The 203,458-nt window shown below is 38.4% G+C and overlaps 2 protein-coding genes and 1 long non-coding RNA gene across 14 annotated transcripts; 1 reads left to right on the forward strand and 2 right to left on the reverse strand.

The window, feature by feature from the left end:
• Positions 1 to 11,512: 11,512 nt before the first annotated feature.
• Positions 11,513 to 39,793, reverse strand: POLR2M (RNA polymerase II subunit M). Of its 6 annotated transcripts, none has more exons than XM_072615738.1 (5): positions 39,704 to 39,793; positions 38,987 to 39,088; positions 30,009 to 30,656; positions 13,646 to 13,853; positions 11,513 to 11,929 (listed from the first exon to the last, which is right to left on the reverse strand). In XM_072615738.1, exons 2-5 carry the CDS (start codon positions 39,085 to 39,087, stop codon positions 11,789 to 11,791), a joined length of 1,098 nt encoding a protein of 365 aa, XP_072471839.1. In that variant the 5' UTR covers position 39,088; positions 39,704 to 39,793; the 3' UTR covers positions 11,513 to 11,788. The 6 variants fall into 6 exon arrangements, with proteins under 6 accessions (XP_072471839.1, XP_072471836.1, XP_072471835.1 ...); XM_072615735.1 differs by having other exon boundaries at positions 38,987 to 39,215; positions 39,704 to 39,787; XM_072615734.1 differs by having other exon boundaries at positions 38,987 to 39,503; positions 39,704 to 39,747.
• Positions 39,794 to 39,808: 15 nt separating this feature from the next.
• On the forward strand, positions 39,809 to 95,659 carry LOC140507923 (uncharacterized). Its single transcript, XR_011968286.1, has 2 exons — positions 39,809 to 39,992; positions 95,022 to 95,659. It is a non-coding gene; the product is annotated as an uncharacterized lncRNA (long non-coding RNA).
• Positions 69,575 to 188,017, reverse strand: MYZAP (myocardial zonula adherens protein). 7 transcript variants are annotated; one of them, XM_072615719.1, is made up of 15 exons: positions 187,636 to 188,017; positions 171,634 to 171,720; positions 162,526 to 162,582; positions 154,629 to 154,784; positions 151,414 to 151,506; positions 149,021 to 149,134; positions 141,680 to 141,832; positions 133,409 to 133,534; positions 131,687 to 131,815; positions 122,122 to 122,207; positions 120,313 to 120,418; positions 97,311 to 97,394; positions 91,702 to 91,802; positions 86,549 to 86,608; positions 84,998 to 86,025 (listed from the first exon to the last, which is right to left on the reverse strand). In XM_072615719.1, exons 1-14 carry the CDS (start codon positions 187,708 to 187,710, stop codon positions 86,566 to 86,568), a joined length of 1,410 nt encoding a protein of 469 aa, XP_072471820.1. In that variant the 5' UTR covers positions 187,711 to 188,017; the 3' UTR covers positions 84,998 to 86,025; positions 86,549 to 86,565. The 7 variants fall into 7 exon arrangements, with proteins under 7 accessions (XP_072471816.1, XP_072471820.1, XP_072471827.1 ...); XM_072615715.1 differs by lacking the exons at positions 84,998 to 86,025; positions 86,549 to 86,608 and adding an exon at positions 69,575 to 69,683; XM_072615726.1 differs by lacking the exon at positions 162,526 to 162,582.
• Between the last annotated feature and the right edge of the window lie 15,441 nt (positions 188,018 to 203,458).

A 203,458-nucleotide genomic window follows, 5' to 3' on the forward strand; every position in this document is an offset into this window, starting at 1 on the left:
AAAAATAGGAAGGAGGGAAATACATAAATAGTAATTATAACTTTGAGTGTGAATGGGATGAATTCACTCATAAATGGATAGCAGAATGGATTAAAAATCAGAATCTAACAATATGCTTCTTACAAAAAACACATTTTAAAATGAGAGATAAACATAGAGTTAAAATAAAGGGCTGGAGTAGAATGTATTATGACTCAGCTAATATTAAAAAAAAACAAAGGTAACAATCATGATATCAGACAAAGTCAAAGCTAAAATAAATTTAATTAAAAGAGATAAACAAGGAAACTACATTATAATAAAAGGTACCATAAATAATGAAGCAATTTCAATACTAAATCTATATGCATCAAATATTACAGCATCTAAATTTTTAAAAGTTAAATGAATTTAAAGTTGGAAATGCATAGTAGTACTATAATAATGGGGGGCTTTAATCTTCCCTTCCCAGAAATAGATAAATCTAACCAAAAAGAAAATAAATAAAAAAGAAATTAAGGAAGTGAATAGAATTTTAGATAAGCTAGATATGATAGATGTCTAGAGAGAACTGAATGGAAATAGAAAAGAATACATCTTTTTCTCAATGGTACATGGTACCTTTACAAAGATTGACCATATGTTGAGCACAAAAATTTTATAGCTAAAAGCAGAAATATTAAATGTTTCCTTTATAGACCCATAATGCAATGAAAATTTTAATAAGGGACTGTGAAAACATAGAAAAAATACTAATTGGACACTAAACAACCTAATCTTAAAGAATGTATGAGAACAAATAATAGAAACAATCAGTAAGTTCAGTAAAGAAAATGACAATAATGAAACAATATATCAAAACCTATAGGATACAGCAAAATCAGTAATCAGGGGAAAATTGATATCTCTAAGTGCTTATATCAATAAAAAAAGAGAAAAAGCACACCAATAAATTGAGTATGCAATTAAAAAAACTAGAAAAAGAATAAATGAATAATCCCCAATTAAACACTAAATTGGCAGGGCCAATATGATAAAAATGACAATTTTACCAAAATTAATCTATATATTCAATGCCATTCCAATTAAATTACCAAAAAAGTTACTGAGCTAGGAAAATAATAACAAAATTCATTTGGAAGAACAAATGGTCAAAAATATCAAAGGAATTAATGGGAAAAATGTAAAGGAAGGAGGTTTAATAGTACCAGACCTTAAACTATATTATGAGGGAATAATTATCAAAACTATCTGGTACTGGCTAAGAAATAAAGAAGCACATCACTGGAACAGAGCAGATATAATAATCTACATTTTCAAATGAATGCAGTTGCCTAGTATTTGACTAGAGTACAGACTCAAGTTTTGGGAATAAGAATTCATTATTTGTTAGAAAAAAATTATTGGGAAAGCTAGAAAGTAGTCTGTCAAAAATTTCATTGTTGCTGAATCTGTGAGCTGATCCAAACATTTTAGAGAGATTTGGAATTATGTGCAAAGAGTTATTAAACTGCCTATGCCCTTTGACCCAGCAATTCCACTATTAAGTCTGTATCCCAAGATGATTAGGGGAAAAGGAAAAGAACCTCTATGTTCCAAAACATTTATAGCACCTCCCTTTGTGGTAGCAAAAAACTGGAAATTGTGGAGATGCCCATCAGTTAGAGGAAGGCTAAACATATTGTGATATATGTTCGTGATTGAATACTACAAAGGATGAACTCAGTGATTTTAAAAAAAGCATGCAGAGACCTCCATGAAATTATGAAAAGCAAAATGAATACAACCAAGAAAACAGTGTGTACAGTAATAGCAATATTGTTTTAAGAATAACTTTGAGCAACCCAGTCATTACCCAAATCGGTCACAAAAATCCTATGAAGATGTTGTTTGTATCCAGAAAAAGAACACACATGCACATATACATGCATACACACATATGCATACATACACAGTCATACACAAACACACACACACATGCAGATTTGTATCTAATGTAGCCATCTTGAAGCTTGGCGGGCTGAGGTAGAGAGGAAAAAGAGAACGTTACACAATAATTTTGTTGTGTATTTGAAAGATATAGCAAATTGTACATAATGGATCTTCAATTTCAGGTACAATCCTCTGTTTTCCTATTCCACTTTGTTATGGAAACTTGTTTTATTTAAGTTCCAAATAAAATAAATAAATAATTTCTTTTAAAAAAAGATTTCTAGCAGCAACCCAGTGGGTGACCATTGTCCTAATCCTATAACTTGTGATCGCCTACCAATATGTGTCTCTTTAGCAATCAGACACAGTTCATAGCAAGAATAATTATAAAACATTTCTCTCAAAAACCTGGGGCATATGTTCCCATAAATACACATAAAGTCAGCATCAGAAAAAGTAAGCACAAACTTAAAAGTCTAACAACAGGGACATACATATGTAGGGAACGCATATGGCCAATGCCGAGCTTACATTCTGGATTTACAGGGCTTTATAGGATCACAAGCTTAGAATTAAAAGGGAACTTAGAGATCATTAGGCCCAACCCTCTCATTTTGAAGATAGAAAACCAAGGTCCAGATAAAGTGACATGCTCAAAGTTACAAAGTTAGTATATATCTATCAGTCCCTGTCAGTAAATTTTCAGTTTGTGCCAAGAGGAGCATGTCCCTACTCTCCATGGGAAGATAACAAAATTATTATCTCAAAAGATTTGCCACCCTATAAGCTCAAATTGATCAAAGAACTTCCTTGACCTGCAGGAAGAGATAGTTAGATACCTCATTTAAAATCTAATCATTAAATGGGAAAGGATCCCACATGTACAAAAATATCTATAGCAGCTCTCTTTGTAGTAGCTATATTACCTTCAATATCAGATAGCAACCCTATCTATAAATTCTGAAGTTCACAGCTCTATCCCCACTGATCACAAGAACTAAAAGGCAGAATCTGGAACTTCATATCTTGAGATCCTGATTGGTGCTTTCCACAATATATCCTAAGCCAAGGTTCATGTTATCAGGCAGCTCACTACCCAAACATTGGCAAATCATCATTTTAGTTTTCATGTGGGACTAAATGGCAGTAAATTTAGAGAAGAAAATGTATTGTATCACTGAGCAATAAACTTTTTTTTCACACTGATTAAGAAATAAATACAAGGTCCAATCCAAGAATTCACTTGCAAAAGGGCATATGAATTTCAGCTACACAAGATAAACCAAGAAGATCTAGAATGCAAATAATCCTCACTCTAGGTAAGACAAGAAAACACAGGATAATTCAGATTCTTCTCTCTTCAGATATCATATGTGCTTATAGAACTTGGTGGAATGAGATAGTCTGGAAGCCAGGAATCAATTGTCAGTCATAGAAAATGAAATCCTATGAAAGAATTCAAAGAGATCGGTAAAATGGAGTTTTTCATCATCCAAACAAATTTTTCCATTATGTTGCACTGCTTCCTACTGACATATGTTCTAAATTGAGACAATCCAAGAGGGAAGTCACTGTTAGAGGTAGGGGAAGGACCAGATCTGTAATTTCGTTGGTGAAGAACAAGGATATCAAATTAAAATAAAAACAGAATCCCTGCAGTGGCATATTAGCTCAGAAAACCAAAAATAACTTCATATTGTATTGTATTTTATTTATTTATTAAACATTTCTTAATTATATTTTAATTTGGTTGGGTTTCAGTTTTTGGAGGCCACTTAAAGCCTGCTGGCTATGAGTTTGACATTTTTAGTGAAGAGGATTTCCCAGAGAATGAATTTCTTCTGTCAATGTAGATGGTCATTTCTATGCCATCTAAAGGGAGACACTGAAAGGTCAGATGATTTGTCACACAAGGAGAATATGGAAGAGATGGGGTTTGAATTCATGTCTTCCTAATTCTGAGGTCAACTTTCTATCCACTCTTAATATTGTTTTAGTTCAGGAGAAACTTCTTTCCCCTTAAATTTGTATGTGTCCCAGAAAACTACTAGTCTCCAGAACCATATTGATAACTTTCAAACACTACAACTTCTATTAACATTTGGAGGAGCAGTGGAGGAATGCCAATATCCATCATTTTATCCCTTTTCAATTATGCAACATCAACAGCTTATTTAAAATAGATAAGATTGGTGATGCTTCAACTGAACAATGTATCTTCTTGTCATTCTTATTCTTTTCTAGTCTGGCATTTATTTTGATCATTTTTCCTTTTTTTATATGTAACAGTTTTATTATTTTTAATATATTAATAAATATTTTAGATGCATCCATTTTAAAATAATATTTATTTTTCCAAAATTACATGTTAAAATAATTTTTAACATTTGGGGTTTTTTTTTAAGTTTTGAGTTCCAAATTCTAACCTTCACTCCCTTCCCTTCCCCCTCTGGGAGATGGTAAGCAATCTGACATACATGTGCAATAATATAAAAACATTTCCATATTAGTCACTGTGCACAAGAAGACTCAGACAAAAAATAAGAAAGAGAAAAATAGTGTGCTCCAGTTTGTATTCAGATAAAACCGGTTCTTTCTCTGGAAGTAGATAGCATGCTTCAGTATTAATCCTTTGGGAATATCTTGGATCATTGCATTGCTCTTCTTCATACAATACTGCTGTTACTGTGTACAATGTTTGCTGGTTCTGCTCACTTCTCTCTGAATCAGTTCAAGTCTTTCCAGGTTTTTCTGAAATCATCCTGCTTGTCATTTCTTATAGCACAACTTGTTCAGCCATTCCCAAAGTGATAAGCATTCCCTCAATTTATAATTCTTAGCCACTGCTATAAAAAGAACTGCTACCAATATTTTTTGTATAAATAGAGATTTTCCCCTTTTTTGTGAATAGTTTTTCTAACAAGTTTTGTGACAGATAATGATTAAGAAATAACTTCCACATTAGTTTCCAGTCATTTCTTAAACTACATGATCTATTTCATTTTTTGTGATATAATTCATTACCACATCCAAGGAATCCTTTTTTCTCAAAGAATGCATGCATGTATTCAGTAGGGTGAGTTTCTCTGTGTAGTCTACAAATTTTTCCCTTCTCTCATTCCCTACCCTTGAACCATATCTTCCAATACATTTTTCACCCTCATGCCTATCTTTGAATTGAAGTCACTGAATATGATTTAATTTAGAGTTTAATTTGTTTTCTTTAGAATTTCTCTACTTCATCATTTACAACAGATGCTGGCAATAAGCTCTCTTCAGTTTCATGCAAATGATAATCATGAGCTCTTCAGTATGAGGTGACCCAACGTGCCATAAAAATGATGTTCCTGGACTTTGTATCTATGATAAAATCAAATCATTTGCCGCCACCCAAGGACAATATATGGTCTATTCTTCCATTTATTTAGCTGAAATTTCCATTTTTAATGGTTTGGGTGTCAAGATTCATTTCTTCCACTACACCATCATTAATAAAGAATGAAAGAGAGACACAGCCATGAGCACTCAGGTAAATGTTTAAAAACCAACTCTCCAAGAAAAAAATGTAAATGTGACACACTTTTATGTTTAATTTGTATTATTAACATATTCTCTTTCACTTTTAAAAGTCTAGACAATCAACAAAACAAATTAAGCCATGATTTGTAGCATTTGCTGATTTCTGAGGCACAAATGCTCACAACGTAAACTTAATAATCTGCTCTACTGAGCCCTTACTGCATCTGGTACATTTCTGGTACACTAGACTGAAAACCATTTTGTATTTTGGTTTTATAGATAGCTGTAACCAAGGAAGTCATCATCAAGTGACCAACTCATTGGTGATAAGCTTCTCTCTTCTTAGCTAGACTGATGCAAAGAGAGCAAGACACAACTTGCTGCCAAAACTGTACTCAAAATCTTCACTGGTAAAGCCTTGGAGAACTCAATCAACTCTATGACATGATGAGACATTAAAGTAGGAATGGGGAGAAAAAAGCATAGTACTGCTCTTTTTTTTAAAAGAACTTTGTTGATTAATAATATTTATAGGTAAAAGTTAAACATATCAAACCAAGATTCCATTAGCATGATTTATTTGAATGATTAAACTTTAAATGAGGAAAGCATCTGATTTATCATTTTGATTCTTCTGAGTGTTGGTCAAGGCTACCAAAGACATTTTTCTGTACAAAGTTGGACCTTGTCATAGCTTAATTCTCAGGTCTCCCACAGTCATAATTCTCAATGACTTTTTAGAGATTTACTCTGTTGAACATGTAATCCAAATTAAAATAATTTAAAGCTCTATATACTGATAATTTAAAAAGCATAAATCTTTATGCTTTAAAAAATTACCTCAAAGTGTAATGGAAAGAATACTGAATCTGGAGGCAGATGACTTTGAGTCAGGGTTCTACTCTCACATATACTAGCAATGTGACTTAGAATAATTAATGTAAGCATCAGTTTCTTTCATCTACAAAATGGAAATAATGCTTGTTTAATCTTACGTATGGGGCCAGTGTGAAGAACAAATGAGACATAATATATGTGAAAGTACCTCATATACTGCAAAGTATAGGGTATTGTCATGATTGATAATAGTATTATGAATATGGAGGGATAGGGATTGGACATGTACTTTTATTGACACAGTATATTCTCTACAATTTATAGTGTTAGCTCCCCAGAGTATTGGGAAGTTGAGTGACTTGCCCAAGGTCACACAGCCAGTACTCAAACCACTAATATAAATGCTGTTACCAGTTACTCCTCATTTTCACCATTTTATACAGTCTCATCATCGTTGTTCATTCTTTGTTCTCAGAGAGGACCAGTGCTCATGACAGCACATCTTGAATTGGATGTGAGGCAGAGCTGCAAGTAATCGTCAGACTCACTCTCTCCTCCAGTTACTGAAGTCCAAAATAAGGGGAGTTACATGGAATGTTGAATAAAACTTGGGGCCTGAGTTTGAAATTCAGTCTCAGACATTGACTGTGTGACACTAGCCAATCCACTTAACTTGTCTGCCTCGGTTTCCTCATCTGTAAAATGAGGGTGATAACGACAACCACCTCCCAGGGATGTTGTGAGGATCACATGAGATAGTAATTGTAAAGGATTTAACAAAATGCCTGGCACATAGTAAGCACTTTATAAAAGTTAGCTGTTATCATCATCTTCATCATGATTATTCTTTAACAAAAATAACTGATACATATTTTAAAAGGTATTGTAAAGGAGGCAAAAGAGTTGTCATAGCATACACCAGAAATTAATGAAGCAAAGGTTTGTGTCCTTTCCATGTTCATGCTTATCTACCCTCTTTTTCTACTTCAAGTTTTCTAAAAATCACCTGGAAATTTGTCACATATAATGGCACAGCCTTTTATGCTGTGCCATGAGGATCACTTCTGATTTGTGGTCTGGCTCTATTTCAAAATCATCTGACATTAGGATTATTTCATCCACATATCAGACCATCCTCACTTCAGTCAGAAATTCAAGTAGTAGCTTCGAGTTGCTCTTTGCTATGAAAGGAAGACAGCTATTCACAGATTTTGCCAAAAAAAAAAAAAAAAGATACTCCACTTTACAAATGCATTGTTACCATAAAATCTATACTGCAAATTCCCTTGGCAAAGATCATCTTCCCAGGCAGCTTCTCTCCACATGTATACTAAATGAATGTATCTGGTTTGAAGCATATATGCCCTTCTTTAGTTTTACTGAAAAGACCAAGGTCCTGGAAGGTTTTTCAGCCCCAACAGGTGATACAGTATTCTGTTCCTACAGCCCAACTCTACAAAGAAGGGAGCAAAATGCCTTTTCTCATCCCTTCTTTGGGTACAAGCTTAGTTGTTATAATCACATAGCGTTCAGTTTTGTTTCCATTTACACTGCTGTAATTATCGTGTACATAATTTTCCCAGCTTGGCTTACTTTATTCTGCATTGGCTCATGTGAGTCTCCCCATGCAGGCTTCTTTTTCTCCCCCTCTCCCTCCTCTTCATTCTTCTTTTCAGCACAGCACTTCATTACATTCATGTACCACAATTGTTTGGCCATTTTCCCATCAATCTACTTTGTTTCTAGTTCTTTGCTATTACAACAAAAAAAGCTATAAACATATCATGTTTGTGGGACCTTTCTTTCAAAAAACAACAAGTGTCTGTTGAGTGTTTACAATAAGCCAAGAGTTGAAGTAGACAGTCCCTATCCTGAACAGAAAAGACATTCTACTGGAGGAATACAACACATTAAAGGAAGGATAAGGGGGAGAGGAAATGATGAAGATACCCAGATCAGAGATATGATAGAGTAATCTAGAGAGACACGGCTAACTGAACAGCCTCCTTAAATGAAGGTTCTGGAAGGAGCCATCTAATCAGAGGGTAGTTCTAAGGTATAAATTTCATGACTAGATTGATCTTCTAGGATGAAAATGTTTCTGTCTTTGACTTCTTTGGGGGTAAATATCTAGCAGTGACAAGATCCCAGAAAAGTGAAATTTCATTTTTTTTTTAACGCTTTTATGTCCTATCTCTTGATGTACACAAAAAACCTAACTATCATACATTCACTCTTTTAATCTCAATGATGACATGTAATTTGAAGGTTAGGATACTGTCATTTTCATTCATACTTCAACACAAATATTTTCTCAGGACCCACGAATGATAATAAAAGACCTTAAAAGAAAAGGAATTCCATGAGGTGGCGAAAATTAGTTTTACAGTATTTTCATACAAACCTTAGATTAAAATATACGCATACACACACACATTCAGCAAAATAAAGCCAGAAGTTTCTTTGCAGTATTGGTAACATCATGAGTACTGATAAATTAGAATGAATGTGTAAGGTTCAGCAATCTTAATTAGTAATATTTATGTGCAAAGCAACACAGTCTAATGCATGAAAGCCTGAGTGCCTGGTTCTGTTCTCGGCTCTACCTCTGCATGACCTTGGGCAAATTACCTCACATCCCAGTTAAAGGAAGCAGGTAGAATCCCACGTGTCCATGACTTTATGCATTCTCATTAATCCTCATAGTCCTCTTGGGAATGAAATGGGAGCTATTCAGGGACAGGTGTTATGAAAATACAAGGTAATATTATTCTTCCATATCTACACAGAGTAACTATAAAGTGATGGGACTGATTACCTCAAACCACACAAGACTGAACAATCTTCATCCATCACCTTTTCCAGTGCTTAAGTTCACTGCTTGACTTGAATACTCATTTTACTAGCCACGCTGAGAGCATTTCATTTTCCTGACCCATCCACTTGAAAGATGTAGGAAGTGTTTTCAGATTTAATTTTCCAGACTACAGATTCATTTCATTTCCTGTTGTAACACTAATTTTAGCAGCTATGTGGGTTTGCTTTCCTTCCTCTTCCTCCACTAACTCTTAACAATTACAGAATCACAGGCTTTGAGTTAGAAGTGACCTCTTTTTACAAATGAGAAAACTGAGGTCCGGGCTTTGAGTTAGAAGTGACCTCTTTTTACAAATGAGAAAACTGAGGTCCAGAGAAGTTTACTGTGACTAAAACCACACAGATATTGTGTGGCAAAATTATAAGTTAAATTCAGGCTTCCTGAATCCAAAGCCAGGGCTTTACCCTTATTCAGTCCTTTACTTCATGTCTTTCATGGTGGAAAAGCTTCTCAAGTACTAGATTTGAGCTCCCTCTTCTTTTCTGTTTCCATATTATTTCCATTGTGGCTCTTACCCCAACCTCCCTAAGTTCTTGCTATACCTCATTTTTAGAAATACCAGTTCATGAAGGCAACATCAGGTGGAAGCAGCATAGTGTGATGGGAGTCACGCTGGGTTCTATGTTGGGAGGACTAGTCCACTCCTCTGTTCTCCCTCTGCTTGGTCTCCATTCCTAAGGCTCCTATTGTGTCTCTGGTTCTTTCACTTTGGTTGCTGACTGTCTTTGGGTACTCATACAACCTCTCTCCTAAAGTGAAATACTGTCCAAGGAAGTGCAGCCCCTTCCCAGAGAAAGTGGTCCCCAAATGTTCAGATTCTCTCCAGACAAGATGGTCCAGGACTCTTTCCACTAGAATACCTCAACCCCACATGATTTTTCTTCAGAATATACACATCCCATGTTAATAAAAGAACAGTTTAAACCTTCTGGTCAAACCATAGTTGCAAAGTACAGAGCATCAGCTTATGTAACTCCAACCTACAAACAGTTCCAAAAGGGGGCTATTCTTACATGCATAGAAATAAGATTAATACCTTGTTGGGTTCCTTGGATTTAAGTGACCAACAGTAGTGTAATCTTAGAGAACCTGTTAAATAGTCTGTCAGGTAACTTTGAGAGAAACCATTGACTGCTCTAACATTTGAAATTTAAAAATAAAGAGGGTATTAAAAAACAATGTGCCTTACATTTGACTTATGATCATAGGAGAAAAAAATTACCCAAAATGGGTGTAGATCTTGAGATGTTCTTGCCCTCATACACAACCTTCCTTCAGAAACAAACGCTAAAAAGACCTAGACAAGCATCTCAACGTCTTCCCACCACTGGCAAGCTCTCTTAAGACAGCAGTAGAAACTAACTCAATTAGGCACTGTGATATTAAGGTATCAACAGTAGCATTTTGTAGATACTCTAACCAATATTTTAACTCTTTCTCTTAACATAATTTAAAATGTAGCAAAATTAGACAACAGTATTTCACATAGGCTATGGGTAAATAGCTATCTTAAAGACAAGTGTCTAATATTTTAAGATAATCTGAAAATGGTGAGGTTTTTTAAATGGTTTGCTGGCAAATCATCACAATTCAATGGTGTGCAATTCTGTTTTTTAAACTGCTAATTTTCCCCAATAATGAAACTTCTATTTCCTATAAAGTAACAGGATAATTTCTTATGAAGAAAAAGTTTAATTGGAATACAGTTACTTCCATCAATTAGTTGCCTTTGCTTCTTTTTCTCTCCCTCATCTCCAGAAACACCCTAGATAGATCTGCTAAATTCCCCTCCCTTTTATGAGCCTCCTGGAATGCCCTATTCTTTTCAGCATCTATTGAAAGTCCACCTCTTTACATGTTTCTTTCCAGAATAATCAAATACGGGATCAATTTTTTTTTTTTTACCCAACAGAATATAAACAGAGAAGTTCCCGAGATTGCCCTGTCTCAATCTAAAAAGGTAAGAAACCACGTCTATGTAATTTTTCTTAGGATAGTGTCCAGCATGGCAAAATAGAACTCAATAAAGACTATTTCACTGTGGTAGGGTACTCATCATAGTTTGACATAGCTGTAGTTCTATTATAATTCTAATTACTGTTAACTGGAAAAGTGGTTAGAGTTCTGGACTTGCTGTCAGGAAGACAAGGTTCAAATCCTGCCACCAACAGATAACAGCTGTGTTACCCTGGGCAAATCACACAATCTCTCTGTGACTCAGTTTTCCTATTTATAAAATGTGGGGGCTATACTTCAAGATTTCTTCAATATATGAAAATAAAATCAAGCTCTAGATATAAATTAGGAAAAATGAAGCAACAAAAAACTAAATAATTCTCCAAAATTAAATTAGAGTAACAATCAAACTAAATAGAAAATACTGCAAAAGTTTATTTTATATAAACATAAGAAACACATTTATCACATCCTTAACCGAAATCTCTTTTTAATTTTCTGAATGGCAAGTACACCATGAAATCTTCACAGTCTGACTGAGCATTCTTATGCACACTGTAAATTTCTACTTTTGACTGCTGGCCTAAATAATTCAAAAATAAAATATCTTTCAGAGGCTAGGAGTCTAATGTAATGAATTAAAACTTCAGAAGTGAAGAATTTAGGCTCAATCATCTTTCTTCAGAATTAATCCTCAGAAGAATGATAATCATCTTCATCCCTCACTTCTCTGTATTTCATTGATGCATCACCTTCAGGATTATAGCTCTGCATTTTAATATTCAGTCTTTCGGCCAGTTTTTGTGCAGCAAGCTTGGCTTGAATTTCCTTTAAAAGAAAAAAAGAGAGATCAACGTGAAACTTTTGTATTTTTCCTCACACAATATTTTTATTCCTTAAAAAATTCTAACACGTATATACATAAGCCTTTTCACAAAAACATCCTTGTACTTTATCATTTAACTAATTTCTTAAGTCACAGTTATCTCCAAGTGTCCCACCCAACGCAGAAATTCTCTCCAATTCAATTCACATTTATTAAGCAATTCCTATGTTGCAGGCACTGTACTAGGCACTACAGAAACAAAGACAACCATGAAGACAGTTCCTGACCTCGAAGAGTTTGTCTTCTATTAGAGGGAACACAATCCCCTCTGGGGGCCACCCCTCCTCCCACAGATGCCACCCAAACCCTAGAACTGTCTGAACAATTCTAGTGAGTGGGCTCACCATCTCATACAGTAGCCCCTGTCATCATAAAGCTGTGATGACTGGATCCACTCATAAATGTGTGTCCTCTCACCTCACTGGGCACTCACAGCGCCTTCCCACCTACGAGCCTGATCAAGAGAAATGATCCAACCTCCATGAGAGCTATAACCATGCTACGTTGGCACTTACTAACTTCTATTAGCAATCAACAATATATGGAAATAAATCAAATGTTGGCAAGAATCGGATAACTGGATTTGGGACTTGGAGAGTAATAAAAATTGATGGACTTTTAAAAGAAGTATACTGGTCAGCAACTTTTGTTATTAAAACACCAATATCTCTCTAAGTGTCGTATTGATTCTCCTACAGACAGAAGCTCCTACATGGAAACCCAGCTCTAAGAGTGTCAAATGCCACAACAAAAACGAATAGACCAATATGGACATGGCTGTGCCTATTCAGAAAGTCTTTCTCTACAGAAAGGGCCAGGCTGTCTTTATAAATCTCACATCTTACATATATCCACCCAAGGATTACTGTGACCACCTGCAAATGCCTGGTGGCCACATTAATTTCTGTTTTCACATTCATGGTATCCCCTCACTTGGACTGCTCTCTTTACCCAACACACAGCTTCCCACATATTAAGGGAGAACTAAACTGGTAGCTAACTGTAGCTAATATTGTAATGAGAAGCTAAAAATACTGTAATAAATTCTCATTTGAAGTGGTTCATTTAATTTTTTTAAAAATTTTCAAAAGCAAAACTCTCAACATGGTAGCTGAAAAATAGTAAATTGAAACTAGCTATTACAGACATCCACTCTCCAAACTAGACGATTTAAAGAACACACACTTTACAGAAAACCTATTTAAAGTATTTGAAGAAACTTTTTGAGAAAAAGGCACAGACCTTGAAAATGTCATTACATATAGTCAGGCAACATTACATAATTGTTAATGGAAAAGTCAATATTAACTGACCTGTAGCACCTGATTGGAAATGTGTTGCTCCCAGGATGTTCTATATGGGAAGTCAGAAAGGGTCTGTCTGCCTATCCGCATAAATAATCTCTGATTTTTTTCCAACCTCCATCATTCTTTGCAACCTTGAATAATTTTTGTCAACACTGTACTTCCTTCCCATTTTTCAAGCTCATACATGAAATGGTGCGTGTTAAAGCCTTTTATGCGCTGCATATACAAACTAAATAAAATGGCTGACTGCAGGCAAAAACAGTATACTCCTCATACAGACTTCAAGATCCTAATTTTAAACATCCTTAATTAAGCATTTAAATTAGTAAACAAAAGCAATATTCTTCATACCTCATAATTCTGTTTTTGCTGTTTCTGAATTACTAAAGATTCTTCCATTGACAGCAGCTGCGCAGGCATGTGGTGAAGTGGGGGCAGCCGAGCTGCTGTGATGTCGTCCAAGTGCTTCTTCTCCCTGCGCTTCCTTTCTTCCACTGACACTGGAGACTCTCTTCTCTGTGGGGAATGGCCAGGTGACTCATAAGGTTCTGAAGGTAGCCTTAAAGGGGAAAAATGACAATATTGGAAATGGACAAGTTGTAAGACTTATTTAGGCTATGTTTTAGCAGGATCTTATTTTAAACATTCACAAAGAATTTATCCAAAATTAGGATATTTTCCTCTTCGAAATAGAAAATTTTCTGAAGATGGCTATAGAAAATGAATTACACATACAGTAACTTGCTTAATTTTCCCTCTTTTCACCTCATGCTTTGCAGAAATTTTGTACACATTTTATTCATCTTTGAAACCTTCATCTCCATTCACTAAAAAAGGTAACTGGTGAAAGTAAACTGGAATTTAGAGTTCACATTTTTTTCCTTCCTTAATTCCTCCCATTACTAAAAAATGAGGGGCTTATGAGGAGTTTGGAGTAAAAGATTGATTTAAACAAGGCAATCAGATCATATATGAACTTGTCAAACAAATGAAGAGAGAGGGAGATTTTTCTAGCAAATCAAGCAGCATTTATAGTCAGAATTTCCTTTGAAGCTTAAAGCCTTGAGACTTATGCATCTTTAACCTCAGAGAAACAGACAGATGCTGCAGCCCCTTCTCAACAGGATAGAGGAAATAAGAAGGCCATGTCTGCCCTCTACTACATACTCAGGGACATGAGAGACCAAGAACAGGCTAACCCTAGTCAAGCTGACAACCAGGTTTCATTTGAAGTCTAGCAATCTCCGACATCAGTCTATTTCTCCTGTCTTTTCCTGCTTCTTCTTCCCACTCCCTCAATATGGGCATGACTCGACTCAACTCTGGGCCCTCTGCTCCACTTGCTTGACTCTCTCTTCCTCAGTGATTATGTCTACTCTCATGGCTTCAATTAAAGCCTTTTGCATTTCATTTTCCATACATCATCACTTTGTCAATGATTCCCAAATCGATGTTTCCAGTTCTGATGCCTCTTCAAACTTCAGTCCCACATCTTCAACTTGCTATCTCCAAACTAGCTGTCCTCGTCACCTCGTCTCCTCACCTCAACATGTCTACAATCATATTCACTGGGCTGTCACCAACACAGTTCCTCCTCTTCTGGACTTCTCTGTAACTAAGACAAGCATTCCTGCAGACAATGAGATGGTCCTATGAGATCATTGCTCTAAAGTCAGAAGAAACCTCAGAGTCCATCTGCTCCAACCCCTTCATTTACAGTAATGTTGAGACGAAAAAGAAGTGGTTGGGAAGAAAGATGATAAATGTGGTTTTAGATGATTTTTAGGGTTAGGCCTTCTACTCTCTGTTCCCTCCTTCCATAGCCTTATCTCAAATTTCTAAAATCCTAGCCAAAATGGTCTACTCAATGTTTCCTGAACATGCCCAACACAGTCTTACCTCCAACCTTGACTTACTCATAAATTTATTTTGAATGACCTCCTTTCTCTGTTTTCCACTTCTGTAAATACTTCAAGGCCCAGAATAAGTCCCACCTTTATGAAGCCCTCTTCAGTCCTCACTAGTCCTTCAAGATAGCTCTTTGTGAGTTCCTATACAACTTATAACCTATTACTTATTTAGCACTTACCATCCCACTATCTTGTATCATTTTATGTAAAAGCCCTGTCTCTTCAACTAATCTGTTAATTCTTTAGAAGCAACTACTTTACCTTAAGTGTGCAGTCAAGTGGGACAGTGGATAGAATTCCAGGACCTAGAGTCAGGAAGGCTCATCTTCCCGAGTTGAAATCTGCCTTCAATCACTTACTAGCTGTGGGACCCTGGTCAAGTCACTTGACCCTGTTTGTCTCTGTTTCCTTATCTGTAAAATTGAGCTGGAGAAGGAAAAGGCAAACCACTCCAGTATCTTTGCCAAGAAAACCCCAAATATAGTCACAAAGACTGAAACAACTGAACAACTGTATTTTAGGCTTCTCTTTGTCTCCCCAGGACTTAGGACAGTGTCCCACAGCCAATGGGCACTCTTATGTTTGCGAATGGTGTTATAGGACATGGCCTGACTACTACCTTCCAAAAGAATATACAGGTATTAAGTTCTTTGTCTTCAGATTTTCTCCCACCACATGTTACTAGTTGTGTAATCATGGACAAGTTTCTGAGCTTCTGTTTCCTCATATATAACACGGGGATAAAACATGAACTTCCTATTTCACAGGGTGCTGTGAAGATCAAAAGTTAATAAATATAAGCCATAATCATCATTATACTTTGGATGTTTTCTTTGTCCTTATTATAATCTGTATTACAGTTACTCGCGTACAAGTATTATCTACCCACTTAAACTGTAAGCTCAAGGGACGAATTACGTCTTTTCAAACTATTATTATCCCAAATACAGAGCATTATGCATTTATTAAGTATCGTGTGCTTAATAACTTTTCAAGTCTAAGTTGGTCCTCTAAAACCTAAGCAAAAGGTAAACTTAAATGTTTATGGAATTGAATTAGACCTAATTCATATAATAAACCAGGAAGAACTAGCATTGTAACTCATAAATACTAAAGTATAAATGTGAACTATTTTTACTCCACATACAAAACATTTGAATCTCAAAAGACTTCTGTGACAGCAATAAATCTATCCTAGAGGAATGATCCTACCTACTAGCAAGAATGCCATATTGGTAATCATGTTGGGGACAATATGTTGGGATGGGCCAATTCTTTATATTGTGCCTGGCAAAAAGCTATCTACAAAAAGGGCAGGGAAAACAAATCTGGCCCTCAATTTAATTGCGTCTCCCTCTGGCAACTACATTAAGATCTGCACAGCCCAGAGAGCAATTTCCCCTTCCAGGAAACTGAATGGCTATTTTATTCAAAGTTGACTGTGGAGAGTTAGATAAAGTGGCTAAAAAGCTGTGTTAACACACTTCTTCCCAAGAGGTTCTCCAGATCTGTAAATTATAGTTATACCAAGACACTGAATGAAAATCATAGGGATCCATCACATAAAGACCCAGCTAATATGATGAATGATATTTCTAAAATTACAAAGTTTTAAAAAAGCCTCTAAAGTTTCAAAGCTTCCAAAGCTTAAGCTATTGTTTAAAACTTATTATGTTAGACTTTTGGGACAACCTTTATATTTCTAAAATCTAAGCCACCCTTCCACATACAACTTCAAGAATTTAAAAAAAAAAAATTTCCAAAATAAGTTATGAAGTTTGAAAACAAAGAATCTAATTCTCAGTTCAAAAAAGATAATTAGTATTTCAAAAGGAATATTTGGAGATAACTCTTTATGATACTTATATAACCCAAATGAATTAACAGGCTATGACTAAAGCAGTATTTCTAACACTCACCTTTACAGTAGAGTCCTTTAACCTTTAAGGGAGGCAGTGAATGCCCTCCCTTCTCTTCTCTACAACTGTCCTACTTTTGATGCCCCTGGAAGCTTATGAACACTGAAACAGGAAATTGCAGGAGCATGAGTGACTTGCAAGGAGCACTGTTATTCTTCAATGCCTTGGAAGTACTATCAACTGTGCTATCCAGTTCCACTGAGGTGCTCCATAAGCAGTAGGGAGAGTTCTGGCAGAGAACATCTGCCCTGGGTGGCAATCTCGATATAAAAGGGGCAGCTGGGTGCCTCAGAGAGCACCAGACTCAGAGCCAGGAAGACTCATCTTCCTGAGTTCAAATGTGGTCTCAGACACATACTAGCTGTGTGACCCTGGGCAAGTCACTTAACCCTGTTTGCTTCAGTTTCTTCATCTGTAAAATGGACTGGAGAAATGGCAAACCACTCCAGGATCTTTGCCAAGAAAATCCCAAATGGGATCACACTCAACAACTCCTGAGCCTGTCTGTAACTGCATCATTTTTCAAATGAAGCAACAACTCTGGATTCCTCTTACACTCTTTTGTGTTTCTCTTCTGTCCTCTTTCACCTTTCCACCATATCTCCTACTCTACCTCTGCCTCCCCTCTGCCAACTGGCCATATTAGAGCATTAGATACTTAAGAATTCATCCAAAAAGCTTGGAATTCTAAGGTACCTCAGTGGTCTTCTCATTCAACTCTTTCTTGGATAGGGATCGACTCTACAAGAACTCACCTCCTCATGAAAGTGAGTCCCTGCTTTAGTTCCGCTAAGATTATGAGTTCTTCCTCAAGAACAGAGACTGTAGTTTTGAGCACACAAAAGCATTTAATGATGGAACTGAAAATCTGTTTCTAAAAGTTCTGATTGTTCTTTCTTGTGCTTAGCTGAAATCTGCCTCCCTAGAATTGTTGTTCCTAGTTGTGCTTCTGGAACCAAACAGAATCTGATCCCTTTTCTAAATGACAACCCTTTACATATTAGAGGATAGAGTACTTTCTCCACTGTGCTCTCCCCTCCCTCCATCACATTAAAGCACCCCAAGTTTCTTAACCAATCCTTGAAGGCCATGGTTTTCAAATTCCATTGCCTTCCTGGTCATCCTGATCTGAGCTGCCCCAGCTTGTCAACATGGCACTTCAGAATTGGACACACTATTCCAGATGTAGTCAGAACTGAGGACTAGCCATCCCCTGGACACTGCACATTTCTTCACAAACTATTTGAATTAATGTAGCTTAAGTATGAATTAGCTGTTCACATTCTGAGCTACAGACAATATGTATAAAGTGCTTTGCAAACTTGAAACCACTATATAAATGTGGGTTATTATTAATTTTAAAGACCCAGCCTTTTTTTAAAAGTTGTCTTAGGCACATCTAAACCAAAATACCCGATGATTTGCTATATTTGACACCTATTCTTACTTTATCTTCTTGTAGGTGCAAAAATGAACCTCTCCTTAAAACATCTCCACTAGGAATCACAAAAATTGGGAATTAATATTTTGACTTCCTACAAATAGGGTATTTTATTGAGTCAAAAATTAATTTTAAAAAAATTTAAGCCTGTACACTTACTTCTTTTTATAGTAAATACTTGCAAAAATTTTTTAAATTCGGTAAATTTCTCAATTAAAACATTGCTCTTAACAAATGAAAGTATTGTTTCTTAGACTGCTTGCCTCTCATGGCTTTTGCAAACATCTGATGTTACATTTTAATACTTGCAGCAGATTGTCAATTGTCGCTATTCTGACCTGACATTTATTTGCACAAAGGGCAGTGATTTCTTTAAAACAAGGGTTTCTATTTTTCTAAGGGCTCATTGAGATGGGTCAGGAATCCGTTAGAATCTAAGATAAGGGTTAGAACTGAAAGGGATTATAGAAATCTTCTAATCCAGGGGTTCTCAAACTTTATTTTATCAGAACCCTTTCAGCATTCTGCTGATAGCTAAGGAGCCTGTCTCTGAATAATATGTTTTTAACTTTAAAAATTGAAGAAAATGCTACATTTCAGCTGAGGTTAACAAAAATATACATTTTTCCCCATTTAAGTTTATGGGCCCTCTCAGATATATGCATGGATCTCTCGCTGGTCTGTGTAACCCCTTCAACTTTTTACTTATTTTGGAGACAACTGTTGCTGAGGAAACCGAGGAACAGAGGAGCTGAGTTTCCACAAAAAGGTAGCAGACTTGGACTTTAAATGCAGGACTTTTGAATCCAAATCCAGAGCTCTCTCCAGTGCACTGTACTATCTTCCTTACATTTTATAAGACATCAAAATGACTGTAATATTAATTTTTTCACATAAGGAAATCTGATCTAGCCCATCAGACTAAGTTTCTAAAGGGAAGGGGCACCCTTCACTTCAGGGTGTCCCTCCCTACATCACCTGGCACAGCATTTTGTATACTCAAAGGCAAAATTCATTGGTTAATAAATCAAAAAGACAAGGAAAATGACTCTGCCAAAAACTAGCTCTGGAAAAGAGCTTAGATTAGTAAAATCCTTTTTTTATAAAAAATACACAATTCAAAATAAAATTCAATTGCACAAAAACTTCAGTTCCACCATCGATTACCAAGTGCTTTCCACTTGCAGGCACTATTATGTGTCCCACTAGGGGATATAGAGATGAATAAACAAAAACCTATCTTCAAGGAGTTTCTACTCTAGAGGAGCCACAACAGGGGCACAAATCACTAATATAAATGAAAATATAAGTATATAAGAGAATTATAACAATGTGCTCTGAAATCATCCTTCTGGGCTATGGAGCTAGTAGGGCATGCAGGGGATACTTTGTGGAAAAGCTGAAATGGGTGAAGAATGGGAAACATTGCAATAGAAAGAGAAGGGGATGCATTCTAAGTCAAGGGGTGTTCAGAACAAAGGCATGAACAAAGCAAAGCATGAAGGGCAAAATAAATTTGATGAACAGGGAATAAGAGTTTAACAGGTGCAAAGAGAACCTTAAAAGAAGCAGCATGAGTAAAGACTAGAAAGGAACCTTGGGAGGCAGAGCCAAGATGGCAGAGAAAGTCAGGAAGCTGCCTGAGCTCTGCCCAGTTTCCCTCATTAAATCAAGTCTCTAAAGGGATTCTGGAGCAACAAAAGCTAAAATTCCAGCTTACGATAAATTAGAAGGACTTCAGGAAAGGTCATACTTGGACAAAAGGGAGTGTACCACAGCACAAATGGTATCTGGGCAAGTTTGTAGGAGACTCTTAGCCACAGCACAGATCAGCAACCAAGGTCCCTTGGTCCTGGCTCAACAGGCTAGGGGCACAGCAGGCCAGCTGTGAGGCCTCCAGTCAAGAAGGTAAACTTCTTGTTACCGGAAACCCCTGGCACAACAGGCATGACTAGGACGGATCACCCCAGCGTGGTGAGAAAGTCACCAGCAACCAAGGCCCTGGTGCAGAAAGCCAGCGTGACCAGGTCCTCAGCGCCCAGAACAAGAAGCTGGGGACAGTCCCTCCCTGTGCCCCAGAAGCAAAGCTCAACTTTAAAAGTCATGAAATAGGCTTTCAACTTAGTAAAAAAGAGAAAAGAGCCCTGACCATAAAAAGCTACTATAGTGACAGAACACAAACTCAGAAGAGGACAAGAATGTCAAAATGTCTACACAAGAAGCCTCAAAGGGGAAGAAGAATTGATCTCAAGACCAAAAAGCCTTCTTAGAAGAGCTGAAAAAGCATTTTAAAAATCAAATGAGAGACGTAGAAGAAAAATTGGGAAAAGAATTGAGAGTTGCACAAGAGAGAATCAATAGCTTGGAAAAGAAATGACAAAAGTTGCCTGAAGAAAACAATTCCTTAAAAAATATAATTGGCTGAATGGGGGGGGGGGGGGGTGGAAGGGGAGAATTCCAATGAAGAAAACAACTCCTTTAAGAAGAATTGGCCAAATGGAAAAGGAGGTACAAAAGCTCACTGAAGAAAATAGCTCCTTGAAAATTAGCATTGGGCAAGTGGAAGCTAATGACTCTGGGAGACATCAAGAATCAGTCAAACAAAGTCAAAAGAATGAAAAAATTGAAGAAAATATAAAATACCTCGTTGGAAAAACAATAGACCTAGAACATATATCTAGGAGAGATAAACTAAGAATTACTGGACTACCTGAAAGCCACAGTCAAGAAAAGAGCCTGGACAACATCTTTTAAGAAATTATCAAGGGGGGTGGAGCCAAGATGGCGAAGTAGAAAGACGCACATACACATAGCACCGAACCCACAAACCACAGAACGGCAGAGGGGACTAACCCAGGGCGAATTCTGCACCCAGAGACCACGGAATATTGGAGTGAGGGAGATTTCTGTTCCGGAGAGACCTGCAAACCTCTCGCGGGGGGACCTTCACGCCGGGGACTGGGCGCCGGGGCGGGAAGAGGAGAGCAGCCCTGCCGCGGCAGCGACACCGTGGGAAAGAGATCCGAGAGGGCTGCGGAACGGAGTCTCCTGCGGCCACGCGGGTCCCCCCACCCACAGAGGGACCTGCAAACCTCTCGCAAAAGGTCCGTCGCGCTGCAGACACGGTGCCCAGCCCGGACCTGCGGTGGCGACGGCGGCCAGGGCTCTGAGAGACAAAGTTCTGAGAGGGATCCGGAGGCGGGATCTTCAGCAGCTGCACGGGCCTCCCACCAATAGGTGACTGACGGGGGTAGGTGAGAGAGTCTCTTTGGCGGGTTGAGAGGGGAGTGAGGTGCCCCCATAGCTCGGGCCCCCCCGGGAGGTGGGGGCTGAGAGGCGGCTGCGGACGGGGGCTCCCCAAGCCAGCGGAAGCCTGGATCCATTGTGGAAGGTCTGTGCATAAACCTCCTGAGGGAATTGAGCCAGAGAAGCGGCCCTGCCCCTGACCTCAGCACCTGAACTTAATTCTCACACTGAATAGCAGCCCTGCCCCCGCCAAAAATCCTAAGGCGGGAAGCAGCATTTGAATCTCAGTCCCCAAACGCTGGCTGGGAGGACCAGGAGGCGAGGTGGGTGTGAGGAGAACATTCAGAGGTCAGGCCACTAGGTGGAGACAATGCCAAGAAAAGGGAAAAGAAATATAACTATTGAAGGGTACTTTATCGGAGAAAAAAAACTTCCTCCCTTCCTTTCTGATGGGGAGGAACAATGCTTGCCATCAGGCAAAGACAGAAATCGAGGATCCTGTGTCCCAGCCCACCCAATGGGCTCGGGCCATGGAAGAGCTCAAGAGGAATTTGGAAAATCAAGTTAGAGAGATGGAGGAAAGACTGGGAAGGGAAATGAGAGGGATAAGGGAGAAGCATGAAAAACAGATCAGCTCCCTGCTAAAGGAGAACCAAAAAAATCTTGAAGAAATTGGCACCTTGAGAACTAGCCTAACTCAGCTGGCAAGGGAGGTGCAAGGGGCCAATGAGGAGAAGAATGCTTTCAAAAGCAGAATTAACCAAAGGGAAAAGGAGATTCAAAAGCTTACTGAAGAAAATAGATCTCTCAAATCTGGAATGGTACAGATGGAAGCTTTGGATTTTTCGAGAAAGACAGATATCTCAGAACATACCGCGCAGATTCGAAAAATGGAAGATAATGTGAAATATCTTATTGGAAAAACAACTGACCTGGAAAATAGAATCAGGAGAGATAATGTAAAAATTCTGGGACTACCTGAAAACCATGATCAAAAGAAGAGCCTAGACATCATCCTCCACGAAATTATCAAGGAAAATTGCCCTGAGATTCTAGAACCAGAAGGCAAAATAAATATTCAAGGAATCCGCAGAACACCACATGAAAGAGATCCAAAAAGAGAAACTCCTAGGAGCATTGTGGCCAAATTCCAGAATTCCCAGGTGAAGGAGAAAATATTGCAAGCAGCTAGAAAGAAACAATTCAAGTATTGTGGAAATACAATCAGGATAGTACAAGATCTGGCACCTTCTACATTGAGGAATAGAAGGGAATGGAATAGGATATTCCAGAAGTCAAAGGAACTAGGACTGAAGCCAAGAATCACCTACCCAGCAAAACTGAGTATAATACTTCAGGAGAAAAAATGGTCTTTCAATGAAATAGAAGACTTTCAAATTTTCCTGATGAAAAGACCAGAGCTGGAAAGAAAATTTGACTTTCTAACATAAGAATGAAGAGAACCATAAAAAGGCGAACAGCAAAGAGAAATCATAAGGGACTTACTAAAGTTGAACTGTTTACATTCCTACATGGAAAGACAATATTTATAACTCTTGAAACATTTCAGTATCTGAGCACTGGGTGGGAGTACACACACACACACATGCACACATACATAGAGACAGAGTGCACAGAGTGAATTGAAGAGGATGGGATCATATACTAAAAAAAAAAAAATGAAATCAAGCAGTGAGAGAGAAATATTGGGAGGAGAAAGGGAGAAGTTATATGGGGCAAACTATCTCTCATAAAAGAGGCAAGCAAAAGACTTATTAGTGGTGGGATAAAGAAGGGAGGCAAGAGAAAAACATGAGATCTACTCTCATCACATTCCACTAAAGGAAAGAATATAATGCGCACTCATTCTGATAGGAAAACCTATCTCATAATACAGGAGAGTGGGGGACAGGGGCACAAGCAGGAAGGGGGGGAGGATAGAGGGGAGGGCATGGGGAGGAGAATGCAATACGAGGTCGACACTCATGGGGAGGGAAAGGACCTTAAGAAAATAGAAGTAATGGGGGACAGGACAGGAGGGAAGGAAATATAGTTAGTCTTATACAACACAACTAGTATGGAAATCATTTGCAAAACTAAATAGATATGGCCTATATTGAACTGCCTGTCTTCCAAGGGGAAGGGGTAGAGAGGGAGGGAGCTAAAGAAGTTGGAACTCAAAGTGTTAGGACCAAATGTAATGTTCTTACCACTGGGTAACAAGAAACACAGGTTAAGGGGTCAAGAAAGCTACCTGGTCCTACAGGACAAAAGAGAAGATGGAGACAAGGGCAGGGAGGGAGGATAGAGGAGAGAGCAGATAGGTCACAGGGGCAATTAGAAAACTTGGGTCTGGGGGGGAGGGGGAAAAAGGGGAGAAAATTTGTAACCCAAAATTGTGTGAAAATAAATGTTAAAAGTTTAATAAAAAAAAAAAAAGAAAGAAAGAAATTATCAAGGAAAACTGCCCTGATATCCTAGAACCTAGAACTAGAGTAACTGAAAGAATTGCTATTCAGATATCAAGGTGCCACCATCAGAATTATACAGCATTTAGCAGCTTCAACATTAAAGGATCAGACAATGAAGTAATAGCAATATTAAACATGTATGCACCAAGTGGTATAGCATCCAAATTCTTAGAAAAGTTAAATGAGTTATAGGAAGAAATAGACAGCAAAACTATACTAGTGGGGGACCTCAACCTCCCACTCTCAGAACTAGATAAATCTAACTACAAAATAAACAAGAAAAAAGTTAAGGAGGTAAGTAGAATTTTAGAAAATTTTGGTATGATAGATCTGTAGAGAAAACTGAATGGGGATAAAAAAGAATACACCTTTTTCTCAGCAGTACAGTTTTAGAGCATAAAAACCTCACAATCAAATGCAGAAATATTAAATGCATCCTTTTCAGATCATGATGTAATAAGAATTATATATAGTAAAGAGCCATGGAAAGATGTGCTAAAAACTAATTGGAAGAATTAGTGGGTCAAACAACACATCCGCAACAATCAATAATTTTATCAAAGAGAATGACAATAATGAAACACACCAGAATTTATGGGATGCAGCCTAAGCAGTTCTTAGGGGAAATTTTATATCTTGAAATGGTTGCATGAATAAAACAACAAAAGAACAGATTGATGAAGTGAGCATGCAACTAAAAAAGCTAGAAAAAGAAAGAATTCAAAATCCCCATATATCCATACAAATACCATATTAGAAACCTGAAAATCAAGAGACATTTTAAAATTGAAAGAAAACTACTGAGCTAATAAATAAAACTAAGAACTGGTTTTATGAAAAAACAATAAAATGGATAAACTTCTGGTTAATTTGATTTAAAAGAAGAAGAAAATTAAATTACTAATATCAAAAATGAAACAGGCAAATTCATCACCAATGACAAGAAAATTAAAGCAATAACCAGGAGAAATTTTGCCCAACTGTATGTCAATAAATCTGACAATATAAGTGATATGGATGAATATTCACAAATATATAAATTGCTGAGATTAACAGAAGAGGAAATAAAATATTTAACCCCATTTTAGAAAAAAATTGAACAAGCCATCAATGAACTCCTTAAGAAAAATCTCCAGGGCTGGATGGATTTAAAAGTGAATTCTACCAAACATTTAAAGAACAATTAATTCCAAATAATTCCAGTCAGATCTAAACAAAATGGAAAAATATTAATTGTTCATAGGCAGGCCAAGCCAGTATAATAAAAATGACAGTCCCACCTAAATTAATCTACTCATTTAGTGCCATACCAATCAAACTACCAAAAAAACATTTTATAGAGTCAGAAAAATAACAAAATTCATCTAAAAGGCCAAAAAGTTAAGAAAATCAAGGGAATCAATGGGAAAAAAAAATGTGGACGGTGGTTTAGCTGTACCAGATCTAAAACTATATGGTACTAGCTATGAAATAGAATGGTGGATCAGTGGAATAGGTTGGATACAAAAAGACACAACAGTAAATGACTAGCAATCTACTGTTTCATAAACTCAGACTCCTAGGAAAATTGGAAAACAGGTACAGCAGAAACTAGGCAGACTAACATCTCACACTGTACAATAAGATATGGTCAAAAAGGGGCACATGATTCAGACATACAGGATAATACCACAAAGCAAATTAGGAAAGCAAGGAATAGTTTGCCTATCAGATCTAAGGAAAAGGGAAGACTTCATGACCAAACAAGAGATAGAGAACATTGTGAAATGCAAAATGGGTAATTTTGATTACACTCAATTAAAAAGGTTTTGCACAAACAAAACCAATGGAACCAACATTAGAAGGGAAGTAGAAAATTGGGAAACAATTTTTACAGCTAGTGTTCCTCACAAAGGTCTCATTTCTCTAATAGCAGAGAATGGAGTCAAATTTATAAGAACACAAATCATTTCCCAATTGATAAATGATCAAAGGAAAGACAGTTTTTAGATAAAAAAATTAAAGCTACCTACAGTCATATGAAAAAATACTCTAAATCACTACTGATTAGAGAAGTGCAAATTAAAACTACACACTGATCAGACTGGCTAACGTGACAAAACAGGAAAATAATAAATGTTGGAGAAGATGTGGGAAAACTGAAACACTATTGCATCGTGGGTGGAGTTGTGAAGTGATCCAACCATTCTGGAACTATGTCTAAAAGGCTATAAACTGTGAATACCCTTTGACCCAGCAATACCACTTTTTTACAAAGATACCACTGTACACCAAAGAGATAATAAGAAAAGGGAAAAGGACCCAGATATACAAAAATATTTACAGCAGCTATTTTTGTGGTGGCCATGAATTGGATATTGAGAGGATGCCAATCAATTGGGAAATGGCTGAACAACTTGTGGTACATGAATGTAATGGAATACTATCGTGCTATAAGAAATGATGAGCAGGAAGATTTCAGAAAAACCTGGAAAGACTTCCATGAACTGATGCTTAGTGAAGTGAACAGAAGCAGGAAAACACTATTCACAGCCAACAACAACACTGTATGATGAACTGTTAGATTTAACTCTTCTTAGCAACACAATAATGCAAGACAATCCCAAAAGACTCATGATGTAAAATGTTATCTACCTCTAGAGAAAGATCTATGGAGTCTAAGTGCAGATCAAAGCATACTATTTTCACTTTTCTTTTTCTTTCTTGTGATTTTTCCCTTTTGTTCTGATTCCTCTTTCATAGCATGAGTAATGTGGGAATACGTTTAACATGACTGTACATATATAAACCTATTATCAGATTGCTCCCTATCTTAGCAAGAAAAATTTGGAACTCAAAACCTTATAAAAATGAATGCTGAAACCTATCTTTACACATAATTGGAAAAAATTAAATTCTATTAAGTGGGAAAAAAGAAAAAGGAAGCTTGGAACCAGACTGTAATGAATGCCAGGTTAGGAAATTTGCACTTTTTTTCTATAAAGAATTTGCAAATACTAAACTATTTTTGAGCAAGGAAGTGATATAAACAGCAGTATATTGAGATTAGTGGCAATGGTATGAAGAAAGAAGTAGAGACATAAGTCAAATGGTGTAACTTAGATGAGGGTAACAAGAGTGCTTGAACTAAGTGGCCATGGGAATGGAAAGAGCTATATTAAGAGACAGCTATTGTGGGAACAAAATCTGATGATGGGATAAGAGAGAACAAAGTTACATGGGTGAACTGCTGGTAGGCTAGTAGGCTCCATCAGCAAAAAGTGAGACAATTAGGGTTAGATTTGGAAAGTAAAATGCATTTAGTTTAAGATGTAATAAGCTTGTGCTATGATGTACCAGGCCTAGAGTCGGGAGGACTCATCTTCCTGAGTTTAAATCTGGCCTCAGACATTTCCTAACTGTGTGACCCTGGGCAAGTCACTTACCCCTATTTGCCCCAGTTTTCTCATCTATAAAATGAGTTGGAGAAGGAAATGGAAAATCACTTCAGTATCTTTGCCAAGAAAATTCCAAAATGTGGACACAAAGAATCAGACGCAACTGAAATGAATGAACAACAAGCTTATGGTACTGGTGGAAAATACTAGTAAAGATGTCTAAGAGGGAGGTGGGAATACAGGTCTAGAAATTAGAGGATAGGTAAGCCTAGGGATACAGAATTGGGAGTCATAAAATGAATGGTCTAAGGAAGAAAGAACAGGAGAATGGAGAAGCAAGCCTTAGGGAAAACATCTACTTTAAAAGCAAAAAGGGAAAGAAGCCAAGAAAGGAAAAGGGAACTATCAGATATAAGAGGACCATACATGCGAAGAGAAGAAGGGGAGGTCAACAGTGTCAAATCCTGCAGTGTTAACAGAGATTATGAAGAATAGAAAAAGGTCTTCGGTCCAGAAATCAGCAATCAGTGATCACAGAAAACTGTTACAGTACAGTGAAATGGAAGGCAGATTGGATTGCAAGAGACAGGAGCATATAGGTAATAAGGAATAAGGTGCATGAAATATAGGTAATTCTCTTTTAAGACTCAGCAGTAATTTTAGTAAAGTAACTTAAGGAAATATTTTTTAAATTACCTGTACATTTTTCAACACATTCCATTAGCTCTAAATTACTCCCTAATAGAAGCCCCTTGCTCAACCCAGTAAATCTCACTCTCCCCTAAATGTCATGCTCATTCCTTTGTGCATTCTATTCTCTCCTCCCTCATACTACTCAAATCATCCCTCTGCATCTTGATCCTGGTCAAGTCAGAGTGCTGCCTGAAACCTTTACCTGGCTACTTCATAAGTAACTGCTTTCTTCCTCCCCCAAACTCCTATAGCATCTACTATATTTACATGTATTTTGTCCCTTAATACCTGCACTGTCAATGGCCTGCTTTATTTTTTCTATTAAATTATAAGCTTCTACACATCTCATACTTTTTGGTTTTTTTTATAAATCATCTTGGCCAACAGGGGTTTGAATGTAGAAGGTATTAAATAAAAACTTGTTGCATGAACTGGTTTTGGCACAGTCCTACGGCTTCTTACTCATTAACAGAATGTAAAACTGAAACTGAGGGGAAAACATTTAAGAAATTATGAGTGTCCATTTCTATAATGTAATTCACACATGTATCGAGCTAAACTGGACTACTTTCAAGTCAAATTACTGGGCTTCACCAGTGGTTTTCCTGAATAATGTCCTCAGAATCAGGGGATGTTATCTTCCCTGAAGCCATACCCTCTCCCATACTGTTGTCTCCTCCCATTAGAGTGTAAACTCCTTGAAAGCAGGGACTTTATCATTTTCTAACTATATTATTTAAAACCTTGAACCACAAAGTTCCTGATAAACACTTTCATTCATTCATTTAATCCTAAAATCTCTTTTCAACTAAGAAGTTTCAGCCTCTCCTCCGACATTATAACCTTTTGCCAAATCTGCTAAATAATCAATCATTTGATTACTAAATGATTTAAATTTGATCTCTTAATGTCTCACAACTTGACAGAAATGTTACAGGTTTCATTAGTTAAAAAGCCAAGAACTAAAGAAAAAACAGGCAACTTAAAAGTCTGCAGAATTCAAATTCCACAATCAATCTTTAAATAATAACTAGTTATAACAACTTAAAATAAAAAGCACATTGGATATGAAGCCAGATGACCTACAGTCGAATTCCAACTCTACTATTCAGTGACTATTTTGAAACCTGGGCAAGTTACTTTTCCTCCCTGGTCCTGTTGCCTCATTTGTTTAAAAAAAAAAAGAGTAGAGGGTGAACTAGGTAATTCAAATTCTAAATATTATGAACAATGCTAAAAGATCTTTGGACATTTTTTTCCCTCAAAAGTTATACGCTAAAGGAGAGGGTGAATCAAGTTCTGAAACAAGCTAAAAAGTTAGATGATTTAAGTGGCTGAAGGCACACAATTACCCATTATATATGAATATTGCTGGTGTCTCTAAAGTAAAGTATTAGGCTAGCAGTAAACATACTAGCAGTGAACACTCTTGAGTGACTGTGAGTTCAAGTAGTGTTCATTTATATTTTATTTTAAAATGTCAATTCAAGACCCTTGTAGGCAATGCATTAGTGCCAAACAGGGTATTACCCTAAGGCACTTTTTTTACAATATAGATTTTATTCTTAAAAAATCCAGCTGAACTTAAGCACATTCACCAAGTCGTTGAGCTTTTAGATTGAACATTTACTGAGAGATGTTTCCCTGCCATACTTACAGGTTAGTTCTAAATTTATTGTGGGGAGGGATTGGGTTCTTTGCTCTCATTTCCAGCACTTCCATGTAATGAGGTTTTTTGGGTGTGTTACTGTGAAAACTACAAAACTGATCCATGCTTGTGTCTTCTTCGGACTGGTTGTCGTCATCATTAATTGTGATCCTTTGTAAACTATCAATAAACATGTCATCAGTGCTCCCTGAAACATTTCTTGCATGATTTAGAAAACCAAGTTGGTGGGACTGCTCATTTATTTCCGATGGAAAAGTTCTAGCAGCTTTATTGTTATTACACATCCACTTTTCGCACTGTATGTCACCTTCTGACTCTCCGGCTTCATCATAACTCATGGCAACAGGTCTTTCCATGGTAGATTCAACTCCGTGGTTTCTTGAGGCAATTTGAGATGACCTGCTTCTAACTGCAAAGGAAGACTCAAGGAGTGGTGAAGTTTCCCTTCTCTGGTCAGGAGTCCATGGCTTATCCAGACCTGAATTAGTCATTTCACATGTTACAGTTTGCTTTGGTTCAAAGTCCAATCTGTCAGTCGTTCTTCTGAGCTCTTCATGTTTTGCAATGGCTAATTTCACTCTCTCAACAAAGTCAGAGATCTTTTTTCCTCCATCTGGCAAACTGCGAATGAATTTTCTAGAAAGATAAAAATATATTATTAAAAGTTGTATTTTTTTTTAAAAACCACAAGACAAAAAATGATATCAAAGCATGGGGTGAGTAAGCTAAAAGTTTAGATAAAAAGACTAATTTCTAGTTGGCCAAGAACTAGGAGAATTAAGTAGGGTAAGAATTGCTGAGACTTCCAAAAAAAAGGTTGGGAGATAGGGAAGGGAGGCACAAGATAAAGAGGGCTACAGTCAAATAGTTAAATCAGGGGTTGGGAACCTGTGACCTCAAGGCCACATGTGGCCCTCTAGGTCCTCAAGTGGTGAAGTTTGGATTCAGTCAAGGGGTCACACTTGAGGACCACATGTGTGGCCTTGAGACCAGAGGTTCCCCACCCTTGCTTTAAAATATTTTAAGTCTTATCACTATCATTGGTTGGTTGTTGTTCTTTGCTCACCAAAATGACATCACTATGCTAGAGTCAAGTTACAGTGCATCCAACTGTAGCTGATATATATAACAATATAAGCTCAGAATGTTCTACCACAGGTAAGGCATACATAGTCCATGTGAACGTTTGGAGAGGATTCTCAAAATTTGCTCATCTTTTGTTTCTTTCGAGCTATTTCAATTCTGCTTTGCTCGTAGAGCTCAGCACCTTTTCTGATGTGGGCATTCCCTGTGAGCAGTCCTGTGCCAGTATCTCCCATGTCACACAATCAATTCCAGAGTTATTAAGAGAGACTTGTATTGCTTCTTCTGATAACCATGTGAGCACTTGCCCTATGTGAGTTCTCCGTAAAACAGTCTTTTTGACAAGCACACATTCTGGTTAGCCCATCAGAGTTGTGCTTTCTGAAGCAGAGCTTGAATGCTTGGCAGTTTAGTTCAAGAAAGGACCCCAATGGCTGGTATCTTAAGGGCCCAATCTCACAAATAGTTGAGAATACCAGTTTCTGTCTCAGGAGAACAAACTACATTTATGTCCTTTAGGTGAACATTCCCGAGACACACACTGCCTTCACCCTCCCCCCTTTTCTTTTCCTCTTTATTTTAGAAATAAATCTCAGCTATCCTTTATTTCTCACTCCCGCCCCTTAACATAGAATCAATATCTTCTAAACCTATATCACCAACCCCTCTCTTGACCTTGAAGCCCATTTTTAATTGGCCTTCAGATGCTTCAGACTCAGCCTATCTAAAACCAAATTCTTTGTTTGAAACACAAAACAAACTTTCCATCCAACCTTTCTTGTTATAGTTAATGATACCACTACTCTCAAAACTATTATCTCCTATTCCTCCCTCAAATTCAGACACATTAAGTAACCTAGTCCTATTCAATGTTTTTAAGACAAATTTGATTCCTCTTTTCCTTCCTTTCTTTTCATTCCACTGACATCACCAAATTTCTATAGAGCCATTTCCCTCCCTCCACCCCCTGTCCAAATCAGACCCCCTGAGGACCATAACATACCTGGTCTACTATAATAGCATCCTAACTCATGTCTTTACTACCACACCTCCACTCCTCCAATCTTTCCTTATGTCACATTAATTATCATCTTTCTACCCCTTAAAAATGATGGTCACAAAGGTTCTGACCTTGGCCCTTTTCTATTTTCTCTCTACACCCTCTCCCATAACAATCTCATCCATCCACTTCAAAGTCTTCAGTTATCTCTATAGAGATGACTCTACAACATCTCCACTTCCACCCATTTCCCAGAAGCATTGTCATGTATTTCCAGTTGCCCATTAGGCACTTTCACCTGCAAGCACCAACATCTCAGCATATCCAAAACACTAAGTTTGCATCTCTGTTTCACTGTTTGTACCAGTTGCCAAAATGATCTACCTAATTCATAAATCTGCTCAAAAATCATCAGTGGTTCCCAACAGCCCTCCCAATAAAGTTTAAAATTGGTTGCCAGAAGCTCAAGGTCATCTACAATCTGAATCTACTCTATCTCATCTGCTTCCCTCTTAAATTACCTTCCCTCCAGACTATTTTTATGCCCAAAATATGCCCTTCACAACCTTTGTCCACATAATTCTTATGCTTGGACTACTCTCCTGTTTGTCATCTGAGGAACTACCAGTACCCTTGTACTTTAAAGGCACGACTCATATGTTCTTTTATTCAGGAAGCCTTCCCTGAACCTTTTGGACCTCACATAGCACTTCATTTGCAACTCTTGATTATACTTGTGTTATATCGCTCCCTAGCTCTAGAGGTCAACCATTCCATTTCTGGATAGCTCTAATTATGAGCAAGCTTTTCCTGATAGGAAGTCTCAATTTTCTTCTTTGCCACTTCCCTTCCACTGACCTCTGGTGTCAAAAAAGAAAAAGCCTAACTCCACCTAAACATGATAGTATTTCAAATATTTAATAATTATTATGTTCCCCCAAAATTCTTCTTTTCTCCAGGCTAAATATTCCCAAGATGGAAAATTCAGCAGGCAGATGGTGATGCAGAACTGCATTTCATAAGGGACAGATACAGATACATAGATAGATATAGATATATAATTTTTCCCCAATTGCATGTAAAAACAAACAATTTTAACATTTATTTTTAATTGAGTCCCAAATTCTCTTCCTCCTTCCCTTCTTCCCCCCTTATTATGAAGGCAAGTAATTTGATAGAAATTGTACATATGCAGTCATACAAAACATATTTCTACACTAGTAGTATTGTGAAAGAAAATAAAGACCAAAAAAAAAAAAGTAAAGAAAAAGTATGCTTCGATTCAGTTCAGACTCCATAAGTTCTTTCTCTGGAGATGGAAAACATTTTTCATCCTAATTCCTTCAAAATTGTCTTCTGATTATTGTATTACTGAAAATAGCTAAGTCATTCAGAGTTGATCATCATACAATATTGCTGCAACTGAGTAGTAATGTTCTCCTGGTTCTGCTCACTTCATCAGTTCATGTAAGTAAAAGACAAAGATATAGATATGGATATTGTCTGTACTGAGATGAAAGCTGGATCCGTGGGAGTGGGTGAGATTATCCAAGTGAACAGACAGAAAGAAAAAGACTGATCCCTATGGAATACCCATTCTTAAGGGCATTAGGGAGAGTCCTATATCCATTGGGGCCTGGCTGTTTTATCAATTCAATGACAGTGAAAATGAAAGGTTCTACCATATTGGAAAGGATATGAGTACAATACAAATCACAGACTGTATTTGATATCTGAGAACCAGTCTAATTAAGAACAGAGAAAATCATTACCAGTAGTCTGGTCATTAGGTGATGAATTTATCTTATTCTGGTCATGATAACCCATGAAACAAAGAAAAACTCAAAATGACCTTCAGTATTCGGAAGCTCCTTTCTGTAGTAAGGGTTGAAAAGAAAAGAAGGCAAAGAGTGCTGCTAGAAACAGAACAGTTGTTAAACCATCTATAAACATGAACTAGGGCAGCTAGGTGGTGCAGTGGCTAGAGTACCATGCCTGAAGTCAAAAGAACTGAGTTCAAATCTGGCCTCAGATACTTTCTAGCTGTGTGACCTTGAGGCAAGTCACTTAACTCTGTTTGCCTTAGTTTCCTCATCTGTAAAATGAACTAGAGAAGAAAATGGCAAACCAACCCAGCATCTTTGCCAAGAAAATCCCAAATAGGGTCACAAAAAGTCAGATGTGACAAATGATTAAATGACAAAAAACATGAACTGTTAGTAAGGAAGAGAAGGCTAAGGAGGTAGATATGAGGAAATACAACAATAAAGAAAAAGATGGAAAAAAATACTAGACTAGAACAAGAGGTTTGGGCTTGAGGTCAAACAGTTTTGAAGGCAGAGAGAGAATGATTATCACAATACTAAAGAAAGGACACAAAATGTTTTTGGGGGGTGATCAATTACCATAAAAAAAGAAAGTATCCAAGCACTACCAGTCCACATGACTACTTTGCTCTGTGTGTCATTCTCAAAGAATATGGCAGTTTTTTTTATGGTAATTGATCACCCCCCAAAAACATTTTGTGTCCTTTCTTTTATATTGTGATAATCATTCTCTTTGCCTTCAAAACAGTCTGAGCTCAAGCCCAGACCTCTTGTTCTAGTACAGTATTTCTTTGCATCTTTTTCTTTAGTGTTCTGTTTCCTCATACCTGCCTGACTAGGAAGGGAAACGCCCTCAAAACCCACTCCCCAAGCTGGGGCTGCCCTTGTATCTGTTCTCTCCTTCTTTTATGTGAAGGAGTAATGGTGACAGCCACAATCTTATCAGATTAGAAAGGCTGGAGCGGTAAACCATCAGAATGATCAACCACTCTGGAGCCAGAATCCAAGCTGAACATGCAGCCAGCCAAGCCCAGAATGCCAGCTCAGTCCTCTGCCCTAGAACAATTTACAAGGGAAAATGTACAAACAGATGTAGAGAGAAAAAGCTTAACTTTTGTTCTTGTTTTGTCTTCTCAGTAGATGTCCATTTCTGTAAAAACTAATTCATGTTAGATGGTTAAATGGTAATGGGTTGCTATTCACTGGCGGTTAATATAGAGGAGAACAAACTAGAAGGGGAAGCCCAAGCCAATTCTGAGAGGTTCTATGCCCTGCAAAACCTGGCTCTGGAGATGTGAGTTAGTATTAGGATCTACAGAACATATTAAGACTATATTGAGGGTCCTACCCAGAATAAAATGTGACTCATCACATATGCAGGGTCTCCCTGGAGATATTCTCCATTTAGAATTTTCATCATTGCACGCCTTAGTTTGGGGCAGATTTACCAGAAAGAAAATTTCCATAACTTTTTCTGGTTTTGGTGGTAATTTTACAACAATTTTTTTCTGGTGTTGATTTCCTTTACAAACCAGAAAAGTTTGTCTTGAGCTTTCTGCATTTGTTGAATAAACTGAAGTACTGATTTATTATTTAATCCTATACAAGCACTGATATCAAGGCTAACATGAAAACGATGGGCTGTGTGTCATTAAAATGCTGGTAATTCACTAATATTTTTATTTTTTCCTCTGGCCTTTTAAGTGTGCAGAATGCTTGCCTTATTGTGAGAATCTTAAGGACCCCAGCACCACAGTGCAAGGTTTACCAGCTGGTCTAGAAAATCCAACTAATCAGCCCCTTAAGTGCTTAATCCCTTTTCTTGCGAATTTCATCCATGTTTGGGAGTTACATAATTCTTTATTTAAGTCTCTGAAACTACCTGTCCTATTATTGGGTGAATTTGGAATTCTACTAGGATTGCAGTGGCACAGATTCACTGAGGGAACTGGATTACTTTTAATATAGGAACACAGAGAAAATTTGCCTGGATGGGATCACTTATGATACCTTGGAAATGTTAATTTCTTGTTTGTTGAAACTAAATTATTCTGTATTTAGAAGCAATTGTGGTTTTCACTTATGCTTGGAAGTGTAAACACTTTCTTAAACAGGATCTGGAGAAATTTGGTGTGTCCTATGTATACAGAGACATCACGAAATTTTTGTCCAGAACCCAGTTGGATGGTCTTATGTACTGAGGCAATCATCTAAGGGTTTTTATGAAGGATGGTTTGATAACTTACCTAAAGGGTAAGTAATTACCTAAAAGGTAAGTAATCCCAGGTCCTTAGTCTCTATGGGAAGAGTCTCATAAGTTCTATAATTCCCACTGGGACTAAATTTTCCTTCTGAGTTGAGAAATTTGCTTTTCTTTTTCTTTTAAATTACTCAATGATTAAACTTTTTATGAATGGGAATGGAGGGTAGGGGGCTAGGGAGGGAGGGAGTGGGGAGGAGGAAGAGGGCAGAACTAGCAGAAGAGTGTAAGGCAAAATGCCTTAGCCATGCTGGGTCCCAGAGTCAGACCACAAGGATCAAGTTTGGATTCTCACCTGAAGGTAAGTAAATGACTTCCAATTCATCCCCAGGTCCTAAAAGCCCATGGGGAAATCTCCACATAGTCTAGGTAAAGTTAACTAAACCAGTAAAAAGTAAAACAAAAGTAAACTAAATAAAAACAGATCAGTTTTCCTCAAAGTAAGTTTATCTTTTTGTCCTTTTCTTTACTTCCCTGTCTTGTGTTGGAGGAACGCCATCTTGAACACCAAAAAAGGCACTTATTAACTATTAAGCAAGAAGTAATTTTTGGTAAGCTTTGGAAATGTTCCTTCTTGGCTGAATATAAATAACTCTATATTTGAAAGCTACCATGATTTTTATTTTTACATGCAGAACTGCATTAGTGTCACAGTGACTCTTTCCTGTATGGCACTGTGGCAGTAAAAGAACAATGTTCACTCAGTCACTCTACAGAACTGTTCTGGATTGGATACAAAGACAACGTGTTCAAAATGAACCCACCTGTTTCTGATGAATATGACTTTTTTTTTTTTTTTACAGGAGGAAGAGTGCAGACTTTCCTTCATTCAAAAGGCATTAGACAGCCAATTTGAACCTCCCCCTCTTTCCTATATGGCTGCATTTGAGTTCAGAAGACCTACTTTCTCTCTCTGTTACTTCTTACATTTAAATGAAAGAGTACCCGAAACAGCTAGGACTTAGAAAAGGTCAGAATGGTAAGCTATCAGAGGTCCTGGACTCAGAATCCTGTCAGAATTTGTGGTCAGTCAGGCCCAGTCCACCATCCCAGACTACTACTGAGCATCTAAGGGGAGCAACTCTATTAGCTGTGCCTAATCTGGAAGTGAATGTAGTGGAGCAAATGCTTTGTAAGATACTACATTAATTTTGAGCCCCCTTTCCCCAGGGACCAAATTGATAAGAGAAAATGTTTCCAGGGCCTGGGGAAAAACATCTGTAATTTCTATTCTTATTTCATCTTCCTCGTCAATATTCTTCTGTAAAAGCTAAAGAGAGAAAGAGAGAGAAAGACATAGGCATCCTTGCCTTACCTATGCCTTACACACTATGCTTTAATGAAGATATGAGAAGAGAAAAAGTAGGATTCCACAAACTCTCTCTCTCATGTGTATATATATATATACGCAGACACATATATAGTACGTATATACACACACACATATATTCTATAGTAGAATACATCTGCACATCCAAAGTCACATAAGTGAGTTAAAGGTCAAAATAGAGAATACAAGATCCTACTTAATGTGTATCATTGTTGGCTCTCCTTCCATGTAGGCCAAAATCATTTTTTGACTCTAGGCATAAAACAAGACAGGTTCGTAAGAGAAATTCACTCCTGTTACCAAGGAGGGCCAGCAAACAGTCCTAATCAAAGAAGCCTTCCCTAGAGATGACGAGGTCCCCCAGCTATCTACAGTGACGTTGTGCTTACTGCATCAGGTCCTGGAGCACGACACAGAGATAAGGTAACTTCCCTGGGGTCACAGAGCTGGTAAAAGTCTCAGAAGCAGCCAGCCAGGTCTTCCTTCCCCGGTCTGGCTCTCTAGCCAGAGTTTGAAGGTAAAAGGAACATCCTCCTTCTTTCCATTCTGCCTATCTAAATTCTACACGTCTTTTAAAGGTCACACGTACACCCATCTCCTCCAGGGTCCAAGACAAACTTGCTGCCCTTCCGAAGCTCTTTACAACCCGGCTCTACTGCTTTCCCAGCTTTACTGAACACTAGTTATCGGTCCAGCCACACCGGAAGCCCTTCCAGCACATTTTCCTGCCTCCTACTTCCACGCCTTTATACAGCACCCCCTCCAGGGACCCCTGGCCGCCTACACGACTCGGCTCCTTACCCTACTCCCTTAACTGGGCCCCTTCATTTCCCGTGTTTTTCCCAAATACTTCTATAGAACAAGAGCTCTTGGAGGAGAACTTTCACTTCTGTCAGTGCAAACGTTAGACCACGGCCAAACCTCCCCAGTCCTGGCTTCGGTCCGCTCTCACTGTCAGACAAAAGCACTGGACCGCACCGGCCTAAACTGGGCCTCCCGGCCCGAGGAACGACGTCAGGAGCTCCTGACAGCGAGCAGCTCGTTTGGAGAGCGCGTGCGGAGCGCTTCCGGAACGTTAACTGTCCGACCCACACTGGCGTTAGGCCTTCCGGTGTGGCGGGTCCCCCCCTCCCCATCCCCACCCCGCAGGCAGGTCACGAGCCTCCAGGGTTTCTGGCTAACACCTGCTTTAGTCTGGCGGAGTCATAACGACTTTAAATATCGTCTCACTGGATCCTCCGAGCGGGGAGGAAACTGAGGCAGAGCGGTTAAGTGACTGGCCCTGGGTCACCCAGCTAGAAAGCCTCTGGGACCCCCTTTGAACTCCTGCCACCGCGCCCCGTCGCTGCCCGTGGGAGGGCGATGGAGGGTGACCCGACTTCCGGAAGGGTCCGCAGAAGGCGGCCCCGCCCCCGCTCTCCCGGCCCCGCCCTCCGGTCTCCCCCGCTCTCGCGGCCCAGCACTCACTCGTTCCTCAGCAGCTTCTGCTGGCGCCCCAACATCTCCCGAAGCTCCCCCAGGGTCTTCTTCCGGAGCTCCTCGGTGCTCCCGGGCGGCGCCGACGACATCCTGCCGGAGACAACCTCAGCCAGGCGGACAGCCGCAGGCTCCCCGCTCGGCAACCCGAGCCCGCCGAAGCTACTGGTCCGAGGGCGACCACTCGCCCCGTTCACTGGGGGACGCCATCTTACCGGAACTAGTCATAGGATTCAACACCTGGAAACTTTATTTGTACTGGGGGCCGGGACACGGACAGAGCCGAACAGCCCACGACTCCTCCGGCGGGACAAGGGAAAGGGCGGGGAAGGGGAAGAGTGCGCAGGCGCAATGGGGATCACCCGAGCGCTGGAAACCTGCGGCCTCTGGGAGCGCTTTGAGATGGTGGCTTGGGAATTAAGGTCGCAGGTTGGGGCGGACAGGATTTAGGATGGCCGGATTGCATTTAGAGCCGGGAGGGGCCTTAGACGTCCTCTTGTGCAACCGCCTTTTTACAGATGAAACAAAACCACGTGCCCCAGAGAGGGAGAGTGAGCACGACCGGCCCAAAGTCACGTCCCGGCAAGGAATCGACTCAGTCCCCAAACTGCAAACCCGGTGTCGTTTCTTCCCCCCTCCCCCGCCCCCCCAGGGCACCTCGCGTCCGTATCCTTTTGCATCTCGGAGGACCTACAGAAGTACTCTTACCTGGTAGAGGAGGCCTCTGCTACCCTGGAGTAAACATGTGGCGCCAAATGCTGGCCCTAGAAATGCTCCATGGTATATGTCCTCCGTGCTCGTCATCTCCCTCCCATTGTGACAGGTGCATTACCCGCGCTGCTCTCCGCGTGGCTTGGTCCCAGGGTGACTGAGGCGGGAGGGGTGTAACAGGCCTCAGGCCCCGCGGGGGAGCCGGTCCCGAAGCACCTTGGACGAGTCTCGTGGAGATGGCAGGTCTCAGAGTGGGCCTCTCGGAGAGCACCCCTCGCCTGCGCGGGTAAAAGGAATCTCTTCCCCCGGGCGTTCTCTGCGCCATGAAATCACCAGGCCAGTCTCATTTAGATAGACCTTAGTGAACTTTGAAGCGCCGGCCTTGAACGACGCTTCGAGAGGCCGCCTCTCAACGTTGCCACTCTGCATTAAGGAACCTAAGGGAAAGGTAGGGTAAGTGACACATCTAGTAGGTGAGGAAACCCAGTTAATTTATTAAGCATCTGCTATGGGGGTGGGGGAGGGGATGAAGGAAGTCCCTGCTTTCTAGGAGCTCGCAACCTGATGGGGAAGGAAATATGCAAATGGGTATATACAAGATAAATAGGAAATAATCCAAAGAGGAAAGGCCCCGGTGTTTAGGGAGTTGAAGCAAAGCTTCCTGTAGAAGGTGCAGTTTTAACTGGGACTTGAAGGAAGCCAGAAGACAGAGATGAGGAGGGACAGCATTCCAGGCGTTGGGGACAGCTAGTGAAAATGCCTGGAACTAGGAAATAGCAATGAAGCTAGGTGTACAGAGTACACAGCAGGGAGTAAGGTGTAAGAAGATTGAAACGATAAGCCATTGTGGAGGACTTTGCCCATCAAACAGGGCGTTTTCTATGGGAAAAGAGGAGAGGAAATAAGCATTTATATAGCACCTATTCCATGCCAGATACCACACTAAAGGTGTTTTACAAGTATTATTTAATCCTCACCACAGTCTTGCCAAGTAAACGTTATTATTCTCATTTTAAGTTGGGGAAACCGAGACTAAGTGACTTGTCCACAGCTAGGAAGTATCTGAGGTAGTGTGTGAATCCACAGGTCTTCCTGACCCCAGGTCCAGCTTTCTATCCACAGCTGCCACCTTGTTGCCTCATTTTATTTGATGATATTTGATCCTGGAGGTGAAAAGGAACACCTGGAGATGATTGACTGGGGAGGGGGAAAGCATAATCAGAACTCTACAAAAATCAATTTGACAACTGAATCAAATCTCCTGATTTCAAGCCCAGTGAGGCTGTGAAAACCATTTGTATAGATCAGTAATATTCCCTTCATACCACATCACACCTATCAGATTGGCTAGCATGACAAAACAGGAAAATGACACTTGTTGGAGAAGATGTGGGAGAGTTGGAACACTAATTCATTGTTGGTGGAACTGTGAGCTGATCCAACCATTCTGGAAAGCAATTTGGAACTATACCCATAAGGCTATGAAAATGTGCATTCCCTTTGACCCACTTCTAGGGCTATATCCCAAAGGGAATCATAAAAATGGGAAAAGACCCACATGTACAAAAATATTTGTAGCAGCTCTTTTTGTGGTGGCCAAGAACTGGAAATTGAGGGAATGCCCATCAGTTGGGGAATGGCTAAGCAAGTTGTGGTATATGAATGTAATGGAATACTCTTGTGCTATAAGAAGTGACAAACAGGCAGGCTTCAGAACTACCTGGATAGACTTATATGAACTGATGCTGAGTGAAGTGAGCAAAACCAAGAAGTACATGCCCATCATTTTGGGGCCTTCCTCTGGATTTCTTAACATTAGATGAATACTTATACAGAGTAGAGGCTATCTATCCATATAATGGAAACAACACTAGAATAGCAGTCAAGTTAGATGTGGGATTGTAATCCCACCTCTGATATCATCCCATTCTGACAATGGACAGCACATAAACAACGAATGAAATTCCATTTAATGAATGTAGATTGTCTACTACATGCAAGGCACTGACTGTGCTAGGAATACAAATTCTGAAAAAAATTTATCTGATCTTAGCTATACACTTGAGGGAGGGGATGGGGGTACTATAAATGCACAAACAATTAAATAAGTATTCTGTGGAAAGAAACAACCTTAACTATGAAGGACCAGGGAAAACTTAATGAAAAAGATAATACCTAAACTGAGCCTTACAGAAGTGCAAGGATACCAGGAGGAATAGGTAAGAAAGGAGGGCTTTCCAGCCACAGGCTAATCCAAATGCATGAAGAAATATAAGATAGAATGACAGGTAAGGGGAACCTAATAATCTAGGTTGGCTGGAATGTTAAGGGGAGAGATAAGGTTGGGGGAGAAAAGGACTAAAAAGATGAACTGAAGCCAAATTTAAATGCCAGGCTAAGAAGTTTACAATATATCTTTGGGGAATATTAGAGTATTAGTTAAGAACAGAGATGGCCAGACTTTTCACTTAGGAAAATTATTTTGGCAACTGTATGGAAGATAGTTTAGAGGGGGACCAATTAAAAGCAAGGAAGCCAATTCAGTGGGCCATTGTAATTATCCACCAAGAGCTCTTGAACTAGATTGATAGTTACATGGAGAGAAAGGAAGAGATTTGAGAGGTATTATGGAAAGGAATGCAACTGGTTAAAATGGGAGAATAGTTAAAGGGAATCATCGAAGATGACTGAGTTTTACACGCATAGTGACAGAGAGGAGGGTAGTGCCCTATAAATAAATAGAAATGTTTGGATTAAGGCTCTGGGTTTCTAGGAACTCAGAGACCAAGAGGTAAGTCTTTTCTTCATGTGCAAAATATATTGTGGATATACTTCATCCCTAGCCAACTTAGCATGAGGATAAAAAGCGGTTCTGAATGTGGGAGTTCAGTTCAGACACCAAGGTCAGTAAGAAACAACCAAAAGGTAGAGGAAAAATGGTAATTATGTATATCCCAAGAATGATATTACTGATATGCATCTTAACTGTTATGTTTCTAGATGTTATTAATTTTGGTAAAGACATTAATTTGTTTCAAAAATATTTTGTAAAAAAGCAATTAAAACAATCACTGATAACTGAAATTTTCAGCAGTTGTATCTCAGTACAGTTGTCTTAAATTTTTATAGTCATTTTAAAAAGTAAAATAATATCTTATCATGGTAGATAATCATAACCAGTTTGAAGAAAAAAGTGTACTAGAGCAGCTGAAACTGGTACAAACAATGGCAGTAGAGATAGCGTCAGTGATAGAAATATAGAAACACAAAGTCGAAATTGAGAAAATATGATCTATTTTATTTATCGTTGGAATTCACAAGAACTATTATTAATGAAGAAAGATAGCTATGTTTACTTTGCATGATGCTTTAGCAACTGAGAGCACAAAGTCTAATAAACTGAAGTGGAATATCCAAAGTATATATGAAGAGTTCATAGTTCATTCTGGAAAACAGAATTTTCCAGAGAAAATTATATGCTTTTAATAAATAACAAAACAAAAAAATCCCAAAAGCATGTCTGCAACATCGGAAGGATTTCAGAGTTGCTAAGTATAAAAAAGTCTCGTTCAATAGGAAAAACAGTAATGCTACTTAACATCTATTGATATAAACCCACAAATAATTTGATAGAAAGGTGAATTGGCCATATGGCTGAAGATCTTTGTGTTCATTAAACTGAAACTAAAATGTTCTTAGTTTTCATTTTAAGTGAACAGTGCAACAGATACAGTCTATTTATTCAATTACATATGTATGCTATGTTATTGAAACTGAGGTTGGAGATTTCTGACTTTTAAAAATCTATTGATAGCAAGCTTACATCAAGATATTTTCACTATAATGCATGGAATTGTTTTTACTGAAAACGACAAAATGTAGGAGGATTGTATTGGATTCTGCATGAAAAGGTTACAATCAATGTCTGGATGATTAAAATATGGCCTCTTGGGGAATTTGAACACATTGCATGCTTCACAAATAATGACTTGTATCAGGGATTCAAGTTGTTACAAGTGTAACGGCATTCACAAAGCTGACCTTCTTGCTTCTGGCCAACCCCTTGGGTATGACAACTCTGAGTGGGCTTTGAACTTGGAAAATGATAAAACTCCCTGACTGCTCCCTGCTGCCATACTTGATTCAGCACTTTTGTACCCTTTGAGATGATGAAGCATTTATTGGCTACTGAACAGGAAGAACTGAAGACTGTAACTTTTGACCTTCTTCTCTTCTAGACACTTTATCCCACAAATCTCCTCAAAACAGTCCTAGAAGCCTTTGCATAGCCCTTCTCAAGTATCCCACTGCCTAAACATCTATAGCTGGTAGATTCAGGGGCTGCAACTCTATTGCAACACAGAGCTAAATAAAAGATGAAAAGATCTGCAAAGAATTTTATAAGAAGCACTTTTCACTACTGAGAAAAATGGAGCTATCACACTTAAACTCTGAAATGCTTACAGAGGTACATATACCATAAAGAGAGCAAAAAGAAAATTATCTGTATAAAATCATATATAGAGAGGCAATCTGTGCTGAAGTCAACACACTTCTGAGGGCTTTGAAGAATTTATTCACAAGATATCCAAAGGAGCAAAACATACAAAAGACATAGAGAGAAAAATCATAACTTATAAAAAGCCCCCCAAAATGGTAATATAGAGAACAAGTATAAAATCGTTTTTTTCTCCATTTTCCAATCTGTATAATTTTTATGACAAAAACTTACACACACATCAAGGCATCTGCAGTGGAGGGTATCAGTAGGAAACAGGTTTTTATAAGCAATATTCCACAGTGGACCACATCTTAACCATCACACAATTAACTAAAAGATGTAGAGAATACAAGATTCCACTGTGATTATTGTGATTGCGTGTGTGTATGTGTGTAGCTTTTGATTCAGTAGAGTCACCTTAATGGTTCTCTTCCAACAAGATGTCTCCTATGCAACAAAATCATGAAAGATTCCTCAAAAGCTATAATAGAGGTAACTTTGTTCAGTGATTCTCCAAACATTAATATCAAGCAAGAGGCATATGTTGATATAATCAGCTTGTAGTAAAGAACAAACAAGGACCTATGAAAAACTGCAGTAAAAGATGCCATTAGTGTAAGAAATGTATGATAAAAAAATATGAGATAGTAACGTGGCAAGAGAGACCGATGACCATTGTATAGCCTGCATGCTCTACTAACATGTACTTGTAATGTCAAGAGAAATCAAAGAGGATGTAATCTTGGAAGTCTGATGTTCAACTTATGGTAGGGTATAGACAAGAGTCACACAGGATGGGTAGATATGAATGAGTTGTGATCTGCATTGCTGAATGGAACATTTCCACCAATGAGGTCAATGTTTTATTTGAGTATTTTCATGTTATCAAACTATCTGCATAAATATTATGAAACTTTATTTGTATTCCTATTAACACATATCCAACTAGTTGGCAATTTTCAGTATGGCATGTAGGAAGCAGACAGTAGGACAACCATCCTCTGTACCTGCCAGGCCTAGAGGCCTGTGTTGGGCTACCCGAGTCTTTCTTACCTCACCTCCGAGGTCTTCGGTTGGCCAAAACCGGATGCACATATGAGAGAAAGGACGTTCCAGAGTCGAACAAGGGTTGAGCTTTATTACAGGGTCTAGTTACAAGTGCAGGGGGGTCTTCCTTAGGAGGAAGAGGGGGAGATTTCCTAAGGAGGCTAAGATCTTAAGGGATTGGAAGTAGAAGTACAAGCGGGGAGAGAGGGGGAGGGGAGAGAGGAAAGAAGAAAGCGGAGCCTACTGTCCTCTTGGCTCCTTACGTGCTAAGAGAGAGCTTTCAGGCTTCCTCAATCCTACTTAACCTTCAGCCGCACAGTTTGCATCTCAATACCGTGCTGTTAGGTAACTAGGTGTGCTCCAATCCGGGACAATCTCGAGGGCAGGGAGACTCCACCCATCACGTATCTCCCGGGGAGAGGCGGAAATACCCGAGCTAGCCGAGTTAGCTCAGTCTGACCTTCTCGAACCCCCGCTGTTCATGGAGGGCCTCGTAAGACTCTAAGATTTAGAAGTCCCACTTTTACCCGCCCGAGACCGTCCACACGGAATTGAGCTTCCAATCCCAACATGTACCTATCAAACATATAAGTCTTTCTAAAGTTTCCAATGCAGTCAGAGAAAGAAAAACAGATTAATCAATGACAATAATATGTAATACTGCTACAGCAATTCAAGGCTGACAAAGCATTTTCTATATATCATTATACTAGCTTATGAAGCTAAAGCTTCCTTAGACCAGTTTGGAAAGTTTTAAACTGCAATTGTACTGAGATTTACATTCTTGCTGTATCAAAAACTTTTCTCAGTATTCTCTCTGGAGCAAACAGTTATTGCTTCATTCATCATTTCCTTTCAAGGGAAATGGCGTCAGAGGGATTTAATTACATTAACAAGTGAAAATCATTGTTAAGTACTTTTACCCTTTGTCTTAGCTCCAAGTTCGATTATAGGGCCAGTGAGGTCTCTTCCAACTCTACAATTCTATGATTCTATGACAGTCATTCCCATAAAAAGTAGAGTCAACATTAACAAAGGTCTAGTTTAAAAGTGTGGAATCTCAGAGCCACTCCTGGTCAGATTCTGAAATCTCAATTCACTAGAACTTTTGGCTATAGGGAAAATTCAGTTAATAATGTGGCTGAATTCTCTACTTCCTCAGCCCAGATTTCTTTTTTTAGTTTAATTTTATTATTTTTCCAGTTTATTCCCTCCAAGTTTCCACACTCTTAAATGAATAATGAAAATGAAAAAGAAAACTCTCACAGCAAATCTGCATAGTCAAGAAGCAAAATAAATTTCCACATTGGCAAGGTCCAAAAATACAGGTTGCACTTTGCATTTTAACTTCATCACCTCTTTGGCCAGAGGTCCTCTAGTATGGTGGTTTGTCACTGCATTGATCGGAATTCTAAAACCTTTCAAAGTTGTTTTTCTTTATAACATTTTATATCATGTTTTGGTGTCAGAGGCTACACTCACAGAGTCATCGTATTCTCTTTAGCTGTCAAATTCTTTTCTCTCCTCCCCTTGGAGCAAGAGACCTACTCTGGACAAAATGGAGAAATACTCTATGGTACTTTATGTGTAAACATGGCTAAATAAATTATAGTACACTGGTATAATGAAATATTTTGTGCCAGAAAATTATAAGTATGAAGAAAAAGGCAAATATGGAAATTCCTATACAAATTTATAGAAAGCAAGGTCAGCAGAAACTAGGCTGTATAATATCCTGACTACAACCATAAAAAGATAAAATAAAACAAAGCCAAAGACAGCAGAACTTCAAGGTGCTCTTGAGATGCAGAGCAAGCATATTTTTTTATTGGTTGTTGATAAGCAGAACAGAAGCAAACAAATCCAGTAGCCAAGTGTTTGTCCATCAATTCATTCGTTACTCTTCATTAAGCAAGTGCTTTGTGTAAGATTTTCTTCCTCTTTTGTATTGTATATTTAACTATTCATATTAAGTTGATAATATCATATTTATAATTAGTTTAAGATAAAAATACTTTTATTAAGTTTATACTATTATGTTTATAATAAAATAATTTTTAAAAAATCTTTAGGAATAAATCAACAAGCATTTATTAAATTATTACTATGGGTCAGGCACTATGCTAAGCACTAGGGATGCAAATACAAATGCAAACAAAAAGAAAGGCATCCCCTGCCTTCAACAAGCTTATATTCTAATGGGAAAAGACAATATATCAAAAAAAATATGAAAAGGGCAGTGGGAGGGAGGAAGGTGAAGGGCTATGGAAGAGAAAATTAGAGAGTCAGGAGTGGAGAGAGGAGAGGAGTGAAGGAGTGAGGAGCATTGGAAACTTCCTCAAAATGGAGATTCCAAGACAATGACAGCAGAGTGCTGCAGGTGCAGAAGGATCTTCCAGGACTAAAAATCTGCAGAAGAGGGTGAGAAGGCAACTGAAATATGGGTGAGAAGTCCCAAGAGTTAGATGCAGAACTGAACGAGGGGCGCAGGAGATAGAACAAATAAACAGAAAGTCCTATACTTGCATTAAAAACATCAACTTTATGACCACAAGATGGGGAAGACAGTAAGTCACTTGACCTCCACAGGCTTCAGTTCCCTCAGTTGCAAGTGAAAGAGTTAGAATAGAAAGCCCTTAAGAACCTTCCAGCTCCAAGTCTATTATTCTATGACCAGATAATAACTTCAAGTGAAAGCGTTATGGGAATTTTAATACATCGCTAGCTCAATACAAGACAACTTTGTGCTATGATAGTGAAAAATAGAAGAGAAAACATCAAAGGAAAAGATGACACAGTGGATAGAGCACTGGACCTAGAGTTAGGAAGACTCATCTTCCTGAATTCAAGTCTGACCTAGACACTTACTAACAATGTGAACTTGGGCAAATCACTTAACTCTTTTTGCCTCAGTTTCCTCATTTGTAAAACGAGCTGGAGAAGAAAATGGTAAATCACTCCAGTATCTTTGCCTAGAAAACTCCAAATGGCATCACAAAGAATCAGACACAACTGAAAAATGGTGGAACCAACACTGTGAGCTCATCCTATATTTAGGTAGTATAGTGAATGGCGTACTAGACATGGAGTCTGGAAGACCAAAGTTCAAACAGCCACTTAATAGCTTTGTGACACTGGACAAGTCCCATAACCTGTTTCAGTATCAGTTTCTTCATCTGTAAAAGAGGGATAATAATAGTACTGCTTCACAGGATTGTTAGGTAATATAAGTAAAGTACGTTGCAAACCTTCAAGCACTTACATTAAAGTTAGATTAAGGGGAGAACAGAGCATAGAATGGAGGAGATAAGAGTTTCCCTGTAGTCTGCCCCGTTCAGACCACGTGTGAAATATCACATTCATTTCTGGGGATTGAGTAAATCTCATCCAACCCAAGCAGGTATGCTGAAGCAGAGCTCTCTGATTCTTAATTGCTGGAGACATTTGGGAGAAAGAAGTAGAAAAGGGAGAGAGCTGTGAGAGAGCAGGCATAAACTTTGGAATAGCCAGTGGAAGCTCACAGAGCATGTGGGAAAACCAGTCCCCCAACATGGCCTTTGATACCTACTGCTTACCCCCCAGAGACTGCTAAATGTATATTTCCCTGGTGATACCATTCTCTCCTTGGTTTAGCTAAAATTTAACCTCACTCCTGAATAAAAGAATCCATACCATTTGTTCTCTTGTCTACCCTAATTTGTATAACTTCTCCAATTTTTGTTTTACTGTTTGCTTTGATAAATGTATTTGCTTGCTATCAATGATCATCTTTTGTGTAACAATCATTTGGTGGAGGGAGCTAAGCTGGCCAAGAATATGTTTTAGAAAGACCAGAGAAAGTGACTTTATCCTGGACTCCCTAAAAAATAATCATATCCCTAGATTGAAAATATCTGATATGTAACAGATAAACGTCATTCTAACTCCAAGACTCAACTTGAAGATAGGAGACAAAGGAATAATCATTCAGTCACAGTCATTTTCCTCCACTTTACAAAAGGTAGAAATTATAGACTTGGAATGTGTCTTTTCAAATGCCACCTGAGTCCTTGTGGCCATGGTTGAAACCATTACCTAGATTTTAGAAAATACATTAATAACCTAGAGAATATTCAAAAGAGAGTAACCAAGATTGGAAAAGACCTCAGATTTTTATCACTTAACTGGCTAAACGAACAAGGAATGCTTACATTGGGGGGAAAAAGACTTGGAAGAAATTGATAGTTACCTTCAAAAATCAGACCAGGATTGGGGAACCTATGGCCTGAGGCCACATGTGGCCCTCTAGGTCCACAAATGTGGTCCTTCCGTCAAAGGGCTGCATTTGAGTACCTAGAGGGCCACGACTTTGAGGATGCTAGTTCCCTAGGCCTGGAGTAGACTTTTTCCCTTTGGTCCCAAAGAGCAAAAATAGCAGGTTGAGTTTCCAAAGAGGCAAAATTAGGTTTGATAAAAGGAAAAACTTCCTAACAATTAGGGCTATAACAAAATAGGATTAACAGCCTTGTCAGGTAAAGAGTTTCCTCCCCACTTGAAGCATCCAAGCACAGGATAATGTCAAGGAGGTTTTTAGTCAAGCACAGGAGATTGTACTAGATGTGGATATTTTTAATCCCTTTTGTGTGTGTCCTGGATTTCTTTACTAATTTGATGAAGTTAATGGACCCCATCTCAGAAAAATGTTTCTAAATGTGTAAAATACATGATATTACAAAGGAAACCAATTATGTTAAAGTTATGGAGACCAGGTTAAGAACCTGGCACCAGATGATCTCTGGAGTCCCTTCCAACTCTGAGATTCTGTCATTCTAGAAAGCTCTTCTCATGCCAAGTCATGAGAAGTCTCTATTGTTCTCCTCTCTATCCCAGAAAGCCTTCTGCTCCCTCTGTCTTCAAGTCCTGCCTTTGCTTGGACTTCCCATCTTTTTTCCTACTTTGTGGCTTAAGGTCATCTGGTCTCTGTTTAAACCTTGTCAACACCTGATTGATAGTGAGCATTTTTCCAGGAGTAGACCAAAGGAAAGACTTTTATTCACTCATTCCTGAAATATTCTATAAAGATGAAGAACCAGACAGTTCCTCTCTATCTCTAATTTGCAAATTTATATAGAGTCAGTGCCACAGAGTTCAGGATTAACAGTCATCTAATTGTTTCATTACTGTTCGTTCTCTTTCCCCAGATGTTATATTTTATAGATACCTTGAAGGCAAAGGCTGTGACTAGCCTGTGCCACAGAGGTAGTAGTACAACTGAGGCCTTCCTGACTCTAAGATCAACCTAGTATTCACTAGTCTATGCTGCCTTATTTAATTATATATAATCTATAAGGGTGATATATGTGTATATATATAATATATATGAGGGTAATGGGGGAGAAAAAGCAGAGGGAGAGAAGGAGGGATAAAGAGAGAGGAAGAGAGAAAAAAGGGGAAAGAGAAGAGAAAAGGAGAAGGAGGGAGAGAGAGCAGAGAGAAAAGAGGAGAGTGAAAGAGAGAAAGAGAGAGGAAGGGAGAGAGAAAAGAGAAAGGGAAGGAGAGAGGGAGAGAGAAGGAGAGACAGACGGAGAGAGAGAATAGGAGAGGAAAGAGGGAGAGAGGGGAAGAAAAGGAGAGTGAGAAACAGACAAAGAGAGACAGAGAGAGAAGAGAGGGATCGAGGGGGAGGAAGAGAGAGGGGAGAGAGTTAACAAAATCTGTACAGAAAGAACAAGTCCTTTTTCATGTTATGGGATCTCTAACATTTGACATAGCTTAAATCCTCAAAATGTATGCTCCTACTCTGAGTTCCTGACAGGATCTCTGTACAAATGGCTTCTAGCTCTCTCCCCACTCTTCAGAGTACTTGCCAAAGTGAGAAGCTTAGCCCTAGAAGGAAAGCAGACTGTCATTAGAACAGATTGAATCTAGACAAGAAACAAATACAGTTTCAAATGAAAACAGGCAAATTAATTTTTAAAAGCCCATTTGAACATAAAAGTCAGAGGACTGGAACACAGATTTTTAACAGCGGGGGAACTATCTGGGGAAGGAGAGTAAATTGGAGGAACTGAACAACATGGGGAATAAAGAGAGCAGAGTGGGAACCATGGATGTGGCTACTTTCACCTGTTTCCAGCTGAGCTGTGCAGATGTTGGAAAAGATCTGGGGCTCACAAACCACAGGCTGCTGACCTCTACTAAATAAATCAAGCTCCATATCAAAATAATTGAGCTAAAACACTCATCTGTCATGATGAATTTCAGAACTGGATGGAGCTTAAGCTGGATGGTTTTATTTAGTATTCATTTTCAAGAAAAATAGAAGCCACTTAACTGGTGCTACCTTGATTAAGAATCCTCTGAGAACAGAGCTCCTTAAAGATGAAATAATCCTTTTTTAAAAATACATAAATCAAGTGGAGCTGTGCTGGTCTGCTTTGTGTCACTATACCACAGCATTCCCACAAAGGTACATGCTCAAGTGACTGGGGGACAAAATTTCTGGGAACAACTTCCATTTATTCATAGGCAAAATTGGGAAATCACAAAAGGTTGTCTTAGGTGTTGCCAATACAACAATGACATTACAAATAATTATAATGATGATGGTGATACCTTATAACAGGCAATATTGCTCAGTGGACAAAGACTTATCCACAAAATCCAGAAGACCTGGTTTCAAGTCTTGCATTTGACATATGCTTACATTACAACCTGGGGTAAATCATGTGATCTCAGTGTCCTTTAGGATGTTAAGTTGCCAAATAGGTGCTAATCTACATTGATAGATGCGTTTTCTAATGTGGTGTGCCCTACATTGATGCTATCAAAGGTCTAGATCACACTAAATCAATGACTCACATTTGGATACTATTTTAAGGGTTACAAAGCACAATTATCACATGAGCTTGGTGGGGTTGGTAGTTTTTTGAGTCTATCCTTTCTATTCCCCTTTCCCCATTTCAGCTGCTAATGCCAAGACTTAGCAATAGGACATGGTGCCTATGGATATAGTCCAAACATTGATATGTAAATAAAAAATAGAGGGATAGGAGAGCAGTAGTCATGCTGAAGTCATGGGAAGAAGGATTGGGCAATAAGTATAGGAGAATCAATAATGAGAAATGAGTCAGTATCTTCTAATTCAGGGGCTCCATGTTTCCTGTCCCTGAGGCATTCTTACTGATGTCAGAACATGGGTGGAATTGAGCTGCCAGATGAAAGAAAGATGATAAACTTCACTGTGTTTGAGAAAGAGTATATGGACAGAAGTTAGGTAGGTCCTAGTCCAGGAGTGGGGAACCTGCAGCCTCAAGGCTACACATGACCATCTAGGTCCTTGGGTGTGGCCTTCTGACTAGGTCCAAGTTTTACAGAACAAATCCTTTTATTAAGAGGATTTGTTCTGTGAAATTTGGATTCAGTCAAAAGGACTCACTTGAGGACCTAGAGGGCCCCATGGGGGTTCAAAGCTTCAGGTTCCCCACTCCTCTCATTGAGACTCTGCCTTCTATTTTATGGTTGCTTGGTAACAATCTAGCCTTCAAGCACTCAGTTCCTTCCTGTTGTCTAGTCCCTTTCCCCTGTTAAAAAAAAAAAAGGAAGGAGGGAGGGAGGAAGGAAGAAAATATTTTTTTTATCACTTACTTATATTCATTTTCAGTCATTATCTACAATTTCCCCTTTGCTCTACTTTCTTAGGGAAGTTGAGCTGGGTTCTAGCTCAGCTGAGGTTGCCATAGGTCTATTCTTAGGAAATTCTGGGAGTGGAATATGAGTCCCATACTGGAAGAAACCCTACATCAAAGTCAGGAGAGCTAAGTTTACATTGCCGGCCTGCCATTTAGTAATTATGTGACCTTAGGTAACTCAATTTCTCTAAGTTTCCATTTTTTTTATATGAAGTGAAATATCAATTCACTTCTTCAAACTACAGTGTCCAAAAAATTTTAGCATAGTTGTAAGCTATTAAAGCTTTGAAGACATTAAAAGTTTTGAGACACCTTGTATTTTAAAACTTTTTGTTTCTATATTATGTTTTCAATATCTACTTCCTTTGAAAAAAATATCCCTCTGCCATGTCCTACTCAATAAGTCATCTCTTGTTGCAAAGAAGGAAAAAAGCAATTCAGCAGAACTAACCAGCTCGTCAAAGAAAGGCAGAGAACAGTTAGAAAGTCTCTATAATTGGAGAGGTAGAGTTGTCAAGACTTAACCAATGATAAGATATGGGAGGGGGGGTGAGGGGAGAGTGGAGGGTCAAAAATGAATCCATGGTTACAAATTTGTGTGACTAGAAGGTTAGTGATGCCCTTGACATAAATAGAGAAATTAGAAAAAGGGGAAATCTTTGGGCCTTGGCAGGAGAAGATAATGAGTTCTGTTTTGCACATGACAAATTTAAGATCCCTATAGGATATCAGCTATAATTATTTCATATGCCATTGGTAATGGAGTTCAGGACAGAGACTTGGACTGGATATATAGAGATGTGACAGTTATCTATATGGAGATGATAATTAAACCCATACCAGGTGAAGAGCTGGGAAGGGAGGGGAAGGGGGAAGGGAAGGGAAGGGGAAAGGGAAAGGAAGGGAAGGGAAGAGGGTCCAGTACTGGGGTCCACCACACTCATAGTTGGCAGGACATAGAAGATTGAGGAAGGGATCAAAATGGGACCTGGAGAGAGCAGTGTCACAAAAATCCTCCGAGGAAAGAGTATCTAGGAGGAGGGAAAGATGGCCAACAGTGTCAAATACAACTGAAGGATAAGAACTGAGAAGAAGCTACTGGATTTGACAGTTGAAATATCTTTGGTAATCTTGGGGAAATCCATTTCTGCTTAGTGATGAGAATGAAAACTAGATTACAAGGGACTGAGAAGTGAATGAGAGTAAAGGAAGTTAAAGCAATGAGTTTCTATGAGTAGACTGTGAAGGAGAGAAGAGAAAAAGGACAATATCTTGAAGGATTAAGTGAAACTTTTTTTTTAAAGGATGAGGGAGGCCTGGGCATGTTTGTAGGCAATAGGGTAAGTTCAAATAGACAAGGAGAGATCAAATAATATACACAGAAGGGAGACAATTAAGAAAGGGAAAAAGGCAGTGAATGAGCATTTATTAAGCACCTACCATGTGTCAGACACTGTGTTAAGCATTTTACAAATATTATCTTATTTGATTTCACATGAAGACAGGAGAGGATGAGATCAAGGGCACAAGTATGGAAGCTGGCCTTGGTGAGAAAAAGCACCTGTTTGTCAGAGAATAGAGCAAAGGAATAAAGAATGGGGGGTATCAATAGAAACTGAGGTGTAAAATAGCAAAAAAAAAAGACACTCACTGAATGGCCTCTACATTCTCAGTAGAATATGAGGTCAATCCTGTGGTGAGGAAGGTCAAGAGATAACATAGAAGGTTATAGGAGAGGAGAGAAAGCTTGGAAAATTCAATAAATTCAATTCAATAAACATTTGTTAAGAACCTACAATGTGCCAGGCACTGTGCTAAATGTTGAAAAATCCCTCACAGGAAGTGAGGTAAAGAGTCAGTGAGGGAATATATGTAAAGATTAAGTGAGGTAACAGATGTAAAACATTTTGCAAGTCTTAAAGTGCTATATAAATGTTAATTGTTTATTGCTGTTGTTATAATTATTCTAGGAGGGAGTTAAGAGGATTGCCTTGCCTCATTGAGGGTCTAGTTGAAATTAACATTATGTTTTTATGGACAGTCATCATGATTGTGTGACGTCTGCCATACTATTCTTCAATGCTGCTAGGAAGGTAGAAAATGAGATTTGGCAAGACAGACGTGATGACAGGAGAGCAAAGAAAGAGATTCATCTTACCTAAATATCAGAACTCACTTTTACAGAGTTCACCCTCCTGGTTTTTACTTCAAACAACCTCACTGTGAATGTAATTTCCAAGATAGTTATCTAGGCTATCAATTTTCATCAATATTATCATTGAAATGGGTCAGATTGTTGACTTATACACAATATGGATTAATATCTTTTTATGTTTCATATGTGGGTAATGCCAATAGAAATAGGTTATATAAATGCTTAGGAAGCTCTTGTCAGTTATAAAGTACTACATGCATATTTGATCATAATGGATTCTATCATAGATTTGACCAATATGCACTTGTAAGATGAGGAGCTAGCTAACCCCGAAAGGGGCACCAATGCAATCTACTTATCTTTGTCTATCATCCAGGAATTTATTCCCTATAAATTTTCCTTTTTCAATTTTAATTGCTTTATGATGTTTTATCCTAATGTGGAAGAGTAACTAGCACAGGGCAACAGGCTTTGTCTTGGTGCCCAAATATAGAGTGAAGGACAGATAATGGTTCTTCCTTATGGTCTTCTACCAACCCTACCCTGACAAGCATGACCTCCCTTATGATCCTGTTCCATCAAAGAGCCTTGCTTCATCATTCCCACAGAGGTCTAATCCTCAACACACTCTTCTCTCAGGATCCACCTTCCTCCAACACTGCACCAGTATACTTTTATGCACCTAATGAAGAAGGAATAACCCATGTTATACCACTAGCTCTAAGGACTTGTACCATGGGAGAAAGCCAGAATTATCAGTGATAGTGGCTTGTGATTGTCTCCCCAGCATCATTCTTTGGGTCTCTTATCTCCTTGCTACCTTCCTCCAGCTGAATTCACCTTAGATACTGGATTCCTAAGTAGTTCTACCTTGATAGTTTAATAAAAGCTTCTTTTTAAATCTTCAAATCATTTTCAGACTTGTCAAGGGGAACTTTTCTTCTATTTGCTAGTTAAAATAAGAGGAAGGATCACAAAAAGAATATATTAAGCACCTACTAAGTGTAAGGTAATAAGCTGGGGATATGAACTCATGCAGATATAACTCCTAAGGATACAAAGATCAAAAAGGATGCAGTCTCTAAACTTAATTAATCTATATTCTAACGGGGGAGGGAGGTTCAAACAATTAAGTGTGACACAAGGTAGAATTTGATAAACCAAAGGAGAGAGCCAGAAAATATACTATAAAAGAATATAAAGGAGAGATCACATTCACTTGAATGAATTAGAGGACTCATGGAGGAAGCAGCACCCTTCAAGTAGAGTCTTGAAGGAAAAGAAAAATTTTAAGAGTGGAGACATAGAAAAGAGTACATTCCAGGCATGGGAAATGAGAAGTGCATGGAGAAAGTAGAGAGCAGAAATAGATCAGAGTAGCAAATAAGCCAGTATGGCTAAAATGTTGAGCTCATGACACGGACCAACATGAAATAGTGCTGCAAAGCTAAGTTGATGACAGATTATTAAAGTTTTTAAATGCCAGTATAAGGAATTTGTACTTTATTCTGTAGGCGATGGGGAGGATTTTTAAGCAAAGGAGTGAGTGTCTTTCTCAGGAATTTACATTTGGGAGCTTAATTTGAGATTACTATGAAGGATAGGTTAGAGAGGGGAGACTCTAGGGGCAAGGAAATGAGCTGGAGTCTAGGATGACAACACCATGAGTAGAGAAGAGAGGATGGATAAGGGATCTTAGAGGACTGGCAATTGTTTTGGGGAGTGAGAGAGTGGCGGAGAGTTCAAAACAATTTGAAGCTTGGTGAGCAGGAGGGTTAATGATGACATTGGCAGAAATGGAAAGAAAAGCAGAGCAGATTTATAGAGAAGGACAGTAAGTTTCTGACTTGTTGAGTTTGAGGTGCTAGCTTACATCTATATGGAGATTATAGGATCATAAATTTATGGCTTGAAGGAATCTTACATGACATTGAATCCAATCCTCAAATTTTATAATAAAGAAACTGATATCCAAACAAGTTAATAATTAGCCCAGAGTCACACAGATAATAAGTAGCAAGAGTCAAATCCCAATGTTTTGACTCTCAGAGTAGTACCCTTTATCCTGCATCAAATGTATAATATGTTAGAAATCTAAGACTCAGGGCTTAGAGCAGCATGTAGAGATTTGAGTCATCTTCTTAGAGATGAGAATGAAAGTCATAGGAGCAGGTAAGATTGTAAAGGGAAAGAGTATAGAAAGAGAAAACTAAAGACAGAGAATTTGAGAATGCTCCCACTTGGGGGGGAGGGGTAGAAGAAAAAGAAACCAAGAAGTGATCATATACTTAGAAAACTGCCTAAGATAATGCAATAGGATGGAAGGCAACAGATTCCAAAAGTCACTATCATCCTAGAGCAGTTGGAAGTAGCAATCAAAAACAGCTTTAAAAATTAGAAGAAGAGGCTTCTGCTGAAGGAGGGCATATATTCAATTTTTGTGCCCTCTAAACTTTAGTGTGCTAGACCAAAACCCCAATTGTTCCACCCTAGTTATGGCTCTTCTTCCCTATACCCCCACACTCCCCCCATCAACTTTTCTCCCATGCTCTAGGTTCTATTGTCTTACTTTTACAAAACTGCTCATATTACATGTAAGACTATCTTTTAAAAATGTTTTAAGCAAGTTTCAAAAAAAATGCCTTTTAAAGCAGAAATAGAAACAATTTTTCTACCAACTACTACTAGCACAGAAGAAAAAAAATAAAACCACAGAAAAGTAAAAAGTAATCCCTATTTTTTGTAGTTGTAAAAAAAGAATGGATTATATTTTAATTTTTTGAGAAATTTAGAACATTAGTATATAAATAATAATTTTTAAATAAGAAAAATAAATAGTACTTTTCAGTAAAGTATTATATACATATGTGTTTGTGTGTTTGCATATATTTATGTATGCTTTATAGATTTCCACAATGCATTATCTAACGTACATTCTCTCATTTGATCTTCAAAACAATCCTTCAAAATAGTTAGGGCTGCCATTCTCGTTCTCGTTTTAGAGATTAGATAACAGAGGCTCATAAAGGTTAAAGGACTCACCCAAAACATCTGTTAATAAGTGGCTGAGGTGTAACAAATACTATTTGATATTGTTGCTTCTGCTACACCACAATGTTTCTCTATTAGTACAAAATATATTTTAAAATTACATTATGACTAGCTAAAGGAGAGGATGAATAATATGGGGAAAGTGATAAAAAGAAGAAAGTTTGGGAAAAAGAAAAATGAAAGGAAATAAAAATGAAAGAAGAGAAAGGAAAACAGAGAGAAAGGAAAGAGGAGCACAGAGAAAGTTTCTGTAGAACCACAGGTTCTTAGAATTGAGAAACTTTAATGATCATGTAGCCCAGATTCTGCTTGAATCCAATCCTCTTCCTTCAGAGAGTAGAGCAAAGGAATAAAAAAATAGGGGGGTATCAATAGAAGTTGAAGTATAAAATAGCAAAAAAAAACAAAAAACAAAAAAACACTCACTGAATGACCTCTATATTCTCAATAGAATATGAGGTCAATCCTGTGGTGAGGAAGGTCAAGGGATAATATAGGAGGCTAGAGGAGAGGAGAGAAAGCTTGGAAAATTCAATAAATTCAATTCAATAAACATTTGTTAAGAACCTACTATGTGCCAGTATCTCTTCTGCAACCTCCCTAATAAGTGACCATCCTTTACTAAAAGATTTCTGATGATAGAAATCTTCCTCCACTACCAAAGAAGGAAGCCCATTCCACTGTTGAACAGCTCTACTTGTCAAGAAGTGCCTCTAAAATCTACCTTCCTAAAACTTCCAAGGGGTCAAAGTGGAGTGGTTAAGTCTAGGCATCTGAACTATAACCAGGAAATTCTGGGTTTGTGTTGTACCTGTCTATAGATTGGTTGCTTAGATCTGGAAAAAGCTATGGGTACATAACTCATGCAGTACTTGTTTAATATGTTTTGATTGTAGTTCTTTTAATTTTTGATCAGGACTAAAGACTATATAGTTAAGCTACACGTGTTCAAATCAATTATACTACATTTACATGATTAGGGTTCATTGAAATACAATAGAGAAGAAATAAGGATAGAGTTTTCCTCATGGGTGGAGTCCTGAGCCAAAATGTGTCTAGTTCTCTACTGTCTCCACTTCCTTAGATCAACAAGATACCGAGCCATGCTTTACCGCATTCGTAATTCTACTCACTTTTTGGAATGCTTTTCTTTCCCTAAAGAAATATCAACCTCAAGGCCCTGCTCTTCAGATTGGTGACTCCCACAATAGGGCCGCTGTTTCAGAAAGGCCTCAGATACCCTTCCCCTCAATCACAAATGAACTCATTCTCCCTCTGTTCACATCTGTCCCTTCTTCTCACTAGTTGCCTTACCTCAATGCAGTTAACCTTTCCCTTCCCTGTCCCCTTTCCAGGTCCCCTTTATTTGTTATCATCTTCCATTAAAATGTCAGTTCCTGGGGCCAGGTATTGACTTGTTTGCCTATAATTATATCCCCTGTGCTTAGCACAATGCCTAACATACAGTTAGCTATTAATAAATACCATTGATCAATCTACCTACCTACCTATCTATCTATCTGTCTGTCTGTCTGTCTGTCTGTCTATCTGTCTATCTGTCTGTCTATCTGTCTATCTATCTATCTAAGCACTAAAGGGGAAAAGCTAGGGGAACAGAAGTAACAATATTCTGAGAGCCAGAGAGATTGACTCTCTCTGTAACCACACTCAATGTTGAATGAAGTACTAAACCACTATGGCCGGCAAGTGGGCTGCCATCACTGAAAATGGTCAGGTAGCTGGACAGAGCGCCTCCTAGTGGTTCACTATCCAATAACATACTTTTTACTACATAGCTCAAGGGCTTTAGGTAATAAAGGTTATTCATTTTAAAGGAAAAGTAAACTCTTATATTCCTTATATAAATAGTTTGGTATGAGAGACTCCAGTTTTTAGCTTCTGTCCCCCTCCTCATCAGCAAGTAGTAATAGTAAAGTCATTTAACAGAGCTACAGCTCTCAGATGACATATTGTGGCCTCTTAAAATTAATCCTATCAGAGTCTTCTTACTGCAAGTAATAGCATAAAGACTACTTTTTCAGAGAGTGTTAAAACAGTTGTTTTATGAACAGTGTGAACGGAGAGCCTATCCCTGAGGGTTTGAGAAAGGAAGCATGTGAAAATGGCTGCCTGACTTTTTGTTTGCTCAGCTGGTTGGAAAAACTAGGACTAGGGGAAATGGGATTAATCAAAGGGGCAGTTGCCCATGGAAAAAAAATACAGTGACTATGGTGAGAAAATTCCAGCCAAATAAATTAAAGCTAGAGGAGGAGAATTTTTTTTTCTCTTTTCTTTTCAGAGTTTTAGATTGATTAGCTTTATTTAGTCATCAGTCGTCCATCCCAGAATAGATTAGGAGATCATTTGGCAGTTTAGAGAGTGAGAAAATTTTAAGAAGACCATTGTTATTAAGTGTTCCCCTTTCAGAAATGTGACAGATTGTGTGCGGTAAGATTTTTGTCTCACCAATATTTTGATGTGATGAAAGGTTAAAGATAGGGTCATAAATTTAGAACTTTTATTGTTGTTCAGTTGTGTCTGACTCTTTGTGACCCCATTTGGGGTTTTCTTGACAAAGACACTAGAGTTATTTGCCATTTCCTTCTCTAGGTCATTTTGTAGATGAGGAAACTGAGGAAAATGGGGTTAAATGACTTGCTAAGGATCACAAAGCTAATAAGTATCTGAGATCAGATTTGAACTCATGAAAATGAATCTTCCTGACTCTAGGCCCAATACTCTATATTTAGAGCTAAAAGAGGCTTTCAAAATCAACTAGTCCAACCTTATGTAACATCTGTAACATAATTGTTACTGCTGAGGAAGTGAGGCCTAGAGATGTGGTCACTTTCCCAAGATTACACAGGCACTAGCAAATCCATGATTGGAATCCAGGTCCCCTAATCCCAGATCCAGTGTTTATTCCCATAAACTGTATTCCATTACCACAGGCTATATCAGGAACAACACATAGCTATAAGAAACAACCACACCATGAAAATTGCAGCCATTCAAACTATACAAGCAACCCTTGAATCCCTGAATTATAAACAATTCATAAAATAAACTTCCTTCTCCATCCCTATAGCCAGCTAGGGTCTCACATTCCTGCCATGAGAGCCATTGTGTGGAGAAGAAAAAAATCTTGGAGCTTTTAGGATATCCATGAGGTCACAAAGAAAATATTTTTAAAAACTGTGAAAAGCAGGAGCAATTTTGGGGGAACATCCCAAGCAAAGCTAACATGACTATTATCATGATCTCTTTGGTCAAAAATATCTTCTCCCACAGTGGTTGCATTTTTGTCCACTTCGTTTGGATATATTGTTGAAAATTCCACCAATCAGACTCATTTAAAATCATAAGCATCTTCTTTTAAGAATATTATTTCCTCAGCTATGAATGAACAATTGATGGGGGAGCAGTTAGTCATTTGAATATTAGTGTAAATTTGCTAATTGAGATGAAAAAATGGGGATTTGATTGGAAGAAGAATCCTAAGATAATATTGGAGTGAGAGATGTTAGGAGAGTTGGGCCATAGTTGAGCTTGATGAATGTTTGTTGAATTGAATTGAACCCAGGTACCTAAGCAGATAGTGTTTTTCTAATGGAAAAACTCATCCAGAAAGGGAAATAGGAGATTAAAGACAAATTTATTTCTCTTAAAATTTTGCTTAACCTTACCTAAGAAAGGAATAAGGACACAAGCATCAAAAAGTCAAAAAATGGAATTTCTAGTGTGGAAATTTTCTTCACTGAAGCATATTCTAAATCTCTTTGACTTAGTAGGTTATAAGATCATAGATTCAGAGCTGAAAGGAATGTCAGAGGCCATCTAATCAAATTCCTTGATTTAAAAATAAGAGAAAACAGAAGGCAGGGGGAAGTTAACTAAGTTGCCCATTGGTAGGCAGCCTTAGTTAGAAGCAAGTCTTGTATCCAGATCCTCCAGATACCAGAATCTGTGCCCTTTCCACCAAAATCTGATGGGCTAGTCAATACTTATGACATGTTGTTGGGATTGGAAGCTCAATTCCGTGTGGACAGTCTCGGGCGGGTAAAGGTGGGAGCTTCTAAATCTTAGAGCTCTCACGAGACCCTCCCAGGAAACGGCAGGGAATAGAGGTGAACCGAGCTATCTCGAGTAATTCCGCCTCTTCCCGTGAGAAACGTGATGGGAGAGAGATCTCCCCGCCCTCGAGATGGTCCCGGATCTGGGCACACTATTGTTATCTAACAGCACGGTATTGAGATGCAAACTGTGTGGCTGAAGGTTAAGTAGGATTGAGGAAGCCTGAAAGCTCTCTTAGCACGTGAGGAGCCAAGAGGACAGTAGGCTCCGCTTTCTTCTTTCCTCTCTCCCCTCCCCCTCTCTCCCCGCTTGTACTTCTACTTCCAATCCCTTAAGATCTTAGCCTCCTTAGGAAATCTCCCCCTCTTCCTCCTAAGGAAGACCCCCCTGCACTTGTAACTAGACCCTGAAATAAAGCTCAACCCTTGTTCGACTCTGGAACGTCCTTTCTCTCATATGAGCATCCGGTTTTGGCCAACCGAAGACCTTGGAGGTGAGGTAAGAAGACTCGGGTAGCCCACACAGGCCTCTAGGCCTGGCAACATGTCTCCTCATGGAAACATGTTTTCTGACACTTACTAGCTCTATGACCCTGGACAAATCACTTTACCCTGATTGTCTTGCCCCCACCCCGCCACTAAAATAAAAAGGAATATGCTTTCCAAGTAACAAGCAGCAAACTTAGAATTAGCTTCAGACAAGCCTAACTAGAAAAGAACATGTAATGAGATGAAAGTTCTAACTTCCATGGAGTCAGAATATAGTAACTCCAAGGTGGATAATGAAAGAGATATAAGGCCCAGCTAGGGACAACTTTATTTTATTTTATTGTATTCCCTCTCCAGAGGGAGAGGCCAACACAAAGTTCTTCACTGCCAGAGATCAGGGACAGTTCATGAAATGACCAAGTATGTGGGGTGGCTAGGGGGGAAAGAAGCAAAGGGGTGGCTATACCTGATTAGACACACACACACACACACACACACACACACACACACATACACACACACACACACACACACACACACACCTTTCCACACTCTCATCTACAAGTTGGAGTCACAGATTCAAGAAGACTTCAACAGCACAGCTTTGTCCGCCAAATCAGCAGCAAGAGAGGGAGAACTCAGTTAAAATCAAGGATTGCATTTGGTAGAATGATAAGAGGTACGTGGGAAAAGGTAGCTAAAAAAGAATGCCACTGAATATCTTAGAATTGGTGCTTAGCAACAAACATGGATGTAGGGGAGTTCAGTTCCAGATGAACAGCATGGTATTAGCAAAAACAGTGCGAGAGGGATTCAACTAAGGCTCTGCACTAGGGATAAGTACCAGAGCTTCAACCCTGATACAGTAGATACGGAAACGAGTTTGGCGCCACCTTTGATGCTGGTGTACCTGAGTCAGACAAGTATCAATGAGGTTTTCTGTGAAGTATATGAAAGAAAGGAATCTTGTTACACTTTAATCCCTGCTTTGTCCTCTATGATTCATTAAGACCGGCCTTTTTGTCATTCCTTGCACTTGATGCTCCCAACTTTGTTCGTTTTCACTCGCTGTCCCTCATCCTTGGAACTCTCCTATCTCATCTCTACTTAATGATTTCTCTGGCCTCCTTCAACTCTCGCTAACGTCCCATTTTCTGCAAGAAATCTTACCCAGTCCTCCTTAATCTTAGTGCCTTCCCTCAGTTAATTATCTGTTAATTATTAAGTCTTCATTGTTAATATCTTCTGTATATCTTGTTTGTTTGTGTGTTGTCTCCCCCAACAGCTACTCTCCCCCAACTACTCCTTGAGAATAAGAATTAGGTTTCCCCCCCTTCTTTTTTATCACCAGCATTCCTTCAAGACAGTTAAATCCCACCTTCTGCCAGAAATCTTACCCAATCCTCCTTAATCTTAGTGCCTTCCCTCTGTTAATTGCTAATAATTAATTATTCATTAATATCTTCTATACATCTTGTTTCTTTGTGTGTGTTATCTCCCCCAACACTTACTCTCCCCCAACACTTACTCTCCCCCAACTACTCCTTGAGAATAAGAACTAGGTTTTCCCCACTTCTTTTTTATCACCAGCATTCAGCACAATGCTTAGCACGTAGTGGGTGATGAGAATCCTTTCCCTGACATCAACCTAAATTTGACCATTTATAACTTCTACCCATTGCCCCTGGTTTGGCCCTATAAAGGCAAACATACAAATCTAATCTGTCCTTCACATGGTAGCCCTTCAAATAACTGAATTCAGTTATCTCTTCTCCCGAGTCTTCATTTCTCCAGGCTAAACATCCAAAATTCTTTCAACCAGCTTTCATATATGTCAGAGACAATGCTGTTCACCTTCTCTTGGCACTCTCCATTTTGTCAATATTCTTCTTACCCCATCATGCCCCAAACTGAACACAATGCTTCAGACGATGGCAGAATACAATAGGATTATCACCTCCCTATGCTTGGAAGCTATGCTCCTCAGTGTAGCCCAAGATTGTAGCTTTGACTGCTATTTAATTTTGCTAGCTCCCATTGAGCCTGTAAACCACTAAAATCCTCAGTTCTCTGTTCAAAAGAACTTGCTGTCAATGTTTCCCTCATCTTGTTCTTGTGAAACTGATTTTCTGTACTTACATGGAATACTCTATCCTACTGAATTTCATCTTGTTAAATTCATCCTAATGTTTGAACTTATCAAGATTTGGATTCTGTCATCCAGTGTGTTAGCTGGCCATCCCAGATTTGTGTCATCAACAAATTTGATGAAAATTTTGTCTATGCCTTTATCCAAATCATTGATAAAAATGGTAAGTAACATAGGGTCAACCCGAGATCGTTGGGGTTCTCCACAAGAGACCTCTTTCCATATTGACATTGAACCCTTAACAATTACTCTTTGATCATGGCCTGACAACCAGTTCTTAATCTTTCTGATTATATTATTTTCTAACCAGGTGTAGGATGCAACCATATCTATCTTCTCTACAATAATAACATGACATACTTTGTCAAAAAGCTTTCCTAAAATCTAGAAAAACTATATCCAGAGTATCCCCCACCCCATCTACTAGTTTAGTATTCTTGGAGGCGGAGGGGGAGAGAGAATTGATATTAGTCTGTTATGACCTAATCTTGATGAAGCCTGTTTGTTGCAAATATAAAATGGAGATAAAAATAACACCTGCCTCATGGTAGGGTAGGATCAAATGAGATAATATTTGGATTTTTTTAATTACTTAGCACAGCACCTGGTACATAGCAGGCACTATAAAAATGCTAATTCACTTCTATTTCCTTCCCTTCCTCCTGAGAGGAATGCATTTTTATTTTAATCTTTAATTTGTATAGCTCAAAGCCATGTTGGCTCTTCGTAATCATCTTTCTCTTTAATTTTTAAAAATTCTTTCTAATTTTCTCTGTAATGCCCTTTCTCTATAATGATCTTAAACCAACTATCTCTTTAATGATCCATTTTGAAATTTTCTCAGGAATCTTAGGAATCAGGAATTAAACTCTCTGGCCTATATTTTGCCAACTTTATTCTCATCCCTTTTATGAACATTGGGACAAGATTTCCTTTCTCTGATCCTGTGGTATTTTTCTCCATAATTTCTCAGAGATCATTCACAGTGACTCAGCAATCATATCTACCAATTCTTTTAGACTAAGATGTAGTTCACATGAGCCAGAAGACTTGAATTCTTCCAGGGAAGCTAGGGGAGCTCCTACTTTCTCCACAAGTATCTTGTGTATAACTTCCTGTTAGTCATTTCTGTTCTGTCATTTCCATTGTAAAAGTCATTCTCCTTTTGCAGAGAAAACAGAAAATGATAGCTGAGCTGTTCTGTCTTGTGTAGGTTGTAAGTTACCATCATCCCATCCACCTCAAGCAAAGGTTGGAGCCTTTCTTTGATCTTTTTTTTTTCTCCCAATAGAGCTTTTAAAAAAACCTTTTTGTTATCATTACGTTCCCTAGCTTGCCTCAGTTTATTCTGAGTGTTAGCATTTTAAACTCTATTTTTACCACAACCTTGTATTTTTCTCTGTTACTTGGCTTTGCTTCCACTTTCTTCATATTTCATTTTAAAATCTAACTTGGTTGATATTTGTACATATATGTTAAACTTTTCAGACAAATGCAACCAGTACCATATTGGAATTGTTCTCTTTGTGATTTCAGAATGTCATTCTTAAGCATCTTCTATCCCTCATGGTCTGAATTTCCCTGAAGTGTTTTACTCCAAGGAATCTACCTGTCTTTTCTCTGAACACTTTGGAATGGAATATGCTTTCCTAAAATCTGATTGCATGTCAGATTATTTCCAAATTTTACCTCTTCTATCACCAACTTTAGGATAGATTGATCATTCTCCCTGCAGGTTCCCATCATTTCCTCCCCAACAACCAGTTCTTCTATGTTAATGAGAATCAAATCCAAAATATGTTATTTCTTCCAACTTTTGGAGGATGAAATCATTACTGAGGCAAGAAATTATTATCATTTTATAGATGAGGAATCTTTAGCCAAGAGAAATATTAATCACACAAGCAGTAAGTAGCAGAGCCCACAACCAAGTCTTTTCACTCCAAATCCAATGTAATTTTCACTATATTATTCTCTAGAAGGGCAGGCAGTTGAGAACTTGGGTTCCCTGGTCATATGTTCCCAGGAGGTCACAAAATAGTCCATGGTTTGATTTTGTAATACTTGGGATCCAAGACACAGATTGTGACCCAGAGGACATTTGAATAGTGTGATAGTATGTCCTCTAGTTTCAACCTGAGAGTTGTATGACTGATCCTTCATAGCCAAATTCAATCTCCTACCTCTAAGGAAGATTTCGCAGTGGTTGAAATTATAATGGCAGACCATGATTCTTAGGATTGAGACAAACTTTAAAGATTTTGTAACATGCATAAATATTGCTCAGGAAAGTTTTATATGAACATATACATATATGTATGCATATACACACATGTGTGTGTGAATATAGGTTTTATTATATGTGTGTGTTTGTCCAAATATGGCTCATGGGGACATAGGAATAGATATCCCTGGACTCTTACCTTGTATATTTGTCCTTCATTTTCAAAGAGGACCATGATATCATAGAAATGATGACACTGAGTGAGGGAGTGCTGTGCAAGGTCACTAGCCTCACTTTCTCCTCCTGAGCCATCTAGATCCAGTGACCAGGATGACTACCTTTCTCCAAAGGAGATTTTGATTTTGCCTGGAGGAAAGCAGAAGAGGCCATGAGTTTGACTCTTCTGCTTTCCTCAGAGAGGAGGGGGTATAAGACTAGATTTATATCTATCTGCCTCTTTAAATATTGTTAGTATAGGAGAAATTATTTTAGATTCAAGCTACTTCCCTTGAAAAGAAGAAGTACACCTTATTATATCTGAAGACATGACCCCCTAACCACCAAATGTTACACAGAAGACAATCACAAATAGCAACAGTGAATAGCAGACATCAGAAAGAGATGCTATACAGATTAGAGACTACCAGAAAATGCACAGAATGAACTCTCACCCTAGGACGAGTAATGCAGGAAAGAGAGAGAAGAGGGAGGCAGAGATGGAGGGAGAAAGACAAAGACAGAGAATCTGATCTCTCCTCATCTTATTCCTTAAAATCTCTAGAGGGACCAGATTTTCTCTGTCTTCCAAAGACTATTCTTTTCCTCTATAGATTTCTCCCCAAAGAGACTCTGAAATGATGTGTCTTTTCTCAAAGGAGGAAGGAAGGAAATTATTCTTCTCAAGTCCTTGAACCAACTCTGCCCCTCACGCAGGTACATCACATGTGCACATTACAATGTACATCATCCATTAAGTCATCATCTTCTCCACCAATGAGGAAAGTCTTATACAAATGATCTAGGCTTAAACCTCTCATCTCTTATTCTATTCTACTCCTTATTTTGTAGTTAATCCCCCTTTTAAACTCTACAAGAGTGATGTGTTAGAGAAAGTACCTCAGATTGCTTTTTCAAAGCAAAAAAAAAAGTATGTATGTTTCAATATACAGTAAAAACATTTTTCAATATGTCATCAAGGGAATTACATTCACACTATTAAAAAATAACTACCTAGGTTGTTTTAGGTTAGACAGTGGAGAGAGAGATAGAATTTCTTAATCTCCTGCTTTATTGTAGTGTTAATGCCACTGGACCCAAAGGCAAAAGATCTCAAATCTAGCCCAGACTCTGTCATTCTATGGCCCCTGAGTAAATTGCTTCTCTTTCCTGGGTCTCAGTTTCCATATCTGTTAAATGAGTTAAACTCAATGATCTCTAAGTCTCCTTCCACTTAAAATTCCATAATTCTATTTCATTTTAAAAAATACATTCTTTGGCTACATCTGCATCTCTTTAAGGTCTTACATGTAGAGAGAATTATTTGACATGCAATAAAATAGGAAGCAGGGAGCCCCCTTAAAACTCTGTCCAACACCGATTAAGTTCCTGACTTTATCAGTCTTTGTTACTCCTACAGTTGGACATATCTCATAGGACTGGATCATGTTTTCAGTCACCTAGAAATCTTAGGTTTAATTTCATTTTTGCTTCTAATCAATGACAGCTTTAAGTAATTTAATGTTATTTTTAAGGTAGTGAACTTGGAAGTCAGTAAAAAAAAAAAAAAAGTGAAGTTATTCAAATTGCACCAGACAACTGAACTATAATAAATGATGTGAGAGGAACCTGATGTAAGAGTGAACCTGAGAAAAAAGAACAAACATTCCCTCATCAAAACACCAGATAGCAGAAATGGATAATTGAACCCAAACCATTTATTTTTGTGAGACATTCCCATGAGTGCCATAGAAATGTCATTATCCATTGGTCAAAGATACATACTTGAAACATGGTAGGATTTTCCTTACTTTTATTTTACAAAGGTTCCCAAGATAAATTAAGAAGGAAGAGATCTCATGATGAAGTTTCAGGCATTGCTTGTGTGGCCTTAAGCAAGTTGCTTCAGTCTAGACCTTCCATCTTTGAAATGACTCAAAGACTTCGGCTCTAGGTCAAGAGATGTTATTTGAAGAGTGATTATAAAACCCCACAAAAATATCTGTGAAACCATTTTTTTTTAAAGTCTTACAAGTCTTTACTTAGAAGTTTCTGCTGTTATTTCACAGACAAGACATGGCCATAACATCAAGAGAATACAACAAAAATGAGACAAACTCTAGGTAAGCCATGAGGGAATCTGTCTCATTAATACTAATAATACCTTCTACTTCTATAGCAGTTTAAAATTTACAAAGCATTTCCTTTCAAGAAAAGGCAAGTATTTTGATGCTTACCATTTTACAGATGAAGAAACTGATCCTCAGAGAGGTAAAGTGATTCATTTGGTAGACTCACACAGTTGATGTCAGAACCAGAATTCAAACCCAGGTCTCCTGACTCCAACGAAGTTTAGCACTCTTTCCTCAATGCCATAATGACTATTAATGGACTGGTGCCTCCTAAAAAGACCATGTGAAATCATGAAGGAAAATGTATTTAACATGTTCAATTTCAAAATATATTCACAGGTATTTAACAATATCTAGAATTATATTTTATTATACTATGCTATGAAAATGTTTGTTTTATTCCATAAGTTAAAAATAAAATAAATTAAAATAGGCACATACATATATTCACAAATTTTGTAATAAACGACCAAAACAAAAAGGAGTCAAACTTTTGAAAAATCTTAATTTCCTTTTCCCTCAACAACAGCTACAACTGCAAGTCATTGAACCAAAAGCATCCTTTTATGTTAGGACTGAATTCCAACATAACCAATTTGGTTTTTTTCCCCCCAGGAAACATCACTGGTTTGAATTTGTTTTTAGTTTTTTGGTTACATGATATTAGGACTGATAGAGAGAAGGAACTGATGCAAATCTTTATTAAGATGTCATTTATCTCAGGCAAAAACAAAAAGTCCACACTTTTCTTTCTATTTAATAAGGAACTAATCTAACTTTCTGTTATTTGGCTCAAGAAAGTCTTAAATCTGTAACAAGGGAGTGACTTCCTGTTCTCAAGAGCATGGCTGCCAAAGAAAACATTTACAAGCAAAGGCCAAGAGCCAAAAGGATTGCCTGCTAATTATTCCTTCCCCACCCCAACCCCCAAACCCCAACTCTAATTCAGGAAAGTGAATATTGTAAATGTTATATGTTAAAACCCTAAAATATGCTGGAAAATTAAGAGAAAGCCCCTAAGAATTTTCCTCCATTTCTTTTTCTTCTTTTATTACGCTCAAAATGTGCCATTTTTTTAATGACCCCTGAGTATAGGTTTAGTATTTCCAATGATATCATGTTAAAAATTCCAAAGATGACAATGAATCAAGTCCCATGCAATTTTACCTAATGCCTCACAAAGAAAATGTACCTTGACACATTTATCAGGTAAAAATAGACAAGAAAATATAAAGCATAAATGAGAAGAAAGCCAGTCTAAACACATTGACAATTATATCATTACGTAACTAACCTTGTAACTTTTACAGCTCTGTTTGGGACTTTTTGCTACATCATTCCCTCAAATGTTAAATCTTGAGATAGGACTGCATGGAGAGATTTTTTATCTATAGAGCCCCAGAAATAGGTACTTGTATGTAAAAGTGTAAGTTACCAGGTTTGGGATACAAGGAATGGACTTCCTTCTGACTGGGACCTATCTCTTAAATGGAGCAAGACCTTGAAATACCTTGGTGTAGTCATTGCTCTGCTTTGATGAACATGGACCAGAAGTAAAATTTTAAGAAGTTTTAAATATTATGCTATATACGCTCTAAGACTCAAGCACCCATTCCCCCAGGAACCTTCCTGCTCTTTTTCACCTCTAGTTCCATCTCTGCTAAGGTTACCTTTCATCCACTCTGTTTTTCTTGTATGTACTGATTTGTAAATGAAGTCTGCCTCATTAGAATATAAGCTCCTTTTGAGCAAAGACTGCTTTTTCTTTGTATCTCCAGCTTTTGCTCTGTGTCTGGAACATAGTAAATCTTTAAGAAGTACCTGTTGATTTACTGATTAAAACAAATTCTTCCTCATCCCCATCCTTCCCTCAGGGTTTTCTGGGTATAAAGTAGTTTGTTCAATATTCGCATACCAAAGCAGAATGATTTACAATTATCTATAAATTGAACCTTAGAATCGTAGGATTTGAGGCTGGAAGGGATCTTAGGGACCATCTAGTTCAATTCCCTAATTTTAAAAGATTTGGAAACCGAAGGCCAGATAGGTGAAGGACCTTCTGCAGGGGAGGGGGAAGGGGGAGCTTTCCTAGTTCCTCCAGGGGCTAGTACCTTTTCCTCTGAGATTCCCTTGATAGACTCTGTTTAAGATTTTGGGCATACCTTAATATTTTCATATTTGTCTCTCCCATTAGAATACTAGCTCCTTGAGGTCAAGGATGGCTTTTGCCTTTCTGTGTATACCCACTCCTTTAATAAGAACTTAATAAATGCCTCTTGGCTGACTGAAGATCAGAGGGCTAGTAAAGAGAGGTGGAATTCAAACCCAAGGTTCTCTGCCTGTAGATAAAATATGTCATCCACCATCTAAATCCATATCTACTACCTGCCTTGCCTCTCATGTGGGCAGTGTAAGTAGTCAAACTGGAGAACTGAGGTCAGATACTTAGGGGCAGCTAGGTGGTACAGTGGATAGGGCACCAGACATGGAGAAAAGAAGATTCCTCTTCCTGAGTTCAAATCTGGCCTGAGACACTTAAAATATATGTCTGACCCTGGGCAAGTCACTTACCCGTGTTTGCTTCAGTTCCTTATTTGCAAAATGAATTGGAGAATGAAATGGCAAACTTCTCCAGTATCTTTGCCACATACGCAGCCCTAGATAAATATGTTACATGGGTGACCCCTACCTTAGGTGTCCCCTTTCTGTTCTTTGATATAGGCCTCCTCTCCCCACCCATAAAAATTTATCTGATGTGTGATCTCTCAGGGTCCTACTGTATATACATATATGCATGTATATTCTTCTCTGTATCTGTCTATCCACCTATCTCTCTTTTTTCTTTCTTTCCTTCATTTATCTGTCTCTCTCTCTATCTATCTATCTGTCTATCTGTCTGTCTATCCTATAGCTATTCATCCACACACATATGCAGGATGTCCCAAAAGTCTTAGTTCATTTTAAAGCCTTAATAATTTAAAATTGTACTAAGATTTTTGAGTCACCCTATTTAGGTAAAAATGACATACATACATAGAACCTAGAACCATAGAATCGCAAAATCTTAGTTAGAGATCACAAAATGGTTAAAGATCAACCAGTTAATATCAGACCTGGCCAAAACATCCTTAATAGGTGGTCATGTAGACTTCACTTAAAGACTTAGAGTAAGAAGCAACCTAATATTGCCCACGAAAATCCAATGTACTTTGAGATTGCTTAATTTTGTAGAAACTTTTTCCTGCATGGAGCCAAAATTTGCTACACTTTAACTGCTATTCATTGTTCCTTGTTCCAACCTCCAGATGGAAGATTAATCTTTAAGTGATAATAAACATTTGTCAAGTGCCTATTATGTTCCAGGCTCTAACGCTAAGTGCTTTACAGATATTATGTCATTTGATTCTTGTAACAACCCTGAGAGATAGGTGTTATTAGTATCACTCTTTTACAGATAAGGAAACTGAAACTGACAGGTAAAGTGACTTGCCCAGGGTCATATAGCCAGTTTGTGTCTAAGGCCAGATTTCAGTTCAGATCTTCTTGACTCCAAATCCAGCACTGTCACATAGTTGCCTCTGTGGATTACAAAATAATCTGTAAATTTATTTCCACATGTTCTCTTTGCTAATAAGAGTTCTATTTCTGGATATTATCTGGCTTTTTATATGATTTAGCATTTTTTTCCTAGGTTTAACTGGTAGTTACACAAATTTGAAATGAGCTTTCAGTTATTTTCCTACTATGAAAATATTACTAATATATGTGAATATATATAAATATATAATATGGTAATAGATAATATATAAAATATTACTAATGATGTTTTGTTTTTAATTTTTAGAAGGCAGGATCTTTGTAGGGCATCACTTCAAAAACCAAAGAGAGTCTGATCCTCCTTCCACATGGAAGCCCTTCAGATAATTCAAAATACTATCATAATTCCCTGTCCTCTCTTCTCTGGGCTAACCATGCCTAGTTCCTTCAACTGATCCTTGTAAAGCCTTATTTCCTATCATCTCATGAATGAATGAATTATAATAATAATAGCTAACACATATAGTGCTTACTGTGTGCCAGCAGGGGCAGTTAGGCAGCACAGTGGAGTCAGGATTACTCATCTTCCTGAGTTCAAATCTGGCCTCAGACACTTACTAGCTGTGTAACCTTGGATAAGTCACTTAACCCTATTTGCCTCATTCCTCATCAGTAAAATAAGCTAGAGAAGAAAATGATAGACTACTCCAATAGCTTTGCCAAGAAAACCCCAAATGGGGTTGCTAATAGTTGGACACTGCTGAAATGACTTAATAGAAACAAAAATGTGCCAGGCACTATGCTAATTATTATATAATTTGATGATCTTGTGACCCTTCACCATTGTGGTCACAATCCATCTTCTCTATATCCTTCCTCAAGTGAACTTCCAGATACAATATTCCCAATGTTGTCTGATGGAAGCAGAATGTACACTTCCCTATGCCTGGGAATTATTCTCTTAAATCAGACAGGATTGTTGAGAGAAACAAATGACATAGTATATACATAAAGCACTTTGCAAACCTTAAAGATTATGCATACGTTAACTATTAATATTAGTCTTTTAATTGTCAAATCATCCTATTGATTAATATTCAACTTGAAATCTATCATAATTCACCACATTTTATCAGAATTGTTATCTAGCTACATCTTATCCATCTTGTACTTGGTTTTTGCAACAGGAGTGTAAAACAATACATTTATCCCTATTAATTCTTATCTTATTCAGTTCAGTCCAATGTTCTAGCCTATTGAGACCTGTAAAGATTCTGTCTCTGTCATCCAATGCATTATTCATCCTTTCCTACTTTGTAGCATCTGAGCATTTGATAGGAATTACATGGCAATCAGTTGATTGTAATCCTGTGAGGCAGCCAGTGCAAGCATTATTATTCCTATTTTACATATTAGGAAAGCAAGGCTCAGAGAGACTACATGACTTACCCATGATCCCATGGATAGGAATGGATTTTGACACTGTTCTTGCTATTAAGGACTGCTCCCAACGTCACAGATCATTCATGTGATGACAGGTGATGATGTTCACATTTTACCTCTACCAAGTAAGGGGAAGGGAAGGTGACAAGCATTTATTAGGTGCCTACTATGTGTCAGGGGGACACAGTAAATAAAGTGCCTAGTCTGGAGTCAGGAAGACATGAGTTCAAATCTGACCTTAAACACTTATAGCTGTGTGACCCTGGGCAAGTCACTTATCCCTGTTTGCCTCAGTTATCTCATCTGTAAAATGAGCTTGAAAAGAAAATGACAACCCCCCCCCCATTATCTTTGCTAGAAAATTTGAAATGCGGTCACAAAGAGTCAGACATAATTAAAATGACTGAACAGTACAAAATATGTCAGGCACTGTGCTATGTGCTTTGCAAATATGATCACATTTGATCCTCACAACAATCCTGTGAAGTAGGTGCTATTATTATACCCATTTTGTAGTTAATAATAATAATTTTGTTGTCCAATCATTTCAGTTGTGGCTGACTCTCTGTGACTCCATTTGGGATTTTCTTAGCAAAGATCCTGGAGAGTTTTGCTATTTCCTTCTTCAGTTCATTTTACAGATGAGGAAACTGAGGCAAATAGGATTAAGTGGTTTGTCCAGGGTCATACAGCTAGTAAGTGTCTGAGGCCAGATGTTAACTCTGGTATGACTCCAAGTCTGGCACTTTACCTACTGCATCACCTAGCTGCTGTAATAGCAACAATAATAAAAAACAATCACTAACATATAACACTTACTACATGCCAGGCACTATGCTAAGTGCTTTGAAATTATTGTCTTATTTGATCCTTACAACAAACGTGGGAAGAAGGTACTATTATTTCCTCCATTTTACAGATAAAGAAATTGAGGCAAACAGAGGCTATATGTCTTACCCAGAGTCACACAGTGAGTATGTGTAAGACTGAATTTGAACTCAGATCTTCCTGACTCCAGGCCCAGGGACCGCACTAAGCACAATGACACCTCGTTGCTCCATTTTAAAGTAGCATTTTCATTTTTACAGGGTTCCTTTCATAAAAATCATGGTGCTAAAAGTAGACATTTCTGGCACCTTGGCCAAACAAGGAAGAGTCAGACCTTCTCCAGTCTGTCTCAGTAGCTGCATAACTGAGTATTTGCCTTTGACTCACCATTCTGACCAGATAGCATGGAGCAAAATCATATGCCGATCCAGTATAGAAACATGCATTCCCTTGTTGTGCCTTAAATCTGTAAAAAGGATTTCTGGATTTTTCACGTCCTCATAATACTGAAACTTCTTGATGTCCTCTTTCTTTTTATGTAGTTTGGAATTTTTCCAGGTTTAATTGTAACTGGGGAAATTTGAGATGCACTTTCAGGTCTTTTCCTTCTATGAGAATATTCCTGTCCGTCCTAATGAAATTTGGAATTTTAAAGGATAGCCTCTTAGTACACCATCATATTTTTTAAAGCCCCTGTAGCATTCTTATCAGAAGTCCTTTCATGAAAATAGAAAATTACCCCAAAGACAACAGTGGTAAAAGCAAATAATTTAAAGTTGAATTTAAAGTCTGTTCAACTTTTATACATTTGTGATTGAAGATACTTTCTGGGAAGAGTTCTGGAATTGGGAAACCTGTATTCAGATCCTACCTAGAATCTTTACTAGCTTGTGTAGCCCTGGGCATTTCCTACTCAGTACAACCTTGGTAGGCCACTTCTATTTCTCTGCACCTTAGTTTTCTCATCTGTTTAAGGGAGACAGATGAGCACTTCTAAGGTTCTTTCCAGATAAAGAGGAGGGAAGGACCAAGCATTTATTAAGCATCTATTATATATGCCAGGCACAGTACTAAGTGCTTGGAAAATGTGATCTTATTTGATCCTCACAACAATTCTGGGAGGTAGGTGTTATTATTTTCCTCAGTTTACAGTTTAGGTAGCCAGAAATTTACAAGGTGACTTGTCCAGAGTCACACAACTAGTAATTATTTGAGGCTGGATTTGAACTCAAGTCATTTGAACTATATTTCAATACATCTGGTTTCCTTTGTAATTCTATATATTTTCCACATTTAAAAACATTATTCAAAGAAGGGATCCATAGGCTTCACCATATTGCCTAGGGGATCCATAACATAAAAAAGATTAAGAAATTCTGTCTAAAATATTTATACCAGCTCTTTTCATAGTGACAAAAAATTGGAAATTGAGGGAATGTCCATTGGCATATGAATGTATGGAATGCTATTGTGTTATAAGAAATGACAACTGGGGAAAATGAGACATTAATGCACTGTTGGTGGAGTTGTGAACTGATTAACCATTCTATAGAGCACTTTGGAACTATGCCCAAAGAACTATAAAACCCTTTGACCTAGCAATGTCACCACTAGGTCTGTATCCCAAAAGAGATATGAAAAAAAAAACAGAAAGGAAAAGGACCCATATGTAAAAAATATTTATAGCAGTTCTTTTCTAGAGGCAAAGAATTAGAAATTGAGGGTATGACCATCAATTGGGGAATGGCTGGACAAGTGTGTTCATGCATGTGATTATTATGGAATATTATAAGAAACGATGAGCAAGATGCTGTCAGAAAAACCTGGAAAGACTTTCATGGGTTGATGCAAAGTGAAATGTACTGTGTACAAAGTTAACAGCAATACTGTAAGATTAAACTGTGAGTGATTTAGTTATTCTCAGCAATATAACAATCCAAGACAACTTTGAAGGACATGATGAAAAAATGCCATCCATCCACAGAGAAAGAACTGATGGTGTCTGAATACAGACTGAAGCATCATTTTTTCCACTTTATTTTTCTTGAGCTTTTTTTCTTTCACAGCATGACTTATGGATATATTTTGCATGACTCCACATGTATAACCTATATCCAATTGCTTGCCTTCTCAGTTGGGAGAGAGGATGGGGAGGAAAAAAGGGAGAGGATTTGGAACTCAAAGTTTTAAAAATGAATGTTAAAAATTGTTGTTACATGTAACTGGAGAAAATAAAATACTAAATGAGAAGAAAAAAAGGAATGATGAGCAGGTGAATTTCAGAAAAACCTTGGAAGACTTACATGAACTGATGCTGAGTGAAGTGAGCTGAACCAAGAAAACATTTTACACAGTAATAGTAACCTTGTGTGATGATCGACAATGAATGGCTTAGATTTTCTCAGCAATACAATCATCCAAGACAATTATAAAGGACTCATGATGGAAAATGTTATCTACATCCAGTGAAAGAATTGATGGACTCTGAATGCAGATCAAAGCATACTCTTTTCACTTAATTTTTTCATGGTATTTTTCCTTTTGGTCTGTTTCTTCTTTCACAACTGTAACTAATATGGAAATATGTTTTACATGATTACACATATATATGTGTACATGATTTTACATGATTACACATATATAACTTGTATCAAATTGCTTACCATTTTAGAAAGAGGGAAGGAAAGGTAGAGGTAGAAAAATTTAGAACTCAAAATTTTGTAAAAACGAATGCTAAAAATTGTCTTTACATATAACTGGGGGAAATAAAATGCTTTAAAAGAAAAAGAGAAATTAAAAAGTTCTGTCTAAGGTAATGAGGTGATATTCTTAAAAGAGCTCATCCTCAGGACCCTTATCCTTCACTTTTTCTATGTTGCCCTTGCTTTATCTCTCTGCATATGCAGTATTCAGTATAACAATTTAGAGTTTGAAATTACTATAGTAATTTCTATTTTCTAATTTATAGTAATTTCTATTTCTAATTTACTATAGTATATGAAGAGAGAATCATGGCATTTTAGAGATAGAAAGAACTTTGAACATCTAGTCTAACGTCCCATGACCCTCACTACTGGTCTAAATGGTTGGACTTAAGTTTCCCCACTCTTAGCCATATCCTCAGACCCCCATGCCCTCCCCTCCAGGATTCAGCCCAGACAGAAAGATTCAGTCACCAAACTCCCTCCAGACCCATAGCCTCACACACGGGGCTCCTCATTTACAAAACCCTACTCAAAACTAGAATCTCAGACAACAAACAAACTCCTTGCCATCTGGACCTTCTCTAGGTAGAACTCATTCACTAGACCCAATCTCTCCTCTTTCTTGGTTCCTGAGAAATCATGTTACACTGCCACCACAGGTCAAGAGGTCAAGAGCCTCATCTAAAGGTACCACATCCCCTTTCTATGTCTAACAAACTTCTCTGCAATTTAGAGTCTCAGTATTTGGAACACTGAGAGGTAAGAGACTTGCCCAGGGTCACACAACTTGTATACGTCAGAGGCAGGACTTTGGCCTGGCTCTTTCTTTCTGGTTTCAAGGCTAGATCCCCTACTCCATGCTGGATGGAGGAAGAAACATTGTTACAAGGGTTATCTTTCATCTTTCTCAGCCTTCCTTGTCTAGAGATCCCAACACATTGAGGGACGTGAATCAGCAGAGTTCTTCACCTTTTAAGCAACGAAATCACAGACCCAACCTCCACATTGCCCTTAAGAAGCTTGTCTTGATGGGAAGACTCAGGATACTTGCAAGAGAAAGTTAAATGTTAACAAGATATGAAGGGTCCAGAATTATAGAAGCTTTCTTGGAGAATGTGGTTCTTGACCTAGAGTTTAAGAGGAGAGGAAAAAGCATCACACTGGTAAGAAAAGCAAAAGCAAAGACATAAAGTCAGAAAGGAGCATGGCCTGCCTGTGGGAAGAAAGATGGAGAAAGGTTCCTGTCTTTTGTTGAAGCCACTTGAGATCTGGGAGCTGGCCCTAGAGATGGAGGGCCATCCTTGTCTTCCATATCCATCCATGGCACTAGAACAGCAACTCATTCCCAGGCTAGATGTTCACAGTGCAACAAAGGCTATTACAGATCTGAAGATGGACCAAAACACTATTAAAATAGGCAGTTATAACTACAAAACATCAACAGAGAGTTTGGTTTTGTCCACTTTAGATGTCATATTTTTGGAGATCCCTTTAGTTGTAAATGTGTCTAGTCAGTCATTCTGATCCCAGCCCCAGTTCTTTTCCTTCTAATGCTGGCTTGATTCCACAAAACCCAACTTGAAGCTGAACAGAACACATTTAAAATCTTGAGTTTTTGAGTAAATAGAACCCCTTGTCTGGCCCTCAAATGTGCCAGGCATCTGATTGGGTGGAAGATATGCTGGATTAAGGCTCAGGAGAACCTAGTTTCAGATTCTGCCTCAGACACATTACCTGTGTGACTCTTAACTAGCTTACCTAACTTCCTTAAGCCTCAATTTTTACACCTTTAAAATGGGGATATTAGCAAAAACCTCTCAGAGCTATTTGAGGATTGAGTGATATAATGTGTGTTAAGCACTTTACAAACCTTCAGTGTTTCTAGTTGGTGTGCTCTGGAGTGATCACTTAAATCCATTCCTCTCCCATTCCTACTCATTGTTCTCCCAATATCTACATTCAATTGGCCCCCGTCGTTGAAAATATTGACAATCACAGCACAAGCCTATCCAGGACTGAGAAAAGGCAACACTTGTGTTCTGCCTGTGAAGGCAGGCCCAGATGGAGGGGCAGTCTTCACATCTGTAGAGTCTGTTAAACTAGAACAGAGAGCTTGTATTATATTAAAATATTTAAAATAAATAAATTCCTAGATACAAATTTTACTGTGCTTAGAGAAGTCATATTTGAATTTATTCCACAAATTTTGAACTCTACTAAACATAAAAGAAGATATTACTAAATGTCTTTTTTTTTAATCCCTTTAGAATGTAATTGGTAGGGGGTTTGAGATTCTAAGGCATTAACTTTTTGTCAAAAGACCTAAAAATAACACCATTTGTCTTTTAATTCAGTTATGTTTAAATGTCAATTTCTGCTAAATATCCTCAACAGTCTCTCTGAATGGGGCTTACTAATATTTGGTATTTGTAGCTTTTCACCAATTGAAAATTGGCAAAATAATAACCTTTCATACACAAACACATGTGTATATATCCACACATATACATGCTCACAGCTATATGTACACTTAGTGACAAGATGGCTTTAATGCCAAGGGGAATTCCCTGGCATTCTGCTAATTTTAAGATAATCTTTGACATTTGCATCTGTCTATTCATTTTTAAATATCCAGATTTGTATTTTAAGTAATGAAAGAGAGATAGGGGAATGTGAGAGGTTCAGTGGGCCAAAGGAAAATTTCTATCTCTCAGTAGAATTTATACGCTAGGTTAAAAGGATTGCTAAAACAACCAAAATAAGCAAGTCATGAAACTAGCTCCTGCCCACTATAGTTCCAGGCTACTGACTCTTGCTACACAAACAAGATCTGTTATTCTTTTTTTTAATGTGTGTGTATACATACATACATACATACATACATACATATATACATACATACATACATATATATATGGTTTTTAGTAAGAGACTTTACTTGATGCAGTTATGCAACCAAGTTGGCTTTTTCTTCAAAAGTCTAAAAACAATTTACAAGAGGCTGAATGAGGTGACCACTGTCATGACTCAGAGAGAAGAAAACTTCAAACTGGGGGGGTGGAGCCAAGATGGTGGAGTAGAAAGACACGCATATGGAGGCTGTCCCCACACAGCCCATAAAACACCTGTAGAGAGGGACTCTCAACAAATTTTGGAGCAACAGAAGTGGAGAACAACAGAGTGGAGGAGATTTCCAGCCCAGGGCGACCTGAAAGACCCACAGGAAACGTCAGTTGCACTGAACATGGAGCAGAGCGTGGAGCCCAGACCAGTCTTGGCCATGCATGGCTTGTGAACAGCCCTCCAGGGTGGAATCTCCAGTCACGGAATCCCCACTCCCAGCAGCAGAGGGTCCACAGATCCCTCAACCCACAGGCGCCAAAGGTCAGTGATGGGGTTCATTCAGCTGACCAGGAAGGGAGAAGGGCCTTCACATCAGGCAGGCAGCAGGAATTCTCAGGGCAGCCCCTACAGCAGCCTGAGACCATAGCTGGATCGTAAAAACCCCTGTGGGCACTGAAGAGTTGAGTCTTACCTCAGCCCCGTGTAGACGCCCTGAGGCAGCTGGTCTTTGTCTCACACTGAATGGAAGCCCTGCCCCAGCAGCTTGACTGAATCCCACCCCTCCCAGTGCTAGCTTGGCAGAACTGGAGGTCAGTTGCCAGTGGAGAGGAAATGCTGCTAAGATTCTGGGCACAAAAATCCTTCCCTGAGCCCAGACAAGTACACCCTTGATTGTGCCACCTTGGAGGAACTGATATCTTACAGGTCCCCAGAGTATACCCTACTCTTGACAAAGGACCCAAAAGTCAAGTAACTGGTTGGGAAAATGCCCAAAAAAAGGGGAAAAAAATAAGACCATAGAAGGTTACTTTCTTGGTGAACAGATATCTCCTCCCATCCTTTCAGATGAGGAAGAACAATGCTTACCATCAGGGAAAGACATAAAAGTCAAGGCTTCTGTATCCCAAACATCCAAAATAAATACTCACTGGGCTTAGGCCATGGGAGAGCTCAAAAAGGATTTTGAAAATCAAGTTAGAGAGGTGGAGGAAAAACTGGGAAGAGAAATGAGAGAGATGCAAGAAAAGCATGAAAAGTGAGTCAACAACTTGCTAAAGGAGACCCAAAAAAATGCTGAAGAAAATAACACCTTTAAAAATAGGCTAACTCAATTGGAAAAAGAGGTTCAAAAAGCCAATGAGGAGAAGAATGCTTTCAAAAGCAGAATTACCCAAATGGAAAAGGAGGTTCAAAAGCTCACTGAAGAAAATAGTTCTTTCAAAATTAGAATGGAACAGATGGAGGCTAATGACTTTATGAGAAACCAAGAAATCACAAAGCAAAACCAAAAGAATGAAAAAATGGAAGATAATGTGAAATATCTCATTGGAAAAACAACTGACCTGGAAAACAGATCCAAGACAGACAGTTTAAAAATTATGGGACTACCTGAAAGCCATGACCAAAAAAAGAGCCTAGACATCATCTTTCATGAAATTCTCAAGGAAAACTGCCCTGAGATTCTAGAACCAGAGGGCAAAATAAATATTGAAGGAATCCATTGATCACCTCCTGAAAGAGATCCAAAAAGAGAAACTCCTAGGAACATTGTGGCCAAATCCCAGAGTTCCTTGGTCAAGGAAAAAATATTGCAAGCAGCTAGAAAGAAACAATTCAAGTATTGTGGAAATGCAATCAGGATAACACAAGATCTAGCAGCTTCTACATTAAGGGATCGAAGGGCATGGAATATGATATTCCAGAAGTCAAAGGAACTAGGACTAAAACCAAGAATCACCTACCCAGCAAAACTGAGTATAATACTTCAGGGGAAAAATGGTCTTTCACTGAAATCAAGGACTTTCAAGCATTCTTGATGAAAAGACCAGAGTTGAAAAGAAAATTTGACTTTAAACACAAGAATCAAGAGAAGCATGAAAGGGTAAATAGCAAAGAGAAATCATAAGGGACTTACTAAAGTTGAATTGTTTACATTCCTACATGGAAAGACAATATTTGTAACTCTTGAAACTTTTTTCAGTATCTGGGTAGTTGGTGGGATTACACACACACACACACACACACACACACACACACACACACACTCAGCACAGGGTGAATTGAATAGGAAGGGATCATATCTTTAAAAAATGAAATTAAGCGGTGAGAGAGAAATATATTAGGAGGAGAAAGGGAGAAATGGAATGAGGCAGGTTATCTCTCATAAAAGAGGCAAATAAAAGACTTTTTAGTGGAGGGAAAAAGAGGGAAGGTGAGAGAAAAAACATGAAGCTTACTCTCATCACATTCGACTAAAGGAAGGAATAAAATGCACATTCATTTTGGTATGAAAACCTATCTTATAACACAGGAAAGTGGGGGAGAAGGGGATCAACAGGGTGGGGGGAAGGATAGAAGGGAGGGCAGTGGGAAGAGGGAGCAATTTGAAGTCAACACTCTTGGGGAGGGACAGGATCAAAAGAGGGAATAGAAGCAATGGGGAGCAGGATAGGATGGAGGGAATTATAGTTAGTCATACACAACACAACTATTATGGAAGTCATTTGCAAAACTACACAGATACGGCCTATATTGAATTGCCTGCCTTCCCAAAGGGAATGGGTGGGGAGGAAGGGATGGAGAGAAGTTGCAACTCAAAGTTTTAGGAACAACTGTTGAGTATTGTTCTTGCCACTAGGAAATAGAAACACAGATAATGAGGTATAGAAAGTTATCTTGCCCTACAGGACAAAAGAGAAGATGGAGATAAGGGAAGGGAGGGATGTTAGAAGAGAGGGCAGATTGGTGATAGGGGCAATTAGAATGCTTGGTGTTTTGGGGTGGGGGGAGGGGAGAAATGGGGAGAAAATTTGGAACCCAAAATTTTGTGGAAATTTATGTTGAAAAGTTAAATAAATCAATAAATTTAAAAAAAAAAGAAAACTTCAAACTGAAGAGGTTTAAATTTTTTCAATTTAACCATTCTTCTTCATCATGTTCCCTTATTCCATGCAGTCCAGTCCATTCATTGGATTTGTAATAAACTTCCAAGATTAAGGAAAATGTCTTCCTCATCGTATGCCTGAAATCTTGATTTGTGTTCATTTTATTAAATAGCAAATATGCTCCAATGATTCCAAGGAGTTCAAGGGCTAAAATTCCTTTACATGTCTTTCTTGCCAGTTGATTCATTTGGGAGAGACATCCTGCACCACCTTTGGTGCCACCCCTGCGCATGGTCCAGTAGAAGAGACAGGCCCCAGTCCAGTCCGTTATTCTCTAGTAGCATGTGACTGGTCCCGGGGTTGATTTCACTATTGTCCAGTCCCAGGGCTAGTTTTTCCAACCAACCCTTCTGCTGCTGTTTATCAGTCATCAACCATCTTTTCTTGCTATATCCCTTCCATCAGCATAAATAATCAAAAATTTGCTGTTCTTTTATACTAATGGCTTAACACTATTCCATCCCTTTTAAAAAAGAGCAACGTAATGGAAGGTTTACTGGATTATTCTCAGAGGAACTGGGTTCAAGTCTCAACTGCTGTTTACTACCTATGTGTTCTTGAGTTAGGTTAACCTTTTTGAACCTCAGTTTCCTCATCTGTAAAATAAAGGAATTGGGCTAGATACCTTCTGAGGTCCTTTCCAAAAATATTCTATGCTGTGGAGGAGGCAGGGAAAGTCTAGACAAAACCTGTCAACACTGTTTTATAATAAAAGTTATTATTCTTGTATTATGCTGTAACCAAACTTCACTCTAGCTTTTCATATTGGACAGCTGAGCATCTATACTCCAGTATGTCCCTGTGGAACTGGACATCCTCCTGTAATATCATTCCCTGTAACAATGTTTATTTTTTTTAAATAGAAACAAGTAACTCAATTAAAGCAGGAAAGCCTGTGTATTATAGTAATTTTAAAGACCTTATCTTGAGGTTTACTTTGCTGTCAAAGACTTTACTCATTTAAATGCTTATTTTTGCTTTATAGTTATATATTGGTATATGGTATTCCTCTGTTCCCTACCCTTTTAACATGGACACAAATGAAGTTCCAAGGACCAATTAATAGAACAAAATATAGAGAATTTATTAAATAAATGCATCAGGGGGGTTATAATACCAAGGTACTATGTGCTTGAATAAAATATTCATTTAGGAAAAAGACATCAATTGTTATCGAAAACTTAAATTAGTAAAATTTTAACATACAAAATTATCTTCTAGGTTGAAATGAGAAAGAAAAATGCTCATAGGTAGAAATAAATATGATGATTTCAGTTGGCCTGATAAAGATACAAGGCACAAATGAACAGCAGAGGACTTTGGAGTTCCAGAATCCAGCTTTAAGATGGCTGCCCAGGCATTAGAATCATTCTTCATAAGGGCTCATGTGAAATACAGAGCCTTCAGCAGACTTGACATCTGTGGCCAGCAGTCACCAGCATCTGACTGCCAAGATGTCTTCATTTCCATTTCAGTCTGGAAGTATATCTGACAGTCTTTTTCTCTTTTGTAGACAAATGTCTCTGCACCAAAGAAAAATATCAACTTCTAATACTTTATGGGTAACAAAACCTTCATAATATATGTAACAAGTGATCCTGACATGAAAAAAAACACAAATCACTTTTTGATTAATGCCCCTTTCCTCTATCAACAACCCAAATCTAATAAAATTACAGATTGTAAGTGAATCCCACAAGCAAAACTTCAGTGGGTACATAGAAAGTCACAGAAAACACTGCATATAAGCATATTTGGGTTTAGTGTTTGAAATATGACATATTGCACGTTAGGCTTCTTCCTTCCTGCATATCTCTCCCAAACCCCACCTGACTTTCCATCTTCAGGCTCCCAAAAGGAAAGCTAACTTTGTCACAGCTCTAATTCTCATTGATGCAAATGTGTGGATCAAGGAAGTAACATCCATCCTTTCCAGAATTCATCTGCAGTCCCGTGCATTTATCCCTCTGAAATGAATGTACTTATTGGTCTACGTCAGTTACAGCTTTCTTCATAGCTAGTTCCATTACTCTAGTGTATGGTGCATAGGTCCTTGAAGGTCTTACAATTTCTCGAGTCCTAGCTGTTTGACTAAAAAATAAAAAATAAAATAAAAAAAAAAAAAACAAGTTAGGAAGATTGAAGCCAACTTCCTGTTATCTTTCATGAGTTTCCATAGAAAGGACATTCCCCTTGAAATTTAGTAATTTATTACAGTAGTGAAAATACACATAGCAAAAACTATCTTGAGCAACATTATCCTAAAGGTCATGAAATGAGGACATTGCTTTGGGAGTAGACTTTCCAGGATTCAGATTCACAAAGCTGCCTTTCCAGAGCCCCAGTAAAGGACTTTTTGTAGTTTTGTTTTATCTTATTTTCATAGGTTTTTTTTCACCTTTGAGTTGAAAATGAGAGTAAAATAGATTTCATGGCTAGGAAACTTTAAGATTGAATTTCAGCTATGTTATATAATATGCTTTGACATTTTTGATCTATTATTTTTCATATCTCCTACTTTCAGCTTTCCACATACCCCTCCAAATTCCACCTCCCCCCTCAAAAAAATCAGAATAAGTAAATAAACACATTTTAACAAAAGGCATCTGGTTACCGAAAGCAGATGAGGAGTTATATTCTCTCTGGTGACATGCTGGTTTCCGATAAGTTGTACCTTTAAAAAAAAGTTCATTTTTTCCCCTCTCTGAAACTGACTTCCCTGGTGGGGAAGGGAATAAGGAGAGAGGATTATATGGACTATCTAAATCTGTTTTCTCACTTTTCTGTAGGAATGTAGATTAAATTCAAGGATATTCAGGTATGTGCCCAGATAACTGAAAAAGTAAAGATTTTGAATTCCATGACTTTAATCTTTCCTCCCTCTCTTACTTCCTTCTTTCTTCTCTACTTTCTTCCTTCCTTTATTTCTCCTTTTCTCCCTTCCTTCCTCCCTTCTCTTTCTTCCTTCCTCTCTCCCTCCCTTTTTTCTTCCCTTCCTCCCTCCCTTCTTTCCATCTTTATACATTGTGGGATACAGAGATACTGTAACAAAACTACAGGTTAGTAAATGATCAGAGAGTATTACAAAGTGCAAAAGATGTTCCACAGTAGAATGTAAGCTCCAGTAGGGCAGATTCCTTTTTACTTTTTGTCTATAGAGCCTTTACATTGTTCAGACTATGAAGAAAAAGTTTCATATATGTGTCTTGTTTTGTTGTAAAGAAAGGACAAATCACTTCTAATGGGGCTGATCAGAGGTTTCCTGAAATAGGAAGAACCTAGGCTGGGATTTTAAGGGAAGATGGAGAAGGAAGGAGGTATAGGAAGCCTTCCATGCAGAAGGAATGGCACAGTTAGAGGTATGGGGCTGGGCATCTGTTCAGGAAATGACAAAATACCATTCTGACTAGAACACAAGGTTCAATTAGGGAATGGGGCAGCTAGAAGGCACAGTGAATAAAATGCCAGGGCTGGAAGGCTCATCTTCCTGAGTTCAAATCTGGCCTCAGACACTTACCAGCTGTGTGACCCTGGCGAGTCATCTAACCCTGTTTGCTTCAATTTCCTCATCTGTAAAATGAGCTGGAGAAGGAAATGACAAACCACTCCAGTATCTTTGCCAAAAAAAACCAAAATGGGGTCATGAAGAGACAGATACAACCGAGAATGACTGAACATATACACTGGACTAGTTGAAAATAATTTCAGAAATGTACTGTGAGATCAAACTCTGGATGGTCTGAATGCCAAGCTAAGAAGATTGAACTTTATTTTCTAAGTAAAGAGAAGCCCCACTCCTTTGCAGGTTTATGAGCAAAGAATAATGATTTATGAAAATTAATCTGAGAGTGGTTTGATGGGTTATCAAAGAGGAAAGAGACTGGAGACAGATCAGTTAGGAGTGCCAGTGATAACCTCAACTTTAGATGTACTGAGTTTAAGGTGTGTTGGCAGACCATCTAGGGATAAATTTCCAGCAGGCAAAAATGTGGGATAGTACTAGAGATACAGATAGAGAAATCATACCTATAGAAGTGATAGTTGAACCTGTTAGTCAGTGAGACTACTGAAGGACAAAGTAGAGAGAGAGTAAACAGATGAGGGCTGAGGAAAGAACTTTCCAAGAGAGCAATAATTATAGCCATGAGAAAGGAGAGTAGTTGGCAAAGGAGACAGACAAGAAACAGGTAAAGGAGAAAGATAGTGTTGAATGTCAGGAAAGACAAGGAAGGAGAGTTTACTAAAAAGGCAGAGGGACAATGGTGTTAAATGCAGAGAAATTAAGGCAGATAAAGATTGATTTGTCCTGTTTTTTAAAAGATACTATATTAGTCCAAATGGAAAGCTAGAATTTTTCTCCAAATATGGCTTGCAAAAGTCTGTAATCACTGTTATTTTTCAGTATACATTTACGCGTTTATCCTTTTCAAAGTCCTTTATTACCTGTGTGACCTTAGGAAGATCACTTAAGATACACAGGCCTCGATTTTCCTATCTGCAAAGTGACATCTAATGTCCCTTTCAGTCCTAAATCTATTATTAATATAATTTCCTTTTATGGCTGCCCCCTCTGGGGGGCTGAGCTGGGAAGGGTAGTTAGCTGGGGGTGTGCATGCCACCTCGGGAGAATGAGTCAGCAATGCCAGGCTTCCATTCTTCTCTTTCTCTGGTAGTGGGAGGGGAGTTTCCATTTTGTATTGTGAGTGTGCTTCGCAGGGTATATTCTGATCAATACAATAACCTTTTCTCTAAAATCAAGGTGACTTTTATTTTCCCTATTAGTTTCTGGTGGGAAACGAAAACATTAGCCAAAAATAAAGTCTCAAACGTGTGACAATTATAGTAATGATAAAAATGGATCAAGTAAGTTGATTTTGAAAAAATAGACTATAAAACATTAATACAAGTTAGTTTGGAGCCAGGACATTAACCACAAAACACACTAGAAGGTTGAGAACAACTTGGGACCTATCACCTGACATCCCAGAGTCATATTAAAAATCCAGAAGAATATGAAATTTTAGGAAATTAAAAAAACATAGCTCATTGTACATGCTTTCAACATGTACCACTGAATGACCAAGGCAGTTAGGTCCCTATGATGTAGCTCTGGGGAAACTGAATATGAAACTTATGCAAAAGCTGCTTTTAGATACTAAAGTGGCTTCTAGGTTCACTACTAACATAAGTTATGGGTCTGTCAGCACTTCCATTATGAAAACCGATTTGTGGTTCCATAACTTAGCTATAAAAGTTAGCTTCAGGCTAAACTTTGGCACACAAATTGAAAAGCTGATTTTATTTTAAGTTAAAGTGTGGGAATTTAAAAACAAACAATTTATTGGCTTCAGGCATAGTTTTGCATCCCTCTTAGCCAAACAAGATTTATTAGGCAGTCAATTAGTGTGGACCAAGCCACTTGGGTACTTGGGGGGAAAAGGAAAGGAAAGTGGCCAAGATTTAGATTTCAGAAACAGTCCTTGCTCGTGGTCAGTCCTTATTTTCTGATAAACTTTTATTGTGCACTTGGTACTATATATTCATGATGCACAGACTCAAACGCTGTTTATATTTCCTTTTAATTATGTGAGGATAATAAAAAAAACCCACATTTTGCAAGGAGACAAGCAGTCCAAACAAGGTTGTCAAACAAGGACTCAAGGTGCCAGGCCTAGTGAATTCCTTTGGAAACACAAATGACTAGTTGAAATAAACACAATCAGAAATCAGGCAGGATAAATGAAAACAGAAAAAAAGATGCTGGAGAAACAAGCAAGTCAAAAATGAGGCTAGAAAATGTAAATAAGAAGAGATACCTGCAAAGGAAAGGCTATATGGAGACTAGATGCAATATATATGAAATGTATGGTATAAAATTTGCATTTTACAAGATATTTCAAGTATCATGTAATTGTAAATGGGGCAAGATAAAATGGTCAACATTGACTTCTCCCATATCAAACTCTCTGTCTTGAAATTATTTTATATTACTTTCTAAAAATAATAATGACATTTAATAATCGCTAATATATATATAATTGGGCAGCTAGGTGGTGCTGTGGATAGAATGCCAGGTCTAGAGTTAGAAGAGTTCAAATCTGGTCTCAGACACTAACTAGCTGTGTGACCCTGGGCAAGTCACTTAGTCTTGTTTGCCTCAGTTTCCTTATCCGTAAAATGAGCTGGAGAAGGAATAGCAAATCCCTCCAGTATCTTTTCTAAGAAAATCCCCAATGGAGTCACAGAGGGTCAGACACAATTGAAATGACTGAACAATATATATAGTGCTTTAAGGATTAAAAGCATATTATGTATATGATCTCATTTTATATACTTGATAGCATATATTACCACATTCTAAATATTTAATCTTAAATATCTGTGTGCATGCTGTGTATGGACAGCGATTGATTTGTATTTTGTCTTTGTATCCAGTGTCTAGCACTCTGCGCACACCAGCAGACACCTAATAATTATTAACTGTTGCTGAATTTTAAATTCCTTGTGGGGAGAAATGATGACTCCTTCTTTTATACTCAAAAGGTACTTAACACATTGACTGATTGACTGGCTGGCTCTAAAAAGGCTGGCTAATTGATCTAGATATCCTTCCCGCCACCATTCTGCAGCAAGGGGAGACACCAGTATCTCAAAACACAGCCTTATCAACTTTCTGCAGGTCACTCATTGAGCCAAGTAGAACAGGTCAATGATTGGGCAGCCCACAACAAAGTCTTGAGACAAATGAATGAAGCACAGTAGAGCTCACAGTATGTTGTAATGGATGGAGAGCTGAACTTAAGTCAAGAAGATATGAGTTCAAGTACTGCCTCTTACATTTACTGGGCAAGTCACTTAATATCTCTGAACCCCACTTTATTGGTAAAATGAGGGGGAGAAACTAGATAGACCCTGACATCCCTTCCAGTTCTAAACCTGCGATCCTATGGCCTATCTTAATGTCTAAATTTGATTGTTTAATGGACTCATTGGTTACTTAATCAAAAGTCTTATGAAGAAGTAGAAAGTAATCAGATGCATTGTACTAAAATGGACCATTTCTTCCCCCTCTCAATAAGAAGTGATTGTTACAACAGTTCTGCTAACTGCTTCCAAACTCCCACCTTCCCATGCCTCTATTTACACAAAGATCTATCAGTCCTCCTGGGATAGTTCACATGAAAGTGTTCACAGAAAGAAATAAATCCTGGTAGGAGCAACTGCTCACTCACAATTCCTCATCTGTCTTTAATAGGAAAAACACAAGCTTGCTTTTTGTTAAAAATCCTACCAAGGCTTATTTACTGATCCTGCTAAATGGTTTTTTGGGGGGGAGGGGGTGGAATGGAGTACAATGAGGACAGAGAGGAAGGATGGTAAATATAGAAGGATCATAAATATAGAACTAAAAAACACCTCAGAGACAATCTCGTTCAACTCCCTAATTTTTCAGATGAAGAAATTGTGGACTAATGAAATACACTGGCCCAAAACCAAATGGTAGGAAGCATCAGGGGCAAGATTTCAACCCAGTTCCTCTAGCAGAGATAAAGGAGTGGTTTTCCATTTTATTCTTCAGCTCCTTTTCCAGATGAGGAAATTGAAGCAAAAAGTTAAATGACTTGTCCAGAGTCACACAGCTAGTGAGTATCTGAGGCCAAATTTGAACTCAGGAAGATGAGTAGAAACGGGGTGAGATTGTTTGTTTGTCTGCTTTTAGTCACTGAGGAAAACTTTTTTTTAAGAAAATAAGAAATCCATAGATACCTGGGTGGTAGGTCACAGCCTACTCCAATCTCTCTGGTTTCCACTTCAGTCTTGGTCTGTGTTTCCATTAAATAGTCCAGTCTACTCTGTAGCTCATTATTCTGCATTGGAGGAAAAGGGGCAAAAAAAAAATGTTTTTAGCAAGGAATATTCTCTCCCCCCACCCCCTACCTTCTCCACTCTATAGTAGACAACTTGTGCTCATTCTCTGGTTTCACCTCATATATATGTACATTTTTCTATTTTCAAATGCATATGATGCTTGGTCCCCATCTAGGGGAGGATTAAAGCGGGCGAGTCTTTCCAAAATGTTGTTTCTGTCTTGATGGACTTTTACATGAAATATGTTAGGTCCTTGATTTTTTCACATCTATGAGACAGATAACAGTGTTTAAATTAGGGAAGTGTTGTCATGCAATTAGAACATTCATTTTTGCTTTTCAGTAAGTTGAAGTGGAAAAATTGGTTTGGTGCTGGAGAAGGACTAAGAAATGCCACACAGTGTGGCATGGGAAATCTGAGTTCCAGGTTTTTTTCCCCAGACCCCAGATTTTGTGAGAGGGAATACTAGCTATTCAGCTGAATCTTAGCACAGCTTTTGTACAAAGCTATGGGACATAAAAGCCTTCATCCTTTCCGATAAATAGGAAATGGTGTAGAGGTATAGAACACATTCCAGATGCCCTCTCAGCAGACAGGTCATGACAGATCTATGGACTCTGAAACCAGTCACCTAATGCATGCTGTATGGGAGAATAATACTGGACATTAGCCAAAGAGACACAGAAATTTACACACATGTACGCACACACACACACATCTTTTCCAGCTCCATCTGGACTTTACCATTCACAAGGAGAGGAAATAACACAGGGATTTCTGTTGCCATTTACTATCCATTTTTAAATCCGTTAATTTACAAACGTATATATAGCCTGAAATTTTGGACATCAGAACTAGCAACTTTGCTTACTAGCCACAAAAGAAAGAGTTGGAGACTCTGCCCTAACTTGTATGTTGTATATGGACAATGAGCAGCCCAATGTCATCAGAGCACAGGATTACAGGATAATATATTAATGCGAGTGGCCACTGAATTTGAAATCAGAAGTCTAAATTTTAAGACTCAGCACTGACATTTGCTGTTGAGACCACAGGGTGAGACAATTCCTTGGTTCAAGAGATACAGATTTGGAGTTGAAGGGACTTTGGAGGCAGCCTAGTCCAACTTTATTTCATAGATTAGGAAACTGAGACCTCAAGTGGTTAGATGACTTGCCCAAGGTCACATGGGTAGGAAGTGGAAGAGTCAGAATGTGAACCCAGGTCCCCTCACTCCTAATCCAGCACTCATTCCCCTACCACAGTTAAGGGCAAGGATTGTCTTGTTCTCCCATGCGTATATCCAGCAGTGAGGTTACTTAATACGTGCCAGTTAATTGACTGAATCTGAATTTCTTCTTGTGTAAAGTGAGAATGAGACTTGAACTATGTTGATGATAATAGTAATAATAGCTAACATTTACGTGGTGCCTGCTATGCTGATCACTTTATAATTATTATCTCCTTTAATCTTCATAACAACTCTGTGAGGCAGGTGCCTTTATTATTCCCAATTTACAGATGAGGAGACTGAGGCAAACACAGTAACTTGTCCAGGGTCACACAGCCAGCAAGCCTCTAAGGGAAGTACTCTGTAAACTCTGAAATGCTATCTAGATGAATTATTTTACATATGATTACAGCCTTCTGTGTGTATATCAGAGATACCAGAATAGGAATGAGACTTGTATTTTCATTAGTGCGGGGCATTCTCAGATAAAGAAAGTTTACCATTAAGGCCAGTGGGCATCATCTCTGCAAGCTGAAATCTTAGAGAGTCACTCAGAGAGCCCTCAGATGCTGAATGAATTGCCTAGGGTCATAGAACCTACCCAGAAGTGGTGGAACTAGAAGCCAGGTCTTCCTGCCTTTGAGGCCAGTCCTCTATCCACTGCTCCAGACTGCTTCTCCATTACAGACAGTATGTGTGTGTTAGTGCACAATACATGCATATATGCACATGCATAAGTTTTCTTTTTACATTACACCTATTACATATTTATATACTGTGTGTTCATGGGCACATTTTACATATACTTGTACACATACAAATATACACACAAACATACACATGTATGGAATGTATGTGTGTACATATATGTGAGTATGTATATTATGTATACTATAAGGGATATACGTGTATGTGTGTATATACATACATACACACATACACAAGCACACACATATGAAATATAAAAAGGAAATTGGATTTTTTTCTCCTAGTAAAAACCAAAGTCCTTCTCCTTTCCATTCATTTGAGAATTTTACTAAAACAACAGCTGAGAACACAGTCAAATGAAGTTCTACATTTTTCAGAATGAACTGGCACTTGCATTTGTGAAATCAGGCCCTAGACTTGTCTGGCTGTCACACAGCACCACTTTGTGTCTAGGCAGTGTACCTGTGACCATGCAGTAGCTCAACAGGACACACCTGGAAGCTTCGTCACAAAGCTATCCTCATTTCTTTTCTGGCTTAGTGCAATAAAGAGCCCATTATGGCACATAATCTAAACACATAATCTAAACTCCCTGGGTGGGGGCAGCTGTACACATGCCCTCCTGCCACACCTACTCCCTTTGTCCTGGTAGGGTTTGGGGGACAGTGAGCGCTGGTCTCCTCCTCCCTCCTTCCCTTCCATCCTTTCTGGGTCAATGAAGAGGGATGGGGCAGGGAAATAAAAGCCAGGAGCTTCCCCCTCCTTTTGAAAGCGAAGTTCCCACCCTGCACTCCCTGAGCCCTGGAGGGACTCTTAGTCACAGGGCAGATAGATAAATTAATTGCTCAGAGAATATTTGGAATAAAAAAGAGGGGGGATAGAGGGAAGGGCAATATGGTCCAATTCTGGCACTACACTAGACTGTGGACAAGTCATTTAAGCAGCTCAATCTCTAACTTTCTTCACTTTAAAGTGGAAATAATAATATTTCAGTACTAATAGTACAATACTAGCATTAGAAAGGTAAGGAAAAAATTGAGCAAACACATGGTCCTTATATACTCAAAAAGACTGAAAACTATTTCACTATATAATGTGAACTTTTATTTTGTTATAATCCAATAAAGGAACTCTCAAATTTTGTGTTCCAATTCCCATTTTACAGATAAAGAAACAGCTATAGATTATTCTGCACTCAGTAAGTAAACTGTTAATCTAGGAATATAAATCAGAATTCTGAGGGGGTTTTAATCTGTTTAATTTGTTTTTTTTTAAACAGACCACAGGAAATCAAAATGATACATTTAGGCCTTTTATCCTGGACTCAAGATGGCATCTGCCACTGGCTTCCTCTGTTGGCTTTGGAACTAGGCCTCCAGGTATAATCTCCAAACTAAGATGCAGTTACCAGGAGAAGTCTAGGAGAACTAAGCCACCTCCTAAGCTGTCAGTGGGCCCTAAGTTTTCAAAAGTTACTGTCGTACTCATGATGGACCTTGGGAAGTCTCTCCTCCTTCAATCATAATGTCTACTGTGAAAGTTTTGGAGTGTGGTCTTCCTGGCAAAAGCTCAAACTTGGCTATGACAACTTCTAAGAAAAATCCAATGATACCTGGACCCCCCATGAAAAAGGATGAACCACATTTGTGTTATGGACATGGGAAGAGGGACACACAGATGCTGAGAGATTGTGTTTCCAGGGGACTGACTTGAAGGCATTAGTTCAGCTACAAAGGCATCATGGAGGATTGTACAGAGAACAATATATTTTATCTTTGGGGATGCAGAAAATAAATATTCTAATGTATGATTAAATACACTGAAAAAATGATAATATTTGTTCAACTGAATGTTCAATTCAAATGTAAGTTTATTAAAGAAAATATCATTAAAATTAAATAATATATTCTAGGAAAATTTGGATTTAATGTTAATATTTTAGTCATGGCGTGGTTACAATTTTTAAACCACTTTCCTCACAACAAACCTGTGGAGGAGGTAGTGCAAGTTATTATTATCCCCATTTTACAGATGATGACACTAAGGCTCAGTGAGATTAAGTGACTTGCTTGAGGTCACATGATTTATAACAGACCCTTGGATTCCAAGTCCAGTGTTCTTTCCACTGCCTTGGTTTAGACATTTGTAGATTTGCCATTCATTATAAAACACTTTACTATGGAGTAGTTTATCCAATAATTAGCTGTCACATGAAAGACAGCAGTGTTTCCAGGGAACAGAAGGCTAACAGATGAGCTTTGAGTAAGGAAAGAAATTGGTAAATGTCCAAAGAACAACATATTTGCCTGTTCCCTCTTGCACAAAGTCTTCCCTGAAGATTTTTCCCTAGCACTTTTTCAGTTGCCAAAATGGAAGGAGTAAAGAGAACAATGAAAAGGCAGATGGGAAGGGGAGACTTAGGAACAGTGCCAAGAGGAAACTGTCTACTTCATATTTTTACCTAGGATCAATCTACACTGGGGGAATTGGAACAAGGAACATAGTACTACATAGATAATTGGCAACTGGAAAGGCTGAGAGGCAACATGGTCTAGTGGAAAGAGCTTTGGATTTGGAATCAGAAGACCTGAGTTTGAATTCTGGCTCAGCACTCAAACTATGTGGTGTTATTTTGGACAAATCATTTAAGTCTTCAGTTTTCTTCTCTGTAAAATGAAGAAGCTGGAGTCTCTGATAATATGTAAATCTTATGAGTCAGGGAAGAAGAGGGAAGTTTCACTGTCAAGTTCTTAAAGAAGATATAGTACTGTCATCCATGACAGATATGTTGGTTGCATCTGCTGAACTGTTTTTCCCTACTTTCTTTTTAAATCTGTGTTATAAGGGATGACTTGCTGGGTAGGAGAGATGAAGGTGTTATAGAAACAAAAGATATCAATAAAAATAAAAAATAAAATACATGCTCATTTTTTAAATGGAAAGATCAGATAGAAAATAGTTCTTCGGCCTCTTCTATCAATAGTTAGTCCATCTGAACTCTTAAGTTTCCTTCTATTTCTCTGGTTCTATTCTCCCCTCTGGACAAAATAGGATAATTTATAAGGAAAAAATATTTTTATTAAATTAATATTAATTATGTTATAAATTTACAATAAACATATTTAGAAATAATATATAAGAAATATATAGATAAATATAATACATATATATTAAATTTATATGGAAATATTAACTATTTTGAAATTCTAATAAAAACAAAATGACCTATAATCCACTATTGCATATATTCAGCATATAATATGATATATAAGTTCATATAAACAATATGAACTTGTTTAGGAAGTTCATGTAGACGGAGAGCACACTCTACCAAGATGGGTTGTGGAGAAATAGTTACATTCATTCTACTTAGTAGAATCACAAACCTATAAAATAATTTTGATGAATGATTAATTATCAGAATCTCACTTTTTCGTTGAAAGTTAATTTGCTATCTATTTTTGGACACTAAAAAGTCTTCATTTATTTGAAAATTCACTTTTAGTAATCTGGTAACAAAAAGTTTATGGTACAGAAGAACTGTGCTTAAATAATCATAGAGTCTTACCTCGCCTTCCAAGAAAGATATCTTTTCTAAAAGCTGCAAGATAAATAATTGTTTCTGTTGCACTTTTTTCTTTAATGATTCAACCTGTGAAGAAACAAAAATAGTACTAAACAGTTAATCAGAAAAGATGCAAGAAGTCAGTTACATGCAAATTGAAAATTATTTTTATTGAATAATAACACCAATATTATCTCATTTGATCCTCACAGCAGCATTGGGAAGTAGGTGCTATTATTATGCCTATTTTAGAGGTGAGGAAACTGAAGCTGACAGGTCAGATGTGATTTGCCCAGATTCAGATAGCTAGTAACTTTCTGGGACAGGTTTTGAACTCAGGATTTCCTGACTTGAGACCCAGCACTCTATCCACTACAGTACCTAACTACTTCAAAGAGTCTACACTTTGGTAAGAAGAAGAAAACCTAGCAAGTTGGTCTGGTTAAGTCTTCATGGATACAGCATGAGGGCTGTTGATGCAGAAATTGGAGATGAGAATTAAACTGACTGCTGAACATTCCTAAATCTGTGGTTAGCTTTTACTGTCCTCAAAATTCCGTGCATATCTCTTCAGTTCCCTAAATCTCATCCTTCAAAGTCAGCTAATGTCCTGATCCATCTTGCACAAAGTTTTTTCTGAAAATTCTGGCTCCCGTTGATGATTCCTTCCTCTGAGTTTCCAGTCTTTCTCATTCAGCAAGCATAATTTAATGCTGGATTATTAATTTGTCATGAAATGTTCCAATTTGTTCCTTCGGTGCAAGTCTTTTCACCCCCAGACTGATTACAAGGTTCGAAACAGTAAAGACTTTGTTGATTCCTTTGCTTATAGTTTCTTAACATATAGTTGGATGGATTTCCCAAAGGCTATGACTAATAACCATTCTGCCAAGCATGATGCCAATGCCCAGTAAATGTTTGTGGCTTTATTGAACCTACCAGCTTTTCAGTAGCCATTAATAATATTTCAAAAAACACCAACTTTAAGACCACACATGAAACTTGATTATTTCCCCCTCCAAATGTTTTTAATCACCCAGTTTTAAAAATCTTGCATTCAATATTATTCTTCTTATTTTCCTTCCTTTACAGGATATTGCTTTTTACAAATTCTACCAAAAAGTCTATTTAACATTCTTAAAATATTTGTAAAGCACTTCCTAAATGTGATAAATGCTCTGTGATTGGCAGCTGTAAAGAAATATGATAATGCATTCTCTAGGAGCTTAAAGTTTATTCCTTATAATTTGCTATAAACAATATTAAGCATTAATATGATTAAGATTGCTTTTTAATTATTGACATTTAAATAGAGCAATTTTAATTGATAAAATATAATTATTCCACCACTCTCTCTAAATCTTCATCAGGATTTCTGTTTATTTTCTTGCTACCATTTATTTTTCATAGGGTCCATCAGTGTGTCCTTTATTCTTTGGGTTCTGCTCTTTTTTTTACCCTCATTTCCTAAAGCTCCTTCCAGCTTTTTAAAAAATAGTACTAATACTTTATCTTAATTGCATTGCAGAAATCCATTACGTTAATGTATCACAATGTATCCAACCATTTCCCAATTGTTGGACATTTAGACTGTATTCTTTGTGATTATTAATGATGCCACTATGAAAAATTTTAACAGTTCTTTTTGATTTGTTTTTTGATAATACTTTGAGAATATATTCCCAGAAATAGAATTGTTGAAGCAAAGAAGATTGTTTGAATACCTCATAATTAAAATTGCCAAACTGCCCTTCAAAAAAAAAATGCTGTAAATGTGCTATTCTGCCAGCAACTGAATGATTGTACCTGTTTTTTTCATAGCCCAACCAGTAATGCCTTTTTTTGCTTTGATTTACTTTTAAAGTTGTATTTCTTTGATTATTATTAAGGCTGAGCATTCTGCAAATGATTATTAATGATTTGCACTTCTCTTTTTGAAAACTGTTCATAGTCTTTGATTCTAAAGTTGCCTTGTACATTAATATTATGTAGTTTAGATATCAAGTTTTTATCTGTTATATTTGCCATATTTTCTGAATATAATTTTTCTTTTGATGATTAGTTTTTGTTGAACACAATTTCATTTTAATGTAATTCTGTCAGTGCTGGGCCTAGAGTCAGGAAAACCTGTGAGTTCAAATCCAGCCACAGATACTTACTAGTTGTGTGACCCTGGACAAGTCACTTAACCCTGTTTGCCTCAATTTCAACAACTGTAAAATGAGCTGGAGGAGGAAATGGCAAATCATTCCTGTACCTTTGCCAAGAAAATACTAAATGGGGTTGTGAAGAGTCAGATAGGACTGAAAATGACTGAGTCACAGCAACAACAAAGTTATCTTGCCCCTAATAATTCTTTTCTTATTTGTTTTTAAAAGTCAATCTCTTTTCAATGCCTTTACTGCATAAGAAAAATGGTTTTGATTAAGGAAAACTTTCAAGGATAATTCAGGCAGGCAACAGATATATTTTAAGAACATTTACTTAAGGAGTTAGAAAACCACTTAGGGATGGCTAATGACCTGCTCGCTTTAGATGCTATAAGTATCATATGGCTATAAATGTGTGTTTGTCCTTCGTTGCCCAAGAAGACCATGCCATCAGAGAAATGATGACATGACTTGCATTTGACTTTGTTTTGAGTTAGGGGAGGGCTGTAGACTTAGGGAACCAATGAAAGAAGAAAACTGGGTAGACCAGGAGTACAGATGAAGGAACAGCTAGAAGACTGAAAATATGAGACTCGGGTCTTCCTGACTCCGGGCTCAGTACTCTATCCACTGTACCACCTAGCTGCCCCACTTTAACATTTACAAAGTGCTTTACAACTTTACTTTGCCCCATTGCTAAACATCATTTCCGTAACATAGTACCTCATTTGATCCTCCCAACAAACTTGTAACATATGTGCTATTATCATACCCATTTTACAGATGAAGAAACTGAGACAAAGATTAAGTGATTTCCCCAGGGTCACACAACTAGTAAGTGTCTGAAGCAAGATCTGCCTTACTCTAAGTCCAGAAGTCTAACCATTGTAACACCTAGCTACCTCTCACAAAAAGCTTTAAAAAAAATTAACTTTAATTTTAAAAAGACATGCCATATCTCATTTTGAGTAAAGGAAAGCAGTGCAGTGACAAATAATAGCGTAAGGTTAGAATGATATTAAAATTCTGGTGAATGAAAAGAAAGAGAAAGGAGATGGAGAATGTTGGATTATTCACTAGGAGAGTAGTTCAATTTTTGATATTTTTAAGGGCATCCATTCTCATAAAGGCTGATCCCAAGAAGTATAATCTGGTTGTACCTCCCTTACTTAACCTTTCCTGTGATAACTGGAGTAGCTGACTTGGAATGGAGAGGGTCCACACTTAGAAAGCCTGTCTTGAATTTCAGTGGCTAACCTCATCTGGAATAGAATTTCTAAGGAAGCCCTGAAATGCTGGACATCTCCTGGATCTGTAACCCCAAGAACTCTGTGATTACAATCCAGGGCAGCACATTACCAGCATGCCTGTTTGCAGTAATCACCTTTCTAGTTTAGGTTTCCTATTTCAATTTAAACAAGTTTATTCAATATTCAAAAGAAAGGAGTCTCCAATTAGGTTAAGCTGCCACCAAGTGGTAGTGGGGTGGCTTGATACAAACTACCAGGCTTGAGTCATAGACAAATTGACTAAAAGAGATTAGAACCACAGATTTTTTCAGATTTTATTTTCCTGGATGTTGTTGGATTATTTTTCTTTAAAAAAATGACTTCATCAAAAACAGTTGATCTTAAACACTGAATAGCAAAGCCTTAGAAAGCAAGTCTGTAAAACAAAAAATACCTAGGTACAATTTAATACTTTTCTCATTATGCTAAACTATTATAAAGCACAGGTTTACCTAGCCTTTATCTGATTTCTAGTTCTGATTAGAAGGATCATTTCTAACTACCTCGGAATCTTTATGTTGTAATTGGACCCTTTATGGGCATGGAACATACTTCTAGAATTTCATTTCTAGGAAATCAAATCAGTTTTCATGTAAAAACCCAGCTTTGTATAGCTGCCAACAGCTTTGTCTCATTCTAGCTAATTAAAGGAACTGCCTTAATCAACCCTTCTAGCCTTCTTATCATTTGGGAAGATCTCCTGCTGTTCCCCTCTCCTCAGGGTCTTCTTTTCCTCCCTGGACGAGGCAAAGGGGACAAGGAACTAAACTCTCTCCATCACATGACTTTTTTTCAGTCAGAAGGGAGTTACTGTTGTCAATCTATAAGATACCTCCACCTATCTATCTGTAAAAAAGTAGAACTGTCTTTCCTCTCACAGGGGAATCTCCAATAAGAAATGGGTAAAAGTTAGCATAATTCAAATGTAATAACATTCCTTTTAGATGTTGAGATGTACTTACCACCTTGACCCTTTTCTATGTCTAAAATATAAATAAAATCCAGACTGCACTAGAGAATTAATTTGAATGAATTTCTAAAAATGCTTGCATCTCTAGCAGAAAAAAATATTTATAAACAACCAATTTTACAAGTTTTTAAAAGCAGAGATTTAAAGTAGCTTCATCATAAGGCATCATGAAGCAACTTTTTTGTTGTTGTCCAGAGGTATCCAAATCTTTGTGACTTTTCTTGGCAAAGACATTTGAGTGGTTTGTCGTTTCTTTCTCCAGTTCACTTTACAGATGAGGAAACTGAGGCAAACAGGGTTAAATGACTTGCCCAGGATCACACAGCTAGTAAGTGTCTGAGACCAGATTTGAAGTCAGGAAGATGACTTTTCCTGATTCTAAGCCCAGTGCTTTATCCACTGTACAATCTAGCTGCCCAAGACAACTTTTAGTCTCATAAAACAATCATGTAGGTTTTTTGTTATCTGAGACCCTAGCATCATAAATTTAGAGCTGAAGTGAAACTTCAACTTAGTCCAACTCCTTAATTTTATAGATAAGGAAACTGAGGCCCAGGAAATCTCAATGATTTGCTCAGGGTCATCCAGTCAATAAATGGCAGAGCCACCATTTGATCGCTCTTCATATATGTCAGAACATGATGTAACTCTGTAATTCAGTGTCATGATTGGAATCCAGTTTTCCATTGGAATGGAAATTTAGCTCAAATATCTAAGCCTGTGCAAATAAAAGATCATATGACTATCAAGTGTAATCTAACGCTTCATATAGGATTCTGAGAGACTCTTTTTTTGCCACTGGTAATAAATGATGAATGGTCAGTCTCAACAATCACAGTTTTTAATAAAGCAGGAAATGAATGTTCTACTTTAGCTTTATCACATACTGCAGGTGCCTGATTGGTAAATGTCATTTCTATAGTTGTTCATTCATTTCAGTCCTGTCTGACTCTCTGTGGCCCCATTTGGGGTTTCCTTGGCAAAGATACTGGAGTGATTTGCCATTTCCTTCTCCAGTTCATTTTACAGATGAGGAAAGTAAGGCAAACAGGGTTAAGTAACTTAACCAGGGTCACACAGATAGTAAGTATTTAAAGTCACATTTGAAGTCAGGAAGCTGAGTCTTTCAGACTTCAGGCCATTACTCTATCCACTGTACTACTCTGCATCCTGTTAGGTTCAAATCCCCTAACCAGTCACCAATTCAGGTGTTCCAACCCCATCTCCCACCCTCAAGCATGAATCAGCTCCAGTCCCTGAACCCTGACCTGTACTTCAGGTCCAGACTCTCTCTCTTTGCTCCCAATGTCTGATCTCACTGGACCCAAATGAGAACCCTATATAAATTCACTTTACTGGTTTGGGGTACCCTATTTCACCCAAGGATCCCCATGGGTCTGATCTGTTTCCATTCTCCCTGACTGTTCCTTATTATTTTTCTCCTCAGTAAAAAACTTTACTTTCTGCTGAACTCCTTCTCGTGCTATGTTTTTTTATGATGCTCTGCCCTTTCTTGTCTTGTATCTTAGAACCCCAAACCTCACTTAAACTACTTTAAGATACCTCCACCTACAATGAGACTAATCCAGATTTCAATCTCTTCACAGGAAAGGTTTCATTTTTATATCTACTCTTAATTATATTAAAATAATTGTGCTTTAAAGATTTATTTTTATATTAAAAATGGAATCTTCAATGTAAAAAATGACCTCAGGATGCAAGTTTTAAAAATAATGTAAATACTAAACTTTTTTCTGAAATAAACCATATGGGGAAAAATAAGTCAGCTATTAAGTTATCAGAATTTGCCCTGCTGTAATATACTATAAGAAAGTAGCTTAAAAGGAGGAAAAAAGTTATAATACCCCAATTGAAAGGAAAAGGATGGAATGAATTAAAGCAAGAACAAAATGAAACTGAAAAATTGCTAAATGAAGTTAAGAGGGGAAAATGAAAAATCAATGAAAGAAAGGGGTAAAAAGGTACATTTTTCATGTTCATGATGCCTGATTGGGTTTGTGAAAATTCATTTTCAATTAATGTGTCTTGTGGCATTCAGCCAGGGCACACACAACGAACAGTGCTCATATTTTAATCAATTTTTTCTATTAAGTTCCCAGTAATGTACAGTAATAGAATTATACCATTTAAAGGGCTCGAGATGAAACTGGCTTCCAAGGTAAAATAATCTACTTTTGTTTGACTTTTATTTTAGACTCATGATATGTCTCCTTTTTAAAGTGGGCAACACAAAATATTAAGTCCAATTCTCCAGAGTACCTAAAAATCATCTTTAGGTGTATAAGAAAGAGGTATAAATTGGTTTTATGGCTTGGACACATTCACAGAGAAGATATAACCACAAAAAAAGAGGAAAATGGTCATTTTCCCTATGCTGTTAGAATTTTTCTGTCCCTGAGTTGCAAAAAAAAAAAAATTTCAAACCCTCCCCCACAACACTGCCTAACATTCAGATTTAATCTCATAGAGGTAAGGAGGGGGCACTTTGTTACACATATGGCACTGGTGGGCAGATTTCCCATACCAACATTTATAATCATCATAGGAAAGAGCTACTCATATATGTAAGATCTACTTGTACTCTCAAACTGGATTAGTTTAAAATAGATCTGGGTGACAGAGGACAGTCTACTTAAACCAGCTTCAGAAAATGTTAAAGACCTGAGAACATAATGCAAGATAGGGGAAGATGGGAGACCTCCACAAACGCCTTCCTTTTGATCACTTTGAATAGAGGCAAGGTAGGTCATGTTTTTCCCTTATCCCTTCTCTCTCTATTTAGCCTTTATTTTGGAGGGGGAGGGGAATGGAATTCCTTTAGCTTCCAACCATCTACTGAATGTTTTGTTTACAAGGAGATCTACAAAACTATTGCTAAATAATGGGAGAAAAGAAGATATTTCAAAGTCTTTGAGGTCAGAACCTAGATGCAATAACTTCTTAACCTTTTCTGTGCCATAGACTCTGTTGGCAGTCTAGTAAAGCCTATAGAACTCTTCTTAAATGATATTTTTAAATGCACAAAGTACATAGGATTACAAAAAAAATTAAACTGAAATGAAGACGTAATTTTTTCCCCATCCAAGTTCATGTCTCCCTGAAACCTATCCCCTGATCCTTGGGAGGGTCCATTTACCCCAGCTTAAGGAACTGTATTGTGAGTTGGGCAGAAGTCACTTCTAGGGCTGCAGCTCTGAGAAGGAATACATATTCAGGTTAGAACAGAGGTGTCAAATTCATAGCATGTGGGTGGCCTGAACCAGATCAAAATGTGATTGAGAAATATTTAACAAATAAATAAAATACAATACAGAATAGATAATGTTAATCTGTGGTTGTGTAAGTCAATATGCAGCCCTTGTGGATGACACCACTGATTTAGGGTACCCAAGGGTCATAATCAGGATTTGGTTTATGAGGAAAGTGATCTGCCCCTTATCGTAACTTCTATTCATTTGCTTTTCTTTAATAACCCCTCCTTTTTATAATGAGTGCCTTTTCCACCTCCATCTCCAACAGGTCCCCAGCACAGAAACTCAATAGGCCACCAATCTTTCTGAGACATCACTCCATACCCTCCCTGATGGCGTGGAGACCACGCATGTTGACAAACTGCCAGGCCCATTGTATTTCCTCCCCCAAATTTCAGGAAATCAAGGCCTTGTACTGGAAAAGTCATGTGGTAGATAAAGGTGGAAAGGACATAAATGATATGATACCTAATCTTAGATTTAGAACTAGAACTAGGAGGAACAGGGGGAGGACTGATGTTATCAGACATCCTTAAGGAAATCAATTTGATGGCTCAATGGATGGATTAGAGTGGGGAGAAATTAGAGACAGGGAGACTAACCATAAGGCTATCAGGCTATAACAATAGTCTAGAGATAAGGTGATAAGAGGGTGACAATGACAGAAGAGGAATGGGTCATATATGAGAGATGTTATAAAGGTAGAAATGACAGGACTTGGCAACTGATTGAGTTTGGGGAAGGGTATGGGAGTGAGGAGTTGAAAATGACACCTAGATTGTAAGCCCAAGTGCCTGAGAGGATGATAGCACCCTTCTCCATAATAAGAAAATTAGGAAGAGGGAGGATTTGAGGGGAGAGGAAGATAGTAAGTTTGGTTTTGGATATGTTATGCTTAAGATGTCTACAAGATATCCAGCTCAAGATATCAATAGGTAATTGGAGTTGTGAAATTGGAGGTTAGGGCTGAATTCAATAGGTCTGAGAATCATCTGCATAGAGATGATAGTTAAATATATGGGAGCTAACTAAATGAAATCATATAGAAAGAGAAAAAATATAGGAAGGAACCTTCAGGGACACCCATAGTTAGTGGGTATGACTGGGATGAAGATCCAGCAAAAGAGACTGAAAGGAATCAGACAAGTAGGAGGAGAATCAGGGGAATAAAACATGGGGAAAAAAGAATATCAAGAAGAGAAAAACCAGTAATCCAAAGGCTGCAAAAAATGCAAGAACCATAGGGGCTGAGAAAAGGCCATTAGATTTGGCAATTAAGAGATCATTTGTACTTTGGAGAGAGGGTTTCAATTGAATGAGATTGGAAGCCAAATTGCAAAGTTCAGAAGAGAGTGAGAGGACCAAAAGTGGAGGCATTAATTAAAGACAGCTTTCTCAAGAAATTTAGTCACAAAAGAGAGAAGAGACACCAGCGCTAGCAGGTGCAGATGAAGTTTTTTTTTTGAGAACAGGAAAGAAGACAGAGTTGTATTTTTAGGCAGTAGGGAACCAACCAGTAGACAGAGATGGAAGTTAAATGAGAGGGAGATGACAGAAGGCATCATCTTCTGGAGAAGATGAGGTCAGAAGGAATGAGATCACAGGAGTACAGACGGGTTCAAGAAGAGCCACTTCTTGTGAGACAAGGTTGATGAAAGAGATATTTTTGGAAGAAATCTGAGTGATGAGAAATGAAGAGAGGAGGGGAGAAGAGGGAGCCCTCTGTGGATGGTTTCCATTTTTTTTTAACTATTTTAAAATAGTACATTGTGTCATTTTCCAGGAATTGGTCAAGTTTTTAAAAATGTGACTTAAATTAATATCAATAAATCAGTTAGAAATGGCAAAGGTTTTTTGACTCCCCTATTTCACACTGTGCTCTCCTCCCAATGAGAATATTTAGTCAAATATTATTGTCCACCTGTAATCAGGACCACACCATAGGCTACCCCGGAAAAGGAATTATGGATGATTCTTATCTAAATTTAGAAAAGGTTTGTTGTTTAAATTGATTGCTTATTGTCATTCTCCTGAGAGGAAGAAGTAAAAAAAAGCTTGTGTCAAGCTTTTCTATCTCTGCTTTCACAAGTGGCAAATGCCAGTTTCTGGGGATTCAGTTATAGCAGTTGTGAAATTTCTTTAGACAAGATTGGTTCAGACTCAGATGGCAGGTTTGCATATTTCCAGTGAATGTATGTACTGCTATCGAGCTTTCCTTTTTGCTCCCTTTTTAATCATACACAATATTCACATGTATAGAACTATTATTTTCCATAAATTAGTGATAGAAGGAAGGCTTAGATAATAAAATAGGCATCTCCTATGGGAGGTGCCTGGAGAAGAATGTTTCAACAATGCTACTAAAAGTTCTAGGCCCACATTATTGGAACTGGAGTAGAACTTAAACATCATTGAGTACAATCTCTTTCAAGAAAATGAGACCCAGAGGAATACAATGACTTGCCCAGGGTCATACTGTTAGTAAGTATCTGAGGCATCATTTGAATCCAGTCCACCAACTCCAGTATTCTATCCACCACAATAATCTATCTTCCCCACCCTGACCCCACCCCAAGGCAAAGGGGTTTCTGTTCAGTGTGCCCCAGTTGAGACCTCATCACTGTCTTTAGTTCAAGCTAAAGTCACCCCCTTCCCCCAGTACCCTTGCTTACTTGTAGAGTGAATTTTCCATGAATGGCAAGGGGACACATTCCTCAAGGGTTGTATAAGAGCTGGAAGTGGCCATAACAACATTCATTTCATTGGCATGTCCTCCAAGAAGTGTCCCAGTACTTAAGTGATACTGATAGATTACTCCTGTGTTCCCCCCACCTTTCACAGGAATAATTTGAACCTTCTAGATATATCTGGCACCCAAGGAGCAGCTAATCTGTACAACAACAGAGTTTATTTAATAACATCTGAAAGGAAAGCATGCCAAGCTTTAAGAGAACAATATATTAACAATATTTGTACTACACATACTTCATAAAATGAAGTTACAGTAGGAAAAGGGAATAAGCATTTGTATAGTGCCTACTATGTGCCAGGCACAGGGCTAAGTGCTTTACAAATATCTCCTTTGATCCTCACAACAACCCTGTGAGGTAGGTGCTGTTATATTCCCATTTTACAGTTGAGGAAACTAAGACAAATGGAGGTCAGATGATTTTCCCTAAGTCACACAGTGTAAAGAGTCTGAGAATGGATTTGAACTTAAGTCTTCCTGAATCCAGTCCCAGAGCTCCATCCACTGTGCCACCTAGCTGCCTCTCTTGCCTTCCTTACACACACACACACACACATACACACACACACACACACACACACACACACACACACACACACACACCAGGCTTATGTATATATAATATTTTTGGCATTGACTGTAAACTTCACACTTTAAGTAAAATATGTTAATATTTAAACATCAAACTAAGAGCAAGATCATGCCAAATTCTGACATTTAGAATTTTAACACTTCTATTTATTAAAAATTCTTTATATATAAATATTTTTAGTGGCAACCTCACACCAGGACGTGACTAGCAATGATACAGGATCAGAATCCTGCTAAGCAGTAGGTCTCAAGCAGATAACAGGTCAAACTGAGGAAAGTCCCTTCAAGGTAGAAGGAAATAGGTTTCAGTATCCAAAAGGTCAGAAAATTATCCAATGCACATTAGTAGAGCTCTATTCTGTCTGCTGCTGGGTGTACCCTGGACTCAAAGGAGATGAATATAGCCCAAAAAAAGGCAATGAGACTATAGGAAAACCCTACCCTTGACTGAAGTAGGATCAGAGATACCAGAAGTATCTTTGAAGTGATTAGAGTTGATAAAATCTTAGGTCCTCCTCAAACCAGGGGATTTAAGGCTATCAGGGAATTAGGTGGTATAGCTGATAGAGTTCTGGCCCCAGAGTCAGAAAGACTTGAGTTCAAACCCAGCCTTGGAAAGATACCTCAGAGGTGGTCTAGTCCAACACTCCACACACATACACCTTACATCACATGAGGCTCGATAGGCTATAGTGACTTGTCTGTGGGTCCATAAAGAGTAACCACTGGAGGCAAGATTTGAACAAGAATCTTTTCATCATCAGTGGGTTCAGGCACATTCTGCAAAAGGCTCATGGCACTTAATTCTTTCTATGACTCTTTAATGAATTGTAGTAGCAAGATAAATCACGGAAATTTCACCATATGAAACATCTACACGGTATATACTTCATAAAATGAAGTTACAGCAGGGAAAAGGAAGGGAAAAGGGAATAAGCATTTGCACAATGCCGACTATGTATCAGGCACTACGCTTTACAAATACCTCGTGTGATCCTCACAACAACCTTGTAAGGTGGGTGCTATTATTCTCCCCATTTTACAGTTGAGGAAACTAAGGCAAACAGACGATTCTCCCAATGTTACACAATGTAATATAGAGACACTGAGGAAAAATCAAAGCAGAAAACTAGCAGTGAAACTGAGAGAAAAACACTATCGTAGAATCAGTACTTTCAACACAAACTTCTCATATTCTTTCTTAAATCTGTAACTATCTAAACTGAATATATCATAACAAACTTGCATTCTACAATGTCTTAGCGCTTTATTGTTGAGACATTTCAGTCATGGCTGATTCTCTGTGACCCCATCTGGGATTTTCTTGACAGATTCTGGAGTGGTTTGCCATTTCCTTCTCCAGTTCATTTTATAGATGAGGAAACTGAGGCAAACAGGGTTAAGTGACTTGCCCAGGATCACACAGCTTTTAAGTGTCTGAGGCCAGTTTTGAACTCAATAAAGATGAGTCTTCCTGGCTCTAGGTCCAGCGCTCTATCCACTACTCTATCTAGTCTTGGCACTATTATATGATAGAAAAGTTAGTGGTGTCAAGTAATCAACAAGCATTTTCAAGCACCTACTGTATGGCAGATATTGTATTAGTTACTGGGGATAGACAAAAAATATAATAGGTGCTGCCCTCAAGGAACTTACAAAATTTGAACTTAATGTAATGACACCTGAGTGACCATAGCAAGTCCCTTCATTCTCTGGGCCTCAGTTACCTCATCTATATATTTTGATCATCTGTGAAATTCCTTCCAGCTCAAACATTCTATGATTTTACTGTTAATCTTTTCAGTTGGTTGTTTAGTCATTTGTATGACACCATTTAGAGTTTTCTTGACATACTGGAGTGGTTTGCTATTTTCTTCTGCAGTTCATTTTACAGATGAGAAAACTGAGGGAAAGAGGGTTAAGTGACTTGCCCAGGGTCACACAGTTAGTAAGTCTCTGAGGCTGGATTTGAACTCAGTAAAGCCACACTTTACTGTTACGCTACAACATGAAAATCATTTACTTCCTTGCCTTCCGAACCTCTCCTTCACTTTTGTGTTGCTGCTGTGTTTGGTCAGACCTGTGATTTCATCAAAACAACTTCCTTTACAAACCCAGATCAAGACATCTGCAGCTTAATCTTAAAGAGTGACTGCAGGGCATGAACAGTGAAGAGACTTAGCCTGGATTACACAGCTCTATCAGAAGGACCTGAATTCAGGTCTTCCTAAATCCAAGGCCAAGTCACTATTCATTAAGCCATACTGACTCTCCTCATTTACACTGGCCAACCCAATCTAAAGGAAAGTTCAAGAACAGATGCTTAGAAAAGAGCATGGTACATCAAGTTTGCCACTGAGGCATTCATGAGATTTCTAGATAATCTAGCTAAAGTCACTTCATTTCCAAGTCAAATGGTGATTATCAATGACCTTGGATCACTTAGCTCTACACCTCATTTCTTCACTTCATTTCTTCCTCCTCCACTGGACTGAGAGATTCCTGAGAGAAGGGGTTGCCTTTTGCCTTTCTTTTTATCTCTGGTGCTTAGCACAGTGCCTGACATGTAGGAGGTGCTTAATTTTGACTGCTATTCCATGTCTCACTCTCTTACTTACTCACTGTCTTACTTACTTACCTACTCACTCTCTTACTTATTTACTCATTCACTTACTTACACCACCCACTTACTTCATGAGAACATTATGAAGTTGAGTAAGATACTACTTCATACCAACTTGTTTTGCTTCTCCAGGAAATCAAATAATGTTAAATCTAGACTATCTATTCTGATGACCCCTCCCCCTCACTTTATTGATGAACAAACGGAGGTTCAGAGAGGCTAATTAAATGACTGTCCAAAGTAACAGATAAAAAGAACTCTTATTCTAGGCATCTAGGTCTTATGCTGAATAAAATGCTGGACCTAGAGTTAGGAAGACCTGAGTTCAAATTTTCCCTTGGATTAGCTGTGTGACCTTGGGCAAGTGATTTAACCTGTGTGTGCCTCAGTTTTCTCATATGTAAAAGTACAGATAACAGTAAATGCCTTCGAGAGCTGTTGTGAGCATAAAACAACATTTATAATGCACTTTGTAAACCTCAAAATCTATATAAATGCTATTATAATAAATATTATAATACTATACCACCATGGCCTCCCTAGAAATATTAGCTTGCCATTATGTAGGACATTAGGAGTAGAGTGCATTTTATACATGGTATCTCATTTAATCTTTATAATTGCCTAGTAAAATAGTTAATATGGGTATTATTATCTCCATTTTAGAGATGAGGAAATGAAGATCGAAAGAATTTCAATCACTTGCCCAAAGTCGTGCAATAAGTAAATTGTAGAATTGGAACTCAAACCCAAGCCCTGTGTTATTTCCACCAAACCCTGCTGCCTCTCAGAAACACTGTAAAATCAAAGCACAGATGAAGTATGTCTTATTTCAAGGCATCTGTCTCAACAGAAGTAATATATTTTTTCCTCTTGTAGAGCATAGGATCCTGGACTTAAGCTGAAAAGGACCTGAGTGGCATCCAGTACAAAACCCTCATTTTATCGATGAGGAAACTAAGGCCCAGAGAAGTTAGGTGACTCGCCCAAGGCCACACAGTGAGCAAATGATGGAGCCAGACAAATTCAGATCTTTGCACCCTAAATCTAACATTCTTTCCACTGCATCACTGCCTCAGGCCTGGTAGGATGTTCTTAGAATGTTAGACCTAGGAAGAACTTTAGAGACCATCTAGTCCTGCCACACTCATCTGATAGAAGAGAAACCTGAGGTCCAGAGAGAAAAATTATCTAAATCAAATCAAGCTTTTTTTTTCTTAAAGATTCTGGGCTAAATTTTCAAGTGCTGATTCTATCAGAACATCCTTCCATACACCCACCACATAAAGGTACGTTATTTGGTCCTAAAAACCATAGGAGCAATTTTTTTGCGGCATTTTTTCTTTTTTACTTAATTGTTTTTCTTGAGAGATTGAGAGTGATTTTGTAAGGATAACTTCCTTAGCTCAGATTCATTCAAAAATCAGACATATTGATGATCATCGTCACATAGTTTTCCACATCTCATATGCAATGTCTTTGATGAAGTATTTGTAGCTTTTTTTCTGTCCATAAGATTTTATTTTTCAAGTACAGATTGTCTGGAACCCAGCCTCCAAATGTCACTTCCTTAATACTGCTTTTTACTTGGATTTTTAGATTTAATAACAGAACTTTCTTTTTTTTTTAATCTTGAAGTCTGCCTACAGTTTCTGAAATATTCCAAAAGATCCGTCTTTAAGATTCTTTCACTTCTCTGTCTGCAGCATACAACATGTAATTTTCTTTCTGTGTAGTATTTAACAACAATGGATGTTTTCCCAAACCAATAGTCCTAGGATTTTTCTTCTTAATGGCTTCTCCTTAATATTTTGGCCATTGGATGCTAATAGATAAGAATCACCTCTTCAGCATGAATATTCTTCCACCATCATGTGGTACATCACAGGGTAATTAGAAAACTTCTTAGATCAGGTCACCATTAATCATCTTCCAAAGAAACGAAGACTAAATCTGGAGAAGAGCTCGTGTGACATGATCTAGAAACAGTTCAATTCAGTTGATTAGGGTTCTAGATTCTACAGAAAATTTTCCTTTTCCCCTCCCCCTTTTAAAATGGAATTGTGTGACCTAGTGACGGAGACCACGAATCTCTAACCAGTAAAGACAAGGCAGATTTTACCTTTTATCTTTAGAAAAGAAAAATAGACTGAATACAAAGCCAATGGCAAGATACACAGTCTGAAATTCAGCACATGTATGGTTCAGCTTGTATAATATATATAGGTAAGGGCCAACAAATGGCTGTGTGTGTTGAGGAATTATGTTAAAAAAAAAATGTAGGGAAAAAGAAACAGAACAAAAAATGTGTGTGCATAAATGTTACAAGTAAGGGAGATTTTGAAGATGGAAATTATTGAAGATCAGTAGCAGTATATACAGAGAAGAGTTAAGAACAGCTAGCCAAAAGAGCTAGGTTTTAGTTTTGAGGTCTCAAAAGAAAAAAATAAATTAAAATTCTACAAAAAATGCCTTCGTGACATGGGTAGCAGGTAGGTCCACCTTGTTTTTTCCTACCCAAAATGAACGTATACTCATTCTAAGTGGGACACATATATACTTACATAAGATTTTTCACATTGGCTTCTCTGCAATACAAGTCTGAGGTCCCCTCTAGCCTGAGATCATGCTCCACTGATCCTATCACCAATCTGAATCTCATTTTCTTCATTGATAGAGTGAGAAGGTCACACTAGAAATTCTTAATGTTTTTTGTGTCATGGACCCCCTTTGCAGTCTGAGGAAGCCTATGGGCCCAATCATAGAATAATTTTTTAAAATCAAATACATAGAATTATAAAAGAAACCAATGCTATTCAAATACAGTTATCAAAATGTTGGAACAAATTAGGTTCCTAGGCCTCAGGTTAAGAATTCTAGTTAACTCGATGACCTCTAAGGTCTCTTCTAGCTTATTCTATGAAAAACAATTTCTTAGAAATTGTAGAAAGGTGTTTTTATTTTGATACTTAAAAAAAATCAAAACCTGAATTACTCTGAATTTCTTTCTTTCCTCCATTCTTTCTCTTCCTTCTTTCCTTCCTTCTTTACTTTCTTTCAGATTAAATCTCCCCATCTCACCCACACTACAGATGCACTGACCATGCACAGCACAACCCTATCTCTGACCCCACTTGTGAAACAAAGGGTAACTTTGACCTGCTCCATTTACAACCTGAGCAGTCTGGCCCCTCCTTTGCAGCCAAGAGCACAGTGCCTGCCCCCACCACCCCTTGGAGCTCACCATACTGGTGCCATACTCAGTGTAGACAGTCTTCCTGAAGCTCAGAATGCTTAAGCTCCAGTGATCCACCAACCTCAGCCTCCCCAGGAGTGAGGATTACAGGCAGGCTTCACCACTACAAGGCTCTGTTCCCTTCTTAAGAAACTAGAGAACAGCCAACTTTCACAGACACTTCCTGAATATTTTAAACCAGGCAGGGGAAGGGATGGAGAGATACTGGTACTTGTCCTAGGGCACCAGAGTCCGAAGAGGACAAATAAATCATGTTCCGTTATTGGCAATCCCTAGGTATAGCTCATACAGAAATGGGACGTATTGTATTCCACCTGATCTCTGCTTCCTATTAAACATGACATCCACTCTACTTTGGAAAAATCTTCACTCTCAATCTATCTGGACAGCCTCTGCAAGACTTTTATTTATATACAAGGGCATCAGCCAGAAATCAAGCAGTCTCTGGTCATTATTTGTGGTTGTGACAGCCTAAGAACTCTTGGAGAACAGGAGATGGTGCAATGTACCAGCAGGAGATGATGACAGTCTTGCATGCTGGTAAACCTCCCCATCACTTGTTTAAATGTGGATGCTTCTGTGGTCATTTCTTTCTGTTTCTTTTTTCATTTATGGCTTCCGACTCTGGATTATCAGCCTAACTTCAACCAGATGAGGTTTTCCTCGTGTTTGGAATAGGTCAAAATAGAGAGAACCAGAGGTGGAAGATCTTCTGAGGGATTAGCTAAATAAATTAAAGACGTAGGCACATACTTGACAAAAGTTTAGGTTACTGTTCTGAAGTAGTACCTTGGGGACTTCATACCTTCCTGTACCCACCTAGGATCCAGTTTAATAAATAAGAACTAATCATTACAGCCTCTTTTCTTATGCAGTAAGCCAAGCCTGCCTCTGATCTCTTACAGGAAAGTCCTTTGAAGTGACTTTTTGTAGAGAAAGAAGTATTAGATCCCAACCAAAGAGACTTCAGATGGAGGACATAATTGGAATGCTCTCTGCTGGTTGAAATGGAAAGTGCCACAGGAGTGACGTAAGTGACTCTTCATTCATCTAAAGAAGAATGTGTGTACGCATTTGCATAAATATGTAATTATAAAACCATTCACTCACATATTTCCCACCCCCTCCCCAACTCCCCTAAATCTGAGAAACATTATGAGATTCTTTGTCTTCTACACATTATTTTTCCACAGGCGAGTGGGATGCTTTGGTTGGCAAAGGCAGCAGCCTGGCTCAGAGCAATTGAAGAGGTGTGAATGACCATATTTGCTGAAGTCTGAAGGTTTAAAGAGGTGCTAACAGCAGTTAAGTACTTTGCCCAGGCCTACAGAGGCAAACGGAGCTGGGAGTGAGGAGAATTTAACTGTCTTCCTTGGTGGACTGGTGAATTCAACCCCATTAGTTCATTCCTGTGTATGCTCGCCCTTCCCCTCAGCTGGGCATTAAAATATGTGCTCATGGAAGGAAGTAGATTATACAAATAAAAGGAAGTAGATTATACAAATTTTAATGATAATAAAATAATTTACCCTCTTCTGGTCTCATTCTTCTCTCTTTCTGCTGCAAGACAACTGACAATCAATCAGCATCTATTAAAGGCTCACTGTGTGCCAGGCACACATTTGGGAAGCTTGGTACCTAATCTATATATACTGTATAATGCATGAAGCCTAATCCAAGGTATGGTCTACCCTTCCCCCTCAAAGGCTGTCCAGTTAAGGAATACAAGGAGGGAGGAGAGAACATTCCTGTTCTGACCTTAAGTCAAAAGTAGAGAACAGCTGGGTAGCACCCACTATATAATAGCCTTACATTCATTTGAAGTTGTGACCCTTATAGTCGTTTCTATTAACCAGACAAGTCCAAGTCATTTCATCTGTCTAATTAGGGCCATATTTCTTAGATTGTCATCTTCTTGAGAAGGCATTTTATCTTTCAGCTTTCTCCAGCTGAATATATGTATATATCCTTCATGTACAAGAGATCAGCTCCTTTCTTTCTCTGCCCTTCTTTCCTGAACATCTTATATCTTTCTAGTGACTAGGTGTTACAGTGGACCTGGAGTCAGAAAGACTCATCTTCCTGAGTTCAAATCTGGCCTCAGATACTTCCTAGCTGTGTGATCCTGGGCAAGTCATTTAATCCTTTTTGCCTGAGTGAGGCTGGAGAAGGAAATGACAAACCATTCCAGTATCTTTGCCAAAAACAAAAAACAACAAAAATGGGGCCACAGAGTCAGACATGACTGAAACATAACAGCAAAGCTCATCATTCTAGTCATGTGTAAAGTTCTACATTAGGATCATATGTAGATCATACTCATACAGAACCTTATAATTTACAAAGGTTTTTTCTCTCACAACAGCTGTATGAGGTGGGTAGAACAGCTGTTATTCTCATTTTTAACAAAAAAAAATCGAGGCTCAGATAAGAGAAACAATCTGCCCAATGTTCCACAGTTAGTGGTAGAGCTGGAACTTGGGCCCACAACTTCCGACTTCTTTTTACATTTGTGTGTATATGTATACATGTGTGTATATGTCCATAAGAATGCATACATGTAAATATACACATATGTGTGTATATGCATATAGATATGTACATATATATTACATATATTACATGCTTTCAATATGGGAATGACTATATAAGTAGCTTAAGAACTTCAAGTAACATGAAAGATGAGTTTTTGTTTTTGTTTTTGCAGAAAGGATTACATCCAGAAAACCACACAGTAGTGTAATTTTGGGTAGTTTGATTTTAAATGGAAAGCACTTAGTTTAACGTATAGAATTTCTTCATAGATATAACTAAAATGAAACATCATTCATGGATTAACATTAGCAGTGAGTGTAATCCCTCAGTCCACAATACTCATGAGCTTTCAGGCTTCAATACAATATAAGGGAAACTACTCAAACCATTTGCCACCAATAAAAGCTAACTCTGTAGCCAGATAAACAGATGCTTGACTCACTGGAACAAGATTTCACAACTAATCTCTCAAGTCCATTTGCTTCTCAAAGTCCATCCTTACGATATGACCTAATTTTGACTGTGCTCATTTGACCCACCTTCCCAAAGTAATGAAAATGCTGACAGCTCCCTGAATTATGGTATGCCATCATACGATATATGGGATTTTTTATAGAGTAAAAAACCAGATGTACTTCAGATCATAAAAATTTTAGAGTCAAAATTTGAACTTCAAGGTCATCTAGTTCAACCTTCCACTCAAATGAGCAATTCTTTCTTCAAAGTCCTGACAGATAGCCAACCATCCTCCCTCCCAGGGCATCATACTCCTTTGGTGGACAGCTCTGTTCAATAGACAGTTCAATCTTAAGATGAGCTGAAATCTGCCTCTTTTTGAGATTTACGCTTCTGCCCTCTAAGGCAACACAGCACAAATCTTTGCTCTTCCCAACATGATAGGTCTTCAAAACTGTGAAGATAGATGTCATTTCTCTCCTTAGGCTTAATCCTTTGGATAAATCTGGCCAATCCCTTCTACTGGTCCTGCTCACAGGACATGATTTTCAGATCCCTCACACCACTGTGATCACCCTCCTCGGGATGCATTTCATTTTGTCAAAATACTTTGAAAATGTCTTTGAAAAACAACGCCCCCCCCCCCCAAAGTTGCCATGTTAATTACTAGAGCAACTGAAATTTCAAACCACTCATTTTCTCTGCAACTTGAGGCAAACAGAAAATAAAAGGAATATATGATTGATATGCTGGTTTAAAACATGATTTTTTGTTTAAAAGAAGGAACAGATATAGTACTCTTCAAAAACATCTGATTTGGGAGTATCATATTTCTATTTTTAAAATAAGGTCTTCTCAGGCTCATAGCCTGAGGGACCATCTCAGCCATGTACATACACACACATGTGTACATACACACACGGTATACATACGCACACCCATCATCATTTCTCATGAACTGTAACTTCTTCAACAAATGGGTTTAGATATATTAGTAGTATTTACATTTCCTTATCTGGGTAGACTAACTATATAACCACAGGATATGGGCATTCACTACAATCCCCTCTCCTCTTGCCTTAGGGCACCTAGTTATTCACAATAATGTTTTGTCTTTAAAAATTGTGTCTTGGTTATATTTTGGATGAGAGATGAAGAACAGAGATTTCCAAACCACCAAAGAAGATGAAAGCCAGCATTCCTGAATATGCAATATTTGTTGAAATGAATTTCCTAAATTTGGCTATAGCACAATCAGAAATTTACATACATTTACATTTGTGTTTAGCACAATGCCTGGAAATTTAGTAATCTGTTACTAGATTCTGAGGAAGATGTGGGACTGGAGTCGGGAGCAATTTGACAAAATGTTAAATATTTGCAGTTTAAGAAGTGATGTGGTAGAAGAAAGGAAGAAAGAAAGCTAATATTCTCTAAAAGGAAAAGATTCTGCCCCCAAACCGGGTAGGGAATTTTGAGGGCAATAGCACAACAAAGCATCCTATGGCTTCCTCAGTATCTAGCATTAGAGAAACACTGAATGGAATCTCTCCCAAGCTGTCATGGAACACAAAAAGATTCTTGATTCTTTTTACCGTCTCTAAGAAATTCCTGCGTAATATTGAGAACAAGCTTTGCCTACCGTAACTGACTAACAGACAAGCAACATTTGCCCTTTGGAAAGTGACTTCGTTACAATAACCAATAGGGAGGCTATTTCTACGGTACAGGGATCATGGGTGCCAGAGCAGCTGTCCAGTGGCACAAGGGCTGGTAAAGGCGGGGTGGGGGTGTGAAGTGAAGGGGAAGGATATATGTGACTAGCCAAGGGCATGACAACAATCCAAAAAGGCCAGAGCCAACAAAAAAGACTCACAAAATACAGCATGATATGATTTGATTTCTTATTTTAGGCCAAGATGCTAATTAAACCATATTTTAAAGCAACCAAACAAAAAGCCTTTCCCCTTTCCCACTCCATGCCCCCAACCTTAGTAGTAATTCCACCATTTTTCTATATTGGCAAAACATAATCAGCAAATTTCAAATGTTTACAGCAATACCCAATGTAAATATATATCTTTTCAATATTTACTTTCCTCACCAGGGGTCTAATTAGGTTGAAACCTCCCTTTTTATGAGAAAGGGAATCAGACCCTGAGGAATTTTTACTAACCAGCTGGAATGTCAATGCTTCTCTTTTTAATCAGGTTTGCAAATGAAATGGCACTGGAAGTAATTTTAAAATTTGTGTAAGAAAAATGACTCACAAATGCATAACTTGTGGCATACTGTACCATGGTACCAAATAACCAATATCCAACTTTATGACAGAAATCAGGGGTTATGAACTCCCCTCTTCAAAGGTAAGAGGAACCTTACAGAAGTAAAAGGAAACTTAATTTTCAAGTTTTTTCTAAAGAAATATAAAATACTTGACTTACTTACTATGTCTATTAAGAACAAGGAACGTGAAACTTTATTCAACAAGTACAATAGATATTAATGATATAATTTGGTTCAACATAATAGCTAGTTTAGGGAAGCAGTAAGTATAAAGGGAAAGAGTAAGGAAGAAACAGGAAAATGGAGAGAGGGGAAAAGCATAGAGAAATAAGGAAGGAATATGGTAGGAGAGAGAAAAGGGGGAAAGAGGAACAAAGGAAGATAGGCAAAGGAAAGAAGAGGATGGATGGGAAGAGAAAGGGAAGGAAATGGAGAGCAAAGCAGAGAGAGAGAGGAGAGGGAAATAGGAGATAAAGTTGGAGACAGAAAGAGACTTAGACAGGTTGGTAGCCAAACTAGTCGAGGCAAACAGCTTTCATCGTACCCTGTGCAACACTGGACTATGGGTATCAAAATAAGTTTTGAAAATTGTTCACTTGGGTATCTATTACAACCTCACGCATCTACATCATGAATGGGATAGCCACAGAAACCTGTGTTGGGGCCCTGTATTGAAAGGATTGTGGTCAGAATAATTTGACCTAAGAGCTGATGAAATCAAGCAGAGGCCTAGATCTGGCAGACTGGCTTGAGATTCCTCATTCCTAATTGGCTGTTAAAGTCTGTGGGCAGAATTTTTGGCATTATAATACTTTATGAAAAGCTTACCTCCTCAACCATCTGCTTGACTTTCTTCTGCTGGCAATGGACCATGTCATCCAGGTGTCTAATGCGTTCTCTCAGGCTAGCTGCTGCCTCCTCCAGCTGCTGATACCTGACATCAGGAGAATGTAAAACAACTAAATTACTTTTGGAGGCAATATAGTCAACACATATAGTCAAACTATTAAAGAAACAGCCTAGTACCAAGATGTGAAATCCGGCATCCTTTCAATGTCTATTCATTAGCAATGCCTATTCAGATATACTTCCTTCAGTAGCCACTAATAAAATGAATTGTTAAAAAGAACCATAACCTTGCTAACCTCTATTTTGTTGAAAAGAAGACAAAGTTGAAACAGAAAAGCTAGGTTTGTATAGAAGTCTACAGTTACAAAGTCCTTCATGGTCACTATTTTATCTGATCCCCACGATAATCCAGATAGGACAGTCATTACCATCACCATTTTTATAAGAGAAGAAATAGGGGCTCAAAGAGCGATTTGTCCCAGATTACATGGTTAGAAAGTGATAGAAGTGTGTCTTAAACCTGAGTATTTTGACTCCAACTTCAGTATTCTTATAGCTATAAAAGTTAAAGACCATGCCTGTGATTGGCATTGGTCTAAAGGAAAGAGAATCACGTTGGGAAGTAATAAACATTTTTGTTTTCTAATCACAAACATTCCTATAATATTTTGCATTTTTCTGTTGTTCCGTTTCATTTTAACTGCCATCATCTTTTTTTCAGGGAGATGCATTTGCCCAAATTAGACTGCAAACTTCTTGAGGAGAAGGACAATGTTATTTTTTTTCTTTGTAGTATTCTCAACATCAAGCAGAGTCAGTATTTAATAAGTGATTTGCTGAATTCACTGTATTTGATTCCAAGCAATGTTTTGTGGAATCCTGTAGCTTAATGAGGTATCTTTATATGATCCATGAAAGACAGTATGGCTGTTTCAAGCTTTAACTATCCATCACCTACAGTTTATGCCCTAGAATGAATGGTACTGGGCTGGAGGTGGAGGCATTAAACTACTTGGTCTTGAGAAAAAGAAGAATCCTATCACTTCAAAAAGCCTTTAGTTGTAAAGGAAGAAAAGATAAAGCAGTACCATTCTCTTGAAACATTTGCTCCACTTGGAATTTTTCATGGATTAGCAACGTTTCTGTTGCTTATGAAAACCACTCTCCTATTTTCAATATAAAACAAACAGTTGGAGGTAATTTTCCTTTGTACAAAGAAAGTTTTGGTTAACAATTTCTCCAAACAAGTAGGAACAGGGTAGGAGAGACAGTCAAATTTTTGGAAACTGGAATTGGTCTCAATGGTGATTCTTCATCAAAATAATATGTTCTGTTGATCAATGAAAAAGTCAGCCCCTTACACAAATCAAAGACTGGAAAACATTTCACAGACTGAACTTTCCCTAAAGAGGGCTAGGAACTAGATTTGTGATTTCATTGACCTGGGGAACTCCCGGACAAGGAAGCCCCTCTACCAATGTGGGTCAGCACCTTCTCTTCAACACAGAGTGTTGTCTTGAACACTGAGAGGTTCATTGACTTGTTCAGCATGTCAGAGGCAGGATTTGAATTCATGTCTTTCTGGCTCTGAGGTTGGTATCTATCCACTAAGCCATGGTTCTGAAATGTCCCAATACACAAACTACTAAAACTCCCTACAAATAAGATAAATGATGTGAAAATGAGAGCTCTATCTAGGCAAGGTGTGGCCCATAGAGATAGCATTTCAAAGACAAATGCTAGAGCACCAAGGCCATTCATTTTAAGACAAGACATGTTATAGCTTACCTTTTCTTGTCAAAATCTGTGCTGACACCTTCTCCCGACATTTCCGTCTCATGCTGAAGCAACTGTAGCTGAAGTTGCTGGCGTTCCTAAACAAAGAGAAATATTTCTAAATTAACTCATCAAAAAAAGCCCTCCAAGACAATTATTCATATATTAAACTCAGTTTAACCAACCTTTAAACAAAGCCCAAGTATCTGTAATAGGGTTCAGTTTTGTCTGTTTGTACATTCTACACTCAAATTTTAGGAGAAATAAACATATTAGAAATAAGGAGGTTGATAGTATGAATTATTCATTTTTTAAAGTTCCAATACGTATCAGAGAGGCCCAGGTGTATCACAAGGTCATAGATTACTATATATCCTACTAGTCTACATCTATTGTCTTATAGGATCATAGATTTAAAACTGGTAGGAACCTCAAAATCTTTCCTCCTAGTCCTACCACATCATTTTACAGAAGAGGAAACTGAGGTTTAAAAAAGGTTAAGCAACTTGCCCAAGGTAATAAGCTAGGAAGTGTCAGAAGTGGGATTTGAAACTAGATTTTTGTGGCTCCATGTCCAACACACTATCCACTATGGCACTCTGCTTCTCTGCATAGATATGCTCATAATGAGTAACCATGGGCACTACAAAATCCTCAACTCCCTTCTGGATCATCAAAGAAAGTGCAAATTTGGGTCTATATAGTTATAAATCAAGTATTCCTACCTTCTGGTTCTTTGAAATTTAGTAATCCTGCTATGGTACACATGCTGGGTTTTAGTTCACCACAAGAGCTAATTAACCAAAACCCCAAATTCTACAGCCACTCTGGGAAATGGGAATTTACTTAGTCTATGACAAAAATTGGTCTTACCAAGATAAATAAATAGGCCATTTGGACTTGAGAACTAGGATGGAGGCATTAAACTCTTTCCCGAAGTATTTCACAACCCCAAATTTCAGATAAGAGGGGATTGTTTGGCTTTTTGAATAGATTGTCAACATTAGGAGGCCATGCTGTTATCAAGAAAATGGCCTATAACCCTTTCTCTTCTAGAAGGGGAAATTAATACTCTTTGGAAAGAGTTCTCGCCTAAGTTATAATGGGATGGGACTGCCAAAAAAGCCAATAAATCTTAAGACTTCACTAAAAGAAATATATGCTGTCTTCATCTAGGAAAACTAATCAATTATATCCTGTGCTGGTCAGAGTACAGCTGGCTTACCTATTCAGTTTTGGACATCTCATTTTAAAAGAAACAATGACAAACTCTAGAAAAATATTGACAATGACAGACTCAAAAAGAAAATGACAAAAAATGGTGAGTAATCTGCAAACTCTGCCATTTAATTATGGCAATTCATGTATATAGCATTTCTACACATATACATATACATAAACACTACATCTGTAAATAATATAAAAGTTGTTCAGTTGTTATGACCCCATTTGGGGTTTTCTTGGCAGAGATATTGGAGTCATTTGCCATTTCCTTCTCCAGCTCATTTTACAGATAAGGAAACTAAGGCAAACAGTGTATATAGCACTATTATCTCATTTGTTCTCTACACAAACTCTGTTAAGTATGTAATGCAATTTCTATTAGCTTTTCTTTGTAGGTGGGGAAATAGAGACTCAAGGTCTCACAACTAGTGAATGGCGAACCTAGGTCTTCTGACTCCAGATTTGTCACTCCTTCCACTACACCCCAGAGGACAAAGACCTGAGGACATTCAACCTAGAGAGGAGAAGACATGAAGAGACTGATTCAAGTAATTGAATGATGGTCAAGTGGAAAAGGTATTCGATTTCCTATTCAAAAGGAAAGAACTTGAAATGATGGGATGTTACTATAATGCAGATTACAGTTAACATAAAAACTTTCTATCAATTGTCCAACAATGCTATGGACTGCATCCTGAGGTAATAAACTCCCTGTCACTGGAAACAGACAAGTAGAAACTGAGTAACCATCTATTAGAAATGTTGTAATGCAATGATATCAAACTCAAATAGAAATGGTTGCCCTTAAACTATATACGTAAGGATTCCTGCAGGTTGCATATGTTAGAAAATCACATATTAATGATACCTAAGTTTTATTATGTTTTTATTTTTTTGCTAAATATTTCTCAATTAGTGTTTTGTCACACAAAGAAGTATTGTGGGCACATGTGGTCCACGGGCCATTGTGTTTGACACTTCTGCCAATGTAAAGGACAGTTATAGGTCTTTAAAAAATACCCCCCCTTCCAATATACCTCTTTACAATGCAAAGGATATTGAAAGGTGGTTTTTTAATACTCTAGTAAAAGACAAATTTAAATGTCAAACTGTATTGATGCAAATATTGTTAGATATTTGAAATCAGGCATTTTAATAAAGAACTTTCTCCTCGTAAGATAAAGGAAAGGGGAAAGTTTTCTTATTTCTCTTCTCCCCACAATTCCATTCCCATACGTCATGATGAGTCACATAGTGAGACTGCGAGACAACAGAAGAACTACCCCCAAGGTTCTTTGGTATCCCCAACATGTTAAAAGAACCACAAGAAATCCTTTAATTTATTGGAACACATCCTTGTACCCACGCTGCTGGGAGGCAAGTGTTGCTTTAATTTTTGTCCTTCATATCCCCAGGGCCTATCATGGTGCTTGGTACATTGTAGACTTTTAGTATTTGTTAATTGATTGGTTGGTTGGTTCAGTCTCTAAAGCAGATTTATGGAAAGATACAGAAAATAATTATATAGGAGAAGGAACCACAGAAAGAGTATCCACAAGGATGAGATCACAGGTCTGTGAAAGTACTTATTAATAAACTACTGGAGGAAAAAAAATGGTAGTGAAACAGGACCATAGGATCTAACTTTGAGTTTAATTGTATCAAGATAATATTTGCAATATCGTGAGTCAGGAGAACTACAAATTAAACCGTGTAATTGACAAGCCATTCATAAAGTAGAAATTCGCCCTTGAGTAAAGTCCAAAAATAGAAGCAAGGTCAGGAGATAGGAAGTAAGGATACAAACAGTACCACAATTCATTCTTCCTGGCAGGCTGTTCCCACACCTGATAAGGGTCTGGCAGCACTTCTGCTCTCAAAGATTTATAAGGTACAGGGGGTACGGGGTAAGGGTAGGGTTGGGAGAAGGGTTGTAATTTGACATGCCAAATTTTAGCTTAGCTAAGGAGACATTTCTCCAGGCCTAAATGGAAATGATAATTTAAAGGAGAGGAAACTATTCTAAAGCTATCAAGAGAAAGTCATAAGGACTTCAGGGACATTTGTATGCCTATGCACAAGTTTACAGGAAATTCAGACTAAGAAGGATCAAATTCAGAAATGGCTGATGCTGAGAAAGAAACTCTGGACTAGGAGTTTTCACTTAGACATCTAATCTTTATGGGACTCAGTTTCCTCACCTGCAAAACTAGGGAATTGGATGAGATGATTCCCAGGGTCCCTTTTTCTCCAAAATTAGGCAAAATAGGAAACTAGCAAAAAGCATGCAGTTGTGTGTGATCTGAATGAACTCTTCCCCAGTCTACTGTTCACCCCCAACCCTACTTCCTGCCAAGATGGCCTCCTCGATGGTATTTGGTGTGTTTAATCATCTTTATTCCAGAAAGACTTTATAGAAATTGCTCAAAGTTTAAAAAAAAAGGCTAGTAACCATCCTGGCTGCTAGGGAAGGCTGGCTTCCCAAATGACTGGGGTTTTTAACCATTTTTTGTACCATGGAGCATGAAGCCTATGTACACCTTCTCAGTCAATCACCTAGTATTTAGTAGGTGCCTACTATGTGCCAGGCACTGTGCTAAGTTCCAGGGATACAAAAGAAAGGCAAAAAACATTCCCTGCTATCAAGAAGCTCATAGTCTAAAAGGAGAAGAAAATATGCAAGGAACAGTGTACTAGGGGCAGCTAGGTGGTGCAGTGGATAGAACACATACTCTAAAGTCAGGAAGACCTGAGTTGAAATGTGACCTCAGACATTTACTAGCAAGTCACTTAAACCCAACTGCCTCCAAAAACATAACAAAACCAAACCAAAGAACAGCTATGTATTAATATTAAATATACAGGAAAACCTACTGGTAGTCTCTGAGGAAATATCTATAAGAGATAATCCAAAGGTAGAAATAACAGGACATGACAACTGATTGGATATTTTTTCAAAATCATAATTGAAGGAAATGCTAAATTTTATTTGAAGGTTAGTGACAATAAAGATTTTTTTTTGCCATCCAATTTCATGGATGCTCTAATATCTGCCCAAGGGCCCAATTTAAGAACCCCTTCTAAATGGTCATTAGAATTACAGATTTAGAACTAAAGGCATATAGCCTTAATGTGTCTGACCCCAACATTATGGATTTCTTCACTCTACTTTGTTACACTACCTGAAATCCCACCATTGAATCATTTGTGTTAACAAGAATCTTCTTTGCAAGATGAAAATACCAGGGCCAGGATGAGGGGGTGTTGGTATTTATACATACATACTATGAATTAGTCTCATTACTAGGCTTTCCTGCAGATTCCTAGAGATGAAATTAGCCACTGAGAGATTAGAAGTTTTGCTACAAAGTGAGGGAAAGCAGGTAAATTTGAAGTAGCCCAGAGCTTAGATAGAACTCTGAGGGATACTTATGGTTAGAGGATGTGATCTAAATGCAGATATAGAAAAGGAGACTGAAAGAGAATGGTCTGGAAGTTAGGAGGAGAATCAGGAGAGATCAGTATCCTGAAAAGCCAGAGACAAAAGAATATCAGGGAGAAGAGGGTGATCAACAGTGTCGCTGCAGAAAGTTCAAGAATGAGGGTTTGAGAAAAGACCATTGGACTTGGCAATGAAGAAATCATTGGTAACGTTGGTAGAATGATGAGGTCAAAAGTCAGATTGCAGGGGCTGAAGAAGAGATCAGAGCAGCAACAGTGAAGGTACTTATTCTAGATGGCCTTCCTGAATTTGAAAAATGGATACTATAATCTGAATATCAAACAAACAGTTTAATTAAGAAAACACCATATGACAAAGAAAGAACTTAGCAAGTTCACAAAAGAATTATAGGGGGAACAGGAGACTTTACTAAGGGGAAAGGAATGAGCAAAGGTCAACAACTCTGCCATCCTTCCTCCGGTGTTGCTAAGCACTTATCTCAGACACCAAAACTTCAAGGCAATCTGAATGGGCAAACATGCTAGCTCCCAGGGGCTTGATAAGAGTTGGAAGGAATTCACTCACTCTAACTGAGACATGATTAAGGGCTGGATCATCTGGCTGACATCAACGTTTTTCTTTTTGACTCATCAGATCATAAATACAGAGTGAGAAAGTGTCCCAACCCTCATTCTCATATTAATAATAGCTAGCATTTGCATAGTATGTTAAAAATTGTAAAATGCTTGCATATACTATCTCATTTTATCCTAACAACAAGCCTATGAGGCAGGTGCTATTATTTTCCCCATTTTACAGAAGAGGAAATTGTGATTTAGAAAGGTTAAATGAATTGCCCAACTATATGAAGAGGAATTTGAATTTGGATCTTCCTGTCTTCAGGTCCAGCACTGTATAAACAAATATCTTTCAGTTCTCCTCATGCCATAGCAGTTGGTTACAACAGTCATAAAAACTACCTTAAAGCATGCATAAGCCTCAAAGAGGAACTCAACACTGAGGAGGCTTAGAGGAGTGGCAAAGCTGATGACCTTTGCCCTGCTGCCATCATGGCAAAGGTCACTGTCCACTTTGCAGAATATTAGACATGATTGGGAAGGACTAGGAAAGAAAATTGGGACCCATTTCATCCAGAAAATTATATGGTACAACCTTGACTATATAGTAATATAGAACCTGGACTATATATCAGTGTAACAGAGGAAGGAGAGTGAGAGAGGACAGCCTAATTTATTGAAGAAGAGACTCTGACCTCAAAAAACCACAAGATAATCTTTAGCCTCCACTTTACCATAATACAACTATTTCTCAAACTTAGTTTTAAAATACCTTGGACTGAGTGAAATGAACAGGTGCAGAAGAACAATTTATAAATGATAATAGCATGGTAAAAACATATTTTCAAAAATTTTAGAATGCTAATTAATGCAAAAACCAACCAAAATTTCAGATGACCGATGTTGAAGCATATTACCCACTTCCTGGCTGAAGGATGACAGACTCAAAGTGCAGAATGAGACACGTATTTTCGAACATGGATAACACATTTTGCTTGACTATGCATATTTGATGCTGGGTTTTGCTTTTCTTTTGTTTTTCTCAAATGAGGGATGGGAGCAAGATTAAATGGATTTTTGTTAATTAAAAATTATTAATTTAATTTTAAAAAACAAAATACCCTTGAGGATCCCATCAGACTTCTAAATCAGAGATATTAAATCTAGAGTTCCAAATAGTTGCTTGGAAGTGTTGATAAACTGTAATTAATATAGATGGCATGACTTGGCTTATTCTAATATTCATTGCTATGTCAGGAAGTATGGGGAAGTATAGTGCTGGCAGTTGTTTTTAGGGGAGAGGTTATAGCAGAGCATTTATAAAACCTTTTTCTGTCAGAAGAAAAACCAGGAATGATTTAAGGATTATTTGAGATTCCCAAGTTAAGTAATCCCAAAATTAAAGTATTGGTTTGGTGGCAAAAGGGAAAGGGTCTATTTTGGTTTGTTCCAACATGATTAATATGTTAGGGGATATTTTGAACAGAACACAATTTCAAGTTTGCTTCTGCACAGTTTCTTCAATAAGAAACAGTAAACATGCCTCTATATATACAAAAAATTTACACAGTACTGCTTGTGAAAGCAAAGAATTGCAAACAAAGTAGATGCTCATCAGTTGGAGAATGGCTAAATAAATTGTGGCATATGAATATTTACTGTGGAATAGAAAATTTACTGTGCTGTAGGAAATGATGTGAGTGATAAATATAGAAAAGTATGGAAAGACCTATACGAACTGATGTAGAGAGTCAAGAAAGCAATATGTGCCGTAGCTACAACAATGTGAATGGAAAGAAAAATTACACACCAAAAATAAAAAGTAAATGTAGCAAATTATAACGATCAAGCAGGACTCAAAGCAAGAGTTATGATAACACACTCCCCAGCTCCACCCCCCAACCTACCCCTTTGTGGAGGTGGAATGTCCACAGGTATCATACATTATACATATGTATTGATCAGTTGAGCTGATTATTTTCCTCTCTAAAAAAATAGTGTTGGCCATACGGTGGCTTAGTGGAGACAGCACTAAGTCTAGAGTCAAGAAGATCTGAATTCAAATCCAACCTCAGATGCTAGCTATGTAACCCTGGGCAAGTCATTTAACTTCTGTTTGCCTTAATCTATTGGAAAAGGAAATGGCAAACCACTCCAGTACTTTTGCCAAGAAACAGGGACACTACAATCCATGGGGTCACCAAGAGTCAGACAAGACTGAACAACTAAATGACAACAAAGATGGAACTGTTCTCTGGGAAAGGGAGGGGAAGGGATAGTTGGTATTAACTACAGTGATGTAAGAAATAGAAGACATCAATAAAATTTGTTTTAGAAAAAGAAACAGTGAGAATGCAGAAAACTACAGCTCTTCACAATAACTCAAAAGTTGCCACCCTTCCAACACCTACTCCCACAAGGAAACTTCCTGTCTTGGTTGAGGTAAAGTGCCGTGTTAATTGTGTATCTTCTGATATACAAGAAGAGAAAGGCTAGTCTGCACCATCTCCTTCCCTACCCTTTCCCCTCTGACTTCCTCAGAATGGTGACCTATCCAAGTTGCTACTGCTACCGCTGCTCACAAGGCCACTGTTTATCATAGTATTTGCATATGTCTTAACAATTTAGCATGTATAAACCTGTTCTACCATTTTATTAGGTTTCTACATCTTTCTTTACCAATAGAGCTTTTGGACATTCTACCCCAGCTCCATTTTCCTCACAAGCCTTGTTTTTATTGTGTGATTTTGTATAGCGTAGTGCTTTGAAAGAATGGATATGCCCAGTTATAGCAGAACTGCCTGCATTTAAATCTTTAAAGCACCCTCCAACCCCAGCACACACACACAATTCAGGGGCTATTTAGAAAATACCACAAAGTTATCATAGTTCTAGAGGACCTTACAAGCCATCTAGTTCAATTTCCTCATTAACAGATGAAGAAACTGTGGCCACGAGCAGGTCGATGACTTGCCCATAGTTATTCTAGATTCTCTGACTCCAAATCCATTGATTGTTCTGCTATAGGACACTGTCCCTGGGTAAGGTATATGTCTACAGAGAGACAGGAGGACTCCCTCATACATTCCACTTATTCTTTTAATTTTCAGCAAGCTTATTAGAGGGTTTAGCCATTCAGCAGGAGAGAATTGCATTCCTAGGGAAAAGCAGGTCAGATTATTACAGGCTGAAGTAAGCTTCCATGTACCCCAAATGCACATATTAGCTTTATTGAAAGCCACTAGGAACCCCTCAGGCTCCATAAACACTGAATTTACTACATTTCCTATTTCAGTTAATCCCTGTGCAAGCACTAGAGAGCTATGAATTTTTCAGCTAACAAAAGGCAAAACCCCTTTTGAAATTTTTGCTTGGGGCCCCAAATTTCACCTCATGGAACCGGGTAATATTTTCACTTGAGGGAGTAGAAAGAGCTATTTAAGTTTAATGTAGTCAGTACCAGCTCCTTCTTCCTGTTTTTCTCTATAAAAGTATTTAAGGACGCTGGGATTTCCTTTCTCCCAAGTCTCTGAGGGGTCACTATGGTCAGTGGCTTCATTAAGCTCAGCTCTGCTTAGCAAAAATAGTCAAAAGAGGTCCGGCCACAGTCTTCCATTAATCTTAGTCCTGGGCCATCAAACGTAATTAGAAGATACTCCATCAATAAGCATTTATTAAGTGATTACTCTATGCCAGGCCATTACATAATTAAGTAGAAACTCACCCATCCTTTCCTTTTCTCTTTCCTGTTCCTCATCTCTTTTCTTCCTCCTTTATTTTCTTCATTCTTTTCTTTCCTGTAACTAATTCTTTCTCTTAGCCTCCTCTCTTCCATGACTTTAATAATCAGTTACCCTCTGGAGCAGCAGTTCTCAAACTTTTTGGCTTCAGGATTCCTTTAAACTCTTAAAAACTATTAAGGACCCAAAGAGCCTTTGTTAATTGAGTTATAATTCTCAATATTTACTGTATTAGAACTAAAATGTTATAGTAACTATTAGAAAAATAGTTTTTACTTCACAGAGCCATTGTAGAGAACCCCAGGGGTCCCCAAACCACATTTTGGGAACCCCTGCTCCAGAGGAATGTTCTTTACTCATCAGTCCACTCACAACCTCCTCCTATAAAAATGTGTCCTACATTCACAGCCATACTGGCCCTCCCACCACTACCCCATGCCCATCAGTGCCAGGGAAACCTTTTTACATTTACATTTTCATTGCTATCATGAAAAGAAGAGTTGCAGAATGCTGACACAGGTCTTGGCTCTAGAGAGTTGTGACAGTACGTGGGAGTTTCAGAGAAAGGGAGGAAAGGAGAGCGTTGGGGCTACCTTTTCCATGCGTTCAATTAGTCTGTCCAGCTCCCCAATCCTTTGGTCTCGCTCCTCGAGGCTGGTTTCTGCTGCTTGCATCTTCATATTGGCTTCCTCGATGGCTTTCAGAAAATTATTGGTTTCTTCCTTCAAAACAAACACTTGTCTCAACACACAGAGTTTGTCCAGCACATTCATCTTAATTCAGCATTTTTCTTTTAGGGATATGAAGGACAGGTCAGGTCTCATCGAGGATAGGATCATTTTTTAGACTTTATTTGAATGCAAGGAAGTCCTATTTATAGGATCATAGATGTAGAAAGGACCCCAGAAGCCATTAAATCCAACCCTTCATTTTGTGGATGAGGAAAATAAAAGCCAGCAACTTGCCCAGGGTCACACTGGAAAAGATGGCATTCCAACTCAGGTCCTCAGACTCCAAATCCAACACCTTTTCTCTATTTCTTTAAATCTGCAACATCCTTTAGCGTTTAGAGTCCAAGTACCATAGAGGCAATATACCTTCCTCTATGGTGACTATAGCAGGGGTAGAGATGAGAAACTAGTCATCTTGTATTAGTTCTAAGGGAGCCTAAGTAGGGTTCGAGTACTTGGGGGGGGGGGGGTATTCTACCCCCTTGTATGCTACTCAACTTTGTAAATGAAACAATCTCACTACCTTGTTTCCATTTACCACTATGGTTCTCACATGCAGTAAATCTTAAAAGTCCTGCCACCATTGCTCAACATTTAAGTATGTGTTCCTGGGCTCTGTTTGCTTCATCTTTTAAGCCATGAGGGAAATCAGTGCTATAAGCATAATACAGAATTCCTGGATGCCCTTCCTATACTGCTGCCTACCAAACTACTCTTAAGAAGAAATCTTATTATTGAGGAGAAGAAAGGGAATGAGCATTTATATAGCACCTATTGTATACCAAGCATTCTAGTAAGCATTTTACAAATATTCTCATTTGATTCAGGGAATAAATGAATCAATGACTCAACAAAATTTTCTGAGTATCTACTATGGGCAGGTCACCATACTGGAGAGATGGGAGATATAAAAATTCATAAAATATGGCCCCTGCCCTCTCAAGTTTACAAAGTACTGTATAACTTGGTCAAGTTATTTAAATTCCCTGGGTTTCTATTTCCTCATCTACAAAATGATCACTTCTGAGGTCACTTCCAGTTCTTCATTCTGTGCATACATATTATTATTATATAGAGTATAATAGCATATGTACAGTATAAAAGAAGTACCATCTCCCTCCCAGTGGAAGGAGATACTTTTTGTAATCAGAAAAGGCTTCGTGGAAGAGGCTACATTTCTGCTAAGCTCTAAAGAACAGTTTGGTTTTAAACAGGTGGAGAGATGGGGGTAGAGCATTTTAGAAGGGAAAAATAGTATAGAAGAAGAAAAGGACATGGTGAATGTGGAGAACAGTGAAAATTTCAGTTTGCCACATAGAGAATATATCTGAGGATTTATTTATGGAGATAAAACTGGAAAGGCAGATTATGTCCATATCATGGAAAGGCTTGAATGTCAGGTCACAAAGTCTGAAATTAATTTAGTACATCATGGGACATTATTGAGAGATTCTGAGGAACAAATAAATAAATGGAATCCCGCTGTGCTATAGCCCTATGGCTATGAGCACGCTGAGGATGAAGAAAAGAAAATTAAAACAAAAAACTCTCTTTTATTTTCATTGCGGGACTCCCCAAACATACCAGGAGGGCCTCTTTCTCTGCATTGTGCTTTTGCTGTTCTTGCTCTAATTTTGCTTCATACTGACTGTAGAGTTTCTTAGTCATCTCTCTCATGACATCAGCATTGGCTTCCTGGGAAGATTCTACCTATAAGAGAGAGAAACATCAGGGTCATACCATCTGCAGATGAGATAAGGCTAGAGGTAAGAGGTGTGTGTGTGTATATGCATGTATGCATACTATATATAAATATATATACATTAATATACATGCACTTATATAATATGAATATTGCATTATGATTTACTAGCTCTGTGACCTTGGGCAAATCACTTAACCCTGGTTGCCTCAGTTTTCTCATCTGTTAAATGAGCTGGAGAAGAAAATCTTTGCGAGGAAAACCTCAAGTGGGGTCACAAAATGTCTGACACAACTGAAAACAACTCAACAATAAAAAATACCTATGTATGTGTATATGTGTGTGTATGTACATGCATGTGTGTATATATGTATATGCATGTATACACACACATGCCTAGGGAGTTAAATGACTATCCCAATGGTCACAGTAGTAGTAAGTCAGAAACAGGATTAGAACTCAGGTCCTCTGACTCCATAGTCTGCTTTTTTCACTGCGTCATGATGTTGCAAGTTTTTATACCACATACGTGAAAGATGGAGCTGTCCTCCATGTTCCACTGTTCTTGCTTTACTTACCAAAACCCTGATTTAATGTTATTTATATGTATATATATATACACATATATAGATATATATATACACACTCTTCCTCCTTGTTTCTGTGTCATTTCTAAATAATATGAAATAAACCTCATCTTGTCAAGTCACTCATCTTTTTGATTTTGCTTTTTGTAGCTTAGTTTTAAATTAAAAGCTGTTTGTGGTGACACTTGCCTCTAAACCCTGTTAGGGGAAGCTGAAGCTGGTAGAGCACCTGATCTTGGGAGTTCTGAGTTGCAGCGGGCTAAAGTCCAACATCAATACAGTGAACCCCTGGGAGTCAGGAGTGAGGGGGCTGTCCTAGGACAGAAATGGAGCAGGTCAGAGATGGATCTGACTATGAATGGTTGATATACATCCAGGCTGGGTGAAACGGGGGAAACTAGTCTCAGAAAGGAAAAAATAAGCTCTAAAAGGAAATCTTTGGAGCATCTATTTAAGATTAAGTATATGGTCAAGCACTAGCAGCAGATAGATGAACTAACCTTAAAATAGGTTTGGAAAAAGAAAAACTTTGCCTTCCCCTTTTCTGGATGAAATTTATTAAGTATTTATGCAGGGGAGATTTAAAAGTTCTTGCTACTGCTGTAAAAAAACATAGTTGATCAAGGAATCTGAGTGGGCTGACATAGTTGGAATGCCAAATGCCCAAAATGAAAAATGTCTACCTTTTCCACCTGTCCCCCTCCTCCAATAATCTCTGCCTTTTGAAAGCAGACATTTTCTGGACTTGGAGTCAGGAAGACCTAAGTTCATACCCTGTCCCTGACATTTTCTAGCTGTCTAATCATGTCACTGAATAGATGTGAAGTGTTAAGTGACAGGGTCAAAGATCAGCAACAGGTGGAACTAGAAGGTCTTTGAGATCTCTTCTGACTGTGAACCTATGATTCTATACTTTAAACCTGCTTCATTCATGCCTGACTTGTTCTCATCTTTTGGTTTTCTAAGAGCTTTGGAGAATTTTTTTTCAGTCCCTAGAAGTCATCAGTGATTTAGAAATGGAAGGAATATTAAAAAGGCAATTGAGTCCATTTAAGGAAATTGACAAGGAAATAAAAGCCCAGGGGAGTTAAGTGACTTGTCCAAGGTCACAAAAGGAGTAAAGAGCTTCAGATGTGGAATTTTAACCTAGCTCCTAAGCACCACAAGAGTAGGAACTGTCTCATTCTTTGTGTGTGTGTATATATACACACACATATATGTATGTGTGTGTGTGTGTATGTGTGTGTGTGTATATATCCTTAGTATATAAAACATGGACTGATACAGAATTCATTTAATAAACATCTTCATTATTGTTCAGTTGTTTATGTTCATATCTGACTCTTCATGACCTCATTTAGGGTTTTCTTGGCAAAGACACTGGAGTGGTTTGTCATTTTCTTCTCCTGCTCATTTTACAACTGAGGAAAATGAGGCTAACAGGATTAAGTAATTTGCCCAGGGTCACGCAGCTAGTAAGTGTCTGAGGCCAGATTTGAACTCAGGAAGATGAGTCTTCCTAACTCCTGGCCCAGTACTCTATCCACTGTGCTACCATTTATTAATTGATTAATTACTGCTATGCACATACCTAAATTCTAGAAACTAATTAATAAATCAGAGATGTTCTCTGGAGAAAATTTCAACACAACAAAAACCCAGTTATCATAATTAATCCTTATGTATTCTCTATCAAAAACTGATCCTGGTCATCACCGTTTCAGAATCTCCTGGTTTTGAGCACCAGCTTCCCTACAGCTGATGGCAATCCCTTCCTTCTTTTCTGTCATCCTATGTGGTGATTTTGATCAGAGAAACTGCCACCATCCACATACTCTTTCATCAATACGAGTTTCAAGTTTCATTCTTCAAATAAAAATGTTTTATGTTGGCTTTCAATAGAAAAAAAAGAGAAGCAGAACACCTCACTATTGTCAAACATCTTTAGTCTCTAGGCAGTCCTTCTCCCAAAGGAGTCAGAGAATGTGGCAAGATTTTATCTGGGAAAGGGTGGTGATTGGTGACTACATTCCATCTCCTAACTCTGTGTCTTTGCATAGGCTGTCCCCTATACCTGAAATGTATTCCCTTCTCTTCCATCTATCTTTGAGAATACCTAGTTTTCTTCAAAGTTTAGCTTAAGCACTATTTTCTTCATAAGACTTTTTCTGACCTCCCCTTCCCAGCTTCTAAGGAGGGCCTTTTCTGTTGTTGTTCAACACATTTTCAGTCTTCTCTGACTCCGTGAACTCTTTTTGGGGAATTGGTTTGCCAATTCCTTCTCCAGCTCATTTTCCAGAAAAGGAAACTGAGGCAAACCAAATTAAGTGACTTGCCCAGGGTCACACAACTAGTAAGTGTCTGAGGTCAGTCTGAACGTGGGTCTTCCTGACTCCAGGCCCAGCAATCTATCCACTGTGCCATCTAGCTGCCCTTTATCTTATTTTTTTGACATATATATTTTATTAAACATTTCTCCCAATAGAATGTAAGCTCCTTGAGTTTCTCACTTTTGTCTTTGTATCCCTAGCATCTAGCACAATGCCTTGAACTAATTAATAAATACTTTTTGATCGACTGCCAATACTTTTTTCATGTAGTTTCTTTTTCTATATATTAACTTATTTATTTTTAGTTTTCAACATTCACTTCCGTAAGACTTTGAGTTTTAAATTTTCTCCCCCCCCAAAGATGGAATGCAATCTGATATAGGTTCTACACATACATTCAAATTAAATATCTTTTCACATTAGTCATGTTCTAAATAAAGAAGAATTAAAACCAATGGGAGGAACCATGAGAAAGAAGAAACAAACAAAAAAAGGGAGCAAATAGTATGTTTCAATCTGCATTCAGACTCCACAGTTTTTTCTGGATGTGGATAGTGTTTTCCATCATGACTGACTGTCGATACTTAAGCCCCCCGGGCATCTTCTACCTCTAAAGAAGCACACTTCCTATCTTTTACGGAAACACTTTGGGAATAGAGCTGGAGTTCAGGCAAATGCCAATAAGAGAGGGCACCTCAAGGTGGGACCCACTAAAGTTGATTTAATCCTCCCTATCTTTTCTGCCTTTAATAGCCTTGTCGATTCTAGTCTTGACTCCAACACTTACTTAGGTGTGTGTTTATGAATTGTTTAAATACCTACCTTATATGGTTGTAGTGGAGAAAATAACCTTGTGAACCTTAAAAGTACTACCTAAATGTGATTTATTTTATTACTGTTTTATTGTCTCTTCTTTGAGGTCATTCCTCATTCCTACTCGGGTTCCTACGTGTCTCATACAGCCTTCATTGTAACTTGCTGCTTCTAATCTGGTGTGAGCTGAGGAATCAGATCATTTACAAGCCTGTTAGACTTATGTCTAAAGTACAAGTAAATCGGCTCTAAGTAAGGACTTGAGGGCACTCCTGTGAGAAAAGTACATGACCTTTTAGCACAACAGATGGGGAAATCACTCTTTCCCTTCAATAAATAGGGAGAATGAAGCAAGGAAGTGGTAGTGGAGGCCTGAGAATCTAAGAATCATGTTATTGTGCTAATACGTAACTGGCATGAGTCTTGTAATGGTCTGTTGTGTTTTCTTTAATTGGAGTGAATTCATAAAACTTACCACTGCAAAGGGAGTCAAGGATTGACTAAAATGGAGCTTTGGGACATATATAGAATTAGGATAAGTAAAAGTTAACAAAAATTCATTCTTAAGTTGTACCATCAAGCCAACCTGTGGTAGATTTTATTAAAAGCTCACATTTCTACATCATTTTAAGGTTACAGATTCTTTCTTCACTATCATTCTTTGAAGGAGCTAGCAAAAATATAATTATTCCCGATTTATAGATAAGGAAACTGAGACCTGGAGACATACGTGGTATAACTGCATCTGAAGCCAAAACATTTAGCTTAGAATCATGGCTTTGCCACTCACTCAAGAAATCCGTATTCTATGAATGGATCTCTTGTTATAATTTTGTTTTTTCTTAGATGTCAAGTTTATATCATATGACTATTATGGATATGTTTTTCATTAATACACATGTATAGCATATTGAATTACTTGCCTTCTCAATTGAAGGAAGGAATGGGGAGGGAGGCAAGGGGAGAATCAGGGACTCAAAGTTTTTAAAAACTAATGTTAAAAATTGTTTTTACATGTAACTGGGGAAAAACAAAATACTAAATAAAAAGTAAAAGTTTGTATCTCTCAAAGTTTCCTAGCCCACTGTCCCACACAAAGTAAATGCTTCATATAAGTTGACTGAATTGAAACACAGGTACCAAGGCTTAGCCTTTTGAATGTGTTCACAGTATTTCATTCCAAGTTCAAGAAATGCCTTTTGAAATCAAAGTTATCTCTAGCCTGATTAGGCTCTCCCACATTCCTTTGTCATAGATCCACAGTAACATCAACATATGGCTCCTAGAGGTCTTTGCAGAAACAAGAATGTAGAACCTTTACCTGGGCTGAGGAAGTGACTGATATAAATAAGAATAGGACAGATTCTACTATTGGGAAAGTAACAATCTGTTCACCACTGAGAAATACACTAACACTTTCAGTTTGCTGGGAGCCAACAAAAGTTCCGCTCAGTTTCACCAAGCGGCATTCCAAAAGGTCAGTTTTATAATAGAGAACTGGCATCCACGAAAACTAAAAATTGCCTATAATATCTTGGGCTGCATTAAAAAAAGCATGATGTCCATACTTAGGGATGGTCACAACACATTTGATTCTGGGATCTCCATTCTAGGATAGACATTGATAACGGTGGTATATCCAAAAGAGACCAAGAAAATGGTGAGAGGACTGGAATTTTGCTATGCAAAGACTAATTTAAAAGTATGAGAATGCTTAGCTTGGAGAAGAGGAGATCGGCTTGAGGGAATAGAGGAAGAAGGGAGTAAGAAAACTTATCTTCAAATCTTTTCAGAACTACTTTGTACAAGAGCAATTAAGTTTATGCCACTTGGTCTCAAAGGACAAAACCAAGACCAAAGGGTAAAAATTTGCAGAGAGACACATTGCAACACAATACAAAGGAAGAAATGCTTAACAATGAAAACTGTCCAAAAACGAAATAGGCTAACCCTCCAGACGTAGCAAGTCTCATAACTGGAGCTCTTCAAATAAAACTGGAAAGACCACCTGAAGTCATTTTGAGAGTCTATGTTTCTACAGAAGTATAATAGGGATTTGAGACTTGATTGGCCTTCTGGGATTTGTAGTTCAGTGAGGCAAGTGTTCTCTCCCTGGGAAAGATCTGGGCTATTGTAATCTTTGATCCCAGAAGACAGATTTGAATTGTGCCCAGGAGTTTCCAAAAAAAAGACATACAGGGGAAGGAGATAGATAAGCGGAAGTGGACAATGGAACGAGGCAGTATGGATTCCCTACAGGTCTCATGCATGGCATCCTCTAGAACTAAAAACTTAAACTTTAGGGCATGGGTTCTGGTCAATGGAACTTAAGACAGAAAAAGGAGGTGACTCTGACTTCCCCTTTGGAGAAATGAACAAAGTTCTGAAAGGATTTTATTTTTAGCTTTCCAAATTCTCCTTCCCATGCTTGACAAGTATTTTGTATAATTGTCTTTCCCTTTATCTAAGCTGTTCCTTAGCCTTATTTTTATTTCATTTAAAAATCATGAATGCATATATGGTGTTAATGTATATCTACTGTATACAACAGAACTATAAAATAGGTCAATAGATTCAACTGATCAGAATTTCATACTGATCTACAGGCAAAAAAAGTTACATGTGATTTTTTTTTTATAATAACTAACATTTGTTTAAGCTCCCTAAAATAGTAGATAAAGAGCCATATGGAATTTGGAGTCATCTTACCCCCTAGGCTAGAAAATGAGTTTGTTATTATAGCAGGGTATAAGTGTCTAGTGCCAGAGGGAAAAATTTTAGCCTCCAGCAAGCAGCGTAGAATGGCATGGCTCAAGAAAGATTCAGTGCCTAGCCAAACTTTTATCTATACAGTAATGCCTAGTGGTTACAGTAGGAATATATATTCTCTAGGTCTAGGACAAAGATGCTCATGCTTTTTGTGTGTCATGGATCCCTTAGTCTAATAAATCTATTAATCCCTTCTTGGAATAATGTTTTTAATGAATAAAATAAAATATACAAGATTAGAAAAGAAACTAATCCTATTAAAATACAGTTTTCAATTTTTTAAATTTATAGATATTAGGTTAAGAATCTCTGCTCTGGAGAATACTCTAACATTTTTCTTCATGGTGATGAGGGCAGAATTAGTTGCTAACAAGGAGGCAGCCACCTATATGTTCTCTATTATAAAACCGTACCAATGACTCATCCCTGCCAAGGAACCCACCCTAGCTGCCCCCCTTAGGACTGAGAAGCTTACGGGGCACCACAATTATCTTTTTTGCTGCAAAATCAGATTAGAAGGGCTTTGGGGTTATTCTGTGGGCTCCTAGGATAATTCTTGGTAAAACTTGAACACATCTGTCTTCCAATACTGTTAACATTACAGTCAACATACAACCTACATGTTATCTTGGTCACCCTCTCCTGTCATCTGTCTGTCTCTCTCTCTCTCTCTCTCTCTCTGTGTCTGTCTCTCTCTCTCCACTTCATATTTCATCATTTCTCACATCCTGTCATTGCTGCCTTTGGAACATCTCTCACATATTTCTCCTCTCCTATGATTCAGCCACTACGTGGCACAAGCCCTCATCACTTCACATTTGGATTACTGTCTCCTGCGTGGTCTCCCAACCTCAAGTCTCTCCGCACTCCAGCCTGTCCTCTATTTCAACTCAGCTGCTGATCTTCCTAAATCACAGGTTGGACAATATAACTCCTCTATTCAACAAACTCCAATGGCTCCCTACAACTTCTGGGATTAGATATAAAATCCTTTGTTGGTCTTTAAAGCCCTTCATAGTATGGTCCATTCCTACGTTTCCGTTATTCCTGGTCATCTATCCTGAATCCAGTGACATTGACCTCTGTCATTCCTTGCACAAGACTTTCCATCTACCAGCTCCAAGCATTTTAAAAATTATTTTTAAAAAAATTTTGAAGTAATCAGGGTTAAGGGACTTGCCCAGGGTCACACACTAGTCTTAAGTAGAACTAGGAAAGGCTTCTTCAGAAGGGGGGACATTAACTGAAACTTGAAGGAAACCAGAGAAACTCAGAGACAGAAATGAAGGAAGGTATTCTAGGTAGAGGAAATAATCTCTGCCTCTGAGTTTCTCTAGCTGCCTTGGGGAAGTGGTCATGTTAAGAGTGTATATGAGAATGGAGTAGTTAATATTTCTTGGATCCAGTACTTGGACCGCACTGAAGACAACAGTAACATGTTCAAATATGTTCTAGATCACCTAGAGAGTACCTTCAGTTTCAGTCTTCTGGGATTATGAACAATGAATGTGAGAAGAAATCATGGAAGAAGAAAGGGGTAAAAGAAAAAGTCGGAAAAAGGCAAAGACAAGAGAGCTAAAAAGGAAAGAGGAAACAAAGAAATAGAAATTAGAAATAGAAACCTGATGAAAAATTTAAATTTCATTTACTTTACCTTTAATTTCAAAAGTTGGTTTTCCACCTGAGCCACCTCTAACTGTCTCTGTTTTTCTCTCAGTTTTTCCATAGATGCTTCATATGTATGCTGCAAATTTCTGATCTCATCCTTAATGGTACTGTTTTCCAAGGTAACATCAACCAACGTTTTCTGCCAGGACAAAAAGAAGAATACATTTTGAGACAACCCATTACTGACTTATTACTGACATACAGAAACCACATGTGAACTGAGGGCCAAGAGATCTCATAAAACCTTCACCAAGGCTGTAGCCTAGAATATCCTTATGTACCTTGCCTCATCCTAGAGTGTGTTAAGACAACCCAGTATGTAGCCACTATGGGGAACAACAAATCACCCTGCCTATTCACATTCTGGAAATCCAGTCCATTCTGGGGACCTTTGTTATCACCGTAGGGGTGTGGGTTCTCGTTATTGCCAAATTATCTGGTGGCTCTAGTCTGCCTACCACCTAAGCTCCTCCACTGCAGCCACCTACACCTTTCCCATGGGGCCTGTACCATGGAGGTTGACTAGAGAGGAATCTAAAAAATGGAGGCTTTCTCTCTTACCTGAAAAGGAGGTCACTTTTGTCCTTCAGGGCAATATGGAGAGGCAGAGAAGGAGTGACTCAGTTGATAGCAATGAAATACCACTTTTTCAAGGAATCTCTTCCCTAGTGGTTCTCTCTCATTCCAGCCCATGAGTAGGAGGGAGGAGCTGGTAAGGCTAGAGGACTATGGCCTTTCAAAGTAGTTTATAGTACTTAACCATAGTGCTTTGCACAGACAGGTGCTTAACAAATGCCTTTGATAATAGCCAGGGGGTGCCCATCAGCAGAATGTTTTAAATTCCTGCAGCTTTTTATGACTGCAATTTGTGCTTGGTTTATTCTTTTAGGACTCCAGAAGAGTGAGGTCATTAAAATCCAGAACTCCCACTGCTAGACACTGTGTTTATAGCCGTCTTCTCTCACCTCCCACACACCCCCAACCCCCACCCAAGTCGCATGCCATTTCAAATGCGAACATCTGGAAACCCTATCCTTTGAAATAGTATCCCAAGACCTTTGCTGACTCTGAAGCAAGAGGAGAAGTTAATCTCTGAGGTTCCTTCACTTCTAAATTCTTATTTGAATAATGATAATAAGCCTTTTACCTCCTTGTTTCTCTAAGTAGAGGCTAGGATTCCTGATTTGACTACATGAAATATCTGTGCTTGAAATGGACTCCTCTTCCATCTTCATCTGTTAAAGATCTTCCCTTTCTTCAAGACCCAAATCAGCTACCACCTCCTCCATGAAGTCTTACCTGTCACACTTTATTACCTAAGTAAGTCATTTGACTACCTGGGGCCCTACTGTCTTCATCTATAAAATAAGAGAGTTACATTAGATGGCATCTCAGGTCTCTTCCAGCTCTAGAACCAGAATTCCACAATCCTTTTCCACTCCCTTGCATACCTAAAAGTGATCTACCTATCCTCATGTCTGGTAGACCTCCTCTTAGAACTTGTGCAACTTCCACTACATCATATTTATTTGAATACCTAGATGCCCCCACCTCCCTTAGATGATAAATTCTTCAATAGCAGGGTGATTGTTGTACCTATTTCTATATCCTTAGTACCTACCACATCCCCTGATGCTTGAAATGAAATCTTACAATGAGGTATGTGGAATAGCTAAAAACGTGAAGTAATGTTGAGCTTAGATGGTGGTATGGTGTTATGGAAAGACACCCGGATTCAAGGTCATAGGACTTCTGGGTTCAGATCTTGACTTTTCCAATTACAACCTGTGAAACATGAGCAAGTCATTTCACTTGTGGAGTCCTCAGTTTCTTTATCTGTAAAATGAGGGCATTGGAGCAGATGACTTCTAAGGTCCTTGGAAGCCTACCACTCTAAGACTTCTTTGTATGCTATGTAAAATTTGAATTGTACCATAAGAAATGATGACCAGGATGCTCTCAGAAAAACCTGGAAAGACTTGCATGGGCAGAGACAAAGTGAAATGTCCTGTGTGCAAAGTAACAGCAGTCTTGTAAGATGACCAGCTGTGAATGACTTCGCTGTTGTCAGCAATGCAATGATCCAAGACAACTCTGAAGGACTTAGGATGAAAAATGCTATCCATCCCCAGACAAAGAACTGATGGTGTCTGAATACAGATTGAAACATACTTTTTTTTACTCTATTTTTCTTGAGTCTTTTTGTCTGTTTTCTTTCACAACATGACTATTAATGGCTATATTTTGCATGACTACACATGTAGAACCTGTATCAAATTGCTTGCCTTCTCAATGAGGGGCTGGAAGGGAGGAAGGGAGAGAATTTAGAACTCAAAGTTTTAAAAATGAATGTTAAAAATTGTTTTTACATGTAACAGGGAAAATAAAATACTAAATAAATGCTAAAAAATGAATGTTAAAAATTGTCTTTATATGTAATTGGAAAAAATAAAACATTATCTGGAAAACTGAGAATTAATGTGGTGCTAAATGCTTTCTGACTAATTTCCTCACTCTCCCTTGAATAGCAGGCCTAATAAATACAGAGAGTCTTAATAAAGAGAATGTCTCTTAGTTTAGCGTTGACTAAATCAATCGAGGGAGAATACTTTGTCTATCTATTATTGAACGAATTCAAAAAGGATGTGTACTCCATTCCTGACCAAACCAGGAAAGGTAAGGCTTTAGTTTTCTGGGAAACACCTTCCCCAAAGGAGTATCCACATGACTGTTATTATTACTATGGAATGTCCTCATCTTTTTTTCACCATTATTTATACATGCAAGCTGTGAACTGCTTGAGAGAAAAGAGACATTTTTTGGACAATAGAATTCTATTGATCAGAACCTCTACCCGAGCAAGCTGTGTGTACACTAATAAAATATACTTCCAACAGATTTAATCTAAAAACTAAGTTAAAATGGTTTTCTTTCATAGTACGTTTCAGTCCCAAATTTAGAATTTTAGGAGTAAGATCAGTCACAAAGCTGGAAAAGGCGAGGTTCCCTGAGAACCATAGAATCTTAGAGTTAGAAAAATATAAGAGATGACCTAATTGAATTGACTCATTTTAAACACAAAGAAATTGAAGCCCAGATGTTACTCTCTTCCTCAAAAACCTACATGGGCTCCTCCTCATCCACAAAATAGAATCGAAACTTATTGGGGGAAAGACGTCACAGTAAAACTAAACAGGGACTGGTCTTCACTCATCAACTCAGATGAGATATGGGCCAAGTTGGTAAGGGGATAAGCAGAGTGACTGTCACACAGTAAAGACTTAATCGATGCTTGTTGACTGATTGAAACTTAGAAATTAGTATAAATGAAAAGTCAAATTGTTCCAGGGTGGAGAACCTACTGCCTCAAGGTCACATGTGGCCTTTCAGATCCTTGGGTGCAGCTGAGTTCACGTTTTACAGAACAAATCTTTTTATAAAGGGGATTTATTCTATGAAGCTTGGATTCAGTCAAAGGCCACACTTGAGGACCTAGAGGGCCACATGTGGCCTTGAGGTTGCAGGTTCCCCAACCCTGGACAGATCTTCAGGCCCAGCTAAGTTAGCAGGTTGTTAGGCGGATAACTTTATACCTGATAGATTTTCCTTCAGTTATAACGTGACTGTTCTTGGCTGCTTCTGATTAAAACTTAAAGATAATATGGAGTTATGGTGCAGATAGGTGATGGAATACAAGACCCAGAGTCAAGAAGACTCATCTTCCGTTCTGTTTTGGTTATCCTTTCCTCTTGAAGAGGATCAATTGCATCATGATGATGATGCTTTGGACCTGAGTAAGGCAGAGCTGCTCCAAGTCTTCAGTCTGACCCTCTCCTCCAGAATCAGCAAATTCCAGTGACTAAGACATAAGATAAGACAACTGGTGATGCCCAGAGACGTGGTAAGTGACCTTGGCCTTTCTAAATTAAGGTCTTTCCCAGGCCTCAGTTTGTCTGAGCATCTTCCCAAGATAAAACCTGGCTTCAGACACTTACCAGCTGTGTAACCCTGGACAAGTCACTTAACTCTGTTTGCCTCAGTTTTCTCCTCTGTAAAATGAACTGGAGAAGGAAATGGCAAACCATTCCAGTATCTTTGTCAAGAAAATCCCAAATGTGGTCATGAAGAGTTGGACACAACAGAAATGACTGAACAACAATCTGATGTCAGCTATACACCAGGTCAAGATGGAAAGATTGCGAGGGTTATCCAGTGGCTTATATAAAAACGTGCTATGCAAAGGCAAAAGACTGAGATGTTAATTATTAAGTAAATTACATACCTGACCAGCAACCAGGGATCTGATAAAAGATGAGCACATTACTCCTCTCCAACAAAAAAGGGAAAAGAATCTATTTGTATAAAAATATTTATAGCAACTCTTTTTGTGGTGACTAAGAATAGGAAATTGGGGGGATACCCATTAATTGGGGAACAGCTGAACAAATTGTGGTGTGATTTTAATGGAATATTATTGTGCTATAAGAAATCACAAGCAGGATGGTTTCAGAAAAACCTGAAGAGACTTACTTGAACTGACACAATAACGTGAGCAGAACCAGGAGAACATTGTATATAGACAGTAACATCAATATTGTACGATGAACAACTGTGAATGACTTAGCTATTCTCAGCAACATAATGATCCAATACAATCCCAAAGAATTCATGATAAAAAAAAAAATGTTATGAACCTCCAGAAAAAGATCTGATGGCATCTGAAAATGTTTCTCTCTCTCTCTCTCTCTCTCTCTCTCTCTCTCTATTTCATTCTTCAAGTTTTCTTCCACAAAATGACTCATATGGAAATGCTTTACATGATTTACCATGTATAACCTATATTATATTGCTTACCATTTCAGGAAGGGGGGAATAGAGAGGGAGGATAGATTTTGGAACTCAAAACTTTAAAAAAAAATGTTAAAAACTGTTTTCACATGTAATTGGGAAAAATAAAAAAAAAATTTGAAAAAAGATAAGCACATAGAACTTCACCACAGAATAACTCTTAAACTCAGTCAAGTTGACCCCCTCAGCTGCCAGATACTTAATGAATTCTGGGAGGGTAAAAGAAGCCTTAGTGTCCAAATATAAAGGGCCAGCAGAGGGAAAATGTGGAGGTGAGTTAATAAACCAACAGCCACCCACTCAGTCTATGCCCAGGAGGGAAGTTATGTTCTCCAGAAGGGCTCCGAAAGATACAGAGACATGCTGCAGCCTCAGTTCCAATTCTCCTTGCATTATCATTGTTCAGTTGTTTCAGGGTGCCTGATTCTTTGTGACCCTGTTTGAGGTTTTCTTGGCAAAGATATTAGAGTGGTTTGCCATTTCCTTCTCCATTTTTTCCATAAAGCCATTTAAATAACTGTCAAAGTCTTTTAGTTGAGGGTCACACTTGGACCCATCCCTCACCCTATTGGTGAGAAAGCCATGAGAAAGCCAACTAAGATAGAGTGACGCCAGCAACCCCAGTGTCTGCTGCTGTAACTAATGACAGAAGGCTCGTCCTCTTCATTTTATAAGGGAGGTAACAAGAGTTCAATACTGGCTCTTTCGGGAAGAAAGCCATCTCTTGGCATCTTTTAAAAATTATTTTTAGTAGAAAAATATGTGGACTGGAAGTTCAGAAGACCTGGATTGGACTGCCAAATTTTGCCACTATATCACTACACAGCTTCCTTGAGTGAGTCACTTCCCCTCTCAGGGTCTCTATTCTCTTATCTGCAAAATAAGAGGATTGGATTGGATGATGCCTCAGCTCCTCTAGCTCTAATCGTCTATAAACCCACATGGCTATTACTGCAGAGACTCCAGCCAGAGGTTACCAGATGAGGTTCACCTAGATCAGCCGTCAGATGTCTCATGGCCAGCTTTGTTGCCAGTGTAACTTTGATTGTCTGTGGCACTTAGGGTCTGTGCGTCATGCTGACCTGGCTTCTAAATGAATTAATTCTAAACGAATTAATGGAAGCAATATGGAATAGGGAAAGATGACCAGATTTAGAATACTTTCTGAACCTCAACTTCCTCATGAGTATATATATGAGTATTCCTCATGGGAATAGTATCTGCCTTACCTACCTCTTGGAGTTGCTATGAGGGTCATCAAATGAGAGTGAATATGCATATACTTTGTAAATGGTAAAGTATGAATTATTATATGTGATTTCTATTTTACATATGGACCTGTGGTCTCACTGACCTAGATATTTCCTCCAATGACACAGACCTTTACCTACTGACCATTTGTGACTCTGGCCATTAGTTTGCCACAGGAAGTTCCCCCCAATACACTGAGGATCTTCTTCCCTTTCTCTTTCCATTGTAAGGATGGCAATGTAGAATACAGACTGGGTCTTGATTATCCCTTGTTCCTACTACGTGGCAAAGTCACTTCCTTTTTTGGTCATATGTGTATTTGGCATTAATAATAATCACAATGGAAGCAGAAAGCCTTTTAACTTGCCACCATCCATCCACCTCCAAACTGGTACTCTGTCTCTTGCCCTGGAGCACTCTACTGCTGATCAATGAGTGTTCAACATATTTAAATGTCCTTAGACCCACTATGAAACAGACCATTCATCCCTGGCCATTAACTCTATTAGGCACTTTATATATGCACTCTGCTTCACTGATTTCCACCTCTTGCTCAAGAAACAGTAATCAAATCAACATCACCATTTATAGAAAGGATATATTCATTCATTGCTCTACACCTGCATTCACCATTCCTGTAACTCCCCAAACCAAAACACCCAGCCCTGGACACCATTTCCCTATGGATATTTTCTTCTCCTAGTATAATTCAAGTTCCCTGAGGGTAGGAATAGTTGTCTATTTTCTGTGTGTATCCTTAGCACTTAGCATAGTGCCTAGCACACAGCAAGCATTTAATGCTTTTTTAATTTATTCATTCTTTCATTTGATTGCTCATTTATATTTTCTATAAGTCAAATATCTTGTCCTCAATTAGATTTTTGCTTCCCTGTAATTAAGTAGAGAGATCCTTTGCAATACTGATATGGGAGGATGCAACTATTATATCATGTGCAACTTTTATCATATTCAGTTATATTTGGCAAGGGATGTGATTTGACCTGTGGTGTAATGGGATTCTATTTTAATAACATTTTATATTACTGATGCATGATGAATTCCACTGTTTTCTTCTGCTGTCATTAAATTTTGATAGTGGTAATGACAAAAACAAATTGCTTAGAATAAGACTATCTGCTTGAAATGTGCCTTCAAGTCTCATTTTCAAACCTTTCTAGAAAGCTGGACTGTGGCCATCCTGGAGCATTGTGAGAACACAATTACATACCTGTAAGCCAATAGAGTCTGAAGCCAAAGAGGAGTTCATGTCATTAAAACTATCCAAGGCTGAAGACTGTGTTTCAATGTGATTCTGTAGATAATCCTGTTGAGCATTGGAAACCTGAACAGAAGGAAGAGAGAATTATGCAAAACTCACACATACAGGACCCTCAACTCAGTTGCCTCAGCTGTACTAACCAAGTTCATCAAGATTTCAAAGAATGTGTTCAAAGGTGACAATCAGATGATCAAGAGGATGGAACTGCAAAGGTTGTACATACCCAATAAAGTCAAAATACCAAATGCAATACTCCTCACAAACAATGACCAGTTTGTTCAGATACTGGGGATGTGGTTTGCTAACTCATTTAGAGGATGGTCACCCTTTAAATCATAAGAATGTTCTCAACTTGGTTCTCAACTGCTCCTCCCACATCTAACTTTAAAGTCCTCCAAGAAAGCTAGAATGCCTTTTTGAATCCTGATATCCCCACGCACTTGGTAACATCACAAACACTGAGCAAAATCAGTGTTCCAGTAGGCAAGGTAAAAGTGTGCTGGAACAAAGTCCTTCCTTTAAATTCTCCCAAGGACCCAGAATCTGAACTGACATCATTTAGCCGAATAATCTATCTAGTGTTCTCATTAATCCATGTCCCATTCTCTAAAGGGAGGGGAAATCCAGCCTACAAATAAACAAACCTAAGAAAGTCACTAAGGCCAGCTACTTTCTCCAGAGGATCCCATATAAACTATACATAAACAACATAGAGAATCATAGTTGAGTCAAAAAACAGGCTACTTCCCATGACAGATAAAGGCAATGAGCAAATTTCTTAGCTAATTTATCAAAAATTAATTGATCCTATTAACATGTGCCCAGTTTTTACCATATTTAGTTGTATTTGGCAAAGGATGAGATTTGACCCATGGTATAACAGGATTCTATTTTAATAACACTTTGTATACATAGTGAACCCTCCTGCTTTCTTCTTTTGTTATTAATTTTGATGGTGGTAATGACATTGCAAATATTAAATTATTAGTCTTATTCTAAACTATTCGTTTTTGTCATTATCACCATCAAAATTTAATGACAAAAGAAGAAAGCAGAGGGGTTCACCACGCATCAGCAATATGAAGTGTTGCTAAAAAAAGAAAAAAAAAGAATCTCATTACAAATGGTGTGTTTCACCAGGCACCGTGGTGGATGCTAAATGAGTATGGCATAGCATGGTGCCTGCCACATAATAAACACTTCATGAATGCTTGTTGACTGATTCTTCCCTACGACTAACGCCAGTTCCACTGCTGCTATTAATGATAATGATGATAATGATGGCACTTGTATGATGCTTTATGGTTTGCAAAGGTCTTTAAAACATATTTTTTCATTTTATCCTCACAACAATCCCGGGAAGGAGGTGCTATAATTATCTCCATTTATAGACATTAAAAACTGAGGAAGACAGAGGATAAGTGACTTGCCCAAGGACACACAGCTAGTAAGTATCTGAGGTTGGATTTGAGTGCAAGTCCAGGTTCAGGGTTCTATCTACTGTGCCAATGTTTTTGTTGGCATGACTAACACCTGAAACAACAATTCAGATCACATATAATCATGTACAAAATTATATATATCACCAGTGCTATCATAGTTTAACAAAGGAAGCCATCATTATAGACTGGAGTAGTTAGGGAAGGAGGAAAAACCACGATCTAATACTTAAGGGTGTTTTAATTCAAATAGGCCTGGTAAGGGTTAGGGTAGTGGTAGTGGTGGTACAGTTATAGGAAAGTGAAGGAGGAGAACAAAGACACAGATCATGTACAAGTGTTTAGAGTTTTGCTCAGTTTTCTATTATCAATTAAATCATTTTTTGTTTACACTAAAGTCTTTTCCCCTTAGTACAGGGATTTATTGCCTGTGAGTGAATGCTGAGTTCAGATTTCCATAGGGTTTATTAGAATTTCACTACCCAATTTTCTAAAATGTTTATATTTCAACACCTTTCATTAAGATATTGAATCTCCATAGAATCTTATATGCTACTGGTTCTTCCTCACTTGGCTTCAGTCACACACAGGTGAGTCTTGAATTAAGAAAAGCAAATATTTAAAATCTGGAACTTAAAAAAAACAGTAAATCATTATGATTCCTACTTCAATAAGATAAATTGAACATTTTCTATAAATAACTTCCTCTAGTATATCTTTAAAAATGTTTCACATCACAAATATGGATAGCCCCAAAACTTCTCAGACACAATATCTTTGTTTCAAATGAAACCTGCATATACATGCATGTGTGCACACATATAAATATATACGTTTCCTGTGAAAATTATTTACATTCTTATCATCTCTCCACATTTTCAAATGAATGAGCCTTTTACTTACTCTCAGTTCTTTGGTAAGGAGTTGAATTTTCTGCCTCATTTCATCGTAGTTCCCATATATCTGTTTTCTGACTTTTTCCAACGTTGCTCTCACCTGCAGCCCAACAGAGACGCTATTTAAAGATCATGCAAACATTTCAAGAAACCACAATAATGAGTGGCTCTAACATAAGACGTTCCTAAGGAAAAAACAACTTGGAAAGGGAAGTCTAGAAGAACTGGTAATATGTAAACTGGTAATATACCTTTGGCATTTTCATTCCATCAGCTCTCACTTACTCTTGCTCATTCGAATAGGGGGAATCCTGTATTGCCAAAGTCTATCGTATCATCTATAACTAAAATGTCCTAGGAAAATAAGGACAAAAGTATAGCCTTCCATTGGAGGGAGAAGGAAAACCTTTCTTTCACTGTTAGGATATTACAGCAGTCCTTAATATACCCCTCATCCCAACTGGCTTATTTAGAGTGGAAGTTAGGTAGGGTGTAAAATGTAATTGTTGACTTTGAAAGACTTAAAAACTCTGATCACCACAATGATCCACTTCAATTCCAGAGGGCTCACGATGAAAGAGGTTACCCACCTCCTGATGGAGATGTGATGGAGTGGAAAATAAGACAATTTTTTTAGACACAACCATTGTGGATATTTGTTTTACTTGACTACATATGTCTATAATAGGGGTTTGTTTTTTCTTGATTTCTCAGTTATAAGAGAGATTAAGAGAGCTTGAGAAGGAGAGAAGGCAGATTTTCCTTTTTGAAATATTCTTTTAAAAAAGTGATTTTTCATATATAGAGAACTGAGTCAAATTTACAAGAATACAAGTCATTCCCCAATTGATAAATGGTCAAAGGATATACTGGCAGTTTTCAGAGGAAGAAGTTAAAGCTATCTATAGTCATATGAAAAAATGCTCTAAATCACTATTGATTAGAGAGATGCAAATCAAAACAACTCTGAAGTACCACATCACACCTATTCGATTGGTTAACATGACAAAAGCAGGAAGATGATAAATATTGGAGAAGATATGGGAGAGTTGGAACACTAATTCATTGTTGGTGGAGCTATGGGCTGATCCAACCATTCTGGAAAGCAATTTGGAACTATGCCCAAAGGACTATAAAACTTCATACCCTCTGACCCAGTAATATCACTTTAGGGCTGTATTCCAAAGATATCATAAAAATAGGAAAAGGTCCCACATGTACAAAAATATTTAAAGCAGCTCTTTTTGTGGCAGCTAAGAACTAGAAACTGAAGCAATGTCTATCAATTGGGGAATGACTGAACAAGTTGTGGTATATGAATGTAATGGAATATTATTGTACCATGTGTGTGTTCATCCTTCGTTGCTGAAAAAGACCATGCCATCAGAGAAATGATGACATGATTTGCACTTGACTTTATTTTGAGTGAGGGAGGGCTGTGCAGGTCACCAGCCTCACTTCTCCAGAGCCATCTGAATCCAGTGACCAGATATTCATCAGGATGACTGGAGATGACCCAGGATGAGGCAATTGGTGTTAAGTGACTTGCCCAAGGTCACACAGCTGGTGAGTGTCAAGTGTCTTGAGGTGAGATTTGAACTCAGGTCCTCCTGCCTCCTGCACTGGTGCTCTATCCACTGCACTACCTAGCTGCCCCTATTGTACCATAAGAAATGACGAACAGGCAGACTTCAGAAAAACCTGGAAAGACTTATATGAACTGATGCTGAGTGAAATGAGAAGAACCAGGAGAATATTATACACAGTAACTGCCACAGTGTGCAAGGACTGTTTCTGATAGACTTAGTCCTTTACAACAATGCAAGGACCTAAAACATTTCCAAAGGACTCGTGATGCAAAATGCCATCCACATCCAGAGAAAGAACTGTGGAATTAGAATGCAGAATGAAGCAGACTATTTTCTCTTGTGTTATATTTTGTTCTTGTTTGGTTTTTCTCAGTTTCTCCCACACGTTTTAATTGTTCTATGTAACATGACTAATGTGAAAATGTGTTTAATAAGAATGTATGCGTAGAATCCATATAAGATTGCATGCCATCTTGGCAGGGAGGGGAAGAAAATTTAAAACTCATGGAAGTGATTGTTGAAAACTGAAAACAAATTAAATAGAAAAAGAAAAAAATGGTTTTTTGGAAGCTCACAAGGCAATGGAAGGTGCAGCAACCTTCACTCTTTTTTCAGAATGACTAAACAAGAGGTTAGTCAACACTGATTTTTAACCTGAATTTGAACTCAGGTAGGCAGACAGAATGTTATCAGCTATGATAAGAAAATTAATTTTGACTCATTATGACATGGAAGATCATTGATGTTGACAGTTCCAAATCAATCTTGCCAGCTGTGCTCAGTTTCATACATTGAATGGTTTCCTGTGACCTTTGACTTGATTTTCATCCCTTCTCTTTTATACTGCTCTGAATATTTGAAAAGAAATTCTGAGATATTTAGGTGGCTTGAAAAAGTAAAGGTAGTGCTTCTTCTGAAAAAAATTTAGAGTGTGAAACTCCTTTGTATGAGTTCTAATGAAAACATTGGTGGGTACATTAAATATATAGTTCATTAAAGTTTGCAAAGCGCTTTATACACACCTCATGTGACCCTCACAAGACCTAAGTGCTATTATTTTTCCATTTTGCAGATTTGGAAATTATTTAGACTGAGAAGTTAAGTGACTTGCCTGGGAGGCAAAGCACATATGACTTTTCCCCAGTGACAAACGGAAAATAAAGCTACTCAGTCAAGCTCAACAAGAGGGCAAACAAATACATCATCCTCAGAAAAATTAAAGAAAAAAGACCCGAGGCAAACCAAAGTAGCTTCTATTTCCTCTTTATTACTGATCTAGAGTCGACGATGGGATCATACATGTCCCAGACACAGTCTCAGTTACATATGATGAAGGGAAACACTCCAGGGAAACCCAAAGAAAGGAACGGCATCCCTTTTGGTCACTGTTTCTTAGGGCCGTTCAGCATAATAGGAGAAACCTCTTAGGACAATTCCTTAAGTATAATTCTCACCCTGATTCCGCCAAAGGCACATTATGCTATGAGAACCACCCCTGTGCTTTGGCCGTGACAATAACATGAAGATTTAGGAAACATTCTCTAACAAAAAAAACTGATAATCTTCTTAAATGGCAATCAGTGAACTCCAGAAAGAAACAAGAGGCAGAAAACAAATCTTTGAAGTAACTCACATCCTTGATGTAATTCATTTCTTCTTTCAGCTGGTTAGTGGACCAACCATATACCACCATTTCTTTCTGTTGGTTTTGGTCAGATCGTCGAACCACACCATAAACCACACCTTGGGGGAGTTTCTTGGTAGATTCTCCATTGACTAAATCAGGATGCTACAAAAAGGAAAATGGTAAAAATACTATGGGCATTAGTAATAGTAAAAATACAAAAATAAATAGCAAAAACAAAGTAAAATAGGTAAAGAGTGAAACTGCAAGAAAATATTCATGATTATTCACATCCTGTCTTGATATTTACCCTTAAAAACAAAACAAACAAAACCCCAATCTGAATTACATATACTTCCAGTTGTTGTTCAATCATGTCTGACTCTAAATGACCCATTTTGGAGTTTTCTAGACCAAGATACTGGAGTAGTTTGCCATTTCCTTTTCCATCTCATTTTACAAATGAGGAAACTGAGGCAAACAGGGTTAAGTGACTTGCCTAGGGGTCACACAGTTATTCAGTGTCTGAGGCCAGATAGGAACTCAGAAAGATGAGTCTTCCTGACTTCATGTCTAGTGCTCTATCCACTGCATCACCTAGCCGCCCTTGCATATACCATTCTCACTCAGACCAACCTCTCTCCTGTAGCACTCAGTGAGGTTACAGAATCAAATACAACATCACAGATTTAGAGTCAGAGAGACCCTTAGAAGCCATCAGTTCTAGAAATTAGAAATTAGAAAAGTCAAGCACAGAGAGGTTAATGTGACTTGTCCTAGGTCACACAGCTACAAAGGATCTGAGGTAGATTTTGAATCCAGGTTCCAAATCCTGATTCCAAATCTGTTACCCTGCTACTCTCTACTGTCCTTTCTTTGATTGCTCTGCATGAAAATGTCAAGACCCCTTATCGCTGTTCTACAGTAGTATAATCCTTACCATCCCCATAAATCTCCTAATTATGACTGGGCCATCTCTAGTTATCCCGATCTGTGACTGGCCACTGGACCCAGAAAGCTCCAGAAGAGAAAGTGAGGCTGGTGTCTTTGCACAACCCTGCCTCATTTAAGTCTAATTCAATTGTGAGCCATAGCATCACCTTCCTAATGTCATGGTCTTCTTTGAGAATGAAGGACAAACCAAAACCTAATTATGTCACCTACTCAAGATCCTGTGTCAAGCCCAAATAGTACTTAAAGGGTTGGATTTGTTTAACTTGCTTTGTACAATCTCAGAGATCCACTGAATATGAGACACAATGTGCCCAATACTCTGCTATGTTCTATAAGAAGGTCAAGACAGTAACAAAATCAGGTTTCAAGCTGATAGAGATTTGAAATATCATCTTGTGCACCCTACTCCGCTCCCATTTCCAGATGCCCAGATGGAGGTCCAGAGAAGGGATATGACTGGTCTAATAGGGTCACCGCATTCCCTATCTTCAAGGAATTTTCCATCAATTCAAATATGGCAAGACTGACAAACATGAACTAATTAGGTAACTATCCCCAAAGAAGAGTTCTGAGAAGGACCTATTTTTGCAGAAGTATAAAACTATGCATATAATATCTCCATACAATATTGGATTTTTTTAATATGTTGTTTAGTTTTGCTGAACCAGTTTCTCTTTTTAATCTTTCTTGTAAGAAAAGACTCTCTAGAAAGGGAAGGAATACACTGGGAGATATAGGTGATAAGCAAATAAAAGACAAAGTCAGTTTTTAAAGCAGGATTGGAACCCGGGTCTTCTTGATTCCAAATCCAATGACTTATGTACTATATGGCATTAAAATATTATCAGTGGTTTATCCCTTATGGGATCAAATATCTGAGAATAGGATTTGGTAGAAAAAGCAAAATTGTCTATTTAGTATTTTTCCCATGTTGGTCTCACTAACATGGCATTTTATATTAAATTCTATAACTTTGATTTTAATATATCTTAAAATCATATTATTCCCATTACAAATTTTAATTAAACTAATTTAAATTGATTTTTCAAAATCTTAAGGTTTTTAAAAAGAACTTTTCTATTTCTTCCCCTCTCTCCTTCCCTTATTAGAAATATACATGAACACTAATAGAAGGCAAATATATCAAGAGAGGTTTCTGGTGACATGTCCCAGGGAATTTGTTCTTGGTCCTATGAAATTTAACATATTTATTAATTGAAGGCATATATAACTAGCATTCTTATTAAATTTTCTAATGTCATAAGAATTGGAAAGATATCTAATATACTGGATAATAGGATACAAAAAGATTTCAATAAGACAGCTAGAATGATAGGTTGAATTTAATAAGAGAAAATCTAACATGGAGAAATGTGTGATTCTATTTCTTGAATTTTTAAAATTCATCATCACAGATACAAGATAAGGAAAGTGTTTACTGATGACAATTTATGTGAAAAACATCTAGGAGTTTGAGTGGACTGCAAGTTCACTATCAGTCAAAATGGCAGCAAAAAAAAAGCATTAATGAAGTCAAAATGTCCAGAATTAGAGGAATTATAGTCTAATTATCCTGGGTCCCCATCAGATTCCACCTGAAGAATTATCTAACATTTTAGGAAGGACATGGACAGATTTGAGGGTATCCAGAGAAAGTGACAAGGCTGGTAGGGGAACTAGAGACCATCACATGATGACCATTTGAATAATTAGGGTCTTCAATATGGAGAAGGCTTATTGGGACAGACTATTTGGAGGACTGCCACACACAAAAAAAGAGGGATTAGACATATTCTGGACAAAGACCTTCCCAAGACAAAACTAGTAGCAATGGAAAGAAGTTGCTTCAAGATATTTTGGCTCAATGTAAGGGGAAAAAAGCTTTCTATAAAGACTGGTAGAGGCTATCTTGGGAGATAGTTTCATATTACCAAAAATCCTCAAACCAAAGTGGAATGGTCACTTGTCAGGGATTTCAGAGGGAATTTCTATTCAAGTCTCTCTTGAGTTAAGTGGCTTAAATTGTCTTCCAAATCTTAGTAAATGTCAAAGTCCAAATGATTTCAGAATAAAGTCTGCCAGAGATTCCGCCCCCCCATTTTAAAAAACCTGATTGCCTAGTTTATTTAAATTAGCAGCCTACTGCCACACGTGTCATATTAGCAGATTCATATTAGTCATTATTATAGAAGTACAGGCTCCCAATATTTCTGATCATGTGGTCTTCTCTTGAAAAAACTTGCATGTCCCTAGAATGAGGGTTTAACACAAGTAGTTTGTACTTTCATGAAACCCACCTATTATTTAATCTTAGAAATCTATCAGTTTCTTTTTATAATGTATTATCTTTATCTTATGTTTTTATATCAAAATTATTTCAGGATATACCCCCAAAATGGGGCTATTCATCTGAATTCCCCAATGGAATTCTCCCCAGTAACAATGAATACAATTAAACAAAACCTGACCCACCAAGTGATCACATATGACAGCATATAGGATTCTGCCTTTACAGTCCCCCCACCTTTCTCCCAAGAGTAGGATAGTGAGTTTATGCATCTGTTTTTCAATGCCAACACAAATCATTGCAATCAATCCGAATTCACCTGCCTCTGACCATGGACAGATACCTGGGATATGCCTCCAAACACCACTATGGACACCTGTGCCTCATATTCTTGTCCTTATATATTTTCATAGGACAAGAGAAAATCAATAATTCCTTTTTTAATTTTAATATGGAAAAATCAACTTTCATTATTTTCATTCAAAATTCCAGTATTTGGAGAGGTCTTAGCACAGCGCCTGGTACACAGTAGGTGCTTAACATATGTTTCTTACCTTCTCCCATTTTAGTATTCATTTACATCTTTGTAGCTTTTTTTATTGTTTTGTGGTTGCGTTTTCTTCACTGTGCATTGATTGATTCATGTAAGCTTTCTCAGGTTTGTCTGAATTTCCCCATTTATCACACAAAAGTATTCCATTATACCCACATCCCACAAATTAACTATTCCTGAATCAAACAGGACCAACTTTGTTTCCAGTTTTGTACAACCACACAAAGTACTTCTATAAGTGTTTTGGTACGTATAGGGTCTTTCTGTTTTTTACCTCCTTGGGACATATGCCTGGTGAGATCACTAAATCCAAAGGTTTAGTGATTTTTCTTGCATAATTCCACATTCCTATCCAGAATAACTGAAGAAAAAATCAGTTACTCCAAGACAGCCATAGCATGTTTGTCTCCCATAGGCCCTCCACCATTAACTTGTCCCAGCTTTTATGCTTGTTGCTAAATGTTTCTTAAATTGGACTGAATTTTCACATCTTTGCACTTTTCATAGGTGTAAGGTAAAACCTGCTTTAATTTGCCTTTCTCTTATTAGTGATTTGGTGCATTTTTAAATCTGGTTGTGGACAGTTTTCAAAATAAGAAATGCAAATTGTTCACATCCTTTGACCTATAGGGAAAACTAGTCTATTTTCCACCCTATAGACACTAAACTTGAGTGTGTGTGGAATGTAGTGATTAAGAAATGGACATTCCCAAATGACAACACATAATTAGGAAGAGGAAAAAACTAAAATGGAACTCCCAATGAAATTTCACATTCCAGGAAATGAAAAGCAGTTCTTTCAGTCACATACCCCACCTAGTTCCTGAAAAACAAGTTTGATGACATAACCCTCTGACCAACTTAATTTCTATAAATCCAAGGCATTTTGTGATCTGCTGATTCGCATACATTTACAGTAAGATCAGCACAGAGAAGCTTGTCTGTAGCAACTAGGAATTAATTTATTTTTGCTTCAATAAGACTACCCCCAAATGTATGAAATTAAAATGTAAAAACAAACCAGACATACCCCTGGCTCAAACGTTCTTAACCTGGGGTCCATAAACTTAAAAAAAGAAGTTTATAATTATTTCAATATAACTGATTTCCTTTACAGTCTCATGTTTTATTTTATGAATTTAAAAACATTATTCTCAGAAGAGGTACATAGGTTCCACCAGACTTCCAAAGGGGACACAGAAAAGGTCAAGAACCACTCACTGTTCTATGATTCCAGAGACCAGTGATGAAGAATATTCCCCACCTCTAGACAGAAGGTATGACATATACAGTTTTTGACAAAGCCTATTTTTTTAGTGATATGGGCAATATTTGCTTGACTATGCTTACTTATTATGGGGACTTTACTTTTTTTCCAGTGGTGGGAAAAGGTGAGAAGGGAGAAAAACATATTTTATAATTGAAAAAATTAAATTAAATTAGAAAAAAGATTCCTTACTCTAGACTGACAAATTATAGACCATTAGAGAAGGAAGGGGCCTTAGAGACCCACTCAACCAAATTCTCATATTTCAGATGAGGAATACTCAGACCAGAGAAATTAAGCGATTTGCCCAAACTCATAGTGATTTCAGGATGGACAGAGAGGATAGTATCACAGGAAGGGACTTAGAGAGGGAGGTGCAGTTTGCAGGTCTGTAATAAGGAAAGACAAATTCTACAGGTATAGAATAGTAAAGATCAGGGTTAATCGGCTGATCGCTTGGCCAAAGGTGATTTAGTAGAACTGCCTCTCTGAATTTCTATAAAGTGGAATGTGATCCCTCCCCTCAGGTCAGCCTTTCCAAATCTTTCAGGGCTCAGGCTCAGCTACCTCTTTAGAAGTCTTCCCTGATCTCCTCAACTATTAAGCTCTCTCCTACTCTTCCAATGACCTTGTATAACAAGCCCCAAATTTCCCTGACAGTTTCATTCCTTCCTCCTACAACATGGAAGTTGCCTCTGAGACTTAATTGGCCCTGATTTCCCATCCTGATCTTCCTTCCCCAGAAATCATGGAGTAAGCCCAAGATAAAGCTACCCCCCTGGGACCTCATGGCCCTGGCTTCTCTGAATCAGCTTTCCAGTCATCTAAGGGCATAAAAAGTCCCAGTCACTTAGAAACAAGGCCATTGGGACTTGGTGGATCCTGAATTTTATTTGAGTTGCTGTACCTGGCCCTGCTAACCAGACTTATTTTTATATGGAAATTGAGGGTGGGGGAAGGGAAGATAGTACCAGAGAAGTTAAGCACCACTGTATCCTTACTGTCTATCCTTGCTCAGTTACAGCAAATTAAATCTCCTTTTATTAATTGTTCAATGACTTCTAAGTGACTTATTTTGTCCCAACATTGAGCCTGAACTAAGAAAGAGATGCCATTGAAGTTATATCTCCAAAAGTTCACATTTCCTTATTTACACATATATTATAGTCTCCCAGTAGAATGAAAAATCCTTATGGGAACAATAGGTTTTTGTCTATCTCTGGTACACAGTACAGTGCCTTAATAAATACATGCTGAATTGTCTGTTTCTAAGGCCCTTAGGACTAAGGTGCAGATGGTGAACATTTACCACAATCAAGGAATACCTGGAGGATGAAGACCAACACAAAATATTTTTATATGTTGCAGAATAATAATGAATCACATTTACAACCTGTGAGTTAGATCATGTAAGTGTTATTATCCTCATTTTACTGATAAGACAACTGAGGCGCAGAATAATTATTCCACAGTCACATAGCTACCAAGCAATAGAGCTTAAATTCCATCCCTAGCTTTCTAACAGCTGGATGGCAGAGTGGGTAGAATCCTGAACCTGGAATCAAGTAAAATCTCAGTTCAAATCCAGCCTCAGACACCATCCGCATGACCCTGGCAAGTCATTTAACCTCTGCCCCAGTTTCCTCATCTGTGAAAGGAGAGTAATACTAGCACCTAACTATCAAGATTGTTGTGAGGATTAAGAGATAATATTTGTAAAGCATTTTACAAATCTAAAATTTTGATCATCATTATTATGTCCCACCCAACGTTTTTTCAGCCACACCACAATGACTCTTCTCCTACATAGTAGCAAAGAGCCCTCTTTATGTTTGCATTTCATCATATCCATGAAGTATCTAATGATACTGAGATAAATACTCTGAAAATGTGAGTTATAATAAATATATGTGACGAAAATACATGGTTTTCAACAGCAAAGACGGAGAAGGATCCAGGATGGCATAAATGAATTCCATTAGCCCTGAACAAACTGTGCTCAAATCAATACCAGCTTGGTATAGTAAAACTCTCTAAAGAAGTTACCAATTAAAGTTATCCCACACCATCTATTCAAATTTTAAGTCCTACCAATAGGCCCATAATTTTCAATTTCCTGCCTTACACATTTTCCCTTTAAGAAGTGTTTAGTACCACATGCCTTTAAAAAGAACTTTAAAATATTTTACAAAAGGAGTTAAGAGGCTATAGAAAAGCTACCCAAAATTGAACTCTAAATTACTAATTTCACATTTTATAGAGCAGTCTCTGCCTTCATTAAAGAGGTATGAATTCATGAGGTCCAAGTTAAACCCCAGTGCCCATTCTAGCAAGCCTATACTTGACTTCTGATCCATCTCACGGATGTAAAACACCTTTAATATGTGAAGTACTAAACCAGCTTGGACTGAATGTTAACTTGTTTGCTACACCTATACAGATAGCATGTTTAGAGTCTAGAAAGTTTAGTCAGAAGTCCTGCCCAAGAACAACCTTCATATTAAAACCTTTATCTTATAATGTTCCATACTGGCATTTCTTGAGCTAGGAGGCTACTTGGCCAAATTTCTAATAAGCTATAGCTAGATAGACAGACATATAGAGGCCATCTGCATGAAGTAACAGGATCTGGGAAATATTTTGGAGCCTCTAAGTATGAGACCAGACTCCTACCTCTATGCTGTGAACAATATATTTGCAAAGTCAGTTATGGCATGAATCATAATCTCTCTCCCTTTCTCCTTTATTTCTCTCCCTTACCCCTTAAGCAGCAGCATGGAATAGTACAAAAAAAATGAATTTAGAGACAGAAGATATGAGTTCAAATACCAGTTCTTCTACTTACTAACTGTGTGGGCAAGTCATTTAATATATCTGAACCTCTGGGCCTTAGTTTCCTCATCTGTAAAAAAAAAAAAAAATTAGAGGGTTGAAGCAGATGATTTCTAAGATCCCTTTTCCAGCCTTGGGGCTCTATTGAACCTATGAACCTATTATATATGCTCAAATATCTCAATATGAAGATCCAGAAGTAGAAGTAGCATCTTGCCTCCCCACCAATCATTGCCCTATATTTCCTAGCAAAAGAGACAACCTGGTAAAATATCACTAGCACATATCAGAGATGGAATTTTCTCCAAATGTGAGGGGAATCCTATATGGGCAGTGATTTTTGTAATGTTGTCTCTCACAAGTCTGCAGACCTGAGATGAGCTTCAGACTTCCTAGAGGTACTTTCAGCACCTAGTGTTTCTAGCCTGTATGGCCTCTGCTGGCAAAACATTTTTAAAAACTTACATACTATACACACACATACATACATACATACATACAGATATATGTATGTGTATGTATAGCCTTTTATAAATTTTATTAGAATATGTAAGCTTTATGCACAGGCTGTCTTTTATTTCTCATGGGCATGGCTGCTGAGTTACCACCAAATTAGCCATTTAGAGAGCATCTGCTACTGGAAAGTAGATAGGAAGCCTTGATTAGGCCTGCTTTATCCACAAGGCCCTTATGAAATCCCTACACTAACTCATCATCCCCTTTCTCCACTAAAATCTTACTTGGATGCTACTCATGTCACAGAGGCAACTCCAGGTTTTTAATGGCTATGCCAACAGAAAACATAATCTGACAGATTTTACCAAGTTGAAAAGTTCTGTTTATAGATTCAGAAATGTTTTCCCATCTGTTAGCTGTAAACTAATCTAGATAAGTACAGAGAAATACATGAGCAGAAAGTTAGCCGCCTTTACTGGAAGGTGTTTAATTCTCTCCCTACAGCAACTGAGGGTCTTTATGTTATAGGGGATAGGGCACTGGACTTGCATTAAGGAAGAACTGGGTTTATTTCCTGCCTTAGACACCTACCAGCTACTTAGATACCATAAGCAAATCTATCACCTTAACCTCTGTGCCTCAGTTTCCTCATCTGTAAAAATAAGGGGCTTGGATTCTTGAAAGTAATTTGGTATTATGCAAAGACAGTGGCTAAATTCTCCATATTCTTTCATCTAGGAGGCATATTTGCAAAGATGTCAGTGACAAAAAAGAAAGTGTCTCTCTACACACCAAAATGTTTGTGGCAGCATTCTGTATAGTGGCAAAGTATTGGAAAGAAGGTAAAAGTCCATCAATTGTGGAACATCTAAACAAATTCATATAATGGAATATTATTGTGCTGTCAAAATGAATGATGGATAAAGATAAGCATTGGAAGACTTATATAAACTAATATAAGTAAAGCAAGCAGAATCAGGAAAACAATATATATAACAACATTATAAATGAAGAAAATCATTCAAAAATCAAAATTGAATGCTATGAATTATAATGACCTTAAAGAAAAGATATGAGAAGGAACTTCCCTCTGCTCCTTTGCAGAGGCAGGACCCAATGGGTGTGGACAACGGCATGTAACATCAGACTTCCTTGGCATATTGGTTAGTTTTGCTGAAATGCTGGCTTTATTTTTCCTCTTTTCATTCTTTATTATAAAGGATGGCTCCACAGTAAGGTGAAAAGGGAGTAAAATTATATCAATTTATATCAATATTATCATATCAATCATATCCTATCCGTATCATATCAATAATATAAAATCATATCAATAAAATTATTGTAAAATGTTTTAAACATTTTTTTAAAAGAGATACTGAGCTCAATGGCCTCCAAATTTTTTTCCAGCTTGAAATCATGTTCCTATAAACTAACCTAGGAAGAAAATGTAATCTAGATGGACAGAGAAAGTACGCACACAAAGTTGCAATTTTCTTTTGAACAACTCAGATAAAAGTATCATTACCTTATCTCCTAGTCATTCCAGGAGAATGTAAGTCCCTTGTGGGTAGGAAGTGATTCTATTTTTTTAATCTTTGAATCCACAGTCCCTGTCTTGGCATATATAGTCAGTCTAATGCTTGTTAAATTGAATTGGATTGAACTAAATTAATTCAGAGCAGTATAGATTAGACTACATATCAGGCATTCTGGGTTCTAGTCTAAGTATTTCCACTATAACTGCGTGACCTTAAGGAAATCACTTGGTATCTCTGGATCTCATCTATAAAATTAAGTTGAAATAGGTGACTGCTAAGGTCTCCTCTAACACTAATATTCAAAGGCTGTAATAAACATGAGTTGACAGAGGGCGGCTGTAGTAACTCACTTCAGAGAAACAAAGGACAGAATGGTGGGTGAGCCCCCGCCTCAGTGACAGTGCCTCTTACTTCGAGCATTGCTATGCACTGAATGTTACAGTACATTGTGCACAAAGCACCTGGTTTTCAAGAATGTGCTCTGACCTGTTGTCAATGTTACCAAATGACTAGTTTCAAGTCATTATTCACACTTGACACTGTTTTGTCTCCTGTAGCTATGATGAATGTCACAGGAAAAGAGGTATTTCATAGCTCCCAAAGCAGGTTAAGTAAAGGACTAGGCTTAAAAAGGCACCTTTCTTGCCTCAGAGAAGTAAACAAGGCAGCCTTGGTGTTTTGGCAAGAGCCTATGTATGGATTTAAAGTATTCTGTGCTCATAGACTTACAGATGGAAGAGACATTGTTCAGTCATTTAGTCATGTCCACTTTTCCTGCCCCCATCTGGGGTTTTCTTGACAAAGATACTAGAGTGGTTTTCTTTCTCCACGTCATTTTATAGATGAGGAAACTGAAGCCAACAGGGTTAAGTAAGTTGCCCAGAGTCATACAGCTGGTGTGTTCAGATCTGAACTCAGGTCTTCTTGACTACAGGCCCAGTGTTCTGGCCATTGAGCCACCTGACTGTCTCCAAGGCAAACAGAAGTTAAGTGACTTGCCCAAGGTTACACAGCTAATGTCTGAGGTTAGATTTGAACTTAAGTCTTCCTGACGCTAGGCCCAGCACTCTAACCACTGAGCTATCTAGGGACCTTGGAAGTCACCTGATCCAATACCCTTATTTCACAAATGAGGAAAATCAGACTGAAAGAAGTTAAGAGACTTATCCAAAGTCAGATTAGAAGGCCTGAAATTTGAACCAAGGTCCTTTGACTCCACATGCAACATCTTTCCCTCTACATCATGCTGCCTCTAAAATCTAAGTTTTGCTAATTATTTGTGTGATCTGGGAAGCTGTTTAACCTTTCCAGGCCTCAGTTTCCTCATCTGTAAGATAAAGGATTAGAACTAGATGGTCTTTATGTTAGAGTTTCCAACTCTAAATCTTGCACTCTGACTTTTGGCCTGGCTGAAATCCACATAACTTCTGGGTATCTCATGAGATGAATATGGCCAAGTCTGTCAATATGTGCCTGATTAGTGAAGCTAATGTCTTATAAAGGCCAGAAAAAAATAGCTGTAGCAAAGCACAAACTGACTTTAAGTGGCCTAATTATATAAAAATGAAGAGGACTCCTTCCCCTGCAAAACATTCTCTCTCTCTCTCTCTCTCTCTCTCTCTCTCTCTCTCTCTCTCTCTTTCCCTCTCTCTCTCTCTCTTTCTCTCTCTCTCTTCCTCCTTCCCTCCCTCCCTCTCTCTCTCCCTCCCTCTCTCTCTTTTTCTCTCTCTCTTCTCTCTCTTAAAAAAGAAGTTTCTTTGAAAACCTTCAGAAAGAAGTAGTAACATGTTGTATGAACAATACTAATAGCTAGGCCTGAAAAATCTGGGGAAAGAGAAAAAGGAAAATAAGACCCAAATTAAGATTTAATAACTGTTATCTCTATATTAAAAACAAAACAAAACACACAGCACTAAGTAAAGAACTTAAAACTCATAGCTGATTTGAATGACAAAATTTAAATGTTCAAACCGCATTTTCCCAGGATGGTGGAAGACTCTCAAATGAACCTGGACCCATGTGACCTTATCTCGATTTCTTTTAACTTCCGTGTAAAGTGATTATGATATGTTCTCCTTCATGAAGCAGATGGACCCTTTTACCCTTCTCAGGGTAAAAGTAGTTATTTATATTAATCTTCCCTTCTCTGAAGCAATCCAACAAGCAGTTCTTGGGAAGCATTTTAGGAGCCGGAGACATGAATGAACAAACGAATGAATGAATGAAATAAAAAGCATTTACTAATTACTTACTATGTTCAAACAGGAGTATGTCCATGAGAACATAGGGCTATTTGAAGGTGGGCCCTCTCTATTAGGACAGAGAGTCAAAAGTCTTTTAGGCATTGCACATGGCACCGTCAATCCCTGTGAGACAAGGGATAAGCATTCCCCCAAAATGAACTCTGTTTTCCTTCAAGTCTAGTCAGTGAATAAAATTTATTAAGGACCTTCTATGTGCAAGACACTGTACTAAGCAACTTCACAGTGCTTTGCATGTGACAAGCACTTAATTTTTTTTAATTCATTCACTCATTCACAGCTGCATATATACACATACACATATAAATTGATGTATGTATATATGTGTGTATGTGTGTGTAAATATATGTATATATCTATATATATAATAGAGTTATTGCATCTCCTCCCTTGCATTTATTTTATTTTGTCAGTTCATTCTATTGGATCAGCCCAGTCAACTACAATATGGAAACTAGATTATGAGAGACACCATTGTTTACTTGGTAGCAGTCTATGATGTTAAATAAACATCAGTGTCAGAGTGAGGACAGCAGAAAGCTCTCATTCATCCATTATTGTTAAAGCAAAGAGAAATACAAAATGCCATTGGTTATGACTTTCTTCCTTCTAAGTTTTTACTATTGAATGAAAGTATCGCCCCTTCCATGCTCTCTCACTTTTTGAGTTTCCAGTGACTGAATACAATTAGCATCCCCAATACACAAACACACATACACATACACACACACACACACACGTATTTTCAAAATTGGATCCACAAACAAGACATGGCATTAAAAAAAACAGCCAATTAATGGGTCATTTGTATGACTGGGGACAATTTAGAAAATACTCTGTAAGCAAGCTAAAATAATGCTCATTAAATACTGACTGAGCACCTTAGATACCAAGTAAGGTACCAAATAACCTGGCAGAGCTTAGGAAATCTGGCCAAGATCACAGAATATGACTTCCAGTCCAGTGCCTTATCCATCAGGAACCTTGCTGAAGAGATACTTGTTCTGGGCTGAGTAAGCTACAATTACTTTTGTTTATGAGCAGCTCACTGTCGTTGCTATGTTGTAAGTTACTCACTATGGATAATAAATTGCTACCTTGCTTACCTTGCCTTCAAAACAGATGCCATATAGGCAGGAAAGGAGGGAACAAGAGAAAGGGAGACGTTAAAACAAGATGGGATTGTGTACACAGATAGTGTGTATGGGGAAAGAGAAGGGGAGGGTGGAGAAGGGAAAATCACCAGGATGCACACAACAGAAAACTGAATCACCAGAGCTCATAGTCTACAAAGTTGAAAAGCAATAAAGGCTTACAACTGGTGATCTGACGAGCTATATGTCTCCTCACTAATAATGGAAGCTATTAGTGGTAGTTTCCTTTAGAAGAAGACTTTCAGGACTGAGCAGATTAGGAACATCCTTTGCTACTGGGTTGATATTTTCCCCTCTACTCTGTTCATGTGAGTAAGTGTGGCTCCTTTGGAACCCGTCCATTCTAGACTAGGGAGACAAGTTCCTCTCTTGACTAGAAAGCTAATGATCCCACAAAAGAGCCCAATTTATCTGGATGTCTATAAGTAATTGGAGGAAATTGTTTGGTCAGCCTCAGTTGCTATTGCCAATGAGATTTTAGTGCCAGACTAGGTTGTTTTGCATTCGGTCTCAAAGAGGAGCTCTAATACACCTGTGTCTGCCACTCCCACCCATTTACATGGTCCTGTATGTTATCAGTGCAAAACCCTGGGAAATGAGAACCTTCTCATTTGCTGTCCTATTGCCCTCATCCTAGATTCATGTTTGGTCCTGGAAATCTTCTCAGTCCTTCCTTGCTCAGTCAGGAGGCTCCAAAGTTATACTAAGGCCAGGGTGGCTCTCTCTTGGGCTCAGCTCTGATGCTAGTCAAGGCAATGGTGACCTTTTATACTGCAGTAGCATTTGTGAGAAGACCACCAAGGGTCTCTTGTCTCTAGGAATACTTCAGGAAAATTATGTACCTACAAATTCAGGGAACTGAGAATTTTCCCTAGGTGGTTACTGCAATGTAGAAATAGCACCTATTAAAACAGACACATGCATGATTGACTTCTAGGAGAGCGTAACTAGGACTCTGCATAACCACTGTGATGATTCCCTGTGTTGGTGCAAGTGTAGACCTTTGCAAAGCAATATGGCAGTCTTCAATAAGTCATAAAACTGATCACATGAAACAAAAGGGAAGTTAGGAAGATCTTTTGTAAAAAGTACATTCAAAGCTGTTCTATTGATAAAAGAAAGAAAGGAAGAAAGGAAGAAAGAAACTATTTGCCCAATAAATAGCTAAACAAATTAAGGTACTTAAAGATGAGGACCTTATCATTGTTAAAGAGCGTAACATTCTATATAGCTACAGGTTGGCACCTTCTGAAACTTACAATCTTATAGCACTACTTAGAGTACTGAGAGGGTGAATAATTTGGCTAGGGTCACATGGCCAGTGTGTATCAGAAGTGAGACTTGAACCCAGGCCTTCTGGCTCCAGTGCCAGTTTTCTACCCTCTATGCCACCCTTAATATTAAAGGTATTTCAGTGTAATAAAATGACAAATACAAGGAATCATGGAAAGATATGTGAAGGGAGATCACAGAATAAGAAAAGTATACACATTTACTACAACTACATTTACTAGAACTACAACTACTCATGTAATCAACATTAATGGAATTTCAGATGAAATCTGCCAGGCCTAGAGGCCTGAGGGCTACCCGAGTCTTACCTTACCTCGCAGGTCTTCGGCTGGCCAAACCAGATAAACGTATGAGAGAAGAGACTTTCCGGAGTCGAACAAGGGTTAGGCTTTATTCAGGGTCTCGGTTACATGTGCAGGGAGAACTCTTCCTTAGGAGGGAGAGAGAAATCTCCCAAGGAGGCAAAGATCTTACAGTGAGGGAATGAAAGCAGAAGTGGAAGTGGGGAGAGAGGGGGAAGGGAGAGTGAAGAGAGGAAAAGGGAAGAGGCGCCTTCTGTCCTGTAAGGGCCCCTCCAGAGCTAAGAGCTCCTTCAGGCTTTCCTGACCCTAATTAAGCTCTCTGGCCGCATAGTTTACACCTGAATACCATGCCTGTTAGATAACAATAGGTGTGCCCAGATCCGGGTCAGTCTCGAGGGCAGGGATGCTCCTCCCATCACGTTTCTGACGGGAAGAGGCGGAAATACACGAGATAACTCGGTCTCACTCCTCGTTTCCCTGCTGTTTTCTGGGGGGCCTCATGAGAACTCTAAGATTTAGAAGTTCCCACCTTTACCCACCCGAGACTGTCCACATGGAATTGAGCTTCCACCCCCAACAGAAATCAGAAGGAGACAAGAAGCAAACTCATTTTTTTTGGTTCTTCTTGGTTACAATATACAGTCCGATATATTAACAATTTTATGAAAGATTCTTTTCTTATTTTGTTTATTGTTTGTTTTTCACGGATATTGAATCTATAATATCACTGTCTTTTTTTGGTATGTCATGTCATCCAGAAAGACAGAAAAACTAGCATAATGGCTAACTATTTTGTAACAATGATGATAATAAATTAATAGAGAGGCAGCAAGATATGATGGAAAGATCACTGTTTTCAGGGTTAAGCCACTTGAGTTCAAATACAGAGGATCTAAGTTCTGATACTTACTAGCCATAGGGACCCCTGGAAAATCACTTAACCTTTTATGCCTTGGTTTTCCCATCTGTCAAATGGGTTTAAATAGTACTTACCTCACCCATAACCCCCAAGGGTAATGAGGAAAATGTACTATAGACCTTCCTGCACTATGTAAATGTCACCTACTATTAGATAATATTTTATAGTCATAGGATTCTTCATTTATAATATTTCCTTTGACCCTCATGATAACCCCTGGCAGCAGACAATGCGAGTACCATCCCTATTTTTTAGGTGAATATGTGAGGACAGTGAGGCTCAAAATGGTTAAGTGACTTATCCAAAGTCATACCCAGGCTTACCCAGCTAGTTAAATGGCAAAGGTAGGACATCAGGTCCTGTGACTCCTGGTCAAGTTCTCTCTCATACACCATGTATCCCTAAGTCATTATGGAATAGTGAGAGAACATTCTTAGCTCCCTATCTTCTAAAGCCTGGCTAATCTAGAGGTCAACATTGTAGTTGTCTGGTAGCCTGGGAATAATATCTACTTTCTGTACTTTTCTAGAGTACAGAGGGAACAACTGTGTCCTTGAATATTGCCTGGGGGCATGGCATCATGGGACTTTGCCCAACCTGCTTTTTAGAAGTCTATTCCCCTGCTCTCTTCTTTTGCTTCTCTAAGCCTACACCTTATCACACACCTTTTCATTTACCTTAAACAGAACCCCAGATATCTGCACTATTGTGACGTCAAAGAAAATTCCTTCCAACAGAGGGAGATTTGAGGTGGGCTAAATTAAAGTCTGTGGCAAAAAAGGCTTGGCAACATTGTAATACCTACAAACAATGCTGCATTTTGATTCCCATGAGCTGGAAAGGGGCCTTTCCTCATAATGCCTCCTGCTAGAAAGTCTGTATCCCTGGAGGTTTCAGAGATAACAGCTCAACAGTGTTTATGAAGAAACAAGAGAAGGGGGTGGAGAGAGGAAAGGAAGGTAGTCATGGACAGGGAGGAAAGGGATGTTTTCTGGGGAGACATGAAATGAGATCAGGGAGGGATGATGGTGCTTTTTACTAACTGAGCTCCTGTCATTCAACTTGAATAGCCTTTCAAGGAAAAAGCAGGCCTCCACCAGCAGCACTAAGAGGCATAAGGGTTTTAGTGTTTGTTGTTTATTTAAAGTAGGTCCAAATACCATTTACTTGATAGAGTTCAGGTGTCAAAACTACTTACTTGCTCCTTTCTTTCCTCTTTCCTTTCACTTTGCTCCGGGACTGGGCAGTCAGGGGGCACCGTTAATCGTAATCTGCAGACGTTGGCCTAAGGAAGAGACACATACATATACAGAGCAGGCATTAATGGTAGAAATGTTTGAGACTACAGATCCTAGTGACCTAAGATAATAGATGAACTTTAAAGTTGAAAGAGATTTAAAGTCTACACATAAGGGAGTTGGAAAGAACTGCAGGTGTTATGTAATCCAACCAATTTCTCAACAGAAATCTCTATAAGACCTCCAGTGATGAGAAACCTACAACCTCTTGGAGCATCTCATTCTACTTTCAGACAGTTTGAATGTATAGGAAGCTTTTTCTTGACCACTCATCAAACATTATGTGCCTACTCTGTATCAGTGACATAGTCAAACCTGAACTGTAAGCATTATTTTGGCAGCTGTGTAGAGGATGGAAAGAGATGGGGAGAGACTTGAGGAAAAGAGACATATTAGGAGGCCACAGCACTAGTCAAGCTGAGAAATAACAAGTGACTGAACTAAGGTAGTTGTCATATTGGCGAGAATGGGATAACAGCAAGAAATGAGAATAGATTCGACAGATTTTGTGGAGGTAGAATTGTCAAAAACTGATTGGATATGGACAATGGATGGAGAGCAAAGAGTTGAGGGGGAATCAAACCAATTTGACTGGGAGGACCACGGTATCTATGACAGAAATAGGAAAGTTCAGAAGACAGGAGAGGTTTGAGGGAGGAGATGATAAGATCCATTTTGGATATGCTGAATTAAGCTTCCTGCAATACATCCAGTTCAAAATGTTCAACAGATAATTGTTGACACAGGACTAGCCAAGAGAGAAAACAGGCCCCTGGATCTGGGAGTCATCTGTATGGAGATAACTGAACCCATGGGAACTGATGGTATCACCTAGACAGTGGGTGCAAACAAAAGAGGGCCCAGGACACTAGGACTTCAGCACAGGAGACTGAAGACTGGCCAGATAAATAGAACAAGGAGTAATAGATTAGGGGTTATGACTGCATTTTAATTCAAGTGCAGCAGAGACTACATATATATATACGTATATATACACATATACGTATATATATGTATATGTGTATGTATATGTATATGTATACGTATATATATGTATATGTGTATGTATATGTATATGTATGCATACTATAAAAAAGTGTGTGTGTGTGTGTGTGTGTGTGTGTGTGTGTGTGTATGAAAAAATCACCCAATCTTAGAGATGCAAATTGGAGCTTTGGGTTTCGATGGGAAATATATGAAGCAGTACCACAAAATTCAAAGACAACATAGTAACCAGGAGGAAAGTAGAAGCTGAAACCTCCCTTGCCGCAACTTTGGCCCCAGTGCTTCTAGTTCTGCCTTCTGGGGAGTAGCAGAACAAATCTCATCTCTCTCCCAAATGAGAGCCTTTCAATTACACGATTACAGGCTGTCATCCTCCCCCAAAATCTTCTCCAGAATCATAACTCATAAACAAGGACTCACAGTTGTTTAGCAATTGCATGCTTTCAATATACTTTCTCCACAATTAGTCTATGAAGAAAGCAGGGCAAATATTGTCCCCATTTTACAGATAAGGATGCTAAACAACTTCCATTTCTTCAACTAATCTTTGCATGTGATAATTTCTCATTGTCTCATCATCCTAATCAGCCTCCTCTTGAAGTGCATCTTCCATTTATTATTATAAACTACCTCTGTCATCCAGAAAGGCAACATAAAGTCATTCAGATTTATATCCCCTCCAAATCCCTTAGGAAAAAGAACTATCAAAAAAAGTTTTCTTAACATTTTTAACCATGAGGTGAGCGACTCCAGGCCAGGCACAAATGTCACAAAGGCCCTAGAGTTGGAGCCAGAAGACTCTTGGGCTAAGCAGCATGACTACGGGCAAGTTCTTTCAGCTATCTGAGCCTCAGTTTCCTCCTCCACAAAATGGAGACAATACTTGTGGTAGAAAATAGCATCTTCCTCACAGCACAGGGATATATAAAGCGTTTTCTGAACTTGAAAGCATTAGAGAAATGTTGGCTGTTAGTATCATCTCCCCCGTGGCTGCATTGTGACCAAGTCCACCTTCCCTACACAGGTGACTACTATAGAAAATAGGGACATACAGACTCTATCACCTGAAGAACACCCATATGGGCTGAATTTACAGCTTCAACAGGTGCACCTGAGCCATAGTACAACAGTGCACTGGTCCCTCAGGAGAGCCTGAGAGCATTCACCGTGTTCCACAGCTCAAATATACAGTGCAACACAGTGTCTTTAATCTATCTATCTGCCTACCTATCTACAGACAGAATTTTATATATATGTATATATATACACATATACATAGTCTATATATAATTATACTATCTGGGGGAAAACTTCTGCAGGATTCTTGAATTTCCAGATCCCCATTCCCTGGAACAATACTAAAGCTATAAAAGCTTATTTCAAGAGGTATCATCCAAAAAGGGAAACCAATTCAATGCACTATTTAGTGCATTCCTAATTAGAAATGGCAGGTGGTGATGCAGTGGATAGAGTTGTCAGGACTGGAATCAGGAAGACTCATCTTCCCTGAGTTCAAATCTAGCCTAAGACATTTACTAGTTATGTGACCCTGGGCAAGTCACTTAACCCTATTTGCCTCAGTTTCCTCATCTATAAAATGAACTAGACAAAGATATGGCAAACCACTCCAGTATCTTTGCTAAGAAAATACCCCAGTGGGGTCAGGAAGAAATGGAAATGATTGGGGAAAAAATGACAATTAGAAATTGCATCTAATCCAGGTCACTTTGGAGAGAATTTACTCCCCTGACTCCCAACAACTCTGGTTCACCTAGCACATTCCTAGGATCTTTCCAAATGCCAAAGCCTAACTCCTCTCTGATAGACAAATACAACTTATTGGGTCCCCATCTCCCACTTAGATACTCTAATTCTTTGGCAAGGTCTGGACTTCAAAAAGACTGACCTACAATCTTTTTATGGGCAGTACCTTCACCCTCTCAAGGGTCCTTCCCCCACCCTCTTTTCCTCTCTACCTCTTATCCTCTACCCTAAAAGACTCCATTAGCTGGTCCTCTCAAGAGCATGACATAGATTCCTACTCCTCTCAGCCTCCAGGTATGCAGGACACTTCTCAGATCAGTTTTACCTTGACACACTCTCCTATACCCACCTATTGTCTATCCCATGCTATCTTTCAGCTGCCACACCTACTCCTTACCAACTCCCCCAGACCCTAAGGAAATCAGTCTGTCCTCATCTCATCTTTTCTAGACGGTCTTCACAATGGGAAACTAGATAATTTAGCATCTAATTCATCCTCACCAGAAAGAGTCAGAGCACTGTCTACCACTTCCAGGTAATGTATATTTTACCACAGACAAAATTCCTATTTTGATGTCAAACCAAGGTAAGATTCTCATAGAAGGAACTTAGAATAAATGAGGAGAACGTGGCCACAGATGGCCAGCAGGGGAAATGTTTTGCAACCATAATGAACAAGTAACAAGCCTTTGAAAGGTCACCAAGACCAAGTGACTTGCCAATAGTCACATCACTAGTAACTGTCGGTTATTGCTGTTAATCATTCTATTGTGTCCAACTCTAAGTGCTCCCAATGTCCATGGGATTTTCCTGGCAAAGATATTAGAATGGTTTTCCATTTCCTTCTCTAGAGTGTCCCCTTTTTACAGATGAGAAAATGAGGCAAATAGGGGCTAGGTGACTTGCCCAAGATCATACAGCTAGTAAGTGTCTGAGGCTGGATTTGAACTCAGATCTTCCTGACTCCAAGCCTGGTACTATATCCATTGTGTTACCTACCTGCCCCCAACTCACTCAGGCTAGAAGTACAGTGGTCATTCATGAGCTTGACCCCATTATGATCTGCACAGAAGTTTTAGACCTCTTCCATTTTCTTGACCTGAAATGAACTCCTTTAGTAGCCTTCTGGCCCTCTGCTCCAGGACACTTACCACATTGGTATCAGACAGTACAGACACCCAATCAGCTTCAACCCTCCTGTAGTTCAGAAGTCCCAAAGTCATGGAATCCATCAGCCTCAAACTCCCCAAGCAGCAGGGATTACAAGCATATACCAAGAAGCCTGTAAAAGTGTATCTTTAACAAAGCATTTCAAAAGGAATGTCTTTCCTAAACCACACGTTCTAATTTTCTTCTTTGAAAAAATGGATATCAATTTTCCTGTGGGAAAATTTCCTATAGAATAAGAACAAGTTCAGGTGAAAGTCTTATCTCTCTGAGCATTTTATAACCCTAATTACCACGGTATCCAAGAACACAGGACAACGTACTCCTGGCCTTCCCCAAGGGCTACCAAGGCCAAAGAATCACAGACTGACTTCTCTCTAATCTCACTGGAGCTGCTGTTACATGGTACCAGAAACACGGGAGAGAGTAAGGACTGGCATTTGAAGATTGTTTTAAAATGTACAAAGCATTTTATATTTATTATTGACTAACAACTACAAGTGACCATTTTCACCATTTTATCGATGAGAAAACTGAAACTCAGAAAGGTTAAGAGCTTACTAACTTACTAACTGTGATCACAAGCCTCAGATATAAGATTCAATCCAAGGTCTATCTGACCCCAAGTCCTGAAACTTTTACACTACACCATGCTAAGATGATGCCATATCCCACCTGTGTCATCATTCAACAACACTCAACAAACACACTAACCATATTCAATGTACAAGACAATGTGTTCAGGCTGCGAATTTTTTTTAAGCAGAGTCATTCTTAGCTATTCTCAACTACATATAAGACAATTCCAAAGGATTCATGATGAAAAATTCTATCTACCTCCAAAGAAAGAACTGATGGAGTCTAAAAGCAGATCAAAGTAAACTTTTTTAAACTTTATTTTTCTGTGGTTTTTTATTTTTATTTTTGGTATGTGTTTTCTTTTACCTGACCAATATGGAAATACGTTTTGCATCAAAACATATTCATTGCCTATAGCAAATTGCTTCCCTTCTCAATGGGGGAGGGGAAGGAGGGAGGATCAGAACTTGGAACTTAAAATATTTAAAAATAAATGTTTAAAAAATTTTCCATGTAATTGGGAAAAAATGATTTTTCAAAAGGGTCCTTACTCTCAAGTTGTTTCATCTACTAGGGACATGCAACATGCACATAGATAAATATGATATAAGAAAGAGTGTCATTGGAGCAAAGGTTGAGACCCAGAATATTCTAAGAAAATCTGAAGGTAGAAATAACACTGGCAGCTGAGGTATCTTGAGGAAGCAGCATCAGATCCAACAAGGAATTGACCATCAGAAATGGGGATGAAGTGCATTGCAGGCATAAGGAATACCAAATGAACACATAGAAGCCAAAGGCACGATATGGAGAGTTCAAGGAACTGCAGGAGTCTAGTGGTGCGGGCAAAGAAGGTAATGTAAAAGTGGTCTGAAGCTGATTGTCAAAGGCAAGGGTTCTTAACCCTTTTGTTCTATGGACTCCTCTGGCAATCTGCTGAAGCCTATGGACCTCTTTCCAGATGTTTTTCAGTATATAAAATAAAATATGTAAGATTACAAAAGAAACCAATGATCATGAAAGACGGTTAGCCATTTTTTTCTAAGCTCACAGATTCCAGGTTAGGAAACCCTGATTCATTTAAATGTTAAGTGACTTGCCCAAAATCACAGAACTTTTAAGTATCAGAGCCAGAATTCAGAATCAAGGTTTTTTTGACTCCAACTGGAATGTTCTTTCACACATAACACTCCATCACCCATTTCAGTGCTTTGAATTGGCAGCCCCTCCCCAAATCTGGAATACTTTTCTCATTACCTCATTTGGTAGAGGGCCTTAATCATCAGCCTAAAGAATTTATATTTAGTCAATAAGGATCCCCTGAAGACTTTTGAATTGAAGAAATCATGGTCAGACCTATGCCTTAGAAAGGTTATTTTGGCTGTCATGTGAAAGATTACTTGGTGAAGGAAGCACTATATCAGAGATGGAGAACCTGTGGCCTCAAGGCCACAAGTGACCTTCTAGGTCCTTGAGTATGGCAATTTGAGTCCAAATCTTATGGAAGAATCCTTTTATTAAGGGGATTTTTTCTGGGAAGCTATGTAACCCTGGAAAGTCACTTAACCTCTTTTTGCCTTAATTCACCAAAGAAGAAAATGGCAAACCACTCCAATATCTTTGCCAAGAAATCCTCATGGACAACATTGGCATGCTATGGTCCATGGGGTCACCAAGAATTGGACATGACTGGACAACTAAACAACAACATACCATGTTCCCTCCAGATAAAACACCTATAAAGAACTAGCCTAAAATTAAACTCTGCTGAACCTGTCAGAAAGCATACATCCCTCATTCACAATGAAGCCCATAGCCATCTCAAGGCCTCTAATTCAGGCAACAAGAGGGGCTTAAGTGAGTCCCCTTGGGACTTCCTCATTGTGCAATCTGGATGAAAATAAAAATCAAAGTTGGATTTCTCAGGCTGGAGTTCTACGGGGTATTATGTAATGGTAATCATTTTGAACATTTTGGTGACTGATACATGTCAAAAGCACTTGCCTTTGAAAGAAAAACAAGCACTGAGGGAAAAAGGAGTAGGAGTCAGGAAGATAATTAGAGAAAACAGAGAAAAGTAAAGTCAGCAGAATTTCTCCAGATGGGTCTGAAAAGTCACCAGCAGTATTTACATTTTCTTCAGAGTAGTCCATATTGTAACTGAATACCAAGGTCGGCTAGTTCACACATGGGTCGCTGCCTCCTCCTCTGCCTCTTTTCCTCTCAGAGAAACATTTGTGAGGGGACTCTCAGTGTCATCTCTTGTTTTGAAAATCTGCTCTACACGATCAGTGTGGATGTGGCTGAAGAGTTCAATCCCAACACCCTCTTCTACACTGAGGCAAACTCATAAAAACTGGCTGCACGGCCATCCCAAAGGTCTTGTAGACGTCTATACCTCTGCTCTGAGACTTACTGTCTCTGAGAACTACTTCAGAATGGCCTGCTCCATTCCTAATGGCAGCTCAAAAGGCCAGCTTCCTGGGTTGTTTAAGCTGAGTTCCATGCGTGACTTTTTCCAAGTTGAATTTCACTGATTCATGGCGTAAGATAGATATTTATGACTGTATCGAGGGCACACGTGCCTGGGAAAGGGCTATAGCAAATTATGAGCCAATCCAAGTGTTGCATAGGTATTATGAAATACTAAAATAACAACTCATTCACATGGCACATGCAGGTAGACAAGTGGCTTTCCCTAACACAACTCTATGAGCAATGTATCATTCGCTTTATGGTCTCAGTGAAATTGAGACTCACTCAGAAGTTGTGACTTGCCCAAGGTCACACAACTTTCAAGTGTCAGAGCCAGAATTCAAACCCAAGACTTCCCTCACTCCAAAGGTAATAGTCTTTCCCACATGACATTCCATCACCTATCTTAGAGGATTTGTTCTGGTTGCCCCTCACATGTCTGGAATACTTTTCTCCTCACCTCGGCTTCTTAGAATCCCTGAATTCCTTTAAGACTCAGCTCAGACTCCATCTTCTGCAGGTTTTTCCGATGCACTCCCTCAACCCATACTACTGTTTTTCAATAAGACAAGTCAACAATCATTTTTTTAAAGGACTTCCTAGGTGCCAAGCCTAGGGATACAAAAAAAGGTAATGGACCTTGCCTGTATTGTATCTGTTTACATGCAAGTTGTCACCCAAATTCAAAGCAATCGATCAATAAACATGTGTTAAGTACCTACAATGTGCCAGGCACTGTGCGAAGTGCCAGGGGATACAAAGAGAGGCAAAAGACAATTCCTGTGCTCAAGGAGTTTATTATCTAACATGCAAGCAATATATACAAGGCAAGCTATATACAGGATATACGGGAAATAATTAACAGAGGGAAGGCACTGGAAATATGAGGGGATGGGGAGAGTTTCCTTTAGAAAGTAGGATTTTAGTTGGAACTTAAAGGAAGTTGAGGGGAGAGAAAGCACTCCAGGCCTGCGGGACAGTCAGAGATTAACGCCTGGAGACGAATTTTAGGACTGTTTTTGCCTCTCCTTATTGTCAGTCCTTACTAGAGTGGCTAGCACATAGTAAACATGTAATAAATGCTTTCCTAAGACACTCACAGGCACATTGGGATATTTATGGAACAACATGGACAAGAAATGTATGGGATGAGAAGGTGGTTTGTGATCTGCCCCTTTGGCACAGTGATGCTGATGAGAGGTCACAGATTCATAAATGAGTTCCCATAAATCCATGATAAAACAAAAGTCTTCCTTCTTCTCAGGTCTAACCCTACACAGAATTCGAAGTGGATGACATTTTTATTGAATGAGTGTCTCACTTCCCCTTTCCAAGTTTCAGTTTCCTTGTCTGTAAAATGGGGATGTTAATACTTATACCACAAACCTCACAGGATTTTTGTGAGGACCAAATGACCTGTTAATAAATTTTTTAAATTAACTTTTAACTACCAATTTCCCTTTTCCATATCCCCTTCAGCCCTGGGAATGTGCTATTTTTCCGTCAGGTTCTGTAAGCATCCTATAATTGATTAAGTCCCTAGAACTTTTTAGTGTTACTAAGTTCATGTCCTACCTCCCTCATTACTACATAAAACCTCAAGATATCTACATTCTAAAAGAGGACAGAAAAGAGAGAACAATGACCAACCCTAAGGAATTAATTTCTAATGGTGAAATATCAGATATTATGGCACTTGGGTAAGGTAGATATTTTGGCTTAGAAGAAAGCCTCCCTAATACTTCACAAATTGCTTCAGGTAGATAACTACTAATTAACTCTGCCTAGGGTCTGTTGCTAGTGGTTATACCACATAAACTCCATAATACTTGGGTCTTTGGCCTTCTTCCAATTTCCACATCCAAGGTATACATCCCTAGTACTAGTCACCTGGTATTGCCAGTACTTTACTACAGGGGAATCCTGTATTACTGAGTACAACTCCTAAATGACAATAAAGAAATTCTTTGTACATCTGGGGATGTTGTCTGTCGAATATCCAAGTTTTAAAGCAGACTCTAGGAACTTGAATGAGGTCAGTCCTCATTCATTCTGTACCTTTGGTTAGCAGGTCCTAAAATACTTGTTGGAATTAATTCATATAGAACAGATACTACCTCCTTTCTATAGGCCTTTGAAATTTGATGACATTTAGGGATACTGCTCTCTGAAGATTCTTTCAAGAAGGAAAGTAGCTTCATTTGTCATTTTTTTCTATTTCTTTATCAATCCCGACATCACTGAATTATATAGCAACAGAATTGTGGGATGCCTTGTAGTGAGGCTTTGGTTGAGCCCTGCTGCAGTGCCCCCTAAGATACCCAGTCTGAGGGCAATGGGCCTAATAGAAAGAACAGGTAAACAAAGTTACAGAATAGAGGCAGGGAAGGATCAGAAAAGCAAAGCTGTAAAAGTTAAACAGACATTTCTCAAGACCCATAAACATTATCTTGACTATTGCCCAAGCAACCCTCAGGCTGACATAATTTGTCTGCCTATACCAACTGGTATTGTGTCCAGTCTTTCATCATGGGTCCTGCCCCATATCTGAAAACTATACGCTTACCAACTAACTAAATATATGTGTATACATATATACACACATATATATGTGAAAATATATACACATCTGCCCACATATGTGCACATAGGCATGTATATATACAAACACATGTAAAATATATGTAATATATATATTCCCTTTGTTTGTACTGGGCAATTTTCATCATTTGTGTCTGGGATAAGGATGATTTCCTAACCATCCTAGAATACATTTTACTGGTTGAATTGCTGATGCTCTGTCTTCCGCCTACAATAGGCTGCTCCTATACTGATCAAATGCAAAATCTTCTGGCATTCAAAGCCCTTAAAAACCTGCCTCCCCTTTCTATTCTTCTTATACATCTACATACACTGTGTCCTCTGAAAACCAGTGATACTCACCTACTTGCTGTTTCTCATACAAGACCTTTCATCTTGATTCAAGGAATTTCCACTGGCTGCCCCCCATTTCTGGAATTCTCTCCCTTCTAATATTCACCACCTGGCTTCCTTTGAGTCCCAGCTAAAATCCCACCTTCTACAGGATCTCCCTTAATTCTAGCACCTTCCCTGTGTTGACAATTTCCAATTATCCTATACATAGCTCATTTGGACATGGTTGTTTGCATGTTATCTTCTCTATTAAACTGTGAGCTAGTTCCATGAGAGCTGGGACTGTCTTTTACCTTTCTTTGTCCCCCCATGGCTTACTTAGCACAGTGCCTGACATGGTAGGTGCTTAATAAACATCTGACTAATTATTGATTGCTTATCCAGACTCCTCCTTAAAGAAGTTCCTATCCCTGACTACTTCTCTGGGGGACCCTGTGGCTGCTGAGACTAGGCAGTGACTCAAGAAGACAGCAGCCCTTTGGGAGAAGGAGAGATTGGCTCCTACCAATTGGTTCTCAGTAAGACCTGGGATTCCCAGCTGTATAAGCAGACTATAAGCACACCATCACCAAGCCAAAGAGGTGAAATATGAGCCCTGTTCTCAGGTGGCCCTTTTGTGATCTCTTCTCTCTCTTCTTAGCTGCCCTAATTTTTTATTTTAACCTCATTTCACCTATATCTTGTCTTTTGAGGAGTGGCAGGGAAAGAACACAATGTGATTTTACCCTCCTCCCCTGCTCTAAGGGATGGACTTGGACTCCTCTGTGACTGTATCAGAACTGGTGATGATTTCTGCTGCCTAAACAATTCAGTTCCTGGTAAACTCTTCAAAATCATGGACCGTGTCGATCCATCTTTGCACCATGCACCATTTATAAGAGTTTATTGAATATCTGTTGAACTGCTGCATACTGTTACCAACTTCCAGGTCTCAATTAATTTTGGGGTATCTCATAGTTAAGGGGAAGGAGGCTTGAACTAGGAGTCAGAGGATCTGGGTTCAAGTCTTATTTATTACCTTTGGGACTTTGGTACCTAACCTCTCTGAGCATTAATATCCCCCTCTGTAAAATAAGGGGATTATTTTAGATGAGCCCAAATTCCCTTCCATCTCTAACGCCTATGATCTTATTAAGTCTAGAACAGACTGACAAACTGGATAGTTACATAGTTTGCACTCACCCTATGTAGGCAATCCCTTGCCAAGTCTTGCCCTTTTGACAAGACGTATGTCTCCTCTCCACTCATATAGCTAAAATCTAGTTCAAGCCCTCATCGGCTTTTGCCCTGAGTACTGCAAGTCTTCTTAACCCATTCCTCAGTTCTCTCTCTCACTCCAATCCACCTTTGTTTTAGTAGTCAAGACGATTTTTCTAAAGCATAGGTCTGACCATGTCTACTCCCTACTCCTGCTCAATGACCTCCAGTGGCTCTCCAGTCCCTCCATAATCAAATACAAAATTCTCTAGCTTATAGAGCTCTTCATAACCTAGCCCAGGGATGGGAAAGCTCTGGCCTCAAGACCACGTACAGGTTCCCCACCCCTAACCTAGCCCCTTCCTGCCTTTTCTGTCTTCTTATACTCTTCTCTCCTCCATCTACAATGTAATCCAGCCATGCTGGCTTATTTGCTTTTTCTCAAACACAACCCTCCGTTCCATCTCTGTGCCTTTGCACTCTCTGTACGCTATGCCTAGAATTCTCAGCTCCTTCACCTCCCCCTTAGTTTGCTTGACTTCCTTCGTTTCAACTCAAACCTGACCTTCCTGCAAGAGGCCTTTCCTGGTCCCCCAGCTCCTAACGCCTTCCTTTCTTGGATTCCTTTCTTTTTATTGTGGATAGCTTGCAAGTACCTAATTATTTACATGCTGTCTCCTTTAACAGAATGGAAGGTCTTTGAAGGTCTTTATTTGTATTCCTAGGACTTAGCACAGTACCTGGCACATAGTAAGATATTCATAAAATTTTATTGACCGGCTGATTTCTTAAACTCATTGGGAACAAAGAGGAACAGCCATCAATTTAGATACAATGAACCATGGAGAAGCCCTAGGGCCATGGCGAATTCAAAGAAGTCAAACTTCCTTAGTAGCTTCTAGAACTAAAGATGACTCACATTATTAAAGACATTTTCCTAAGATCAGTGAAGTTAGCTTCAAGGTCGTGACACTATTTTTTGCACTTTTCCTCTACTGCCTGGCATTAAGGACTATATTTGCTGTACCAGGCTGTGTCCTAAAGCCACACTGATACTCCAGGAACAAATGGTTGTTGTTCAGTAGCTGGTCTCAGAGGGACCCTAGGGCATGATGGAGGACTGCCTCCTCAACTACTGTTTCAGGAAAGCACTCATTCTCCAGCTTTCTCTTCTACAACCTAGCCACTAGGCTAACTCAAGTACTTTCTCCTCCATTCCAGTTCTGGAATCATGAATTATGATCAATAATTCAACACGACCGTAGTTCCTGGATGAGTGATATCAATCTATTCACTTCTAACCCTACTCACCATGCATGTCATTTTCTAGTCCAAAGTGCTCCTCCCTAGCTATTACTTCCCCATGTTTAGGAGATAATATTTGTTTAAGAATGCTTAGCACAGTGCCTGGCACATAGTATATAAATACTTCTCCTCTTCTCCTTCTTCACCCATACCCTTTAGATTACATGCTTCTGGAGGCCTGGGGTTATCCTTGTTTTTATATCTGTGGCCTCAGCATTTAACCCAGAGCCTGGCAAACAGTAAGTGATGGATGCATTTATTCTTCCCCTTCATTCATTCCTTCTAATGTCTCTTCAATTCTAAAATTCTGCCATTTCTATGGTTTGATATATTTATTGGGAAAGTAAATGAAGATGAACACCTGTTTGCCCAGTAGTGTCACTGACAGCTCAGAAAGTTATTTATAAAGCTCAGCCAATCCTAAGGCTATGAGTCTATGATCAAACTCAGGTTTGACTTAGGATATTGATACAAAAACAAGGAAGTGATGACTAACAAGTTAATTTTAATACTTTGCAGAGGAAACAGTAGTCCAATATAAAGAAAATAGTGGAGGAGGAAGAGAGGAGATGCCTAATTCTTTTCCCCCTAGCTTGAGTACTTCCCCTTCTTCTAAGTATCTCTTAGTAGTCAGTTGTCAGCTAGCAATCAAGTCACCTGTGGCTATAAATAAGGTCTGCTGTTAGAGAAAAGATTCAGTATACTGTGTTAGTCACCACCCTGTACAAAAGAATAACAGATCACATTTGGTTGCAGTCTGGGACACATGAAGCTCACAAATACACAAAGCCTTTTTCTTGAGGGAGAAAGTGCCTGCCTTACTTTCAAGGGATCACCCTAGTATTCTAAACACTCCTTTGAAAGACAAAGAAATGTCAAAATGTTTGATTTCATCCAAGGTTATCATTCAGGTTTTTTTTTCTGGTCATGTTTTCCTTCCAAGTCTTTCCAATTTATCTTCCTGCTGTTGTTGTAGATAAAACTATTTTTAGTGCACAACTGGTTTGGAGGCAGACGTTTTTGTTTCACAATCTTGGCTGGTTGGCACATTTCTACACTTCTCACACCTCTGATTCTGAGCTGACAGAAATGACTCCTCATTTCTTTAGGCACAACTTCTGTTGAGAGGCAATCACGGTTTCTAAGTGACAATCATCAAACGAATGAAATCCCAATAATAAGCCAGACTGGATACATCATTTTTTGACACCTGATACAGAGAATTCCTGACTCCCCCTCAGCTGTTAGCAACCATTTCTATTCTGCTTGAGATTTCATCCTGTCAAAACATGGTGTCTTCCCTATCTCCCCTACTCATGTCTGATGTACTCCTTTTGATAAAACTATAATTCCACCTGCTAGTAACATTTTATTGTCCCAGTTTCACTTCTTATGCAGTATCACAAAGGAAGGCAGTCATCACTGACAAACCTCCAAGTAAAGTTATTGGGTTTTTTTTGGCTATCTGAACTATAAAACTGAAACAAAAAAAAAATTTATGTTTGTTCCCCTTAAAAGTAAGCAAAATGTCCTCTTTCTTCCACTTAACCATTCCAATACTCAATGAAGTGATTAATGATATATCCAGTGTCCTTTTCCCATTCAGAAATGGCACCTTTTTAGATTGAGGCACTGGAAATTCATAATTAGAGCTGGCAGCCTTGGAAGAGGAAAAATCACTGGAGAGCTGAGCTGTCTTCTTTCCAGATTAAGGAACTGGTGAACACAAAACTGGGAGCCGTGTTCGTCGGGAGAGTTGGAAACCACGTAAACTATGTGATTCTAGGAGTATCCAAAATGACCAAAGAGTTCAACGCCATTTGACTGCAAAGACAAGGCCTTTTCTAAAGATGTTTCTGTCATACCACACTAAGAGTACAAGCTCATTTATTTATTAGAGTATTGTTTTGGTAACTGATGGGGGGGGAGCATTTGAGGAAGTCGATCAGTTGCTGGTCACATTACTATCTACCCATAGTTTTCTCCTCTAGACTAGCCTTTGTAAAGCTTAATTATTCCACTCTCTTAATTGTGTCATAATTAACAAAGATCTCCCTAAAGTTGAATGAACACATATCTTTGTATAAAGACCATTATTACCAGAAGACTAAATTGAGATCCTGGATTTTGAAGTTAAAAATCAGATAAAGTCCTTTTGATCTGTGTCTAGCTAGATTTCAAAAACAAGAGTCAAAGTTAGGTAAAATCTCAACAAGTTCCCTACTAAACCCATCCTCCCCAAAGAACCTTAAAGGCCTCAAGGCATTGATTGCCATTAATGTCTTTATGGTAGTAGGAAATTAATTAAAACAGACGTACCTAAAAGAGTAAAAACTTCAGAGCAGGCAAGAAATACCAAACTACCCAGAAGTAGCTCCGGTTTGGGAGGCAATTTGTCAGTAATCCATTAGATTATAAACTCCTTGAGGGCAAGGATTGTCTTTTGCCTCTTTGTATCCCTAGCAACAGGGCACAATGCCTGGCACATAGTAGACCCTTAATATATATTTATTGAGTGATAGTAACAATCTAAAAATGTGACCAAGGATGGCCTCTGCTATATAGGTGCATATACATTTGTGTACACACAAACATGAACATGAGATTAAAAAACATTAGGCAACTGACTTTGGGGAAGTAAAGGGTGAAGTTTTGACCACTAATGATTATTACTAAATATTAAAAAGCACTCTAATTTCTAAATGAATTTCTCTAAAATGGAGGAAAGTTCTCAGGAAAATAGGAAACACTCTGTTTTGAAAATAATACTAGCAGCTGCCACTTAACTTTAGGGATCTGATTTACATACATAATTTCAAGGTACATAAAACGGTTTCTTAACACGAATTGTGGAGGTGGTATCCAAGGTTCAGAGCTATAAGAATCCACATAGAATCACTGGGTTTTCTAAGTAACTCGAAAGGAAAAACTGTGATTTCCACTAAGGGAAGTCAGAGTAAAGAGAGTCACCTGGCTCCCAGAGGGCTTTTCTCTGTTGTTAAGCACTATATGAAGGAGTTAGAAGGGACCTTTTCCCCTTCCTTACATCTCCTTTCTAAAGCCAGTCCTAGAAAAATTACTAACGGTCAGCTAACACCGCAAACATACTGTCCTTTCAGTTCAACCAACGGACAGACAAAGTTCGGAATTTTCTTTCCAGCTTTGCCTTTGGGTCCTAAGCCAGCTGAAGTGTTTCTTAAGCAGATGCCATCCCCTCCTCCTAGGCTTAAGGGGGGCACGGCAGTGAGCAATCGCACCAAGTTAAACCTCAGCTCCTGTTTCCCTCCCGTGGGGCCGCGCCTCTGTAGGTGGTCTGCGGGCTGGGGAGCAGGTGGGCTCGCGAAGGGGCTGAGCTTGGCTGGGCGGGGGTCTGGGACAGGAAGTGGGCAGAAAGTTGGGGAGCGGGGAGGCGATCGCTTCAGACTGGGCTACCGCGGACAAAGGCGGAGAGCCCCTGTCCTCCGGCCACTACTCACCCTCTTGCCTGGACCCCCGGAGGAAGCGGCCCCGTTGCCCGAAAGCAGGGTGACCGCGGAGCTGTAGCGCAGCATCCTCCAGCTGTGCGGAGGGCGGGAGGGCGGCAGCGAAGCCGGAGTGTCCTTCGGGTTCCAGTAAGGCGCCCGAGGCCCCAGGCTGGCAGTCTGTCTGCCCGGCTGTCAATCTGCCCTCCCTCTGTTGTCCTCCCTGCCTCCTCCCTTGGCCTCGTCACTGTGCCCGCTCCTCCTCTCCTCACGCTACCCCGGGGGAGTGTCCGCAGCCCGCCCGGTGTGGAGGGAACGCCCAGACTAGCCCCGGACCCGCCGCGCCAAGCCAGCTGTGTGGCCAGCTGTGGTCCGGGCGCCCCGGTGGAAGAGTGGGCGGGTAGACGGGGCGGGAGCGCACCTCAGGGCGGAAGAACGACCTCCCAGCTCGTCCGACCTGTCGGGCAGCATTTTCTCTTTTTGGCTCTGACTCAGTCTTTCTGTGCAGGGGCGGGCGGTCAGTCCGAGTTTGGGGAAGGCCAGCGCAGAGGACTCATCTTTTAATAACAGTTTTAACACAGCTTGGAGAGGGAACTCTCAGGGAGGCCCTGTCTAGCACTGGGGATAGGAACTGCTTCTGGCACCACATTAAGTCATTCAACAAACATTTGTTACGTTCCTGTTGGCGGAGCACAGTTTCAGGTATTGAGGAAAAGAGGGAGCCCCCATTGTACACTCTCATGCACTTTTAAATGATCATTGCATGAGAGTTAAGAAACTAAAGTGTTATGTGAGATGGGAAGGATGTTTAACTCAGTCACTCCTCACTAGTTATGAGGAAGGAGATATCTATAGGACTCAGTCCCTAAATGGTGTGTCTCCTTTATGATTCTCCAGATGTGGTTTTGTGAGGGTGGGGACTGCAGGTCCTTCCACCTGGGTCTCATTTTCCCCACTTGTCAAAATGGGGTCAGGCTATTAGTGAGATTCCATTGGTTAATTGATATCTACCAAGATACTTATCATGAAAGAGGTTAATGATTATTGTCTTGAAGTCTGGGCAGCTGGTCCAAGGAGGAAGGAAGTGGGTTGTGGCCCAGACAAAGGCAAAATAAACTGGCATCTCTTTGTTTACATTTTGGTGACCACTGGAGAGTCTCTCAAATGCTTTGGTAAAGACAAAGGATGCAATAGATCTACATTTTATCTCGGGGTCCCGTTTGGCCATTGCAACATAATAGGTTTGCATGGTCCCTCCCAAAGTCATTACTGTACAAATGTGCTTTGTTAAAACATAAAAGCCTTTTCTACAAATTCCAAATCTCAAGAACAAAATCCAGAACTCTTGCTACTGAAAAAGATGTCCCAGATAATCTCTTTAACAGAGCTCGAAGAGCACTTTGCCAGCCTATGTGACAAAAGCCCTGGGGCTCATGCTGCCTGGGAAGACTAGGGAATGAAGGGCTTTGGGCCCTTTGATTACCCAGTCACCTCCCAAAGTATTATGATGCCACTCCGGGTTATGACATGTTCCAGCTAGGCCAACACTGGAAAGCATATTTAGCAATATTGGAGGAAGTTCAAGGAAGAAAAGAATGGGGAACAAACAGGAAAGTGGAAGGGGGAGGGAGGAGGAGAGAGGAAGCACATGGAGCTGGGAAAAAGAAAACAATAGAATATGTTACTGAACTGAGAGGAGAGTAGAAAACTGAATAATTCATTTCAGCCACACACTTTAGGAATAATTCTGAGAAGTGAAGTAATAGGTTGGAATATCTTTAAGAATAACTCAAAGATCTCAGTATATTTAGATTTAGAGCTGGAAGGGACAATAGAAGTCATTTAATCCATCTCATTTTACAGATGAGGGAACTGAGGCCCAGAGAGATTGAAGATCTCACAGATCACACAAGTAGTTATTGACAGAGCCAGAATTTGAACCCAGTCTAGACTAGGTAGCAGCAGTATAATTGTAAATAGACAAAGGAAACTGGCCATGTGTGATATGAATACATATATAATTTATGAGAAACATTTTATATCTGATAGAATGAGAAGTTTCTTGAGTCCAGGCTCTATGGTATTTTTTATGTTTGTATCCCTTGCCTCTGTCACAGCTATCTTGCACAGAGAAGGCATTTAATAAATGTTTGTTTAAATGACATCCTGCTAGAGTAAAATATGATATTGAAGGATGAAAGTGAGAGAGGAAGACAAGAATGTCCTAGATTTGTCACCAGGCTGTACTCCTCCAGATTTATCCATCCCAGTGCTGAATACCTTCTTTCTCCCCTCCATCCCCACCTCCCCCTTTCAGTTTTCTTTAATGCATTATCTTCTCATTAAAATGTCACCTCCTTGAGAAAAGGAACTATCTTTCTTTTTTATTTTATTTTTATCACAGTGCCTAACACATGTTAAGTGCTTAATAAATACTTGTTGACTGATTAAAGAAATTAGTCAAATCTTCATGGAGAAGACAGGAATTATTAGCTGGACCTTGAAGGATACATAGGTTTTGCATTGAGTAGAGTAGAAGCAAAAACTATCCCCAGAAGTAGGAGAATCCAATTATTTTTAAAGCTTTCCACTAAAGAAGATAACCATGACTTCCTTCGGTCACTCAGAAAAGCACGGAAATTTGAAGTGGCCTTAGGGACCATTTGGTTAAACCTGTTCATTTTACATATAAGGAAACTCAAAACCAGGAAGTTATGTGACTTTCCCATAATTATACCAAAAAAAAAAAATGGGACAGCTAGGTGGATGGCACAATGAATAGAACACCAGTTCAAATCTGACCTCAGACACTTGACACTTACTTAGCTGTGTGACCTTGGGCAAGTCACTTAACCCCAAATGCCTTGCCTTCCCCCCTCCAAAAAAAATTAGAGATTCAATAAAGACTGGAACTCAGGTCTTCTGGTTCTCAGTTTATCACTCCTTCCATTAAAGCCTTTTGATCCCATTGTATCATAATTTCCACTTTAGTCAGTTTCCATATTCTGTAGCTGACTTCCTATTCTTTCAAGGGAGCTTTCAGTTGCCTAGCTAGTTTCTCATAGCCCTATTCCAGAATTGTCCATCATGTAAATGGACTTTTAAGCACTTTCCTGCCACCTGATGTAGTTGAAGGCCTTTTCTTCTTTCCTTGCTACCTATCCCTGAACAGTAGGGATAAGGAAGGGCAAAGTACGAAAAAGAGTTGATCGAAGGATGAACAGTAGTGAAAGCAACAGGAAAAACCACCAAAGAGTAGTCTTGGCTGACTAAAAATTGTCTTAGCTGCCATCTTGAACTATCAAAGCAAGTAGAATCATACATACACATAAGAATTCCATTCTTTCATATATCTATCTTAAATTCCTCTGTTTCTGCTAAAACCTGAGATGACCAACAGGCAAGTCAGTGACAGGCAACTTCCACGCTAATCAAACAAGTAACAAAGGGTTTTGTATTTGGTTCTGTCTTTGGTAGTGAGGGAGTTTACCTGCTCTCTATGCAAAATACCTTCATATTATTATTCAAGTACATTCTTGAACTGCTGCTTATCTTTCAGGCTTCTCTTTTCTACCCTAAATAATCCCATTCTTTAACCTTTCCCAACAGGCTTTTCTTGCTAGCCCCTTAATCATGTTTTAAACTTTTTTTATTGGGAAGGCAATCAGGGTTAAATGACTTGCGCAGGATTTGAGTCCTCCTGACTCCAGGGCTGGTGTTCTATCTGCTGTGCTACCTACTTGCCCCTATTTTTATTACTTTTTGCTGAACTCCAAATTCTTGTGTCCCTCTTTAGTTGGGGAGCCCAGAAGTACTCCAATGAGTTTTCAGGAAAGAGCCAAATACAACTTGATTATTGGCAGAAACAATCAGGGATCAGTTCATTGGATGTATAATACTGCTAAGTACACGCGCGCGCGCGCGCGCACACACACACACACACACACACACACACACACACACACACAGCAGTTAGGAAGACCTGAGTTCAAATCCAGGTTTAGACACTAACTAGCTACACTACTCTGTTTTGGTTCCTCATCTGTAAAATGAGCTGGAGAAGGAAATGGCAAACCACTCCAGTGTCTTTGCCAAGAAAACTCCACTGCAAGTATGGTTCACAGAGCCTCGAAGAGTTGGACGCAACGGAGCAGCAGTAAACCACACAACAACAACACACACACACACAGACTCAGGATTCTGTTTGCATTTCTTTAGTGTACTTAGGTTCTAGTTTTAAAATTATACTTTTTATATATAGTATAATATGCTTATGTTATATATAATTATTATTAATATATTACAATATACTTTTCCCATGGTATAATGGGATCCACTATAGCAGCTCCACTGCTAGATTGTAAACTTGTCTTATTTATCTCTGAATTTCTTATCACCTAACACATTGCTTTGCCCATAATGGGTTTGGGAAACAAACAAACGAACATTGACCATTTCTGCATTTTGTAGCCTGTTTTCTAGTATCTCTAAAACTCCTCTTGTCCTATCAGCTGGGACACTGGAACATTTGTCCCAAAGTTCTGCTACATTCATTTCTCCAGAACACCAAGAAAAGAATAACAATTTGCAACAGGACAGAGGAAACATTTTCAGCACTTTGCCAAGGCTATTGAATTACAAAGACAGTTTAAAAAAAAAAAAATAAAGTGCAACAAGAAACACTGTACATTCACAAGGAGTCAGAGAACCAGAGAACATGACCCAAAGATAAGGAAAGCAGGCTGAAAGTAACCAAATACCCCCAGCTAACCCAGTGAGAGCTACAGTATTACCCAAATCTGTCTAGACACACAGGGTGGAACTTGACTAAACTATACTGCTGAATGTAAGACCCACTGAAAATAATCCTGGTTCCTGCATCAGTTAAGAATGTGAACAAATGGGCAACAGCAAAGTGTAATAGAGGATGTTGCACAAAAGAGATCTTCTTTCTTAATGAAGAATTCTGTAAGTTGTGGGTGGAGTGACTATACAATCTTTATTAGAGAACTCCAAATAAGTACAGTCAAGAGGGAGAAATGGAAGAATAGATCATAGGATCAAAGATTAAGACCTGGAGGATACCTCAGAGACTCAAATCCAACCCCCTTCATAAAAGCTAGTTATATCTCGTTTGATCCTCACAACAACCCTGGGAAGTAGATGCTATACCCATTTTACAGATGAAGAAACTGAGACAGAGTCACCAAGGAAGGGAGTATCTGAGGCAGGATTTAAATTCAGGTATTTCTGTATCTAAGTTCTATACTAGATCCACTGTGGCACCTTTACAAATGAGAAAAGTGAGGCCCAGAGAGGTTAATTGACTTTTTCAGGGTCATACAGCTATTAAGTATCTGTATTGGAACTTGAACCCAGTGCCTTTACATAAAATCTGGTTTGATAAGGGAAAAGAATTGCTCATATCATTTTTCCCTGTAATAATTTTATATTTTACATCCAAAGAAGGAAATTGAATATTTTTCCTGATAGATGCTCTGGCAGTTGCTTGATTTTGAAGAGGAAGCAGGTACAACACTTGACCCAAAAAGGTAGAGAAAAATTGGGTGGGAAATATAAAAGGACCTATGGGGCTTCCTATGAGGCACCATACTAAAACATCTCATTGTACAATATATGATGTGAACTTCCCTGAATAATATGTGATTCATCCTAAAAGCTACTCAATTCACATCTGGCAAGTTAATCTTGTTTTGACATAATTCAACTACCAGTAACATATATGTCTGCTTCTAAACCTAAGATATTGAAATAAGCTTGGATAGAGAAGAAAAAAAGGGGTTATTTACAAATTTTGCTCTTTACAAATGGTAAAAAGATGATATAGTAAAGATGATATCGTAGCCCCCAAACCTCCTCAGGTTTATGGAAGAGGTGTGAGTCAGTCTTCTTTCAACAGACTGTTCTAGATCCATCCCATTCTTGATGCCTGACATCTCCTCCTTTTTCCGGAATCTTCTATGCCTAGAACCTTGTGCCATGCGAGATTGAAACCTCATGAACCATGCAAGCTTGCTAATTGGTGCCTACCTGCAGCATTAGAGGTGGAAATCTGATCAGATGTCCCACCAGAGACCTTGCCCCTCCCTATAAAACCCCTGGCTTTCTCATAGATGAGCTGTCCTGATTCACAAAGTGATGATAGATGCAGGCATCCCACCCATGGAACTGGGAGGAGTAAAGGGAGTTTGGTATTACCTATGCCAAGTTCACAGGGTGGCCTCTTGCAGGACCATGGTAGACTCCACTGCCCTTCCTCCCCCTCCTATAGCTTGAAGATCATTGCCTCTGATATCCTAGCAAGATCTCTGGTTGCATCTCTGCCCTGATTTAGGGGTGTTGGCCACTACTTGAATTTGGGGTGGCAGGTGCCACCCTAGTTTGTATATATCAGCTCTTGCCCTAGGTCTGGGAGTCAGCTGTTGCTCCATTGTCCCTCCCTTGTTGCTCCTGCTTCTCTTTCCATGTCCCTACTAAGGACAACACTTTATACCTCCCTTGTGTAGCTTTGTTGTTATTGTTCAGTCCTTTGATGTCCAAGTCTTTGTAACCCCATTTGGGGTTTTCTTGGCAAAGATATTGGAATGGTTTGCCATTTCCTTCTCTAGCTCATTTTACAGATGAAGAAACTGAGGCAAATAGGGTTAAGTGAATTACCCAAGGTCACACAGCTGGTAAATGTCTGAGGCTGGATTTGAACTCAGATCTTCCTGATTCAAGGCCCAGCATTCTATCCACTCTGCCCTTCCCCAAAAAAATTATGTACCTATCCCTACATTAAGACAAAAGGGACACAGGGGACTTTGTCTATCTTCTGTTTCAATGTCAACAAATCATGATTCGATTTTTAAAAGAAAAGAAAAATGACATCTATATCTATAACAGCAGTGCTCATGATATCAGAACTCTGATACCATGTTAGCAAAGATCATTAACCATCTTAGCTGCTATCTTCTATCATTCATGCTAATAGGGACATTTACATGTACATTAAAACATTTCATATTCTTCCTGAGATCTACTTTGTTTCTCTTTTGTGTATATATAACGACAGGGGATGTCACATATCCTATGAGATTTTTTAAAATTATTTTTCTGGATCTGTGAATTGGCAGAGGGGACTGCCAAAGAATAAACTCCCACTACTAGTACAGATAAGCAACTTACAGTCTCAGAACGCTGTCAATGAGAACATTGAGATGTCCACTCACCCTCAATTGTGCAGCTAGTACATATCAAAGGCCGGATTTGAAGCAAGGTTATCCTGCCTCAGGGAATGATTCTCTATACACTATGCCAGGATGTCTCACAGAATATAATATACTACCATATCCAAATATAGAAATTAGAGTTCTGGATCCACAGTGAGATATTATTTAAAGTAAGTAAAGAACCGGAGAGAAACATCTCTTTAAATTCAAAACAGAAATATGACAGGGTCTAGTATTAGTCAAAGATGTATGAAAATGGAGTGATAGATTGGCGTCGTGGAAAAAATATCCACTGGATCTTGAGTCAGAGACCCGAGTGACCCTGGACAAGTCACTTAACCTCTGTTGGCCTCAGTTCTCTACCTACAAAATAATATTAATAATAACATGATTATTATATTATATTAGCATTATATAATAATAGCATTAGCCTAGCAATTTAAGGTTTACAAAGTGCTTTAAAATACAATCTAATTTGATCATTTGATAGTTGATCATGTAGGTCACTTATAGTGGTTGTCCTACAACTCTATTACATTATCTACCTAGTATTGTACCTATTATATAGTGTTATGGACAGTTAGGTGGTGCAGTGGATAGAGTGCTAGACTTGGAGTCAGGAGACTCTAAGTTGCTTATCTGTATTGGTAATGGGAGTTTATTCATTGGTGGTCCCCTATGCCAATTCACAGACCCAGAAAAATAATTTTTAAAAAAATCTCAGTAGGATATGTAACATCACCTGTCTTTAAAAAAAAATCTACAACAGAGAAACAAGGTAGATCTCAGGAAGAATATGAGATGTTTTAATGTACATGTAAGTGTGCCTATTAGTATGAATGATAAAAGATAGCACCTAAGTTGGCTAATGGTTAATTTCCTGAGTTCAAATCCAGCCTCAGACACTTACTAGCTGTGTAATCCTGAGCAAGTCACTTAACTTTGTTGTCTTGATTTCCTCATCTGTAAAATGAGCTAGAGAAAGAAATAGCAACCCATTCCAGTATCTTTGCCAAGAAAACTCCACTGGGGTTACAAAGAGTTAGTCATGACTGAAAAATGACTGACCAGTCCTTAGAGCATTCACAATTCATTTTACCTGCTGTGTATCCACCTGGGATCTTCATGAACCTGCTTCACAAACACATGATGGAGGACTCCTTTCCCTCCTCAATAAAAAGCATGAACAGCTATCCTGTGATATTTTTTTGCTGTCAAGTTGTTTTATTGTGATGGAAAGCCCTAGAACTGGTTCCTGAGTTTGAACTGAGTGTTCATGCAAAGAAATATTACTCCCTGTCAGGCTTTGAGAGAGGAGGTAGAAGAAATGCTCCTCCTGCTTCTCAAACTACTGTGTATCAATGAATACATCGTGCTTCTATTTGTGGTCTATTGCATTTATTCATTCTTGATCTTAGGTGAATGAGCACTAGTGATGGACAGACTCAGATAGGACTTTGTGAGTTTGAAAGGTCAATAGAGCCACCAGAGGCCTACCAACTGGAATCCATAGCAGAGTCTGCCAGGAGCTAGAGGCAGCTGAGCCCAGTAAAGAATCTAGTGAGGAGACTAGGAAGCAGAGGAGTGACTTGCTTAATCAAACCCAACAGCGAAAGAGCTGTGTTCTGCAAACAAAGAAGCAGGTCATCCCTCCACTATGCCACACCAGAAGTGAACTCAGGAGGAATTTTTGTAGCAACCACTTTAAGTTTGAAGGTGTTCTCCCTAGAAACTAAGGTAGTAGAAAAGAATGTGCTCACAATGGGAACAGGGCAGGTTGTATTTTGATCTTTGTTCCATCTTTTGGGTAAATAATCCTTTGTAAAAAGCTAATTGAGGTTAAGTAGTTATTTTATATTAAGGAGATATCTGGTTAGATGATCCTGGGAAGATACTAACTGAGTGAATCATGTTAGGGAAGCCCATCAAATGGAGGCTTGAAAGCCATAGTATTTGAATGATCTCAGTCTCTTCAGAGTTACCCCTGTAGCCCAGAAGGGATCAGTCAGTGAAGTGGGAATTAGGAGCAAGAGCCCATAGCCTATGCCCTATAATAGAAATGTAAGTCAACAAACTGAAATAATCTGTTCTCTATTGGTAAGCAATAGATTAGGATCTAGAAACTTTGAAATTACCTGAATATTGTTCATTTTTCATCCAACTGACCATCATCATTCCTTGTTGTGTTCGTCCTTTGTTTTGTTTTCAAAGAGGACCATGGCATCAGAGAAATGATGACATGATTTGCACTGGACTTTGTTTTGAGTGAGAGAGGTGCAAGGACCATGCAAGGACACCAGTCTCACTTTCTCCTCCTGAGCCATCTGGATCCAGTGACCAGATATTCATCAGGATGACTGGAGATGGCCCAGGATGCAGTGGAAGACCTTGACCTTTTAGGATAAGGCCTTTTATAAAAGGTACTGCTTCCCAAGAGAGAGCTATGATCTACCAAGATGTCTTCCTTGTCCATGATTCACTCAAGGAGAAATTCTCTCTGCTAGACTATTGTTTAGAGGAAGAGGAAAGTGTTTGTCCTGGGTCCAGGCTCCCAAAGCAGGCATAAATGTGACCCTGAGAAATTACCTCCTTGGGTCAGCTTTTGGAGCTGTGCCAAGAAAAGTTGTCTTCCCCTCCCTTCTGTGTTTGTCTCCCACCACCATCCATCCATACTAATTAGCTTGTTCATCTCTAATAACTGCACAACTCTCACTTACACATTTCTCTAAGGTTTTATTTAAAAAATCATTCTTCACAAGTCTGTGAGGTAGCTAGGTGGCAGAAATATGGAGAGAGCACTTATTTCAAGTCCCAAGAGCTTAGTTCAAATCCTGAAGGTTGAATGAAAATCCTTCTAAGTATCTTCTAGCTCAGGATCTATGTTTTTTACCTTCATTTTTGTAGATGAAGAAGTTGAGACTCAAAGAGGTTGTGTTTTGCCCAAGATAATTTAGAGCCAATATTTGAACCTGCATCTCTTGATTCCAAGTCTCCTGTTCCTTACCGAACATCATGAAATTTTCATGGAGTGCTGAGTCTAAAGTCACCAAAATGAATTTTATGTTACATTTTTCTTCAGTAAAACTAAGGAAATACAAATATGGGCACTCCTCTCTGCTTTTTGCAGATAGCATTCCAAGAAGTTTCAGGAGATCATCATGAGTTGCTATGACACACCTGTCAGCTGTCACAGAGCTCACACATGAAGTCCTTCCAATCTAAGACCTACCAGAGTTTCTAAGAGTTCTAACTCTTGGAAAGAGTTAGAAAGGGCCAGAAAGGGTCTTGGAAATCAGCTGGTCTAACTCTCTCATTTAATAGAAGAATTTGAGAGAGATTAAGTGATTTGCCCAAGATCACAAAGATAGTATGTAGTAGAGCCACCCTCTGAACCCAAAGAATGGTTTGTGGACTTCAAAGGCAGCTGGGTTGCACAATGGTAGAGCTCTGGACTTAGAATGAGGAAGACTCATCTTCCTGAGTTCAAATCTGGCTTCAGACACTTACTCGCTGTGTGACCCTGGTCAAGTCACTTAATACTGTTTGCCTCAATTCCTTATCTATAAAAAGAGCTAGAGAAGGCAACAGCAAACCACCCCAGTATCTCTGCGAAGAAAACCCCGGATCATGAAGAGACAGTTTCATGACTAAAACAAGGGAACAACACCTTTGGACTTCAAGGCCAGTATTTTTCCTATTACCCCACATGTTTTCATTCTTTTATCAGTAAGTCACATTTTCTTAAAGCATGTAAAGCTTACTGCCTTTTAAAAAGTGATTTGATTACAACATCAGCTGGCATAATAGAAAGCAGAGCACCTGGCCTTGAATGCAGTAGGCACTTAATGAATGTTTATTGAAGTCCATTGAATTGAACAGACACTGAAAGCAGAAGTCTCAAAACTTGGAGGCAAGGCCTTCTGAAATCTCTTATTTTTGTTTTCTTTAGTCAAAGAAGGATCATAATACCATCCATCATTGTTCAGTCCTGTCTGACTCTTAGTGACCCCATTTAGGTTTTCTTAGCAAAGATACTGGAGTGGTTTGCCATTTCCTTTTTCAGCTCATTTTACAGATGAGGAAACTGAAGCAAACAGGGTTAAGTGACTTGCCCAGGGTCACACAGCTAGTAAATGTCTAAAGTTGGATTTGAACTCAGGAAGATGAGGCTTCCTGACTTCAGACGTGATGCTCTATCCACTGCACCACCTAGCTATAGTTGTTTGAGGAGCCAATAATAACGTGCAATAAGTATAAGGTCTTATTCTCAAACATTTTATTTCTCCTACGAGAAAAACAACTCTGATACTTTCTCAATATGAAATTTTAAAACACAGAAATTCAACTTTTTAGCAATGTACTTGAAACAGAATTCTTAGTTCACATTCTGGTGACCAGGTCAAGTATATACAAAGTCTTCTTTTAGAGTTGGAGCCAAACATACTTTTCCTACAATAAGAAAGCCATAGTTCTATTTTGTTTGGTTTTGATGAGTGTGTGTGTGCGTGTGCGTGTGTGTGTGTGTTTTTAAAGTAATGGATTGAGTCATCTATTATCATAGGCTAGAGTTCAGGAGTTAGAGTATAGTATTTGCCATTATAAATGTTTTGCATCATAAGTGAAGCAAGGGTTGCGTTACCTGGTAACTCTTTACCCACATAAGGGAGGGGTTCATACCATGCAGGCAAAGTGATTAAGAAAAGCAAAGCAGCAGAAGACTGTAGATCTATAGAAAACTATGCATTATAAATCTGTCTTCAAAAAGGAATCTGCTTATCATTGAACAGGTGGAGGAAGCAGGTGGTTTATTTCCTGGTTATGATTTCTATGACTCCAAGTATTTACCTCTAGAGTCCACTGACAGGATTTGAACTTGTACAGAGGATATCATGTTGCTTTTGCAATCCCTGGAATGCAGGAGTGATGCAAGCAAGGTAGATTTAGGTTAGACGTGTGTGACTATGTTAACTATTATGGGAGGCCAATGAGAAAGGGAGATGATGGTGTTATTACTTGCTTATGGCTTATTCCATCTATTCTGAAACATAGTTATAGAATGGAATGTGCACTGGTCTTCGAGGTGGAAGATCTGGTTTCCCTTTCCAGCTCTAATATTTATTCATTATATTATTCTGGACAAGTTGCTGAGCCTGAATTTCCTCATCTATAAAATGGGAATGATGATAATATTGATACTACCTATTTTGAGAAAATGAACATGAAATGCTCTATAAATGTTATTTTTCTATTCTCTTGATTTCTTTTTGTGATTATTAATGTTTAATATACTTGGATCTTATGCTGTCCTTTGTTCTGAACCATCCTGAAAAATAATTTCAGAGTTATTATAACATGGGCAAGTGAATGAAGAGCCTTCCACACCACCCCCACCACAGCTACCAGAATGAGTTGCTATTTATGTAACTGATTCTTAAGATACCTTTGTACATGACCTTGAACCTAAACTGGTTTATTTACTGCTCATCCAATGTGTTACATACTTTCCTATCTCTTTACTTTTGCTTAACTCATTCCTTGTGCCTTAGAATGAACCCACAAGTCTCCACCTGTTTAAATGCCATAAATTCATTTAGACCCAAGTTAAGAAAGCTTCTGGGCCTCCCACTGGGAAGTAATTTCTTCCTGTTCTGAATTATCATAGCACTCTATTTATACCTCTTTTATGCATACTTTATACATAATTATTTTGAAAATATCTTCTCTCTCCAAACAGTCCAAAGTCAGGACTTAGGCTCATTCATCTTTGTATTTCTTTTTTATAGCCTGGCACAGTGTTTTGCACACAGCAGGTCCTCAACAAATATAGGTACTCAATAAATTTTTGTTGAATTGAAATGCTAAATTAAACAAAGAGGAGGCTGAGATTGTCTGGATAGTATTTGTATCTGTGGTTAAAATCTATATTAATAAGAACTCCCCAACTGTGAGGATTCTGGAAAAGGATAGACCAATTCAATCCAACAAAGGTGTTTGTTTCTTTGTTTTTTTACTTAGGTTATATGCCATGATTTGAGGAGCACTCTTGGGTCCCAACCAAATCATCTCACCATTAAATCACTTCTTGGATTAAATAAGAAAATCAAAGTCCTTGTCTCTAGAATGAAGGGGTCTTAGGTGTGTTCTTTTTGGAATGGGGATGTGGTGGTGAATAAGATGGATAGAAGGCCTCCAGCCTTCTCCCTCTGGACCCTTGACAAGAATTAAGATCACAGGTTTACATCTTGTGTGATCTTCATTTTTATAGTTGAGGAAATGGAGATCCCAGTAACTAGTAGTAAATAAAAAATCCTCCTCTGACTCCAAATCCAGGACTCTTTCCACCACAAAAGCTAGCATCATGATGAGGCCATACAGGAGAGTGGGAAGATGACTCTGGAGTCAAAGAACCCAAACTCAAATGGGTAAGTCACTTAACTTTCTTGGGCCTCCATTTCCCTCCATGTGTAAGATGACAGAGTTGAACTCAATGGCCTCTGGGGCCTCCTCTGAGCACTAGATCAAAAATCTTATCACAGGATCCTGGAGGACAAAGCACACTGGCCACTCAGTTCACACCCCAGCCAAGGCTGGGGAAGCAGAATAAATCCTCATTGTCTCAGAAAGCCATCAGGATCCTTAACCCAATCTATCCTACCTAAGGACACCAAGACAAATCACCTTCTCATCTAGATAAGATTGTCAAGTATGTCAAAGAAAGAGTCCAGTAGTAACAAATTTTGCGTCTGTAAGACGCAGAAAAGAAAGTAGGAGAGGTTGAAGTATCTCAGTGAGACCCTATATAGGCTATTAGCAATGGAGGGAGGAGACTAAAAGAAGGATGAGCAGCATGATTGTATTCTTTCCAAGCTCTAGAATGGAGGTTCTTAAATTCGACTCTGTTAATTTCTAAAAAAATTTGTGTTTTGACTGTAGAAATCAAAGCTGCCTATGGTCATATAAAACAAGGCTCTAAATCAATATTGATTAGAGAAATGCAAATTAAAAGAATTCTGAGATACCTCATCACACCTATCACATTGACTAATATGATGAATAAGGGAAATGATGGATATTGGAGGGGATGTGGGAAAATAGACACTAATGCACTATTGGTGGCATTGTGAACTGATCCAACCATTCGGGAGAACAATTTGGAACTAGTCCTAAAGGGCTATAAAACTGTGCAATAACACTTCTAGATCTGTGTCTCAAAGAGATCAAAGGAAAAGGAAAAGGACCCACATGTACAAAAATATTTATAGCAGCTTTTTTTGTGGTGGCAAAGAACTGGAAACTGAGTGGATGTTCATCCAATGGGGAATGGCTGAACAAGTTGTGTTATAAGATTGTGATGGAATAGTATTGTGCTATAAGAAATGATGACTAGGGTGACTTCAGAAAAACCTGGAAAGACTTACACGAACTGAGCAGAACCGGAGAATCCTATACACAGTAACAGCAATACTGTATGATGATCAACTGTGAAGGTGTAACAATACAACGATCCAAGACAATTCTAAAGGACTCAGGATGAAAACTCCTATTCAACTCCAGAGAAAGAACTCAAGAAGTGTGAATTCAGATTGAAGTATACTTTTTTTTTAACTTTCTCTACTATCCTTTTCTTTTTGGCCTGCATTTTCTTTTGCCGCATGGCTAATATAGAAATCTGGTTTGCATGGCTGCACCAGTAAAATCTATATTCAATTGCTTGCCTTCTCAAGGAGGGAAGAGAGGAGAGAGGGAAGGATAAAATAGGGAAATCAAAAAGTATTTTAAAAGAATGTTTAAAATTTTGGTTTACTTGTAATTGATAAGAAATGAAATAAAAATTAAATTTATATATATATGTATGTACATATATTCCAATATAATTGGTTTCTTTTATGATGCTATATAATTTTATTTTATACATTTCATAATGTTATTGTGAGAAGGGATCTATAGGTTTCACCAAATCACCAAAGCAGACTAGACAGAATAAAGACTACCTGCTTTAGATGGGGTGGGGAGGTAGGGAGAATCTTAGAAGGGCCACATATGAAAAATAAATTTTATACTTTGTCTATCTAGTTTGGGTTTTAAGACATAAATGCTTTATCAATTTATTATAAGTGTCTTAGCTCCCAGTCACTGTTGGCAACCATAATACAGCACTTTCTAGAAAGACGTTAAAATTTTTGTCTCTGCAGTGTTTACTATTTCCCCCCAGCTCCTCAAAATTTTTCATGAATAAGCAGGAAGATATATCATAAACACCAGGCATTTCCTTCCTGTCTAGTTAAGGTTTCAGGACAATGTATTTATCACTATTTAATCATATTCACTGGCCCCACATGTGTTTTTAAAATCATGAAGTATCTTGCTTCAGAGCAAGTTGGAAGGTCCAACTAAATCTGCATCCTGTCTCCAACAGAGGCCCAGAACGGATGCCCCAATGATAGAGAACTTCCTAACCTCCTATTCTCTCCCACCCCCACCTCCACCTGAACACACTCCTACCCAGCACAGGCTTCAGTGAAGGATATACCACATAGGAGAAAATCATTGTCATAGGGTCATAGATTTAGTGCTAGAATATACTCTTGAGGCCAGTTTTCCCACCC

This window comes from Notamacropus eugenii, chromosome 1, assembly GCF_028372415.1.
Source record: "Notamacropus eugenii isolate mMacEug1 chromosome 1, mMacEug1.pri_v2, whole genome shotgun sequence".
NCBI lineage: Eukaryota > Metazoa > Chordata > Mammalia > Diprotodontia > Macropodidae > Notamacropus > Notamacropus eugenii.

What these genes read in the sequence shown, in the direction of transcription:
- POLR2M (XM_072615738.1), bottom strand. Translation starts at nt 39,087, where the DNA reads ATGTCGTCGGCGCCGCCCGGGAGCACCGAGGAGCTCCGGAAGAAGACC. An exon ending in CAGAAGCTGCTGAGGAACGA is followed by an intron (nt 30,657 to 38,986) that starts GTGAGTGCTGGG and finishes TTATCTTTCTAG; the next exon opens with AAAATTCATTCGCAGTTTGC. An exon ending in AATAAATTTAGAACTAACCT is followed by an intron (nt 13,854 to 30,008) that starts GTAAGTATGGCA and finishes TTCCCCTTTAAG; the next exon opens with GCTACCTTCAGAACCTTATG.
- MYZAP (XM_072615714.1), bottom strand. Translation starts at nt 187,710, where the DNA reads ATGCTGCGCTACAGCTCCGCGGTCACCCTGCTTTCGGGCAACGGGGCC. An exon ending in TCCTTACCAAAGAACTGAGA is followed by an intron (nt 149,135 to 151,413) that starts GTAAGTAAAAGG and finishes CCTTCTGTTCAG; the next exon opens with GTTTCCAATGCTCAACAGGA. An exon ending in CAGACTCTATTGGCTTACAG is followed by an intron (nt 141,833 to 149,020) that starts GTATGTAATTGT and finishes TTGTCCTGGCAG; the next exon opens with AAAACGTTGGTTGATGTTAC.